This window comes from Pyrgilauda ruficollis, unplaced genomic scaffold (assembly GCF_017590135.1).
Source record: "Pyrgilauda ruficollis isolate IOZ18807 unplaced genomic scaffold, ASM1759013v1 scaffold1, whole genome shotgun sequence".
NCBI lineage: Eukaryota > Metazoa > Chordata > Aves > Passeriformes > Passeridae > Pyrgilauda > Pyrgilauda ruficollis.
Window position 1 is genome coordinate 7,568,981 of NW_024508100.1, and position 288,358 is coordinate 7,857,338.

The 288,358-nt window shown below is 39.9% G+C and overlaps 4 protein-coding genes across 6 annotated transcripts in view; 2 read left to right on the plus strand and 2 right to left on the minus strand.

Moving 5' to 3' along the window:
* Window positions 1-14,518: 14,518 nt before the first annotated feature.
* Window positions 14,519-63,543, plus strand: CRMP1 (collapsin response mediator protein 1). Of its 2 annotated transcripts, XM_041474025.1 has the most exons (17): window positions 14,861-15,036; window positions 15,599-15,687; window positions 19,187-19,190; window positions 28,152-28,191; window positions 31,485-31,573; window positions 36,709-36,893; window positions 38,383-38,547; window positions 43,541-43,602; window positions 44,954-45,034; window positions 48,339-48,407; window positions 50,308-50,428; window positions 51,482-51,638; window positions 55,900-56,041; window positions 57,679-57,849; window positions 58,655-58,834; window positions 61,263-61,428; window positions 62,492-62,653. In XM_041474025.1, exons 1-17 carry the CDS (start codon window positions 14,861-14,863, stop codon window positions 62,581-62,583), a joined length of 1,989 nt encoding a protein of 662 aa, XP_041329959.1. In that variant the 3' UTR covers window positions 62,584-62,653. The 2 variants fall into 2 exon arrangements, with proteins under 2 accessions (XP_041329887.1, XP_041329959.1); XM_041473953.1 differs by lacking the exons at window positions 15,599-15,687; window positions 19,187-19,190; window positions 28,152-28,191 and having other exon boundaries at window positions 14,519-15,232; window positions 62,492-63,543.
* A 5,428-nt stretch (window positions 63,544-68,971) lies between these two features.
* EVC (EvC ciliary complex subunit 1) lies at window positions 68,972-117,206 on the minus strand. Its single transcript, XM_041459033.1, has 21 exons — window positions 117,013-117,206; window positions 113,939-114,049; window positions 111,458-111,541; window positions 110,705-110,937; window positions 109,708-109,792; window positions 107,408-107,506; window positions 105,108-105,245; window positions 103,037-103,195; window positions 101,231-101,447; window positions 97,858-98,006; window positions 94,955-95,053; window positions 87,178-87,390; window positions 80,308-80,417; window positions 79,497-79,707; window positions 76,577-76,783; window positions 75,677-75,821; window positions 74,672-74,777; window positions 72,579-72,705; window positions 72,233-72,326; window positions 70,939-71,050; window positions 68,972-69,918 (listed from the first exon to the last, which is right to left on the minus strand). Exons 1-21 carry the CDS (start codon window positions 117,181-117,183, stop codon window positions 69,837-69,839), a joined length of 2,952 nt encoding a protein of 983 aa, XP_041314967.1. The 5' UTR covers window positions 117,184-117,206; the 3' UTR covers window positions 68,972-69,836.
* Window positions 117,207-117,387: 181 nt separating this feature from the next.
* Window positions 117,388-179,033, plus strand: EVC2 (EvC ciliary complex subunit 2). 2 transcript variants are annotated; one of them, XM_041459014.1, is made up of 22 exons: window positions 117,388-117,518; window positions 120,767-120,821; window positions 127,877-128,037; window positions 128,586-128,651; window positions 132,567-132,753; window positions 134,632-134,741; window positions 135,845-135,907; window positions 139,828-139,962; window positions 141,448-141,599; window positions 150,981-151,305; window positions 153,915-154,154; window positions 155,568-155,743; window positions 161,825-161,984; window positions 162,461-162,921; window positions 165,845-166,049; window positions 167,342-167,464; window positions 170,291-170,518; window positions 172,211-172,419; window positions 173,859-173,946; window positions 176,188-176,381; window positions 177,266-177,367; window positions 177,849-179,033. In XM_041459014.1, exons 1-22 carry the CDS (start codon window positions 117,390-117,392, stop codon window positions 178,120-178,122), a joined length of 3,843 nt encoding a protein of 1,280 aa, XP_041314948.1. In that variant the 5' UTR covers window positions 117,388-117,389; the 3' UTR covers window positions 178,123-179,033. The 2 variants fall into 2 exon arrangements, with proteins under 2 accessions (XP_041314948.1, XP_041314956.1); XM_041459022.1 differs by having other exon boundaries at window positions 162,464-162,921.
* A 30,728-nt stretch (window positions 179,034-209,761) lies between these two features.
* STK32B (serine/threonine kinase 32B) overlaps window positions 209,762-288,358 on the minus strand; it is a 155,299-nt gene continuing 76,702 nt past the window's right edge. The window contains exons 4-12 of the mRNA XM_041490309.1: window positions 279,124-279,297; window positions 258,026-258,063; window positions 251,532-251,621; window positions 239,951-240,054; window positions 235,474-235,590; window positions 234,219-234,344; window positions 229,377-229,508; window positions 228,540-228,604; window positions 209,762-209,900 (exon numbers count right to left, since the gene is read on the minus strand). Of these exons, the coding sequence (XP_041346243.1) occupies window positions 209,762-209,900; window positions 228,540-228,604; window positions 229,377-229,508; window positions 234,219-234,344; window positions 235,474-235,590; window positions 239,951-240,054; window positions 251,532-251,621; window positions 258,026-258,063; window positions 279,124-279,297 (985 nt within the window). The remainder of the gene's footprint in view (window positions 209,901-228,539; window positions 228,605-229,376; window positions 229,509-234,218; window positions 234,345-235,473; window positions 235,591-239,950; window positions 240,055-251,531; window positions 251,622-258,025; window positions 258,064-279,123; window positions 279,298-288,358) is intronic.

The window sequence follows — 288,358 nt, forward strand, 5'->3', positions numbered from 1 at the left end:
AGCACTGGAAGAACACCTTGTTGTAACTGGATGCATTACAGTACTAAAGCAAACAGTGAATTATGTTAGATATGAAGTATTTGTTGTGGGTTGTTCCTTCTGGCTGTTACTGTTGGTAATTTCTTGATAATAATCACTCCTTTAACCTCAGCAAAACATGTGCATGATGGAGGTTTTCTTCATTTTTGACTTGATAAGATAATCCTTCTGGAATTTGCTTTTTCATTGTACTGGGTTACATTATTGTTGGGAGATGGTTCTCAAAAGCAATGTGCCTGATGCACAAAAGGTGTGCCGCTGCCATTGTATTTGGACATGTCACGCTGTTACTGCCTCTGTAGTATGATGTTAACTCATTTACATTAGCCTTTAAATCTGTTATGATTGTCTTAATGGGAGAAATGTAAATAACATTAAGTTCATGTGCATAATTTACCACAAAAAAGCGCCTGCATTTAATAAATGCTGTTATGTTTTCAAGGCTAATAAAGGCTTGGAGCTGTCTAAATGAGGCAGTGCCATTATAGGAAAATCAGATCAGCAAAGTAAATGGAGTCCTGTGGAAGTTCCTTTGAATACAAAGGTGTTTTAATTGTTTCTTATTTTAAATTGGAATAAGGCCACTCTTTGATAAGGACTAGCACTGGGTGAAGACTATCGTAAAAAAAAATCCAGCTGGTTTTTCCTTTTTTATGTGTGTGTTCCAACAATCTGTGATCAGTCTTCAAGGTTTCCTAGTTTGTAGTTTTAAATTGCTGAACTGCTTCATATCAGCACGTTTCACCCTAAGCCTCTTGGCAAGCTAGCTATCCTTGGCTGCATGTTGGAGATTTTGGGTTAGCAATTGATCTCAGAAGTGTGTATGTATGTTACTGCTGCCTGCCTGCAAAGTTGTGGAATATTTGATGAGCTGGGTTAGACATCAGGGATCTTCTGTAAGCATTTGCATCTCAGAGCTGCAAAGGATTGCAAGCGTATTGTTCTACGATAGAGAGATAGATAGATAGATAGATGATAGATAGATAGATAGATAGATAGATAGATAGATAGATAGATAGGCAGGCCATTAACAGAAGAAATTAACTCTCAGAATGACATTCATAACAACAGTGAGTTCAACTGTCCATGCACATTTCTAAGATTCACATTTGCAGGTCCTCTTCACTGTGGCTACCCAGCCTTAATTAAGACTCCTAAGTTGTTCTTCTCCAAGCCATGTGAAAACGAGTCTCTGTGTGTGTGACATTTTTATGAAGAGCTCTGTAGCATTCAATAGCAGCACTGCTTGTATTGTTGTATATTGCCCATATTCTACTGTTAATGAAAATAATGTATTTTCCATAGAGTTGAGTAAGACAAGGCTATTTATCATTCATGAATGCATTTTTCCAGAATTGCACCATTAGTTTAATATCAAAGAAACTGACAAAAAGCCAGAGAAATTATGTTGAATGAGATCTATATATGTAACCTTTTCTAGTATTGAATACCTTTATTAAGCACAAGAATGTAGAAATATATAATATAATTTTTCTAACAGAAGAGAACATAATTTATTTGTGGTTTTCAGCATTCACGGTTGGTTAGTTGGTTGTTGGGTTTTTTTCCCCTGGGATGCAATTTCTTTCCTCTGAGATATAGGCAAGCTCTGTTGGCCATTGGTTATGCTTGGGATCGATATGTCTTCATTGAGAGTTTAATGAGATTCACACCTCTTGAGCTGCAAAGTGAATACATTAAGAAGAAATGCATTTTAGAAGCAGCAATTTGTGAATGGGAAGATGACACTGAATACTATTTGATTTTTTTTTTTTTTTTTACCAAACACAAAAATCAAATGTTTTTGTAAAGACCATGCTCTTAGTTATATTGCATTTCTTTACCAAACAGCTGAGGGATCCATGTGTATTATTGCAAAATGCAGCTATGCAACCTTTCCTTTCTTGTAAACTCTTTTTTTTCCCCCAGTTTTCCTATTTGCAAGTAATCAAAATTTTCTAAATGAAGATGTTTATATTTTAAAACAAGGTACTATAAAGCACATATTGAACAATTTATGGTAGATAATGTTCTATTAAAGTGTGTGCTTGCCGCAGGCACATTGATTTTCTGTAATTAATTTGTACTAAAATAAATAAAATTACTGGATGCTAATGATGATATAAGTCAGACCAAGTAAAATATCCATAATTACATTATAATATATTAAAGACTAGCACAAGCCCTCTTGCCTGGCATTTTCTCTCATTTGTGCTACTGTAGCTCCTATATAGTGATAGAAACCAGTGGTGCTTCAGTGGTTCTAAAGAAAGGATAATTTGTGACCCTTGATAAGGGCAGAGGCACAGTAGAGTACTTCTTTTATATTTACAGCAGAAATTCTTCTTAGGTGTTGCATAGGATCTTCTTCAAATATTTTTTGCAAAAATATGCATTTCTTTGTTGCATATAGAGAAATTTTATTAATTTCTTGAATTTTGCAGTTTCTTTACTTTAAATACCTCTGGTGCTACAAACCAATGGAAATGTGGTGTTTCTGGCCCTGCACATCAGGGCTGAGGTACTGAGCAGCCACTGCTGACTTGAGATTTTTAATGCTGGGCTACACTGGGGAAATGTCCCCAGTATGCATTGGCTGATATTCTGAAGTCACACTTGGGCAGTTGGAAGTGCATGATGGTCCACCACCCAAACCCAAACTTCACATATCAGGCATCATTTAAGCATGTTTTTACAGTGCTATCACCATGTCTCATGTCTTCTTTCAGATGATCAAAATAAAATAATAACCTTCTTTTACTATCTCTGTCTTCTAAATGGAAGGAACTATTTAACTTCAAATCCTTTGTGTGCCTTCATTACAGGTGGGCTCAATTATCTGAAAAGACTTTTTCAATCTAAATGAGCACAGGCACTCTCTGAAGATGCCACAGAGATTTTAGGATTGTGTGTACAGTACTGCAGCTCTTAGTTGTCTTCCTTCCAGATGTTGTTTGTCTTTAAAGTCTCTATATTGGCTCGTTCCTTTATGACTTTGGTGTACCCTCTGAAAGCTTTAGCAAAGCTTTTACTGCTGTGCCTTCTTAATGGGAGGAAGATGACATCCATCCACCTTGTGGTCTGCAGGGGATGGATACCACGGACCCTGGCAGTGGGCAGAGAGCTCTGCTCTCCAGGGAGCTGATTGGAGTGGAGTCCAGGAGACAGCTGTCTTTAGGAGGTGGTCAGCACTAGTTTTTTTCCACCAGTATGAGCTCTCTAAGCTTCCTTAAAAATGGTATTTTAGATACTTGAGGGAGCAGACTGCTTGTCCTGTGAGAAGAGGCTGAGTGGTCCAGGCTGGTTCACCTGGGGAAGAGCCAGCTTTGGGGGCACCTCACAACAGCCTTCCTGAAGCTGTGAGGAAGCAACTGAGAAACACAGAGCCATGGAGCAGAGAGAGCCAGGCCCTTCACAGTGATGCATGGTGAGAGGGTGAGACACAGTGAGCATAAGATGAAACAAAAGTGCAGACTGGATATAGGAAAAGCATTTCCCTCATGAGGACACCCATGGGACAGGCTGCCCAGGAAGGCTGTGCATTCTCCACCCCAGGAGTTTTTCAAGCTTTGATTAGGTAAACCCTGGGCAAACTGCTCTGACTTTGGAACTGACTCTGCTCTGAGTAGGCTGATCTAAGTGACCTTCTGAGGTTTTTCCTGTGGTTTTACAATTTGCTGATACTCAGCACAGGATGAACAAGTACAGATATGATGGACTGGGAGCACCTAGAACAAAGAAATGCTGGTGCCTCCCAGAGGTGGTAAAAGATTGGGGAACGTCAAGTGAGTGCATGAATATGGATCAGTGATCTTTGTTATGCTGGAAATTATTTGGTCCTGGCTTAGAGAGCAGTGCATAGTCATCACTTTTATGTTTCAAGGTTTCCTTTGAGGTTCCAATGTCACAAAGAAATCAGTTTTGTTTAATGACCTTCTACATTAGCAGTTTTTTGTGTTGGTGACTAAAATTGATTTTGCTTGGGATGTGAAGGAGCACAAACCCAGCCTCCACATCATTGCTCAGCCATGCGCTTCAGTCCTACCAAAGAATGGGAGGACAGCAAATTTCTGAGCATCAGAAATACCCATGCTGAAACTCTTAGGTACAGTATTGGTAAAGACTCAGCTGGTTTTTAATCTCTGTCATGCATGGTTGGAAACTTCACCTTTGTGCTCGAGGCCTGGAAATGCTTGGTCGATACTTTTCTTTGGTAAAGTAACATCATGAAAACCTTTCTTATTTTCCTCAAGCATTTCACAAGAGAGAATTTCTCCCTGACCAGAGTAACTACAAAACAGATCAGTAGTGGTTTGTGTTCCACACTTCTTAGTTAGATAAGTGATATGAAAAAAATTAATAAGAGAAGGGTGGAGGATAAATTTGTCAGAGAAATAAAAACTGCAAGGAGCACAAGGTTTCATAAAGACTCTGAATAGACAATGAAAGAAGGGGGTGAATAATTCACATAAGGAGCAAGAATAGAAAAAGAGGATAAAAAGAATGTGAAAGAGAAAGTGAAGAGTCTGACAAAATGAGACAGAATAATTGGCAGTTAATGTTTCAAGAAAAATGTAATAAAAATTGAAGGAAATATTATGCAAATAATGATTTTACATTTGTAAATTTTCTTAGTCTAGCAGTGCATGTTTGACAAATATTCTTTAACCCCAATTTTGGAAAATTAGAGAACTTAGTTTAAATTTAAATTGATGGATAACAAAAGTTATGATCACTAAAGTGAAAAAAAAAAGTAAGTTCATTGAATTAATAAAGTTTGAATCAGATTTCCATTATTCTGGCCACACCAGTTTTCAGTGATAGTTTTTTCAAGCATAGTTTTCCATGGCAACTGTCCCTGATACTTTAGGGACATGCTTCTTTTTGAACAAGTCAATAAACTGACGACTGGTAACAGTGGCTAGCTCCTGTGCAACCAGTTGAGGAACTAAAATGCAACCTCTCTGTCTTCTAAAATGAAGGTAAATTTTAGGAGAACCTAGAGAATCACCCTCCTGATCCTCCCCAGGGTCTATGCACAGCAATAGGATCACAGAGAAGAGACTTATGTATGACTGGAAGAGACAGGGATGTGTTTCAGGCTATCCCAAAATACAAGGCCAGTTCTGCTGGTACTAAGCTATATTTCTTTTTGTAATGTTAATTAGAAATGAAAAGTACCCGCTGTCCTGAAAAATCCTTGGAAGGTGTGGATAGCAAAGGCTGAAAGTGTGTTCTGTTGAGTGTTGTTTTGATTGCACTTAGGCTACAAAGACATGAATCAAAAAGAAGGTGATCTATGGAGATTCTAGTAGTGTTCCCTTTCTTTACCTGGAGATAAGAATGAACAGCAATGGATTTTCTTTGTTTGCAGTACAGCCTGGACTGTCCTAAATGATGCAAAGAGAAGGAATTCCAAAACAAATTTGGTTTGGATGCACCTACAACAGAAGCAGAATTAATGCATAATGTCTTAGGAAGGTTGCAGAAAGCTTCTGGTGTTGTTTTGAGTGAAAAGCAAGTCTGAACATTTACCAGTTTCTGATCCAGGATGGACAGCTGAACTAGGGAGTATGCAAGGGCTCTAAATGCCTCTCATCACTAGGAATCCTTGATGTCCTCCTGCCCAGCTGACACTCCACTGGATCAGTGACTGACTCTTGCATATCTCACTGGTTTTATGTCCTACAATAATCAGTGTAGCTGCTTCTCCAAAAATAATGTCCTCCCCTTTATTACTTTGCCTTGCTCCTCAGGATTTTTCTTCATTTCTGTTCTTCATGCTTGGAACAATCTTTCCATCCTGAAGTATAAGCCATAAAGGCTCTCCTTTTTTATTGATTTTTAATTATTCTCTTTTGAGGGGCATGTTGATGACTGGGATGCATTTTAGTAATGACACAGCCATTTATTATAATAAAAATTGCAATATAATATTTTTAACAAAATTCTCTATGCTATCATCATTTCCTGTACTCCTGATGTACTAAGATGTGTATTTCTCCAGTAGATATCAAGTTTTAGCCAGTTAAGCATGCAAGCAGTGCATCACTGGTAATGTTTAACAGTAATAATGACAGCCTCACTGGAAGTTGTAAAGCCTGAAAAAATGTTTTGCAGGCCTTGAAATTTAATATCTGAGGAAGGATGAAAATGTTGAGTATTTCTCTGAGAAGAGTCATAGAAACAGGACTTGCTTGGAAAGTTGGATTTGTGATGGCTGTCATCCCATGAGTTGAACTTTATCCATGAGACTTCTGTAGATCCCTGTCTATGCAAAGGTGTTGGGAAGATGGCAGAGAATGTTTATTTCCATACTGATGAAGGGAAGTTTGTCTTGTGTACAAGAAGGAGTAGCAAAAGGGAAAAAAACCATGCAATGTGCTTTTCACCCAAATCAGTAAATGATAGAAGAATGTCTCAACATATTCAGTTTCTACAATGTGCTGCCATTATGCTGTGTTTGTATGGAAGCACCTGGGCACACTGTTTCCCAAATGCTTTATTTTGATCTTGGATGAATAACACATAATTCCTTAAATTGTGAAAATACAGACACTTACCATACGCTTTTGTCTTTTTTTTACTTCCTTTTATTTTTCTCCTCCTTCCTCTTGTCCAGGGAAGAATGTATCAGTCACACAGAAGAAGCAGTAGAGCTCTGAAGGATGGATGAAATGCGGTTTGGCCTGAAGGTGACTGCAGCTGCTCCATCATGGGAAAAAGTGAGAAGCTGTCCTAAGTTGCCATCTGAGCCATTTTAGCCACCTGCTGTAGTGGAAGCTGGCCATGCACAGCAACCCAATGTGTGGTTTGAGTCTGAGTTTTGTTTTTTCTTGGGATCTCAGTATTTGCATTTTAAAGCAATTACAAAGTTAAGCACAATCTCCATCTTCATGGGTCTGCTTATGTGGATATGTGGTATCTTCAGCCTTGTGTGGCTTTGAGCATTCCTGAAAGAGCCTTTGATCTGAGTTGGGATGTTTAGTATATCTGAGGATGTGATACTTGAGGCTACAAACTTGTTTAGCAAATGAGACAGAATGGCATTATTACAAGGGTAAGTTGGAATTGGGAATGATCTTTGTGTGTGCTGAGAGGCACTTGGAACATCAAAGTGCTCTGTCCTAATACTCTGAGTATTTAAACCACATGAATAGGCCACACTGAATTTAACTTTCAGATAAAGCACTTGCAGGCACACATGCTTCTCCTGAAACGGGCCCAGTTGTGCACTCTGGTTGGCAGCAGCACGTATGATGCAAAAACATTTTGCAACTGTGCTGCCCAATACAGATTACACTCCACAGCCCCTACTGTTCACCTCTGAGCACCTTTGGGAAGGCAGGAGATGGGAGTGCAGGCACCTGACCTGTACCTAAGGAGTCCTGTGGATCCGTTCTGTAACTAGAGGCACAGGGCACTGTTGAGTCAGTGGCAATACTTGTGCTGACCTGAATGGCAGCAGCTGCTCTCAGACTCTTACATTGTGATGCACTTTCAGCTTTGATAACTGTTTTATGACTTGTATTTCCCTTTTTCTTTTTCAATGTTGAGCTAACTGCTAGGATGTGCTGTCTTTACAATGCGTAGTTGCCCAGTAATTACAGATATCCTTTGAAAGGAAGCAGAAGAAGAATAAACCGTGGAATCCCAAATCAGATTAATATAATGTGCATTTCTAGATTACAATTAGTAACAGGATGACATGTTGCCATGGTAACATGTGAAGCTTAACTGCAAGTTCCTAAAATAAAGCAATGACATATGTGTAGGTTTCTATCCATTTGCATACTATCCACATGAAAACATACATAATTTCTACAACACTCAGGCAATTAAACCCTACTTCTTTCTTCTGAATTAAGTGTTGAACTAAAATATCAGGCCTCTTTCCTAGTATTTATGCAAAATCTCCCACTATAAATTATAAATGTTGATAATGAAGCCATCCATTTTGTAACATCTTAAGCTTTCTGCCTTTTGGTTTCATTTTAGAAAAATTAGTGTAAGGAATGTAGAGCACTCTTTATTCTTTGTGGTTTGTACCACATCGATCTTGAAATTCTACCACTTCCTCATACGAAAATTCTCCAACCAATATTGGAAAAGTCTGCTTATTAATTACATTGATAGACCAGTGGATGTGTTTCATGTGGCCTGAGGACTGGGAACTAAAACCCCAACTTTACCTCAAATCACTGGAAGAAAGCAGTAAACTTTTCATGTGAGATTGCTAGCTAAGACAGAGAGCCTAGTTCTTTTTTTCTAGTTGCATTATGGTGAAAAGTGTTGTCTACTTGTTAGAGAGTCTGAGTTTCTTTCACTAAGCAGAAGTTAACTTCTTTAATGTGCTGTCTATGGTAGAGTTACCAGAGCTTTATGTGTATTGTCATTCCATGGTAAACCTTCAGAGAATGAAAAATTGGGTGCTTTGTTCTGATTGCTTTATATGCACAACATTGTTTTGGCCAAATTCTTTAGTCAAAATTAAGATGCTGCTAAGTTCTGTGAGTAAATGCAATCTCCTTCTGTCACCCTAATTAGACAAGATGGGCAATGTTACATGGGAAATATGGTTTCTTTGGCAGTTCACTTATTTATGTATACTTTACTGTATAGACCATTGGACGATATTGAAAATACAGCTTACAGGTTGCTCCTTAAATGACCTTTAAATCCCAAATTCTGTTCTTCACACCACTATGGTTGGCAAATGCTGCAAGTACAATGATTGACTCTGGCGTGATAATCATGTTATATTCAGAATAATGCAGTTGCTGGGAAATGTGTCACATACACAGCAGAGTTCCCAGGATAAGCTGCCTGCTAAAGCATGGCTGATGTTTGTCCTTGTGGCCTTCTGAAAAGTGGAAACTCTGATTTTTGTGTTTCATAAATCTACCTGTATTTCTCACTTGTAGATGAAGGTTTTTAATATTTGAATTTACTGTGGTTATGGGGTGGAGGGAGGGACATGTGCATGCTGGGTTTTGCCACTAATCCTTTGGAAATCCTTTAGTGCCTTAGGGAGGCAGAAGGGTAACAGGCCCTAGGATTACAGAAACTTGTTCAAACCTCTTTCCTGCTTTAGAAGAATTCCTTTAAAATATATTGTGCCTTTGGCTCTAAATATATTTGCATTAGAAATCAGTAGCCATGGGATTATGGACAGGAATTTTTGCCCCTGTAGAAATGTTAGGAAAGACAGTATACTATTTCTTGTATAGGATATCATCTAAAAATATAGCTGACTTAAATTCTACAGTTGGGATCCATACTAGGAAAGTTGCAAGTTGCAATTAAAGGCAGAAAAAAAACCCCAAAAAATGGAGAAAGTTTAAACATACTGGACTAAATGCTTTATCATTGAAGTGACTGGCAAATTTCCACGGGTTTCTGGGGACCAAGATTTCATGCTTGCTTCTACTTGGCTTAAGAAATTCTCAGATGTGGTAGATATGTGGGTATCATGTTCTCTTTAATGTTGAAGGAGAGGAAAAGAGAGATTAGTAGTTTTGGACACCTGCCTTGATTTGGAGTTGCTGGGATCTGTGGTATAAATCTCTATTCACTATTGTTTCTCTGTGTAACATGGACTCTTGCTTTGGGAATATGAATATGCAAATGTAAATTCCAGTGTGAGAGGTTCCTGTGCAGTATGCATGAGCTGATGCCAAACTACATTTCTCTACTCTCTGAACTGTGGTCTTTTTCAAAAAGAGGGAAAATACAACTAACAGATGAAAACCACTCCAGTGCCAAAAAAGCCTGCATGAGGCAATTCATATATCACTCACTGATGGTCCTAAGCAGCTCTTAGGAAAAGCTGAATAAGCTTTTAACTCATGAGTGAATTTTATCTTCTAGGAATTGAGAACAATTTGTTGGTACAGAGCTAAATTAAAAAAAAAAAAAAAGACAAAGAAGAAGAAAAAAAAAAAGAAGGTCTGAAAATCAGACTGGTGGTGGTCTTTGGTCTTCTGTTTTGCTCCCTGTGATGACAAGCAAGTTTTAAAGAATTTGTAAATAGTTAAAAGAAAATAATTATGTGGCTCGCAGTATGTAAGACAAGGCCCAGCATGAAACAGGTTTTTATAGCGTATTTATAACTTTACACTTCTGTCTTTTGTTTGGAACTTGGAAAAGGAAACCATGTAAATTAAATAAGGAGTGAAGACTTACTGCACATATTTGTTGACTGAAACAAAAATATTTCCCCACCTCCTGAGGTATTTATGACTAATCTGGGATGAATAATGTATGGAGCTCTTGCCTTTTGAGCTCTAGTGCTGTGCAACTGTTTAACACTTGCACAGCCAACAGACGAGTGGTAACCAGAAGTCATGAAGAGCAGTTGTTAGGGCCACAAATTTGGATCCATTTGAAGAGGTACCAAAGAATGCACAAAAAAGCTGGGATTTATGTTGTGATACTTATTAAGCAGGTGTAGCAGTTAGACTGGGGAGGGAGGGGTGTTTGTAAATAAATGCAAAAAGTTTAAACTCTGACCCATGACCGCCCAGCCACTGGGTGTCACATTAGTTCTGGCTATGTGAGAAGCTTCAATAGTATAAAAGAGGCCACTCGTATTTTAACTGTTTGATTAAAACCTTCTGGATAACTCTTCAGCAAAGATTTCCACTCTAAGACATTTGCCATTGATATCAACTGTACATATGTATTAATATTCAGTGTAACTAGGAGGATACAGAATTGTAATGAAGTCACAAAGTCTACTTGATGATCACAGATTTGTAACTCTCACAAATTATGTAAGATATGTTGACATTTTATCTTGTTAACAAGATGTATTTTTCTATGTTAGCTAAATGTATAATTTGTATAATTTTGTATATTAAATGTATGCATATTTTAAATTAAAAACATTATAATTTTATTATTTTAACTTTAAAATGGTGACAGAGCTTCTGAAATACAGTTTTATATACAACTGTATCCATGGATAGCAACCCAGGAAGTCTCAGTTTTGAGGAAGGGGCGACCTGATCTTTTAACAGGGTAAGGAAATTGTTACACCTGAGCTCTTACTCCTTTTGGTGGAGGAGCTGCCATTCAGCTTCTGCTGAGTTAGTGGAATTAGTATGAGTTGGCAGAATACTATGGGCTGTATCACTGCTCATGAAGTGGGTAACCTGAGCCATCCCCAGCTCGTAGCTGTGTTTTGGATTCACAGTTCCTATATGTCAGGAGACAGTTCAAATCACCAATCCATGGGATGGGGTTTTGTGGGGGGAGGAGGACACTGCTGGCAGAGATGCGGCAGTCCCACAGAGCACACAGGGAGACTGACTGTGACTTGGCAACTCCAGTCACTCCTCTGGAAGAAGGAGAACTCGTGTCTCTAACATGCATTCCCTTTGGATTGTTCATGCCTTTTTGGTCCAATGATTCTGTTGTAAAATGCACAATAACAAAAAATAAGTGCAAAATGTACATTGCACATTCTCTAATGCCCTGCACCAGGGAAGTCCTGTTCTAACTCATGATGTTCGTGCTGTTGGAAGAAGAGCTCAGCTACAAATGAAGCCAAGGTATGTGACACCCTTCTTGTTGGGCTTTTATCCAGTAGGTTTTGTAGTGTGAAGCAAGTATGTCTCTAAGTTTGCTGCTATCACTCATCTAGTCTATTTGGAATAAAGGTCCTATAGGAAGATGGTGCGCTTTCAATCAAGTTCAGTCCTCTTTTCATCAAGCAGTGTCAAAACAGGATGAGATGCACTGTCTGCAAGAGAATATACCAAAGCAATATATTTCTCCAAAGATGCATACTTGTTTTTATTCAAACTCACAGGATGCCAGGGCATCAGGATGCATCTGAGGCTGCTTCTGTAGCACCTAAAACTGCAATTTGATCTCTTACTTAACAAAGGAACAGTATGCATCTGGTGACTGAGAATAGTTTTTGGTAAGCTAAGGGCTATGGTATGAAGAAAACCCAAAACATTTAAAAGCAAAGACAGACTCTGGTATTATTTTATGTTTATTTCTAACTAGAAAGTTTAATGCTGTTTTCTAAAGCATTGATCTGACATGTTCTCTGAGTCTTGTGATCTCCTTATGTGTCAGAATTAATATGAATCTCCTGACTTAATACTTAAAAATAGCATTATTCTTTTCTTTTCTTTTCTTTTTTTAACGCTTAGTGCTCTGGAAACCTGAACAGTGTTGTCTAACTAGATCCCAAGATCCCAAGTATAAACAGAGTCCATCTTTCTTAGCTTTATGGATGATAAATAAAAATGCTCTTCATTTAGCAGATGTATGCACTATGCAACATATCAGACCTACTATGGGACCTTCAGATGTTTTTATTCTGGAAATTCAAATTAATCTCTTGATTGCAAAGAAATAACTCATAAAATGAATATTTTTCCAGTACTTGCAAAGACAGGAAAGTCACACATCACACTCAATGTCCCACCTGCATATATCACTGACTTTATTCCCCCCCCCCTCCCCCAATATGATCAATAAACCTCAGTGCTACCATCAGGAACAAAAAATCAATATTTGTCCATACAAGAGAGGACTTTAAGGAAGCAATGAAGCAATGCCCTACAAGCTATAGCTATTTTTTTTTCACATGCACCAGTGAAGCCTCTGTATGCTATTAACGTGTTAATGTGGAAATAAGGTTTATTAAGTGAGCTGTAGAATCCTGGGTGATACATGCTCAGAAAAGGCAGTAGAATAAAACCAGTGTGCTGATAACCAATAATAAATGAAGTTTTTACTATCTTACCAACTCCCCTCATGTGAACAACACCTATAGTGTTGATGCACACACAGCACTTAAGACAGCAGGTCCCACTGGATTATAAATGCAGAAAAGAAAGATGTTTTCCTTGGATGTATTTCGGCATTGCTCAGATATGTCACATCACTGCTTTTTCACATGGTTTGGGTCCATGGGTAGTTGTTAATGAGAAAGATGATTATCTGGACTAATTTCTGATGAAATCCCAGGGACCTCTCTCTTTAACCTCCCACTTTTCTTGATTTCCAGTTAGTAACTTGCAATTTTTCTCATGCTGGGACCACCAGGTATGCCTGTGGACCAAAGACAACAGTGCAGTGTGGTTGGGCTTGTATTCAAACATCACTTTGTATGTGAGCAGTAAACAGGCCTTGTGATTGATCCACTGCTTCAAACTTGCTTAGTCACCGAATCAATCTCAGACCAGTTTGTTACAATATATTATTTCAGAGCAACTGAAAATGTCCCTTATGTAACTACTGGTGCAGTCAAAGCCTGTGACAGTTGCAGAGATTGTCTGCAGGTGCAGGAGAGGAGTGTCCAAGGACTTGTGAATGGTGTGGATGATCTCAGGCGCCAAATCTCAGGATGATTGTAGGGCAGGGTTGTAAGGATGGACCTTCTGAAGCGGGCTGTGTGGAGAGCTGAGGGGAGCACACTCTCCACTCCTGCCCTTGCTTTTGGCAACTTGGATCCCTCATAGTGAAACGAAGCCCTCCCTGGTTTGTCTCCTCCTGCCGAGGCCAAGTCAGGCAAGCACCATGCGGGCCCGGGAGCCTCCCGGGGTGCTGAAGGGACAGCTCCGGGGGGCGAGCCGCGCTCCAGCCGCTTCGAGCGGGATCCGCGGGGACACGCTCGGCTCCCCGCCTTCCTGGGGGCTCGGCGGACACTCAGGGGCCGTGGGCCGCACACCCAGGCCCGCGGAGCCGGCGCCCCATGCCCGCTGGCAGCTCAGGCAGCGCTCGGAACGATCACTTCCGTGTCAGGGCCGGCGCCCCCGGCCTGCAGCCCCCTCCTGTAGCCCCCGGCCTGCAGCCCTCTCCTGCAGCCCTCTCCTGCAGCCCCCTGCCCCCGCGGCAGGCGAAGGGGTCGGGCACCCTCCAGGCCGCCGCAGCGGGGGAGCAGCAGCCGGGGGCGGCGGGGCGGAGCAGAGCCGCCACCACCCCCGCGGGCACCAGCTGCTGCGGCAGGGGCAGCGCCAGCCCCCCTGCCCTGAGGCTGGTTCTGCTTCCCCCCACACGCCGGCCACCCCTCGCTCTTCTCTCCGCCGCTCCCCCTGCGGCCGCAGACCGACTCCGAGCGACGCTGGCCCGTCCCCCGCCCGTACCGGGGGCTGCCGCGGCCGCGCCCCCCGCCCCGCCCGGGCACCGCCGCAGCCTCTCCCGCGGAGAGGGGCGGGGGCAATGTGAGCGAGCAAAGTGGGAGAAACTCCCGCCGGCTCGCCCGGGGGGGGCAGGGGAGGTTCGGAGCTTTTCTCTTTTTTTTCTCTTTTTCTTTTCGCCTCCCTTTTATTCCAGCCCCGAAGCCACGCAGCAGCGGGTGACCGGCGCCCGCCCGCCCGCAGGGCAGGACCCCGTTGTCACCGGCCGCGTGTGCATGCGGCGGGCTCCCTCCCTGCCTCCGCCCCCTGCCTCCCGCCCCCCGGATCATTCTATACCGGGGGAGCTGTGCACTGCGGTCCCTGCTCGGGGAATCGCTGCTGCTCTTCCCATTCGTCAGGGGCTTTCCAATCACCTGCCTCTGCCACCCTCTCCGCTCCGCTCTTTGTACTTTATTTTCACGTGCTCTTTACTAACACGGCTATTTTTAAATCCCGCTCGGATTTATTTCTCTCTCTTTCTTTCGGGGGGGGGGGGGGGGGGGGAGGGAGGTAAACGTTTGCAGGTCCCTAACGGAAAGATCCCACCAGCCAACCCAGCTCCGCCACTGCTGCATCCATCCATTCATTTTTATGGTCACTAACAGCCTATCCCGGTAGTGGAAGGTGCAGAGAAGTGGGAGGCAGGGAGAGAGATAGAGAGAGAGATCCGGACAGCGAGAATGGCCGAGAGAAAGAGGAACTGGAATAAAGAAGATGACCTGCCTGTGTATCTAGCTAGGCCGGGCACAACAGCCCAGACACCGCGACAGAAATACGGGGGAATGTTCGCCTCTGTGGAGGGGGCCTATGAGAACAAAACCATCGACTTCGATGCCTACAGCGTGGGGAAGAAGGGGTCCCGGACCCCGCGGAGCGGCAGCCGGCACGACATGCTGGACGGAGGGGACAACTACAGCGAGACCGCCAGCGACATCAGCGAGATCTCCGGCTCCGTCATCAGCTCCCCGGGAGACCGGGAGGACAAGACCCCGGGCGTGGAGATCAAATACCCCACGGGGAAGGAGCTGCTGCAGGGCCAGGACAATGGACAGGTGAGCGGGGCCCGGGCTGGGAGGTGGGAGCCGCCGCCCCCGCTCGCTGGGCGAGCCGAGCCGAGATTGCTGTACCAAGCGGAGCCGTGCCGAGCCGTGCCGCAGAGCCCCGCTCGCCGGTACAGGAGGCTGGGGGCCGCCTTCGCGGGGGAGTTTCAGCACGGCAGGTGGGGGAGGCACGGCCCCCTGCTCCCGGGCACGCTGATGCTCTAGGAAGAGCCCGGCTGGCCCCCGAACTTGGCAGAGCTTAGCGGGGGCGGGAGGGGGCGACCCCAGAAATCCTTTTCCTTTGTAAGTGATGGCGATGACTCCGTTTCTCCGTTTCTCCGTTTCCTTTCCTGCCCGTGCCGGGGGACTGGAGGGCAGCTCGGGTCCCTCAGCGCCTCCCCGCCGCCCCCGGAACAAAGCCGGGCCCGCTGCACTCCCGAACTCGCCGGGGAAACTCCGCGGAGCCTGTCCCAGGCACAGCTCCAGGATCTGCCCCGAACCCCCGCCCTGTCTCTGCCCCTGCTCCCCCCGGCTCCTTCTGCGCCTGCATTGTCTCCCCGGCAGGGAGCGCGGAAGGCGGGAGGATCCGAAACCTCTGACCCGGGCTCCTCTACCCTGGCTCTGCAGCCTGGACTGATGTTGGTGGCTCAAGGAAGAAGTGAGCCGGTGGGCTGGCCGGCCCCTGACGGCTGTGCATCTCCATCTTAGCCCTGTCGGTGGCATGCAGGCTGGAGGCAGACCCGGGGGGATGGCTCTCATGGGATCCCGGGCTGTCATTGATTTCCCCTTAGAAAGAAATGCGGCCTTGCAGTGATGCTTCTGCATGGATACACCCTGTTCCTGAGTACCCAGCCTGCAGCCTCTGTGGCTTGTCTACACTCTGCTCTTTCCACAGGCTGAATTGAGAGTTTCCACTCTCTTCACTCCTCTTCAATTTGAGCATGAATGTGGTGCTGGTTTGCTCTGGCCAGGGGATTGTGTGCAGGTGCCACATGGCCTCCCGAGCAGTCCAGCGGGTGTCTGCTGTGGTGGGACACTGCAGCGACCAAGCAGGGCTTGGTGGGACACTGTGCCTGGGATGCTGCTGCTTTCTCTGCAACAACCCCAGGGCTGCCTTCAGAGGCTGCCAGCTGCAGTGCGATCTTCTCTTTTCTAGCTCACCTGAACTCCTGAGTTTTTTTGATCAGGGCTCTGGGACAGTGGGAGGGCACAGCACACCCCATCTTCTGGCACATCCATGGTGCTGCATCCCCGTTTTCCCTGCTTCCTAAGTCAGCCTGGGACTCAGGGTAGTGAGCACACACTGCACACTGCTTCTCTGGATCCCATTGTGCTTGCAAAGTTGATCAAAGCGAGGTGAAGATGACGTTGGTAAAGCAGGCAAGATTTGGCCACTGGCTTAGGAAAGTGCACTGTAAGCAGCAGATACATGTGACCCCTGTACAGTGACATCCAGAGTTTTTACAAGTTTCAAACAATGATTTCTGGGAAGATGTGTCAGGGATGTGGTCTGGGCACTCAATGGTTTTTATCTATATATGTATCATAGGGGTGGGTGTGCTAGGAGCCCCAGAGTGTGTGTCCTTGGCGGGATTAACTTGGGCACAGCTTTGCAGTGCCTTTTACCCTCAAGCACCATGGGTGGAGGGAGGCATTCTGTGAGACAGAGAAAAGATAGAAGCCACTTTACCTCTCCAGCAACTGCTGATATAGCATCTGCCTGGCTTGGCCTGGTTGTGTTATCCCCCATGAGCTCCATGAGCTCAGGACAGAGCTGGTGTGTGACAATGGGGTAGTGACAAGGAGGGCAGAACATGACAGTGCTGTTGGGGTCAGAGACGTTGGTGAGGACAGAGCAGGCAGTGCCACCCGGGTCAGTGCCATCAGGGACAGAGCAGGCAGGGCCATCAGGGGCAGTGCAAGGCAATGCCATCAGGATCAGTGGTCTGGGGGCAGCGCAGGGCAGTGCCATTAGGGTCAGTGCTATGGGGACAGTGCCGTGCGGACTGCCATCAGGCTTCATGCCGTGAGGACGGAGCAGGCAGTGCCATTGCCATGTGCAGCACAGCAGGACCCACCGCCGGGGGTTATATCCCCCGTCCCCACCCTGCGGCAACCCACGCGTGGGATCCTGCCGGTGACCTCAGCGTGCGAGCGGGGCGGCGGAGGAGCTGGTGGGGCGGCGTTTCCCAGCGCCGGTGCGGGAGGGAGGGAGGCTCCGGCTGGATTGATGGGCTGTGAAGGGGGGCCAGGCGGAGGGGTGGGGGACAGGAGGGAAGGAAACGCTTCCTGGGTTGCGCTGAGCGAATCCTGCTCCGACCTGCAGCCGGGAGGGCGCTGCTGCCGCCGGCAGAGGCAGCGCTCGCCGACCCCCCCGGGAGCCGCGTCCCTGTTTGATTGCAGCCGGAAAAAAAAAGGTGCCGGGTTTGCCAGGCTCCCCTTCCTCTGGGCGACGGAACTTCGCCCCCATTCTACCGCTGTGCCGGGTCGCCCCCGCCCCGCCCCATCACCCGCCCGGGCTTCGTATTATTATTCGTCTCAGCACCGCCGGTGTTGTTCCGCCGGGCTCGGCTCGCTCCTCGGGTTCGTTGCGTGCTCCCGGCGCTAGGGAGAGCCGACATGTCTTACCAGGGCAAGAAGAGCATCCCGCACATAACGGTAAGCGGCCCCGGGCGCAGCGAGCGCTGCCCGCGCTCCTTTGTTCGCGGGGCGGGGAAGGGCGTGCGGCGGCCGCGCAGTGCCCGGGGCCGCGGGCAGCCCCAGACTGCGGGGCCGGGGCTCCCCGGAGCGACGGGGTGCGGGCGCCGCCGCCCGTCCTCCTGCCGCTGGAGCTCTGGGCGAGGACTGAGTTAATTTAATTTTATTTTAGAATTTCATTATTATATTTTTATTTTATTTCTTTATTGTATTCTGTCTCCACTTGCTCGCCCGCCGCCCAGGCGGAGCTCAGCGCTGTGTGCTCGCTCCATCCCGGGGCGGGGAGGGAGGGAGGGCCGGCGGGGGGCTCGTCCCGGCGCTGTCGGGGCCGGGGCCGGGGGTACCGCCCTCCCGAGGAGCCGGGCCCGGGGAGGCTCGGCCGCCGGGCGAGGCAGAACAAAAGAGGGAGGGGACCACCGCAGCACAACGTGCCCCTGCCACCGCCCCCCGCAGCGGGCAGGGGCAGCGCAGCCTCGGCGGGGCAGGGGCGGTGGGCCGGGGGGAGGCACAGGGTGCGGAGAAATGGGAGGTGGGCGAGCGTGGGCGTGGGGGGAAGCGTGGAAAATCAAAGAGCGCCATGATGCCGGCACCAACACCTCTGCGCGCTATTAATACATCAGGCGTGGTGGGAATCAGAAGTCAAAGAGTTAATCATAACCATCCTCTTCCTAACGGTGCCTGTCTCCCGCTAGATGCTTTTGTACCCGAGCAGAGAGAGCTACAATAGGGTATGCTTTCCATGCCAGAAAGAAAGGACTTGGTTTCTTTCATACAGTTTATGCTTTCCCTTAATACACACGATCTGCGTATATAGAGGCTGAGATAAAGAACAGGCAGAGGTGGCGCATAGGGGTGTGGTGGGGGAAAATCGCACCCGGAGCTTGCCCACACGGCAGAGGTTTTCCCCAGCACAGGTGTTGGACTCCAGGTTGTTTCTTTCCTCTTGGGGGACTGGATCACTGGATGATGGGGTCACTGTGGCACCTGGGGCAGAGATGAGCGGGGAAACGGGGTGAGCTCCCAGATTGCTTGGGTTCCTGGAGCTTTCACTGGAAAGCCGGCACGGTGTGTCGCGGGGCAAGTTTCGGTGTCTGGAGGAGCGGGCTGCCGGGTGGGTGTGGCACCTTCCTGAGCGAGCCCGGTGCTCATCGGCGTTAGTGGAGCCAGCGCTACAAAGCTTGTAAGCTCCTCGCGGCTTTCTCCCTGTATAATAAAAACATCCTTCAGTCAAAATATTTGTTCGGGAGGGAGACAACATCCTTCTAAAAGCTGAGTTTCATGATAGCGAAGTGCCGCATTTATGCAGGTTTCCACTATCAATAGGCAGCAGTGCCTGGTGGCCAGGGCTGAACCTGGATGCTGCAGTGGCTTTTTGGGTGATGGCTCCTCTTGCCTCGTTCCTCAGTGCGTTGTGTGACTTACAGTTACTCAGGGCGTGTCTGGGTCGGGGGAGACCCCGGTTACCCTCTGGTGTCAGGTGCTTTGTGCATCGCTCAATCTTCATTTGAACCCGGAGTGTAACGTGGTCACACCCATAGCTAGTTCTTTGCTCTCCAGTTTGGAGTAGAATGAGAAACTGGAAGAATTAGGAGTCTTTGCCTCAGAATCAACAGTTCCTTTTAATTTCATCGCTTCTCACGAATTTTTTTTTCTCTGTGCTGTGGAGAGGATTGCTGTGAAAAAGAAAGCCCAAACCTCAGCCTTTTCTCTTCGAAATGGGATGTGCTGAAGCTTCTATAAATTAATACGCGTTAGCTTTACTGTTGAGTTTTGTGACCAAATCAAAGGCATAAATTAACATTAGTGAAGTTGGCAGGCATCAGGGCTGGACTATTTTTGGAGCTTTTTTTACACTTCTGGCCCTTCTCCTCCAGCAGAAGCAAATCAGGCACTTTGTGTCAGACCTTGTACACACTGTCTGTCCCACAAGAACCCTCAGCGTCTATTTGTGTGTATATTCTGAAGCCCCATTCCAGTGTGGTAAATTAGGTGTTTCATCCGGCCACTAAGGAAATACATTGTAGCTTCTGGGCTCTAAAGAAATATGATAGCTCTGTAGAAGTATGCAACAGTGATGATGAAATAATATAAAAATATCATTTGTTACTGTTCTTAACATTTCCCCCACTCACACTCCTGGGTTTTGGAGCTACACTGGCTCCTGGGTTCATTGGAGAAGTGAGAAACTAATTTCTGTTGGTGTCCTGGGTGCTGATACTTTGCTGTGGATTTTCCAGTACCAAGTCTGTGTTACTTGCATGGGGCCAGGAGCTGTCCTGAGCACACAACAGCAACACCCAGCAACAGCATCCAGCCACAGACATTGCAATCAGCAGTCAGTACCTGGCCAAAACTTCCCTCTGGGATCAGGTCTGCAGCATCAGGAGCTGGGAAGGAAGAGGCAGCAGCTGGTTTCACCTCTGATCGGTGGGAAGCAGATACCACTCTTGGGGAAACAACCCTGTGATATCCTGTCTGGGTACTGTTTTTGGTGCATGTGGCCATAACTTCCTCCTTGTGGTTAGTCTGACTGTGCCTTGCCTCCTGACTCCTTCAGACAGCAGCGCCTGACTGATAGCCCCTGCACCTCTTTTACCCAAAGCAGCTTTATTCCTGCTTTCCCTTCTCCCCTTGCTCGTGGTAAAGACACTGTTGCACACAGCCCTCTTTGGCACTGGGCATCTCCCTGCTCTCATTTACCAATCTGCATGGTTTGTCTTCATTTCACCTTCCTCTTTTTTTCTTTCAATTTCAGTGTGAAAATTCATGCTTCTTGAATTTTATCTCATTTGTCCTTCTGCCTGTTACGCATCCCATGCAGCATCCAGGCTTGCTGTTAGTGGAGCACCAGCACTGTGCCAGTGTAAGGTGCCATTCAGTTGTGAGCCAGACTGGAGAAACTGGGCCCTTGTGTGTAACTACAGTGGGAGGGGAAGGACCTCTGTATTTGAAGCACCAGACCAGTCTGGGGATGTATAATAGAAATGCATTGAACCAGTGAGTGTAAGCACTTCAGTCATGTCTTCTGCGCTGTGTTGAAGTCCTTGGCAGGTGGGTTTCAAACCCCTGGTTCAGGAGTATTAGCTGGAGATGGAGCAGGGTGTGAATGATGTAAGGGTGGCTAGGAGTGCAGGAGCACTTTTCCCAGTCCTTGTAGTATGGACAGCCACCACATCCATTGCTGAGGTGTTTTTCTGCATGAGGTAGCAATCTTTTGTGCTTCGGTTGTGCAGGATGTTCTCATGCAGATCAGATTTTTCAGGATATAACCCCCAGCCCATTGCTTTTAACATCATTATTATACTCCTTGTGCCATATATTACAGGGAATCAATGGAGATCGTGACACGGAAATACCTGTTGCAAATTATTTTGGCTTCTGTGTTTTGGTAGCAGTTGGCAATTTTCAAGCAAGGCCTGAGCTTAGATGAACTCAGAATTGTACCATGGTGGCCTATTAAACAATGTGGCCTATTAAATGCCTGTGACAGGACGTGTTTGTTCCAGCAGCAACTGCACCCATTAAAACATAATCTCTGTGAGATCAGTGAAGAGGAGGTGTGAACACAATTCTACTGAGCAAAGGCAGAATAGCTAGTCACCAAAGCAAATGCAAGGAGGCATTTGGGAGAGGAAAATGGTGCCTGAATCCCTTGGAAAAAAAAAGGGAATCATCTTTCTGGGTATGGTCCAAGGATTGGCATATGAGTGGGGAAAGACACTGCTGGTCCTGAGCTGACAGACTGTAAGGCACAGGGAGACAGAGAGCACAAAAATGTGATGTTAAAGAGGAAGGATCTCACTACTGAGCATAACAAGAAAAGAAAATAGAAGATCTGGCACTACATGAGAAAAAAAAAAACCCAAACAAAAAAACAGATGCAGAAAAATGGGGAGACTGAAGAAATTCAGAGGAGTGGGCACAGAGAATAATTTTGCTTGTTACGTTTAGAATTGGTATGAAGAGAGATGAGAAGTAGGCTTCAGCTGAAGATGGCAGAGAGAGAGAGAAAAAATCCATTAATCTGGATTTCTGCTGTGTGACACACTGCTTCAGGATGGAAACTCTGTTTGGTCTGAACAAAGTGCTGGGATAATGTGTGGTGTTCTGGTGTGAGAGCTGCCAGCCAGTTCATTTTGGACACCAGAGGAGACATATCCTACAAATGCAGGACATGGTGAGTACCTGGAATGGTGGACCAAAGTCCTTGGTCCATAGCTACATAAAAGCTACACTCAGATTGCTCTGTTACTTGCCAGAAGTGTTTGAAAAGCCTACTGAGGGCTGGGCATGGGAACATTGCCTCATGTTACTATTATGTTCTTGGTGCAAGATTTTGGCTGATTTAGACAACACTTTTTGTCCTGTTTTAAAACACCAAGGCCTGGGACTTCTGGATGCCTTCTTACTCTTGAACATTTGCTTAATCCTCAAAATTACATGATCCCATGTGTGTCTGTTTAACAGACTTGTCCCCTTTCAGTTTACTCATCTGTCAGTGAACTTATGTGGATTCACATTGTGTAGTGGACTGGACTTCAGCCTGGCAGCTCTGGGGATGCTTTAGCTGCTTCACTATAAGTTTTTGGTCTTCCAACCACCATTTCTATGATTCTGTGACACATCTTTCCCTTTCTTTTTTCTATAGGAGAAAAAGTGGCTGCTTTTTCCTATGTCAGTTCCATATGGTGACTTAAAATACATTCAGAGTAGGTCCTTCTGGGGACATTTCTATGGAGACTGAAACCTTTGGCACAGGGACAGAAGGAAGGTTTTGGGGCAGTGATTCCTTTAACTGCCAAAGCAAGTTCATCAGTCAATGCCCTCAGCAGGGCATCAGTGTTTTCAGCATCATAGCTGGTGCCACCACAGAGAACTGAGCTGTGGTTTGCTGGAAGCAGGTTTGGAAAGGGGACAGTGGCTGTCTGGGAAGACATCTGATGCAGTGGGGTGCTTGTCTGAATCTTCTTGCAAGTGCTGAGAGAACTGCTGCCAATGAACTACTTTTCTGATGAGAGATCAGGATCTGTTGTTTTCTTTGCTGCCATTTCTTTCAGAATCAAGAATTAGTTGAGTGGTAAAAGCGTGAAACTTCCATTTTCATTTGGAGGAGCCAGCAGAGACCACTGGCTTGTGAAGCACTTGGGAGTTAGTTGAGATAAACTTGGGGTTTGTACATATGAGAGAGATAAATGCTTTTGTTTGTACGAGAAAGAAGGAATAGAGATGAGCAGCAAAATAATTTGCAGGTTTCTAATTTTGCTACATATGCAGATGGTGGCCTTGTCCCCTGAAGCAGATTGGGATTATGTTTGCTTGTCACAAGACAAAAGTTTTCATCTGTAGCGCATGTCCTAATGAGTTTTAAGATGTAAGGTATTGTTTATGAATAATAAATGTTCCTGCTGACTTCAGTGAAGTCTACACTCTGTAAAATCTCCTACGTATAATAGTGAGGACCCAGGTGACTGGCTAGAGGAGTAGGCAGTGCTCAGAGTGAAGAGGCTTGGAAGGGAAGTCAGGGCTGATACCATGTGAGGTGAGGCAGCAAGCATCACAACTTGCTCTCACTGGCAGAAAAAGAAGGTATGTGACGCAACATGACAGCACAAAGTGTCTGAGTGCAAACAATGCTCATGGTACCCACTGCATTTAGCTGATCATGAATTGTCATTGCTAACATAATTTTAAAGGCATTTTCTACTATTCTGTTTTGCTTGCATCCACCTGCTCTGTCAGAGAAGGGATTCCATATGGTCTCTTTGATGGATTTTGACTGTGATTGGTGCCAAGTCAGATATGTCCCAGTAACCTGATGCAGGTTTCTGATTAGAACTTAGATAAAATACATTTTCAGTTCAGTGGCCTAGAGAAGTCAGCCACGCTGTAAATGACTGTTACTTTCTTCCCAAGTTTATGCTTTCCTATGAATGGCTTGCTGGGATTTTGAGATCCCCTTTAATTGACATAACCTGTGTGTAACCCAAGGGATGGGTATAGCAACATACGATGCAATGGTTCCAACCCTCCAGCCCCTGCATAGATGAAACCCCTGCTGATGCCAATGAATATTGTCATCAATAAGATATTTGTTGTCTTTCCCTTCTAAAAGCAAAGCAAAGATGACATTTTCAGTGAAGAAATCCCCATGGAGTCGGTAGCTGTAGGAGTAGCCCCTTTAGAATGGGTGATTAAGCAATGGAACTGCCAGCTGAATAGGAAGCCAGGTCTCAAAAGGGGAAACAAAAGAACATCAGATCTCTTAAATGAATAAAGATGAATGAATACATTGGCTATGGACCAAGATACAGCACTACTACAATCAGCATAATCCTTCCTAAATTAATTGCCATATAGTAGAGTGCATCTGTTAAGAAAAGAATCTTAAAAGCAGGATTCACCATTAGTGGCCTATCGGAAATGATGCCTCAAGGATGGAGTGTTTTACAAGGAATTCCCAGAGTTGATTCAGGGTTCACCTTCGCTAAAAGCCACTTCCTATGGAGGGTAATCTAGATGTGAAATTCAAAAGGAGGGATATTGCTGATTAAAAGCAGATCTTTTATAAGCAGACAGTACTTCATGAAATCCCATTTACAGCTCTTTGATCCTTATGAAAGGATTTTAAGCAAACATTCCTCTTGGGAAGGATATCTTTATTCTTTTGCTATTAAGTTTAAAAATGTTCCTTATTTGTAAGTACTTTGCTTAAAGTGAGGTAATTTAACTGTTTTGTATCACAGCTGGGTCTGAATCTGACCAGCTCTGACAAAAGACAACAAAATATATCCACGCACACTCAAAAAAAGTAAATCTCTTGTATATTGTGGGAATAAGTCTGCAAGAATGAGTGCATGGAAGCACAGAGGGGCTCTGAGTGTCTCCTTCCACTGTTTGCCAGTGGGTCTTCAGCCCTTGAGAAATGACTTCCTTGCAAAGATTCTTGTGGAGATTTGGATAATCAAGGAGAACACAAATATCACAAATAGCCTGTGTTTCTTGCACCTTCCCTCTGAACTGAATTCTGTGTCTTTTGTAACTCTCGGTGGACTCTTTAAAACCTTAGTAACAAAGAATTCTGCTTCTCAGATGCTAAAAAAGTAATGTCTTGCTTGGAAGTGTGATAACATAGCTTAATGCCTTTTTATGTCTATTGCATTTGATCTGATGTCTTTTAAACCACGTGCCTTTATAGACAGAGAACTGAAGTGCAGGTGGATTTAGAATTTAAACTGTTTTCGAATGGCTATTTAGCATAAAATCCTTAGTCATCTTCAGGGCTCTTGACTAATCTGGCTTTTAGAGAAAACAGCCATTGTTTGTCTGGAGATGTATGGACAATGTTATATTCTAGTAAGTCCTTACAATTACACAGAGGATGAAATCATTACTGAGTGTTTCCTCATCCTCTAAGCATGGAAGATCTGGGTTTGAGTGTTGCAAAGACTTTTTTGGTTGGCAAAAGCTGCAATGCAGCAATTGTAAAGGTCCAAACCAAGAATTAAGCAGCACAGCACTTAGACCTGTGTGCTGAATACGTTATCTGAAGTCAGTTGTATATAAATGGTAAAGCAAACTGTAAATAATTAAAAATATATGGTTCACTTGATTTAGAGATGAAGATCTAATATGAAGATGTTCAATTTGTGGAAGAAAAGGAAAAATGTAATTGCATATATTGGAATTGCAGTCTGGACAGATGCTGCTATTTGATGGAAACACTAGTCTTGGAATCTCTTGGAATCTTTTTGTATGGCTAGAATACATAATGGCTTTTTTTTTTTTTTTTAAGCTCCATCTTGTATGATGAAAGCGTGGTTTTCTCTGAAAGATTCCTGCAGATCCAGTGCATAGGTCTCTACCCATGCTGTAGAGAAAATGTGTGGTTTCTATAACTTGTGCTGCATTGTATTTTGACACACTGCACCAATTTGAAATAATGTTTGGTAAATCTTATGGCAGTTTTATTTTTTCTGTTACTGTGTTTTAGTAGTCCCAAGAAGCAATTTGAGAACTGCATGTCTAAAAGCTATTTGAATTTTGTTGTGTATTTTTAGATACCACCAGCTCTGAGGGGAGTGGGTGAATGGGAAAAGGCTAATTTTAAATTTCTTTGCAACTGTTCTTGCTCTAACATTTGATTTGTAATTTCGAATAATCCACAGCAAAGCGATTTTCTGCCCAAGGGAATTTGGTTTCATTTGTATTTGCATGGAGCCCTGTGCAGGACTGGGGACCATGGCAGGGCTCAGGCTCGTGGTCCTGAAGGTTGGTCAGATGCTGCTTCTCTCTGCTGGCCTTTTGCCATTGGTGTGCATGAAAATGTGGACACGCTTCACAAGAGCTGAACCAAGCTGATTCAAACCCCAGCAAAACAGGCAGTTTGTACAAAGTGTGCCAGTCACCAGCTTACAGATGTTCCGTGTTGCTCTTGCTGTAGTGGAAACAATAGTTGTGAGGGAGCGACAGCCGCCGCCTCCAGTCTGAGCAGCCCGCCCTTCCTCCTGCAGCACACGAGCCGCGGTTGTGGCATCTCCTTCTGCTGCCATGAAAATTGCTGTCATGTCACAGACTAAGCTCTGCAGCTTTGCTGCCAGGTTAAGCAGGAGAAGCTAGACTGTGATTAGGAAGAGATCCCCAGGGAAGCAGTGTGCAGGGTTTGAAGGGGAAGGGCTGGGAGTAGCAGGAGTGGCTGTATCATACTCAGCAGTGGGCTGAGGCACGAGGTGCCAGAGCGCCTGTGAAATGGAGCTGCAGGGGACACAGCAGACATGCATCGTGGCTGAGCTGATGCTGTGTCATGGCCAGGCACAGAACTCAGAGGCAAACAGCATTGCAGTAATGCAGTTGCATCATTGCAATAGCGATGGGTGGAGAAGAAACACCTTGGCTCCCACACCCAGCAGTGGCTGCAGAGCGTGGGTTTACAGTGTGCTTTCTGCATCTCCCTTGTCAATGAGAGCAGGCCTTTTTACCCCTTGCATCTTGGCATCCCATTAACTGTTCAATGTAATGCTCCCTCTCTGTTTTTCCATGTTCCTGCTGTCTGTCTTTGGCAGCCTGGAGGGAGGAGAGGGTCCTGACAGCTTCTTTTGGCTTGCTGTGGGAAGAGGTGGGCTGGCAGCTTCTTGTGCCAGGCAGTGCACTGAAGGCTTGGTATGGAGCCCTTGGAGCTCAGCAGGCAGGGAACCATTGCCTGAGGCACCTGCCAGCTGAATAGAAAAGTGGCAGCCACCCTAGAAAGGCTGACAGTGTTGTCACTTCCTGAGCTGAGTGATGAGCACCTGAGGGTCAGTGACTGGCTGAGGGTACCTCTGGGAGCTGGGTGTTCTTCCTCATGGAGATTACAGCTGGGAAGGAAAAATACAGGCCAGCAGTGCCAGGATTAGTTCAGGAACTTCAGGTCACTCCTCCCTTCCTTCACTGCTTTCCCCAGGGCACTGCAGAGTGTGTCTCTCTTCTGAAACAGGGAGAAAAGGACTCTGGTCCCTACTTTACCTGAACATTTGTCACATGGTAAGAAAATTGCAGGCAGTCTGCCTGACATCATGCCCCTGCTAAATAAATGGCCCCATGTCACACACAGCCTTCTGCATGCCCAAGGAGGTTAATGCACTTCACAGAGCCTGTGTGTGCCCAGATTTCTGTTCAGGATTTCACTGCAGCAAGGACCAGTGACCTAAGCCAGTGCAGGCTCACCCAGGCTCCAGTGGCTGTCCCTGAAGCCTGTGCTTAGGCTGTAGCAGGGAATGAATACTGCACGTGAACCAAACATTTGTATGAAATCTTGTTTCACAAAGAATACAACAAATTGCTTGTCAATATTAATCTGTGCCTCCTTTCTAGTAATTTATTTTTGTGTCATTTTTCCAGCCTATTCATGAAAGTGCATCTCTGTGATCTGTGCATCCAGGCATTGGGTACTGCTGCTTTGTCTAAGGACAAGCCAGCCCTGGTCTGGGCAGGGTGTTTGAGGCACTGCTGGTTTGCTTGTGCACAGTGTGTTGCTGAGGTGTCCACAGGGCACCCAGACTTCACCTGGGCTGCTGGCGCCCATCAACACCATCTGTCTCAAGGTGTTCTGCTTTACAGCAATCTGTAATGTGTCCTACACTTGGCAGATCAAGCTGGCTGGGAGATGTTCCAATGCAACTATTTGTCTTCTGAGTTTGCTGATATGCTGGAATGGAAGCATGCTAGAGATGTTTCCACAGCTCTCAGATTCGGATGAAAGCCGGGCAAGGCTCCACAGCACTGTCCCCAATGGCTTGTCAGTCTACCTGGGGTTGTGTGGTTTTTTGGCAGCCTAGTCTTCCATGGCTTCCTATACACAGCTGGGGGAACCTTAGCCTCAGGTGCAGGACGGCTCTTGCAACAATTCTGAATTTTTTGTATTTTCTTCTGAGGTGTAAAGAATTAAAATTTTCAAAGTCTCCATGAAGTGCAGGTGTTTATTCTCTACCGGAATTTCTTACACACTCCAAAATTCTGAACAAGGTGAGAATTTGTAGCTGAATACAAATTTGTAGCTTTATAGACCGAGGCCTAATTTAATGGCTGGCTCCATAGCTGAGTTCTTTCTTAAGACTGCATTTGTATCGTTTTTTAGATACAAATTAGCTTATTCTAATACCTAATTTTGTTACTTACATATTTATATCTGTATGTAAAAACATTTAAAATCCTTATGTCTACAGTTATTTTTCTGGAGCTGCGCTTCAGCTTTTAGTCTGTTTTATTTTCCTTGCCTGTTACATTTGTTTCTACTTACTATGCATCTTCTCCTGTTTTAAAAGAAATGAAATATAGAACTTGATGAGGGTGCAGATTTTTTCACTCCTTAGCAGTGACAGATGCAGTGCTCTGGGAACACTGCCTGCCTCTATTAGTAAGCTTGTGCCTCTTGTAATTGGACAGTATTAATGTTTAGGAAGGCAACTGAATGAGCTTAAAAAGAGCTCACAAGATGGTGGTCCCTGCAGGTCAGCAGGCAGCGTAGTAAATCATCATAGCGAGGAGGTGCAACTGCCAGCGCATGGCAAAGTAACTTATTACTATTCCTGCTGCTGATTCACAAGTCCTGCTGCAATTACAAGTGACAGTAGAGAGGCTGGGGAGAAAACAGGGAGCCTGCTCTGGCAAATTGCAGATGGAGGACTTGCATTCATCTCTGTTCTCTAATGAGAGGGTGACAGTGTCTGAGGCAGGTCCTGGGGACATCATAGTTCTGTGCCTTGGTTCTCCCCCCAAGGTCATGGTGCTCTGCAGCACATGGAGAAGAGCTTCAGACCTGCTGTGTGCATACTCTTTCTTTGTGCACTGTATTTAAAATGTCTTCCCCCCCCCTCCTTCTTCCTCCATTAAAAGTGTATGTTTCTCCCTTTTTCCTTTTTCTAGAATCATACAGAGGGCAATAAAAGCTTTGAACCTGCAAAATTGTTCAAGTACAAGCTAAAAAGTAAATGTGCATTGTATAACAGAGGTTACATTGTAACACCTCTAGCTCTGCTTTAGCACTTTTTCATGAACAGTTGTTTTTAGAAATTTATTGGTTTTGTTGTTCTGGTTTTATAGATTAAGAATATATCAACTTGTTTGTTTTCTAAAGTGGGAACTCAGGACATTCGTAGTTTATATGCCTGAGTCATGCTGTAATTAAAGCAGGAATTGAATCTGGACTAAGTAGTATAAAACATGGACAAACTGGAGATTCTGAGTTATTGTCTGGTGAGCCAAGGAAATAATTTATAATAAATGGCTATTTTTATGTATGAATGGGAAAAAATGGTTCTGACTGCTTTAAGAGTTTTCCAGCATTCACAGTCACTTGGCAAAATTCTTTCCAAAAGTGTTATGTACTTGTCATGGTTTAACCCCAGCTGGCGATTCAGCCCCACACAACCACTTGCTCAGTTCTGCCCCACCCCACCCCACTGTGGGATGGGGGAGAGAACTGGAAGGGTAAAAGTGAAAAAACTCGTGGTGGAGATGAAAACACTTTGATAATGGAAATAGAATAATCATAATAATAGTAATGATAACAATGCAATTGGTAGGAAAATTAAAAGGAGAGATTAATAAAACCAAAGAAGGACAAGTGATGCACAATACATTTGGTTACCACCCCACCCTCCTATTGATGCCCAGCCAGTCCTGAGGCAGTGCTCCTTCCAGCAACCTCCTCCTGAGTTTTTATTGCTGAGCATGATGCCATATGGTATGGAATATCCCTTGGGTCAGTTGGGGTCAGCTGTCCCAGCTATCTCCCCTCCCAATTCCTTGTGCTCACCCAGCCTCTTTCCTGGTGCTGAGCAGAGGAGACATTCACTCTCTAAGCTCTGCACAGTAACAGCTAAAACATCCTTGTGCTATCAGCACTGTTTCCAGCACAAGTCCAAACCAGCCCCATAGTTGCTGTGAGGAAGATTAACTACCCCTGCTAAAGTCAGAAGAGCACTGAAGTTATGGTCTTGCCCTGTCTTTGGGTAGGTGGTAGGAGGCTGGCATTTCCAGAATGACATCTTCAATGAGAGAATTTAAGTACTAGTTCTCTGAAATATGCTCTGGTAAAATCTGTTTCCTATAAAATGTAGTTTTTGAGAGCAGAATAGAACCATTTGAATAGAGAAGAATATAAGCAGACAATTGTTGTGAACAGTAACTCTTGCAGACTTGATATTTTGAACAGTCCTTCTTGGGGAAAAAAAGTTTTCTTCCTGGCACTTTAGAAAATACCAGGAGGTGTGGTGGGTCTTTGTGCTGTTTGTATGATATTTCAGGTGAACCAAACTTTGGGGGCTGCATTCTGTTCTCATGCATGGAGTGAGTGAGATAGGACATGGACAGTCTTAGCACAGAGTGTGCCCAATTCATCAACAGCCTGTGCCCTGCAGAAGTCACAAGTGATTACAATGAATTCTTCATGCTCACTAGAAACTGTGCTCAGCTGTGGGTCTGTACCACAGTACAGGAGACATGAGCTGTGGGCTGTGTCACTTGGCTGCTGCACAGGAGTTGTTCCTGCTGAGCTGGTGTTGAAGGAGCTTCCCTGGTGAGGAATTTCTAAGTGGCAGGGCTAAGCAGCCTCTTAGGACCTTGTTGCTCGCCATTCAAAGCTTTGTTACTTTTCCAGAGGTGCCAAGGGCGCCAAGTGAGCTCAGCCTGACCATTGCAGTGTTGGGCAGTTTCTTCTGGGGGCTTCTCTTTCCCTTTTGGCCCTTGTGCAGTGAGGTGGTAAAAGGGGGATGTAGTGGCGTTTCAGGTGTTTCTATGTGCAGTGATTGCTGCTTTGAGCAAAATGAACTCTGATGACGATGAGGTCTCGTGTTCCGAAAGTCAGGAATAAACTGAAACTCTCCTGAAATACGATGAAACCATCATATCCACTGAAGTGATCAATGAAACTATCCTGTCCACTGTCTGTGTACCCACATGAACTCACCTTTATATAGAGTAGTGTTTGATATTAATGGCTTTCTTTAAATTATGAGCATATTTGTTATCATATGTACGTTATTACATTTATTTATTTTGATAAACCCACATTTTCCCTTTTTTTTTCCTCCAGAGCGACCGACTGCTTATTAAAGGTGGAAGAATTATCAATGATGACCACTCGTTCTATGCAGACCTGTACCTTGAAGATGGACTTATAAAGTTGGTTTTTATTAAATACTGCTTTTTTTGCATGTGTGTTAACATAGACTACTGTGATTTCTTCATAGTGCTGACTTAAAATCTTTTGCTGACTTAAAATCTTTTGTGGGCAGAATCTCAGTGACCTCTAAATGTGAGACTGTAGTTGAGGAGTGTTTAATTACTAAATTCTGCCATTTTATCTTCACTAAGATTAGATAAGTAGAAAATATCTTTGCTGTAAATTGAAGATATTTGCTTTTTGAACAGTTCAATCACAGTTTCTTCCTAAATAGTTAAGGCAAGTAGGCACTCTCAAGAAAAAAAGTAATGGTAAGGACAATGAAAACTTTTTAAGTCCATGAATGGCAGAAAGCTCTCTACAGCTTTTCTCCCTATACTTAATCAGTGCAATTGCAGCCATGCTCTTAGGCTTGTAGGGCACAGAAATCTGAAATATGCCCCATGTTGCATGGTGCAAATGAGGACCTTCTGTGTCTCAGTTGCCTGTTGGTTAATGCTGAACCACAGCATGTTCTGTTCCTATAATGTTGTTATGCATTGTTACACAATTAGAAAGAAGGTCCTGATTTATCAGGCTGTAAAATACAGGAACTGGGAAAGTATCTGTTAGGTGAAAAACTCGAAGTATGTGTTACTGATAGCCTGGGAAGCTGTAACAGAGATGTCCATATGCTCTGTTGGTCCTGCCTTGGCTTAGTGGAGATGAGGGTCTCTAAGGTTTGCAAAGTTATGTAGTGTGTGAGCACTCTGATGTACACAAGGATCAAAGCCTTTTTCATGGTTGCTAAACACTTTCACTAGTGACCTAAGAAGCTTGGTCTCCAGCGGCTACAATTTGATGCACAGAAATATAATTATGGTTATTTGGTAAATAATTAATTGCCTACTTGTTTTCAGAGCTCCTTAAGCTCCTTTCAGAGCTCTTTAACATCAGATTAAAAGTCCAATTCTTTATATATCTGTGACTGCATATGTTATTATGATTCAGGTTATTATAACAGAATCACTGAATACTTTCATCCATGGACTGTGCAGTTTTCTTTTTAATACTTTGCTCTGCCTTTCCATTTGTAGTGTTAATTGAAGTGGCAAAAGTGGAGAGAACACACAATTTTGAACATGTATCTATTTTTAAAGCAATAGTTAGCCAAGTTGTACTCTCTTTGATGGGTGTTTTTGTTGAGTTTTTCTGTGGTTTTGTTAGTTCATGTGAAAATCTTCTATTAACACTTGTAAGCATCAGAACTATTTAAACAACTAAATGCATGAGATGCTGAGAGCCTGAAACTGCTGCGACATTTTGGCTTTGATTCCAGAAATGCAGTGGTAGTTAGTAGGCAGGTCAGCAGTGCCAGTCTTTCAGCTGCCCTTATTAAGTACATAGACTCCCTCTGAAATCCATGTGTGGATCCGAACCTCCAGGAAGTATCTCAGCTGCCCAAGCTAATTAGGGTTAATAATGAACAGACAGGCAAGATCTTAATTTTTAAGAAGCATTTATCTTTGCCCAAGGAGGCAAGTTCTCTATTTAGCACCCTGAGTTATGCCTGATGCCCTAGATTTAGATGACCCAAGATTTTTCTTTGAAAAGTGCAAGAAGTCCTGCTCTGAAATAATTTGTGAGGGCAACCTGCTGTGAGATGGGGTTGGGTTCTTACTGTGTTCAGATGATAAATTTTGCAACCTAAGAAAGCTCTGGGTTTGTTTGATCTCTCAGTTTCTTCAGGTGGAACTGCCCATTGTGTCCGAATATTTAACATCATTGTTAAATGTGGCTCAAACTTGTTTGGAGCTGGACCTTGAAACTCAGTCATCCTCATTTCAGTTGATGCTACAAGTTTCCAGCTGCAGATCCTGCTGATAATACAGAATTCTAACACAAAATGGAGCAGACACCAAACCACTCAGCCTAGAATAGGCAGTAGTGTCCTGGTTTTACCGGGCTATAAAAGATCTGGGTTATTTTTCTCACTCTGAAACGAAAACTGATTGGAGAAGAGAGGGTTGGGTTTCTCTTGCAGCCTAATGAAAAGATATGGGTCTTTTAATGCTTTTAATGCAGATCATTCTGCAGAGAGGAAAGCAGATGTAACCTTGAGTATGTTTGAAGATCAGCTGTAGTTTGGAGGATGTTCGATATTTCTTCCTGCCAGTGAATGCTCAAACTGGCTCCCTAGGTACAAGGAGCAGCAGTGCATGTGGATTTTTCCTACCTGAAACTTAAGCCCTGCACACTCAGATGGCAGCTGAGAGGCAGTTCTCCTTTATCTAAATAGTATTTAAAATATTTGGTAATTTAAATTGGTGTATAAATAATGTATTTTGCCTACATCTCTCCTGCCTCTGTTATCACATGAGGAAGTGAGCCCTGTGCCAAGTGACAGGTCATGGTCTGGTGCTCCATGTACTCTGCTCCATCCCTGCCAAGAGAAAGGGTTGGGTCTCTCTGGGCTGGAGGGACAAACATGTGGCAGGGTGGGGGCATGGTCTCCAGAGCTGGGCAAGTGATGAGTCAAGTTATGGGGAACCTCAGATGCCTAAAAAACATCTGGGCTTGATAACTGCAGAAGCACCACCACAGAGTTCTGGGGGAGGTTTTCAGCTTCCTTGGATGAAGTTTAGGAAGAGCTGAAGCCTGCTGTTTCTGTTGTGCTTTAGTCAGAATCACTGAAAATGGCAGACAGCATCACCTTTCTGTGGGTCTGAGTTTTCTGGTTGCTGACATATGAGGAAACCAGCTCAGTCATTTGTACCGTGTCTAGAATGCAGTTATTTGCACTGTTGTATTTTTTCACCCACAAGTAATAGAACTCCATTCTTGCTCACATACACTCTGCATTAATGAGTGAGCAATTCAGGAATCCTGTCACATTATCTCCTACTCTCTGTTCTACTTGGACAGAATAAAAATAACCTTGAGCAGCAGCAAAGATCAGACTTCTCCCAGCCTTAATCTTGATGCCAGGGCAAGAGATGAGACAGGTTTCTGACAGATAGTGCAGCATCATCCACAAAGGCCTTTGGTCCTGTGTCACTTCAACATGGATGATTTCAGCTGAGTAAGTTGTTACTCAACCATACACTGAAAATAATGAGCATTGAGTCATCAAAAAAAATCAATATATGGTTAGCACACTTTCTCATTGTTAGGACGTGTCTTCTTGAAGAGGAAATTGGTAGATACTGATTGTGGAAGAAAATAAAAATGAATTGCTTTTTTTGTGAAGGTTTTCATTAATATTATTCTCAGAAGGTGTGTTAGTACTTGAAGTTCAGTTACTTCTTGGGCATACTCAAAGGCGGTGGGTCATAGTTAATTTTTTTCCCAGTTCCATTTCTTAGCCACATAAATGCTCTACAAAGGTAAAGGGTTGTTCTGATTAAAATCTTGGGGATAGATTTGACTAACGAAAATTAGTGCAACACCATTACTACACATGGGGCTACCTAATTTTGTGCAGGCATTCAGTCTGTTCGTGGGTGCAGTGCCTTATGATATGCTTTTGTGAGGCATATTTTAAAACAGAGGAGCTGCTTGCAGCTTTTTTTGTGCAATTGGATGTGCTGGGCAGCTGCTGGTTTTTGCATCCAGGCTGGTTCCCTGTTTCTCAGGGTGTTGTTCACACTGTGCAGCTGCACACAGGTTATGACAGTGCTGCACATGTTGATGCCTGTTAGGTGCCAGACATGCATTAGGTGCCAGCTCTCTCGAGTAAGCCCTCCTGGATTTGTTCCGTGCTTGTGACCCCATCCTGGGATGCCCATGAGGAGTTTGCCCATGGAATGGCTGTGCTTCCCTCCAGCCAGAGCCCAGGGCACCAGGGGAGACAAGTTGCTGGAGGTGACATTTTTGCATAGCATATGAAACAAATTCTTGACCTCTTGGGGCTATTTATTAACTCTGCCAGTTTGGCCAGATTCCAATGTGAATAATTATCCCCTTTTTAAAAATTTTTCCCACTGGTTTTAATCAACAATTATATTAACTTCTGGTTCTACCTTATCACAGTTGGCTGTTAATCAGTTGCTGTGTTTTGAACTGTAGGTGGGAGTTGCCTTTTAATATGGGGAAACAAATTCAGCAGCTCAGATGTCTGAGGTATTTATTTAGCTGTGGATAAAAGTTATTTTATCCAGACAAAAGAAAATTAGGACCAGGGACTCTGTGTCTGTAATATGAGATAAACTGTGTGAACTTTAACTACCTTACAGTTACCTCTAAGCCCAGATATATTGTGGTGTAACAGTGCAGAGACATGGCTTCCACATAGACCCTTCTCCCTGTCTGGCACCATGCAAAGTAGACAATAAATTCTAGTGTGGCTTTAAAAGTTAAAGTTTAATTTATTTGTAATTGAGTCCATGAATAATACAAGTATTTTGATCATAAGTATCTGGAGTTTGATGTTGGTGTGGGGGACAGATTAATATTTTTAATAGCAACAAAAAAAATCCTGCTTTGAAGACCTGAAGTGAAAAAGATGGCAACAGCTAATTATAATTTTTCCACACAGTTATGCAGAATGTTTCACTGACTTTTAACTTCAAGAGGAGGATGAAGAATATGGGACATGGTAGATTAAACATGTTTAGGTCTCTTAGATATGTATTTCTGTATCTTAGGTTATTTAGATTTCTTTTTAAGGATAAATTTGCATTGCATGATGACAAAGTAATTATAAAATTTTCTGATATGCCTTTTGCTTCTACCATATATTTTTACAATTCCAGCTTGCTCCCATATTTGATCTATGTTTTCCTATTTTCATTTAAGAACTTAATATACAAAACTGGAGCCCCCAAGAGAGCATTAAGTGTACATAATTTGAATTGTTTAAAGATAGAAATCATATAAAAATAATCAATTTTTAATGCTGGTGCATTACAGCTCCTTTATTGGCCACTGGAGCCATGCAAAGCAAACAGAGCTCACGGCTCAGCGAGTCAGCTCTCCTCTGCTTTGTTCTGCTGTGCTGGGCAGGACAGAGGGAGCGTGTGCTTGAGCTTCACCTTGCCTTTGGGACCCACCTCCTGCTGTATGGGCCCAGGCATTCTCTCCCCTACATGCCTCAAATAGCTTTGTCCTCTGTGCTTGTTCCAGTAAAGTAATACTGCCTTTCCTTGCTGTGCAGGCAAATAGGAGAGAATCTGATTGTTCCTGGAGGAGTCAAGACCATAGAGGCTAATGGGCGCATGGTTATTCCTGGGGGAATAGATGTCAACACTTATCTACAAAAGCCCTACCAAGGGATGACTGCTGTTGATGACTTCTATCAAGGCACAAAAGCAGCACTAGCAGGGGGCACCACCATGATCAGTGAGTACCAGCAGAGCTATGTGGGGATAGGTACCAGAGGCTTCATTCTGATTTTCTGAGTTCTTCTGCAATGAATCTTCACATTTTCTGGGCACTGTGTTTGAGATCCATTCATCATTGTTAACCAGGGTTGGCCTGAAAATGAACCTATCCTCAGAAAGAAATACAAATGTGTGAAATTGTCTCCTGGATTTTCCTCTGAAATATAGAACAAGAACTGAGGGATAATGTATGTAATCTTGGGATTTTTGGAAAGCAGTGTAGGTAGTGCTGTAAGTATATGCACAGAAAATCTGACAAAGATCTGCTTTTCCCACCTACTGCCATTTCAAGAGGTTTGGAAATAAGAAGATATGCTTATTTATGAACTTGGATTTGGCAGGAGGAATTGAGGAAGACCTTAACAGAGATGTCCCAGAGGAACATCTTTGTTGGTGAAAAGAAGAAGTGTTTCTAGTTGTTAAAGACTCTTTTTCTGTGTACAGATGGTGGGACAAGATTTATCTCTTTCCTTCTGGCCGTGACTTGACTTTGGTTAGATGTTGTGAGGCAATTGTTCAGGTGCCATAAATTGTCTTAGCTTCCTTGTGGAGAGGAGCTTCCCAGTGGAGTTTTACTCCCACTGAATTGGGATGTGGATTTTTTTTTTTTTTTTTTTTTTTTGCTGTTACCTGTTACCCATATTCAGGCATCACCTGAAAGACTCTTTGGCCATAGGCACAAAATGCACTGCTGTTCATTCCTTTTGTGAATAGTTTTTTTCAGTCTGTGTTCTTCAGTTGAGTATTCCTGTGCAGAGTTAGGCTTGCAGATGGCACTGGTAAGCCCATCTTGATTTGTTTTTATACTAACTAGCCCTGCAGAGAGGAGTACCTATGCATAAGTAGTCATGTCTTCGTGTCAGTGGATGGTGTGGCACCATTAGAGGCAGAAAGCCTTGAGGCAAGGGAGAGGCAGGGCATTCAATGGACTGTATAGTGTCACAGTGTTTGTGCTCAATGTCACCCCAGTTCAAACCTTTGGCTGTATTCCCAGTTTTGGCTGCTGAGAAAACATTGAACATCTGCACTGATGTGTTGGTAGGGCAGAGTGGGCCAGTTCAGTGACTGAGGCACTGGATAATTATTGTGCTTACTGTGAAATACATAGAAATGGACACATCAGACAAGAACTACAGTGAGGGCCAGAACCTATGGTTTCTTACAATACAGTAAGGGGAAACACAAATGTTTCCTGAACTGTGAGGTGTTTGGCTTCCCCTCTGTGTGTCTATTGATGCTGCACCAAGCAGGTTGCCAGCCTCATCTTTAGTACAGACTGTTCACAAAGTCTGGGGCAGCAGGACCTGCCTGACACCCCAATGTTACAGTCAGCACACAGACTGCCTCCAAGGCTGCTGTTCTGGCTAAGGAGCTGGAAGACCGCTGACTCGGAAAATCTGAACAGTGTGCATACTGTCCTGCTAACAGACATTCAATCTCTTTTTCAGTTGATCATGTGCTTCCAGAACCTGGATCTAGTTTACTGACCTCCTTTGAGAAGTGGCATGAGGCAGCTGATACCAAATCCTGTTGTGATTATGCTCTCCATGTGGACATCACCAGCTGGTATGATGGGATTCGAGAAGAGCTGGAAGTACTTGTGCAAGACAAAGGTTAGTGAGTGAAATGTAGTAATATTTTTTGGTTTTATTGAAATATCACATGGAGGTTACATTTTCAAGTATTTTAATGAATGCATAGGTACTGGCTATGCTGGCTAAGGTTTCACTACCTTGAACTTGTATTTTCACTTGCTGCTGTGTAAAATTGAGCTAAAACTTTGTGTGTATATATGAATTTGTCCAGTATAGACATGGAAGATTAAGATGCTTACATTGTCATAAAGAAATGTATTACTTTATCCTTGCTTGTATATGTGGAAATAAGACATTGCCTAGGTAGGTTTTTTTGAAGGTAAAACTCAAAGATCAAATTATTAAAAACTCAAATTATCCTAAATAATCAGCCCAGTCACCATAGATTCTCTGTTTAATGAATGAAGAAAATGAAACATTTCAAAGTAGTGGTTCAGGTTTTAACTAGACTGAAAGATTTGATTCAGCTGCCTCAAATGAAATCCGAATACGAAGAGCACATGGGGCTGTGAAAATGTCACTACAGGCTAGATCTCATTTCACAGCAGTGACTTGGAATAATTTACTTGCTGAGACTTGATTTTGTAAATAAAACATACCTGTATTTTTAGAAAAAAATCCAGTTATTAGAAAAAAATATGCTAAAGTTAGGTATCTAATATTGAAAAAATGCCCTGATTTTCTCAAGTGCTTCTCTCTGCTGGCTTTCCCTGAAATTACTAGAAGATGCCATGTTTCAACACTTGCAAAAAAAAAAAAAAATGGTCACTTATTTAGGAATCTAAGACACTTCTATGGGTTTGACACTTCCATGGTGTTCAACTATCAGACCTACTATCATGTGAGATGCTATCATAAGAGGTTACCTTACCTGGACTCCAATTACCACTTCAGAAGAGCACAGATGAAACCTCTCCTAAATGCATTTCCACACACACAGTTCTCAATGTGGCAGTCTCATATATGGAGGGCATCTTTGTGGCACCAGATACTTCTGTGTGGGCAATGGGATCTAGCCTTCAGAAGATCCTAACTTAGATCTTGTTCCTTGAAATTGTGCCTGACAGCTTGTATTTTCTTTGCAGAATCATATATTTTCACATGTTTTTTATTTTCTACTTTCCTTGAAAATGTATGGATGTTAATTAGGGAATATTTTCTGAAATGGCATGTGGTTTCCATGGGCAAATCAGAATGACTCTTCTGTTGGGAAACCTAAGTGATATGTATATGCAGCATCTTTTGTAATGCATAGAGCTAGTGTTGACTTAGATTTGAAAGATTCTCTTTATAGAGACAGGTACTATCAAAGTAGAAAAAAAAGCAAAATGCTATTTTTGAGTGAACAGTTGTTTGCTGAGATGCCATGGAGGTTATGGGCATGGGGGAGTTTATTCCATGTCACAGGATGCTAACAGTACATGTGCTGTATTACCAGATTTTAGGCAACAAAACACTTCCATCAGCAAGACTGCACATAATTAGAGAAACTGCAGCTGGTCTTGCATAGGTCTCTAGTATAGGAGATTTTTACAAGGTGATGACATCTGTCAACACAAGCTGTGCTAAATCTGTGCTGTTTCCCTGCTATCAGCATTAACATGAATATGCTGCTGTGCATTAGCTGACTGTACTCTCAAGACAAGTATACTGTGCCTTGTTTCAAAGGTTGGATATTGTTTTCCAGAGCTCCCTGACCACAGATGGCTTAGCACTCCCAAATTTGCCCAAGGGTTTACATTAAAAGCCTGGGGCAGACAGTTAGGTTAATAGTTTTCTCTAACTATTGAAATGTGAGTTTTCTGTGTAAATCTGGCCTGCCTTTGAGTCATCAGGGGAAGCAGAAATCTGTTCATTGGTTCCTGAACTGAGATTTATGATGGAGCCTTGGTGGCCTCTTCAGTGTGAGAGCATTAGGTCACCTTTGTTCTCATGTATGTCTCAGGCAGGCAGTGTGAGTTACTCTCACGTGTTGGAGACACAAGGTAAGGGGAGTATGAATGAACAAGCACAATAGGAAATAATTCAGCGTGGCAAGGGCTTTCAAATTAATGGGTAATATTTCCTGATAATTGGAAACATTTAAGCCAGCTGGTGCAAATAGACTTGATGTCAGTGGAGTGACCCTGGTTTTCATCAGCTGGGAATCTGGATTGAATTGGTTCTCGGCTGATTGTAGGTGGGTGAGCTGAGTGACAGGGCTCAGCTCAGTGTGTTTCAGAGCTACATGTGCCTAATGCAATCAGCATGAGTAACAGGGGAGCTCACAGAGTGGCTGTTGAGATGCCTTGTCATGAGGTATAATTGAACAATTAATCAGTTTTAAATCAATACAATGCTAATTTAAGGAGACACAGGCTTTGGAAGTGCCTGGAGATTTTGTAGAGCCAAATATTGATTATAAACACTCAGACTTGTATAATTTCAGCAGCTATTTTGGGATTGAGCTTCTTCACTATATGCAAAGGAGCAAGAGCCTGAAATTGCTGACAGGGGCCTCACTGGTTACTTTGACTTTGTCACTGTTCAGAAAGTTCAGGAGTACACTGTAGTCCTCCCTAAAATTTGGAGGGGATTCTGTTGAGTACCCCTGGTGTGACAGCAAGTAGAACATTAACAAGAACGTAGTGTGTAACAGATGTTAAGCATTCAGGTCAATAGGCCACGGACCAGGGCTTTTGAAAAGCTGCATAATTCCAATGAGTAGGTCAAGGAACCAGGCCAGGGCAAGGAGTCTAATCTTGGATACCTGTATATGTAAATTTGTGTTATTTGTCTTGGTATCTGGTATATGTGCTCTCTTTTCAAGGCAGGATTGTTCACACCCTCTCTCCTGTTAGTTGTAAAGGCAGCCCCTGGAATGCTCTTCTACAGTGTGTGTGTGGTGGCAGCTGAGGGTGTGAATGTGTGTTTACATGGGAGAACTCTGCTTCTGCACTGTTGTAAGGAGCAGGCTCAAGATCCTATGGCAGGTTCCCTACTGGGATCCCTTCTGCTCCCTTTAATTTCAGGGAGAGCATTAAACAGAGTGAAAGCAAAACTCAGTCATTTTGCCAAGGTCAGAAGAGGGCCTAAGAAGATAGCAAGGCAATAAAAGAGAGAGGATGAGAATATGTATTACTTGGGTCAGGGTATGTGTTTTTCCCCCACAGCAGTCAGGGAAAGCTGCCTTACCTCCTGCAGGACTGTGATGAAATGAATCACCTTTGGTAGAGCCTGCTGGATAAGGGAGAGCAGTAGGAACCCAGGCCTCGGCTTGCAGAGAACAGCGTGCGAGGCGTCAGTCCCGTGCTGTCACCGAGGCAGTCGGCGTGGCTTGGAGCAGGCCCGACACGTCCTCCTTGCTTTGTGTGGGCACGGGCACCCCTGCAGAGAGCTGGCTCCTGGGTGCAGCTGACATCTGACACGTGGGGTGGGTTTGTGGAGAGAAAATTGAGCTTTGCTCTAAGGCAGGTGGGGTGGGTGTGCTGGGCCCTGCTGTGAGCAGTCAGAGGGGCTCAGGGCGCGAGACTGCAAGCACTGACCCCAGGGCAGGCCCAGCCAAGCTTAGGTTTTAAAATAAGAAAGTACTGAGTACTTTGAAATTGTAATCAGGAGTAGAGGGTGGGATTACAGTTAGTAAAGGCTATATGTGTCTTCCGAGAACATGATAAATAGGAAAATGGGAAGAAGGGATGGGTGTACAGGCTGACAGGGTTCCACCGTTCAGGCTGGATTTGCTCAGCGTGGAAGTCAGCAAGGAGGGGCCAGCTCCTGCTTTGTGTTTCTCTCTGAGCTGCCTGGACTTAGCAGGAAGACATAATACCAGGGATCATTTCAATGTTTTATCTTGTATCCTGGGGTATTTTAGTCCTGTAAATGTAAACAAATGAATTCTGTGTGTCTATGTGTGTGTGAGCAGTCATACTCTCTGCTTGAGGATGTATTTACTCATTCTAGACTCATGAAGGAGTTATATCTTCATCAGAGTGGTTTATTCATTTTATTCATTCATGTAGACAACATGAACAACAGGAACATTTTCTTCTTGCCCCAGGAAACAGTTTTCATCACAGCCATTTTGAAATGCAGCATACACAGTTTAGGTAGCTTAGAATTTACTCTTTTTTTTTGAGCTAGAAAAGTACAATACTGGTCCTTGGACCAAACTGGGGGTCTTGGCAGTAGACTAAAAGGTAAGACAAATATATACACTAATATGAATTCATATGTACAGAGATTGTGAACAGAAAACATTTGTAAGTTGTGTTCTGTAAGAACACAAAGCCATGCAAATAACCAAATCTTTGAAATAAATAGCAACACTTATGGGGATTTGAATACAGGGGGTTATTGACAACTGACACTCAACACTAGCATTTCTTAGGGATTTTTTGAAATTTGAAACTGTTGTCTTTCTTGGTTTTTATGGCTGCCAGCATAAATCCTTCCTTTTTTGGAAGGCAGAAAAGGTGTGGTGAGCTGCATATGAAACTGGTTTCAGGCTTTGTCTCCACTCCTTCCCAGTATCTACCATCAGCTAAGCTTAGTTACACGTTCTCAGCACTTTGGGGGAACCTAACCAGAAGTTTTTTCTACCAAAAAGCACAGTTTAGATCAAGCTGAAATGTTTTCCTGAGTAGCTAAGGAAACCTACAAAGAAAAACACTGATTCACAGAACCTTACACAAGGTTTTTTAAACTTCACAAACTTTACATGCTTGCTTTAGCCACCATTGCTTGTCTGTGATGTGGCTACAAGCAATCCTCTTTGCAGTGGTGGCTGGGTTACTCCAGGGATGAACACAGGCTACCCACAGCATCCAGAAAATTCCCCCAGCATAGAGGGCATCCAGGCTTCTAGTCCTAGCAGCTGTAATGCAGCTGTGAAGCCATGCTTGAGTTTTGGCAATCATTAGTGAAAAGCTTAGTCCAGACATACTCTATTACTTACTTTTCCTGAAGTTTTTGTTCAAATACAATCTAAGAATATGCTTACATGGCAACACCTTTGAATTTTGTCTTGTAACAGGTGTGAACTCTTTTCAAGTCTACATGGCATACAAAGATCTCTACCAAATGTCCGACAGCCAGGTATTGCTCTGAATGCTTTTCTTTGCTGTGATCTGTCCTCTCTTTTCTCATCTCCCAACACTTGAGGAGTTGCTAAGGTTGAATCCCAGAGAAACATTCTCACTGGCCTGATTGGCACTGGGAGAAATGTGCAGTGGTGGTTTACTCTCTGGAGGGTCAGTTCTGAGCTGTGCAGAACACCTGCATGTGTTTCTTCAAGTGTATGACATTCACCTTCTGTAGAGATCTTCTGGTGTCTCCCAACATTGCAGCCACTCAGCTCTGCTCAGGATTTCACTCATTTTATTTTGCAGTAACCTTTCGAGGACTCTAGGTCAGAGAGGGAGAAAAAGATGAAGCACTCGAGGCAGTGGCAGTTCTGAGGCTTCAAGAGTTTCTTGGTTGTGTAAGCAGCTAAATGGAGTTGCTCTTTGGGGGAGGTGGCCTTTTCTCATTAGGGCTGGAGATAACAATGAGCTTGTTTGTCCAGAGCTCATTACAGATTCCAGACTCTTCAGCTTTCCCATTCATACGTATCAGGCCACTGTAAATGGACAATGGCATCTGTTAGTAATAATAATGTTTGCTTATTCAGTTGATAAAATGTTTCTGTCTTACTTATTCCCAGAGCTACAGCTCTTGGTCTCTTAAATAACTGTTGTTACACCTCCAATATATGTGGTTTTAATTGGAATTTTAGACATAAAAATTTATAAATATTCTCTGACAGGCAGTGCCTTAAATTCAAATCCCTGTTGGCATTGCCAAGTGGAATACATTAAAAAAAAAAAAAACCAAGTATGCTCTAGAGAAAATATTGCAACTTTTAATATCTGAATTAAAGATGTTGCTGAAAGCTCAGCAGTGATGGCTCTAAGAAGATGGTGCAAAATGCCTGCACTTCAGAAAAGAGATGTTCTAGCCATACTACATACTAAAGTACCTGTAGTACATGGCCTGCACTTCAGAAAAGAGATGTTCTAGCCATACTAAAAGTACCTGTAGTACATGACAATAATTCTATTCTACATTTGCTAAAACTACAGAACTAAAGGGCTACTAAACTTAGCCCTGGGGGGGGCATGGGGCGGTGGCCCTGCAGTGCAGTGGCTGGGGCAGACTCTGTGTCCCAGGGAAATTCAGCCCTGTTTGGGATTGTTGACCCTGTCTTGGTGCAGCTGGTGTTTGCAGGGGTGGGTAAGTCAGCACCAATCAGTGAAGCTCAGGTTCTGTGTAGAAAAGAGATCATTTACTATTTACCAATATAATTACCAGCATAGAAGGTACAAAACTGAGGTGAAGAGAGAGGTCTGAGTGTTAAGTAATGTGTTTTCCTTATTCAGCAGTGTTTCCTTCTTTGTACTACCTGCAGCTTTATGAAGCCTTTACCTTTCTAAAGAGTCTTGGGGCTGTTATCCTGGTCCATGCTGAAAATGGAGACTTGATAGCTCAGGTGAGTGAACCATCATTTTTTGCTTCACTTTGTGAGATGATAGATATAAGAGAGGAGAAACTAAATAGGCCAGGCAGAGAATGGGTAGAAAGAAGGGAACTCCCTGGAAAGAGACTTAATTGAACCTGATGCCCTGCACACTGTTGGTATAAAGTCTGGGATGAGAGAATTGGGGTCCTTTTGCATTAATTGGCAGAGCAGCCTTGAGATAGGGCAATGGTCCAGGCAGCTCCTTGCCTTGGCTGCAAATGAGGACTCGATAAGGAGGGCAGAAGGAAGCAAGAAGATTTCTTCTGAATCTTGCAGACACAAGTGAAGCAGAATAATGTAAAGCCTTGTTCACAGATTTTGGGTACAAAAAGAGGATCTGAAAGCTTTATACTAAAGTCTTTTGCTGCAGCTATCAGCATAAGCAACACAGTGAGTTTGGAGCAGGTATTAAAGCTCACAGATGTATTTATTTTTGAGAATATTCTTATAAATCTCTGAAGTTTGAGAATAAGAACTACTGTGATCTTGTAGACATTTCAAAAATGTGTGTTTAAGTATAATCTATGCTCTTAGAAGATGCATCTCAGAACCAGGAAGCTGGGCTCAAGTTCACAATGTTCCATTAAAGTGCCCTGCACCTGCAGTGCAGTCCTTGCAAGTCAAGCGCCCTGGGAGCTGCTGTCCTCCCACTGGACTGTACCATGGCTCTGATCAGTGCCACGACACATGGAAAGAGGCAACACAAGGACAGCAGTTGATAGTAAACCTCCCATGGTCTTTCAGAGGCCAAGGATCCCCCTCTGAAACAGAAGGGGCAGGTTTGGGTGGGTGTTGTTTTGACGCTGCATTTGTGACAGATGAATCTTTGAAGGCTGTTGCAGAGATGTCTCACTCCCCTGATCTCTCGTACGTGCATCGAGCCCCTCTTAGGTCGGTGAGGCTCTGACTGAGCCATCTGATTTATCTGCTGAGCTGCTTATCTGCTGGCTTATCTGCTAAGGACTGGGCTGCAGAGCTGACAAGGAAATTACAGCAGCTAAAGCTGTCTTTCAGATCTGGACAAGGCAACCCACCTTGTCTCATGTCTAAGGGAGAACATCAAGGGAATGTTTGAGGTGTTGGGCAGTGTGTAAGAACTCTTGCCTTGGGTGTATTTTGTTTTTCTCTCTGGGAGAAAAACACATCTCCATCTGCCTGGTTAGAATTTACCCCCTTTGAGATCTGCCTTTCACTTTGACCAAAATAACCACTGGGATCAAAAGTTACTAGTGAGGAGTCAGTAGGCACATACAGTGTGGTTGTGTCCTTCCCCCACTGAAACTAGGTGACAACCCCCGTTTGAATTCAAGAGAGGAAAAGCTGATTTCTCATGAAGTTTAGCTTGACTAAAAACTACTAAATACATGATTTATAGTTTTAATACAGCATAAAATATCTAGTAGAATTAAAACGACTATTAATAAGCACGATTAAGTCAATATTACTGTAGGAATGGCAAAATAAAACAAATCAAATGGCATCTGTGGTGTTTTGATACATTGCCCATTAAAATCAAGGCGCACTCATGGAATTGCGTATTTGATAGAAATCTATTTCAGTTACATTTTTCTCTGATCAGCCTTAATATACAGCCATTGAATATGAACAAACAGGACAGAAAAATTATTAGGTAAAGAGGAAGCAGTAAATAAATGTAAGTTATCTTATACATCAGCTTATTTGTACACCATTGCCATGTTTCATAAAATCAGTATTTCTGTATGCTTTTGTGTAGAAGAATAATGAAAAGAAAGCTGCCTGCACATATTATGTTATACATCAACTTATTTGTACACCATTGCCATGTTTCATAAAATCAGCCTTTCTCTATGCTTTTGTGTAGAAGAATTGTTTGGATAATGAAAAGAAAGCTGCCTGCACATGGGCTTTTTAGGACTGTCCTGTGTGAAAATACAAATTTTATCTTGTCAAACAAATATTCTGGTTAATTAGCACTATCAAGTCCTCTTACAGAGGGTAGTTTATCATGTGATCTGATTTTATTACTTCCTTCAAGATGCAAATCTGTCCTACTTTGTGTATCTATTCTGTGCCAATGTGCTGTTTTTTTACATAGCTGTAACATCATTTTATTGCTGTATTTTAATTATCTGATGTCTTTAACTGGCGCTGTTCAGAGTGGTGCGTTAATGATCCAGAACAGCTGTTTTTAATAATACCTATGAAACCTTATGTTTTTCTAACCAAAATGTTCTTACACAGTCAGATTAATGTGCTCCTGTTAATGCCTCTTCAGTCTTGATTGATTGCAATGAAGGCTAAAGCATGTATGAATGTTAACTTTTTCAGCTTTACTAGAGTGTGTTGGTAATGTGTGGGCTTTTCACCCTCAGGGACCTGGGATCAGATATTTATTAGTTGACGCATTCAAATATGTTCAGTAACTTCATCCTGGTCTCTAGGGGACATTTCTCTGTGTCACAGAGCCATTACATTGTTGAGCTGGGCTCATAAGAGCCTTGTGGTCAGGCCAGGCCAGGCCAGGGCCAGAGGTACAGTAGCAGCTCTGGTCCCACTTCTGCACTGCTGTCAGGCCTGGACCAACCTCAGATGAAAAAGGGGTTGACCAGCAGTTTCTGCAAAAGGGAAATTTATTCCAATCACACTGCTTGGCCTTAATTTTCTATTTAAAAGAAAGTATCTCATGGCTATGAAGTTGGATAGTGCAGATTATTTTTCTGACAAGTCCCCATTGGTCCTGAGATGGGGTCTTTGATGAGGACACAGTGCTCTTGCAACTGGAGGGTACTGTTCTGTTTTATAAAAGCATAATTTTAGTGATTCACTGTATAGGAAGAAAGTGTTACAGAAAACTGAAAGTGTCAGCAATGCTCAAGGTTTAAGAAAGTGCTTTGTGGATTGCAACCAGAGAGGAACTTGAGCAAGTAAATAGGGAGTGGCAGGTTGGAAGTACCCATAATTACTATTTAGTGTATTGGTTGCAGCCCATTCCTGGGCTGGTGTTGTGGTGTCAAGTAGGACTTTCTGGAGGACAGAGGAGGTTTCTGATGGTGCAGGCCAATGGCTTGGGGCACAAATATGCTCAATCACACAACAGAAAGCACTGCTGGCTGTGCTGGTGTGGCGTGGCACCAGTTTAGAACCAGTGTTTTCAGTGTTCAGTGGGCTTTGCAGCTGCACTTACACTGACTGAAAGGGGCAGTCAGACCATGTGGCTGTTCATCTCCCTGAGGATGCTGGGTGCACAGGTCTCATCCTGGAGCTGGGTCAGCATTTATCTCTTACATTGCAGGAACAAAAGCGTATTCTGGAGATGGGAATCACTGGACCTGAGGGACATGCCCTGAGCAGGCCAGAAGAGGTAAGGCCAGATGTCTGCTTCTCCCATTGCCTTTTCCAGTATTACTGAAAGTCTGAAAAGTTCAGGTCCTTTCAACATGTTTGTTTGCCTGAAAAGCCCTTTGGATGCTGCAGCCAGGTGCATTCCCTTAGTCCAGGGATAAGCATGTACACTCCTTGTACACTCAGGAGTCTCAGCTCCTGCTGCCCCAGGCGTGGATGTCCATGTATTTAAGGGTGACCTTTGTGTTTTGATTTGTGATGACAAAAAAATAGGCTTATCAGGCTAAAAACCAGCAGTGCAGCTTGAGGGTTAGTCCTCAGAGTAACTGCATTTATTAAAATGCTTTGGCTGAAAACTATAGCATCTATACTGTGCATAGGCATACACCCATATATAGATCTACTTTCATGCTGGCGGATATATGGTGTCAGAAATGCAGGCTGTAGAGATGCAAATACATGAGAATGGAAAGTTGCTGTGAGGCAGCTTGTTTTAAACAACTCCGTTATAATAAAATCTGAGCTCTGGTCTGGATCATCTCAGGCATCTGGAAAGGGTTTATTTAATGCCAAGGAAAATGTGGAGACATGAGAATGCCCCCTAAAGTACACGGCTCAGACCGTTAATGGGATGTGGAGGGCGGTAGTGGGAAGTGGCTGCTTTCCTAGAAGACTAAAGAGACGACGTCCTGGGGGTTTGAGGCTGAACTTGAAGAGATTGTTGTGGTTTGCAGATCTTTATTTAACTTCTCCCCAAGGCAAAAGGAATCAGCTTAATTGGTCACATTCTTCTATTGAACTGTTTATGTACTTTTTCATTTTGCCATTCAACTTCTACTAAAATTATTCTAAAAGGATTGGGTTGTTTCCTTTTAATGAAAACAAGGGCCTAAGAAAAATCTGCATTTGCAATTTTCAGAAAGGAATTTTGCTCAGCTTTAGTGCTGCAGTGCAGAGTCTGTGCCTCCTTCCCTGCTCTCTAAAGGTGCATTTGGGGTTTCCAGAGGAAATATTTTGATACAAGTCCTAGGACAAACTGGAGCAGTCTGATTTAAAGAAAAAATATTTTATAAAACTGTAAAAGATTAAGCCATGTGGTTTTGGAAGGTTTAAGAAGCTCAACTTTTCTAGAAAAATTCTTGCACAGAAATTTCTGTACCACTAAGTCACTATTTTCAGTTACAACAGGGTTTTTCGTATTAAAATGCCAATACTGTGAGTCCATCTGGGAAGAATCTGGTATAAAACCAATGGTTGGGGGAAGGAGTCTCCAGAGCTGCTGGGAAACACTGCTCCTCCATCTGAAGATGCTTGCTTTGTGTGCCTACGTCCCAGATGGCTCCCTGGGAGGAGATTGCCTTTACGCTTGCTGACAGAGGGGACTTGCTGGGCACTGCTTCAAAGGCTTCTGTGGATTATGGGCTAAATTCAGTCCGTAGTGCTGAAGTTGCTGTTTGAGAATTCTTTACATTCACTGTCACCATTATGTAAAGATTAGGGAAAGCTGCTGGGGGAGTTCAGAGGTTGTCTCCAAGCAGGGCCAAAGTTTTCTAGCTTAGTTCTCCTTTCAGCTGCAGGGTAGGAGTCTTAAACAGGAAGGTGGGAGGAAAGTAAGAAGGAGCTGCATCAGATGCTTGGGCATGAGCTTTCCTGGGGTGCAGGGAGCCAGGGAGCTGTGTTTGTGCTGGGGCAGCTGTACCCTGCTAGTGAGTACAGCCTGGCTGTGGTTACTGCTAGTGCCGGGTGTTTGGGGTTGGGTTAGCTCCCCAGTTCCCAGCACTGTGTTTCTCTGTATGGAAAAAGTAGAATCAACCCCTGAAGAGTTGTTGCTGAACAGTTAGAAATATGGCACAGTCCTCCAGCTGATTTTTTCTTCAGGCTGCATTTGCAGTTAACTTTTCCCTCCTTGTTTTGCTCAGCTTGAAGCAGAAGCAGTTTTCCGTGCCATCACGATTGCCAGTCGAATAAACTGCCCAGTGTACATCACCAAGGTGATGAGTAAGAGTGCAGCTGATATCATTGCACAGGCCAGGAAGAGAGGTAAGTGATTTCCTTTGCTCCCCCAAACTCATTTTTTTTGTTGAATAGAAGCTCAGTGAAAAAACCTGTATGCCTTGACCCAAATGACAGGCTATAGGGAGAGGTTATCAAAGAATGGCAGAACCATTGCAGAGTAAATATTTATGGCTGGGAAGGATGAGGGAAAATCCTTTTATATTTTTAAGTTGAGAAGCCCTCCCCACAAACTGTCCTCTTGAAGACTGAATTGTAACTCTTCTCTATCCTGTTTTCCCTTTTACTTTTCCCTTAGACTGCTATATCTCTGTTCATGGGAAGGAGGTACTTTATTCCTAACGGCACATCCTCTATGCCAGTATTTCGGCTTTTCTGAGAGATGGCTTGGGCAGTGACCCCACTGTCAGAGATGCTCAGAGCTCACTCCTGGCCTTGCTGCTGGAAGCTGAGCTCCTCTGATGGGTACTGCAGGTCAGCCCTGCTTGCTGGGGCCGTGGTGGGATCCAGGTTACAAAGCACCCAAAAGGGCCTTGTGAGCCTGAAGGCAGCTGCTTCTGAAGCTGCCTTTGCAAGTCAGGACTGTTCTGCTGGTTGGGACTACAAAGCCTGTGAGCAATATGGAGAAGCCAAAGAGCAAATTATTGTCTTGATGTTTGTATTCTTGGAGACTTGGAGTGTGGTGCAGGGGACCATATGCTGCTGTCTGCTGGTGCTGTGCCCAACCTGGGAGTAGTAAAAAGGCATCTGCCTGCTGAAGTGATCCACCATCCAGTGCACTCCAAATTGGAGCAACGTGGCTGTGATTAAAACAGTACAAATTAAAAGTGGGTCTGAACTGTCTCCTTCTGGATTAGAAAGAAAGATTTGTAAATAGGCTGATCAAAAGCATGTAGAGCTCAGAGAGACTCCTGATTAATTTTTTATCATACACACAAAGCCAGGGCTGTTTAATTTCCTGGGAGCTGTGCTAGCCATGTAGCAATGTGTGAATTATACATGGCTGCATGCAGCAAGCAGTGTTATGCTGAAGAGAGAGTGGGTTGTACATAGTTCCTGTATATCCTTGCTTTCTCCAAGGTCCCCTTGTTTTTGGAGAGCCGATCACTGCCAGCTTGGGGACAGATGGGACACATTACTGGAGCAAAAACTGGGCCAAGGCTGCAGCTTTTGTGACCTCACCACCTCTGAGCCCTGACCCTACCACTCCAGACCACTTAAATTCGCTCTTAGCATGGTAAGACTTCCTTTTTTTTTTTTAACAGTATGATGGTGAGACATGTGCAAAAGCCATATGGCATGAAGCATCTAGGGATCATCCTGGTTTCCTTTAGACCAGACTCACACATGAAACAGCAGAGAAAGGATATAGAAAACCAGGGATATTTATATTCTTATGCTTAGGCTGTCAGTCAAGTGAGCAGTCATGGACACTCCAGTTGCTGGTTGTCATGATAAAGAGCCAATTGCTGGCTATTCAGGAATTAATTCTTTTTATTTCTGCTTTTCAAGTGATTCCTAGTTGTACAACTGGATTGTCAGGATTTCAAACTGGCCTTCTCCCTAGTTTTCAGTTTTCTTTAGCTGAATTGTTGATATATGATGGGATGGCATCCTCACTGTCTACCATAAGCAAAAGCCTGGTGGATACATCATATCCCCATCTTTGTGATGGGGATATACATACCTCATCTTTGAGAACAGACTCAATTTTAAGCCCCAGTCATATTTGACAAGCACAGCTCCAGAAATCAGGTCTGTTCCTGAATGCAGAGATACCTAGAACCAAGAAAAATTTCTTGGGGCAATTTTTGTCCCAAGCCTGGTGCAGGGCTCTCAGCTGTGAGTTTTGTAAATTGGCTTGTCTTTAACTTGTAGTAGCAGAGTTTGGTGGGTTTATCTCCTGCATATTGAAAAATTCTGACTTGGTCGTTTGCCTTCATCTGGGAGGGAGCAAAATCATACAAGTTTCCTCGTGTCCAGTTCTTGCAGGCTTCTTATTTTAGCTTGCCTTGTGTCTTTATGGGCTCTGGGGTCCTCCATCTGGAAGAAGGCAAAGATAAGTGGTACATGTCGAGCAGGTATGTCAGGAGAAAGAGGCCAGAGTGAATTACAAAGGAGACTGTGAGGGATTTGGGTGGAGACAGCTGGAGACTGAAGGCCGTCTCTTGACAGAATAGGGATGTGAGCTGACTACCTTCAGGTTGGCAGGGAGAGTTTAATCACTAGGTAGGTGAAAGGAATGTGGACAGCAGAGGAAGAAGTGTCTTTCTCACATAGAAAAGAAGATAGCAGCAATGCTTTGCCAGAAACCCAGACTGTAAACCCATCTCTGAAAGTATTTCCTGCCTGTAGCCAACTGTGGGTCTTTAGCTTAAGCAGAAGACCATCTGCTCTGAAATGATATAGAAATTCTCAGCTGAAGCCCCACCAGGAGAGATTGCTAGGGCTGGAGTGAGGAACTCAACTTACCATTCATATCCTTATTTACCTTCATGTGGTGGCACCCCCCTCAGCTCCAGCCTCCCCTTTCTGGGGTTTCCAATGCCCCAGACAGTGAAATTTGAACCTTGAAAGTGATCATCTTCAGAGCAGCTGCCTGGGAGCTGGGTGGGCACACACATGTGACAGGAAGATGCCATCACACAGTGCCACACGATGGTCAGGCTGTGCAGCCCAGAGCCCACCCAGGCTTTAACTCAACTGCTCTAAAGATGCCACAGTTGAGATCTGAGTTACGTGTGGCTCTGGTAAGAATTCACAGCAGTTCTCTTCTGACAGTCTACAACAGTCTGATGGCAAAAATATTTTTTCCATAGCTGAGCTTTCTGTTCCAAATAAAGACTCAGAAAAAAATTGCTTTCTTGGTCTGATTCATCACTATCAGCACTGTAAAGGGTGAAGCTCACTGTGTAAGGGTAAGGCTGTTAGCCAGCACATGTAAATGTGTATCAAAATGTTTGACTCCTTACTCTCTTAGAGTGGCTATATATGCTTTCTAGAAGAGAGTCCCAAAATAATAGTATGTGGGTCAAAGCAGATTAGCAAGAACATTTTTAGAATTGGAATCCAAATAATGACTTTTTAAAACTAACATCAGAAAGAAAAACGAGGACTTACAGAAGTTTTCATTATTCTCCAAGCATGCAAAAATGTTTCTTTTTTTTTCCTAGTGGCTTAAAGTCCTAGATCTTAAATGACAGCAGCTTAGCCTGCTTTCAGTTTTAATACTTCAAATCCATACTGTGAAACTAAAAAAAAACTGTATATTGTATCAGTCTGCTGTGCATTCGTGGGGAATTTTATGCACGGATGATGGTAAAGACAGTATTTCATGTTTCTATTACACTGTTGATTTGGATACCAATATTTTACATTCATTAAAAAATCCCTACAGCATCCTTCCTTTGCAAGCATGCAGCACACTGCTTGTGCTCTTCTCCACAGAAAGCTGAATGATTTGATTTGTTGATTTTCCACTGAAGAGCAGAATGTATAAAACCCCGTCATGTCTCATGGGATTTGCAGATTGAATTTGCCTCATGAGATTAGGTCCTTGTGTCGTCTGTGGGCCATGCACTTGAGTTAGCTTTGATCTTGCATGGTGTGCTGCTGCATTGCTGCAGCTGTGATGTGCCACCTCTTGTGAAGCAGAGATGTGCGATCTTGGTGCTACACAGAAGATGCAACTTGCCATGAAAATCTTGTTTAAGGGGAAGAATAAGATGACAAGGTATTGATCTGGCATTTATTTCATGGTGATCCCTTCCTGTCTCTCAGTTTTTTAGTTGATGTAATGCTTATCCCCCATTTGACAGTAGAGTGTGTCCGCACAGGAGGAGCGCTTGTGGGTTAACCAGGGATGGGACGCTCTCAAGTGACACACTTCAGTTTCAGAAGCCTTCTATTGATTTGACTGGGGAGTGCAGTTCATATAAATAATGTCATTAAATGTCAGAGAAGAGGGAATATGGAGTTAGGAAAGCAAACCCTTGTTATCTTTCAGGTGTAGGAATTTGTAGTGTGGTGTTAGAAGTACAGCATAACCTCAGAGAAGTGGACAGTGATACAGGGCCTGGCTGTGACAGTCAGGTTTTCATGGTTATATCAGTGTGTGGAAAGGAGAGATGCCACAGGAAGCTTTGCTGATTTAAAAGCATTAAAAATGAAGAAATGGCATTGCAACCTTCTGACTTTATTGTCTTGTTAAATTAAATGAATGTTTAACTGATGAAATTGGCTTAATCCTGTGGAGTAACACCAGGCAGTCATTAACAGTCGGGACCAGCTAAAGCATAGCAGCCTTTTCTGTACTGAATTCATGGGCTTGGCTTCTGCTGAAAACTGGATGGATGGTTTGTGAGCATGGTGAAGAACCAGAAAAGAGGCCAAGGACTTTTCTCTGTCAGCAATCATTAGGGCTGGCAGCCTAGAAAATGGCATTAGAATTACTCACATGTGACACTTTTTTCTTCTGTACTTGTCCGTTTGTTAGCTTGTTGGATCTAGATTTGTGGACCAGAATAATTCAGTTTTAGAGCTGGAATTTACATTATCAGTTAAAGAAAAAGATGACAGGCTCTTGAGGACTTATGGAGTGGTGGAAGGGAAATCATAGTGAGTTCTAATGTGCTTACCTCTTGTAAGTTTAATCAAGAGCTAAAAATACCATATTTCCTGTGGATATTGGAGAACTTTCTTTTTTGACTTTCTGTTTTGGCAAGATTCTGCATATTGATTATGTTCTTCCTCCTTATTTCCAGGAGCAGCTGTGATCCAGTTCTGCTCTGTGCCAAAGAAAAAAAAAATAAAATCCTCTAGGCTGAAAAACCCAACCTTTTAAATAAAAGCATTATAGATCATAGCTCTTTTAGCATTTTTCTCCATGCCTTTTTCTGTGTAAGACTCTTAAGTCAGATAAATCCAGAGCATGTTTTTGACTTGCACTATGTCTTTTGTTGTTTAATTACAAAATTACCTGATAAAAATATTTTTATTTTCTTGCTTCTGTTTTGGAAGGTCAGATGAGAAGTATTCATGTAAGTTTTGCATGAAAAATACATGTGTAGGAGAGAAATGCAGGAGTTTGAAGTTCATGACTTTGCACTGTGAAATTTGCCATTATTTTTTAATGTGGTTGTGAATTAATTTATCTTGAGAGTGGCAGACATTTCATAGAAGCTTCTGATCATTTCCTTAATCCTGGAGTAATCCCTAGTCCTGGTTAGTGTGCTTTTGCCTGATCTCTGGTGATAAGCAGCCTGGAGCTGGAGGGGGCTGTAATCCTGGAGTCCAGGGTGCTCCTGGGGGAAAGTGGAGATGTCCAGTGCCATTGTTACTCCCAGTGATCTGTAGCCAGCACAGAAAGGCTGCTGGCATGATTTACAGCCTGTGCCTCTGGTGGCTTGAAAGGCTTGAACGGTCCATTCACAGCCTGTCTGAGACCAAGGTCACCTTGGTGATGCCTGGTCTAAACCTTCTGTGTGTTAACTCCACAGTGGGGACCTGCAGGTGACGGGAAGTGGACATTGCCCCTATAGCACTGCTCAGAAAGCCATTGGAAAGGACAACTTCACTATGATTCCTGAAGGGGTCAATGGAATTGAGGAAAGGATGACTGTTGTCTGGGACAAGGCTGTAGTAAGTAATTACTTACTTTTATAGACTAAAAGGAAATTGAGTGTTGGCTGAATAATGTAAGCCAAGAGACTCTTGGCCATTGCTTAAGTGACTTTCTGATATATTTCTGAGAATTCCCTGAGAGAATGCTACTGTGAGGTGAATTGCTTATTTCAAAAACCTCTTCCAGTTTTTTAAACTCAGGGCTGTGTTTCATTTGTGATACTGCAATAGTATTGTCTTTCATTAGACCTGAGGCTTCCCAGACTCCATTGCTCTATTTTCCCTTAGTGTCAGAGTGGATGCTTCTGAGAGATGTGGTATCTGGAGCAATTTAAAGGTTTTGAAGTGGACCTCATATAAACGTGATGAATGAATTGTTTGAATTTGGGAAGTGTCTCATCGTTTTTGAAAAATTACAAATAAATGGCAGCTGAGCCTGAGGCAAAGTGATGAAATGCTTTGAAGGAGAGCGTTGCACGTAATTCATACTGGCATACTTTGCAGTGAAGTGCCGGTGTAAGTCAGGAAATTTCTGACAGTTCCATGGATTCTAATGTACCATGATACTCTCCCTCTACTGCCTGTCTCCACGTGCACACCCTGCACACTCACACACACTCACTGCATTGTGTCAAATGTACATTGCAGACTGGGAAGTGGCAGTATTTACAGTGCTGTGACAAGCATGTCTCCCAGACTCTATTTCATAACCGCTTAACTCAGGGACAGCTATTGAGATTCCAAGCACAGAAGCAGCTTCAGATACCTGCCATGTAGGAGCAAAGTAGGGAAGCAAGCAAAGCACAGCCAGCTGCTGATATTTTCTTTTGTTACTCCCTCAATGGGAAGGAACTGCAGGATAGGCTGCAACATGAGATTTACAGGTGATAACATTCAGTTCTGCACTACTGAGTAGCTTATACTTTACAAACCTTATATTTTAGCAAGCAAGAAGTAAGCTTTTATCTATTAATAAAAGGCTTGGCACTGTTGTTCTTCCTTAGAACATTGTTCTTGCTCATTACCAGGGAAGACCCCAAAATACTCTACTGAGAAATCAAAATGCTGTTCTGTACAGTTGCAATTACTATCACTGACTGTATGCCAAGTGCTATTGGTGATGACATTTCTCCAGGCAAGGACTTTATAACTGATTATATTACTTAGATGTATAGATCTAACAATAATGATAATAGAATGGACTTAATTTGCAAGAACTGTTCCCAAAAGTGTTGGAATCTGATATTTTGTTACATCTCGTAACACTCATATGAATTTCTCTGATTTAAAACTGCTTAAATATTTAACTAGAAATTACTAGGACTAGCAACAAAACTGTTAGGCCTCAGTGTGTAGAGAAAGGGTGGCTGAGCACCTTGATAGCTGAGCACCAGATGGCTGAGCACCTTGGTGTTATCATGTGCACTTAAGTTTCACTGGCTGTCCTTTGCAATGCCTACAGTAACACACTTATTTATTTAAAACTTCCAATTAAAGAGCTGTACAGAAAGTCCTGTGTGATACAATCTCTGGTTCATGCAAGATCACCATATCTATAAAGGGATGCCTTCCAATATCTCCCTGACCTTTCAGTACTCTGAATAGTAGGTCCTTATTTCATAAGCATGTTTTGCTCAAACCACATTGTCTTTTAGGCCACAGGCAAGATGGATGAGAGCCAGTTTGTAGCTGTCACCAGCACCAATGCTGCCAAAATCTTTAATCTGTATCCAAGGAAAGGCCGGATTGCTGTAGGATCCGATGCTGATGTTGTTATCTGGGACCCTGACAAGGTGAAGACTATAACAGCCAAAAGCCATAAATCGGTAAGGAGGAAATGAAAACAAAAAAGAAATGTCACTGTTGTTTTTCAGCTGTTGACCTAAATCACGTGAACACCAATAGCACAGGATGCTGAGGAGGGGGTAACTGCCTACTTCTGTTCTGAAATGGGTAAATGTTTCAGGACATGAGAGTATTGCAGTCCTGTGTTGGAAGCATTGTGATCAGGAAGGATTTATTTTCTCTCTACATATACCTTGCACTGTTTGTTTTTTGCATGCTTGTGGCAGACGTATACATTTATAAACCTTTAAAAATACATTTGGGTGATTCAGTTTCTGTTTCTCTGTCTTGGGATCTCTCTGTATTTTCAAGAAAGTAATAACCACCTGCCCTGTCATTCCCATTTAGATCAAGACCTTCCTGGGCTTTTCTGGGATTTTTCAGACAGAAATCTGTGTGCTGGCCTCTTCGAAATTTGCTTGCACAGTAACAACAGATGCACGGTGGAACCACGTGCTCTGGTTATCCAGAACCTGAGTCACAATTTTCCTTCTTATTAGGGTTATCAATGTTCTCAATGCTCTGGTTAGATACAGCAAATTTTCAAAAACATTTTCCATTCTTGATGGAAAATGAAAAACTGGAAGGAAATGTCTAGTCCAGGAGAGTCTGATCAGAAAGATCCTTTAAAATAATTTCATATCAAAATGCATTGTTTTTCCTTCACACAAAACAATTGTATACACTTCTTAATGGCAGTTGTCTAAAACTATGACTACAAATGTACATATTGTAAATTACTAATGTAAAGAGGTCTTGGTAGTGAATATGTTGGTTGATCCTCAGGCCATCGAGTACAACATCTTTGAAGGAATGGAGTGCCATGGTGCCCCACTTGTGGTCATAAGCCAAGGGAAGATTGTGTTTGAGGATGGAAATCTGCACGTCAATAAGGGAATGGGCCGCTTCATCCCTCGCAAACCTTTTCCTGAGTATCTCTACCAGCGCATCAAAATCAGGAATAAGGTAATCCTGTTGAATCTTCTTTGCAGCCAAACCCTCTTGGAAGCACAGTAGCATCTGTTTTTAATATTGTTGTGCTATTATGAGTCCATATCAGGTGGACTGTATATGACTTACTCAAAACTGGTTGCAGTTGTGAACTCTTCTAACTTAGTATTAGCACTTCAGCAGGTAGAACATATAATTGTCAGCTGACATAATTGCCTTATGTCCAGCAATGCCTTATTAAGAGAGGTGGAATAGTGATAGAATTTACTTTCGGTTAAAAATTCAGGAAAAGAGAAAGATTTTTGTGAGGGAGTGTTAGACAGAGTAAAAACAGAATTTTAAATTGCATACTGAACTGCTACACTGCAGAGAAGAAAAGCATGCCAGCCAGAGATTCTCATTATATTGGGCATTTCTGAACTATTGTTAGTGCATTTGCTGAGCTGTGTATTAGCAGCATTAATGGTTCAGAAAACTCTTCTCTTTGGTTTAATAAAAAGCTTGGGAAATGACCAAGATTCCACCTCTGTGTCACCTCTGGTTTTGAATTATATCAGTGCTTGTCTGTTGAAAACCAATTGGCTGGACACCAGTTTGGAGTTGTTTGGAAATTGCTTCTTGTCACTGAGCAGGAAAGTCACTGTGTGAGCACAGGTAATGAGAAAAAATGACTAAACCTCATGTTTTCTTCAGCCAAGTGTTTACCATTATCTGTGATAGCTTTTATCTTTCATCATTTATTATACAAATTCTATCAAGCTGCAGAAGAAAGGCCTGCACTTCTTAGAAGAAAAGGCATTGTAAAAAGCAAATGCACCCACAAAAATTTTGCAGAATACCAATCAGTGTTACATCTTTTTATATTGTCCATGTAGATGATACAGGCCTTCTCTTCACACTCACTGCTTAAGGCTTCTGTGCCTAGGAATTCCACATGAATTAGTGACAAAGCCATCAAAATAGTGAAACCAGCACTTTAGAAACAAGTATCACAGATTAGTGTCTTGTAGCAGGAGTTTGAACAAAATTACCTGGATTAAAGTGACCTGTGTCATGCAAGTGAGCCTAGATTTTGGGAGACCTTTGATCCTTGAGCAAGGTCTGCGAACAGACAAAGGGACTGATATTTTTTGCTCCTGCAGCTCCCTCTGCTGCCTGCCAAGAAGGAGAGCAGATTCATGCCTAAATTTCTTTTCCCACTATCAAATTTTATTCACTGGAAGTATTCAGAAAAACCCATTGCTGGTTTTATCAGCTGCTGTATGAACATGTCAGTGCACAACAGAGGAGTATATAAAAATTCTTCAAGCAAAGGACTGCAAAACTGAACTGGCACAGGTTGGCAGTATAAACTTATCCCTAGAACAGGGATAGCAGTATAAATTCATGCCTTTGTGGGTCCCTGGAAGATGGATTCATTGCTGTGATTGGCAGCTACTCTCTTCTGGGCATTAGTTTTGGCTCAGCCTGTAAGACAGTGGTTCTTCTGAGCCTGATGTCCCTGTCATCAAAAGCAAGGAAAATGCACTGATTGCTTTGAGAGCTGGATCAAACCCCTGTGAATAGTGTCTTCCTATACAGTATTTTAATTTCACTTTTAACCTGTTGGGGAAATTTCTCTGAAAACATAATCTTGTAAGACACAGATTTCTGATGTCTTTGATGAGCTTTGCGTTCTGAATTCAATGGCTTCAGGCTCTTTCTGAAAACTGGAACTGTTCTTATTAAAATATTATTTCCTAGGTTCCTATGATTTTAAGGCCAGTGAAGTTTTTTAGATTGTCTTTTCTAATAGTCCTTGTAAGAAGCATACAGGGAAAAAATCTAGAGATTTCAAACTGAAATCAGAGCTCAAATGACAGATACTTTATTGACAAATACTGTAAGATAGATCCCCTACCACAGTCCAGCATACAATCGCTTTTCTAGTTGATGACAGGAAGTAGAAACTTTTGAAATTTAATGTAAAAATTGCCACTCCTTTTCAGTGAATTCTAATAAAGAGAATGAGACCTGCAAAGGGGAGGAGCAGAGGAAATACAGGTAGGAGAGAAATTGCTGCAGTTGGTACAGTGGGTATCAGTTGTGCTACAAGTGTGACTTGGCAGCTGAATGGAGAGAGAAGAGGTCATTGTGACTGATCTTATGTAAAATAAACAGGTCACACCTATTCTTTTGAATCCCACTTCTCCCCTTTGATTGTGAAGGAAGCCTGATAAGGAACTCTTTTGTAGTTTATATATATAAATGGAGGGAGCAAGCTTTAAAATTTCCTTCATATATAAACCAGACTGCACTTTGCTTTATATATAAACTATAGATGTGTTGTTAATTCAGCCAGTGCAGAATATAGCTTTGTGCTCACTGCTCTCTTCCTACAGGGTCATTAGGCAGCATTATCTGAGCATTCAGTGTCTGGATTTTTACTCTCCTCTTGTTTTAGGTGGGAGGACTGCAAGGAGTCTCCAGAGGAATGTATGATGGACCTGTGTATGAAATCCCAGCTACGCCAAAATATGCAACTCCTGCACCCTCAACTAAATCCTCCCCTGCCAAAAACCAGCCCCCACCAATCAGAAACCTCCATCAATCCAATTTCAGCTTATCAGGTAAGTCAGCCTGACTAATGAGAAACCTTTTAAAGCTGTGAGTATGGATTACTGGTGATGAATTTCAATTATAATTCTTTAGTCAAATATAAAAGGACTGTATATAGTCATGTACATGCATATACTTACATATATATAAATATATACATGTATTTACTCTTTCATTGCCTATCGATATTTTACATATTGCCAATATTCAAACTGTTTTCAATCTGAAATTTTCTCTGTGTCAGTCTTTCACTATTATTTCCCTGGCCCATTGCAATTGGCTGAGTTCTCTGGTTGATGTGACTGAAGCCCCTTGGTGTTGTGCACAGCTAACGGGACTTGGCTCTGGTGCAATCTGTGGGTCTCAGACATCTCACAGGCTGCATCACCAGCATCTAGACATGGAAACTTCAACTGTCCTTGTCCATGGTCATAAACTATGTGCAGAAGTTGTTCATAAGCAGACTGGAGTATTTCTTGTCCTCTGCACTTGGTGCCCAAAACATTTTCCATGGTACATAGGAAACAGACTGGAAAATTATCCTTTAGGGCTGCTGGAAATAATTCTTGTCCTCTGAAGACAATTACAAGTGTGTAATCCCTATTCTTCAAAAGTCTACAGCCCCAGTGGTGAATAATACATTCATATGATGTTGTGAAAGTCATTGGATTTTTCCCTTGTGGGAGCTGATGGTGGAGTTTTCCTACTTTACAGATCCTCTCTTCAGAAACTAAATGAAACTTGTCTAAGAAAGTCCTAGGAGAGCAAATATTTAAAAAGCCCTTCTAATGAGGTGAAGTACATTTATTTTAAATCAGTGAGGCAGGTTTGAAAAGTCCCTTCTAGTCAGTGGAAAACAATTCTCCATGTAAGGTGAGCATTAGTCTGATCCTAAGCATATAATCCCCTACTTCTCGTCGAAGACAGAAATGTGCCTTGAAGGTCTGTTCAGCACTTCAGTCAGGCTCAAGAGAAACTAGCTGATTGTGGTGTGAGGGAGGCATAGCCAGGTAAAACCTCACGACTGATGGTTTAATCTCTTTCACAGCTTTGTTTTCTCATTTTCTGTTGCAGGAGCTCAGATTGATGACAACAACCCACGTCGTACTGGCCACCGCATTGTGGCACCTCCTGGTGGGCGCTCCAATATTACCAGTCTTGGCTGAGAAATCATGATGGACAGAAACACAAGGATGAAGGATCATGGGAATAATGTCCATTCCCTTCAGTATCTGTGTTATCGAGCCCACAGTTTTATTTGGTACTAACAGAAATAAAAAATGAAATTTTTTTTTTTATTTTTTCTTTTTTTTTTTTTTTTTTTTTTTTTTTTTTTTTTTTTGTATAGAAAGAGGTGATAATAGTGTGGTGTGTTTGCTTGGAACTACTTGCCTCACAATTGTGCTTTCATGCCATAGTCACCTTAAAGCATGGTGCTTCCATTGCCCCTTTAGTGACTACAGGTTTTAGCTTTGTCTCGTAACTGAATGATGGTTCCTTTGCACCCTTTCGCTGTATTAGAGTAGTTAATGCATGTTACTGAGTTATTTATGCAAGTTGCATTCTGTGAGTGAGTCCCTTTAGAACACATTGCCAACAACTGACTAGACACAATGCCAAGATTAATGTCTGTATTTGAGAAACACCACCAAAAACACTAATGAAGGAAGAAAATGGCCATCTGGAAAGTAAGCAGTAGAGTAGTATAGGCAGCTTCTGTTTAATCTTTAATTTATTATAAACCCAAGAAGCACTTCTCTCAAGACACAGAAACTCACTGGGACACGTAATGACAAATGGTCTCCGTAGCACCTGTCTGTTCCCACTCGGTACATTCCAAGTCTGTGTCCTTCTTGTTTCCATTTTAGACAGAGCCATGTTTTACATACCAATGCCATTGCCACCCCTGCAGGGATTTCTCCACCTGGGCAGTAGTGCTCTCCTTCTGCATGAGATTTTTGGTACTTACAGATAATCCAAGTTGCTGTCAGATTTTTAAAGTTTTTGTACAAATTTTTTCCTTTGTAATCACATGCATTTTTACTTACTCTACCGTATCAAGATCTACTAGTTGTGGTTCAATTTCTGAATTCAAAGCTTGTGAAATAAAGGAAATTAATTGATGGGTAAGCGTCTTGCTCTGCTTTCCAGTGCTGTGACTCAATGATTGAAAATCTGGATGGAGGAATGCAAGAGAAATTGTCTTTCAGGTTGACATCATGCAATAGAAGGAACCTCCTTAGATCACAAGTGTTGGGAAGTATATAGGTCTGTATATGCATACTATAGCATGATATAGTATGTCTTATTAAACAGTGCTCACAGTAAAAATGTATTTACTAAAAATTGTACTTACTGTTGACTAAAATGTACTTACTAATGGTTGGATTTGATCTTAAGAGTTCTTTTCCAAGAGACTTAACAAGACTTAATGAGACTTAACAAGTCTTTTCACAGACGTAACAAGTCTGTGATTCTGTGACATTGCAGGTGCCTCAGTTTTGCCCAAATGAGACACAAAGTAACTTTCTCCCAAAGACCTTAGATCTATGTCTTATTTGCCTAAAAAGGGGTAATTCAGTGTTGTCATCTTCATCTGTAGTACAGAACCAGTACCCAGTGCTGCACTTTGACCTAAGCCATATTTGACTTCATTTATGGTTTTCTCTACTGACTGAGCTGTGTCCAGGCATGGCAGGAAAAGAACATGCTGCAGGTAAGGTGAGGGAAGAGGACTTCAATTCTCTGAGAGTGAAGAAGTATTTCTTGTCTTTCTGACTCTCTCACAAACTATGTAAAGAAACCTTGTTTCCTGTCACTTTTTGCTTGTCTGGCAATGTTACAGATGCTGTGGGAGGTGTGGGCTGCAGTGGAAGTGGGGTGTGATTAGCAGGTCAACAAACCCCTCCTCTTGTGCTACTTTGCCTTCATCCACACTACAAAGCTGCAGCAGGAAAAGTCTTGCAGCACTGGAGAGGTTTTATCAGCTGTGCTGCTTGACCACTGAGCACCCATCCATCCCACCCATGCCACAGTAACTTGGGTTGGCACAGCTCGTGTGGGGCATGCCAAGTGCAGGTGAGCCATAACAGTTTTGGGAAGTAGCCCACCTGAAGCCTGTCATTCTGAAACTAGTACATTGTCACCTCCAGCTTGCCTGGGAAAGGAACCAGTACCCTGGAAAAATCCATTTTGGTCAGCTTGGTCTGAAACCTGGCAGCACAACTGGTCTGCAGAGCCAGCTTTTCCTTTGGCTTTGAGCTGAACCAGTGCAGAAACACTGCAATTCAGTCTGCAGTGAATTGAATTGCTTGCTCCCAAAAAAAGGAAAATAAAGCTTTTCATGAACAATTCCTTCTGCTAAGAATTCAAATTCACATTTTCTATTGCCTGGAGAATGCCCTCATCCTCAGGCTTCTTTGCTCATTTGGTGGTTCAGATATTTTATATGATATGAATTAAAATAAATTGCTCATTTTGTGGTTCAAGTTTTTTAAAGGAAGTAAAATAACACTAGTAGAGAAGCCTGAGGACAGTGTGCCCTGGAATAACCTATAGCCTAGCAGGTAAGGCAATCCTGAAATGTCAAGTCTCCATCTGCCTTGTCCTATTCCAACCCATTTGCTGTGAGTGTTGACAGCCAGCAACAGTTGTGGTGATGTAACCCTGACAGTAGAAATACAGCTGGTTTGTGAAGCTATGTAGCAAATTTGACAGCGTGAAAATTTTCAAATTGCTGGTTACAATTTCCCTGTTGCACTTCTTGCATGTTTTTGTGCAAGTAGCAATGGTTGCTCACCTTCAAATAAAGCTTCCACTCAATGTATGAGGCTTGTCACACTTGAGGTGACAGCAGAAATGATCATTGTGTAACTCGTGTTGAGATTCCACTTTTCCTACACACTTAACAGCATCTTAAACCAAAAGCCCTTTGCCTACAAGCTGGTCAAAGATTCACTGTTAACATGCATTTATTTTTTCACTGTGAAGTGTCTGTGAATAAATACGTGTGGGTGTTTTGAGAGGCATTTCATGGTTCAGTGCTCCTCTGTGAACAAGACTCTGCCTGTCAGGTCAATGTGGCTCTCCTGTGATGCCTCCAGGAAGAAGCAGCCTAATCCCCTGCTCCTGCTGTGGCACTGCTGAGGGGCAGCCTGAAGGAAGGTGTGGATCCTGAGCTGCACCTCACCAGGCGAGGTGAAGGATGCCTCACCTGGATGGTTACTGTCATTCCACCAGAGAGAGGCATGTGCCATTCCCCATGGATGGCAAAACAAAGCAAGGGGTGCTTCTCTTACCACCTGGAGTCTATTTCATAGCAATGTCCCTGTCCCTACGTCACTAACCTGTCCTTAAGAAAATAAAACACTACCAGTAAAGAAAATGTGGATTAGCTGGTGCTCCTGAGCACTAACCTGTCCTTAAGAAAATAAAACACTACCAGTAAAGAAAATGTGGATTAGATGTGCTCTTGAATGCATGCTGCAGAATAGGAAACTGCACTTGAGTTTGCTCCCTTGCAGGAACACCAGGCTGGGAGATGTGAACTTGGTGAGGAGCTGCTTTTATCTCAACTACACCTGGAAGCAGTGCAGAGCTTACAGGCTTTCTGAATAGTCAAACTTCTAAAAATCTGCAGCAGGCTATGACCTTTCAATACCTGATGTAGCTCTAATGATGTAAAGCTGCTCTTCCCTACTGCTATTTGCAATGGTCTGCTTAAAATTAGTCACTATGACCAGGCTGGGAACAATCTTTGTTAATTGTGGAAGGGAAGGCTGGATTGATTTCTGAGCGTATTTTGGACCAGTTTGTCTTGTGCTACAGTTTGTCTGCTACCAGAGCAATGCAGTTACATGTCTAAATTCTAGTTCATAGCAAAGCCTGCTAATTATGATGCTAAGACTGTACCAAAACTGACAGCTGTCCCAGCCTTTAAATGTTTCCCTTGGCAATATACTGGTCTTTGTCTTCAAGAACTAACATCTCAGACTAGACCAGGTCAGATGACCATCTGCTCTGGGTTCCAGTAGCCAACAACACAAGCTTGGAGGAGGTCAGAGGAGCAAGCATATAATGCTAATCCTCCTCTGAGTGTCTGCTCCTTTTCCAGTGCTTTGTAATTTTTGAGAAGCAGCAGCATCATTGCACCTGTAGCTCTCAGTGAATTTGTCTGCCATGCATTTGCCAAGATGTGGTTAAACCCATGTGAAATCCTGCCACTAATGTTTTCCTGGAGCACGGAAATGCACAGCTTAAAGCACAATGGCAAAGCGTTGATCTGGTCCTCTTGGCACCAGCTGTTTCTTGCCATTTAGAGCTAGCATGGTTCTCAAAGACCTCACATGGCAACAGCCTCATAGATCTAAGGGAGTGGCAAGCAGAATTCACTAGTTTGCCATGATTCCATCTTCTTGACATAAACATTTGTCAAAGGAAAACTCTTTAGGGTACAAAATATCTACACAGATATTCATCTATCAGTGTATCTAAATATACAATGGCACTAATAACACTGTAGGTGTTACATTTTTAAAAAAAAAATTAAATATTAGAAATATCACAAATCTGCATTATAGAGATAACTGCATAATTAGAACATCAGTCTGGAACAGCAGTAATTTAATTCAAGTTGTATCTTAATCCTGTGTAATTGTCAAGGAGCTCTAGGCACAATAAAAAAGTGTGTTTTTATTGCAGGCTCAACAGAGCACTGGATTTTGCATTTTTTATATTTTGGGTCAGGAAGTGTCCATGAATTCAGTGCTTGCATCTGAGTTTTCACCTCCCTTAAAAAATCAGGGATATCTGAATGCTCTGTTCCTTATTACCATGCTCTGCTCCTTATGACCTTCCCTCTGCACTTACTACTAAGCTACCAATCCTTGTTCATCTACTGTTGGTAAAAAACTAAATTTCACTCATCTAAACAAACTGACTTTAGGATAGTTTTTCATCATGGTTGTGATGAACTTTCTACAAACTTTCCAGATAAATTTCAGTGATGGCAGTAAGGGCTGTTGGTATATGGGAAATAGAATAATGTTACCACCAATGTTTAAAATAGGAAGAATTGACACTTCCCCTAAATTTCTGCAGCGTTTTTGATATGTACCTGTAAAGCATGATCAAACCTTCATATTATCCTTTCCAGAATAAAGAGAGGGTGCTCTATAGATTTACACTATAAACTGAGTTTTTGGATTTACACTATAAACTGAGCTGTGACTGGTGCCTAGGTATCCCATTTTCCCCTAGTCTGACTGTATGATTCTCTAACATAACATAAAATTTCAAATATTAACTGCAAAGCAACTGCTCTGAGTTTTGTCTGCATTTTTTGCACTTGTTTCTTGGTCCAGTTAAACCCTGTCTTGCTCAGTATCTGCCTCACTGACAGACAGCGATGGCACGTGTCACACTGCCCACCTGCACATGACATTGAACTTGGTGTATCCACGGGGAAACTCAAGGGGACTGAAGTCACTAACGGGGATAAGCCAACGGGTGTTTGACAGGTGACTGCCAATGTGCCTGGGAGAAAAGAAATCCCAGGAAAGTCAGGCAGATGGAATATTGGGAGGTGCCCGCACCCGGACCTGGGGGGACTGGCGGGGATCGCAGGGAGCACAGGGACCCTCCTGGGACTGGTGAGGATCGCACGGGGCACAGGGACCCTCCTGGGGACTGGCAGGGATCTCACCGAACACAGGGACCCTCCTGGGGACTGGCAGGGACCACACGGGGCACAGGGATCCCCCTGGGACTGGCAGGGAGCACACGGGGCACAGGGACCCCCCGGCTCCCTCCCGGAGCTCCCTGCCCGCCTCCTCCACCTGCGAGGGGAGGAGAGCACCGCGAGCTGCCCGGGAGAGGGCACTGCTGCCCTGCTTTTGGGACAATTCCCTTTCCTCATTCAGAGAAAATGCCATTTCGAGCCGGTCTGGCCAAAGCACAGCACAGGGCAGACCCCACCTGGGTAACTCTCGAGTGATTCTGCTGCACCCGGAGCGTGGCAGGAGCTACCGCTGCCCTGAGGGGTTTAGAGCATCATCTGCTCTAATGGCAACAGCTCCCCGTGCCTGTGTACAGAGAGCACTGCAGAGTGAAATGTGGTCAGTTTAACGTGAATATGTTGATTCCGTTACCAAAAAAAACCCAAAAAAACCCCCAAAAAAACAAACCCAAAACCAAAAGAACCCACCAAAACAAAACAAAACAAAACAAACCAAAAACAAAACCCAAAAAAGGAACAAGCAGCAACTAAAATGTTAAAATGTCCACACTGGGAATGCAGAGACACCATAGAGCCGATGTGCTGAAATATCAGAATTAAATGCTTGAAAGGGTACAATTTAGAATTTTTTTTACAGCTGAGATGAAAATTAACCATTTAACACAGGTGTGTAACAGGCCTGGTGGACTCGTTTGTAGGCAGCACTTTTGTCTGAGGCAAACTGCGTAACTGGTGTGGTACTTTCCATCTTCCACCAAAGGACAGACTTTTCATTAGCAAAATATATGTTTATTTTTGAAAAGGCAGAATACTCCCACTTCATGAAAGCTGTAGGATTGCTTAAATGGGGCAATTTATTACACAATACAGGTGCTCTCTACAGCCAGTAAGAATTAACTGCTTTGCATAACAAGAATTTCCCATAGGAAATGTAATGAGCATAACAAAGTACATTGGAAACAAAAGGGTGCACTTAAGGAAGGAGACCAGAAACTGAAGCATAAAAAGTGAAAAAGTAAACCAGTTTTCTCTCATTTTCTCTAAAAGTAACAATTTGAATTCTAAGACAAAGGCAGAGAAATAGATATATAAACGTCTTTGTACAAATTTAAAAAAGCCTACATAGGATTGGAAGCACAAAAATATAACAAAAGAGAAACCAAATGTCATCTTTTGATGTACCAGTACCATCTGAAGCCTGTTTACATTTTCTCTACATTTTCATCTCCTTTCCTTAGGTCAAAGTAGCATTCACAAAAAAGAATGCTACTAGGTACCACATGTCAGGCTCAAAAGTAAACAGTCCATCACTGTTGTGATGAAACCTTACTGAGGTACACTGACCTGGCCCCAGTGTGCACCTGTTCTCCTACAGGCACACTATCCTCAGGTTTACTCCAAATCTAAAACTGTCTCCCCAGCATATTACCCAAGCAGTCTCAAAGATCTTGTATTAAAGACTTCCTTGTTCCCCCTTACCAAAACCAAGAGGGAATGTTTTATTAACAGCTAAAGGAAGTTGGAATTGATTCTTGGTCTGCAGCTAAAAAAGATTTATGAGTTATTATTGATTTTCTTCGTTGTTCCTCAGCAAAGCAGCTCAGTAAGTACCTATAGCTGCTGAGATTCCCCAGAAGGATGCCTTGGTACACTTTGTTCAGACAGCTCAGACAAAAGCTTTTACTACCTGCTGCCTTTCTTTTTTAACATCTTTGAGTTTTTCCTTGGTTCAGTCTCCCCTTCATGTGAACTCTGTGACATCTCTCTGAAAGAATAAGTAAGAGAAAGAAAACAAAATTGCAGACAGTTTTTAAAATGCTCTACTTCTCTCTTGAAGGAAATTAATTTTGGTAAAAGAAAGGCTCTCGCTATATAACTTCTGCACTCACTGGTTTCACTGCCTCTGTTGGGGCTGCCAAAACAAAGCTGCAAAACCATAAACTTTCCTTTGTGGGTCCCTGCTCCCCACACACGCATCCCTCGTTGGCTGTGGGAAAGGAGTGTGTGAAAAGGGTTGATGCCATCAGGGAAAGGAGCCATCTCCTGAAGTCAGTCCCAGGCTGAGGTCACTCAGGGGATAAATACTTTTCCCCAGAGGCCTGTGGCTCCTGAGAACCAAGTGTTTGCTTTGCCTGTCAGCAGGATTTTCTCTGCTCAATATATCAAGCCGCAACAACCAGCTGGCTGGTTTGATCTGCCCGTAGTGATCAGCTGGCATCTTTCAGGTTTGTAGCCATTTCTCCTCTAGTTAGCACCCCAGCACAAGCCAACTGAAACATCTATCAAGAAAATCATTGTTAGAGCTGCTGCCCTCATCAGCCAAAGACTGGCGCTCGCCTTTGTTCCTGAAATAAAGGTGGAAGTTGAAAGCCTAAATACCACAGACCATATTTTGGTTGCTACATTTCAGCCTAGTTCCATTGAATTCACTTGTCTCTGCTGATTTATGTTGTCTGTGACTAAGGTTTAAATAAAACTAAATAAAGGAAATTAGGAAACAGTATTTCTCATTTCCCTACCTTTAATCAAAGCTGTTTATAAAATACATAGCAGCACAGACAAGCAAAATACAGATGAATTTCCTAAGTTTAAAAAAGATTGTGGGGTAAAAAAGGTTAAGTATTTGTGGAAAGGAAATATTAAGGAAGTTCAGCTAGTGCAGGCATTAATTACGTTTTGAGTTTGATTGACATACCTCCTTAAGTAGATTTTGCAGTTTTTATATTAAAAAATGATATTTTTACAAACAGCTTTTCACATACCATCTTTTTAGTCTCTAACATACCTGCATAAGCCAGAAGTTATTCCATGGGGCTCTTGAATATTTTCATGGGAATCATCTTTTTCTGCTGGTTTGGGTGACTGGAAGGTCTGTCTTTTGGAATTTGCTTTTTCACCTGAATTGCCAAATGCAGTGGATTAAAAAAAAAAAAAACAAAAAAAATCACAAATAGTAGAACTTGTTTGGTTTTGATTAACCTGAAGCAAAAAGTTACACTCTAACTTTTCATACATACCTATTATTATTCCAAGGAAATCACTTCAGTTTACAGTAGCCCAGCATACTGCTTTTTTACCACTGGTTAGCTCTCACACAGCAGACTCTGAACTGCCACACTTGCTGAACACTGAAGTAACTTCCCATGTGGTGCAAGAGTTGAAAGCCCTATCGTATATTTTCTTAGCAAGTAACTGAAAATGGCTTTTTATTACCACCAAGCAGAAGAAAAGCTAGTTCATATTTTTGAGTGATTTGAATCAGAACATGATGTTAAAAATTCACCACTTTGAGGGCCCTGACTCTGCAGTCACCGTGCCTACCAAGGCACAGTTCTGCACACCTGAGAAACAACAGCTGGGGAGAAAGACTTCAAAACTGTGCAGGGAGTGACCTGCTTTTCCCTTTCAGGCACCCATCCTGCCTTTCAGCATCTTTCAAATGTAGCGCCATATGTTTCATCCTGATAATGACAGAAAGATTGCACGGCTCAAAGGATGACACTTGCACACTGCATCTGAAATGTGGACTAGGAAACATGACTGCTATTCTAAAAATTTGTCCCCAAGTATCTCTTGAAGAATGAATTAGTATAACTTGTCAAAACTACAGTAAATTTATAAAAATAGATCAGGTTTCCTGATTCAGTAGGGTTGTACTTTTGAGTACATGTGTGGGAGGCAATTCTTCCATTCTGCCATGAGAATGAAAGTTGGGTGATTCAACTCTGCTGTTCTCCCATGGATTCAGCAACTGAGGTGAACAGAATAATTTCTAAAGGACATGACAAAGACAGGAAAAATGTTTTGGTTTCAGCAGGGCAAAGCCTTACCTCAGTGGACACAATGCAATCTATAGGTTAAAGGCTGCTCTGGAGTGAGGAAAGGTGACACTTGTTTGTGGCTGTGCTGCTGGAGAACTGGGTGACCTTGAAGGGTTTCATTACTCTTCTACATTTCAGTTAGGGAAATGGCACTGATAAAAAATCTCTCCTGAAACTCCTTTGTGTTATACTGCAAAATCTGCAGTGATTTGTAGAATTTTGTGGGGTTTTTTCTGAACAATGCAGGATAGTACCAACCTGCTGGCTTGCTCCTTTTGGAAGGCTTCTTCTTCACAGTCAGTGGAACTCGGGTCAGCACAGCCAACTCACTCACAAAGTCCTGCTCTGCTCCCTGCATGCAAGGACAGAGCAGCCATCACTCAACACAACACAGCTCAGTTCTGTGTTATTTTTTTACATGTGGCACAACTAAACAGGCACATCACTGCAGAAACACAGGAAACAATATGGGAAGCAATCAGGGAAGTGTTCCTACAAGACAGAGATGAATCTCGGCACTGATTTCAACTAGGCTAGCAAAGAGACCCCTACAATGTGTCCCATGTCTCTCTACTGAATGCTTCAGATCCATGAACCCTTTTACCCTTAGCTGACTCTCCAGCTCAGTTCCTAGGTGCTGCAATCCCAGCAGCTTCTGTTTCAGAGACTCCAGACGAATCTGTTGCCGCAGTTCAAACTGAGCCAAAATCTTGTTCTGCTGTAGCACCATCCTGGTCAAGAGAAATGGAAATGTACAGATGTTGTTCAGTGCAAGGGAGGAATACAATCCTGTCAAAGTCTATTTAGAAGGTTTTGTAGAGAGAAAGGCTCATTAACATTATTGGCCCAGACAGCTTCCACTGGGACAGAAAATTTTGTGGTAGATTTTTAGATTTACTTATTTTAATAACCTGCCTTGGCTGTCCATAGGATACAAGGTCCTTTTGGAGGTAGGAATTAAAGGAGTTTGCAGTGTCCATGCCTGGATTCTGGGAACTGGAATTCAGCTCTAAAGTTGAAGCCTGCTTTCAAAACCACTGTATGTTTCTAGGATCAGTTTTACTGTCTGCTTGCCAAAGGGCCCAGGCAAACAACGTTCAAAGATCAGCTGTGAGAATAAGGTTTTAAGAATTAGGCATTTCATCCAGGCTCTTCAGTACTGAGCCATCATCAGAACCAGACTGAGCCATCAACATGGTTATTCGAAACTTGAGAACTGAAAGCATTAACAACTGTATTCTTCACCTGTTTTACTTTTCTGGTTAAAAATTATTATTATTACAGTACAACCTCAATGGCTGCAACTTTGCTGCATCTGTATTTCTTCTGGTTTTTTGTGTGATCTACCTTAAAGCAATGCTGCCAATCACCCATCAAATTCCTCAGGGAAGGAGGTAACACAAATAGTTTCTGACATTTACACCTAATGAAGTTGCTATTTTAATGCTCACTGCTTGCAGAGGTTACCTTTCAACATTTGCTTTTTGAACTCACACTCCTAACCTTGCATCAAGGGCAAAAAGAAATAAAACAATAAAACAGTGTTGAGTTTATAGGAGTTAGACAAATTAATGTAAACTTTGTCTTTAATTTACAAAGGACTAGACCATAAAAGAAATCATAAGGGCAATAGGAAAATGTGTTTGATTACTGATTATTATGATATCAGCTTAGATGCTGCATAGCTACATTCTTCAATACCATACTTCTGCTTGTGTGAAGACAAATTTCATTGTATTTTGTTTAAAGATAGTAGAATATATTACAGGAGAAAAAACAAATGAGAAAACAGCTGGAAAGTGAATTTGTATGTCACAATAAATGATAAATTTGATAATGAATAACTAACAGATCTTTTATGAAACCCTTTATTACACAAATCCATTTCTTTACTAACTCAAACAGGGATAAAAAAGTGGGCAATGATATCTTTCCATTTAGAAGAAACAGAATGTCTAAAGAAAGATTTAACCTCTTTACAATGCCAAAACTGAAGCTGTTGTCTTTTTCTGGATAGTAAATGAAGAGTAAAGAGATCAAATGACAACAAAAATGTATAATGTACATGACAAGCCATAGAGCTTTTTATGATAACGTATGCCTTTTTAATTGCAGTGCTTTTTGACTGGACTTAATTTTCATTTAATCAGTAATTAATTAAATATGATTTTTGTTTAATTAACATTTGAGGGATTCCATTCTAAATTCAGTGCAAGTAATCTTGATTTTCCAAGGCATTCACTGAAGCTTTCTTTCCACTTTGAGTATTTTTTGGGCTTCAAGCATTTTCTCTTCATTATGGTATATATTTTCTCCACAGCAAACTAACAAACACTTTTGATGTTCAGAGTATAAAGGATGGAATGTAATGAATTACATTCAGCATTGGTTCCCATCCCACATTTATGTTAAATTTCTTTTAAAATTTGGCATATGTTTTGGCATTGAATTTCATTCTCTCTTTTCAAACTGCCTAAGTATAGTTCTTCAATCTGTAACTAATGAGCATCAAAAAGTTTATTTAATAAGAAAGTAATTCTCTGAGATTAAAGGGCATCATTTGGCAATAGGTATTTCTTTTCCATCAAAGAGAAGTACAAAATGCAAACTCAAGACATTTATTCAGCTAGACATTCATGTAGATCTGCAATAACTCACAAAGTTTAAATAGACAGCAGTGCTGCTGTCTGGTCTAACCTTTGGTGGACTGTAGATGACACATTCAGGAGGCCTTTGGTGTGTTTTTCTTTCAATGCCAGTTCATTCTCTTTATTCTTCGTTCTGATCCTTTCATTTCCTTCTGCTGAAATAACGTTTTTGAAAAATTTTCTGCTCAAAATTAAACTCTGCGTTGTGACAACCTTCACAAATTAATCCTGATTCTAGGTAGTCTTTCCCAACTTACTGCTCCTTAGGGATATCAAGTATTTCTTACACACTCTGCCACTGTGATCTGCTGCAAAGAGAATACTTTGTGCATCATTTAGCTGAGATAGGAATGTCATTGAATTCCTGTTTACCTACTTCTCCCACTAGGCTAACTGATTAACATGGAATTCAAACCAGATATTTTCTGAAAAGACCTTGATGCCTTAAGCAAGAACTGTATTACCTAAACAAAAAACGCATTATAAAGAAAACCCTCCACTCAGATGTGACCTATTCCTGGGTATGCCCAGCTTCACAAGATGCCCTCTCCCCTGACTGGAAGCTATCCTGGTTACTTTTGCATATGCTCACACTCTGTGCCTGAGTGCTTATTTGCTGACCAGGCTCCTGCCCCTGCCCCTGAAGTCCTGCCCGGCAGCAAGGCTTGGGCACATCTGACAGACAAGACCTCACAGCACTCTTTGTAAATTAAACAGGAGGGAGATGGATGGGTTTGTAACAGATCAGAGTATGTAACCTTCATTTGGGGAGCATGCAACCTTTCCTGAACACTCAGAGAGGCCAACAGGCACCTTTCCTACCCCCTGCACCATCAGGGAGCAGTTACTGAATGTACTCAGGGCTGGGCTGGGCTGGGCTGGCTGTGAGAGGGGAGGTACTCCCCACCTTTCCTCCTGTGACTGGAGGAAAGTGCCTGGCACACTAAATTCAGATTTACTAGGCCAAGGGATGCCAGAAGAAGCAAAATCCTCTAACCTTACACTGAGCACACTTACTGGGAAACAGTCTTATAATTGTCAGTACCATACGAACCTTGTAAGGATTTCAGATGTTGAAGCTTTTTTCCTTCATACTCTTCTGTGAGTTTTCCTAATTGCTGGTAGTAGTTCTGCACCAGTCTATTGATATTATTGCTGGTCCCATATACACTTTCAACAGCAGATTCCACCAGTCTCTCCTGTATCACACAGTACAAGTCACAATTCATTTTCCAAGCCCAAAAGTGTTTTGATCTGTTTAAAAAAACCCCATACCTAATTTGGTATGTGCACACACAATTATGAATTTAAATGTGGCTTTAAAAATGGGGTAGACTAAGATACTGAAAACCATGCAACATTTCAACATGAAAAATTGCAGTGAAATCTTTCTAATTTGCCTCATCTCCATCTGGGAAGAGGTCATTCCCCTATCCTTTCAATCTCTACAGCCCATTTCAACAGTCAAGCCAACTGCCAGCAAAGCAAGCTAATCCATGTGTAGCTCTGCTGTGACTTTCAGAAAATCCAAATATTTACTTTGGAAAAAAATTATTCATCTATGATATACATTTTGATTTTATTTATTTCTCTTTTAATTAATAGTAAGCTGGTAGAATGAAAATTATTAATTAGTCAAAAACCCTTAATCAATAGATAATCATCTCAATTTTTTTCTTCTTTTTGTTATTATCTGTCATCAAGAGTTGTGACAATTTTTTTCCTGTTCCAGTGTTTGACTTAAAACCTGTTTTGGCTGCTGTAGCAAATACTGTACTGCTACATAAATGCTATCTTGCAAATGCTTTGCAAATTATGCTCAGTTTTAACACAGGTCCTAAGGGTTTTCTACTGATACTCCCAGGCATAGGTTAATGCATACATTAAATTGCTTTCCATCTGTGCAAGGTAGCCCTTGTTTTGTTTGGAAAACTGCTGTTGACCATTTCCATACCTTGAAGTCCTGTTCATCATCTGAACTCTTTTTTTCAGCTTCCCCTCGGGCATACTGCAGCAGGGTCTGCCCAATCACTTGCTCCATGTGCTGCTGAAGAAACTGAAGAGCTTCTTGGATTTCTGTGACTAGCTGCTGGTGAAATTCTAAATTAGTTTCTTGCATTTCTTCCTCAAGCTTCTCCTCCTCTTCACGAATGTGGGATTCCTAGTAATCAGAAAATAAGACAGCACTGCCATTTAAATATGTTAACAATTGTAGTCAGCTTCACTTTGAAAGGAAGTCCTGCACCCATTCAGAATGTTACAGTTTCAGTAATTACAATAATATAATTCACAGAGGAAGTTTGTACAGTCATTTAACACGCGCGTTTCCAACAGAACTATAGCCTCTGTCATGATATATACAGCAGAAGCTGCATCCTGTCCTATGTCCTATCCTATGTCCTATCATACAGTCATTTAACACGTGTGTTTCCAACAGAACTATAGCCTCTGTCATGATATATACAGCAGAAGCTGCATCCTGTCCTATCAGTCTCTCCTAAGTGATGTATTCCCATGTACGTGAAATATCCTGAGTCCAGCAAGGGACAACTGTGGATGCCTTGATAAATTGCACAGGAGCAAGGCAAGTACAGTTATGCACCAGGAATGCTTGCACAGTCTGTGTGGTCTACCTGAGAAAAACTTGGTTTGCTGGTACTTGGGAGTACCAATACCCTTGGGAGTACCAATGGCCCTTGGGACAGGTCACAAATGTGGGTAATAACACTTGAAAACCATTTGCACAACATCCTCTGCAGGTGAGTTCTAAAGCTTCTCCACATATCTCTTAATTTTGAACCTGCCATCTGATAATATTGCTAGGTGCTCTCTTCTTTCATTAGAAACATGAACAATGGTTCTCTATTCACATATTTGATGTCAGTTTTAAAACCTATGATATTCCAGAAGGCACCTATTTTTTAGGCTAAAGAATTTTAAGTCCTTTGAGGTCTTTGGACCATCCCTGACTCAATTTTTGTGCAAGAAAAGTGCACACTTTTCATCTAAGCTCTCTTTAGTGAACAGTAGTATCTGCTTACCAGCATGGTCTGCTCTGTCACCCTCAAGTGTAGTAGTCTGCCACAGATGGCCTTCTATTCTGTTGTCTTTCTTATATTTATACACTCAGTTAAGGCTAAATAACATCAAAATATTCTGGAAGATGTGATAGTACCTATTTGATGCCTTCTTGGAAATAAAAATGCAAGCAGAAAACACTCATCTGTAGAAATATCCTTATTAATGCTGACTTGTTCTCACATGTTATATTGATTGCTATGACTTATGTTTTTGAGGTTTTGAGAAAGTTGGAATGTCATTAAACTGCTTCTCATTTTTTTTTAGAGACCCAATGTCATGTGATTATGCCCAAGCTAGGATTCACTAGTCATTTTACATTCCATATGAAATCAATAGATAGACATGACATAGTCCACCAGTATAAAACTGGCCCAAGCAAAAATTAAGTTTGGGTAAAACAACACAATATATCTAAAAATCTGGTTGAATGTCTGTAAATTAACCTTTTCCTGAACTCCTTATAGATTATTTTTAGTTTTGGAGGATGTTTGTAACATGCTTTTTCTCTCTTGACTTTTCCCAATTCCACACCTATGCCCTGTGTTTTCAGCAGCAAGAATCTAGCAAGGGTATTTTTAGACACTTCTTTGTGAGATGGGTTTTAGCTGGACTTTCAAAGAGGCTGTAATGGAGAGAGGCCATAGGAACACTAATACCTCAGGACATTTCATTTTCATTAGGGAAGGCAGTGATTGTTGCATCAATTAACGTCTCCATGTGAGCTAAGTGAGAGGGAGCAGCGGAAAGCAAGAGGAATGCAGTGATATGCATTTTTATTTTATCATTTTATATTTTAAATCTTCTGAAGGTTAATGAGTTTTTCAGATTTTCAAACTTAAAAGAAACTGCTTCAATTGATATTTTTCAAATATGAAAACAGCAGGACACAGATTTTCCTTATTCCTCTTCCATGTGGAGATTGTTGTATGATGCAAATCAAAATTAGAGGGGTACAGAATTTTACCTCTCAGCTAATTACACAGCAACAGCATGGAGCACAGAGCTGCAAAGTGTTTGATGGGTTCAAGCCATATGTACAGCAGCAGTGGGCTGGGCAGAGCTATCATTGATACCTGCTGGGAGGGTTGTCTGAAGTTGAAATATGAAATGTGGTGTTGCTCTACATAAATATTCAATGCAAGTAATTAAATAATCAACACTTAATAGATCAACACTAAAAACCAGTCATGGTGAAAGTGACCTATGGGAAAATCATGTCTAAAAATCCCTTAAACTTTTTATTGTCTTCTTGACCTACAGTAGCCAGGTAATTTGGGAGGATTGGGAATGCATGCTGACCTTCTTATGAACAGAGAGAGAGAAAAAAGAATGAAAAATTATGACAGTATAGAAGAACTTGATTGGTGTGGTAGGAGTAAGAATTTGTCCTAATGTTCCAGTAAGAACTTCTCAAGTGCATATTAAGATCCTCAGCAGAATTAGTAGGAGGTTCTTTTCCCTGAAGCAGTAGCTTTGCAGAAGTCCTTTATACATGTTGGCATCCTTGCATAGTATTTCCATATAAATAAGTTGCCAAATAAGCTTGCTAGGACACTCAATAAAGTATAAGGGATTTTAAAATGTCTGCCCCAACTACAACAGGCACACTCAGGGACCTCCTGTGCCAGCAATGCACATGTTTTTGACAGAGAATATTTTTCTTTCTTGTTGGAGATTGGATTTTTTTTGTTGTTGGGTTTTTTTGTAGTTTAGGTCTGCAACGGCCACTTCTAATGCCAAATATCAAAGCATATGAGACCTGTAGAGACAACCCACCTGGACACTGTACCTACCACTGCCTTCTGTAACTGCCACTGGTCCTCATCTTGGCACAGGGAGGATCCCTTCTGCAGGGTGTGCTGCTCTCTCAGCTCCTGGAGCGAGCTCTTCTTTCTGGACAGGCGCATGCGCGCCAGGGCTGCCATCCCCGCTCTTCGCAAGGTTAGCCTTCTGAGCACTGAGCACAGCAGAAGCTGCTGCTTTTGCAATATAGAGCTAACAGACCTGTAAAAAGGACCATTAAAAATCCATCAGTGAAGCTGCTTTCACACCTGTGTTCAGCAGAGTTATTGCTTAAAGGTGACAAGAGTTATTCTTCACTCTGTGCAACGTCTTTTTGTACAAAGCATGCCTTGGAAAGCTGCTCAGGTGTAAGGAATGGGTACTGCTGTGTTACACTTCTAGTTCTGTCACACTGAAGTTAAATTAAAATGAAAACAGAAATAAAATAGCTAAATTACCATCTATATGTTGCTGGGACGAAAACTTTATCTCGCAGAAAATGCAACTCCACTGTGCCATAGGGAGTGCAGAGAGAGGCTGGTTCAAGACTAGGAGCCCCTCACAAACACAGCAGATGCTCACAAAGCACACCAGCGACAGATCATATATGACTATTTTTTCTAATATCCAGGAGTCATGATACGTCTATTTTTAAAATTTGCATTTGATACCATGACAGAAAAACAAGACCAACTGCCTCTCTGTCTGAAGGAGCTAATAATCCCTCAACACCACTTTCCATAGTTTAATGAACACAATTTTTTATCTGGGCATGCAACAGTGAAGTTTTACCCCACTGCTCAGGGATGACACCATGCTTACTCATCACTGAGGCATCCTAGTCTGCTCACGACACCTTGCATTATCTTCTCTTGTTTCTCAGACAGGTGCTTTTGCATCACAGCAGACAGAGCATATTCTGTTATCCAGAGCTAAAAGCAGGGAAAAGAATTACAAATATAAGATACTCTGATTTCAGCCAGTCACTGCATAAAGAAACAATGGTTTCTTTTGCTAGAAAAATCATCCCTTGCTTTCAAAAACAAACTCATGCTGAATTAAAATTATTCTACTTTTTTTCAATTATCAATCTTCAACAAAACTCACTGAAAAGAAGAACTTTGCACTGGTTTGGATCAGCCCTGAACTGTCTTTCCTACAGATTTTTCAGTTTCAGCAACACAGGAACAAGAAAAAAATAACAATACGGCACAAAATACTGCACTGATTCTTATCAGCAGGATACAGTAGGCTTTTTATTTGTTTTTTTCTTTTCACCAGTAGAGAATATAGTTTTTATTTTCACTGAACAAAATACAGGTATCATCTTCCATCACACTTCTGTCACAGTAAACAGTGCTAATAGTTGGAAATGGAAATTAAGTGATTAGGTAAATATATGGACTGCAAGTTTACAGCTCCTTCACAGTGATATTTAGATTGAAGAATTTAATCTTTAAATAAATTTTGATGGATTTGCCATTAGACTGTAAACTTTTGGTGATATGAAGTTAAGGTTTTATTTAGTATATTGCCAGTATTTAAGGAATAGTAAGTCATAAGCTGAAATATTTGCAAGGCTCCAACTCTTACTGTAAGATGAAGAGTATATTTTAGGCTACTGACAGATGAATAAAAGCAGGTTACGTGCAGGTTACCTGTATCCAGAGCCTGACAACAGCTGAGCCGAGCCTGGGCCAGCTGAGCTGAGCTGAGCTGAGCTGAGCTAAAAGGAGGCAGCAGAATGGTTGGAAAAGTGGCAGTGACCTGCAGGACCAGCGCAGCTGGGCAGGAGAAACAGCAACAGACACCTGTGCAGGACTGAGCCCAGCAGAGCAGCAGCACAGGGGGTTTATTTGTCACTGGCTTCCATTGTTTCAGGATGGGGGGTGTGGGAAATGTTAGCCATGGAAGTTCCCTTGCCATCCTGCCTTTGTTCCTGCTGGCCACATAGGTAGGGAGTGGGAATGGTCTTCGTATCACCTTTGTCTGGGGAACCAAGTGGACTCAACCTACAGGGAGCATCTGCCATCTGTTTGTTTTTTCCCAGTGGTGAACTCCTTTTTGCTGGGTAAAACACTTTCTCTTTTTGTACACCTTTGCTATTAATATTGCTGTTGTTATTGTGAATTTCTTACTCCATGGCTTTGTGCTTTCAATAAATTGTTATCTCAACCCATAGTCTCAGATTTTGCCACTCCCTTACCGGAACAGGCAGGGGAAAGGGAGTGGCTCATTTGCAGTTTAGTTTCCATCTGGTGCTAAAGCCAGCACAAATGTATATTTGCACAATTGTTAGTGTTAGAAATTAGGAGTGATACTGGGCCTCTCTGCTGGATATGAGTTTTTTCATTGGGAAGCAGTGATCTGTGGAGGAGAGAGGTTTTCTCTGTGAACACAGAATGAACTCCCCTGGGAAGTGTAGAGAACATCAGAAACTTCATTCTGGCTTCAAAATAAAAATGTATTTCTTTCATGGCTAGTGCCTTCTCTGTGGAATACACAGTGACACATCTAACTGACCTCTCTCCATGTAGAAAACCTTACCAAAACACATGTTCCTGAGCAGGATGCCTGACAAGGATGGGAGGGCAGGCAGTCAACAACAAGTGACAGATGGGAAGAATGCAGCTGAGCATGAGAAGCACAGCCCAAAAGACTGCATGGCACTGGAGACCCACCAGGCTGCTCTTGGCAAGAGCCTCAGATGTAGCTGTGTAGCCAGAACTCAACTGATTTGACTCTAGGTGAGTCTGATAATCACAGAGCACAGCTGAGCACAGTGTCTTCTCTGACTGCATGCTGCAAGCATCAAATTAAGGTCTATCAGATCTTCAGGTATGATCATGACAGATGGCAAAGACTTGCTTGAAGTAATAATTGTTATCAGCATTTCCCTTTAGCAGCTCTGTGGATTTAGCTCCTGGTGTTTCACACCTCTCTGCACATGCCTTGTAGATCCATCACATTGTGTACTTTAATGTCTCTTTCAGCAGTTCAAAGAAAGTCTGAAAACGACCTTTTACTTTCCAGAAGTAATTTTATTTCCAGTGAGAGACTGGCTGTGGTTCAGCTGTGGGTTTCCATCATTTTTGGAGACCTGATTATTTACTGAGAAGTTGCTCTTGAAGGGCAAGTCAAACAGCATTAAGGTATAAATCACCAAGAGACAGAACACCTTCAGGAGATTATACCTGAATTGCAGTTGGAATGGTAAATGATATAATATTGCAGCCAAGAACCCAAAATATAGTACCTTGCTTGCTATCAGTATATCCTATCCAAAAGTATATACCATCACTGTCAGTGATAACAATGAAAGTGATTCTTGCAGTTGTTCTTTACTTCCGTTTATGAAGAAACAGCCTAATTCTGCAGTAGTGAGGAGATCCTTATAAAGAATGAGTCACCTTTTCCATTAAGAGTGCATTTGAGGTAGTCCATATGCACAATTTATAAAATGACTCTGCACCTCCCTGAGACCAATGGGAAACTCTGAATACAGCAGAAATTCCTCCAGCGCACAGTTATTAAACTGAACACTAAAAGTACCTCAGCCATGTAAGTAGTAAGAGAACAAGAGGAAAGGAGGGGGAATCATTACACATTTATGATGAGAGGATGAATAAGGGAGATGATTGAGAATTAGACCAAATACTAAACAGTTTTTCATCTCAAAGAGGCCATTAGGAAGATGTTCAAGATAGAAAGGATCAGCTGGAATAAACAGGATATTGTATGTTTAATTGGAAACAACACCTAGGCAGCTCACTGGGATGGGCTTGCAGAGCTGGGTATTTTCCACCTCCATATTACTTGAAAACCTCACATAGAGAGGCAGAAATGTGACAGCAAAGTTTCTCTGGGAATGCTGAGGCTGCTGGCATGCGGTTGAAAACCAGCAAAACAGAAACAACTATTTCCTCAGGCCAGGTGGCAAGGTCAGACTTTGTGCTTGCAACAATACTCCACTGCTGGGTCAAGTCACCAGGCACGTCTCCAAGCTTTCCTGTTCTTGGGAACAGCCTTACTTTGCTCAGAGATAGGTTGTATGGAGGGGACAAACTCATGCTCCTGCACAAATCTAGAGTCTGGAATGGAGCTCAGGCTCTCTGATCCCTGCATTAAACCAGTAAAACCAGTGACAAAAGTATGGTAAATGAGGGAGTAAAGCTCTAAGGAATGTCTGGCTTCTTGGAGTGTTATTCCAATTGCTACGAAAAAATTAACCAGAGAAAGTGATAAAATGCCCACCCTGTCAAAACTGGTAAGCAGGTGCCAGTTCAACTTTCTGGGCAACAAGCAATGATGTGGGAATGGATGGAAATCTCATCTCATTTTTATTCTGTAGGCTTCCAAATGTTTTGCTTCTCTGTCACAGGTCCATTACTTCTGAAGCACTGCTAAAGTTAAGGATTACTCTCTGGCAATAAAGGTGAGAAATATGCCTCTCCTTTCTGTTTTGACATCTTTAGCACAGATTATTCAGGGAATGAAAGGAAAGTGATTTCTCTGTCTCGGCCTGTAGATGGGGTGCGATGCACATGACTGCCAAGTGAGTCTCAGCCTGGTGCAGGAGGCTGCTCCCTGGAACTGCTCTCTACAGAAATCATGAATTAGGGACTATGTGGGAAAAGCTCAAAATTTATTTTCATTAGTCATTTATTCCCATTTGCCTCACTCATAGCCTCCTCAAGCCTACAAGGCAAAGTTATATATGAAACTGATTTTTTTCTTTTTAGTTGTAAAAGTGTTTCTTTTCACCCAAAGGACATCATATTCCAGAAATGTGCTAGGAAAGATAATTTAAAAAAAAAAGGTGATTCAAGTAAAAGGGAAAAATGTCTTTTAGAGCCACTTTGAAAAGCACACATAAATACCCTGGTGAAAAGTCTTCTGGTGTTAAGACTTCCCAAGCCTGAAAAGCAGGTGACTCTGTAACTCCCAGCACAGCACATTTATCAAGAGACAAATGAAAGACATATCTCCTGCTGCAAAATGCCTGACAATTTAAAAGGCCTGTCAATATGACTGTTGACTTATGGATCTTTTGTCAAACCCAGAACTCCAACATCTATGGGCTCTTCCAAATGACATAATCATCTGGCACAAGTGTCCAACATCTCTTCTTCTTAAGGTGGAAACCAAGTGTTCCTTTTTGTAGGATGCAAGTGTCAGCTTACTGCCTAAATGTTCATGCTGCTGTGTTATAGTACCAGCCTAGCTTTGGTGGAATAGCTATCTCCCTGCATGCTCTCTTTGGAGACAAAGCAGTTCAAATCCTTTCCAAAAAGCCACAAGCATTAAGTTAAAAAAAGGTACTTAGGCTCCTGCACAAAATACTGTTTTGAGAACACATAAGATTAATTTCTCACTAAGAGAAACTCTTATCTCTTTTTGGAATTTATCCTGCAGAATCACTTGTCCTTAGGACAGCTCTGTCTGCCACTCAGGAAGTTTTTGTATTGAATAAAGCCCAGCTGCAGTGCTAGTGAGTCAGAGACCAATGGGAGAGCTCTGTCACGGCTAAGTTAATTCCTCTATAGCTCTATGTCTCAGTAATTACTGTTAATGATGTCAGCAAACCCTTTATTTTTGTTTTTTTTTTTCCAGCTAGGAAGTCATCTGCTTTACATTATGCATGCCAAGGTACACAAAGTGATGGAAAGCCAATCTTCTAATTTAAATAACCTATGCTTGGGCATGATCAGAACACTTGAATTCACATACAAGGAATCCATCACACAGTGCTGCCCAAAGACCTATTATCTAACAGCTGAGCACTGGAGATGAACTAATCCTTTAAATCCTTTGAGAAAAATTCCCAGGGTATGGTTTCTGCACTAAACAGTGTGCCCAATGATAGCAACAGAGGAATGCACAAACAGCATTTTTGGGCCAAAACATCAGACTTGAGATGTCCCCCCTCTGTGATGAGTCTCTTGTTTGTTAGGTACATCCTCTACAGCCCTGAACAATGGCTGAGGTTCAATGGGACGATGAGGTTCAAAGGGCCACAGCAGAGGTGCCCTAATGTGCACTCTGACATGACATTATTCACAAGTTGCACACCAGAACCTCCTGCTTCTCTGTGTTTTTTAGTGACAGTGAATCCCACCACATTGCTTAAGGCTCTGTGTGCTGCAAGATGTGCTTGTACTTCACCTACCAGACCAGGCTGCTCAGGCCATGCACATACAAGGACAGGCAATTTGTGCACCCTTGATGAATGTGAAAATCAACAGCAATGTTTAAACTTGACAAGTCAGGTATTCTAATCTAAGCCTTGATAAAAAGGGGCAAAATAATTTTTAAAAAAATTGAGGTCAGGCAATTGTTTCAATAATCACTAAAGGTACAGGTATGCCAAAATCAAACACTAAATGCCAGCCAACAGTCCTGGAAAATACAAATGTAAGCAGACCCACTGAGCATGTGAGCAGACCCACTGCCATCAGTGGTTGGTCCCAAGCACAGTTTAGTTTAGTTTGCTAAATAGCCCTGTGACACCAAATCAGAAAAACAGAATTGTTTTTCAAAACAGGTCAGTTACAATAATGAAAATAGAAAAAGATCAGCAAGGTACATGTTCCATAACTCCAGATTAAAGAAAATATAGAAGAAAAAAGGAAATGTCTCAACATTTTCAATGAAAAAATTTACTTTTGTATTGCCAAGGGTGTCCTAAAGCCACTGGTTAGCAAACAACTCTACCAGATTTAGTAGGGAGCCCACAGTTTCTTGAATCACAGTGTTTTACAGCAGAATCCTAAATGTGAGTGGGTGAAAGAGTTGAACACCTTAATGCAGTTTGCAATACTTAGGGACTTGCTTAGTACCTCATTAACAATGTACTGGATTCTCTAGGCACTTTGGAGAATGAGGGCAAGGGAAAGTATGATTCTGCCAGTGTTAAAGAAATCTGCCAACCTTTTTTTAAGAAGCTCCAATTACTCTATACATTGCAGCACGCACTTAACATTTAGGAAAGGACACACCTTTGAATAAAGAAGGTCTTTTTTGACTAAGCTGTGTTAGAAGCAGTGTTAACAGAGAAAGAGCAGTGCATGAATAAATTGAAGGCATGTTTGAGCCCCAGTCTGATGCTAAAGACACCTGTCAGCATTTATTCTTGTTTTCTCCTCTGGAGTCAATGCCCCTATGGTGGGCACACACAGAGCAGGAAAGCTGGATGTGTTTTTTCACCTTTGCAGAGTAGAGTAAGCTTATAAAAGTACATATCATATGTTTCCAGTTATTACGGTATTAATACATAAAAATTAGTAAGAAATATTTATTATTTCAAGGCTTCCATGCCTGTAAACTGTATTTATATGTACCCTCTCCAAACAGACCAGGCAAAGGTTTTTTTGAAGTGTTTCTGTAGATGCCAACAGTTTAGGACAGCAGACAGCAGCCTTGCCAGAGAGTGTTTATGTGCTGACAAAGCTGTCAAACACTGTGGACAGATGTTCAGTAATTACTCTCTGACTCCTCTATGCAAGCCTACATGCACAGCATACATATTCACTCTATCCTGCAGATAAAACTGCTCCTCCTCAGCCTGGAGTTGTATCTGGACCAGGCTATATATTTATACACTAAACACCCCTACAGATAAGTATCTTGATAATTTTTTTCTGTATCCCATTTTTAAGACACTGAGATCTCAAAGCGTAACATGGATCTTACTTCTTTTTCTTGCAGTAGCTGTTCCTGGAAAAGCTTCCAGCGTCTCTGGCGGTGGTTCTCCCATTTCTTCAGCTGAGGGACCAAATTCTCCTGCCATTCCTCTTTCAGAAGCTCACATTCTCTTACAGAGAGGCTGGTCACTACAGGCAGGGTCTGAAGAAACAGCTCCGTCACCAACTCTGCTAAAGCATGGGAAGCCTTGGAGTACAGCTCCTAACAGAGGCACAGAGAGAAACAGGTGACAAAGTGAATCCCCAGCCCTTTGGAGCTGTTCCCCTACATGTTCCACGATTGATGCCAGTAAGGGAACCATGTGAATACACTGGGCTGCTGTCCAAATCCTAGAGCTAAAATCCAATGCCACTAAGGCTTGAGTTAAAAAGACAAGGTTTTGTAGATGGAACAACAAAATGTTTTGGTTCAAGCTACACAAGACATTTAAAATGCAACAATGGCAAGAGCACATGAGACCCTGTGCCCTGACTGTTGCTCACATGTGACTGCAGTAGAAAAGAACATCTTGTTTTACTGGCTATGGTGATGTGTTATAAAAACACCTATTTTGAAAGTGGCTGTGGAAACAATCCAGTGTAGCACAACTTGTAGGCACATTTTCTCAGGTGCTGATATGAAATGAATGAAGAAAGAGGGAAGATTAAAAAGGATGGTATGGCTTTTAGATAGACAAAAGTGACATTAGTCATGTCAGTTGTTGGTACTTCAAAATATGACACTCTTCAATGCCTGAAGAATAGAATTATTCTAATTCATCCTGGGGCAGAATATTTTCAAGCTAGGAAAACAAACATCTTCTGGTGGTTTTAATGAAACTAGTCCCATATGAACAGCTTTAAATTGCTGAGGCTGTTTCACTCACAAGAAGCATTGGGATGATTTAGTCAGATGACATCCAAGCTAAAAACTCAGTTCTAGCTTCACTGTCACATGCACAGTGGTGATAGGAGCTGTGTTGGCAAATTGGGTGCCATTTGAGATAATTTCTGGGCAGGAGTGGGGACAGGTAGTTTTCCCAGCTGAAAAGGGAACAAAACCACACAAAAGTGCAAGGACAAGAACTTAGAAATAAAGACCAGAACTTAGGTTGAATAAGAAATATAGTTTTGTGCCCACATTTGGGGTTCATGTAATGTTTTCACATCACCTTTATCTGTTCCATGTTTAGGTTTATAAATACCCTTTGAAGTGATTGATTTCTGCAAAATATTTCAATATTTCTCATTTACTGTACAATATACAAGCTGTGCACTGAGAACTACATTATTATTTTCCTCCTATGATCCCTCTAGGATGCTAATCACCATATTAATTAGCTGTTTCACAAACAATAAATAGCTTAACAGCTCCCTGCAGTAACCTCTTCTTATGGATAAAACTGAGGCACAACACTAAAAAACATGTTCACTACACCTTTGAGATGAGCTGTCTCAGCTCTTTTCACTCTCTTACCTGTTTAAATGAGGCAGGATTTTCAGAATCCAGCTCCCACTGGCTTTCTTTAATTTCAAAGTATTCTGAATTCTTGCAAATTGGACTACAGCTTTTTGAAAATGAGTACTGGGTATAAGCATGAGAATTAGTAGCCAAAGACCCAACATAATATCCAACTTCTGATAATGCTTTTCCCATTTCTACTGATTGCTCACAATCTAGACATGACAGTGTCATTAGAGGAACATTTGCTACACAGGTGCATCCTGTGCTGAAGGATTATTGCCCCTACTCCTTAATTAGTCATTTATACCATACTAATAATCTGTGTAGTTGTGGGCCTGGCTTAGCTTGCCAAAAGCAATGCCAAATGGTTATCTTGAATTCTCTCTTCTGCTGTTATTTTAAAATCCAAGACTCCCAAGTTTTCAGATTTAACATAAACTCAAAGATACTGCACTTCTAATCTACATACCCCATACAACATTTACAGAATAATGGCTGTATCTCTCTAAACCATCTCTCCTCTGAGCTTTACCAGCCTTTCAGGACATATTAATTCTCCTGCCTTTCCTGGGTGTTTAGTGATATAAGAATTTCTATTGGGTCTGAAATAGTTCAGAAGGAGTCTAGAGGAGTCTGTGGCATTTCTACAGCAGTAGATCAAAAGATCTCAGGCAGAGTGTTAAGGAATTCTATTCCTTAACAATGGCAGCTAAATCCCTTTTGAACACATTTTGCTTTGGAACTGATAGCATTTCCCTGGCACGCTCACAGCTCTGTTATTATTTGCCATGAAATGTTTTGCACAGAACAAAAATATGGTATTTTGTTCCTGGCTGTCAATGGCATTTTGTTCTCCCTGTACCCCCTGCACCTTCAAATTATACTGTATGCTTACCTTTGGCACTACCACAATCAGTGAAGAAAAATGTGATTGGGTCTTGTTCCCACAAAATGACTTATCTATATTACCTCACTAATGTGACAATCACAGGGACATCAGAGCCCAGGCAGCCCTTGCATGCCAGACCTGAGGACAGCATGCTGTACCCAGAGGCCACACCACAGGGACAACACAGTGGCCATGCTGTTTAATGCAGCACTTAAAAAATGTGGCAAAATGGCCTTTAAAAATTTGGGAGGAGAACTTCTAAGTCTACATTTAGGAAAGATTGCAGATGTGATTGAATTCTACCCAGTGACTCAAGCTAACAAAATAGTTCAAAACTATTTGTACTCTAAGGAATGTACTTGATTTCAAACTGTAATGAAGTCTGTCTGTGAGCAGGGATGGCACACCACGTATTATAAAAGTTACTTTCCACAGGAAAGAAAGGGAAAATCAGTACTGCTTCCAGGATCTTATTTTTGGACTAGAGCCTCTACAAATATTTTTTACAAGCTTCCTGACATGCCATGTCTTGTTTTTAGAGCTTTGACTTAACGAAATTTATTCAAATTGATTCTATTAATAGAATAGCTGATTGCAGTATTGAATGAACCTGTTTGTAGTACCTGGCAGTCAATCTCAAAGCTTTTCAAAAAATCCCCAGAGAAACACATAAAGAAATACCATGGGTTATACATGAAAATAAAATGGGCTTAGATTAAAATGCTGAGTGCATCTGAATTTTAAACAAGACAGTAAATATATAATTTTGTCAAAAACCAGGGGAAATACACAGCTTATCAGATTTCACTCAAAGAACAATATTAATTTTCCCCCTTAAACCTAAAAGATTAAAAGGTTCCTACATATAGATGAGTGAATAGTGAAATTGTGAAGCAGGAAAATGCATTTAGAAAGGCTGATTGTAGTTTATTTTACATGCCAGTCACTGAAAAGTATATATAATCTGAAAGAGGCAACTGCAGAACTATTTGTTAACTTGTGATAGAACATTTTATTGAAGGAATTAAGTATCTGATCAGAGCTGTGGAACATTGTTGAATGTGCCCCCAGAAGCTCAGTGGCGAGGACACTTGGTTAGGGGGTAAGAGATTCATCTCCCAAACCATATTGTATCTTAGGAAGGACAGAGATTCAATACTCAGATCATACATCCCATAAATATATCCAAAATTCTGGGGTACTGGACACACACACACTACTGGCCACCAGAAGATACTCCACATACACTCAGAAGATACACCACTTGAAACAGGGAAAAGCTGATTGCATGTACTTCTCTCTTCCATGTGAAGAATTCTGGGAAGTCAGTTGGAAAATGAAAACCCTACCTGCTTTTAAGCATCCTAACATCAAAAAAGCACAGTGACATTGAAATAATTCTTAGCACAAGTTAATAAAAAAGCTCCACTGCTTGATTTCCACACATTTAAAATGGAGGTCTATTGAAATTTCAGTCTTGCCCCCTCACTGGTTTTTGATTTATCCAGGAGGCAGTTCCAATCTTCTCTTTTGGTACTCCTTTTTAAGAAATATGCCTTTGTAGATAAGGTTACATCCTTCATGAGATCTAACTATTAGCCAATTGTGAATCTGTACAGTGGTAAAATCCATTTTCTAATGCAGTAGGCAAGAGGAAGACTTCAGAATGAAGGCTACCCCTACCAGACATCTCGTATTAGCTTTGACTGAAGCAGCCAAAACAAATCTAGTAGTGCCCAAACCCAGAATTAGAATGGGCTCTCATGGTATGAGTTCACAGATTTAATCTATTAGATGATGCTCTATTTTTGGGTAAGTCACAGGGCAAAAATTTCAAAAGTGAGCCTTTGAGGCAGAGGTCTCCTGATAGGGATTTCCACCTGAGACAAACTGACTGATTCCCCCTAAAAAGATGCCAGCTCTTGGTACCCAAAAATGCAGTCCAACACCCCTAACCATATCTCATGTTAACAAAATTACATAAGGAACGTAACGAAAGACCAAGTCTCAGAGAATCTCTACTTTTTATCTTGTCAAACATTTTTTCTCTCTTTTACTAACAATAGAAAAAATCAAATACTTTTCCTCCAACTCACATTTATGTTTACTGCCTTGCCCATTGATGACACTCATGACTTAATAGCTTTTAGTCTAAATTCTTGTGTATTGTATTCCCATGTCAAGCCAAATGAAATAACATTCTGATGAATGGCTATCAGCAAAGGGGAATTATAAATGACAATAAATTGTGTTTTTATGGTTTTGAAATAAAGGCAGAAGAAAAAGACCTATCTTACCATGTACTACGTAATTCCTAGCTGTTAATTGATTTCCTTTGTGCAATCTGCCTGTCTGTTTTCTTAATAATAGCCTTATCCCCCCAACCTCTTCACTTCTCCTTTCCCTACTGAAATACATGGGTAGTTCACACAACAACAACAATAACAACAACAACAAAAAAAAAAGAGGGAAAATATTAAAGGTTGGTGACTATCTGGTATGTTAAACTTGAGACAGGTTTGACCTAGCCATTAATCTGTTCAAGGGAAACAGAACTGGACATACTGGGGCAGGGAGTGGGGTGGGTGATGTGTTATTGCTGCCATGTAATAGAAAATAATGGTAAAAACAGCACAGAATCCCTTGTATACAGGATCATTCTGTAGACCCTGCTCATAAAAATATTAGGCTGATCCATTCAATTATATTTGCACATTTTTTCCTTCAGTTATGATATACTGTGATAATCAAAATAATTTGCTCTCATTTTTCAACACAGGTTTCAAAAATTAGTTATGGAGCCTGTGTCTAGACACAAGAACTATTCACCTACAACACACTATTTTAATCCAGTAGTGTGGCTGAAAATCCTCCAAATATAACTCATTCATTCACTTCAGGCATCAACAGACTCCACTGACCTTGGTTAAATCATTTTAATTGATTTATTCATGCGTACACAAAACAAACCTACTCAATTATTCTATGCAAACACAGTCAGCTTCCAGATCATTGAATTTTTACATATTTATTCACAAATTTGGATAATTCTTCCATGTACTGTAGCAGTACAGACTTCCCTAGTGCTAGAGGGTTACATAAATCTATCTTGATCTGTTTAAAAGGTGAAAAATGAAAAAAATGGAAAAGGCATAGAAATTCGACAAGGGCTTTGAAGAGCACTGTGAGAACAAGCTAAGGATCTTCCACAAGGGAGCGGCACTCAGAGGTTAGTAACACCTTTTCTTCTGTCCTGAGAATACTCACGGGTTACCTGTTCACCTCTTCCTTATATTTTAACATCACCTTTTTCATTGAGATCGTGTTTCAGCTTCTCCATTTGCAAGGCAAATGACTGTCAGTTAAGCTTCAGGGAGTGCAGATCTTCTGGAAAGGCAACATCAGGCTTTGCAGTGTTTACACAAGTGCCCAAACTAGCTGGTTCTACAAAGTCCAAACCCAGTGGGGACATTGGTCTGTAGCACAGAGCTGATGCTGCCATGTGAGGCTAGCTGGTACCCAGCTTGTTAATGCCTGCTTGTTTAACTCTACTTGAGCTGCAGTCACACAACTGCACTGTGGAGGATCTCAAATGTCTGTCATCTTCCCACTGCTACCTTGCCTTTCCCAATAGTAGCAGCAGCTTCTTCCTATGACAAAACTGGAGTAACTAAGTGAAGAGGTGAAGTCCTGCTGCCCATGGAAAGACTTGTGCTTGTACATGCTGCACTTCTGCTCTGAACGTGTGGTGGAGCAGAGAGAGAAGCAAAGGCATTGTGTTTGTGAGATGCACCTCCTTCCTTTAACAGCAAGTCTAGTTTTGCTTTTATGCCCCTGGCTATGGAAAACATGTAAACACTGCACTGTCCTCAGCTGCAGAAGTCAGCACAGCCCCATTTACCTTCAGTGGGGCTATGCTCATTTGTTTTATCTCTTCTTTCTAGCTTACAAGGTATATTCAAAAGAAGCCTCCTCTCTTAAAACAGTTCGTAGGATCTGTATTTGGGGTTAAGGGAAGAAAGTGTAGTCACTCATTATATTAAATATCACAGTAAAAATGTTTTATTGCAGAAATAAAAAAGTGGAAATAAAGATTTGTGGACCCTCAAACAGATGCCAGTTGCATCAGATTACTTGCAGTTTTTCATATCTGGCAGTGTTTGGGTCTAGTCATAGGAGAGCAGCTGTAATATGGAATATAATGGACTAGAGCTTGGTGAACTGGCAGAGTTCAAGTTTGTGCAGTTCTCCTGGCAACCTGGCAATTCTAGAAAAACTTAATTTACCCAAACCAATTTTTTTTTAGTGGGAAAGAAAATTTAGCTTAGTACTGAAAGAAATAGGATTTTCAGTCCTGTCTTAGTGTTACTGAAGTAGAGTACACAACAAAGGAAAGCAATATAATTTCATAAATGAGGAGGAACTGTGTAGATTAAAAAAAAAAAAATTGTTTCGTCTCCAGACTTCACATGAATTGAGGAAAGGGATGGAGAAGTTAGTAACTATGGATGATGAACTGAGCACAGTAATATCAAGCAAACATGTTGATTTTTCCTATATTACACAGCTTTGTACATTTAATCTACTCTGATTCACTGGCTTCATATTTTTATCAAATGAATTTGAAAAAGTGCATGTGGACTACTGCTAATTAAGATGGTATGGGTATATTAGCCATAAGTGATAGGGACCACAAGTTTCCACAATATCCTGATGTGGTCATAATTAATCATGACAAGGATCCTGTTGAGCTGAAAGTGATTAGTTCCAGCCTAATTAAAGGTCACTACTGACTATGGTTTTGGGCTTCACCAGACAGATCACGTTATCATATTTTTTTCTGCATAGACAGAAAATAATTAAAGATGATGCAAAAGCATGAAGCACCTAGAATTTTCCAAATCAGTAACAAAAAGAAGTGTTAAAATATTACTTACACCAAAGATCTGAACCTATTTCAGGGAACTAACTAGAATAAAAAAATTTCTCTGTGAGAAATGAATGAAAATATTGTCTTTGGAGATGTCGTGAAGTTCGCTTAGAATATTATCATCCAGTGACAGTGCAGAAGAGATAAGTATGCCACATTAATGAAATCTCCCTCCTGGCAGTAATAACATTGTATGCTCTCAACATTACTGCAACCTTGTCAGCCACCTGGGCAGCATGTTTTGGCAGACCATGCAGGCATTTTCTGACTCATATGAGGTTAGGAAACATAGTACTTTGGAAAGATACTGGAAAAGGCAAGCTAATATGGAAGACTGTCCTGCCTCCATCTTCTGCTTTGTCAGCCCAGCTTTCTGGAGCTGTAATTCCTGGAGGTGATCCTTCCTGCAATTCTGCAATCTTCCCCAAGGCCTGACACTGTAGTGGGGTTAGACAATCTTCAAAATTAATTTAGCAAATGACATTTATCACTAGAAGTGGCACCTTGTAGAGACCGGCGACAGCCTCTGTGCTCTCACAGTCATCCTCCTCCTCCAGATCCCACTGTGCTTGCCAGTGTTTCTCCATCAGCTCATGGTAAGCCTAAAAAGAAACACAGTAGGTATATCTAAATAGCAGAAAAGATCTTAATAGTTTCTTGTGAGCCTTCCCTTTTCTTCCTTGATGCTCTTCCCATGTATCACTACAAGAGTAATTGTTTACCTGGAACCATGACTCAGAGAAAAAAGGAACATGCCTTACCACTTTAATTTGAGCATATCCAGTCTTGAGTATAACATTTCTTGGCCTCAGCAATATGGGGTTAAATAATATGTAAATACTACTAGAAAACATGTGAAATGATCTGATTTGAAACCTGCTTTCCAGTGTATAAATATCACTACATCACAGCCTTACTATGAGGTGCAGAACAGCCATCTGACATCACCATGAGACACGTGAGTTACAGCTGTATCCCACTGTACAGGGCTTTTGCACTGGGGTTGGTCACCATGACCCATGGTGGTTCCTAAAAGGCTGATCTATGATATGGTCCTGACTTGGTCCTTGGTCACAGTTTTAAGAGGGATGAATTCTTTTTCTTCAAGTAAGGATTGTGACTGTGGATGTGTTGGCAGGCTCATGGAAAATTATATTTCACAGACAAAGGCTACCTCAATCTACAGACTAATGAGTAGCATTATACATAAATATTCCATATTTTGATTTAATCTGCCAAGTGCTCCCTTTCACTCCCATGGTAAATATGGCTTTCTTCATTAGGTATGTCAATAGAGCTCTGCTAAAGAGAACCAAAGTGCCCATAAATGCTTCAGCATTCTTGTAGAGGTAGACTTGAAAGTTCACACATGTCATGGAGTCATACTTTATGATAGAATTTGACACATTAACTGCTATGACTTTTATTTCCACCGTGGGTAGGCAGAGCCAGACAGGATTACTGTAACTGACACTTTATGGTTTGTGTTCTTCATTGATCATTCCTTGATCACTCATTGATCATTCCCTGCCAGTAAAAGACAAAATTAAAATGCTTCTTTTCCAACAGAAACATAGATGAAAGACAAAGAATGATATAGGAACTCTAACCTTTACTATACATCTCATTCTGTCTTATAAAAAAATCAGATCTGCATCAACTCAATTGTTAGCACCCTACTTGTGTTCAGAGCAATCTGATGTGAATGAAGTTTATTGCAAAATCCACCACCATAATTGGCAACCACTTAAAATTCAGCAGTAAGGTCAGTTACTGGCAAGGCTGCTACCTTGGTGGTGTGAGCCCTTGATGAGGTGAAGGGGGAAAGGCAGAGAAAAGAAGTGTTTTTGATGGATACAGCTCTGGGCTCATGGTGAGGCTTTGCAATCAATTCTTTTACTGTTGGCCTGGCTGTGAAATTATGAAACAAACTTAAAATCCTCAGTGCCAAGTGGATTGTTCTCCCAAAATAATTACTGTACTATTTAAGTCAAACCATGGGAGCTGCAGGTACAAATTTTTCTTATTCTTTGAAGAGTTTCTGCATTTAAGACCCCATCTGTTCTGGGACAAAAGACTTTCTCACTGTGCAGCAGAAAGGCTTACATTTCTGATTTTCATAATTTGTACACAGGCATTTCATAATCCTAAAACTCAGCTGTGTTCTGTCCTGCAGCATGAAGTGCACGTTGCCCCTCCCTGCTCAGCCTGTCAGAAAGCTGTTGAGTTAAACACTAGACTAATGATCTGCTCATCAGGTGTACAGAATAGAGCATCTCTTGCACAAAGCTGTGTGGCCGAACCTTGGTAGGGAAGGGATCTTAAAGCAAAAATTTTAAGCTTTGTTCAATGAATCTGGGATGTGTCCAGATTGTCTGGAGTGTCCAATGATGTCTAAAAGGAAAATACATTCACAAATGCACACTGGCTACAAAAATGCGTGACAGAATTATTTGTCTCAAGTTAAGAAAAGCCAAAGATGTAAAAAGTGCTCTAGTTGTTTTGGAGTGAGGTGTTGCCAGGTAGGTGTGCATACAGAAATAGTAACTGCTTTATCCAATTCATACAATATAATTAAAGAATATGGCCCCATGGTGCAAAATTGCAGTGTTAAGACCAATAAATTCTGATAGTTTGCTGCAGTTGGAATCTGGGTCTTCTCATACAGTAATTTTATCTAAGTTATTAGATTTCAGCAAAAGTTTAATGCTGCTGGATGTAACCAGTTTCACCTTAAATTATTTATTGTCACAAAAATTGAGTATTGATTTTTTTTTTAATTCTTAATAACTTGGGTTTGCAGTTGTCAGCAGTTACTCGAATTTTGCAGCTCTCAGCATTTACAGCCAAGAACTCTGATTTTGTATATTCATTTGGAACAATAATAACAAATCTCTATAGAAAATATGAGCACAAAAACATTACACTGGCCATTGTATGCCATATTAAATTATCAATTGCAAACCTTCTCTAAGGCATCCTGCCAGAGATTATAATTAGTTTTTCTTCTACTTCTCTGAAATTTGCTAAGTCTTTTGAGCCTCAGTAACCCCACTCATAGAAAAGCTAATTAGATCAGCGCAGACTGTATTCTTCTGTAATGCAGGCTGGATACTTTCCTCCAGGTATTTCCTGTCTTGAAACAACACACAATACCTAAGTAAAAGATATTTTCTACGAAACATGTAATTTTGCATTAACCCCATTGGCATTCTCTTCCAATGCACCAACACCAACGCTGCAGGAAAAGCCATGGCAGCAGAGGTTCTGACCCTGTCCACTGTGCTACTGCACATGATTCTCACAAGGACCCTAAATTCCCAATTTTACAGAACTGGGAGAAATCTGCAATACATTTGGCTTCAAAAACTAACAGAATAGGGAAAATAAGCTTTTACTTGTTCACCTTGAGAAAATGATGAACATCTTCAGTAAGGAAAGTTTTGCTAAGGAGACTCTCACGTTCAGCTTCCTGTCTGCGTTTGAACTCTTCCTTCTTCTTCGCACGGCACTCCAGCCGTTTCAAGATCAGGTCTTTACTTTGTTGCATGCACTCTGGAACATAAACCACAAACAATTAGGCACCACAACTCCACAGGGAGAAAGCAGCATCTGCTACTGTCACACAACATAAGCTCACGGAGATCTGTTAGTGAGTGAAATAGGCAAGTAATCACCATGCAGGATTTGAAATTTGCTTCTTACCCTGATGGCCTTTTTAGATGTGAACTTCTAAATTGTTACCTGGCACTTAAATCTATCAGGTTGTTGGACTGCTACCATTCTGCACCCTCCCTTTCACTGGTGCTGCTTTTTATGCAAAGGCAGTGTGTTAGTCCAAGAAACAAATTGACTCATGCAGCACCCAAACCTCCCCCTCCTGCTTCAGGAAGGTCGGTAAATGTCTCATTACCTAACTGAAGATATGCAAATGCTGCTGCAAGGACAGGGGCAGTAACATATGGTGGGGAGAAAAGGTCTAAAGCAGTGCTTGTTCAGATTAGCTTGAACTGGCATGCAACCCATACATACCAGACTTTTAAAGTGATTCATCCAAGAACCTGCAGTAAAAGTTGTCAAGGTCCCTCCAATTTTGTGCTACTAATGTCGGACTAAATTCCTCCCCACTTCATTCCCCCTGTAGCTCCAAGTGATATATAAATTAACAAGTCTATTTGCATCCTGGGCTGATGAGTGCAATCACTGCTTTAAATGTTCTGCCACTTCAGGTCTCATTACCTGTCCACCTAAGAAGAACTTTACTAATTTCCCCCAGTTACCCTGCCCCAGAGCAGTACTTCACTCCTGACACAAGCAGCTAAAAAGAACAGTTACCTGTGGCTGCTGTTCTGCCACTACACCAAACTGGTTTAACTACAAGAAATTATTTTGTAGGGAAACAAAAGGAGCACAGTACTGCAGCACCAAAAATGTTATTTATTCTCCATGCTAATTTAGTGTGCTTATCCACAGGCTGATGATGCACTGAGAGAACATTTGAAGGTGCACCAAAAGTACAGGAAAGCCTGTAATGAAAATATCACTTAAATAAATGTAGCAGTGTTTTACTTTTAAACACTATTGATTCTTTACTATTTCCTTATTTTGTACCCTAGGAGCACAGTCTTGCTGGCTTTGTGCTCTGTTTGTGAATTATAGGTACAGTTTAACTTTTGTATTTAGAAGCTCATAAGAAAGGTCAACATAAGGCTCTATTGGAATAAATGCTGCACTCCAGATATTTTTTTAAAGCATGTTTCATTTCTATCTAAAACCAGGATGTTGACAATGTTCTTCTGCACAGGATGTACCAACTAAAATATATAGTTATATATAACTATAAAAACCTACTTTGCATTAAATAAAGACCTTGACAGAGGTATTTTTGCTTTGGAACATTGAAAATTGACAAAAAGAAGGAAAAATCACCCACAGACAACCATTTATGCTTAAAGAATGTTAGCAGCTGAACCTATGTAAAAACTACGAACTAGGCATAGACAGTTTTAGAAACAAACATCCATGAAAGAAACTACATCACAATATACATGTATTTATGAATATCAGCAAACTGTTCACACAGCTAGATGTTCTGAAAGAGGATCAAGTCTGCAGCACTTTCTGTGATTAAGTAATTGGCTCAGTAGATGACAGGAGAGTGGTGGATATTGGCTACCCTGAATTCAGGCAGGTTTTCAATGCAGTCTCCTGACAGATCTTCACAGAGAAGAGGATGGATGAGCACGGAGATGGATTGAAAACTTGCTCAAAGTCCACCTGGAAGCCAGCACCTACTGGTGTACCCCAGGGGTCAATACAGAGTGCAGTTCTGCTCAGTAGCTTCATTAATAACTTGGATGATGGAGCAGAGTGCTAATTCAACAAGTCAGCAGAGGTCACAAAAATGGGAAGAGTGGCTGATACACTACACATGCTTGTACTTCCATGCACAGGGCACTTGACAAGCTGAAGAAATGGGCTGATGCAAATCTCCTGAAGTTTAACAATGGGAAGTAAAAAGTGTGCATCTGGGGAGGAACAACCCCAGGCACAAGCACATGCTGGGGACTGCCCAGGTGGAAAGCAGCTTGGCAGGAAAGGACCTGGGGTTCTGCTGGACACCAGGTTGAACATAAGCCAGCGGGCAGAGGGAGGAAATCCTTTCTCTCCATTCAGATCTGGTTAGGCCACGCTTGGAGTGCTGTGTCCAGTTCTGGGCTCCACAGCCAAGTAGAGAGAGACATGGAGATACTGATCTTGGGCAACCAACAGTAGCTCAACTTGCTTGAGCAGTCAGGGTGGACCACACAACCTCCAGAAGTTCTTTCAACCTTAACCATTTTGTGATTCTGTGAATTTATGACTGTGAGATAAGGCACAAATTATCACCACCAAGTCCGAAGTGAGTGAGCAGCACTGCAGCAAGAATATACTGCAACAAGACTGCATTCATTCTGACTACTCAGTTCACTGAACTCTAAACCTAATACCATTTTGCTCTGCACAATTTGCCATTTGGAAATTGTGTTGAAGTGGTTTACATTATTTTCTTTCTGGCTAGATGTTTACTGCTATTTGCTGTGAGTGCTGATGGGAGGCACTGAGCCCTGAAACAGCACCTATCAGAGAAGATGGGGCTATATTTCTCAACATTGGGCATTAGGTAACATACAAAATGACACAGAGAGAACCTTAAATCAGTGGTCAGTCAGCTTAGACTTTATTATGACTGTGTACTTTTCAGATAGGCAATATGAAGAGGTGCAAAAGGAAGAGGAAAATACTTCATTTTAGAAGTATTTTAGTCCGACATAAGAAAAGAGAGATTTATAGGAAGATCTTAAGCTTTAGCAATATCTTTTCAGAAGAGTGATAGCACAACTGCTTTGTATATAGCACAACTGCTTCTGGCTTTACATGCTATTAGGAAATCCTAAGACAGTGTCTTACATCAGCCAGTATAACCAGCAATGCCAAGTATGTGAACAGTAAATGGAGAAATATCACAAATACTTGTAGCAAGTACAATTCAAATTAACTGAACTATAGATTATGTGAACTATAGAGTAAGTACCTAGTAATACCTGGAACAAGACATAAAAGGCCTCAAGTCAAAGTTCCCATTCCAAACATATACCCTCCAGAATAAAACTGATCCTGGTCAATTCATTAGTATCTTTTTAAAACAGAGAGGTATATACCGCTGACACTGTAATTTTTTTTACTCTTTAAAGCAATGAGAATTCATGTAAGTCATGAGCTCCAGTCTAAGTACTCACCATTACTGTAATGTGCCAGCTGTTCCCAGAAGGCCTTGTGCAGGTCTGTTAGAAGCTCTTCCTTTTGTCGGACTGAAAGATTATTCTTTACAGTTAAGTGGTCCAGAATATTTGACACAGTATTTAATCTACCCTTACACTCTTCTGGTATAGAGGACTTCAGTGAATCAATCATTTTCACCATAAGCTCCCAGTTGAATAACCTTTCCTGAATGTCCTAAACCAAACATAAAGTCCTGTTCAGAAACCACGAACGTGTCTTTGGTTGTGTTTTCCTTCCATTGAACTACTGATTCCCAGAACACGAAGAAAACCACTGAGGCTTCTCAAAACCATGTGAATCACCATCTTCATGTACTTAAATACTTCTGAAAGCCTTGATCAGTGCAGGCTAGCAGTAGGTTTATTACATGTTCAGTTGCAAGAGCTAATCTAAAATTATTGGTGTTTTTCATTATTTGTAGCTGTAAAGAAGACATTAAGTCTGGAAAATATTATAACAGTCTTGCAGAAAAAACTTAAATACTCAAGGAGGATAGATGGACAGAAGACAACATGGAAGTCCTGGACCTCTTTTCAAATTACTATAGGGCACACCAGTACAGGTTCTCATTTTGAAATGAGGACATATACCTGATTCTGATAATGCTGTGATTTCTTCAAACACACGGTCAAACAGAGTTCAATACATATACGAAAAAAAACTAGTATAATTACCTACAGCCTAGCAGCTTTTATGGCACTGTTAAAGAAGTAGCCCATGATCACAGCAGAGAAAGACTTCCTGGGTGAAAGTGCAGCTGCTTTAAACAATGCTGCAAGGTTAGAAAGAGTTTGACAACGCTGTACTAACTTAACAGCTGGACTCGATCTCAAGGCTCTTTTCCAAACCAAATGATTTTATGATTTTCTGACCTACTGTAATTAATAGAAATGCACCTACAATGAACTCTGCAATGAGATTTCAGCATCATCACAGTAGTGACTTCAGGCAGGAATATCTCCTCTATCTGTATCCAGATTATTTTATCTGCAGTCTGCCCATCTGAAGGAACTTACTGTACATCAGCCCAATTTGCGTCAAGTGTGACAAGCAGCAAAGGTTTTTTTCATACCTGGCCAGCTCAGTCTACTGAGCTGCTCCAGTGCAAAACTAACAAGCTAATAATTACTGTATCTTTTTATACACCAAATTACTAATAAATGCAGTGATTCCAATTGTATGTTAATCTATAAATTACATGTAACTCTTTCAGCATATCCTGTGCAAAAAACAAGGAAGGATCTGTTAGATTTAACACAACATAAAGTACAGTGCTGGTGCATTGATGAACACAGTTTTCCCTATTCAGACCATATTCCTAAGAGCTGATAACAATTTTCAACTCAAATTATAGTCACTGAACACATAGAATCACCCTCAAATTTAAATTAGGATTTGTCAAAGTGGAATAAATATTTTGAAAGAGAATGAAATTTTGTAAAGCCCACAGTAACAATTCTCCATCGACTGGATCTCGTGCTCTCGCTCCTGGTTAACCATCTGCATTAATAATACTTTTTCCTTATATGACTACCTAAATGGAATTCTGAGAATTAGAACTCAAGTGCAGAGAGATCACCCTCCTATCAATCTTCCGAAAGTGCAATGGAAGTTGAGCTCTTTGCAATAAAGCTCAAAGAGACCAACTGGATTAAGCAATCTACATCACTCCTGAGGCAGGACTGACAGACTCCGCACTGATATAATTCTTTCTGTTCAGACTGACTAAATCTGTCTCAACTTTTATTTCTTTTTCACTTTACCATTGCCTGCAAGTCTTGAGATTCACTTAACAAGCTTTCTACTGCAATCATCTTCTCAGTCAGATCCATCATTATCTTCATTGCTTTGGCACTTGAGCATTTTGATTGGTCCAAAAAATCCTGCTGGGCTTTGTCAGTCTGCTTCCAGAAGGCTTCCATCTGTGGAATATGAATCAAAAAACAACCCATGTTCCCTCATTAATCATCTGGTATTTCATTACAGAAAGAGGCATATATAGGAGTCTACTGAAATACAAGACAGACAGCTCTCAGTATTAGTTATATTGAACAATTTGCAAAGATAAAGAGACTATTACGCATTTTATATGTATAAATTATATATATATGTATATAATATATTGGTGGTGGCACATAACCAGTAGGTCAAACTTGACCTTTAAAATAACTGTAGTAATTCTTTTTAAGTAGCTAAGAATTTGTTAATTCTCTACATATTGCATCTATGAGAGCCTATAATGTTTTTTGTATTGATGGTAAAAACCCAGAAGGTAAACTGCATCCCTTTTATTCTGGGAAGTTTATTTAGCTGTAGGAGCAGGTATTCTAGTCAAACAACATTTTTACAAAAAAAACCAAAAACTGAAAACTATTACTGTTTTACACCATCAAAGCCTTTCACAGCTAGATGCTACATAAGCATTTTGCTGGCTGGAATTAAATACTTTACATCAGCACAGTGCATGTGCCAATTCTGATAGGTTATTATATGGACAATCCCTAGTTTTAGGTTCTGATTCCACAAACATGACTATGCACACTGCCAATATTCTGTGCTCTGTGGAATTACTCGCACACATGAAGGTAAAAAATGCATCCATCACCACAATTTCTATTAAGTACCCATGAATTTTGGAGAAAAAAAAAAAAGTGATTATGGCATCTGTGAGTATATTCTCAGAGGAAGACAAGATTAGCTCAAGGTACTGAGCTATACAAATCTGCATAGAGGGAAATTATTTTCAGTACAACGAAAAGCATCTGCAGGCACAAGAGTGACAGACCCACTGAAGGATGGTCACTGCTGGTGAATAAATGCCTCACACTGCTCAGCAAGGTTGCCAGCAATTATTTTTACATGAGTAACTCTGGAAAACTCTAAACAATCATTTTTTCCACTGAGCAAAGTTAAAGTGCAAAAGAAACTAGACACAGATGCTCCAATGTTACCAGGACTTCTACTATAAAGTGAAGGGCTCAGAGAAAGCAGAGAAAATTCCCAGTGAAGCACTTAAGCACCAGATATTAAAAAATGTTAACTCCTGTATGAAAAAGGCCCAAGGATGAGGTGATGGGCTGTTTGGTCCAGGGCTGAAGTGCCACAGTCAATCAGCACAGGCAGCTCACAGAGCTGTCACTCTTTCATTTTCATCAGCAGTCAATTTGCTCAAACTTCAAAAAGAGGGCTGGGAAGAATATTACTCAGTTTACTGGAGAATAGGACATAGAATATTCTTAACCTCCAGTTTTCTAGCCTGAAAGCCATACTGACACAGTGAACCTACTTTAGAGAAAAAAAACCAAACAAATGCCTGCTATCAAACTGTATTTTCACATCAAAAAATGCAAATATATTCTCATGCAGAAAGCTGCTAAAGAAAAAAGCTTTGCTGAAGTAAATGCACAAAACATACTAAAACACTGCCCAGCAACTATAGTCTTAGCACTTCTTTCTGCTGGAAAAAAAATTGTAGGCTCTTATTACTCCCTTACTCAGTTACAGGGATTGAAAAAAGCAAACTGCTAGGATAAGATTCCTAAAAGTCAGGCTATACATAGGTTTGAAATAAATCTTATCATCAGACAAGCACCAGACACTTCTCAGCTGATAAAACAGTAGTGTTTTACAAAAAGCATAAAAAATGTTTTATCTATAAAAACATATTCACACCCAAAGGGAGTTGGAAATATTTTGCTGGGGCAAAGTAAAAATATTTTCAGGACACACAAAAAATACTAACTGTGGACTACTTAACAAAACCAGTGCACTAAAGAACTCCCCATCAAAATAATAACATTAAAATAAAATTTTAGAAAAAAATTAGAAAGTTACATTATCTATTACGTGCTCGGAATATTCCCTTTCCCTCCTTTCTAGGTCTTCTAGAGTCTGGAACTCTGAATTACGGGCTCCTGACATTTCAGTATTCTGGAGTCTGGAGTCAAGTTGTTTCTGTAATTCTTCAAAATCCTGGGGGAAGAAAAAATCAAGTGATTTCTTAAACAGAAAAACAGACATAACTTCTAAATTTGGGAGTGAATCTGTATGTCAGTTCTGGCTCATGGCTAAGGAAGCTGAACAGGAACGTTTCAGAAAGTTCTGTCTCTTGGTAATGTACCTTCTGTATCAAGCAAGGAAATCTCCAGATATATGGTAGCTCTGAAGCAAACTTAATACAAATACATCCATTTCCACTAGGATGTGAGTAGTCAAGACTGTAGTCCATCTCTGCTGAATTCATTAGTAAACACTGCTTCATGAGCTTTTACACTAAAAATTCCTGGAATCTATCTACAAATATTTTTATTTTAATGCATGTGCCCCATCTTAAATGGCTGCTATGAGTGTACATGCTGTGTTTAAAAGCTCAGGTAAGTATCTAGGTGTTAATTAGACAATGATTCCTGCAGAGTGCTGGATAAACACATATGGATAAACATACCTGTAATGCTCATAAGGGACAAATTATAGGCTGCATGATTACATGAGGTTTCACAGTTTTTCAGTCCTTTAGAAACCAGGGTGATTTTTTATGAAAGCTGATGTTGCTGACAAATACCAGTCTGCTGCCATTGCTTAGTAAGCTGATACCAAAAAGGGTGACTCTTCCTTTGCTGCAACATGCCTTACATAGCAAGCACTGACTTCTAATACCATCCACTTCTGGCTATCAATGCATTAACTTGATACCCTTATGCCTTAAAGAAATGTAAGTAGAGTTTGACAAGCTTCACTAACAATTTCATCAAAATCCCATGAATTTTTATGATGCAGAATTAAAAGTGGAAAATGCTGTCTGCAATAAAACATGTAACATCTCTTTTATGTGGTGGTCATAACCAGCCTTGCTCCTTGTATGATACCTCTAAGACTGTCAGTTTTATGAGATCTTTCTGTCTATCATATAGGACACAGAAACCTCATATGGCACTTAAACAACTGGACTTCTCTGGCAATTATTGCATCTAATTATTTGGATTTAGTCTTTGTCTTGCAGCATCTTAGAGCACGAGGGCACTGATGCCATCAAACTTCACTGAGGATTAGGTTCTATCAGGAAACATGCCTATTCTAGATTAGCTCTGTTTATAATTTGAAATAATTACCAGAAGACCACCAGGAAAAGGATTTTGCACATCTAATCTCACTTTTCATCAGGTAAATACTATAAGCTTGAATACTAAACCCGAGAATTTAAGGCAGAAGAGTGCTTTAAGGCAAAATACCTTCTGATATAAATCATAGGGTACAACTACAGAGATTCCTTATAGTAATTCACAGACTGTGAGACTGCACAAAGTAGTCAACAACTAGAGCTCATGAGCTGACAGACAAATGTCCAGATGTGAAATTCCATCTACATATAAGAAAAGCATAATTGTTGCTGTGATTAGGCTGCTCTCAGTACAAACATTCAAGACTTGGATTGGCAGGGCACTGGATAACCTTACCTAAGACAAAGCTTCCTACAGAAGGCTGGACCAGACAATCTCGAGATGCGCTTCTCAATCCAGATTTTTCTGTGACTCTAGACTGGAAAATGGAACCAATAGCTCTCCTGTTTTCTATAGTTTTGTAAAGCTTTTTGCTCCTTCTAATAACCTTAATAATAGTACTGTGACTCTACTTGCAATGCACATTGACTGTCAATGAATGTTTTCCATTTCACAAGTGGCATATGGACTGCAATACAAGTACATGAAAGAAAAAAGGATGATGAGGAAAATAAGTATATTTTTCCCTGATGAAAGCCTTGATCATCATACTGCTACTTTATATCCTGCTATTTTATTATCAGCAAGATATCTGGGACCAAACAAAGCTCCTGATAATTAGAAACCATTAAATCTGAGTGAATAAGGTTCAAAATGTTCTGTCTGCTTAAATGGATTCAACTACAAAATAGTTTATCTTTAACAGATTAAGTAGATCATTTTGTACAGCAACAAAGAGGAAAAGCATACAAGGTAATGTAGAAAATCAACTAACAAGGGAGTTTCTTTGCATTTTCTTCAGCAATAGATTACAAATGACATGGCTGTTCAAAATGAGTAGGTGAAATGGCCTGCTGTGGCAATAAAATTAACTCTTATTATGTGTGGTCTTAAATATTAACCAACAAACCCACTTACATTTTCCTGATTTAAAAGTATCTTCTTCAACAAACCATCAGTAATCTTCTTTTTACGATGAAAGTCTGTGAGGTGTATCTTGAAAATCTGAATAAACATCTGTTTAAAAGGAAGAAAACAACACCCAGATTAAGTGCCTGTTCTCCATTCTAAGGAGATCTTTGTGATAACTTCTGCTGATATAAATCAACCAGGGAGCAAAATCATAAGAGAAAAAACAGATAAATTAACAGGTAAATCACCAGTGACTCTCAGTACTTCCACTGTGAAAAATTCTCTGGTTTTGGCTCCAGTGAGATACTGGAAGATAATCCAGATAATCCCTAATCTCATATATCCTTGTAACCAGACAGATACATTTTAAACTATTCTTGACTGGAGATCACTTGAAAATACAAAGCCCATTTTTCTAAAGTTTAATGAACCCCTAAACTGGAAGATATTACCTATTCAAAAGATACTAAAGACTCATTACTCTGACTTCAACAGTAGTCAGCAACACAGTACATCAAACACTTTTATATACAACCCAAAAGAAACTACCTCAAGTTCTAGCTAGCTTCTCTTGCAAGAAAAATACTTATTTTCCATTTGTGTGCCTTTTTTTTTTTTTAAGACTGTAATACTAGTGTCTTCAAAAAGATGTTTTTGAATTTTTTAACACTGGGAAAACTTTTGCTTAACCTTTTGCCCCTCTTGCCTCAATTAGAGTTTAAGTGTAAGGTTAATTCACTTCATTAGTAACTGCTGCAGCATTTTCCAGTGTGGAAACAAAAATACATTAAATTTAACAGCCACCTGCCTGTTTCTCATAATCTTGAAAATAAGATGATGCAGAACTTGCCTGAGTGAAACATATAAAAACATAAATAAGTACATATTTACATATAGAAACAATTATTAAAGCCAGTATGTCAGGTGAGCAAAATCTGGAAAATATATTGTAACTAGAGCCCAATAGAAGAGAAAGCCATATAGCAGTCATGTTTTGGATCCCACTTGCAAATATTTTGGACCGGAGTTTGTCAAGTTTTGAACACACCACCAAGATACCATAGACAGTAAAAAGAAAAAAAAAAGGGTTCAGGAGAAGACTGATAGAAAAGTATGTATTTCCTTAGACTTGATGCCAAGAAAGACTGAAATCAGAGAAAGCAGAGTGGGAAAAGAAAAAATTATTCTCAGACTGATTTATTTTTTCCCTTTTTTTTTCCTTCTGGCAAAAACATAAAGCTATTCAGCTGATGGTCAAAGTTTTTTGTGGTGATTTCTGGTGGGCCACAAAGCATGTTAAATGCTCATTTTCTCTGTGTTTCTCTGTGATTACATACTATGTTGCTACTTACCTTCCTTTAGAAATTAACTTTGACATCAAGTTCAACCTTCTATAATCAAGCTAAACTTCCTTCTGGAATCTGATTACAAGTTCCCTTTCTCATCTAACTAGATGTGGATAATCCATCTGCAATAAGATAAGAAATTGCTTCCCAGGTTTACTTTCCTGTTTCCTCCTTTGTGTTGTTTAGAAATTTGTTCAGAAAATCCCACCCTTTGAAATATTCTCAGTGGATTTAGTAAATTGTAACAGCAATTACCAATTTGTTTAAGCAGAGCCCAAGAAAATAGGGGAGGAAAAAGTTATAGACTTTATGTCCAGATTCATATTTACTGAGTTAAACCTCAGCAGCAGTAATGGTGCTGATCATAGCTAGGCACCACAAACAATCATTACTGAATATCCGTGGCCTTAATTGTATTTTTTTTCTCTTTTCTTTTTTTTTTTCCTTGTCAGTTTTGGATGCTGTGACTTGATGCAGGTAGTTATCTATGGTTTAAATGGTGCCTTAATCCCACAATTGTAAAAATTCAGAGCTATTGTACTTACCACAATGGTACTGATGCAGATGAACTGAATTTTCCATTTTATTCCAAAAGCTTTAAGTCTTTGGAGTCGCAAAACATAAACAGGGAAGTTTGTCCCTAAGACAAACTCACCTATTAAATAATTTATTACTTCTTATGAGTCTCAAGTGCTGTATTTTAATCTCTGGAGTAATGTTTAAAACCAATTTTTTGTATTTGCTATATTGGTATTTCACAGACCAGTATACTTCATCATATTTTATTTCCTTAGGAAGCTCATATATATGCAGAGTAGGAAGAAAAAAAGAGACAATAATGTGGAAATGCAACTCTGCTGCATGACATCTCACCTAGCCAGCTGTTTATGTTATTTCCTAAACTAATATTCAACTAAGATGTTCAAAACAATGAGCTATAAATGAGATATAAGTACCTACCACATATTTTTCTTTTCTGAGTTCAGTATCAAGAAGCATGAGATCTTGTAAAGTAAGACTGCAAAGGCAGAGCTTAACATCAAAACTAAAACAAAGATTAAAAATGCATTAATAGCAGTCTAAATGATGGTTCCACCAAAAGACAACACAATGTAAGTTTCATTTAACCACTAGATCCTCCTAAAAACACTGCCCCAAAACAGAAGTGAAGTTACTTTATTTCTACATTGCCTCCTTTTTCAGAAAGATTTCTGTATGTAAAAGTAAACAAAACACAGAGCTTTTAATTAAGTTGGTGCTGCAGTTTCCTCTAGAAAAAGACAAGGTGAACATAGGCATGAGTGGATACAACCAGGGAAAGCATGGCCTTAAACTGAAACAGCCATATAAGAGTGGATATTTTGTAAACATTCTTATTGCTAGCACCTTTCCCAGTCCCTGGGACACAAACATGATTTTCTTATTCCTGCTAAGGAGAGTGTAGACACATGTATTCATCTAGGGGTACCTTGCTGTGGGGCAGCTGAAAGGAAATCAGAGGTGACAATCCATTTCAATTACCTCTACCTGCTCATCAGCAGTGTTCCTCATCAGAGGAACTGTTTTCCCAGAGTAAGACATGAGTAGTTTCCATTAAAACAGAGAGAACAGACCACGGAGTGTTCTCAAGGCACCTGCAGTGGGAGATGGCAATGTACAGTGCAGAGCTCCATCCCCAGCACACATGAACTGAGCATACAAGTTGTAACAAAGACATCTCCTTATCCTAACCTTTTATCAGACAGCTTTTGGCCAGTTCTGATTCCCAAAATTTCACAAAGAACAGGATGACTTCCAACAGCTTAATGTATTAATCTCCCAACAACTTTTTTAGGGTTATAAGCAGATAACCCTGTCCTGATGTGGTGACTGTGTGCATTCATGCCCAGCCTTTCATCTTTAGTGACTGTCCTAAAAACACAGGAAATGACCAAACAAGGGCAGGTTTTCTGCTTACCTCTCACATGTCAGCACTTCAGGGAAGCTGGCCACCTTTAGAAAGGCTCGAGCCTGAAACCTGTCATCGCTTGTTGTGGAATGTATTGTTGTGGAGGAGCTACAGTCCTCTTTGTCTCCCTGGCTCAGGGATCCCAGGCTGCCTGACATAGATGTCTCCACCACTTGATTAGGCAGAACTGCCTGCTTTGGATTTTCATGCAAAGATGGGTTGGATGAGCCATCTGCCAAAGGCTACAAGTCAAAAGAAATTCACAAGGTCAATTAATACAACACAATAAGGAGACGAACATCACATCAATTTTCAGTGTTTACTTTCAAGGGAAAAGTTAAACAGTTGACACAGCAAAAGTGTTTCCATATACATGACAGGCTTTTGCATTGCCTAGGAAAGCATTCTTCTGTTGTAGTTAGCTGCTGGGTGCATGCTTTCTCTCTTCCTTTTAGATCCTTGTGGTGTTTTTCTTATGGATCCTTAGACAGATCCAACTTCCATTAATGGTAAGGGGCAGACAAGCTCCCTTAAATACAGTGAAAACTGACTGGACACCATGTAAAGTGTTGCAGGTTTCAGGGGGAGCTGAAAGCAGCTGATACCTTACAGAATAAGCCCTGAGTCAATGGATTATAAAAAAAGAGAAAGATCCCTATTAAGCAGATTGGCAGTAAATTTTCTTCCATTACTTGACTCTGCAATTTACTTTGACACAGAATGATTGTCATTAATTTTTACAAGCAGAATCTACAACCTTACCCTAAATTTCTGGTTGATGGGATAGATCACTTTTGCCTTTAATGCAAATGCTGCAATGTTACTGTTCAGAGGAGACTCACTTTCCTGTATGGAAAAGAACAGAAAACCATTTGAGAACAGCAGCAGATCTGGCAATTTTTCACTTTAAGTATCGCGTGCTCCTTTTTGTTACACAACTTAAATGTCCCTATTGATAACTGCTTATTGATTGTCCCTGCTTTGGTGCAAGAAATCTTCTCATAAGGATTGTTCCAAGTAGGAAAACTTGAAAAGGGAACTCTTGTCACTATCGCTGCTACAAAATATTTTTAAATCTCCAGGAGAAAATAGGTAGTATCTGGTATTTGCAAGGCATTTTCAGTTTGTGTCTTCTCACTCACCTCCACACCCTTAGCAACAGCTAAAGATTTTACAAATTAGACTAACAATAAAAACTACTAAAGGATAATAAACTCCACAGATATCATCATGGCCATAAATTCTGTCTTTCAATTTAAATAAAGAAACAATAAATTAAGCAAACACAGTCATCGTTTTGTCCCAGTAAAAACTTATATAATACAACCCTTACGCAAAATCTAGAGAAAATAACAATGTTTTTCCAAAGAACTTTTAACAGATACTGAATTCTTTTCACACATTTTTCTGTATCACATAGTCCGACTTTCTGCTACTGCCTTTTTCTATATGCTGGAACAATGGGATCAACATTTATTTTGAGAGATTAGGTATAGCTTAATAAAAGTTTGGCTATCAATAGCAGATAAAATGTGTAAATCCAAGCACTAGGATTTCCTATTTTATCTCTCCTGGTTTTGTCATATGAAATGAAAGACTCTGATTTGTCAAAACACAGGGTTTTTCATACAGCTTTTTCTAGGAAATATCAAAGCACTAATAGAGTCTAAAAAATAGAAACGGAAAGAGAAGAGTAAACTATGTAATTCACTAGACTTCTACCATTGCACCTTTTCATCTCCATTTCATTTATTTCCATTTTTGGGTTTACTGATAAAGTTTACTGAAAAAGTTGCCCCTAGTGAGCAGTCCCAGCACTGCAGTGTCCCATCAGGACAGGAGTGGACAGGGCTACTGCTCTGCAGTGACTGGAGGCAGAGCAGCCAGTGCAAGCTGGAAAGCTCTATTGCAGTGTGCTAGAATTAACACATCCTGCTTCTCAGCAGGCATAAGTAACACACAATTATTATTAATACAGTAATTATGGTATTATTGCAATGTGAAAAGTCTCAGAATCAAAATACCTGTTTTTCTGAAGTGCTCTAACCTAATTAAAAGCATTTTCCATCTATGCTTCTTCATAAAATGTCAATTTGATGCTAGTAACAGCAAAAGCCTCAAGAAATCAGAACAAATTAGTAGAAAAAAATACATATAATTTCAGTAGTTAGACAGATAGGTGGGAGAAAATCGCCTCAAATAACAAGGTTACCTCTTAATGTCTTATGAATGAGCCATGTTATGGAAATGGATAGAGTTGTGAATTGTCACCTTTAAATGACTGTGATCCCATTTCAAAAACACTGGTAGTAAGCATAAAGATGTAAAATTGTGTAAGCTCTCCCACAACATTTACACTTCAAAAAATAACTTAATCCATGCTCACTTGTTATATTCTACTTTAAATCAAGCAAAATGACCAAGCATGTTTTTGTCACCACTCCTCATCACAAAGGTGAAATGAAGATTTATTACCTGTCAGGATTTAAACCAACAGTTTAAATGTTAACAATAACATTTTCTTGAAATCAGTTCTTGTTACAAGCTAAGCACTAGAATGGCTGATTATGACTGCCATTTTATCCTTGTATTTAATTTATGTGTAATAGACTGAATGAGTCAGCTGAACTGCACGTTTTCAAATGAGCAGTTTAAATCACAATCTTCAGCTTCAGCAAGACCAGTCAAATCAGCTTTGGGTGAAAGATAGTCATCTAATGACTACACAGTAGGACTGGTTCTCCAATTATTTTGGGATTACAAAATAAAAGTTCCTTAAGTTACTTGATGTTTTCATTGAGAGTGGGTTGTTAAGTTTATATTTCTACTTTTTTTTTCACAAATTCTCTAATTGTCTTTGAATCCCAGCTCACCACAGAGGTCTTTCAGTACTTACAAATTTTTTCTTATGTTAATAGTGTTAATTTATCCCATCAGCCTTTTGAAACTAATGATGGCATAGAGATGAAAGCAAAGAAGTCTCTGTCCAAAAAGAACTCAGGATCTTGATTAAAATATCCAAAGAGTGCCCCAGGAGAAATGGAATTCATAAGGGAATAAGTGCTCGAAATGGTTGCATTCATAAGCAGCAATCAACTCCCACTCTCCATCTTACACTTTTTCTGAACACTTTTTAAAGTCTCTCCAAACCCACTAAAATTAAGACAATTTAGAGCAGGCCCTGAACATGCTCACTGCTACATGCAGCAAAATGGACAGCCACCTACAAGAGCAGAGCTTTACCTCCAGCACCATTTCCTCTTTTGATGTATAGGGTTCTGCTTTACTTTTCATGAGTGTGTGCTCTTTTTCATCAGCATTGAAGCTTTCCAGAAGTCTTTGAGAATCATCTTTCTGAAATTCCAAGAGAAAACATAAAATGTAACACTTGAGATCATGCAGGTTAACTGGAAACATCTTCCACTGCAGCCTGGATACATTCATGTCTCCATCATGAAAATTATTCCAGTATTAGCTGAAAATTTTGGAAAAATACAATCTGAAAATGGATGAAAATTTAACATATTCAGAAAGGAATCATTAAAACTAATTAACTTTTAAATTTTTCATTCCAGAAATAGAATTTTAATCTAAAAAAGTTTTAAGAGGCTGTGAACCTGTCAAATCAATCCATCTGCTCTCAAAATGTCATACTACAGACTTTGCAGTCATTCTCACGGTCTGAGCTCAAACATCTCAATTACGGCAAGTTAACTAAAATTGTCTATAATTACCAGCAATAAAGAGAGTGCCAAGTATTTTTTGTCCCTGGCCATGAGACAAACTTCCTAAATGAAGCTTTACGTGTGTGGAAGTTCCTGTCAGGGAGAAGTAACTATCAGAAAATGTTCATCACCTTCCTTCCCCAAAAGCAGCCCATGTTATTGGCCTCACTTCACAAACACAAAAAGCCACTGGCAGGGACACAGATACTGTGTGGCAATGAAACCTCCTGCTACACATGATCTTCCCTACACACTACAGAGATCAGAAAACAACACTAATGTGCCTCCCTCCAAACACAGCATTGGAAGGATTATTTTTTTAGTGAAGGAAAAGATAGCAGCCACACTACATGGACTACTTTTTAAATTATGTTTCAGGTTTTCCATCCACTGACTACTTTTGGATGTAGACTAATGATACAGCTGCAGCCACTATGCAAGTCACTCTCTTATGGAAAGGTTCACCTTAAATAATTTGGCCATTTGGTATGTGAAGCAGTCCATTTTCCCAGAACACAGAGAACAGCCCAGCTTTGGAACACACTTAATCCTGTATGACTTGCCTCTGTCACCTCTCTGGATTTTAGATGGTGCAATAATTCAGATTATATTTTTGGGTTAGCCTTTTAGATATGCTGAAGTGCAGATGCTGGTTCCTAAAAAATCTACTTATGAGAAAATAACAACTACAAATCTCCCTCAGCAATCTTGTAATTTATTTGTTACCATGGTAAAGATTTCTTCTTGAAACCATCCCAGTGTATCCCACGTACAAATCAACAAATAAGGGACTTATTCTTCCTCCATGCATCCAAGTCCCACAGATTCGGGCTGTGATCTATAAAATAGTGATTAACTGGGGCTGAGTGACAAATGTGTTGCCACTGTGGTGCTTAAAGCTGCTTCAGGCTCCTGGTACTTGCCCTGCTACCATGCTAAGGATAATGTAGCTGCTTGGGATGGAGCATATACTCAAGGAAGCTATCCCTGCTTTTACTTTGCATACAGAAGGTGCAATAGGTGCAGTTCAGCACCTGCTTACTTCGTAGCATTGCTGGGGCAGATAGTGGGAAGGAAGAACAGCCTAAGGTTGCCCTGTTCAACGGGGGAAATCAGACCCACAGGATACAACCTTCCCATCCTGCAATATGCTCTGTATGCACCAGCAAGCAGTTTATTTTTCTTTCAAAATAAATAACCCTTTTATGGCAGCAGCATTGATTTTAATAGTGTTTAAACACCTAAATGCATCTGAAGATCCAGACCAGGGAGAACTGACAGCTTCTATTCCCTATTGACACATATGACATAAAGGATAAAATTGCACATGACTACATTTGACTTGGTAGTGGCAGTACAATAAAGATGCACCTATTAAGGCATGGAAAATAAGCAGTTGAATCAGAAGGGCTAGTACTTGCACAGGATGCATTGATCCAGCATTTGAAGTGCCTCTGTTACTAGATTGATGTCCGGCTTCAAACAGAACTTCAATCCTCCAACTTAAAAGCAGTCGGGAACTAGAAAATTTGTCTCCTATGTAATGTTTAATGATGATCAACACTAGCAAATACACACATGCAGAGCTGTTATAAGTTCAAAAAAGGTGTGGTGAAAAACCAAGCTGGACCAGACCCTGCACTTGCAGGCTGGCAGAACTCTCTGCAGGGCTCCAAATCCCCCTGCTGTGCCAGTGCCAACCACTGCTACATCCAGTCAGTCCAGCATAACCTGGGTCTAAGTGGGATGACAGAATAAAGCATAAATCAATAACAATTCTCAGAAAATACATCTGCCTGGTAGATGGGTGCCTGCCTGGTTCGGTGGGTATGTGCTGCGTCTGCAATCTCTGAGTCCAAGCAGGCATTATAAAATAAAGATATATGAACCACAGTAATTAAAACAGAACAGCAAGTATATTATTAACAAAATCACACACTTTAGAAAACCCTGTTAGTTTGGCATCAAGCAAACTGTCAGCAATGCTCAGGCTCTTTTATTCCTTTAGGTATCCATGTGCATACACTCAGTGCAAAGTTATTGCTGTGGGTTATACTAATACTCTGTGCTGTGCTGTAACATGAACTTTGGAAAAGTCTGTAAAATACTTTGGAAACAAAATTACTGGTTTAGGGTGAAAGTTAGCGTTTATTTTCAATTATCTCACAAAGCTTCTGCAAACCAGGTACATCTTCCATTATCCCCAAAAGCTACACTGCCTCGAACACGAAGCGGTGGCTGCGAGAGGCAACTTGCAACATGCAAGATCACAACTTGCAGGATACAGGCCAGGGGGGCAACACTTGAACACTTTCAGCGACCTCCTTTTAGAACTAGCTTCTTTCAGCAACTCCTAAAATGAAGTAGAGAAATCCTTTCCAGCAGAGGTGCGGCAGGAATTACGGGGCTCCGCAGCTACGCCCGCTGCAGCGCGCACCCCGCCGCGCCGCTCGCCCCGAGGCAGCCCAGGCTGTCCTGTGCAGCGGGCAAAGCCGGCAGGCGACCCCTCCCGGGCCCTCCGCCCTTCAAACCTTCGCACACCACTCCTGCTCCCCCGAGCTGTTCGCCTCCCTCCCCGCCGGCCCCGCGTACCTCTCCGCCCCGGCGCGGCCCGAGCGCGCAGCGGCAGAGCAGGGCGGCGGCGGCGGCGCCCAGCAGCAGCCCCAGCAGCGCGGCAGGAGCCAGCAGGGCGGGCAGGGCCTGCAGCGAGTCCGCCCAGAACTGCAGCCCTACGGCCCGCAGGCAGCCCTCGACCGCCGCCATCGCACGGGGCCCGGCCCGCGGCGAGGGGAGGGCAGGGCATGAGGGGAGGTCCCGCTGCTCGGAGGCCCTCTCCCCCCCGCCCTCGCCGCGGTGGGAGGAGACCGATGGCGGGTGGATGCGGCGGCTGAGGCCGGGCCTGATTTGGGTCAACTCGTGGAAAAATCTCCGCGGCGCCCTCCGCACCCGCGGAGGGTCCGCCTGCTGCCATGCGGTGGCCGCTGGCCGGGCTGCTGCTGGCGCTGCTGCCCGGCGGCCTCTCCGCGTCCGCTCAGCCCCTCGCAGCGGGCACCGGGCGCGGCCCGCCCCGGGAGCCCTGCGGTCGGACGGCGGCTGGGGTAAGCGCTGTGCCCGCGGTGTGCGGCTGGTGAGCGGCCCGTCGGCGCGGCGGTCGATGGCGGGCTCCGGGCAGGCCCGCGGGACGGTGCAGCAACCCCCGCGGCGGGCTGTGCTCGGGAGCGGGGCCCGGCCGGGCAGCGGCCGCTTGCCCGGCACTGCGGCTGGGGCAGCGGCCCGGAAAGCTGCCAGGCGCCGGCGTGGTGAGGCAGCCGACTGGTTGTGGACAGGGTCCTTAGTACACTGGAGAGGGTCCAGCAGAGGGCCACGAAAGCGATGAGGGGTGTGGGGCATCTCTGTTACCAGGACAGATTGCGGGAGCTGGGCCTGTTTAGTCTATAGAAGAGAAGACTGAATCGGAATCTCATTAATGCATATGAATCTCAAAGGTGGGTACCAAGAGGATAGCGCCAGACTTTTCAGTGGTAGCCGGGGACAAGACCGGAAGCAATGGTCATAAAGTATAACACAAGAAGTTTCACTTCTACATGAAGAACTTCTTTTCGTTGAGGGTGGCAGGGCACTGGCACAGCTGCCCAGAGAGGTCTTGGAGAATCCCTCTCTGGAGACATTTCAGACCCACCTGGATGTGTTCCTGTCGCCTGTCTAGGTGACCCTGCCCTGGCAGGGGATTGGACTGGATGATCTCCAGAGTTCCCTTCCAACCCCAGTGATGCTGTGTCTGTGCTTTTCTGTGCTTTGGAGCAGAGGCCCTTGGTGTTGATCTAGTCACAGCACCTCTGCTCAGTGGTGTCAGTCTCCAATTAGGAGCACAGTAGCTTTTAGGATGGAGCTTTTATGTTCGTTCTTTCGCCTTATCTAGGTTTGTGTCTGTCAAGCCATCTCAAAATGTGTTGACATAGTTATCTTTTTGCACTACACCTTACTGTGCAGTGGGGATTAGAGTGAGTCACAAATGTAGTTTATTGGTAGGATTACAGAAAGACTCATAAGCAAGAAATTGTATTGCAGGAAAACAAACAAAACCCTCCCCAAAACCAACAAACAGCACACCAATTTATTTTACCAGAAGAATAAATTTATGTAAAACTTGGGGAAAAGTTTCCTGACAATATTATGGCATTAAATTAATTACTTTTGAAGCATGATGTGAGTGCAGTTCCATGGAATTGGCACTACTTGCTGATTTGGAGCCCCTTGTGATGTCCTCTGGTATTGTGGATGCACTCTGCACCAGAGTGGAAGGCTTCTGCTGAATACTCAGGTTATATTTCCCACTGAGAACATAGACATACAAACACCATAGATGTTGTGCATCAGCTGTTGTAAAACCACACAGGAACAAAAACCTGGAGCATGTGGAAATCAGGAGCCACTTGTGTACTGGTTTCCTAGAAAGTAGGAAATAAAGCTTGTTGGCTAAAAATCCACATCTTTAGCATGTCTTTATACATGCTTAAGCCATGGTCAGCTTTTGTTGTGGGCTCACAATGTAGCTGTTGACATCCAACACTGAAATTCATATATATGCTGATTTAATGCATAACAGTAATGTTTGGGATTTATATTTATTAACAAGACTGCATTTAGCATAAAAGACTATATTGGTGGTCTGTATTTTCATCAGTGTTCTAAACTGCTATCACATCAATTTAGTGGGCTGGTACACATTTCTTTGGTGCAGATAGGGCCCTGCACTGCTCTAGCAATGCCTGGCAGGGATTGATACCCTTTTAATGTGATTTCTGTTGCTGCATATCCATATGCATAGGTGGAAGGGCACACATACAACACTTTCGATCCCCTTATGAGCCATTCATTCAAGAGTGGGACACAATGGTCTGCGAGGGTCCCTCTAGCTCAAAAGGGACTCATTCTGTGTATAATAATAATAATAATAATAATAATAATAATAATAATTCTGTCTGATTTAGCCACCAGACAATGTTTTGTTTCAGCTTGCTGCTGGAGTTTCCTGCTCCTTCTGTGTTCTTGAGGTGCTTGGTTACTCAAAAGTTGTGGTCGTACAGACTTTTAACCAATGACAATAAATTAATAATGGCATTTAAAGAACTTCACCATACCTCAGCTTATGTGCAAGAATTCTGGAGACTAGGAAGAGCTGTACAACTAGGTATTTGGAAATAGCCTCTAGTGGAGAGCTCAGTGCCTGGGGTCCCCCAGAGGTGCTCAGATTTTGCTGCATGTACATGCTAATGCTTGTTTCTGAGTCCCTTCTTTCTCTCAAAGAGTTGCTTCCAGTCCTGTATAGACATGTTTTCCAGAGGCTACTTAAACCCCAGGGCTTCTGGTCCATCTGAATTTGTGAGATATCTTGCATTTACTGAGGGGAAGTGCCCTGTCTGAAGTGAGAAATATTTTCATTTAAAGGTAACTAAAGTTACAGCTCTAGCAATAATCAGTGATGGCTTCCCTGAGCAGGCAAAGAAGAAAATTGCCCCTGACATGCTGTACTGTAACAGTGGTGCTGACATAAGTCAGTACTTAACATTACTCACATGCAGTGCTTGGTAGCAAACAGAAAGAGCAAATGTGGCTGATGTCACCAGGCAGAGTTGGATCCCTGTTAATTAGCCCACATTCCTACCTCTCTATTAGCTCCTGCAAGGAAGAATTTTTGATAAATGAGAACTTGCTTGTATGACTACTACATCTTCATCAAAACAGTGGGCAATAAAACTCCTTAAAAACACTGGTTTCTTCTACTGATGTTTTGAGCTGTGATTTCTGTAGCAGTCTCTGTGGTCCAGGCACAGGCAGGAGGCTGTCACAGATTGCCTTGCAAGCTGCAGTTTTAGCATGTTGCCCCTTTGAAAGGCTCTGTGTAGTTCTCTGGAGGAAAAATGAGTGTAATGTCAGTGGACTTGATCATCTAATATGGACACATTCCTGCTGCCTCCTAGTGATCAGATTTTCTTGCATCCTCAAATATGCCTACGAAAATGGCAAAGAAAGATTATTTAATGAAAGCAAACTAACAGCCAGCCCAACTCCACTATTGTGCAGGGGCTCATCCTGATAATATGAAGTGTAAGTACAATTTGAGCCCCAAGTTTGCATATCCACACTGGGCAGCAGAGCCTCATACTGCTTAACAAGCTCTGGGAGACCTCTAGAGTCAAGTTGTGTCTCTTCTGGTAGTTCATTTTGGAGAAGCTCGAGGCTTTGTAGGATAGGGAATCTGTGTAATTGAAGCATAAATACAGTGTAAAAGTTCAATAGTAGATATTTATGAAAAGAGGTTTTTTTAATAATTGCTCTCTTCCAGGTTTTTGAAGATGATCTGTGGCTTCAGAAAGAGATGGGATGCCTAGGAATGGCAGGTATGCAACTGTTTCCTCTCTCTTTTCAGCATTGTGGGGGTCCCAGGACTCACAGGGCATGTGTGTGAAGGTGAGCAGGGGCCTGGAGACTGCACCCTGGTGACATCAGTGGGACTGTCAGTCTTGAGCTACAGGGGGGTGTTTGCACAGAAATTACGAACAAGGGTACTTTAGGTTCCCTAAACAGCTCATCTAGAATGAAGCCCTTGTGAGAAGGCCTCAGTTCATACCCTGCTCTGCATCATTTAATCAGGAGGAGCCCTTTTTCATTAGTAAACATAATGGTGTAGGGGAGCACCCTCTGATGTCCAGAGTTCCCAGGTTTGTGAAAAACTCAGACTACTTAAACATGATCAAGATGTGGTTCACTTTCAGAAGCTAGCTTAACCCCTGTGCATTTACCAGCAGTGTTGCAATAGCTATTCTTGAAGCTGTTTTTATAGACCTCTGGAACTACAATGTCTGGACCACTTTGTTCTGGACCAGAGACTGATTGTTAAACACTGTTAGATGTAGTGGGTTAAAGACTAGTGGGTCTAGAGGTACTAGAGGGTGGGTCTAGAGGTACTGCTGGGATGCTGGTAACTCTTCACAGCAGATATCAAGTATTTTTGTCAGTGATCTCAGGTACAGTGAACATCTCCAGTAGTAGTTGCCTAATCTCATTGAAACATGGTACCCCAAAACTTAGAGAAGTCACTTTGAGCTTGGTGTAGCTGCATCAGAGGGCTGACTGCCACAGGCTCTTTATGTAAATTTGAGAAAATCACTCTGCTTCTCTGAGTCTTTAATTTCTGTGTATGTATTATAAATAGTGTTCTACTTCACCTGGGTGTGGTAGAGATGAATATATCCTGAAAGGTTAGGATGTCCTCATATAGCACATTAACAGGGCAACACAGTGTGTTAAATAAACCTCTCCATCACTATGGTTCCCCAAGAGATTATTTCATGACATGTGTTTGCCTAGAAATTACATGCTTTGAAGCAGTTATCAAGTGAGATACCTCTAATTTCTTTGCCCTGTGCCGTGGCTAATTCACAAATGAGTTTATTAATTTAAATATGAAAGCAAGTAATTCAGATTTGCTGAGCTTGTTTTTTTCCAGTATTTATTCAATGTCATCTTTGCTGTGTGCATCCTGCTTTCTGATGGGTTGCAAATTATTTGTTTACCATCCACCAAGAGAAGAAATGAGTGTGGTATTATACTTAAGAAAAACGTTCTGGCCTTAAAAAAAAAAAAAAAAAAAGTTGAGGATTTTGATATGCAGTATCATTTTGTTAGTGGTTAAAATGGTGTGGCCAGCAGGATGAGGGAAGTGGCATCCCTTTGAACTGGATACTGAGGAGGCTACGCCTCAAATCTTGTCTTCAGTCAGCCCCTCACAACAAGAAAGACATTGAAATGCTGGGGTGTGTCCAGAGGAAGGCAACAGAGTTGACGAAGGGTCTGGATAATGACTTCGAGGGGAGCAGCTGAGGAAAGTGGGGTTAATTAACCTGGAGAGGAGCCTCAGGGGGGAACCTTCTCACTTTCTGTACTACCTGAAAGGAGGTTGTAGTGAATTGGGGGTCAGCCTCTTCTCTCAGGTTACAGGTGACAGGATGAGGCAAAATGGTCGCAGGTTGTGCCAGAGGAAATTTAGTTTGGATATTAGGAAGGGTTCATCTTCATGGGAAGGGTTACCAGGCATTGGAAAGGGCTGCCCAAGGAAGTGGTTGAGTTGTGCCATCCCTGTGCCATCCCTGGAGGTGTTTAAAAGATGTGTACTTCATGAGGTTGAGTTGTGCCATCCCTGTGCCATCCCTGGAGGTATTTAAAAGATGTGTACTTCATGTCATGGTTTAGTGGTGATGCTAGGTTTGCAATTGGACTTAAGGGTCATTTCCAAACTCAATTATTGTCATTCTGGCATTTTGTTAGTAAGTAAATATATGTGTTAAATGAGTGCTACAAGCACTGAATTATATGCTTGATTTTATGACTGAAAACTGCCCCATTCTAGTAAATATAAATTTTTAACTTATTTAAAACATAAGGTTTTAGTGATTTGCCTAATCAGAGTACTACATTCTTTAGTTTTTACTGAAGAAGTTCTTGATGAAAGCGGAGAGATGCCTAAAACCTTTGTCATTGAGCCTGGCAGTGTGCTGAAGTGTGAAATGGTTTGTGACAGCACACTGATTTCAGTGTTTCTGTTGGAAGCTTTTTCAAGTTGCTTCTGCATAAGATGAGAAAAGACAACCCCAGAATATTCCTGTGACTGAGGAACACAGTGGATTTTTGAGAGCTATATTTGAGTCTGCTCTGATTTATTCAAAACAGACTTGGAAAGTAAATTTGTTTTTTCTTGTTGATGCCCATAGTTTCTTTGACATTGTAACAAGAAAAGCTAATGGCAACATTCAAAACTGAATACCGTAAATTGCTACCTTTGCCTGTTCATTGTTGTGTGTAATTGAAAGGACTTCAAATTGGATCTTGTATCCTGGATGGTTTTTGAGACAAGGAGTAATTTAGAACAACAACAACAACAAAAATATAGCAAGCGAGTATATTTAACTCCTGTCTTACCCACTGAAATAAAGCAAAATTGTTGAAAGCTTTGCTGATAAGTTTGTGGTGGGTATGCAAGTGAGACTCTGAAATCTGAATTGAAATATTCAGCCCTTGAGAGCCATAAATTAGAATTAATGTCTTAGTTAAATTAGGTTTTTTTCTCATTTTTAATTCTGAACTTGAAATTTCACAAACTTGTCAGTGTCTCTGCTTTCCTACTGTAATTTGGCATTCTACTGCTTAGAATGGGCTGTAAAGGCATAGGAGCCTTAAGGACATACTGGAGTTTTTGATGTAAACCTATTGTAAGATTATTTTAATTTTCTCTTATCCTGTTTAATTGCTGTAGCCAAGAGTAACCTTCACTTTAACTTCTGTCATGATGTTGTTTGTGCAGTTCTGATGATGGGTGGTTGATGCCACTGACACAGTCAGGACTCAACCCCCTGAGTCCAGTGGTCGAGGCTTGTGCTGTGCCAGATCCGTGTCCTTAAACAGAACTAACTTCAGAGTAAAGGACATTGTGCTGACCACAATCAAGGGAAAATTTCTTTTCTTAGAATATCCATCCTTCTACCCCCAGTCTCTATGAGCACAGACCCACTGCCACCAAACTCTTTATGCAGCAGGTACATTTTGTACTGAGTCGGATCCTCAGTATTTGCACTCTCTGAACAGCAAGTGAATGCAGTGAGGGCTGGCAGTGGGTGCTCTCCTTCAATATGTCACCACCCAAGGCAGTAGTGCACAAAGCTGGAGTGGCAAGTAGCAATCTAGGGAGAGCAGCAAAGAAAATGGAACATTTAGTAGCAGAGACTGCTCTGATCAACTGTGCATTTGTCATTTCATATGGTGGTGGAATTCACATGTGGGGGACTGAGTGAATACTACAGGAATGTGAGAGGTAAAATGTTACACCAATATTCCAGCTGTTGCAGCTATAATAATGTTTTTTGTGTTTTCATTTTGAAATTCAATACCAGGTCTACCTAACAGCATTGGTAATTAGCTAGGAATATGCAGTTTAAGACAGGGTTCTGACGTATCCATTTATATTTGGTTTATGTAGAATTAAATCATGGGAAGAAAGTGACATTACTGTCTTTCTTATATGAACTGTTTGATTTGGCATCTTTGAGATGTCTACAGGAAAGCCCCAGATGAAGCCCCATGCTCTGGTAGTTTGCTTGCTGGGAAATGTTTTGGCCTGAGGCGCTGTAGTCAGGGAGTGCCTGGTGGCAGCCTGGCAAGCCCAGCTGAGAGGGGGCTGCTTGGGCTGTGTGGAAAGCTGAAACTGTTCCCCTGCATTGCAGAGATTTTCTTCCAAAAAGGGGTAGGATTTGTAGCCATTTAGAAACCAATGAAAATGATGACCTTGCAGCCTGATAATGGTTTTTCTGAAAACAGCCAGAAAAATTACAAAGATTGAAGATGTAGGATGAAAAGAGTGGAAGGAACAAGGAGACCTCAGAGTCACTGTCAGCACTGGGATGCATCTCTGGGGGCAGTGTTGAACGCACCATGGAAACAAATTGCGCTTCTGAGCAGCATCCAAAAGAAAGCCCAATGCTTTTCAGTGAAAGGTTTCAGCAGTCAAGTGTTAGTATTTTCCAAAGTCTGATGAATCTATTTGTTAAAAAAAAAATGTTTCAGAACAGAAATCTAGAATATATGTGAAAAAGGCAGAATGTATTATGCCTGTGCCATCCTTTCTCAGATATTTAGAGTTCAGCTTTTCAAGCACCCAGCGTATATCTGCAATCCTGCATCTACAACAGGAACTTACCTCAAAAGAGACAGTAGGTGAATTGATAAATACAGTTATGTTGGCTGATGTTGAGTATGCAGCAAGTTATGTGGAAAAGTTCTTGTAGATTAGCTGTTTCAGTGACAGTCAAATATGTGTGGATCAGAAAAAAGTTACTTTATTTAGTTGACAGTCAATACTAGAAACAAGAATGCCACAGAAAAGTGCAGCTGTACTGGCAGTGGATCCAGAGTATTATAGAACAGACTATAATGTTAAAAATTAATAGGAAAGATGAGAAAAATTCTGGAGAAAAGCAGTGTGCAAGTTGTTGTATGGACATGCATCATACTGGTTGAGTCTGTTTAAGCAAAACCTTCCCCTGGGAATATACAAGTGGATTTGCAGAAACATCCTTGTCATCATCATCAGTGTTGAGGCTGCTTAACATAAAAAGTTCAGCTACTTCAGCTGCTGATGACAGAGCAGCCAAATAACATGCCTGGAGACTTCTGCTGGGAGTTGGGAACATTATCTTGGGATTGTAAGTGATGACAAAGCACGGCTTGAAAACAGACTCATCTGTGTAATTAGTAATACTGAGATTCATTCACATGTAGAGTGCAGTTGGGTGTGCTCATGGAGATGTTATACTACACAGGACATAAGATCAAAAGATACTCTACCAAGCAATTGCACGCTTCTTGTTCACCCTCATCCCAAATTTCAGAAGGAAATGAACTGCTAAACAGGAAGCATTTCAAAGGTAGTAGTTGCTGAACAGAGTTCATACATTTTGTCATTTTGAATTCTGACTTACAAAGCCCTACAAAGAAGCTCATAAAGGGTTTCTGTTTACTATAAAGGAAAGTGCATTTCCTGTAGTCAAGAAAACAAAAAGGAGAATTGGTGCCCCAGTTTCATAGGAATGGGGTGACAGTTGCATTAATATATGACAGACACAGCATATATAAAATTAATATTTTTCAGTGTATGAATATATTTATACAAAACTGCAAAGAGGCTTGATTCAGTAGTCAGAAACAGATTTAAAGCCTTTGGAGGTGAGATACAGTATATGTGGATCTGCTGGGGAGTGTCATGGCTAGGTGAGCTTAAATTGGTATTTAGCAGGTTTGTACTGCACTGAAAATTCAGCACTGGTTTCATTCTGTGTGATTTGCACCATTGCTTAGTCTTGAAACTGAAATAAGCCATGTCTTGAAAAAATTCCAACCTCAAAAATATGTGGACATTTGTTGTAATTCTACATGTTCCTGTTCTCACTGAGTTTGCCCTGTTGTTTTTACAGTGCCTAACAGTCCGAGTCTGTCACATTGTTTAACAGTGGTTTAAATACTTAACCAAAACTTAGAGAACTGAATTAAAATTGGTCATAAAATATAGACACCAACTTCCCCAGGCCTATATATTCACAATTTTGTCAAGTATATGCTACTCCCTTCCAAATAAACATTGGAAGGACAGGGAAACTCCCCAGGTGTGTGACCACCTGGGTTTTGTAAGCAACAGGATTGCATCTCATTCATTCTGTTAACAGAATTATTTTCAGTGATTCATGTGCATTAATGCTTTAAGGCTCCTTTTACGGGTCCAGTTCTGACTTGGTCTGTCCATGCTTTTCTATTTGCAACTAATTGTATTTCCCTATATTATTCTTCTTACAGAGCAGTGGCTTTTCAAAAAAACTGCTGCTATTCATATTGATGAGATTTTAGTGTCTTCAGCTTTTCATATTTTATTAATATGTAATAGGCTTTTTCATAGAAAAGTAATTTCAAAAAATTACTTGCCTTTTTAATGGGAATTTTTGTTCATTTTAATGTAGATTTCTGAAAATTAATTTAAAAATAAGTAATAAATGAGAATAATGTTAAGCAAAAAAGAAAAAAATAACTTCTTTGAATATAGAAAACCAGCTATCATTTTAAATTTTCATAACGTATTTCTCTTAACTTAGCAGCTTTATCTTTTGGTAATTTAACATATTAAATTATTTATTTTTAGTATAAGCTTCTTTTATTAATGCCATAAATGCTTTTACTTTCATAGATCAAAGTGATATGATTTCAAAACTATGCCTGTTACTTTGTTTAATATTACTGACTAATCTTTCATAAAAATTTAAGAGTATAAGCTAGCATTTATATTGCTTATTACTAAATTTATGAGCATTTGATTTGGTGGCACTTCAACTGAAATGTAACTGAGACCCCTCTTCAACTGAGAAGTATTTCAGTTATGAATATGTGCTGCAAGGTCAATGCTTAATTGGAAGACTGCATTTTTGAAGCAGAACACCTTTAGCACTGATGCCCCTCACACTGTGGTTTATTTAAATTCCTTATGCTTTGCTGAAAGTTCCTTTGTGGTGAAAATATTAACAGTTGACTTATGGCTTAAACCTTTTAATTCATGTATTAAATGCTTTACATTTAAATGGCAGGAAGTTTTCTGTGGGGTATATGGGAGTTCCTTACGGAGGAAACAGTTTTGTTCTGACTCCTGCTGGGTTTTGTAGAACAAATCCCATCTCTGTTTCCTGGCTGGCCTCAGTCTCTGTTGCTTGTCATGATTTTGAGTGCCTTGAGGGAGAGTATCTGTCTCTGCCTGCACACAGAGCACTGGTGCCCTGCGCCCTCTCCCTGGCTGGACTCTGCACCAAGTGGCTGCCATGCAGGACCCAGCCTTAGCTGTAATGCTGAATGTTGCCTTGGTTTTCAGCAGTGCCCTTACCTGTGGTCATTGAGGCAAGCACAGCCCCTCCCCAGCTGCTGACTTCTGCAGCCTCGGACGGCCAGTGGAGCCATTCGCTGTTTGCCTTGATGCCCTCTTGGACAAAGAAGGTGGTGTTCAAACGGGAGTCTGACGTCAGTCATCTTCCGGTCAGTAAAAGATGGTTTGCCAGATTCAGTGTCTGTAAGGCCTGTAGCAATTCCGTAAAAACTGAATGTTGGGAGTTTACTATCCAGTCAGTACATTTCTAGTTCTGTCTCAGATGATTGTGTTCATTTGACATGACTTCAGCAGCACCAACTATTTTTGGCACTTCCAAAGAATTCCTGTGACGGGTACAGCTGTGTGATTGCTGTGCAAATTCTGATGGACACTTAGTAATGAAAAGAAACTGTATAGTCTGATGAACTTTGTGCATAGTGTGGGTTTTTTTTGTGAAACATGATAGTCAAAAGCTGAATATATCAATAATATTCTAATAATTACTTGTGGGAATAAATAGTTTTTACACATTTGGACTAGAAAAAAGATTAAACTGTTGGGATAATAAAACTTCTAAATTTGAAGGCAATTGGTACCTCTAAATGTTATTTATTTATTTATTTGTTTGTTTATTTATTTATATAATTTAACCTGTTGCTGAAGTTTGTGAATTGTGTTTTCATACACTATGTAGATTTCTCCCCTTCCTCCATAGCCTGAAGATGTGTCCAATATGTCAGTGTCTTCTGAATTTGGAATAACACTTCAAAAATGTGGCATGGTAAGTTTTTCTACATTTTTCTTGTTGGTAGGAAGTTTGTGCCCAAGTGACCTTTAAAGAGTGGGAACCTGATTGTGCCCATGCTGAGTTTTTGGGAATATATGCGTTTTGATAGTACAATGGTCCTACTCTCTGAGAGGCACTGTTTTGCAATGATGATTCCAAACAGAAGTCAGTGAAATCTCTCAGGCTTCAGTGCATTTTGGATTGTGTTTGAAGCAAAAACCTGACTGTCAATTTCTAAAACTGCAAATGGGCAAATCCCAATAAACTCCCAAGTAAAATCAGCCAAGAGGCTGGGTAGAGATAGACAAATTTTACAAGATGAGATAAATCTTCTGAGATGTTCCCCTGGCCCAGCCATGGGTGCCCTACCTGGGTCAAGTGTGGACACATTTGAAGGGTGAAGCACTCAGCCTTGTGTTGCCCATTGTGTGTTTGGGCATCCTAACACACAATCATAGAAAACCCATTGTATCATAGTCTGCATATTCAGTGGGACTCACCTACAGCACAGTATTTAATGAAAAAAAAGGTTTCATTTGATTTGTGTAAATGCTTATGAGGAGCAAAGACCTCCCTATTGTAGGAAAGTTTTCTAACTTCCTGTTTTATTTTTACTGGACTGTTATTTTTCCTTTTTTTTTTTTTTTTTTTTTTTTTTTTTTTTTTCTCTTTTTTATTTTCCCTTTTTTTTTTTTTTTTTTTTTTTTTTTTTTTTTTTTTTTTTCCTGTGTGTTGTATATTTTTTTTTAGGGGACTGTTTTTTTTCCTTTTTTTTTTTTTTCCTTTTTTTTTTCCCTTTTGTATTTTCCCTTTTTTTGCACCTGATGAAGCAGGTATGAATTTTTATAATTACAGTCAGTTCATCTTAGCTGTCTCCTGGAGGGTGAGAACACATCCAACTTTAGGACCAGTCTGAATTCAGCCACTGAAATGGTGCCTGTGAGGGTAGAGGATTCAGTAACCAGTACAGAAGAGGTGACATTATAACCTTCACCAGATCAGCTGTGTAGAGAAGAATGAATAGGCATCATATCTCATGGCGCTAATTACCTCTAATGTTGTTATTGAAATGACAGCATATCATGATTAATGAGCCTGAATAGTAAGCATTTCAGACATAAGAAGTAGTAACACAGAATCTTCTGCTTTTCTGTCTGTGGATCCCCAATTTTTATACCAGAGCCTCTCAGGAACAGACTGTGAAACAGTCCCATGTTGATTTTCTGCTGTTTACAACACAACCTCACACAGGCTCATTAAAAGCTGCAAAATAACTGCTGTAGGAGATTAAAGGTAATGTGTTGTAGATGCTGTCTTTATCACAAAATACTTTTGTAGTGCTATTAGTTGTAAATTACTGAAAGCTGTACAATTATATGTGATTGTCTTCCACCTGCAAATGCAGTTCACATTTAATTTTCCTTGGCGTACCTCGTCTTCTGCCTCAGTCTTATTTCGAGTGAACAAATGCTTTCATGCTAAGAGGCAGACTGGCCATATGGTGCTCTTTAGCTGTTTTAAATAAAGTGAATTTTGCACATTTTCCGCCTCCTGCAATGAGTCGCTCCTCAGAGTGTAGAGGTGTTTCATGTTTGCTTGTTGGAGTCAGGATTTTTCCAACATCTTAACATAGAAATAGCCTTATTGGAACAGGTATTTTAAATTTTACCAGTGCTTCCAGCACCCACTTCTTCCTTCTTTCCAGAAGTGTGTTTCTTTAAGAGCTTCATTCCATAGTATGACTTGAACTTTTCTATAACAGTACTTCACAGTGGCAATAATCCTTAGCAGAGCTGAAATAAATCTTTAAATTTAATTGCTTGTCTTCTAACATTTTTGCCTGTCTTGTTTCTTAATCTCCTAAGCATTCGTGCATTGGAGATTATCAATGATCCTATAATCTTTTTTTCTCCTCTCTTTCCTGTTTCTAGTTGTTCTGACTTACTCCTAATAAGGATCCTCCATTCCTTTCTATTTCTGTGGCAAATCCTTCCTTCTCTCTTTTCTCCTGTCGTGTCCATGCTCTTGCTGTGGTTCTTTCATGCCACTCTCCCAGGGACCTGAAGTGAGATCTCGTGCAGGGGTTGATGACACACATGGGGCACTTCAGCAGCAGAGAGAAAATAGAGTAGGTGCTTATGCATCATCAGTGGCTTCCATTTGGTTTGGTTCTTGTAGGTGCCTGGAAGCCTAAACATCTGCTCCAAAAGCAAGAAAAAACATCTTCAGGCAAATTAGAGGAGCAATTTAAAGAAGGTAACCAGTGGTCACTGATCACAGGGATAGCACTTTGTAGAGGAGTTCTTTCTAGGAGCAGTCAAACCATACCTGTTGCTTGATTCTCATCTGCTGATTTCAAGGAAAAGAAAGCCGAATTCCTTCAACCCCTTTGCAATTGAGCTGATGTCTGATTGCCAGTCAAAAATAAGGAATAAAAAACATGGCTTTAATATTAATAAGAAATGGGGTTTTGAGACTTTTTTCTTGTTTCATTTTGATTTTGCTTTTTAAAGCAGGTATCTAGCCTTTGTGATTGCACATGAAATGTTGAAAGGCATCTTGACTGCATCATGCCAGTTCAGAAACCAGGAGAAAGAAAATCTGACCAAAATATAACACATTTTTAATACTTGATGATTTTAACTCCCAGAAGTTGGGGTATAACTCATGATATACAAGCATATGATATTGGAAATTATTTTCTCAGGAAGATAACTAAGCCTATTTTTATACATGCATTAATACATACATTTTTATACATTGCTTGCAGCTTCTAGTACAATAAATAGTTGGGAATTTTGTCCCTTAATTTCTAAAGCTGTCATCTGGTTCTGTGCTGAATTCGTATGAATTCAGTGCACAATGAGACCATAGCTACATGTATTGAACCCTATGAAAACCATGAACTCTGGTGTGATTTCTGAAGTCTATCACAATTCATATTTTTAGAACTCACTTTTCATGAGGACTCCTTTATTATTTTATGTTGGCTGGTGTCCACATACAGTGTGGACATTTCCCTAAAAAGAGAACGGTTCAGCCTGAATCATAATTCTGTCAGTTAAAGGACTATTAATTTAGTGCCATTATTTAAACCTCATAAATCATCATGAATATACTATAGATCACCATATGATTATAGATCCTATAAAGATTTAGAGAATTCTGCTTTAATATGAGTTACAGAGGAAGGCAATTTGGAAGGTGAGAGGTCAGTAAGCAACTCTGTGCTCAAAATAATTTCATTTAGAGGGTATAATTGCTCAATAAGACTTAAGGGCTTAATGGAATACATAAATAAAATCACATGAGTGCATGTTGCTAGAGATTGGTGATTAGTGTATGACCATCGCTGCTAACTAGAAGCAGAGCCATGGATCCCCAAGTTCACTGGTAGCTCCATCTGCTGTCATGTGGGAAGGCGGAAGCTGGCATTCTTCAGAGAATGGGGTTGCTGTGAAAGAAAGGAAAATAGAGACCAAAACTGCATGGAGAGAATTACTTTGCAGTGAGGAAGCTCGCAAAAGAAGCATCCTTGTGGCACAAAGGTACAAATGTAAGAATTTTCGGAACTCTGGTTATGAAGTTATGATCCGGTTTTGTGTTGTATGCATTATCATGGGGATAATCAGAATTTGATTGCACTTCTGGTCCTGTATGAGCTGAGTTTCCTCCTTCTGGCTTTCTGCCGCTGTCTCCAAGCAACAGCTTGACATACCAAACATTAAAATCTCTCTGGGAGTGTGAGATCAAACTGAGTGTAGTTTCATTTGCAGATCAGTCAGAATACCTTCAAAAAAGAAGTTTGCACATATAATTAGTTTTATTTGTAATCAAGGCTATGAATTTTGCTGCTAAGATGCACATAGAGCCATCTTGCACCATTAATGCTAATGTTTCTGATTTCAGGTGGATGTTGAACATGACCCTCAAACTGCATACATTACACTTGTGATTAATAACACCAACACATTGCTCTCAACAAACATCACAGATCTTATCCTCATGGACAACATCACTGGTCTACATGTTCAAAAAAACAGCGGGAATAAGACCACAAATGGCATACAGATTTACAGGAAAAGTTTCTTGCAAGGTAACAAAATTTGCAGTAAAATACCCCTCATAACACATGTCAGAGTGCATCTGTTAAAATCACAGTATTTGTCTGTTTATTTATTTAATTATAGTGGTGTAAGTTATTTGATTATCAGTTAATACAGGTGAAAAAGTCTGGGAAAGGTTTTAGGCTGCAGTTTCCAATTCTGTCAGCTCACTGTTAACTGTTTTGACTCCCACCTTTGAACTGCTTCTGTAGGAATGTGCCCCCTAATGACAGAGTGGCAAAACTAGTCTTTGTCCCCCAAAAAAGGAAAGAAGCCCAGAAGTTTCTCTCAACTATTAGGTGAAAAGCCACCTCATAGGGCCTCAGGGACTTCACCAAATACTAGAGAACATCTAATTGGATAGAAGCCAAAAAGTCCCACCTGATCAATCAGGTAGAAGAGAACAGAACAAAAGAGAAGAGGGGCTTTTGTGAAGTGTTTCTACCAGGAGCAGACCTCTGTACCTGGCTCGAGTTTTTCTGTTTGTTATTTTGCCTTTTATTAAACCTTTTTTGTTTCTAACACCACAGCAGAAGGCATCCTGTTTATTTTGCCCCCAAAGCAATAGCTGAGCTATCCTTGGGTGTATTAACTGTTTTTCGAGGGCTTATGAGAACTGGCCCGAGAAAAACAATTTAATATGCTTCCAGTTGTCCAGGCACAGAACTGAGTCTCCTTTACTTTGTGAAAGTTACCATCAAAAATTAAAGAGAGTCTTTCACAATTGTATTTGTTAATTTTGAGTATTTTTAAAAATTTCTGCAAAAGGCATTTTAGTCATATTTTGAGGCTTCTTTAGCCAAGTGTAGCAGCTCAACTTGCTGAGGTATTGAGTTGCCTTGGAACTCCAAAAGGCCATACAAACAGGGAAAATGATTCACCAGAAATAAGGCAGCTCTTCGCAGTATGTGTTCTCTCCAAACTGAACAAATTATAAAGTCAAAGAAAGTAATAGAGAAATAAACCTTTTCCAGTTGTGAAGTCAGTTTGTTCCTTTTCTAATTGGTAGCAGTTCAATCAGTGCATGTGCATTAAATTTTATCTTTCTTGATTTCTTCATCTCCTTTTTCCTAATCACAAGCATGTTGAGAATTAGCAGCTTGCTTTTGGGTGTCACAACATTTCTCCAGGAGCTTCAGACATGTTCACTGATTCCTGTTATGATGGAAGTATCTCTGGTTATGATAGATTTATGGTGAAAGATTTCCACATAGAAAAGGGAAATAAGTAGACCTGGGGCTGCTGTCTGATTGCAGTTGGATAGCCAAATTCCATTTCTGTTAACAGCATTGTGAGCAGTGGTTGCGGGCTGGCCTTTTTTTAAATGTCAAGGAATTGCTGGCTTTCCATAGGGATTTCCTGGAAACAATTATCCTTGAAAAATAATAGAAAATGGCTTTCATATCTGATCTAGTAAGCCAAGTTGGAGCTGCTACATCATTTATTTATAATTACTGAATCTGGAGTTGAAGCTAGCTATTCCAGACAAATCAGTGTGAAAAATACTGCAGTGGAAGAAAATCCAGCAAACCAGATTTCTGTATAGAAAGGTAGGCAGTCCATTTTATAACGAAAATATTTTAAAATAATCTCATGTGACTTTTGGTATCAAAAAGTAATGCTTTTGGGTATGTCGGGGCATCATTTAATGCAGTTTCCAGATCCTGGGCTGAATTTGCTTGAATTCTTAGAGGCAGCAGATATGAAGGATGTTGCTGAGCTCAGATGGCCATGAACTGTCTACTCTGGATGTGTGACATCTGCAGTGTCAGAAGGGAGGATTTCCAGTGCTGTCCCAAGCCTTCCCCAGGGATCTTTGAGAAATTTTCATGTAAGAAAGCAAATCTCTCCATATCTTTGTTTAATAGGTGGAGAACACTTTGCAATCAACTACTCTGCACTTCTTGATGCTGAAGAAATGTGGCATGGCAGGGTCTTGACACTGCCTGCAAAGCTAACTTTCAGGAGTGCATCACAGGTATTTTATTCACAATTTTATTCTGCTCTTCACAAGTTTTGTAAAAAAAACCCAGTCTCCAAGGTGATTTTTGCCTGTCTAAACAATGAGGCCATCATGTAATGAAATGAAACTCTTAGGCTCTCTGATTGTTTACCATGAATTTTTAAATGCATGAATTATTCTTCATAGCTTAAGAAGTCCTAGACCTCCTTAAGTAAAGTATTTTTCTGTGTTGCCTTGTAGTCTTTCTTTATACTTTTCATATTTCTCACCAGTTTATTGTTTTGTCCTGGAAATAAGTGTCCCCACATACTTACATGTATATTCCTGAAGTCTCAGAGAGATTGAAAGTTTTGCCATATTTTTATAATAAAATAATTTATTTTAACTGAAAAACATGTTGCAGCAAAGGAAGAGCCTCATTGCTCATAACAAAGACACCTTTCAGTATAAGAGTTTTCTGTGTCTGAAAGATTTCTCAGAGAAGCTGAGAAATCTCCATCCGTGCTGATTTTGAGAACTCTGTTGCATCAGGCTCTGAAACAACTGGTCTAATGCTGGAGTTAGCCTGGCTTTGAGTAGGAGACAGGACAAGTGGTTTATGCCAAAGTAAAATTTTTTAGTTCTTAAATATGGCTTGATGGTTTTTCTGTGGTTTTCATAATTATATGTAATTATAACTTGCAGATGTATTTCGCTTTTAATTGCCTTTCTCCTTGGTTTTGGAGGAAAAGGTGTTCCATGTGTATGGGGAGTGGTACTAGAATGGTGGAGAGGAAAACTTAGAAAAACAGGGCATGGTAAAAGTCGAGATTTATGTATTTACTGACTGTGGCTCCTGTTCTGTGCCTCCTCAGATTTTATAGCAAAGAAAAATGTGATACTTTGTGCACTGGGATATGGGGAGTGTATCCCACAGAGCAGCTGCTTCCATGTCTTTTAGTGTTACCGCTAAGTACACTGCATTTTCCTTTCAGATTTATTTCAGCTTTAAGCTTAATGAGAAGTATAGCTAATCTTCCAAGGAGAGGCTTTTCTAGGCTTTTCTAGAGACTCTAGGTTGTTTGCCAGTGGATTTTGCTTTTTTTTTTAATACAGGTAATTTTTTGTATCTCTCTCAGAATAGAACACATCTCATATCATTGACAGCATCACTTACCATAACGGAAGAAGAAAAGACCAAGGTACATTCTGTGATTTGGTATTACATTGACTCTCCTGCTTATACTTCTGGACAATCTAAAGTAAATCCTAGGAGCTAAGGATGTACTTGTGTACCTGTGTCCCATCACTCAGCTATTGGCTAGTAATCATACACAGGTTCTGCCTTCACACATTTTAAGAGGAACAAAACAGGACTCAACATAAAGGGTCTTTTTTTTTTTGTCTTAAAAAGGCAATATTTGGTATGGAAAAATCTAAAAATGCCATTATGCTCCTTGCCATGTTCTTTCATTTGAGTAATCATCCAGGCATAGGAAACCGTGATGAGGATTATGTTCACCTGCTGCTGTGCCTAACTGCCATGAGAAAGCTTTTTGTTTTTCCAAAAGGGTAAAAGTATCCTCCACCCATTGGGGAAAGGTTTCTGTATGATGCTGATACTCAAGCCTGACAAATAAAACTCTGGAAAGAGTGGCATAGTTTATGCTTCCTTTCATTTTTAACTAGTCATTCTTCCAATATGACTTTCTGTCCTTGGCTTCTGAAGTAATTCTGAAAAGTCGTTTTTAACAGGCCAAATAAACCTTCAAAATTGCATTGATTGCAGCACTATTATTCTTGTAGATAGTTTTTTTATTAAAAAACTCTCTACTTCATCCATCAGTTTCATTGCTAGAGTAATCCCTTCACCAAATTTGTTTCTCTCCCCCAGCCTCTCATTAATTTGACAGGCTGCTGCTGTAAGGGATTGTTTTTAAAGAATCTGTGGCTTGGTTGGCAAGAGTACTGGGATTATTTGTCTTCAGGCAGAAGCAAAGAGTTTGTTTCACCACAGAACATTTTTGCCATGGCTGTGCATGTGGATAGTGCTTGCCTGAATAGATCCTGAGCACTAGACCACTCATTCCTTCCATGGACCTGTCCCGTGAGTTTCTCTCTGCCTTTAGCATAAGTAGTCTGGTGATTGGGCACAGGGGCCTCTTGTTCCAGTATTCTCTTCTGCTGGGATCTCTGCCTTCTCAGCTTTTATTATTGTAATAGATAACATGTCCAGACGTGGCTTTCTTGTAATTGAAGACCAAGTGCCCATTCTGTTAAAATGAATGCCATGATTAAACATGACATGAGCTAAAACTATACATAAGCTAGAGAACTCATAGTCCCTGGATAAAGATCTAGTAATATTTAAAATGATTGGACATTTGTATAGCTAAGAATTACAAATGGACTTGCCATAAATCAGTTTTTTGGAAACTCTTCGAGGTGTAAACCATGAAGTAGCTGACTGGGTTAGAAAAATAACCTCATAAATGTTTTTTTTTTTTAAATTTGGTGTGAATTGATTTGCAGCAGATACTGATGTCTTAAGCCAAGACTGTAAGCTGCATTGGTCTCAACTGACCATGAAAATTTCTGCAATCTGTTATTATGCGTAAAACCTTTTTACTGTTCTTATTATTTTTTCCAATTTGAACTTGATAGTTAGACCTCAAAAAGTTCTTGTGAACTGTTCCGTATGTAGGTAAAATTAGCTCAGCTGCATTTGAACTTAGGCTTTGTAACTAAAATGTGTGGTAAAGATGTGTGGAAAATACCATAAATTTTTTGAAAAATAAAGCTTAGAAATTATTTAACACATCATGTTTCACATGCATAATATTTGACTTTGGGCTCTGGCCAAGCATAAGGTGTTTTGCAATTAAACCAGTTTGTGCAAGGAAATTAGGATTAGCTGGAGAAGGTGTGATATATTTTATTTCACTCATATTGTCAGCTGTCATAAATGCTCTCCATCTCCGATTTATTTATTAAAAATAGTTATTTAAGCCTGTTCATTGATATGTTAAAGCCAATGCACATATATGACTAAGTGGACAGTATTTGGGAATGACAAATGAAGAATTAATTACATAGTAATGACAGTGTCATGCTGCATTGGTCCCATCAGCTTTCACATGATTTGCTTGAACACTCAGATACTATGCTGTTCTTTAAAGTTTTACAAACCCTTTCTCTTCTGTGCCACTGGAAGAAAGTGCTTGTTTTCCTGGAACAAGGTAATTTTGTGGGTTATGAAAAAAATATGAGTATTTCTCATCTGAGTATCCATGCCAGATGTCATCCCACAGTGCTTCAGGGCCTGTCAGTACTTTGTGCCTGTGCCCTTGGCTGGGCGAGTTTGATGCTGCATGGGACACTGGTGAAAAGGGAAGTTTTCCCATCTGAGCCTGTTGCATGGGAGAGATGATAGTAATTCATTTACACTGATTTCTATGAGGTTTGCTTCCCTCACCATCATGCAAAGCAGTGGGAGCATATCAGTTCTTGAAAGAAGCTTGGGCCTGTAATGCCTCTTCCCACTGCTGGGATGGCTTTAGAAGTTGGCTTAAGGAATGGCTTTTGAGGCCTGCTGATGTGTCCGTGGTTTGAAGGTCGTTCTGCAGGGCCAACACTGGTCTTGACTTGAGCCAGGGCTCTGGCACCTCCCCTGCACCATCTGCTGTGGTGCTTTCAGATGGCATTAAGCACCTGCAGTGTTCTGCTTGGACTGACAGGTCCCCCCCAAAGACATGGACTGTCTTTCCAGAGCCCATTTTCTTTAAGTATAAAAGCACAGACAAAACTGCCTGCCCTGATGCAGGGTGACTGTCCCACCATGTGTCTCAGCTCTTACTTATAAAGTACAGAGTCATAGTACAGCATAGCCAGTGCTTTTTCTTCACCAAAAGAAAAGCAGCTTCTTAAGCAGCTTCTTTCCAGCTTCACTGAATCCATAGCCTCACCAGATACTTGCTTTCCCCAGAAGGCGAGAGAGATCCTTAAATTTCAGAGTGCATGGAAATTAGATAAATGCAAGTGGGTTCAGACAAAATGATGAAGTGGATTCAAAGCAGCTTGTTTTTTCCCTAAGTATTATCTACAGCATCTCCTGTTCCCTGAAAGTGGAAGGATCTCAGTCAGAGTCCTGATGTGACAGAGGTGTCCAATTTCAAGAAACAATTTTCAAATTGTGGGCCATGTTTGAATATCGTTTCCTATGCAGAATTACCATTGACTCTGTGGAATGCTGTCAGGTTTCTGTTCCAAGAAAAAACCAAAACCAGCTTGCAAGCAGCATGTTAATTATTTACAGTTCCTAGGCCCAGCAGAATGATCAGTGGTGAAACATTATACTAATAGCTGTGCTATGTTTTTCATTGAAAGATCTCATAGAACTAAACAAACACAGAATTAACTTTTGCTACATAGAGCACGAAGTAAAAATTAATTTTTAATGCAATTCAATTTAAAGATTCAGAGCTAAAGTGAAAGGTCTAAAAAGTTGTTTGTGGCTCATGGTTCTGCCAGCCTTTTCTGACTCAGGCTAATGCAGAAGCTGCAAGGCTGCACACAGATTGGGTGGGTGTCAGTTGCATGTTTATTCTGAACTCATATTGATGCTTTCTCCCTATGCTTTTTACTCAGTTTCATTGAATCAAGAAATGGCCATTAATCAAAGTAGCCAACATCTGACTGACTTTCCAGAGCCTATGAGCAATATCAAATGCCAGAAATTTCAATGAGACTTCTTAGGAGAGTGGCAGCTTTGGAAAATAGGCTATTAAGTACAGGGCACCCAAAAGTCAAAGCAAAAAAATGCAGTCTGTGGGGTTCTCTTGCTTGAATTACACAGGACAAGGTGAACATAGCAAATTTAATTTGGACAAAGGTGAACATAGCAAACTGTGCTGATTTGGAAACCTATTGAAAATACACACTTGTTTGAAAATATTCATCAAGATGTAGTAATAACATACAGCTGAGAAATCCTGAAGTTGTGTGAAGCCATTTAAAAATAATTTACAGTTTGCTTACAGTTACAGTCTTTGAATTACAGTTATGATCTGACCTTTTTATATATTAAAAATAACATTTTAATTAAATGATATTTTCATTTCAGATTTTATACAGCCATGCCATCAGTGCTTCAGCATTCTTCATTGCTTTTTTTGTTTCCCTTGTGTTGACATGTGCTGTCTTTTTCATCATTTACCGAACCCAAATCTTAAAATGGAGTTTCTGTAGTAAAAACCAGGTGAGTTGTACTCTCTGTCAGGGTAGGTTATTTAATTTTTTTCACTGATCATATGTGATGATATAACTTGCTAAGATTGTCTGAAGAGTTTTTGAAGATGAATAAGAAGCCACCAAGTGATGGATTTGGCTCACAGGTAATGTAATCTCTACATCCTCTAAACTTTAGTGCAGTCAGGTTTAGAGGTGAGTGTAAGAATGATACCCTGATCAAAAAAACTGCTGTTAGTAGCTGGATGTTGGCTCTAGATCAGAGGGGGATTACCCTTTGCCTGTTCATTTCTTTCCATATTCTTCTCTTCCTCCCCTCCATCCCTCAGAATTAGAAGCAGGATGTCTCTGGGTTATAAGAAGTTGCCAAAGGAGTAAACAACTTATTTTGAACACAGCAACTTTGGTGCAATTTGTTTTTCTGATTATAGGAATAGGGATTTGAATTTTGGTCTTCGTTTCTTCAATGTGCAGTAATATCTTCAGTGATTAAGCAAAACAGATAGGATTGAGGATGAAGTATTTTCATTGTTCTGTCCCAGTGTGAAGTATTTCAGTAAATATTGCCCAGAGAAAGAAAATACAGAATCTGATAGTACTAATCAAGTTGGTGCAATTCCAGCCATTCCTACTGTTAATTATTTTTGTGGTTATGTAAACTATAACAACTTCATTGGGAGGGAGCTAGAGACCTTAGTGAGAATATTATAGTGATTGGAGCAGTCCCAAGAGAGGTGTGCTGAGAGCTTCGAACCCTTTGTCTGCAAAAAGGGTGGATCTCTCATACTCTGGACTGACCAGAGTAGCTCACAAATCGCTTACAGCCTTTCTGCTGTTGAAAATTACACCATCAATAACTCTCATTTATTTTAGGTCTGAAAAATGAATCTCTTTAAGTAGAAAGGATGCAACTTGTTTCCTTTTACAAAAGAAATAGTGACAATGAATTAGTAAAAAAGGTCCAGTTTGGTCTAGCATCAGATATTTATAATGGGGTTTTTACACAATATTATTAGCCCTCAGTCTGAAGTCTCTGCAAACTGAATCACTTCCATCATGGATAGGATTCATTTTTCCATGTTGTTCACCTAATAATACTGTAATGTTGCCATATGTAATTTGTATGCCACAGCAATTTTTTTTAAAATTACCTAGAAAATTTAAAGTGGAAGAAAACTTCCTAGATGACTTTCACAAGTGTTCTGTGTTCTCCATTTCTTAATCTGTATTCCAGATCAGTTACATACTAAAAAAGATGAGTCTGAAATAAAAGTAGTATCTTTGATTTCAGATACATATCTGAATTGCACAACCTCTTTCTACTCTTTCCAGCTTTACAGTTTGATGATAAGTAGAAACCTGCTCACCCAGGGTTAAACTGCATTAAAATTAGATCAGACACTCACTATACATTTTTTTTATAACCTAAAATTTGCTACTTTTTCTCCTTTTTTTTTTTTTTTTTTTTTTTGTTTGTTTGTTTGTTTTTTGTTAGGAGATACAGCCTGATCTCAGCCAAAGTCACAAACTGGAGCATTCTCAATTTAATTCAGGTGATCTCTTTAGTGAAGATATAATTATGAATGACCAAATCATTGATATTCTGTCCTTTGAAGAACCTGGGAACATGCATCAGGCTTTAGAAGAGTAAGAATTCACTGCTATTACATCACATTTATTATTTTTATCATCAGCCAAACCTTTGAATATGTTTTGAGTATTTCCTCTTTTTATTTATAGTGTTTGTTCACATGTATTACCTTAGGTTTTTGAACTGTTTTGGACAATCATCTATGGGAACTGAAAGCCATCATATTTTATGTTGATTCACTTGTAGAAGTCACAACACCATCTAGGCCTTAGACATGCACACTCCTCTGGAGTGTGTTTTTCAATCCAAATAAACACCTTGCTTTGTCTCTCTGTGGTTCACTATGTGAAGGGAAACTTCTTGGTGTGCAAGAAAATACTGAAACAGTCTTCTACTATTGCTTAACAAAAGGGTGGCTTTTGTCCTAGAAAGGAGACCCCCTGCTGAGTGCCAGCATTACTGTTCAGCAGTGTATTTTGAAAACAGCTGGATCAGAATCTAAGGTGTGACAGTTTGTAGTGCTGCCAGAAAGATATCGTGTACCTGTGATTGCTGGGACCACTGGCTAGAGCAGAGAAACACTCCTGGTACTGTTGAAAGGCTTTTTGACAAAAACATGCCACTGTTAAAGGTCATCTGTTCTTCGGCTGAATTTTATAAAAAGGTCTTATGTGAGGATGAGCAGATGTTGCTTATGCAGTCTTACCATTATCTCCTGGTACATGAGGTTAAAGGCAGCATTATGCAACTATAAAATTTGTAGAAGCTGAAAAGTTACAGGACCATGGATGAAATTTTCTTTCTTGAAGGATGACTAACAGCATTATTATTTTCTGCCTTTCCCTGATAATTGGGAACTTACCTCTGTAAATTGCATATTGGTCCTTGCTTTTATAACTGTATAGAAACTCAGGGTTTGAGAAGGCTTATCCTGAAAATAATTTTATGAATATTAAGAAGAACAGGATCAAACATTTTTTTTTAACTCACTTTAGCATTAATTTATTTCAGGGATAGTCAGGATCTAGCTAGGTTGAAAAAAATACCGGACTATTTTCAGATACATTATGGATTCGAAAGGTAAATATTCTTGCAGACCTTTCTAAAGGTTTATTTTTATAATAGGTGTATTTCTAAACCTATAAAACAGGATTCGTATCCTTATTTGAGTATGTCTCCAGGGGCTGAAGTTTTTTAATGTTTTTATGAAGTTAGTGCATATGTCTCTTGCTTCCTTTTCTTTCCTCAGTTTTTATTTTTTTTTACCTCTAAAGAGGTAGAGCATTGCAATGAATAAACTAGATGCCCATTAGTCAACACTCACTAACCTGCTTCACCTTCTAAGCTATCTTTTCCTTTTCCAAGGTGAGGATAGTAGATAGACCACAAAGGTATCCAGAGTTACAGTGATTCCTGCCATGAAAGATGATTGAAAGGGTGATGATAGGTATTTTCAGCCAACCAACATCATCTTGCTTGTATGCTAGCTCAGTAATTCCTTCTGGGTGTTTTGGTGCAGGTATGTTTCTTTTTTGTCTATGTGACACACATACAAGCTTGCCAGCATAACTGATAACATCCTTTTCATTGCACTCTCATGGCTGGAATCATTCTGGTCTGTCAGATACAAATGAGAAAAATACTCTGAAAAGTAAGAGCCACATGTTATTTTCTTCTTTGCAACATAAAGCTGATATTTCTTTTAAGAAGTGACAGTGCCAAATCGTTCAGGAGATACATCAGGAGCATGTGTTCGATATTTATGGACAGGGACAGCTTTGGAGTGTAGGCAGTTTGGAGTGTCAGGAGGATTGGCTAGAGAACAAAACATACTTTTAATGTTTCATAAGGAAGCTTCTTGGTTACTCATTTTGTGACTTTTGTCTTAATAAGTTATATCCTTGATGTACATTATGCAGCAAAATAGCTTAACTTTTATTCTCAGTGGATTCCTTGCTGTGTGTATTACTGAATATTGGCTTCTGGGCAGTGAACACTAATGAGGGAAGCTTTATGATTTGGATATTTGACTGGCACACTAGAAGATCATGTTCCAAAATGTTGCGGGTCTCTTTTTCTATATGTCTACAGGAGAATATGAAGAAAGCTGAGCAATTTGGGTTTGTGTCCGGTGTGATGGAGGTTAACCATTCTCATAGTCTCAAAAGATACAGATATGTTAAAGAGAACTTAATTTCTTTAAATGGCTTTCCACTACTACACCTTTTTTTTTTAACCTTCATTTTGTACAGCTATGCTTCCTTGAGTTTGTCAAAGCTCTAGCTGAATTTGAACCCGATTGCTGGTACACAATACGTACTGCCAATTATTTTAGTAAATGAGTAAGTAATATGTGTACATTGCAGCTGATTGTTTCCTGTGGTAGAGGAAACTCAGGCCAATGTACTAAAGAACGGGATCAAACTGTCTCAAAAAAGCCTTGATAAAAAAATAAAAATGATTTACCATGATCTTAGAAGTTCACTTTTTCTTTTAAAATCTAAATTTCTTGCTGCACATGCCAGTTTGATTTGCTATGGAGCAAATGTTTTATTTTTTTTAAGCCCTGAATTTAAACTGGAGGTAAAAATTACAGAACCATAGAATCTTAAAGGGATTGGAAGTGACCTTAGAGATCCTCTAGTCCCAACCCTCCCACCATAATCAAGGACACCTCCCACCAGACCGTGTTGCTCAAGGCCTTATCCAGCCTGGCTGTGAATACCACCAGGGATGGGCTATAAATGATCATGTTGTCATAGCACCTAGACTTGACTATTCCTACACAGAAAATAGTGAGAAATGGTTACATAGTTAGAACAAAAAAAAAAAAAAAAAGAGGAGCTAAATTTCTGTTTTTCATAACTTGGAAAGAATGTAATTAAAAGTTGAGAATTTTTGAAGGGAGAGCATATTCAGTACTCTCTTTTTGTGAAATGTGTACAATGCAGGAGTATAACTAAATAGTAATCACTTTATAAGATGCAGTGAATGCTCATGCTGTGAACTCTGAACCCTGCATTTGTGGTTCTGTGTTATGAATGCTGCTAGAAACTTCACAAGTGTGTAAACTATACTCTTTTTTTATCAGAGATCAACTGCTTAATATGCGATAGGAACCTGTAAGACTGGGGAGCTGAAGAAAACAAGTAATTTAAAATTGATAAATACGTATCTTTCTTCATCTTAAAAATGCCACTTTTCTTTGATGTTGGCTAACTGTGAAGTGTTTAGAATTATAAGGGTCATTTCTGCTGTCTACCTGGAATAATTTATCTCATCCAGAAGAGAGTCTTCTTTTGAGAGTTGTGCTGTGCCTGATGCTTTATTCCATATAATTTTTAATGAAGATTGATATCTCCTACCATTTCTGTCATCTGAATACTCACGCTGCATGCATAGATCAGAAGAATCTGAGGAGATCATAGCAGAGTTGGAAGCTCCTCAAGCATTAATGCATAATGCATATAGCAATAATATTTATTATTTTGTTAGTATCCAGGCTGAAGTTGGTGTTTTTGAAGTCAGTGGTGATGTCTTCACCAGAAGCAGAATTGGGATCTTTCATACACTCTTTTTGCATAGTTGCTTTTCTGAGCAAAAGAGTGAAATAACCATTTTCTGAACTGTGTTGCAACAGCAGTATTGCAGGTAGATGTATTTTTAAAGTTGATTTTCTGAAGATCATTGATTTGTCTGTCATATTTCTTATTTTCTGGAAGCAATGCAGAGGTTCTCAGTGTCTTAAATGCTGCATTTTAAAAATGTTTTCTAAACATATAATTGTAAGAATTGAAATACTCTCTTTATATTGCTGTGGAGAATTAAAGTAATCTGGTAGGTGAAACTGCTGCCAGATATAATGCTTAGAATTTCTATCAAGTTTTCATGAATCTTTGTTTTCTGAAGACCGTCTGGTCTCTCAGCTCAATTTTTCATCTTTTTCCATTTTTTATTTATATATTATTTCTTGGCTGTATATCAGGAATCCTGGTTTTGGTTTTGTCAGCATTCTGACTTCTGGAAAGCTAAACTTAACCTGTGACTCACCCAAGTAAAAGCATCCTTAGATAGTCCTCATGTACCTTTCTTAGCAATTTCATTTACTGATGATTGTATTCTCTGTGGGCTGCTGCATGAGCTGTGCTGAGTTCACGCTTGGCTGTGTAAGTGCCACAGGACTGATGGATGAACTTGCCCAGTTCAGAGCTGGCTGCAGGCCAGTGCAGTTAGTGGTGTATCACAGAATGTCTTCAGACCTGTGCTAACACAACCTGGCAGCAGGCAGGGACCAGGGAAATGCAACACATCTCACACTGGCATGCTAGAAGAATTTGGGCTTGGGCAGTCAGTAGCTGTGGGTGGGTGTTCAGACCTCATTCCATTGCCTCTGCTTCTACTTTAGTACAGTTGGAATCTCCTGCAGAGGTTTGTGCCTTATCATGCTGCAGCTGTGTAAATCCCAGCCCTGAAGTGTTTACAGCCTCTGTTGAGACTGGACCCAGCAGAAGAGCATGAAATGCAAAGGAAGGAAAAAAGGAGGGAGGTGTTGAAGGGAGGAATGTATGGGGCTGCACAGAGGGGTCACATTGACATTCTTTAAAGAACCACCAACAAAACACAACAACAAACTAAACGGACAAAAAACCAAAAGATAGCCCAGCTTACTGATACTGTATTACTAATCCCTCAGTAAATGGATAATTTGTGAAACAAGCACATCAACAGCTTTTGAAGACCTCTAATGCCCATTATGCTCAAATTGGCTTTCTTTGTTTCCTGTGACTAAAGCCAGCACTGCAGGAACTGGTTTCTTTTTGATTCTTCTTGTCTGACTCTTTCTCCATCTTCACTCCTCTGGAGTGTGACAAGGCAACATGGACCATAATGTCTGGATGTTGTCCTCCCATTTCTTTCCTCACTGCAGCTGTCCCATCGTCACTGTGCCCGTGGGTACAGGACGTGCTGCTCTGGCTGTAACAGTAGGTGCCACTGGGCTGGGGTGCTTGTCTGGGTGGTTTGTCTGTCATTCCTTCTTTCCATTCTCCTCGCCATCAGGACTTGGTGCAGCTGCTGTGTCTTGGGGCTCTGAGTCGCTGCTGAAGTGGAAACAGTGAAGACAAAGTGTCCACAAATGGCTTTAAGTTAGTTAATTACATGCTTTTCAGGAGCCTTGTGTATTTGAAGCAGTGCTTGTACAGAAACAGCTACCACAGAGCTCCAGTCTCCTCTGGATACTTTTGTAATACTTGTGCTACTAATTAGCTTCCATTGGCAGAGGAGAGATGAGCCTTCTGAGATTGACAGGCTTTTCTGTTTTGATGAGAAAATGTCATCGAAGGGGAATTTGTTTAATGCTTCTCTCTCCCTTTTAGACTTCAGAAAGTTGTGTCACAGTAGTTTCTTATCTTTAAATTCAGAAAAAAAGTTTTAAAAATGTGTTTGAAAGCCATTAGTTATTTTTATGACTGTTAAATTCAGCAGCTCTAGGTTCTCCTGTGCAGAAATTCTCTCTGTGGGCCTGTAATTTGAATAATAACTCTTAAAGACACAATTACTTGGTCATTAATAAGTGGTTTCCATTTTTTGTAGTGTGTTGTGTTCTGGTCTGTCTTTTTTTGAATTAACTATGTTTGGTTTCCTGACCTCAGCTGCTTTCCTGTATTCTTTCATTAGGTCTATGGAGGACATCAGTTGCTCAGGCACTCCTTCTGCTTCTCTGTGTTTGGCATCTGGGATTCTCCCCTTCCAGATCTCTCTAACAGATTTTTAAAACCTCTTTCTCTTCAAGTGAGTGAAAAAGCTTTACAATTGCTGTTTGAAGTTTCGTTTTCTATGTGTCTGTTCAGCTTTCCTTCCCCCACCCTTTTGTGCCAACTGCCTTCTGTACTGTTCTCATCCTTTCTCTGCGTGCTTTGTCCAACAAAAGCTTTCAACTTTTTCTTCAATAGGTTGCCATCAGCTACCTGTACTTCATTAGCTTTCATGTTTCTATGATGCTGATTATGCTCAGGAAGTGAGGCAAGACCTTTTAAACATCAGTTATTGTAACAAGCAGAGTGCAGAGCATTTAAAGAAAATTATTAAATGCACCATGGCTTGAGGAGAGTGTCAGGCTAGAAATTTTTTTTCCTGTGTGATGTGAAACATTTAATCTGGTTGATTGTAAACACTGAATTGAAACCAAATGAAAGCATTCAGTTTATTATATGTATAGGATTCCTGATTTACTGACTGTTCATGTGAAGCAGCATGCTAGGGGTGCCCTCAACCTCTCTGTTTTGAGTAAAGAGCTTGAAGCAAGGTTTCTGATGTGTGTGATGAGCTTGTCTCATTTCTGCTGGCTGCTATCTGAAGGTCATGGACCAGAAGTAGAGCACATCAGATGGAAGGGAGCTTTCAAGTTTTTACAGCCACAACCTTTCTTCAGCTGCCACTGCCAAAAGGTGATGTGTGGGTGCTGTCTTCAAAGATGTGACCTGGGAGAGCTATGACTTGTAATTATGTAATTATGTAATTTTCTCTCTGCTGTTACCCTTGGTTTGGTGGAACAGTTCATAAACTTCTCTTCCATTGCTTTCTTCACCAATGTGCTGTCAGGAAGATAAGAATGTGAGTTGCAGGTTAAATACACCTGAGATCCCAGGAGCCTCATTATTCACTTGCTGACACAGCAGCATCAGGTGATTATTACCATTGCTCCTCCTGCATTTTGCATCATGTGGACTTACTGGGGTACTGTAGTTCTCCTTGAGGATGAAAAGGAGCATGGGAATCTTGCTGGAAATTGAATCAAGTTGAGTCTGTAATGACTTGCAGCAAGTAGGAAGAAGTGCTGTGGGAAGACCAAGGGAAAGATAACAGGAAATGTTCTGATAGTGTTTCATTTTGGTTTTCATTCTTGGGATCACTGATGAAGAAGAGTGGAAAAGTAACAGGGAGGTGGGTGAGGAATAGCTTTAATCTTCTTTGAGTCATGCTTTAAAAAAACCCTGTATTTGTGATAAGGAATAAATTATCTTATGAACTATGTAACAGTGTGGTAGAGCTGTGAAGTGTTACTTTTCAAGGAGAGAGATGAGGAATTCAGTCTTTCACATCTCAGTAAGAAAGGGTTAGTAGGTGCTGTGGCAACCATCTATCATTGCATGCTTGAAGAACAGAAAAATAATGACTAAGGAACTTGTTGTTCCGGCAAACAAAGAAAATTGTAACTCATAAAATTCTGAGGATGAGGCATTCTTTGGAGAAATTACCTAGTGCAACAATTGATTAAAATATTAGTTCTTTGTTAGGGGATGCTTGAAAGCCAGGATGTTTCTCACAGAAGACAGATATGCTTCAATTAAATAAGAGCTGCTGAACTTAAAGCAGGAAGTAAAACAGAAAAATAAATTTGGTGCCTTGGATCTTACCGGCTAGTAATGAATTAGTGAATCTATAAAAGAAAGCCTCCTACCACTGCCTCACAGCCATTAGAGAAATATTATAGCAAAACGCTCCCATTCTCTGATTCCTTGTTTTTGTCTAAGTACATTTACACAACTCTTTTTTTCAAGTTGTGAAAAACAGCTTGATAATAGCTGGCTGTGTCATCAAAAGTCCTGAGACTGTAAGCAAAATGACTTAAGAGAAAACAGACATCTGTATCTGCTGTGTTGCTTCAGCATCCTGTTACCTTGATCCTGCCATCGCCTGCCCCTCTGTCCTGTAACAAGAAGGACTCTCCCCAGGGATCAGTGCCCTGAATGTATGAATGTAGGCGAAATGTTACCAAGAAAGCTGTGTACCTCCAGCTGCAGTGTTCATCTGTAGACAGGACAGAGAAGCTGGATGCCTGTGTTGCTTTGGGGATATTATAGCAAATATTAGCTCCTACAGGATCTTCAGATTACAGTGAGAAATGTTTCAGGCTCATGGTACTTCAATTGAAGGAATTCCTATATATAAGGAAGAGGGGTTCCTGTATATAAGGAAGAGGAGTTCCTGTATATAAGGAAGAGGGGGTAAAACGGAGACGGTTTAGCAGCTGTAGCCAACCAGCCAGCCCTGCAGCAGATTGCTGTGATGAGGACAGCCATCAGCAGTGTGTTTCTGTGGTGTCGGGAAATTGCAACAGAAAATCAGTCTGTGGTAGATGATTACATTTCAAAGCTAGTCTCCCAGATACTTCAGGTATTTGAGTCATTGTAAGAAAACAAGTCCATCCCATCAATTTCAAGAGGGGAGAATACATCTCTTGTGCTGTCAGGGAGGCAATGATGATATGTCAGTAGTTTACTTTTAATTAAACTTTACTTGCTTTCATAAGGAAAAGAAAGTTTGACAAAAAAAGCAAAGTGTTTCTAGATTTGCATATCTTCATTTATACAATTCTGAATGCAATATTGTTCCATTCTCTTGCAATTTTTCTTACCAAGATCTTTTCTTACCAAGATCTTTGCTATGGATTTGAAATTTATTCTGAGATTTTTCTGTAGAAAAATTAGACCAATAATTTAACGTAAGCAAAAAAAAAATGAATGGGTTTAAGCTCCTTAAAGTATGTTTTTTAGGTCCTAAAGAAATTAATGTATATGTGGCCCACACCCAGAAGTATACAGTGTTGTGTATTCATGTAATTTGACATTCAGGAGCAAAATCCATTGAATTTTCCAGTGCAGAATTGAGTTCAGGTGTAGAATTTAGAGTAATTACATTGTATATGAAATTAAAATAATTCTAATTCCAATTTAACTCTACAGATAAATGAGGATGTATTTATATGCAACATGACATATTGCATTTTCTAAAAGCTCTTATATTTCCATCTGGTTTTAATCTCTTTTCTAGAACTCTATTAATGTTCATGAGAGACAGATAGCAGCTATTTTATTTGTATTAGCATAAAATTGAAACTGTCCCCTCTTCCCTGCTGAGAAGGGAATACACCAGCCAAGAATATGAAACAGTGGTGTATCAATCTAGATGGGTCAGTGAGTTTAGAACTATTTCACAAAGTCAGTAAAATGTGTAGTCTATTTAGGTGTCCATTTGATCTGCTTCCCAACAGAGATAGCGGGTTGAGTTTTTTTTGGGGGGGAGGGATGTGTCAGATATTTTTATTGGCTTTTATCTGAGGGAGTGTTTTGAGTATTACTAAAGAAGAGATTTTTCTTTTTCTGTGTGACATGGAAATGGAAGTGTGGACATACTTCATTAAAGTTGCTGTAGTAGAAGTTGACTCACCCTGTTGTTTAATGAATGATTACTATCATGATTAATAAACTCATATACTGTGATATTCCTGCACATCTCTGACTGCCATTTCATTAGCCAGTATTGAGTGAATCTAGATGCAATCCAGAGACTGAATGCTCTAGATACAAGGATCTTGTTTTCTGTCAGAAATTTCCCATAATCTGCGATTTGTAACAGTGCTGATTACCTTTGCACAGTTTGGAGGTTGCCAGCCTGACACGGGCAGATGCTGGTCTGGAGGCCAGTCGAACACAGATCTGTAAAGAAGTGATTGCTATGATGATGAAGAACATGGTCTTAAATCACAGCCTCGTTCCTCATGTGGAGAAGAAGATAAGTTCAGTTTTCAAAAAGCGATTTCTCGCAATGGAGGAAGAGATTCAAGAGGAGTATGAAAGGAAGATGGTGGCTTTAACAGCTGAGTGTAATCTGGAAACTAGGAAGACAATGGAGGCTCAATGCCAAAAAGCACGAGCTGCAAATGAAGAGGCTGAGGAATTAATGAAGAAAATTTATGAGAAGGTAAATCTGTTTTTAAGCCAAGATATTTTGCATCATATGTAGTTTTATGGAGATGGTTTCTCTTTTAGACTAGAACAGCTTAGTTTTCCTTCTAGAAGAGTAAAGATCTACAATTAAATGTGTTCAGAAATGCAGATGTCATAATCAGGGTAGCTGTTATGAAGAAATTTTGTTTAATTCACCAGAAAATGAATTTATCTGGAGACAGTCTGTGACATCTGAAGACAAAGAGTTGTCAGTACCCTGTTTGTTTTGGGCTTTTTAAATAATCACTTATACTATTGCAAAGTGTTGTATTTTTATTTACTGTATTTTACTGCAGCACTTTCTGAGATTTCAGACACTGTATGAAGTATTTTGCACATTCAGAGCAGAACAAACTCCCTGCATCATAAACCTTACATCCTTACATCCTTACATTGGAAGGTAAAAAGCTTCCAATATTTACGTTCTATTTTTGAATAAAATTAGAATATAAGCACAACCCAGGGCTGATTTCCCTCTGAAATGAGTGAAGGCAGGCAGAACAATCTGTATTTTAGACAGAGCGAGGAGTGGACTTCTCTTGGAAATAGCCTCTTTGTAATAAATAAATAACTGAAGTCAGAGTATGATTCCTTACAATGTTCCAGTCTTCCATGTATTTTTTTGAGTATATTGAATGTTTACAATAAAACTGATTATCCCCCTTTTTCTTTATTATTATTTTTAACGACTTCCTGTGGTTGGATTGGAAGGATTCTGATAAGTTTTGAATATTTCATGTCTGTAAGCTTAAAATGCCAAAATGTCCCTAGGTGATGTTTCATATTTGTTAAGAGGGTGACTCGGTGGCAACAAATAGTGCAATTTGTTACTTACTAATGGGGCTTTGCTTCTGGACCACAAGTGGTATTTGCATATCACATACCCATAATTGTTTAGGTCTTTTATGACAATTCATGATTAAATTTTTGACACTTTTTTTTTTCTTTTTTTTTTTTTTTGCTGAATGTGACCCATTAAAGGTACTCCAGTATGTTGAGGCTCTCAGGAAGTACTTAGTTTTGTCAGGCTGTTGCATAGAGCAAATTAATGGCACAAGGCTATTGAGCCAGTAGAATTTCTTTGCTGTTTCCAGGTGATTTTAAATTGTGACTCTGTGTAGCTCTCCATACCTGTAGGATATGCCTATCCTGAGCTAGCACCTAGAGGTGCTAGAGACACAAAAGGTGGGAAGGAAGAGATCCTCGTGGTCACTTTCTTAAGGATGAGGTGAACTGTACTCTGCTGAAGACTTTCTCCTTCTTTTGGACATAGAAGGAGCCTAGACCTCACTGAGATAAGTCCTGCCTTTGCAGAGAGAGGGGCCTGACTGAAACTCAGTGTGTGAACCCACATTTAATATGCTTTCAGCAAAGTGGCTTTGCTTTGTAAGAAATGTAATGGTGTTGGGTCAGTCTGATCTGTACTGAAAATCCTGAGTAGTAGGAGTCAAGCAAACAATTAAGGCCAGTACAGTACCTGTCCTGATTAATTTACCATATCCTGTCATTGCTGTTGCTGTTGACTTTTCTGTCTGTAGAAGGACCTGGTTTTATACCTGCCACTGCACGTGGTGCAGAAGGGCATTCTGGAATGTGAGGGCTGGCTCACAGCCACTCTCCTGGGCAGCAGGTGTACTGACACCCAAGGGATGGCAGTGGAAAACAACTAGAGCAATAACCTCCTCCCCTTCTCAGCCAAGACATAGAATTTCTGTTCCTTTTTGATTAATTATTTGCTGCCTGCAGTGTGTCTCTTGGGAAAGAGAAGTGAAGTGCAGAGGGCAGCTCTCCTCAAGATAATTGGTATGAAATTTAGAACAAGACTGACATTGTGACTGTTAGGTAGCTCTGCTGGCATAAGAAGCATTCTTTGCTCTATGGGACATGTATGTTTTGATTCTATAATGACTTTATGCCATCTGAGATTAAAACTATGAATATGTAAGTCTTACTAGAGAACTAAGAGGAAATATTTCTGACAAAGAAGCTTTTAAAGTAATAGCCATTTAATTCTACTCCATGGTTGTAAATGTAAATCTAAAACAATGCTCTTGGATTAGTTTGTAGAAACTGATGGTTAAAGTAGGTCACCAATAATAAAAAACTTCTCAAGATTTTTAGTAGAATAGGGGTTTTTTTTCTAATTTTTGTTGTTTTTAAAATTATGCTTATTATTCTTTAACTGGTATGCATTATATGAGTCTGAATCGGTTTAATTTTAATAGGATTTCAGGATTGATGAAACCTAAAAAATGTATATATAGTCTTTGTGTTGAATTTCATGGCATTTTATATCATTTATGTTATATAAGACTTGTGAATTTTAAAAGGACTTTATTAGTCCTTTATAACTGCCTTGGAAGTGTTATCTGGATTAGAAACTGGCAGCTGTACAACCCTGCCATCCAAACAGGTGAAAACTATACGAAGTGTACACTGATTCAATATTAGCCTTCACATAAACCTGAAATGAAAGTAACTAAAGTATTTATAAAATGTATAGGAGCTAGTAGCAATGATACTTTAAAATATGTTGAATTCTGAAAATCACTTCTGATGCATTTATTTCTTTCTTTTCTGCAGCCTGCTATAGAATACAGAAGTCTTCTGGACAAACTTCACAGGCTGGAGCAGGACTGCCTGAAGAGGTTCCTTTTTGTAAAGCAGGAGGAATATTTTGCAAAGGCTTATAGAGAGCTGGCTATTACCCAAAGAAAAGAGCTCCATACTATCTTTTTTACACAAATAACAAATGCCACTTCAAAAGGAGAACTGAAGGTGGAAGCAGCTAAAACATTAGTGGAAGGTTACTCTAAAGTACAGGTAATAGAATGACATCTGCATTCCTAACCTGAAGACAGAATACAAACCTGCAGTAACTTTCAAGAAATGTTTCAGGATTAATGTTATCACTTGCATAATGAGCTTTTGTAGAAAGTATTTTAAAAAAATATTATGCATTCATTATGCACATCTAGACATCTACACAACTGTATATTGAGGTATATGCATATGTTCAAAACCCCCTAGGCATCAAGTGCTCTTACATACTTCAGAAGATGTACTGAGCTCCTCAATCCAAATATGTAGATTATTGAAATTGTGGTGTGTCTGAAATACTATGATTATGTACTTAGAGGGGTTCAGTATTTCCAGGTTATGTGATTGAGGGGTGCTGATATACTGTATGTTCGGGACTTAAGTTTTGCTTTCAGTTACATTGTAAACCTCTTGCTTGAGTTGTTTCCTCATGGTTTGCTTTTTTTTTGGTTGGTTTTTCCTCCATTTGTGTTGAAAGTTAGTGCTCTGAATTACAAAAGTTCTGGGAGTTTTTCTTCTGGCTGCTTCTTGAGGAAGAGTATGATTGTTGTGGTCCTGGAGGTTAGGGGCGGAGGTTAAAAAGCAACACTGGAAGGTAGGTGTCAGAGCATGTAAGGCCCACTCCTAAAACCTGATGCACAACCTTGTATACAGGAGCTACACATGGGCCACTGTCAGAGGAAGATGCAGCAAGCACTTTGTCAGAAGATAGTTAGGCAGCCAGGTCAAAGAGGTAGATAAGTGAAAAAAGGTTTGACTATGTTTTGGCTGCTCAGACATGGGTCATGTAACTAGCAGACCTTGTCTTGGCTATTTATGCTAGCAGAATATCTGCTGCAGAGCACTGTGTGCCTAACTCTGGTCTCTGCCCAGACCCACCTGTGGGTATCTAAACCCTTCCTGTTTGACACTCTTGGAAGGGGGAACTTCTAAGCCAGCCTATGTGCATTGGGCTTGGCTTTCCCTATGCTATACTCAGCATACATGGAAGAGTTAGCTTTGAAGCCAACTTATAGACACCTTTGAAAATGTGACCGTTTATGTAATCATACTGTACATTGTAAAGAACAGTTCTGCTAGCACTGGTAGGGTTGTATGTGTATGTAATTGTGATCAAATGACCTGTTAACTCAGGGCACTCAGGACGTGCACTAACTGTTCAGGAAAGTACACACAGCATTGAGGTTATCAGGCCAAGAGCTCTGAACATCATTTATTTTGTTTTGTTGAAATAACCATAATCATTTGATGTGATCATGAGAGTTAAGTTGATACAAGCTTATTATTTTACACTTGTAGGAATTTTTAAACTTTGCCCTATTAACGAACAAATCTGCTCTGACACTCACAGATGTTAGCTGAAATTAGCGTTACATCTAATTAAATGTTCACATTTCTTCACATTCTTTCCTGTAGGGTGACATTGAAGAGCTAATGGATTTTTTGCAAGCTTGCAAGAGATATCACCTGAGTAAAAGATTTTCTTACAGAGAATATCTTATAAGTAAAGTACAGTCAAGGGATTCTCGTGTCTCTGCTCTTATAAATGCCGCAGCAGCCCAGATATTGAGTCTCATTAACAAGACAGAAAGGTAAAGCACTCAACTCTTTCCTTGTCAGCCATTTGACTACGTTATCTTGCAGACAACAGACTCTTCAAATGTGTTTTTTCTGTGTTACCTAGCAGGAGAGTTACATAAAAATATTATCTTTTAGTTGATTCTAAGAAAATATTTTGTGACTGATTGACTTTGTTAGGTAAATCCCAGCAGGTGCTAAGGTGAGGTTTTGTTGTCTGTGTCCACTTTGTACGGCACAGAATGAATTGCTGGAAACATATGTAGTACCTGGTTGTAATTCTGAGTTCAGTGGGCACCAGACTGATGTAAGATTCTCAATGTCTTTATACATCTATTATTTGTGTAAATATCAGTCGCGTGAAAACTCACGCCAGAGTCCATTGCCACATGTACTAGTGAAGACCATTTGTCTACATGCTTTATGCACAAATATCTGGATTTAACAGAAAAGAAATATTTTGATTCACTTGTGATTGAATGTGTTTGAGGAGCTGGACATATAGTTTCTCTTTTTGAACTGGAAATCATGAATATTTTCTAAAGAAAATAGATTAAGTTCATAAATAATTTAACTGGAGGATTTTGACTAGTAGGAATACACCTGTTGCAGGGAATTAAAAGGTCGATGTCAGGGAAGTAAAAAGTAGTCCTGGAAATGGATTGTTGTGGTACACACATTTAATTTATTTGGGGTATCATACCAGACCCAGGCTGACTGAGTCCTCTGTGATAGGATACTCAGAATCAAGGTAGAGAGGTAGAAATGGTGACTCAGCAGACACACAGAGACATAGTTATTTAGAATTGTGTGGCTGTGAGGAGCAGTGAGGGGGACATTGTGCTGCCACCCAGGGAACTGTGTTAGTTTGGCATTTGGAGAGATTAGTGAGGAGTCTGCCAGGGCAGCAAAATATGTTAATGTACAGGAAAACAGCCTAGCACTGCTGCTGTTGGTCCTGTGCATGCAGCTTTATTTGTATATTTCAGATGTCTGTGTTGATGTCAATCACTGACAATATGTGAAATGTGCATTAAGAAAACTAGATGAACACTGATCTTTATGGTGTGTTTTTTCTTCCATAATGTTAACTTAATTTAAAAGTAATTTAATATTAGGAAGCAGGCAGTCTGTTAAAAGCTATCAAAGATTGCATCTGTTGATGTGACAAAATAATTTATCAGGGTGTTTATCAGAGTGTTTCCTTGCTTTTCTTTTTGGTTGTCCTGTGTTCTGCCTCATTGGACTCATACCCTAAGTTTAGTTTGAATCACCCTGAGTTTAGCCCCCAGATTCATTGGTTGGAGAGAGCTTCTTGCAGTAGTCTTGCACTGTTTTGCTAAGGCCTGCAGCTGTGTGCCTCAAAGAGAATGTCCTGGAATAGGGAATATAATTCAGACATTTCTTTCACAGAGTTCCCTTCCATCAGTTCTTGCCTCTCTTTGGAATTGTATTATAAGGTCTGAGATGTTTTCAGAAATTATGTGGTTATGTGAAAAGCCTTTGTGAGAACCTCACTGTGTGACCATTGCAGTGAACAAATGCAACTTCTTGAGCTAGAAAAATCAGTTTCAGCCACTGTTTAATGCCTATTATTGCACCTAACAGTCACGAAACAAGTAATCTATTAAACATAAAGGAAAGGCACAGTGTTCGTTAATCGAAGACCTCACGGATCTCATCCCCAAAAATGTATCTCAACCCCTCAGACTTCCAAAAGTAGCAAGTGTTATTACCAAGATGAAAAATTAATTTTTCTAGCACTCTTCTATTAAACTTTCAGAGTATGCATTGTTTGGTTGTCTGTGGACAAAGGACATGTGCCAATAGTTAGAGATATCATTTATAGAGAAGCAATCCCATTTGGCTTTCTGGGCCTAGAACTAGTTATTTTCTTGTAACTTCCCACACCTACTGCCATAGAAGTTCCTCTCAGACAAATGTTGGCCAAACTTTTATAATTCCTTCTTTAGGTGGTGTGATTGTAAAACTCCAGAATGTAGTATCTCAGTTTATTTTCTACAGGCAATAGCCTGAAATAGCCTAGTATAACTCATAAGAAATTCATAATTACATAACATAGGCTTGTATTTCAGTTTCTAACTAGAAAGTGATTTTGGGAATGTTTACAAATTGGAGAATTAAAATTTGAGCAGCAAGAGCAGTCCAGTCTGAATGGTACTTTAAATTTGTAACCATAGTATCCTCTTATTTTTCACTTTACCACTGAATCTGCTTGCTAAATATAGATACAGCTCTGTCTTGATTTGTTTTGTCCAGCTTTATAATAGACTACCTTAAACTTACTGTTATAAATGGAATTCTAAAATACAAAACTTAAATGGAGAAGAGAGAAAAGATAAAGATTAGGTATACCACAGATAGATGCAGTGATAAACCAGCAGGTACATATTGAGGGGAGAAGTCTTTTTAAGATGAAGCTTTAATAGTATGTTTAAAATTTATCAAATAGCAAGGCAATTTCAAATTAACATGAAAAGGATTCTGTGGGGCTAGAAATGAATATTATAAAAAGAAAAATAAACCCAAATCAGTTCTATGGAGGGCTGTGAAGATCTTAAACAGAGCAGCCAGAGTTTTCAAGCTGTATTTAAATAAAATGTGCCATTTGTCTGGACTAGTTTTTGAATATTCCATGTCTTTCGAAAATCAAGTCTGGACTACAGTGCAAAAAAGCAAGAAAGGAGAATTTAAAATATAATCTGTAATGATGGATTTGAGGGATGGCTGCATAGGCTCTTTATGTTTTTTCTTAAAGAATAGTGGGCGAAAGGGCAACGCTTGAGGCAGTGTTTATCTTGGGTTGTTCTTGCTATCAAGAGAGGCACAAGGTTCTTGATGGTTTTAAACTATGGCATCAGTAAAACATTGTGTTATTCTTTTGCCAGTATCTTCTTGTTCACAAGAAATATCTTTCTTCTTCTGTCTCTTAAAAATTGAATTCAGTTCTTCTGACTCATTAGATACTAACAGTTGCAAACTCCTTTATAAATTTTTCCCAAAACTTAAATTTTTTCTTTTTTTAAGTCCTCAAGGATTTCCTGTGTATTGTGTTTCTAAAGTGTTCAAAAGATTAAAGCAAGCACCTTATGCTGGTCTCATTCTTCTTAATAATCACCATTTACATGGACCTTGTCCATAGAAAGTAGTTTTCTAGTAATGTCTTGGCTGGACATTTGTGGAAGTCATCAGTAATGCATCACTATGAAGTTTTCTAATAATCTCTTGAAACCTTTTCTGCTTGTAGTGCTCTGCTATATTGGGGGGGGACATTTATTGCCCTGAGTTATTTACACAAATTGTGATGTGGACAACAGCTATATGCCAGTTCAGCAGGTGAAATCCTGATGTAGCTGGAGTAGCATGGGCGGAGTCATGCAAGTTCTCTCTCTGTAGTTTCTCTGTAGTGATGTGATTCAGCCTCAATGTACATTCAGGCCTGTACAGCTGAATCGATCTCCCTTTTGCTTTAGTGATGCTCCTGTTCCTGTTTCTAGCTTTCATGAAACAATTTTCCTTTGCTGGGGTCCAGCATTCTGGAACCTTGGTTCCCTGTAACATCAAAGTCCTGCTTTTCACTTCAGTGCTCTCACTCTGTATTTGCTCCTTAATTTGTTGGCTTTCATTCAGTAGAGAGAAGTCAAGGTTTCTCTCTGACTGACCTGTGATATGGCTGCTATTGTCTACACACTTCACCTCTGTACCTTCCTTGGTGCTCACTTTGGGAGGGTCTCCCTTTAAGCATCCTTGGCATACCACAGTATTCTCCCTCATTAAAATTTGCTTTGTTCAAAGATATGTATCTGCATATTTCTTCAGTGATTAAATTTCTGGTATGCTGAGAGCAGGCAGTTTTATCATACAGTCTATACTGTCTCATTACCTTTCTCCTCTCCTTTTGTTTTGCATTTCTTTTTGGAGTCCTTTGAGACTAGGACATCTTTTATTCCTAGTACTGTAATTGTTTTTATATTGTATTCATATGAAACCAGAAATGAAGGTGTCTTGCCAGGATTGAGCCTTTTAGGAATTACCATAACACTGATTAATATAAGTTGGCACATAAACAGACATAGACTTCTGTGGTGGAATACTGCATCACCTACAGTTTTAGCTGTGGAAATGCTGGATCTCTAAATAAACCAGCTGAAACACTGTAGACCCTTTTTTTAATCCTAAAAATAGGTAGCTATGTATCATCTTCCTATGGTTCTGTGTTGCATGACTTTTCTTAAACTTTCATTTGCTGTGTGGTTCCAGCACATCTATCTTTTTCTATTGCAGATTCTTTTCAGTGTTCTGGACAGGGATTTTAATTGAATGCAGCAAGCCTGGGTTTATTTCCTCAGTACAAGAAAGGATGGAGGTGTTAAAAATAATATCTTGGTTATTATCTCTCCTCACTTTCTCACCATAATTAATTACCTTTATTCACCTATCTTTTGCCTTAGGTTCAGTCAAAAAGGAAGGGGAGTACTTAGTTACCAAATAAAACTTGGTGCTGTTAGGGAGGTTTTGACATAACACTGAATTTTAACATTGGTTAGTTTTAAGACAGAAATTACCTGGCCAAGAATGATGCTTGGTGGATTACTCTCAAAATGTTAAAAGGTATTTTAATCCTGTTTGCCGATTAAAGAAATGAAATGATAGACTTTGAAAAAGCTCTGCAAAAGAAGGATCTGTTTTGTTGACATAACTGTGATAAAGCACATCTGAGTTTCTATCCAGCACATACATTATATAGGAGTGATGTTTCATGGCTTGCTCAGATAGTTCTGGATGCTTGAGCAGAAGACGGGGAGGTGTGAATTATGGGTTCTGACCATCCTGGTTACAGTGCAGTGGGTGCAAACAAGCTAATTTGATAATCTTCTGCTTTATTTTAGCTCTTATTTTGAGGATTTTGGTTGGAATTAAGTTGTCACAGTGGCAATAAATCCTAATAAACCAAAATAAGACTCTCCTTTCTGGAGAAGGGCTTGCTTACCACATTTAAATACAATTTTAATTTAGGAATTGGGCCAGGTGTCACTCTGGAATGAAACCTTGAAAGCCCTGGATTCATCTGAGTCCTAACTCTGTAATCTTCAAGAAAATGGGGACTGGATAGGTAAATTTAAAGGTATCTGTGTAACATCCAGGTTCGGGTCAGGAATTGGTGCTTTCAATTCAATGTTTCGTGTTGACCTTTTCAACACCACATTTTGTAAGTCCTCTGTGCTTAATAGAAGTTATAACTCACAAATATCCAACAGCCTGGTCTGAATTAAGATGTTCTTTTATTCTTCTGTTGAATAAGAAGGATTTGGGGAACTTGTAGTGTAAAGGTAATAGCAGTCCTGAAATTTTGTTTGAGTTTGTGGAGGTGGAGATTTTTTTTAACTGTTGCAGCCACAGTTGAGATCTTGTTTTCTTTTTGACATTAAATACTGTAGCAACTGGAGGTAGACCATAATGTTGAACTTCCACTTGAAAGCACTGTGGGCTTATGACTGACAATTTGCTGTTTCAGATAATTGAATTTTGTTATTATTTTGAATTTTTATAATTCTTCTGATGTAAAATTAGTAGAAAGTATGAATATAAGTATTTTATGGATATGCTTTGTCTACTAAAAAGAATTTTTCTTTTTACTTGATTACATACTTTAGAGATTTGTTTTTAATAAGGAGAAGGAGTTGTAAAAGACATAAAAATGGCATTCCAGGGGCATTAAATGGAAAAAAATTAAATATGCATAATATATAAGGTTTAAAATGACTCATTTGAATATCACTTACCTTACAAACCGATGTGCAGTTGGTTTTACACTTGCCTGTCCTTCCTGTCCATCCATCCTTCTTCTCATTTCTTTTTATACACCTTCACAAATTGCCTCAATTCTGTGCTCATCTCTGAGATTGTCTTTGAGTATCCCCTTCCTTGTTTGATTCTCCCAGGTATCACTGCTAAAGAAACAAAGATTGTTCTTTGTGTCTATTTTGCTGAGCCTTTTTATGGTGCTAATTGCCTCCTATATCCTTTTGCTCTTAAGAATTTGGGATAACAGGCTTCAAACACTGTTATTACAGAGCAGGTCATCTACCTGAAAGTCATTTGGGAATCCTGCTGGACCGAGCTGAGGCTGAAATTAATTTTGTTAAACAGAAATTTGATCATGATTTAAAACAAGAAAAGCAGAAGCTTTGCCAGAAACTCATTACCAAGCGAAGGCAGGAAATGCTGCAAAAGGTAATTATTTTCAATGTTTTTGTTTCCATAGGGCTTATCATGAATTAGAAATTGAATTAATTGAAAAATAAAATTTGGTTCTTACAACAGAGGTCAACACTGCCAGGATTGAAAATAAATGCCAATTGATTTTAACTGTGTACCACCATATTCTGTGTTAGTCATGCAGTAATTGATAGCTGTCAAACCACATGATGATGCATGTTTTTGGGTGTTAGCTCTTTTATCTAGCAACAGTCCATATTATCACAGCCCTTGTATCTACCAATAGTCAGAGTTATCACAGACCTCCCAGGTGCTTGCAAAGCCAATCTGTTGAGGGCTGGGTAAGCCTCTGGACACTGAGAAGCAGTTTTGAAAACATGGAAAAGCAAAAGTATGAAATTTTGCATTGCTATGAAATTCATACTTAAGGAGCTAGAATTCAAGATGTTCTTTTTTCTTAACTTTGTTCCTCCTTTTGGTAAATGAATCAGCAGAAAGAGCATCAGAAGGAGCAGCTGTCACTTGAAGACCCCTTCAAAACTACTGATGAGATCTCTCACTACCTGAGACACTGGAAAAATCTTCTGAGTGATCACACCACGGAATTTGAAGAACTTACTGAAAAGCTTGACAATGAGGCCAGCGAAGAGCTGAAGGAGCTTCTATTTAGCCTAGCAGAGAAAGCTGTTGAAGAGCTTAAACATGTTCAGTGTGGAGTGTTTGTGCAAGAGCTGGTCAAGCTCAATGTGCCAAAGCTGTTCCTGCTAGAAGCTGTGGAGGAGCACAAAAAAGAAATGGTGGTTAAACACGCACAGCTTGAAAGGGAAGAACATGACAAGAGCATGGCTGCTGAAGAGCTGCTTCAGCTCACCAGGCAGAAGCTAAGCCAGGAGCTGGAAACAGGCATCTCAGAACAAAAGAAAATAAGGAGCTGGGAACAGTCAATATTCATGCAAGTATCTCTCTGCACACTTTTCTTAGTTACTATGGCAAATAGAAGATAACTGGGAGTTTTCACACCTGTCTAGTTGTAATTCCTAATGATCAATTCTCTGTTGGGCACTTAGGAATTGATTTTTTTTTTTAAGCACTCAGCTCATGCAGTACCAGTGGGTGAACACTGCAGTGGAAATCTTAGGAAGCAGCAGTCTTGAAGCTAAAAATGTGGAATAAAGGTTTTATACTTCCATTCATTCCATGGAAAGTGTCACTTACACATCTCTCATTGTTATTCTCAGTCTGTTCTTTGAGCTCCCACACTTTGGAAATGCCAATTAGTATGTCAGACCTAATTGACCTCAAATCCAAGTTGAATATATTCCTTCTAGCCACAAGTCAAGCCTTACTCACCAGGTTTGGTTTAAGCTTTGGCACAAGTAGTCCCGAAGTGCACAGTGCAGTATCTGCCTGTCCAGCTCATGGCTCCATGTGTCAGACTGGGCTGCTCTGGCCTGTGGACAGAGTGTCCCTGGCACCAAGCCCTGACAGGCATATGGCACAGGCAGTGCTGCAGAGAGGAGTTCTGGCCCCTGGAATTGTTGTGACCCTGGGGACATGGGAAAGCAGGTGGTGGTCTTGCCACAGTTGGGAGGCCTTTCACAGGGAGAGTCCATGGCAGCGGCCAGGAGTGGTTGTGCCTCTCACACTGGGCAGCAAGGTCCCTGAGAGATCAGGGAATGTTGGTGAGCATTTCTTCTTAGCTTTCAAGTACATTTATCTCTGGTTGTTCGACTGCCTGAATATTTGCACTACTACATTTCCTATACAATGTCTATTTAATAAGAGACATTGTTAGAGACATGGGAACATGAGAAAATAAAATTGCAGCTTTAGGGGAAGCAACTGGAACAGGCAAACCTATAATAAGCTGTGTGGCTCTGAAGGAAATGTACCAGGCATAAGAGATTGAACAAGGAGGAAGAAAAAAGAAGAAAAAAAAAAAAAAAAGACACTGGTAAAAGTTTCTCCTTCATACCTCTTCTTTAAAGCAAAATAGATTTGTATGGGCAGTTTTATCCAGACAAAGTTTTCCTGCCACATATTGTAAAACCATATAACAGGAATATAAAAAGAAACTTTACCCATTGCAATTGCTTTACTAAAGAAAAAAATTCCATTTTTCCCGTTGTTTTGGTTCTAATTTCAAGGGCATCGTATTTTATTCCGCATTTTAAATACTTTTCTGTGAGTCATTTATATGCATTTTCTAGCTTGTCTTAACTATCTCTTGCTTACATTGCCAAGAGCAGACCTGCAGGAATTTGGAGGTGGATTGTATGACCCATCAGGACTTTAATATTTCTAACTTAGAATTCCATAATAACTCTGTTCCAACCTGCGGTGTGCCTGTCATATTTGTTAGATGCTATCTTTATTTGAAGCAGGAGTAAGCTGTTTGGGTTTTTTTTAAAGTAAAATGCAGGAAAATATATACAAAAAATGCAGCAACAACTGTCCTACCAATATCCCCTTAAAATCAGTCACGGTCTTTTTCCAGTCCATTGTCTGGCAGTTATGGTATTTTGATGACAGATGCCAGCTCTCCTGTTTATGTTCTCATCTGCTGTCTAATTTTCAAAAAGCATTATTTTGAATGATAGCTTTTCATTTTTGTTGCTTATTAAAGAGACCGTGGGTTAGCCCAAAATATTTCTGAAGATTGTTAATGCTTACGGTCCTTTTTAAATATAGCAAAACTCTATTTGCTGTATTTTATTTCATCTCTCTCTATATATATCTATGTATGTGGATTTATGGCATGGATTTTCTTCCATGAGTTTAAGACAAGATGACAAATGGTTAAGGATGCTATAAATGATCTGGAGTAGTTTGGAGTAGTCTTGTCTTAAAGTAAACAACTTTTTGAAGGAAAAAACTCATGCATTAGGGGTTTTTAACTGTTCTTTGCTGATTCAGTAGAAAGAAAAAAGGATTTCTAAACTCAAATATTTTAGTGAAATGATGAGGCAGTATAGACCTGGTATACACTAAATAAAAGTATCAGTACTAATGAAACATGCATCATAATACTTTTTTCAATGAAAAGTCCTCTTTAAAAAACATGCTGTTCATATTTTAAATACAAACATTTTTTGTGGAATAAAAGAAATTTCCAAACAAATAAAAGTATGTTATTTTTTGTGAAATATTCTTAAGGAAATAAGATACACAAGGTAAGAAGATTAATGTAGTCTGTGGTTAATCAGAACTGAGCATGCTTTGTTTTTAAATCAACTTCAGCTTGACCCGATGATCAGTTCCTTAGAGATCTGTGTTGAGAACCTTATTTCTGCAAAATGGGAACTTTGAGTAATTCAAATTACTCTTAAAATACATTGCGTTTTTCAGACTGCAAAGTGCCTTTTACCATTAACAGCTGGAACCATTGTTATCTGTTGATCGAAGAGATGGCATATGCATTTATAATAGAGAGAAATTTTACTTTATTTTTTCTTTCTCAGCAGCTGTGGCTGCTAAGTGCTGGGAAACAGCACAGGGAGGCTTTATGGGAAGCTTTTATCTTGATTTCAGCTGAAGTTCAGGGATTGTATTGTCTGAAGAGGTGGAATGATTCTATGCATAGGAAGTGTACTAAAAATATTAATTTATTTTTAAAATATTCAAAAGCTGTTTTCCTTTGAAAATGAAGTTTTACAGTCCAGGAAGCTCTATATGCAGAATTTAAGGTATCCTCAAGAGCATTTTGTACATGCTGAGCAGTTCATTGCTGTGTGTGGAATCACTAACTGATGTATGAAATAGACAAAAAAAGGATAATCACTGCTGAATAAGTGTTTGTGTGCATGTCTCTTACATTTTATGCAATATTGCCTAAATCACTAAACATCAAATTGCTCTTGTGTTTTTTTTAACAGGCAACTTCTAAGTTTACCTCTCTCACTGTCAGAAGAAGAGTTGCTTACAATGAGGCAAGAGTTGCACTGCTGCTTCTCCCAGGTGGACAGCAGCTTGGCTTGGCCCAAGATAAGAGCAAGAGCCTTGCTTCAGGCTTTTGAAATGGAGCAGAGGGACAGCGAGGTGCTGAAAGTGGAGCAGAATTTAGCAATGACCAATGAACAGGTGGGAACAGCATGGGATCAGTGTGGGCATGTGGAAAGGGTTCCGGGGGTGCATTGGCTGCAGATCTGGGTCTGTAGCTTCTTCATAGGTGCAGCAGCAGCGTACACTTTTCCTGTCTGCATGGACCAATGCACTTAAAGATAACTGTTTGGGCAGCAGTTGGATAACTGTGTTTTTCACATACACCTGTGTATTTCTGTTGCTTTTGTGAAAGTTTTGGGAGTTTCTGGAAAAGACACTTCTACATTGTTTTGTCTGCTTAGGAAAGTAAAATTCCTTAGTTAGATAGTCTTTCTTGGCAAGAAATTTGGTATGATTTATGTTTCCTGTTTCCAAAAGATTTGAGTGTATGCAGACAGTTTGGTGTTATTTCCCCACATCTAAATATGTAGAAGATGAGGCATACTCAAAGTTAGAGAAATATTTCCAACAAGGAGTCTATCTGCCTATCAAATCTAGCACTTTAGAAAGAACCCTGTGAGGGGTGTTTAATTCCTTCAGTAAAGTGTAAAAGCTGTGGAATTATAAATGGTTTTCAGTTCTTATAAAGTATGGAGGCCACAAATGTTTCCTGTATTAGTTGTGTCTGATGCCATCTTAAAAAGGAGGACTTGCCCTTGCTCTGTTTTGGTTCGGTTGTGTTTTCTAAACATGTAAACTGTGCTGGGTTAATTGTGCTAGGAATTAGCCTGGTTCAAAGCCTTAATAGTTTCTAAAGTACTGAAGGAGGGAAATGACTTTGCAAAACCTTACAGTTGAACAGATGTTATCATTTCCCCAAGAGTACGTACACTTAGTTGGTATTCTTGTAAAGAAATAGAAAGGTCAAGAGTAATTTGATTACATGGAACGGTGCTTCTTAATATTATCATGGTTCATTTGTGATTCACAGACTGTTTGTTGAAAACAATGTAGATCTTAAATTAATATTCTTTGTTCATTTTTAACTGTGCTGAGGAGACAACGTATCAGTTAAAATCTTCTCTTATTATCACTGCTAAAGCTTGTTTAAAATCAAATTTATATTCTACGAGTCTTCATGGAAAGGATGAATATATAATTCTACTTGAAATAAATTTTTTTAAAAATTCTAACTTTGACTGAATGTCCAAAGTGAGTGTTCTGAATGAATAGGCAGTACCTTCATTTCAGATGTACTTTCTTAGTGAAAGTCATATTTTTCAAGTTTTTCATTATTTGGTGGATGTACCAATAATACCAAGTAATAATTTTAACATTAGCATCCTCATATACCTTTTAAAAATAAAACATTTTTGCTCATCTTGTTACAGCAGCATTCTAAAATGGGAAAAACAGGATCCAGGAATAGAAATAAGTTAGATATTCTGAAGAAATCTTTACAGGATAAAATTTTAATTTATGAAGACTCAGTGAAAGGTGAAAATTTGAATAGGGTAAGTACAATCTTTTCTGGACTGAAGTCAAAACTTAGACCTTTAGTAATTAAAGATTGACAGTATTCTATCAATGTGAATAAGAACCAGCGAAAAAAGGTGTAAGGTATTGTGACATGATGCATCTCCCTACTATTGCCTGCATTTATCAATATGTTGCATTTCACAGTTAATAATTTTTGCTTTGTTTTAATTTTTGCATCTTAGTTACAGAACTGGTTTCATGTCTCACCCCTCTTTCTTCCAATGGTTCTGGGGCTTGGTGTGTGCAAGATTGCAAGGCTCCCCTAGCTCCTGTGGTTTTCTAGGAAGACTTTCAAAACATGGAAGGTGCTTCAATGCATGCTTCAGCCGAGCAGCATTTAGTTCCTGGACATCTGCTAATGCTGCTGAAAATCCAAAAATGGATTCTTAGATCCAAAAGCTTTTTGGGTAGGGTCTGAGTTTATTTGTACAGAGCTGATTGAAAGGAAGTCTTAATTCTGGTGGGTACCTTTTAAAAACACACAGCCTGAATATAAAGTTAATCCCTGAGAAATGAGTGGGGCCGATCTTAATATGGGATTTTGATGGCTTTTTACTTCCCTGCTAGTAGGTGTTCCAAGTGATCTTTCACATGTGTACAGTATGGTTCATATTAGTTTTGCATGTCAGCAGGACATTGCAATGATAAGTTTGTTAAACATAGGTGGTGCACAGCTGCAGAAACTATGCATGACAAGCAGGTGTCATTGGTAATTAAAACTGGTTGATAAAAAAATAGTTTCAAAAGTGATTACAATATCAATTTTAGTACCAATTTGGACAAAAAGCTATTTTTTTACTTCTTTTCTTTTTACTATGCTTTTCATACCTGTATCCTGAAAACTGAAAAATAATGGGTCAATATGTTAATTCAGAAATAATTTCACTTTTATGTGAGAGCAACACATTGTTTGATTTGGTTGCAGGTGATAAAAGCAAATGTTTATCTAGTCTAGCACCCGGTCTTTGAAAAGTGAGAGCAGGTGCTTGGGCAAGACTGCAACAAGAAGGCAAATGTGTTCTAGCACTGTTCATGAGTTTAATAACTGTGGTCTGAGAATGTTCTAATCCTTTAATAGAGGCATTGTAATTTTGACTTCAATACCTAATGCCCTGGTCTTCAAAGTTTAGGTGGTTTTGGTACTCTTCCTTGAAGATTACTCTTCCCATCAGATTATAGGCTAAACTTTAGAGGCAAAAAAGTACTGAATGCTTGTTTGGTGAGTGTAAGGCAGTAAATACTGTCTTACATTTTTATTAGAATCTTGTTTTAAAATTGGAAATTTAGCTTCTCTAAACCTCTTTGTTCCAGTTTTATACGCACCATCTGGCACAGCTGTTGTCATTCTAATTGTATAGCTGGTTTCAGAGCTGGCAAGAGTCAGAAAGAAACTCATGTGTCTAGGGGTAGATAGTAATACCAGTTGATGGATGCAGCATTTTGTTTATTTAAGAGGAGTTCATTTGCTGTATAATGTTGAAGGTGTTTCACAACCCTCATTGTAAAATACTGTGAAATATTTATTCCTATTTTAAAATATTTTATATTAATTTAATATTTATTTAAAGTATGCATTAATAAATATGTTTAAAAGATTAAATATTTCTAACTGTTCTGAAACACCAAGTAGTGGAGTAGGAGCTCTCAGGGCTGCATGTGCTTTCTCTATTTGTATCTTTTCTCTCTTACAAACCAATTCTTTGGGCCCACATGAATAGTACAGGAGAGAGAATAAAAACAAAGTGTTAATTGTTTTCTGTAGTCTTTTGAAGATTCAGCTACCTAAATGTTAGATATGCAGTGTAGCCATTGGTGTCTAACCTAGACATACACCTTACATGTCAGTGGAAATCCATATTTTAGGATATGAAACCTACTGAGAAGTATCTTTTCCTTTTCTTTGAGTGGGAAGGGAGCTTAGAGTGACAAGCTCAGATGGAAGCACCTAGAGAAGGTAATTGCAGCTGGCTGCTGTAGACATTGTCCTGCAGAAGAACAGTCACAGTGCAGTGTCCTTGGCTGTCAGTGTCAGTGGCACAGCCTGGAGAGCTCATCAGTCACGTGCATTGGATCCTGTGCCTGCACATGCTGCACTTGCCTTTCACCCTTGAATCGTTCCTGTGGATGCTTCATCAAATGTGTGGCAGCAACACAGTTATTCAGTTAAATCACTTTGATTTTATGCTGTTTGATGTTGATCCAATCCAGTTCTAATCTTATTTGAAATCCATTGCCAATAGACTTTTGATTTACAGTTTAACTCTGTTTTATATAAGAAGATTTTTTGTTATTTGCTCAAAGAATAGTATGTTGAATATCATCAGTCAGCACTAACTGACACTTGCCAATTTGAAACTAAATGCAGTCTTTCTATAAGTTCCATGTTTTTTCTAAGCAAAAGGGCATATTTTATCTGTCCATTTAACCATAGCTAACCATAGATTTATTTGTGTTTCTAGCTTTTAATTTTATTGTAATAAAAATTATATAGACCCTCTGTTTTGGGTTAGCATTTAATATTGAACTTTTAACTACCTGAAAAGAAAGCCTGTTTGCTTTAAAGTGTTTGACTGTACTGTGGTTTGGGTTTTGGTTTTTTATGGATTAGAGTAAAAACTTGGAATTGAAGGTTAAAAGCACTTATTGAAACAGTGTATTACATTATAAGATAACAGCACTGACTTCTTTGCTGTCATAATCCTGCTTGTTAATTACAGAGTACTAAAATCATAAGTATGCATGTAAAGAGTTTTTGTTAATCTATCTTTTGTGTTTTGGTTTTTGTTGGTTTTTTTTTTTAGATTAAGTATGAGTTACAGCTTGAAAAAGAGTGTCACCTGCGCAATCTGGAAAATAAACTTGGAGAGTATAGTGCTTCTGTAGCCTTTCAAAAGACTGTTAAAAAATCCAAAATGCTGGAGCTGTATACTGCTATCATAAATGTGCAAGCTTTGCTCTTTGAACAACTGAACACATCAAAAACCCTGTCAAAACTGGAATGTATCCAGATTTTAGAAGCACATAATCCTGTAAGTAATATAGTTATTAAAAGAAAAAATTCTGTTAGGAAACAGCCACTGTTAGAGTATCTTTGCTTTAGCTGCTGGTTTGCAGCTTCTGGTGGCCCAGACTTTCTGTGAGTATGTGCACTTCAGTGCATTCAGTAAAAGACATAAAGAGAAGGAGAGCCAAGGAAGATTGTGTATTAGTATTTTTTATTTTTGTTACAGCTGCATGCAGGCTGAAAGGGTAGTATTTTGGTGGCTACTTAATATTTTATTGATTAAAAGAAAGACAGTTGAGAAGTGATTTGGACTCCTGACAAAAGAGTAAATTGTTGTGTCTGTCTTACAGAATTACTCACGTTATAATGCTGTCCATATGCAAAATCCATAACCACATGATATGCTTCAATTGCCAAGTTTTTAGAGATTATCTATACAGCCATACAACCTCCTACCTATCTCACTCCAGGCACACTCATGCAGTTTAAATAGCAGAAAATCTGGAAAAACCTCTTCCCTTCACCATATTTATTACATATTTGATATGTGCCAATTTTCTAATCCTTTTTTAATACTTCAGTGCTCCGTTTTCACAAGGACTTTTTTTTTCTGCATCTGCTATTTGAAACCATCCAAGTGAGGCTTGGGGAGAGCACTGGAGTAGAACAAACAAAATGGGTTTTTGAGAAAAACCTCTTTGCTAGAGGGCATCATTAGACAGCTACTGCTGTGAAAATTCCTTGTTAAATTTTAATGTGGTCATCTCTACAGAATTTCTCATAGAGTGGCAGTTAGAATGCTTATATGCCTCCAGTTTTCTTGAATTTGTTTTAGAGATGTAGGAAATAGTGAAAGTTGAATGTAGGAAGAGTATTTTTGCCTTTTATGCCATAAGTGTGGGGGGTCTTTTCAGAGAAGTTTCTTTTACCTTCTCTTTCTTGAACAGGTGAAGAAAAAGGATTGAAGAAGGGCAGAAGTGAGACCTAGAATAGCTTAACACTGGGTTAAATGCAGCTGATGAGGCAGAGGAATATTCAGCATTTTCTCCAAGGTACAGGTTAGGAAGTGGGGCTTTGAGATAGTAAGCAATGGAAAAGTTGAGGTGAGATGGCAGTGATGGTAATATGAAGCTTTCCTTCTGGTGTCCAGTTTGACTTTTTGACAAAAGTGAGATTTTTAGCAAGGGGGATCCAGTCCCCTGAAGACTTTGGATTTTAACGTTTTGATTTTCTGAGCATTTTATTTTAACCCTAACTTTATCAGACTAATTATGAATTATTGCCTTTTAACTTAAATCCCTTTGATATTAGCTGTTAATTTGAAATAACTAAAATTAGTTAGTCTGAGTTTCTCAAGCTCAAGTAGATTTATGCAGCTTAGAAATGGTTCCTCAGTTTTGATCTCAGCCATGATGGCAGTCTAGTTGCTGGATGTCCTCTACAGTGGAAGGTTTTAGAGAGCATTCACTTTTAACACAATGAAAATTGAGTCATAGCTTTCCTCATTGTTCTGATATTCATAACGTGCCAGTCATGTTTACTGAAGCTGTGCAATGAATTGGAAAGTGTAATGAATGCAAGTGGCTGGGTAGAATAAGAAATGAATAAGGTAATATCAGAAAATCTGATGCCATCATCTTTTTTCTTCACTCCAAATGAAATTCATTCTTTCAAGTTCTAATTTAACTTCTTATCATCGTGCATTTTCAACCTCTAGGAGATTGAAGAAATTGAAAAGAAGCTGGAATATGAGATGTTGCATAAGGAGTCAGTGCAGCAGCATCTAACGAGTAGGCAGAGGTGGATTCTGGATGGTTTGGGATTCACAAATGAACCTGTGGACACGAGTGCAGAAAGACATGTGACAGTTCTGTTAAGACAGGCCATGAATAAATGTAGGCAATTTATAAACCTGTACCAACAAAGGTAAGTTCTTTGGTCTCAGGTTTTACTATGTTACTGCAGTTCTTATGGATCATGAGGTACTCTGGAGAAGCAGCAGGAGGAAACTACTGCTGCACTGGGGAGGGACCATGCATCTGTATTTGATCTCTGCCTTCTTGTGCTGTGGCCCAGAGCATAACTGAGGAGTTGGGAATATTGAAATTAGAAACATGAAATAATAATAACTTAGTAGCATATAAACGGTGCTTGTGTGTTGCATGGCAGTCACCATTTTTTTTACAGGGATAGCAGAAAAATAATGATACTCCTCAGCATTAAGGAGGAAAATAATTTTATTCCTATTACTTTGTCTCCCAGGAAGATAGGGAGGGAGTTCAGAGCAACATGATCTGCTAGGGTCAGAGGAAATAGCTGAGACAATTTAAATTGAATTTCCATCTCCATTGCCGTACTGTAGACTGAATTCCCTGGCACACAATTATTTTTGATGAGATGTATAAACTCCTCTTCAATTTCAATTTTCCCTGGCCAGTTTTTAAGTAAAGGTATCAGCGACAAATAAAATGCCTCTTGGGAGCTATGTAGAACTATCTGTCTTGTCATAATGGCTCCCTAGCAAAAATTGGTGATAATTTGCAAAATTGCAGCCTATTGTATTGCTTTTATTAGGGTTACAGGAGATAGAAATGACATTTCCATGTGTATTGCCCAGTATTAAAAGCCTAGCACATTTCAGGCTTCATGTAATGTCCTCAAAGTGTGCTTTCCATTAGAAAGTGGTTTTCCATAAACCACTGATATATTAAAAATGGCTGTGATAGTGATAAGTCTGTTTTAATTCTGAAAAAGCTGGAGCTCTGCTTAGTTTAGGTTAACAACTTTCCTGTTGCAGAGGTAAAGAGTCAGTAGAGGATCAGATAAATCTCTTCACGAGTATCCACAAGCTAGTAACCTATCAGGGAAGTCTTTAAAGAAACTGCAACTGGGCTTTACTTGAAAACTTACTGGAAGAAACAGGTTTTGTACTTTTGTACATTGCAGGATTTGTACATGATGTCATCATGTTTTGGTCTAGAAAAGAAAAATAATCACCAGCAACGAGGAAGTTAACTGTTTAATATCATATTTCAGCTACAAAAAGATCCACAACTTGCCTTAAAGTGTGGTGATAAAATTTAAAAAGGAGGGAAGAGGATGGGGACAGGTAGAATCACATTGCTTTGGCGTGATTTCAGGTTTGAATGTGCAAGAGCATAGCCTTAGATTCTGCTCTGTTGTTGGCTTGGAAGTTCAGGGACACAGGGAAGAGAATTTGGCATGTTTTAGAAGTTAGGCTGCTCGCAGCAGATTTGCTGACAGACAGATATGCTTCCCGAATGGGTGACCTTCCAATTTTGTTTCCTATAATACAGTCATTGCACCTGGGAAGATTTCAATGTTAATTCTGTCTTTCACTTCAGCTTGAGAGATGAGCAATGGAATTGCGTGGTGCTTGAAGATCTCCTGGAAAATGTAGAAACTAATGCATTTTTGGCAATTTATAGTCAGGTAAGCATGAAATTGATCAAAGCTTCCAAGTTTAAATTACAGCTGTATCTGGATATCAGCTTTTCTTCTTTTTCGGGAACCATTAGATGTATTTAGAGTTACTCTCTGCTAGTAGTTGCTACCTGTTTTCAGCCTATACTCTCAGTCACATCAGCTGATTCTGAGCTACTTTCAGCCTTTTGAATTTTTACTGTTTTACTGAATTTACTGAGTTATACTTCTGTTTATTCATTTACAAATCCTTTCAGGGTTTGTCCTGTTGCATTTCATTCTGTGGAGAGCTGAAGTGCCTGATTTTCTGATTAACAGACAGATTTACAGTTGAATCTTCATGTAATGAAAAGGTCTTGTTTAGATTTTGATGAGCATTAAGAATGATTTGCGTTAATTATGTTTCAAAATTAAATGATAGCAGGACTACTAGCTAAATTTTCTAGTATCATTACTCATACTTGTTTTCAAAACTGCTTTAAAGATCCTGAGAACATTTAGCCAAAGAGAGCAGAATAGGTCTCAGAGATCTGTCATGTTTATTCTCACTTGATGTTGCATTTTATAAGTTTAGAGAAGAATAGTGTTTAAAGACCAGAAGTACAAGAGAGTACTATAGAAATTAGACTTAGGTGTCTGTATTAAGATTTATGGCCTTATTTGCATTCCTCTCCAGAGAAGAATCAAATAATTTCTTTTACTAAGAAATTATTAGCCTGAGCAAACATCTTTTTGGTGTTCAACTTTGGTGCCTAGTCATGCTGAGAATATTTTAAGAACTGTACGAATTTACTAATCTCTCCTCAGTCTTAGGATATTGTCTTGTTAAGTCTGGGTGATCTCAGTGGTTTCCCTGTAAAGTCTGTGCCAGCACTGAAGAGGCCAGAAAACTTTGGAAAGAGTTTTCTTACCTTTTGGAGAGGATTCTCTGCTTGAAGGACACTATGGGGAAAGGAGGTTGATTGATTTCTTTGTTTTGTATGGCTGTCTAAATTTGGGTTAACACTGCCTTGCTAGTGATGCTTTGTTTCTTTCAAAGTGGATTCAGATAATCCAGGGATCTCCTAGATGAATTCACTCCTCTGAAAAGTTGTCTTACAGAAAAGTAGGCAAACATTTGCTGTGACTTTTTGAAACTACTGTGGACAGATAACCTGGCTGTCTTCCTGCATGGTGGGACCTTAGGGGGTTCTATGTGACATGGGCTTTGTAGTCATCTCCTCCATCAACACTCACAGGAGGCTCTGCAGAGTGGTGATAACTCAGCTGCCATGAGTCATTGTGTTTGGCGTGTCTTACCTAACTTCAGCTACCTGAGTTACATGTATCACTTGAATAGACAACAGCAGCTTTTTTTCTGGCATTCTTTGAGGCATTTAACTTGCTTTCATTTGCTTTACTCTTTTTTTTTCCACTTAGTCCTCAATATATTGTAGACTTTTCATGTTTGATACACATAAGAGATCTGCAGAAACACCCTGGGGACGCTGTATTTATGAAAACAGAGCAGAAAATAGCAATGGATTTTGGTGTTTGGAGTGGGGCAGGAAATGGGACTGGCTGAGTGTCTATGGAACAAATAAATTTCAACTCAGTCAATTTGAACATTATATGAATGTGCTTTTTACTACTGACCTTTGGGCAAAAAATGGGCAGGACGTTTGGAAATAAAAAAATGCTACCAAAAGAAAAGCAGGTGTTTTCCTTCATGTCTTAATAAGCTGTTCTCTGAGCTTATCACAGAATTTGTTGTTAAGAGAAGCTGAACAATGAAGTGACCAACCATGACAACTTGTAAAGTTTTTCAAGGCTATTCTTCCCTCTGTAATTTTACAGACCAAGGAGTGCCATATTGCTTCCTTGCTATCTGGAAATTATTTCCTTATAGTAGTAGAATCCATAAATTAGTTAAGCCTTACATGTTAGAATGTAATTGTCTTGTGGTTTTTCAAACCAAAGGGCATCAAGTACATGCCCTAAGCAAAAATGCCAAGATCAACTGATTATGTAGCATTTACATTGCCAAAATCCCAAATGAAATGGACCACCATGATATACATGGGCCACTGTGGGTAGGAACAGTGAACATGAAAGTGTGACAACTTGATGCCAAAATTGTCACTACTGAAATAATCTTCAGTAGTATTTTTGTTTCCATAATGACTATTTATTTAATAACAGTAACTAAGATTGGTTAACATTTCTTTTCAATGCTGAATTTGTCTGTCTTCTACTCATGTGATCCTCTAGGAGCTCCGTCTGGCAGGTTATTTAGCTAAATTGACGAGGGTGCCAATGGGGGTGCTGCACAGGGCCCTGAACTTGCTGCTGCCCTCCAGCTCACAAAGTGAGGTCCTTTCTGTCCTTGATTCCATCAGTAAATATTCGGATGGTGCTGTTGAAAGTGACAGTAATGCAGATGAGTCTGGCAGCTGTAAGAAAAGGTAGGTGTGATGTTTTCTGGTAGACCAGTGCAAGATAAGATTGTTGTTTTATGTGTATATTTGTTTGCTGGACAATGAGATTGACAGCTATAGAAAAAAACCATGGGTGCATAAATTTATTTTGGACTATTTTTCTGGGGTAAAAATACTTTAAAACTGCTTCCTTGTTTTGTGAACATTTTAACTATAATAAATTTATTGATAAAAAGTTAAAATCATTTTATAAGTTCATTAATTAAACAGTTATTTCATAGATTTATAAATCCTGTTCTGATAATTTTCCTTCTGTTCCCTGAATTGGAGTTTGTTAAAAATTTTCCTTCCACTTTTTTTTAATAATGCTCATGACACACCAGGTTTTAGGTGTCTGTAGCTCTTAAAGATGTAAAGGAGATCCTCCTTCCTAATAGTGCAAGTTGCAATGTTGCAGATGTCTGTCCCTTTGTAGTTAATTACTGAAGTTCCAAGTGGGCACTGAGTTTCCCTTTTCTCACAGAGACTGGTAACTCTCAGGGCCTTTGTCACTCCCCTTTAGCCCCATTAACATGAGCTGAAATCTGTGCAGTACCACCAAGGGATGCTCCAGGACCTGCTCTCCCAACTCCCTGCCATGACCTGGGCAGGGGACAAGAGCAGATGTTGTGGCACTGAGCCCAGTCCTTGGCAGATGTGGGTTCTCAAGGAACAGATAAGAGTCCTTGGTACCGTGCCCTGAGGTGTGATCTTAACTGATTTTAAATGATTTGTGGCAGGGCAGCAAAAGTGCGTGAACACTCTGACTGCGTTTGTGCTGTCATGGGTTTGGTAGCTAAAGACAGAGGGGGAATAAAAATGTGTATATTTGGAGATTTGCTGCTGGAAATTTTTCTTTCCTGCTCCTTCAGGAAGAGCCAGGAGATGTGGCAAACACTGGAGAACAAAATAAGGCAAGATCTGATAAACAGAAGTTTAGAAAAGATCCCATCTCTAAACAAGAGAAAAGACAGGTAAGGAGAAAACCAGAGCAAACATACCTGGGGTTTTTTTTGTTTATAGTTTATTTAATGTCCCAAGATTCTTCTTACAGCTCTTAGAAATCAGAAAATTAGTTCATAAGTATGCATTTTCTAACACTGTTCTATCTAGTGCTTATGTTTCCTACAACATATTTACACATAATAAGCAATATAGTAAATACCTAAAAAGATTTTTGTGTACATATCCACAAAATTCTCACATTTTTCACACACATTGCTCATCTTCCATATATTTATTTATTATGAGGTTGCCTTTCCTTTTGCAATTTTGTATCTCAGAAAATGATACGTGAATTATTTGGATTAGAATGAAAACTACAATTCTCTTTGTTGAAATATGATTTTCTTTAGCTTCCAAAGTCACCACTTCTGTGGCAAGGTATGGTGTAGGAAGCTGTGCATTTTTTGCCTCAGTTTTCACTTTTCAACTCAATTTTTCTCATTAATACAGTTTGATAAAGAAGAAGCAACTTGCTGTCCTGGAAAAAGCAGCATTCATTCATCTGGGATGTTCACCTGCATACCCTCCTGTGGGACAGCCTGATCCACCAGTTTCTCTGAACTCTGCAACTGCTGAAGCCATAGAGCTGTCAGACACAGGGGAGAAGATATTTTTGTTCCGTGAACCAAGTGATCCAAAACCTGCTTTGGCTACTTTTCCAAGGAAAAAGAAAAAGAACTTTCTTAATTCTAAAAAGGCTGCTCATGCAAACATGGACTCATAAGAGCAACTTCCATTTAGAGTATCAATTAAGGAAGAGGAAGTTATTTAAAGTTCAGTAAAATGATGAGGAAGAATGAAGTGTACAGTTCAAATGACATGTGTGTTGTTTTAATCTGATTTGTCTGATATTGGAAACAGATGTAATTTTAGAATGGCACAGTTAGTGATGTGCATCTTGAATTTTTTAATTCTTGTCAGTGCTTTGTTGCACTAGGTAAATATGGGTGTTCTATGATGCACATTCTGGCAGGCAGGACTCTGTGTTCCTTCACTACATTTTGGTAATGTTTGCACTGATTTTACCGTAGTTGTATTTTCATAATTTATACAGAAAGGTTATTTATTGCATATAGTAGGTACTGATTTACTATTTTTGTATTTATATTTTTGTGGTAAGCTGCGGTATAGCAGATGACATGGAGAGAAGTAGTAGATGAACCACATGTCCTCTGTTCTCTGATTTTATGTTATTCTAGTTAATTTACTGTTTAACACTGTGTTCCTAATAGAATTTGCAGTCTGTGTTCTTCAATGACAGCTGATAGTCCAGCTCTTTAGCATGTATTTGTGTACTGAGCCTTACATCCTGGAGTAACTTCAGCATTTGGCTGTTTCTAAACTTCATTTGAGCTGTGAGTGTTGCTAGAGTTCCAAACTGTTGCATATTTACAACCTGTTGCACTCTTTTTCCTTGGTGAAGCAGTGTCATCACATTTGCTCAGTAGAAAAGTGAAAAATGTAAATGGACATGTAATGCCTTCAGAAGCTCTTCTGATTGCAGTGCTGCCAATTTTCACAGTTTTAGATATTTTTGAAGTTCTTATTCCTGAATTTCTCTAAATTGATGAGAATATAATTTTATACTTCAGAAAGAGTTAATTTTTACACCTGTCTAGTTGACTCAAAGAGTCCTATAAATATGAATCCAAAAAAGAGGAACAGGAAAAGCTAATTAAAATAACCACATGTATTTGTTAATATCTTATATTATTCAAGCCTGTTTTGAGGGGGTTGTAATTGTATTTGAATGCTGTGCTCTGAGGCCACTGTGATCATATGTTTTGTATTTTTTCATGTACAGATCTTCTGCACCTTTTTATTAATAGGGTGCCATATTATTTAAAAATTAAAATGTTACAATATATGTGTATCTGTAGTTGGCATTTTTTCCGCTTCTTCTCTGACAAGTTTAAATATTCATTCCACAGAAGACAATTAGTGTTTCCTATGACTACTAGCATTAGAAAATGTATGTAGTAATTAGACTGACAGTCCTAATTATTATTTGATTGCATTCTTCAGGCTTTTCATGGAAGTATTTGCTGTCACAGGAAGAGGAGTCTGTCAGGGTTGTGGGAGTTCAGAGCTGCTGTTTTAACCGTGTCTGGTATTTCATCCCCGAGGCACGAGTGGGTAAAGAGCAGGGTCTGTCCTGCCTTGGAAGTGGGCCAGAGCTGCACAGGAGGAGCCTCAGGTGTTTCAGACAGAGGCAAGAAAGCAACTGGGAAAACTTGCACAGCTCATGGCTGCAAGGAGCGCTTGAAAGCTGAGGTGCCTTCTTGAATGTCAGTCCCTTCCAGGATGTCTTTGCAAGCCCAGGCTCTTCACTGTTACAATATAAGAGGGAAGTGACATGAACTCATCACAGATATGACATGGAGGCCAATAGCTTTAATAGGCTACAGTAATAAAATGCAACATCTGAATATTGATGACAACATCAATTTATTATCCTTAATAGATAATCTCTGTGTCTAGCAATAGAAAGCTAATTTGTAACTCTCTCACACCTCATCACAAATTTGAAGCAGTTCAGTGACTGTAACTTTCAAGCAGGGAAAGTCACTCCCTGCTATGAGTCACTCTCATATCATGCAGTACATATTCAAAGAAGCATCCAGATCTTAACATCTCTTGTGGCTTGTGAAAGAAGTACTAACTAGGAAATAGCCCACTTCAGTGAAGAGTTAACTTACATTCAGCTTTGAGTCACTCAAGAGGACAGAGGGCCAGCTGTCGATTGTGCAGTTTTGTGTGGGTGCCAGAGGTATTGCGATCCTTATTTCACAGCTGAAATCTCCCAGAGAAGGTGTGTTCTGGACAAGCCATGCAAATCATCCCATTTGGTTTCACAGTCATCAATACAAGAAGTAATAGAAGGCCAACTTCTTCAGTATTTGAAACATTGTCCAAATCAATTGTGTTCCCCTGGAAGGTCATTGCTTTTCCCGTTGCCCTTGAGTTTCCTGTGTACTCCCATCTCCATTGCACTGTTGCCTTCCCTCAACATGAAGCCATTGGACAAGGAGCCAAAACATACAAAGAAGCAAAAATAACTGTCCTTGGACAATGATTTAGTCCATACAGTGAATAACAATTTACTGGCAATGGTAAATTTTATTGAAGAAATTATCCTCCATGCTAGACTAATAAACTGTAGCTTTGTTATGATTTTTTCAATACGTGCTTCAGTAATGTCAGCTTGCTGCTAACAGCTCTCGTGCCCAGGTTCAGGATTTTCAGGAGGCTTAGTTATGCACAGGCTCTTCAGCATTGTCAACAACCCACCTTTCTGCTCACCTTGCTGTATTTTTGGCTTGGGATACCTGGGTACTGGATTAGCATGGAATACATATTCCCCACTGTCAAGTTTTTATTCAAAAGAATAAGCTTTTAAGGTTGGTGGTTTTTTAATAAAAAGGATCCTACATGATGAAAAATATTTCAGGAAAGATGTACTAAAAATGTCCTGCAGTGATTGAGGCAAAAAAGCTTCTGTGAAACAAGCTGGTTGAGATTTCTTATCATAAATTTATATTTAATTTCTTTAACCTTGGTATTGTGTATTAATTTATTATGAAGTAGAATACACATGTTAGTCCTTATGAAGAATAATTCATACCAAGGGTAAATAACTGGATGCATCTGCGTCAAAGTCAATCTGTTGTAAACAAAACCAGGGATACCTACATGGACCTTTCACTACAGAAAAATTTAAAAATTGAAGTAAAAGGATTGACACTTTGGTGGAAATAATTGTTATGTTTAATAGGTAACTTCTATCTTCACTGATTTCTGTAACTGATACGGGTTTAAATGAATTTTTAAACTGATAATATCTCTTCAATAAGGTCAGTTCTGCAAAGTACTTGTCTACCTTATTTGAACCTGGGGAACTCATGCTGCTTTCTTTCATTATCTGGTATTTACCCAGCTGCTATTTCAACACCTTCGTTTCTTCTGGGGAATGTTAAGTTTTTATGCTGTTACTTTGTACAGCCCGGTGCCAATAATTACACTGCCTTTTGTCAACAGCTCCAGCTTCCCAAGAGACTGACAGTGGGATTTGCAAAGCATCAAATGCCAAGTTCACTCATCTGTTGCCCCGTGCTGTGGTTATGTAGCTGGTGCAGCCTTAGGTGTACCAGATAAAGCCTCTTTTCCTTGCTGCGTTGTAAAGCTGTACTGTCACAGCCTGTTGAGAGCTGTGTGAGTTCCTGTGAATAGCAATACTGTGTGAGTGACTAACATTGTCCTTCTAGCTGAGTGCTCCAGGTAGGATTTAGCCTTTTCCACATTCTGTTTCTCCACTCAAGGCCTCTTGTAAAAATGACTGGCAAAGGCCACCAGCTCAGGTCTTTAGTCCTGTCTTCCTACTTGTTTTCTTGTTATTCACAGGGAGCAAGGCAGGAAAAGTCAGTCAGACTCCAGCCTTGTGAAAGAGTATACAGTGGGCTCACTGTTTGCCTTTGTGTTGCAGACAAACTGTGACCTAAATTTAATGTTAATCTCATTAATATGTTCCATGAGAACTGATAATGTCCATCTCTGTATTTGAGCAGTTGTCTTACCTAAAACTGCTAGTTATTTTTCTCACCTCAGCTGTCACAGTGACCAAAGGCAATTTGTTTTCTCCAAGGCTCAGAGATTCCTCTGGAGAGCAGAAGACAGATATTTGCAGGGAACTGAATTTTGAAGAAGTCAACATTGTTGGAGCATCTTCTTCAATTATGCCAGAGAAGTTGTCTCACAAAAGGGGCTGTGTATTTTCAACCACTTTTGTTTGAAAAAAGGTGACTGAATAAGAAAATAAATTAAAACCTGGAAGTGGCACATATCATTCCAAGCCATAATAGCACCCAGAATCTGAGGACAGAAGTTGGCAGATTTGGGCATTGCTGATGGAATTTAGTTCTTGATACTGTGTAATTGAGAATGACAGCTGGTTACAATGTGTGAATGGTTTTATAGTTACTCAACTGCACAAAGATATCCCTATGTGGTGTTCCAAGAGAAGTAAAATGTTTCTGTGCAGCAGCTAGTGAAGTCTGTAGCTTTCTAGAAGTTCTGTGTTCCCAGTTGAAGAAGGTAATCCTTGGGGATGTGTTTGGTTTTGTTTTTTGTTTTTTTGTTTTTTTTTTTTTTTTTTTTGTTTTTTTTTGTTTTTTTTTTTTTTTTTTTAAACAAGGTCTAAGAGGCAATATATAAATGTAGGTTTACTTTGCAATCTCTGAAAATAGTCCAAGTTGCATCAGTGCAAGAAGCTGCTTGTACAGCAGGGTTTTATCTTTGGTGTCTGCAAACCCATAGAGTCATTCTGTGTCATCTCTGCTCAGAAAACATCCAGGATGAAGTGATTCCCTACAGATCAGCTCCTCCAGAGTCTTGGACTTTTTGGCTGGAGATGTGACAATTTGTCACATGTACTGGGATTCAAAAACCTAAGAAAAGCTCTGGGCTTTTTTGTTAACTCCTTTCATTCAGTTTTAGTTTTCTGTCATGAGAGGGTTAAACAAGAAGCCTGTGTGGATCCCAGTGGTGGATGAATAAAGATCTGGGAACTGAGGCCCTGATGCACTTCATTTCACTTGTAAATAGAACAACAAGTGAAAATCCTACCAGCAGTGGAATAAGGCAGTTTGCAGCCAGCTGTTGAATATGCAACATGGCCCTTCATGGAAATTCACTCCCAAATAGCAGTGCAGTGGTGGAAAGGGGATTTATGAGCTGTCTTCTCCAAAACAGGCAGAGCAAAGCTGTGGAGTCAGCAGATTTCCTCTGAGTTTCTGATGCAAAGCAGTAAACTGCAGCTAATGGTTCATGTGCTGAAAAAGATCTTGGAATGCATCTTGTATGTTGCTGTTAAGAGTAAAGTTAATTTCTTATACCATGCCCAGTGTGGAAGTAATACAATGAGGTTATGAAATTACTTTGTTCTGAGAGTAACTTTATTGCTGCCTTTGTGTCTGTGTCTGAGGTTTTCTTCCTAATTGAAGTGCATGAAGAGAGCACTTCATTTGGAAGTAATATTTGCCAGGGACATGTAACAAGAAAATTATGATATGAAAAACCGTATAAATTTTGGGGAGAAAAAAACCCTGCAGAAATGACTGGGCATCTTCTTGGCTCCTCCAGTTTTTATGTGTATGAATAGTTTCTTAAATGTGATCCAATTTACATAAATAAGGATGTCAGGGTTTGGTTAATACAACCCCTGCAGACAGTGATTCAGTGTCATACGCCTCTAGAGAGTAATTCATTGTGGCACAAAATCCTGCTAGCATGTTCTGGCTGTCTGGGCACAGGGTACGTGCTGCAATTTTTTTTGCTATATTTTGGCCATCTAAATATATCTAATCAAAGCTAAATGTCGTGGCTTTCCTCATAACTGAAAGGCAGGTATGGGCACTACCCTGGGATGGTTTCTCCTTCTCTTGGACCTTTTTGCTGTGTATGGCTTCTGCAAGGCAGAGGTGCATTGTCATTGTGCATCTCTTTGCAGGAGATACTAAGTTCCAGACATCGTAGTTAGAGAGAGAACAACTGTGTTTTATTAGACTAACACATGCATTTGGGCAAAGCAGAGGAGCTTTACTGCTATTAAGTTGTTTTTCAAGCAAAACCAGAACTTTTCAGCTCTTGGCAGTTACTGTGGTAATAATTTCAAACAAATATAGTATTAGAACTGGTCAATGTTTATCATGAAGGAATGTCTTTCATTTAAAAACAAAACTTGTTTAGCACACAATAAACAAAATGAAATAAAAACATTTGGGCTGGTTTGTTTTCACTTTCCTTTTTCCCCTTTTACTCAATTCTTTTAAAGTACTGAAAATCTTTTTCCTTTTCCCCTGATTTTACTTAAATAGGACTTGTTTTGGGTTTCTTTTAATAGAGGCAAAACATACTACAAAATGCTCGGACAAAAGAAGTGTTCATTTTAATCCAGTTCTTCATGGCTAAATCCACAATCATGTGACCTTGTATTAGTACTAATAATAGGATACATATTTAGGGGTCCAACATCCAAAATATGATCTTCAATGATCTTTAAAGATAACTACATTTCAGAAGCCTTGAACTGTTACTTTCCACAGTTACCAAAATGTTAATTAGCAGTTATGTTCCAGTGGTCCCAAAGTAGTCCAGTCTCAGCGAAACTACATAGCTTAGTATGTGATTGATCCTGAAATGTGTTTGTCATCTAGAAATTAGGTGGGGGTGGCTCAGTGGGGGCTCTCCAGCTGTGTGCTGCTCCCAGAGCAGCATTTTGTGTGTGATCACTGGAGGGGCTGGCTGGCCAGGGGGTGGCTGGCTGGCTGACACAGAGCACACTAGCTAGAGAAATCAGAGTGCATGTACTTTCTGAGTTAAGAGTTGTTTTTTTTTTCTTTCTAATGCCTTCCTAATGAGTCATCAGGGGAGTGTTTTTAAACAAGCTATTTTAATGTTTCATCCTCCAGAAACTGTCAGATACATACGAAGCAGTCCTAGAAATCCTGTGAAGATGCAACTTGATGGCCCTCTCCTGCCTGTATGAATGGAGGCACTCACTGTAAGCTTGAAAGCAGAGGTGTTCCCCCTACCAGGCTGAGTTATGTTATTGCCAGAGAGGTAACCTTTAAATTGTCTAAATCCTCCAAAATCCTTAGTGTAGTTGTTCTGAAGTCTGAAAATCCAGTCATTCAAGTGCCTTGATTTCAGTGGGAGGAGAAAGTGAGGCAGCACAGTCATCTGGGCTTTGCATTGGGCTTGTTCTGGACCCTTGGAGCAGTCAGTCTGAAGGGAAGCTGAGTAACCCCTGTGCTCTTTACCTGCTGATGTTAAGCAACACTTTAGCCTATCACTTTATAACCATCATTACAAGATTTTTGAGTGAATGAAAGATTTCTGGCAAAGAGTTGAATTTTGGCATTTTCACTATGAGAAATAAATTTTTTATGAAAGCATTTAATTTATTGCTGCCAGTTGTCATGCCCAACAGCTCTTGCTCCTTTTCCAGCTTTTGTGAGTGAGGACTGGTGCTGAGCCCTGGGGGAGTTGGGTACAGACACTTTACAGGAGTCTGAAGGATATTATGAGACCAGTGTGCTCAGGATGCTGCCATGCTCAGCTGTAACTCACCGTGCTGGGAGAGAGTCTTGGTTTTATTGCTAGAGATTGTGTTAATCAAAATGAATACCAACAAATCTTTAGACTCATGACAGTTAATATAGTTAATATAGCCTGCAAGGCTATCTTGGAAATAGATTTGGCTGGGAGTGAGTGCATAGCTCTGTTGCTGAAAAGACACAAGAAATCTGCTCCCTCTTGTTGAGGATGATGCCGTTGTGTGCAGGAACTGCTGCTGCTGTGAGCTGAAAGGCAAATAGTTACTCATGTCCCATGCAATTGCATTATAGAAACTAAGTGTTGATCATATCTTTCCATCAGTCCCAACAGGAAATTTTATGGTTTGGTTGGGTTTTTTTTTCCCTAGTTCTTCCTGATGCTTGAATTAAAAAAACAGCAAGCTAAGGATGTGGATGTGCTCCATGAAACACCAATGTGTTAACACCAGTGTGTTACATTACACGTTTGTGAAAGTTTCACTTGGAGCCAGATCTTGAGCACAGATCCACCAATGTTAACAGATGTCTCCTGGTTGGTACCCCTTGAAGTTCTTTTGGTGATTCATACATTTCTGCTACATTGTTGGTCTTTAAGAAATTTCTCTTTCTGCTTTAGCCTAAACATATAAATACAAGGAATAAATACATCTGTGCATACTTTCTGCATTTTAACTGGAAACACATCCTTAAATCTGAAATCCATGTCTGCTCTACTGATCCTTGCATACCCTCCCAGTGACTAGGGAATTTTCATTCCATTTGATTCCCACCACAGCTAAAATGCACAAATTCTAGCTGCTTTGTGTTCAGCCAGTCTGGTAGCACTGAGCAGCCTTGCAGGGTGTACAGAATTGCAGGTGGAATGACAGCTACCAGATGACAACTACCAGCCTAGTGCTGCACACTGGGCAAGTGCATCAAAGCACAATTTCCATCTCTTCCTTTTACTCACATCCAGTGATAGTTATTCTTTTATAAAACAACAGTTTGTGTTTTAGCAATATGGGCTTCTAAATATTTCCATTCCTTCAGCATTTGTTTTGATTTAAAATGGTAAGGAAATACCACTACTATAATTTCACAGAGGGGGAAATGAAGCACCGAATAATTAGATTTAAGGAAAGAGAGAGTGGTCTTTCCAGCAGATGCTACCACGTGGCATTTATCCCATGAACATTGGTTAGGAGTAGATGATGCCATCGCTTCCCAGCAAGGGTGTAGAACAGCTGATGCTGTTTCACAAGTGCCCTAAACATGAAGGACTGGGAGAACCATTGAGGGGGAAAAGCAGCAGTATATATTTCTTGAGCTTGCAACAATTTTAATGAGGGACTGAAAGTCTTTCCCTTCAGATAATGCAGTTATCATTAAAAAGAATGCCTTTATTACTGAGGCTTTCAGTTATTTCTTGAGAATAGTTTTCATTTCAAAAGTGCTTTATTTTCAATTCTATTGTGAAAGTAATCTCTTAAAAAAAGAATATGATTGCAAAGTAGTTAGTGTGGAGTTAAGGGCTATCTAGCCAATTCTACCACTACTATTTCAGTGAAATGTGTGGAGAAAGAGATGGGGATGAGATGCCAGTTTCTTTTCAGTGAGCAGAAACCTGTTCACGTTACCATGAAGTTAATGGAATATAATGTCAGATCTAAAATTCAGGAGCATGGATAGACTCATCAGGAGGGGTTTCAATCAGCATGCAGAGAGTATAACAGCTTGAAAAATATGTGTGTGGATACAGCCCTCCTGAAGCTCTGTGTCACACAGCAGCTCCTGAATACCAAAGAATGTCCTGGCCTGGCAGAAGTAATCCTGGGGCAGGAGTAGGGGATGGCTTCAGAGTCACTGATTACACAGGTTTGGATTAGTCACTTCATGTTTTCTCTGAACGTAATTGTTGGCTGTAGTTGATGGTGGGAAAATAGCTATTCTGGTTTCCTTTTCTTGAATCAAATTTTGATTCGTTTCCAGAAAGATCACAAAAGTAGCATTTGCTCAAACTTCAAGTGCTTTTATTAAAAATAGGTCTGTTTGCAACCCTGGGGCTGTTGCTCAGGGCTGTAGTCATTGTCCTGTGCTCTGTGCAGGGCTCATGACTTGACAACAGGGAAAAGCAATCTCTATCTCTAAAGCCTACCTTTTGCAGCTTTCCCAAAACCCTCTAATTTTAAGGATTCCCACACTTTAGCCTTTGCATTGCATTTATTTCATTGCTGGGCTGTGCATATCACCAAAGTGAGACAAAAGAGGTTTCTGGGAAGAGAAGACTTAGAGAGGCTTAAAACCCAAGCTGGCCAAAATGTGAATCCTTTTTCTATAAGTGTGTCTGCAAGGAGTATAAACTTCTGAACTTGTCAGAAAAAAAACAAAAGGCTACAGCTATGATCAAAAGTTACCTGGAAGGCAACATGAAAAAAAATTGAGCTTTGACTGAGGCTCAGCTGAGAGAAAAATTGAGAAAACATATTGTTCCCTGTCTCAGTTCCTTCCCTTGGTCCATAGTCTTTCAGGTGGCGTGAAGAAGACAGGTGGGCTGACAAGAGCATGCCCATCTCTGGGACATATTTGGTGATCACCACTGTGCTGCATCTCCACAGCATCATTTTGCTCCTCAGTGGTGACTGAAACGGGCAGGGTGTGTTTGAGGCTCTGGGTGCCACCATCTGCACCCTGGCGCCAGCCCTGGAACTCTGCTTACCTGGATCATCCCTCTTTCATGTCCTGTCCCTTCCCTGCACTGTTCTCTGCTTGCAGCATCCATCTCCTTTGGATTTCTTTTAGGAAAGAGGGTGAGAAAAAAAGAGAAAAGGAAAGAAAGAGAAAGAGGGAAAGAGGGAAAGAGGGAAAGAGGGAAAGAGGGAAAGAGGGAAAGAGGGAAAGAGGGAAAGAGGGAAAGAAAGAAAGAAAGAAAGAAAGAAAGAAAGAGAAAATGAGGAAAATAAAAATAAAAAATAAAAAGGCCAGGTATCTTTAGCAGCTGTACAGCCAGAGAGGCAGCAAAAGTAGGTCTCTCTGCAGTGCTCCCCTAGTCTGAGATTCATCAGGTCTGGACAAGCACTGAGCATCTCTGTTAGTTTTTTGTCCGCTCCCATTTTGTCCTTTGGGAAACAAAAGCAGCCTCAAAGAGCAGTGACAATTCTAATTCTTCTCTTTTTGCAGACAAGATAGCTAAATGCTTAAATGCCCTTCAAAAGAGTGACAAATAAATGTATTTTTCATTCAATAGAGTTCCTCTGTACAGGTAAGGAGAAAGTGGTAAGTGGCATTGTTAAATTTAATTTCACTTTGGCTTTCACTTTTCGAACACTTTAAGAGTTTTCTTCTCCTTTATATCTTCAAGAGAGAGTTTAAAAGATTTACTGGAGGCTGTTGCTATGGTGCTCATATCAAGGTATCTGCATTCATTCCTCTGAACCTTGGTTAGTTCTTGTACATGTTTACATCTTTGTCTGTCTGAATCTATTTGCTCTATCAAAATTAACACAGTGCACCTCAGCTGGTAAAGAATGTGTACTTGGTTTTGCCTTGAGAAGATGCAGAATAAATGCAATGTGAAAGGTCTGTAGGCCTTTTTATAACACTTCTCAAGTTTTTTGTAAACTCAGAATATGCATGTGCAGAGCAATACGAGAGATGCTGTACTTGGCAATGTTTGCAAATCAGGGGACAAATTAGGTTATTTTAATAATTAATTAATTTTAATAGCATTTTGAAACATTACAACTGAAGTCATAGTGTAAGATGGATATGTTTCCAAACACACCATCAGGCCAGGGCTCAAAATGGCAAAATTAATGAACTGCAGCGGAATTAAAAGGTGCTGCTGTTTTCTACAGGATGTGTTGAGCTGCACCGATACGTGAGTGAATACCACTGACTGCAAGAGCTTGTGTTTCTGATAGCTGTACATCTTTTTATTTGTACTTTACTGTTCCTCCATTTGTGAGCTGATGGCAGTGCTGTTTGTTTAGTTAGTACCATCAGTGGATTTAGCTTGTGTATTTGTTGTTCTCTCTCCTGAGGTAAATCTGATACCTGGAGAAATACAACTCAAGAGGGGTTGTGTGATATGTGCAGTTGTTCTGATGTGGCCTGGCAGCATTTTTGTCTGTGACATGGATATTTTCATCACTGGCCAATCATACCAATCATAAAATACAGGCTGTTTCCTATTGATTACTTTAAAAATGTGTCCTTATTTCAAAGGAGAAGATGGCATCATAAATGGGGACTTACTGTATTAGAGGAGAAATCAGAACATCAGTCAGTGGCGATGAAGGTCTCTTGGCCTTGGTGGTGCAGCCTAAGCTCATCACCACCAATGCTCTCCTTGGAGCCAGGGGGGTTTAGGTCTTGGCAACAAGTGTGTGTGTGTCTGTGTCCTTGGAAGTTTATTCTGAAATGCCTCAAGAAAGGCATTAAGTGATCCATCTGAAAGTCTTTTGAAGTCAGTGTTCTGTCCCCAGTGTTGGTGCTAAGGCAAAACCAAGAACAGGGTCAGCAGGGTTCCCAGTTTGCAGCTAGTTTAGGTCTCTGCCAATGTGATGTGTTTTCTGTGCTTTCAGTGAGTTTCTCTTTCGTCTGTTTCTCCACCCTTGTACCCATGTAACACTGGGACTCACAGCACCCTTGGCAATGAGATCCACAGGGGATTTCCTAGGTAGAACAAAATTTGTTTGTTTTATATAAACAGTGGTTTACATAGGATATAAATAAGTATGTCAGGCTGCTTCAAAATGAGTTTTTTCTGCAGTCTGTCCATCTTTGTCTTCTACTCTGGCCAGAGCTGTTCTCTTGGAGCCACATTCCTCCTCAGCACGCGTGGGTGCCAAAGGAAAGCTCTGACTATGAGTGGGAGCACCGCATGACATCACTCAGGGTTTACACATTTATTTGTGCCTCTGCTTTCTAAGCTGGCTGTGTTTACTATGCTTACTGTGCAACTGTTGTGCAGTTGAAGAGAAAAGCAAAAATTTCCTATTTTTAGAGTATGAACATGTCTCTTTCAAAAACACCTCCTCACGGTTTGGTGACTGACAGTACAAGTTTTATCTCGCTACAGTTTGGTTTTGTACACTGCTTATCACCACAGTGCTCTCACAATGCATCAGCACAACTGCTTTCCAGAGAAGGATCATTCTTCTTGTGTGGAGCGAGAGCTGAGGCATTCGAGGGCTGGTTTAGCACCCGAGAAAACTGACGGCAAACCTGTTTGCTAAAGATGAAACCAGGAGTCTGTGGCAGAGTCGAGAACAGAAGAACAGCTCAGTACTTTCACCTCTGGACCATTTCTCTCCCTCTTTTTCAATATCTTTGCAGTTTTTTGGAGTGTTCTCACTTGTCAGAATTCACTCATACACCTACATCTCTAAGATGATGTATTATTAAAATATTTTGGCACTTGGTATGTATGTTCTGCTTGATATTTGCAATCAGATAGAAAGTGCAGTTTCCAAAATGAGAGATCAGTGGGTGAAGGAGCAGTGATTCATTTTCTGTGGGAATATAAAACATTGGTAATATCAGACCATTATTTTCTTTTCTTGAAGTAGACCAGTTAGGGTAAGCTGCTGTATTTTGCTCTGCTTATATATCCTACGTTTGTTACAGGTTTTCTCCATTGATAAATAATCCTCTAACCATTTGTTTGCTGTGACAACAACCCAAGTAAAACTGAGGTTTATATGTGACCAAAAAAGGTCTTAGAATAGTTGTCCTCTTGTTCTTATTTTAATTCTTATTTTGGATGGGGCTTTTAGCAACCTCTTGATCTAGTCAAAGAAGTCCTTGCTCATTGCAGGGGTATTGGGCAGATGAACTTAAAAGGTCCCTTCCAACTGGAGCTATTCCAAGGTTCTATGATTTTGGTTTTTGCAAACAGGGAAAGATACATTTTCAAAGCTCTTATTGTGGCTTATTTTCTTTGCAGGGTGATCAATTTCTTTTTCTGGGATACTGAATGAGATGTCATTTTTAAAGTGTCATGAACCTCCCCTGAAATATCCCACAAGGTTACTGTGAATTTACTTATGTAATCCTTTTTTCTTCCTGATTCAATTGAACAATCTATTACTGTATTTATATTCAGTGATGAAAAGTTTAGTAGCATAGACATATTCCTGAATTCCTTTTAAAAGCTGGATGCAGTTTCAGAGAAGCACAAACAATGCAATATGAGCAAGAATGATGGATTGCTGGTGAATTTTGCTGAAACAGTCATAGGAAATACTCAGAACTTGCTAGGAATAATAGCAATCAGGGACAGAGAGATCATAACTCTCAGCAGAGCAGCTATTGCTGTTAAATGGCACTGTGGGTTTAGATGACACAGCCCATGTATTTTCAAATGACTGCAAGAGCAGGACAGAACTAATTTAACCCCAGCTACATTTATGGCAGTTTGTTGTGCTAAAAACTAGGCAGAGTGAATCCTGAACAAAAGTACTCCTAATGAAACAAAATCAGTGTTTACCAAGAATTGCTGCCTTCTGAAGTGTGATGGACAGCACATGGATTGCCTGAAATGTAACAGTGAAACAAAGACCCTGATTCCAGATCTCCTAATGACATTGGGAGGTTTTTCACTGGTTCAGAGAATTTGGGTTCTGGTCTTTTGGAGCACAGTTTGTCAGCCAGACTGAAGGGCCTGGCACAGATGGGTGTTCTGACTGCTGCCCCTGTTCCTGGAGAGATGCTGGCCCCTGTGCTTATGTGGCTCAGCCACAGCAACTGCCAGCAACTGAAACACAATGTTTTTCTGTCTTTCTTGGTCTCATAGTAAATTAGCCCTGAATTCTTTGGCTGTTAAATCATGCAAGCCACTACAGATATTTAGTGTTAAACTGAAAAATTGTTAATTAATCAATCAATTGCATAAAAACCTCAAACAGAGCAAATAAATTGTTCAGCTGAAGCTATTACAAAATCTATTACAGTAGTAAATTAATTTCAGTTCTTCAATTAATTTAATTAAGTGATTTAATTCAATTAGTTTAGGCTTATTTTAAAACCCTGATCTGAGGACTGAATCTCCAGGTCCATATATTTTATTTCTGTCATTCTCTACTTCTTCCAGGTCTCCCCAAATTCCAAACTTGTCTAATTTCATTTAGCTTTGACACAGACTACTTGGAGTAAGTCTTCCATCTCTCATTTTTCTGTTCATCCCATATAGATTTAAGTTCCTGGACTGAACAATCAAGATTTTTTTCTGATTTTCTCTGTAACTAAAAGTTAAATTTTTTCTTTCTTTTGTTCCAGGGTCCCCATAAGATGTGGGGAAATGGCTGAAACCAAGTGTCATTTAACAGCAATTGGAGGATCAAAAAGGAACAGTGACAAACTTCCAGATTAATATGTCCCTGAAGAAAAATGTTGACATCCTGAATTTTCCCCTCTTAGCACTAAATATGTTGATAACAAGAACTGTGTTCTCTGTCAGCCCAGCTTGGGCTGAGGCTGCATTCACCTGAGGAAGGTCAGCAGTGCAGCAGATTTCGGTGGCATCTCTAGAGGAGGCTACATGATACAGAACACAGTACAAAACCAAGACTTGGAGATATGTCTAACCTTCCTTTTATTACATTCTAATGGGAGGGGTATTTTCCAGTTGAAAAAAAAGAATGTGCATCTTAAATACTCAAGGGACTGTCTAGCTGCTTTCCTGCACTCTCTGTATAAACTGTTCAGCTGGTGACTTGGACCAATAGCAGACCTTTTCCACATGTTTGCTGTAGGGTTTTGTGTAACACAGACCCTGAAATTGTTTCACAATACTGGCTATTATTGTCATCAGCTGGCTGAGACTGAGCCATTTGAAGGAAAATACAGAAAATGAGCCTGATTTTTCAGAAGTGTAGGTGCTTATGGAACCTGTGGGCCATTGTTAAGCAACAGTTAAACCTCAGCATGCTAAATATGTAAAATAATTCTAAAAGACTTGGAGTTTTGTAACCATTGAGATTATACAGTGAAATTAGGTAAAAAAAAATTCTAACCACAGTTTACATCTTATGGGATATTCTTCTACATCAATAACTGTTTGTTTTTAATTTTGAAAAACTCCACCAAAAAAAATAACATTGACTAGGTTTGAATTTCCTGATTCCCAAAAGAAAAAAAACCTACGTTTTTTTCTTTACCAAAAATAATAAGGAATTATGAAAATTATTTTTTTAAGTATAAATGAACTTTTTTTCTGAGAAATTTTTATTTCCAAATCTGCCAGTAGGCTTCTATGAATTTTCTGTGCAATTATATACTTGGAATTTTCACTAAAATGCAGAGATTTTATTCAGAATCATTATATCTTCCATAGGCTATGCACATTCTGTAGCTGGTTTTCACTCCCACATTTCCATCTCTATTTATAGTGAAAAAAATGTGAATTTTATTGCTAAGAAATAAAATATTAATACAGTATTAATTCCAATGAAGCCTAAGGATGAATATTATTAGAATATGACACATTTATTTAAATTTCAAGAACAATTTGATAACTACACACCTATTCCAAGAAGCCTTTAGAGAAGATGCAATAAAAAAATATTATGACATTCTCTGGTAGAGTCCATTCCCAGAGCAAAATAGCCCTGTGATGACACTGACTCTTGGTTCTGCTTGGGTTTCATGGTCAGTATAACCTAACTCATCTGAATTTTTGACATCTACCACATAACTCTTATAGAACATTAAAAAAATGTATTATCTAGATAAGATTCCTACAGGACGCACACTATAGTTGATAAAATTAAAAAGTCTCTGTCTCATAGTAAATGGGCAATTTCAAATTACATGCCATTGGATTTCACAAGTGGTGTTTGAACCAGATTTTCACAGAGGGAAATTGAGATGCTGCTGTGGTCTCTCTGTGTAGGTGACCTGTTTCTCTTTGACCACCAGCAGCTGGACCTGAAGCAGCAAAGGGCTTTGTACTCCTAAGGCTGAGTTCTGAAAGGGCTCTGGCTCCTTATGTGTCCATCTCCAGGTGAGCCTTCTGTCCCTACCTGCTCCCAATCTCTAGCAGGCACTGCAGATCTCTCTCTCCTAGGGAACACTGTAACATCCCAGGGAGGAGGTTACCAGGACAGAACACAGTTTCTAGTGAGAGTGAAATCCTGGCTCCTTGGGAATCAGTGGTAGAACTTCAATGGATTTCAAAGGGATTACAATTTTCTCTACAGCTTTATGTTGCCTTCTCTTGATGTAAATACCAAAATATCTTCAATGACAGCTGAATTTTAATTCCATTTAAAAGAGCAGTTCCAGTAGGATGTATTAGGCTTCTGTTGACCCTAATAAGCTAGGAGAAAAAGTCAACAGCAACACAGCTGTATTGTTTGGAAGGAAGACACATAACAAAAATAGTAACATGAAAAGGGAAGGATTTTAAAAGGAAGAATCACAAATAGTAACACAATGTCTTGACATTAACAGTACAGGAGAATAAAATATTTTTGTCATTGCTTTCAGCTTTGCACTTTACATGAAAGCCAAATACTAGAAAGACTAGAAATACTATCTGATCTAGGCAAGTCTGAAAGTCTTGGTATGTGGAAGGACTTGAGAATTGTGTCCTAAAAACCTACTCATCTGAGAGTTCAATACTCCATCTGTTCCCATTGCTGACATTAGCAGGCCTGTGTGACTCTGACAAAACATCCTATGCTATCTTAAATGATGACCCCAGGAAAATATTAAAAATAGAAAACTACTTCTCAATTATTAACCTTTCTCAAGGAGCTTAAAAATTCCTTTGTAGCTGAATTTCCAAGTGTAACTGCACGCAGGACAGGAATGAATTCTTGCAAACTCAGGAAATCAGAACAATTAATTATCGGGCAAGCAGGTAAGAAAGTATTAATAATATTGGCTTACAGTGACAGCCTAATGTCAGAATAAATAAATATATAATGTCAGAATAAAACATCAGTGGTCAGATCCAAAATGCTGGCTTTCCAGAGTCATTCCCTCCCATTCCCTGCTGTGCAGGGAAGCAGGGGCTGGGGGATGACTCTTCCCCCACCCAAGCAGCATGTGTGCTGGTGGGGACCAGCATCAGCCCACCTGGCAGAGGAGTTTGGGAGCCCTGGATCTCTTCTGGGCTTTGATTCCCTTGCCCTCCTGGACTGCAGTCCCTACATGGTTTTTAAATTTTTTTGTGAAGTGTCTGCTCTTGGTTTATTTATCTGGGCTTTGATCCCCTTGCCCTCCTGGACTGCAGTCCCTACATGGTTTTTCAATTTTTTTGTGAAGTGTCAGCTCTTGTTTTTTGGTTTTTTTTTTCAAGCCATACCCTGAAGAGAAGACGGATTTTACTTTTGTTAAGTACCATTCACTTGGTAAGTCTGACATATCCCTTAAGCTCAGACACACACATTTTCTGCTTATCAGGCACACCAGGCATCTCCAACAGGTGAAATGGGAGCACACCCCACATCTCCTTTCACAGGGCTGTTGTGTGTAAAAGAAATAGATGATTTCTGAAGCTGTAGGTGAAAGGCTTGGCTTTATTCCTACCCTCAGCTTCCTTATTTTTTGCTGCTGCACACCACTACACATGTATTTGTGTACTTGCTGGTGGGGCTCCTGTTACAAGTAACCTATTGTGTTCAGAAACAAGGACCTCCCATGCTTGCTCCTGAATCCCAGCTGAGACATTAAAATTATCTGGTCGTGCAATTGTCCACTTCACTGTCCACTGGGACACTGGCAGTGCCCAGGAGTGTTTTCTCCTTGTGAGCTACTTTCTATGTGAATGTCTTGCCTTTGATAAATCTGTGTAATAAAGCAAGATTAAAAAGATTTTTCAGAAATGGAATCAAAATTAGAGGAAGACAGGTGATGAATACTTATACAAAATAGAGGACTGTAAGAAGTTAATCTTAACATGGATATACTTAAAAGACTATCAATACTTACACATTAAACCTTATGAAATCACCTTGAAGGAAGATTAGGAAATTGGGATTTCTTTCACTTCCCTTCCTGCTGAGTCCAGACATTGATTAGAAGAGTATGAGAATGGAAAACCCTGTACTCCTGCTTTACTTAGGGTCTGATGGCATCAGCCAGCACCGTGCTCATTTCCTGTTGCCTCGAAGCTGGGTGCCTGATCCCTTCTCTGAGCTGCCTCTGGAGCCACTTCTCCCTGAGCAGAGGCACAGCAACAGCCACCCCTCTGTGAAGTGGCTGCTGATTACTCAGGAGAAAATTGCTCCAAATCACTGCCTATCAACTGCTCGTTTTCACAAGACACAGGACCCTCACACCTTATCTTTCAGTAGGTCTGTGGGATTTTGCAAGTGTAATTTTCTTGTTCCATCTGCTGGGAGGGATGCAGGGCTCTGCCTCTGCTTGCAGTTTCTCTTTCCCATTAGTATACATTAATGAAGTGGAATGTTCTGTTGCAGAGAATCAAAGTCCCATGGCATTTACAGTCTGGGAATTGCTGGTTTTTACAAATGGTTTCTGTTGGGTTTTTTGAGACCGGGAGGTAAGTATTGAAATAATACATGATCCTAAACAAATAAAAGGAAAACTAGGAACATCCAGTCTTGACAGATAAGGGAATCAAAGATGAGCAAGGCTCATTTATTTTCTGCTTTTTGTATTCAAAACTAATGCGTACTCATGACATTTCTGAAGTATGTGAATACTTCAGAGAACTTCACCTGAGCAGTCAGTGCCTTCAGCAGGCTCTGATTGCCTCAGGACCCCATGAATATCATTCAAGATCTGTAGCACTGGGACAAAAGTAGGCAAGGGCTTTTGTTTACACCATGCAGGTGAGACCTTTTCTTTTAAAACCTTTCTTCCAAAGTGAAGATGATGCTTACCTTTCAAAAACTCCATGATCAGAGATCTCACATAAAGGGAGGAGTTTGTTTGGTGCTCTCCTCTGCCTGAGGACTGTCCAATCCAGTCTCTAGGAAAGGCCACGAAGCCTGGACAGAAGGAAGTTTTCTCTCTAGAAGCATTTGACAGGACCCGTGCTGGAGCCTCACCACTGATAAGTAAATGAGACTAGAGGATGTTGACGCTGGAAAGGGACTTCACCACCTACTGCTTCTAAGTCCTACTGAGATTCCCAAAATCTTCATTGCTATAAATCTGAGATGCTGCTTTTCTCATTAGCTGGATAAATAAAACACTGGCCATAATTTCTGGACATTAAACAATCCCCTGTAGAAGAAACAAAACCTTTCTGGAAAATATTGCTGGTCTTTAAAGGAAAGAAAATCAGAAGATTTCCACTGGATCTGCTAGATAGCCTCTGGACTTTCAACCTGTGTTTCTGGGCTCTTGTGCTGATCCTCCTTTTTCTGGCATTCTCTATCTTTTCACTGTTTTTTTGTAGCCATATCATAATAATATTTTTCAATGTAAATAACTAAATCTGTCAGGAAGCCAGAAAACCAGTATTCCTTTTTTGCTTTCAGCTGGTAGAAAATTTTCAAGAAACATATCCTTTCAGATAATGAAGCTTTGCAGAAATTTGCACTTTCCAAGGAATGTCTTGGTTTCCATGAAATGTGGAGAGGAGCCTTTCCTACCAGCCCTTTCCTCATCTCCCTGAGTCCTGGCATTTCTTATGTCAGGTTTCTTGCCCTCCAATTTTGGAGACACCAAAAGCCGCTGTTGTGAGAGTGCTTTGATTGTTTCAATGCCTTCTGCTACTGAAATAATACTTTTGGAAAATATTTTCATGGGAGCTGGTGAGCTCTAATCATACAGTACTTCATTTGTGCTCATGGTTCCTCATCAAGTCTGGCAGAGCTTGCTCTTTTGCACAGACCTCTGTTGCCAGTGGTTGTGTTTTTCCCTTTCTGCCTCTATTTCTCCATGGGAAACTGCATAAGGGTGAGATGCACTTTGCTGGAAGATTCACACCATTTTATAACACCATGTGCAGTAGAAAATTAAGTCTCTGCAGGGGAATGTGATCTGCTGGGCAGAAATTCTTCCATCCATTGCACAAGAATTTGTTCTGGCCTGACAGATCCACTCTCACCCCAAGCCCTCCAGGCTGTTTCTAGTTGTGCTTTTTCTCCCCTCACTTACTCAGCCCTGGACTCCTTCATCTGTGCTGTCTCTTCCTGGCCAAGCTCTGCCAGCAGTCCCAGGCTCCACACCTCTTGATGTGTCTCAGCCTTAACCCCAGCCCAATCTCCTTGTGTAATCTCAGACTTTAGCCTCATTCCTTGCCTTTCTCTTCCTCTTTTCAGCTTTTCAGCCCAGGTATTTTCTGTTCTGCTTCACCACCACCACCTTTGCTCCTTCTCCAGGTACTGCTCCAGCTCTTTCACTTCACAAACACACCACAGCAGCATTCAGTGAACCACATACCAAAGAATGTTTGGATAGAATTTTGGGTTTAGGTTTCCTAGGGTTTTACTGAATTTGGTGCAAAATGCCAGTTGGAGAGGATCAAGCAGGGTCTGTGACCTGTGTCCTTCTGCCCAGGTAGCTTGTTTCCAATTGGGTGCAAAAATGTCAGAGGAATAGGATAAACTGGGATCCTGAGAGCTGCTTGTGGATGAGGCTGTGGAGCATTTGGCCTGAATTTTACACAGATCTTTAGACTGTAAACTTGGGGCTGTGCTCAGGTGCCATGTGTGCTGGACTGGGCCTTTGCAAAGAAGCCCAAACTGTGCTGTGATGATTTCTTTGTATCAATTTGCAGTGTTGGGGACAGCAGGTGAGAAAAGTATTAGAGTGAAGCCACATTCCTTAAAGAGACGTACAGAAAATATAGTTCTCTATCTTCCTTCTCAGTACAGGGTGAATGGAGGAAGCTGTACCTCTTGAAAATAAATCCACTTGAGTCATATCCCAGACTTGGATAGAACATCAATCACTGAGTGGTTAAAATATGAAGTAGTAGGCAAGGGACCAACACCATTTCCAGTATAAGTTATATTTTTCTATGCATTTGTTCATGTTTAATTTGTCTATACATCTGTTCATGCCTAGCAGAAAGTAAAAGACTTGAATTTTTCATTACTGGCCATCTTTCTTCAGATGGGCTTTGGGAAGGGACTCTTCACTTTTGTAGCAGACACTGATGGCTATTTAATGAGGTTGATATCAGTCAGGAAAATTACCATCAACATGTCAGAAGAAAAGATTTTGATAGATTTCCATTCAGCAGCTTTTACCATTTACCTTGAAAGTAGAAGAAAATGATTCAGCTGACACTTGTTTTTATGTTGCTGCTTTGATCTTCCAGGGGAAATGGATCCATAATAGCACTAGTGACTTCCCTTGCTTCCTTTGCAGAGGAGAGACCTTTTCAGTAACATGACTTCTTGATAAAAGGAAAAGGACATAGTGCTCCTTATTTTGGGTCACTGCACATTCCTCTCTTTCCTCTAAATTTTGTGGATGGACTACCTCACAGGCTGGCTGAACCGTGTGTATTTGCCAATTTGTTTTTGCAGCAAATGAAATGAATTTTCTTGACCTTATGCACCCAATCTTTGCTCTTACACACGCTTCTGTTCTTTTTGCAAAACAAAATTCTGCATGAGTGTTAATGAAGGCTCTTGCCAGTTGTATTTTTTGTTTAAAAACCCCTATTTTCAAGCTCACTCCATCCACTATGCCATATTGTTCATCCAACAAAAGGGGTCATTCAATGTGGTTGTGTTTTGAATAATATAAATTCAAAACCAAGCCTCATTTCAGGATATGTTTTAAATGTGCTTTCATAAAATGGTTTTATAAATATGTTTGCCATATAAGAAAATGTTTGTCATCTAATGAAAGACAAAACCAAAAACATACAGACATTAAGATTTGTTGAAGCAAATAATTTTCTTCTAACTGATGTGGAAAAAATGCCTGAAATACATCAAAGCTACCACTGAAATGGAATTCATTCTCATTTTAAAAAGATGGAACTGAGAAGCGTTCCAGTCTCTCAGGATTCTGAGTTACAGTTTGAACACTTTCATATGAATACTGATTAGAGAGTGGTAACTTTTTGTCCTGTAGTTGATCTTGAGAGCAAGTAATATAGACGTGAAACTTGAACAGAATGATTGAACAGAGATTTTTCCTTAATTTTTTTGTTGCGTACATCACTCATTGTGCTCTTCTTTACAGTCCTCTATATATGGACAGCGTGTTTTCTTTCATGGCATTTCCCTCCTGAGCTGAAGATTTGTAAAATAATCTGGGATTCCTCAGAGACTGGGAAAAGACAACAAAAAAAAGATGTTTCTTTCTACCGTGTGGCCTCATCTCCTGGATGAAAGTATTTTAAGTTCCCTGGGCTTTGGAAAGTTTCAAACTAGAGGTTTTCCATTTTCTGAATTAATTTTCTCAGTGTTAAGCTGCCATGGTAGTTGCTGGTGTAGGAATATACTATCACCAGGACAGCTGTAGGGCTGAGCTAGATGCGACCTCGTTCCCGCAGGAAAGGCAGGAATTCCAACATCCCAGAGCCTGGGTGGGGGTGAGCTCTGTGTGTCTGACACAGCTGTTTGGGCCCTGCAAGGCGGTGAGATCTCCCTGTGAACTAAAAGAAAAGGGCAGCTCTAACTCCTGGTCCTGGATTTCCCTGGGCTCTGTGCCTCAGGCATCGAAATTTAGAGCACTTGAATATTTCAGCCACTCAAATCCCTCATTAGAGCTACCTCATAATTCTGCATCCAGAAGATCCAGAAGGACCCAGCTCAGCCTCTTTCTAGGCTAGATCAAAGATGATCTCGCATCCCCACAACAGAAATGGCATCCACCATGGTTAATGAAGACCTTTCTTTGAAGTACAGAAATTACTGTTATTAAATATAATTAAAAGTTATTTTACTTGAAGATAAGACATGGTGAGAAGCAGAGATGTACAGGTCAGAGTGGAAATTCTTGAGAGGAAGATGGCCTTTAGCACTTGAGCATTGAATGTGGGCAGAAATGGAGAGGTGCAGAAGGGAAGTTTAAAAAAACTTCATTAAATTCTGATGTAAACAGACAGAAATTTATCTGATAGCATGAGAGAAAGCTCATCATGTGCAAAAAAACCTTTTGCTGTTAATACAGTACCTCCAGGTAACAATAAGCTATGGCTGGAGCAACACAAATGTGTTTAAATGGTTTTTTTTATGTCTAGTCTTGCTGCTTTATGTTAAGCAAAACACCCTTATTTGGGAAGACATGATTTAACAACTAAACATTGTTAGATGCCAAATATTGGACCTGTGCATTTTTTCTGTCTCCTAGAAGCACTCTCTTCTCTCCAGCCTGCTCTAAATACATTTCTAACTTTTCTGGCAGGAAATCTGCAGCTCTCGAATCCCTGGAGAGAAAACAAGATTTTATGTTTTAACACACTTGTTAAGATGTGTCTGCATTATGTCTCATTATACTTCAGCACATTATTTAGCTTGGAAGATTGAGGCTTCTGGCATCCACGGACAGGAAATATCTGTTTTCTGTCTTATAACTGTTATCCTATGTATGTTTTCCTGTAGGTGTGGCTTGTCATTTGTAAAAGGTTATATATTCCAAAGCTGTTGGTGAACATGGGGAAATGAACTATGTCTCACAGCCACCCCTTTTAATTGTAGATTAATATGTATATGCTATATAATGAGCATATCACAGATAAAGAGCAGAAGGATGGCTGCTTTATTTTAATGGAAGGAATTTTGGAATAAATATTTTCAAGAAAAACAGAAGCATATTTTCAGCACCTTTTAAATCTCATAGCATTCATTTACAAAGTGATTTAAACAGTTGATAGGAAGTGAGAAAATTATTTTTGAAGTATACTAAATGGAAAAGATTTAATTTGGTCTTCTCAGCTAGTACAAATAAAAATTCCTTCTTCAAAGAGAAAAATACAGTCAAGTAATTGGTTCATACATATGTATGCTCTTCAAAAACAGCAGGGCTGTGTCCCTGCTATAGATACTGAATCAGTAAACCAATAATCTTGGTCCTACCAAGAAGAGTGGCAGCACTGCAGAGTGGAAGGTGAGGATCAGTATTGACACAGTCAAGGTGGGAAGGAGCAGGCTCAGGGAGTTAAACACATTGATGTAGTACAAACATGAAGCTGTGCAATAGCTTTGCTGTGCATTTAGCTGTTGTGCATCCCCACACTTAAAAAAATTTAAATCCCTTTTCTCTGAGAACCTACAGTATTATGAAACATGATAGTGTGAAGTATTAGCAACTTCATGCATCTTAAATATGATAATGCAGCCTCATATCAATACTTCCAGTTTACAGGGAAATTGTAAACTGTCAGCATAATTTACACAGAAGATTTTCCCAGAGAGGGACATCACAATGTCTGAGAGACACAGAAATCTTCATTTGTGTGGGAAAACTGAAAATACTGTGAGAGGGAAACAGAAAAATATGTTTGTGGTATGTGTTACCAAGGGAATATTTGTTTTTATAGAAGAGACAAATTACAGTGAGGGTAATATGAAGTAATGAAGGATCCAGAAAAGGCTTATTGTCTGGACCTATTAGTCTTCAAAATAAAAAGGGGAATAAAAGACTGTTAATATGATATGGTATTATTTTTAAAATGCAGTTCCCACAACTTGGCCTGTAGGATTCAATATTGCTGCTACAAGCTTTAGCAGATACTTTATCTTGAAGAAAATAATGAGAAGGTAATGAAAGTTAGTGTTATGGTCTGAGAGCACACTGTCAGTCACATACATTTTCTCTGATTTCTCTGCCCACACTGTGTGGTTATGCCTCCCATTTGCAAAAAAAAAAAAAAAAAAAAAAAAAAAAAAAAAAAAAAAAAGAAGCTATGACACTTACTTAAATAGCTGTGCCTATAAGATTGGAAAAACATTTCAGAAATCTCTTTAAAATACATGTTGAAACACAAGACAAGCAGCCTTACCTTATTTTACTGGCTGTTCAGTATTAATGTGTACCTCTGAAAAATGTAACATTAATCTCAATACTGAAGCAAGGAATTCTGGCTAAAGGAAACACTTTGAAACTCTCTGGTGGAACTGGGAGGGGGGTGCTTCAGAAGAGTCGAAGCATTTCCAAGAGCTTTAATTGCTGGAGTGTGTGGCTCAGCAGTACAGAGTAGGTGAAGCCCTGCTCTGGAAGGTGTTTGGATGACAGGCCACGGCTGAGGTGGGGATGTGTCTGGGGGTGCAGTTCGGCCGGGCTTCGGAAGGGCGGCGATTGTGTGTGTCAGTCGGAATGCTGGTGAGCAGGGGTGGATTTCTGTGCTGCAGGGCTCACGGGCAGAGCTTTGCACCCACCTGGAGCAGTGAGTGCCCTGCCAGAGCTTGGGAAGGCAGGATTCAGGGAGAACCACACGGGGTCTTGACAAGGGGGTGCAGAAGCAGCAAGCCAGCCCTGCTGGCAGCTCTCATCATGTTTACATGCTTCATTTCAGCTCTCCACATCTGCCTTCAGCTGGATTCTGCAGATGCAGTGATCTTCTGCTCAGCAGAAGTAGCTTTGTGTGCTCCTGTGCCCTGAGCTGAGGATGAGGCACAGGTTACAGCCGCTGGTGTCACTGCGGCTCTGCCAGCCCAGGCTGTACTCTCCAAGATTACAATGCCTGAGGGTTTGGATATAAATGGGAAATTTATGGCCTTATAGGAGATATTGAACATAAGTGAATGTAGAAAATAATCCATAAATCTGCATCATACGGGTGTTCATTACATTTGTTAAGCTGATTTCACTGTTGCCTGCTGCCCTGAACACTTTTTCCAGTTTATCCCTGGTTTCAAGGTATATCTTACAAAGCTAGTTCAAATTGTAAATTCATTGCAGTAGTGTCTGACTTACCTTAATGTTGGATATAGCATTTATTATGATAGGACTCAGGACTTAGAGCAGACTTAGAGCATTCTCTCATTACTAATTAACATAAAAAAATTGCCTCAATACCTTTGCACAGAGGTTGGAGAATATTATAGTCACGACAAAACTGTGTAGAAAAGTCCTCATTAAATTGTATAGTACTCTTCCAAGAGGGATTTTTCGTGTACAGAATTATCACTGTGGAAAAATTCCAGGGCTGTATTATAGCACACATCAAAACAATGGATCGTAAGAAACAAAAAATTCCCAAGAGCACTAGTTCCAACATAGTTTTGCCCATGAAAGTGTCTGTGGCTAAATCTAATCCCTTTTAAAGGACACTCCTTTTACATAACTCTGTATTCTTGGCATACATTTTAGAAGGACTTGCATTTTATGATTGTTCTCAGTTGTGTTTCTTTTAATGGATATAGAAAGTTGCAGTAGTTTTTTTATGCCTGCTTTGTTGTTTTTAATGGACTTAAAGAAACCCACAAACATGGAACAGCAAAGCTCTCTACCCTATATTATAATTTTGATTCCTTGGAAGGACTTATGAGGACAGTGGGGCAATTTTGTAAACAAATTGTTTAATTGATTAGATACATTGCTCCTTTCCAATTAAAAAGGACAAAAAAGGGAGCTTGTGACTCTGAGCCAATTTCATTGATGTATAGAGCATAGCTAATATCAGTCATTATTGAGGTCCTGATTGCAGCGTGTGTTTTCTCACAAACATGATTATAGGAAGCTCATTTGCATCGCTAAATGAAGGCTAAAAATACCAAAACATTTTTCCCTGCTGGCCAGAGCATAGCTGATTCAATCACTAAAATACAGATAAACAAAAGTAACTACTCTGATGAAGGCTGAGATGATGAAGCACAATGTGCATAAGAAATCAGTGATTTAGCTGGTAGTATGCTCTTCAGAAGAAGAACCACAAAGCTTCTCTTTAAAAATCACACCAGTCTATCATGGAAGTTTTTCTATGGCAGCAGAAGGATCTCTGGAAAATTTACATCATCCCTCATTCAAAATTCATCATAGGACGTGTTGGTAGCATGTGCTGAGGGACTGAACTGCAATGGATGTGTAAGAAAAAGTAATTCCTGCTGTCCCCAGCAGGACTGATGGCCAGCTGCAGTGAGTGGTAGAAGTTGTTGCCCCTTTTGCTGCACTAGAAGGCAGAGCCTGCGCAGCCCAGCACTGCTGACAGGGGGGTCTTTGCTTCTTAATCAGGGTCTGCATAGATGGGCTCACTTTTTCATGGATGAAATTACTTGCAGGGCAGCGGTTTGTTCCAGGTCTCCTCTTGGAGCAGGTGTTAAAGCAGTGAGGCTGTCAGGGACAGCCTATTAAATCTGTAGCTTTTTTAATTAATACACTTTCAATAGCTCCTTGTTTTCCAGCCCCACCAAAACTGTAAATGTTCCTGTCCAAAACCTCTAAGCTTCTCCAGTGCTGGCAGCCACATTTTTCATAGCAGAAGTATTGGGATACCTATCCATATGGAAAACAGAAAAATGCTTTGGGTCTAATTCAGCCTACTTCAGCTTCGCAGTACACCCCATTACAGCATTATTTAGGTTTAGTTTAAATAATCAGAAATAAATTTGAAATTGTAATCACATGTTCCTGGAAGCAGAAAACATCTAAATTACTGAAATGGATGGATCAGTGCCTATTATTTCCTCTATAATAGACTTAGCTGTCATTTTAATAAATGTGCCAAGATCTACAACCAACCCTCCTATTCCCCCAGATCTACAGGAAAATCTTCTGGAAATATTACATTAATCATTTTTGTCAAGACTACAGATGAAAGGAGCCATTTGTACTTTATGACAGTTGGTAATTAAACATTTACAGTACTGTGCCAATATTTAATACACAACTTAGAAGGAGCAAACAGAACAGAAGGTAAATCTGGCAGAGCTTATTGTGGAGTGATGTTGTGGGAATGTGCATGTGGGATCAGAACTGCAACACCACAGAGCAAGAGGCACTGCAATAAACTGTGGTAGCAACAAACTGCTTTTCCAGCTGTGCTAGACTTCTTTATCTCTTCCCTGGAGCAGAAATGAGAAAAATATTTTTATCTTTTAAATGACTTGGAGAAACCAGGTGAGATTTTGGGAGTCAAGATCACTGTCCAGTTTTGCAAGGCAATAAAGCTGTATAGAATGAGTCCCAAAGAGTTTCTTCTGGTTTTATGACTGCGCTGCTTTCTTCTTGTCCTGCATCTAGCTGAATTTATTGTAAAAGTCTTCTATGTCTTGTTTAGGACTTCCCTGTTTTCATTTCTGCCAGAATGCCAGACAAGAGTATGTTTGTGTAGTTTCTTGTCACTCTAATACCACTTCTGCACTTAAGGATGAACACTGTTTAATGTCTCTTACTCCCATTGAATAGATCAGAAATTATCCCATTTTTTCATAAGGATTAGACTGCAACTCGACAAATTGTGTCATCACAAACCAGATTAATCTGACTAAATGTCAGTGCACAATGTGCATGTCCACATCTGAGCTGTGTGCACTGATGTTTACTCCACGGAGGCAGAGCTACAGGGAGAACCATCTGCTAAAACAGACAATCAAGACAGAGAAAGTACATCACATCCTAAAAGTATTTTTTCCCTTTTTCGTCTCTATTTTTGAGCCTGGATCTGGCTAATTCATTTTTCTTATGTCTAAAGTAAGAGAGACAAGTCTCAACCAAGCATTTCTCGGCATGTTCCCAGGCTTTGTGACTGTTCTTGTTGTATGTGTTCTGTTCCTACAAATCATATTCTATTAAAAATAACCTCTCAGTTTTCTCCTGCACTATTACCAGAGCTTCCCATGGGAAGACAAATTAGAGTGTTCCAGAGAGATGGGGGTCCATCCCCAGAAGCATTCAGAGCCATATTGGATGGGGCTCTGAGCACCTGATCTAGGTGAAGGTGTCCCTGCTCATGGCAGGGGAGTTGGACTGGATGACCTTTAAATGTCTCCTCCAACCCCAACCATTCCATGATTCTTTGAGTCAATATTGGGTCTCCAAGGTATAACTGAGTGCATTCACTGATCTGTGTAATAAGTTGACACAGATAATTATATGCAGCATAAGGTAGAGCTTGCAGTCAGTGGAAGTGCCACGGACTATGGATAAAGCTGATTGGTGCCATGATTTCAGTTTTTTGCAAGCAGTACAGTTTGGGAAATGATCGTGTGGCAACAAGCGTGAAATTGAAGTGTCTGAGTGAGCTTGCATTCATGCACAATACTCTGTGCAAATATATTTAAGCAGATGCAATCTACTGAATAACCAATCTCCTGTCTCTAACCAGCTCAGTAAAGCACTGGCAAATACACCCAGCAAGAGACAGATCAGGCTGCAAATATTTGGTAGATTCCTGCTGCTAATTAAATTCTATCTGCAGTAAACTCCTCCAATTTTTAATGCAGTCACTGATGATCTTGCACTATGCAGATCTTTCATTCTAGCACTTCCCATTCTATAAGCACAGGATTTTTGGGGGCTATGTGTGCATTAGCTGGCAGTGCAGCTGGACAGGAGAGGCTCTGCTGACCTGACATCCATATGAGCAACATCTGGGGCAGTTCCATCTCAGATTTTCTCTCACCTGTTTCTGTGGTCTACAGGCTCAAGACTGGGAAGATGGCAATAAGTGCTCTCTTGGAACACCTTCTGGTGTTGTATCATTCAAAAAGCATCTGATTTGCGTGCTAAAATATGTACCAAAATGCAGTAGGGCTGTAAGGTTAGGACATTTACCTCAAAAATGCCTTCCCAGTCTCAGTTAAGGTTCTAGCACTGTGGCATCATATGTGGCTGATGTACCAAATCACCCAGGGTAGCTCTTCTTGCTCAAAATAAAGATTTTCTTTCAGATCCAGATCAAGGTCCAAGATCACCATGCATTTTGATTGGAACAGAGCAGTAGGTGTTTCCAGAAATAATCTGAAATCTTATCTAGCTTGGTCCTTCCCAAGGGAAATGAATATCAAGTAAAAAAATAAAGGATGGATGGGAAATAGTTTATTCTGGGCAATGAAATCTATCCTCTTATGAGCAGAAAAATTTTGCTCCTTTGCTTGATCATATGATTATTTCAGTCTATGACCAAATAAGCAAGAAGACCAACACCATGCTAGTGAAAGACATAAAATCTTTTCCTTTGTACATTTGTAAACTGTTTGTTGTTGATAATACAGAACACCATATCATTTCATGGAGTGATAAAAATCTGTATTTGCGAAAAAGTTGTGACCAAAATTACATATAACATGAAACAAAATTTACAATAGATTCAATTACAAAGAACTTTGTTTTGTAAAAGAATGGAATGATGTTGTAAAAATAGATTATTTCAAATTAAATGTTTTCCACTTCCAAAAACCTAACCTACTTGATTTAAAAAGTTGAAATGAAATTTGCTTACAGGTGGTAACCCTTCAAAACAAAAGCACAAATAGACAGAAAAAACATGCATTTAATATCAAAATGTGAATGTACAAGTTGTAAAATATCATAAATGCTTGGAATTTTGGCTGCTGTTTAAAATAAAAGGATTTTGTGTCAGCAATATTTCGACCAAAGTAGGTTTCTTTCTATTCCAGATAGTTTCATCCAGAATAGATCCATGAAAACAGAGACACATGTAACTTTTTAACATTTTATAACACCTAGCTATGGATCTGAGCAAATCCTTAATGTTTTTAGCTCTCCTTACTAAGCTGCTTTTCAACTCTGGCTCAGTCAGCCTATTGTTACAAATAAAAAGGTGTTTCTGATCCTGCGTCCACTGAAGTCACTAGCAAAACTTTGACTTGGCCAGGGTCACACCTTTTACTACAAAGCAGAACACATGATGTTAAAGAACAATGTGAATACACTTACACTGCAACTTTTTCAATGAGTTTCAGGTATTTAAATGAAATTATTCAGTGTTTGGCTTATTTGACACTACATTAATGTATTTACATCATGTACATCTGTTATAAACTCAACAGCAGTTGCTTAGAGACAGCTGTGTCCAGCAGTTTCACAAAATTTCAAACTGGACCATTTTAATTAACAGAGAGATTCGGGGTAATATTAAAGCCCTCAAGATAAATCTGGCCCCAGTTGTCTCTTGCAAATATCCAGGAATGTGGCAATCTTTGAGAGGCTGCCTAACGAATTGTTTCAAGTTTTCTTCCAGGATTTTGAAAACAAAAGTCACGCTTACTTAAAAAACTGTATTTTGCTGCTGATGGTCATTTTTCCAGTGGCAGAGTCAAGAGGAGGGCAGAGTTGTACGTGGAAAATCTCAGCCAGTGTGCTGTGTGGGTTTGTCCTTGGCCAGGGATCCTGGTTTGGAGGGGCCAGGCGGGATGCAGGGGTGCAGAGGGAGAGGAGCCCCCCTCTCCTGCCTGTGCAGGAGCAGGGCTGGGCTCACTAACTGCTGCAGCCCCTGGTGCAGCCGTGTCCCAGCAAATTGTTGTTCCGCCCGTCTTGGAGCTTCTCGTGGCTCTGAAGAGATGCTCTGCTGTCAATGCTGGAAGTCTGTCCACTTTGATCCTGCTGTCTTCTCAATCTGCCAGAGGGTAAAAACATGGATAGAGCTGTCATGTGCAGGTAGCTGTATGGGAAGGACAGCTGCTGTCTGCCCTGTGGATAGCCACATCCTCCTGGGTATAAAATGTTCCTGCATCATTTCACCTGCATTAACTGCTTGAGCTTTATAGCTGCCATTGCCTCTAAACACTGCTGATTGCTTCCTCCCAGATATGTGCAATTAGGTCTTGGACAAATCCTGCTGCCCTTAAAGCCTACCATAAAGAGCCAGCAGAGGAGAATGCTGGCTTTAGCACCTCTGCTCAGACTGTGACTTGGTAAAACCTCCAGCTGGAGGCTGATGAAAGCTGCTGACTGGGCACACAACAGCTGCCCCCCTCTGTTGTCCTACAAAATTATCAGTAATCTTCATCCATTAAAAGAGAAAAAAAACATGAGATGAAAGTATTTTCAGTATTCCTCTTGTTATTATTTCATGTTATCAAAGCCTCATGAGTAGTGTCAAGGAACACCAGCAACAAAACCATATGCTTAAAGACTGCAAAGTTATCTTTTGACAAAATTTTCTAGAGAACAGCAACAGCCCTAGAAGCACCTGCAGTCCCCACCAACCTGTTATCAAAGAGCTTCTCAGCATTTCTGCTCAACAGCAATCTCTGTAATTTTACTGTGATTCATGTCATATTCAGTATTTTCCTCCAAACACTGTGTAAAGATGTAACTTTCAGAAAAGATATAAGGATTCATGGAGAAGCTATGTGGTGGGAATTTATTTTTTTTTTAACATGAACAACTATTGTTTTGAAGGATTTTTTCTCTGAGTGTTTCTTTTCTCAAAAGGGGAAATAGTATTACTCAAAAAGGCACCAAGACTTGGCACCAGAGACATTATGGAAGAGCGCTTTGGTACAGCAATTATAAAAGGTATATATGCTATACTCCAAAAAAAACCCCAACTTTGCAAGTAATATAGAATACCTAGAAAATAGTCAGTGGAAAAGCATGCAAAAATCAAATTTGAAGGGTCCATTTCAAAGGCTTAAATACTTCCAAGTGGCATAAACAATATGGAGACACCATACTGAACATTCAGAAGAGAATGTGATGGGACATGAAAATACTGTAATTAAACAGATGAGCAAGGGAGGCTGTTAAAGCAAAAAAACAAACAAACAAAAAAAAAAAAACCAAAAAACTTGGAACACTGTGTAAAAGGGCAGTCACATTAAATGAAAAGCTGTAAGGCAGATTGAAGACAACAATTTAGAGGAAGAAATTGCCAAAAGCATTTTTGGTGAAGATTTTTAAGTGCATCAGAAATTCAATGGATACTGTTAAGTCTATAGGTCAGTGTATGAGTGAATTATTAGAGGATAGCACAGACAATGTGAGTCCCCAGCTGAAAAGCCAATGAATTATCTTCACCAATGTTCATGACAAATGAGCTGAGGAAGATTCCTTTCCTTAAGAGAAATTTGTCCATCATCTCCAGTTAAAACATCAGTGAAACAGCTTTAGAACCGTTGCTTAAATTAATGTTGATGAAGCATTAAGACAATGGATTTTCACCCTAATGACTTTAAGAAAATTATAATTTTTGCACCACTGAATGGAGAGTGTAGCTCTTTAAACTGTCTTGGCACTATGGAAGACAGCAGATGTGATGATGTTGGTTGTTTGTTGGTTTGGGGTGTTTTTTGGTTGCTTGCTGGTTTGGGTTTTTTTAACAAGATCTTCAAAAAAGATCCAAGAGACTACCAAGAGAGCAAGAGAGTTCAGCTTGAGACTTGAAACATCTCGGCATCTGAGCTACTGGTACAAGACTGAGGACTTTGTAGGCATTGAGGGAAAAGACTGCAGTGCTTGGAAACTTGTGTTGCAAAGTGTGGGTGGCAAACCTTGCAAACTGCTAAAAAGTGGAGTGAGAAAAACTTTGGCTCTATAGAGATCTGAGGAATCATTGCGTTGGTCTAAGACACGTAAAGTGCTTTCTTCCTGGAATTGTATATTTCCTTTGTTTGTAAAATGCTGAAAAAGAAGGCATTTACTGCACTGCTCAATTTAAAAGGAAAATAAGAATTCTCTCAACATGAAGCAAGAAAACACCAATTTTTAAATTTATTTTGAGAACCACTCAAACTGGCACAAAGGCAGAATGCATGTAGGGAGGACAGTGGAAAAAGGAGAGAAATAAAGCCCATGCTGAGTTCAAAAGATACCTCTGGCCAGCTCCAATTTTTTCACTCTCTACAGAGGTGGTTAATAATGCTGATTTATTTCCATTATTTTCTTTTATCCTGTTCCTACTCCCAGGTCTACTATTGAAACAGAATACGGGGATTTGGAAATCTTAAAGAAATATATTGTTTTAGCAATGCTTCACTGTATTTCCTTTTCAGACACTTTTTCTGTATCTAGATTCACTACACATATTTCAAATTATCAAAGTAAGCAATAGGTTATTAACCTGATGATGAGATAAAAAATTAACTGCTATTTAACTCTTCAATAATTTATCAATCACTGTATTCAGTTATTAAAATTACATTAAGGATTTCACTCTAGGGGTTTAGTTATTGTAGACATACAAAAACCTGCTTAGCAGTGTACCCTTGGGGCTGGGAAACTGGACTAAGAACCAGGAGATGCTGATTCTGTTTCCACCCCTGTCACCTTTGGACAAATTGCTGCACATTTCTGTGTCTCAGCTTCTCTCATCAGATGTCAAGCAGCTGCTGTCAAGAATGATGGAAGCTGAGAACTTTGTGTCTCTAAGTGCTGCTCTGTGTCTCACAGGCCTGAGTGAAACAAGGAATTACAAGTCTGGTGTCTGTGATAATTAGAAAAGAAGGTGGCATGTGTAATCAACCAAAATATAATTATACTGCATGTATAATTATGCCTGTATGCATTATTGAATATATAAAAATACAAAAGTAAAGAGAACAGACTGGCTAAAAGCAAGCATAGAAAATAAAATACTGAACAGAAGAGGACTGCAACAACTATGGCAGGACAGAAAGAAAATCACAAACATTTAATGAAAGCCAGTAGAAAACTTGGGGCCAGCAGGGAATTGCTTGCAGCTCAGCTTTGTTCTCTAGATGAAGAAGAATATTGAAGTTTGTCTTTAGGCTGCGTAGTAGGATAAGTTCAATGACAAAGAATGAAAAGTTGCAGATTCAACATAACTGTCAAAATTGCAGATTTCCTAAGACTGAGCTGTCCTCCCAACAGCACTGCAGTTTCAGAAAAAATAAAATAAAGCAATTGGTTTGTATTTCTCTTTAACTCAAAACTGCAGACTCAGGTCAAGACACAAAGAAATATGTGTGCACAGTCTCTTCAGTTAAAATATTGGACTTACAGAAGTGAAATTTCTCTCTTTCTGGTGCATTCTTGGTTCCTTGGTGTCAAACCCAGAGCACTTTTCTGTCAGATGTTCTAAGCCTTTAAAAATGTGAGTATCTTGACATGTTTCCTGTAATCATGGCAAAATAAATGCAGCCTGGGCCATTGTGTTCAAAAATGACACTAGTGCAATAAATCATTTGTAGGAAGCTGCTTTCCAGTGAATGACTTCTCTTGCCTTTAAGCTGATGCAGCTACAGGCTGTGATAACTTTATAAAGGCCCATGGAGAATGAATGGATTGATGGAGACTTTGTGGTGGATCTGAAGCAGGTACCTGTTCCTGTGCTGAATACTGTTGGCTAAGAATAAATAATAAAATGGCCAGCTATGGATGAAAAAGTGAACAAGTGGTTCTAGTGGATATAGTCATATGGAACAAAAAAACAGCAGGGAAAAGAGGATGAAAATTAGTTTGAACTGTGTCTATTGCATTTATTCCACGACAGTTCTGTACAAATACATAAGGAGTCTCAGAGGCAATTATGCTGGGAACTGAGAGTGGCTCTGCTGAACAGAAAAGAGTTTTCCTTCTTTTCATCATTGATCCATGCAATATTGATAGTGTGTGACCCTGAGCACTGCACAAACTCCAGCAGCGAGGAAGAAAGTGGTTGCTTCCATGCAATATTGATAGTGTGTGACCCTGAGCACTGCACAAACTCCACTCCAGCAGCGAGGAAGAAAGCGGGTGCCAGACACTACAGGAATGCATCAAGAACAGTAACTGAACCTCCAGTCAAATCTTGGTTTTGTCAGTATTTCTGGCAAAGAGAAAGAGCCTGTGTGAGCCATGAATTGGTTTTTAAGGATCTTATTTTCTCAATACTCAGATATTATAGTAGCATTCCTGCAGCATTGATTTCTGATACTGGATCTTGAATCTGATATCAGTCAGTGAAAGGGAATCCGGGGGAGAGGGAAAAATACTGGGTCCAAACCACTATAGCAGTACAGAGCACTGGCATCAGGCTTTGCAAAATGTAGCTGCTGTGTTTGAGGGCCATGTGGAGGCTGTTACACTGCCTGGTGCATGGTACCACCTTTGTGCAGCTGATGCATTCCTCAGTGGGTCTTGCCAGGCTCTCAGGGTGAAACTGAAGGCTCAGAAATACCAGGAGTTGTCTCAAACTGTGGGCCTGCTCTCTGCAACCATGAGAGGACAAAAGAAACTTTCTACTGACAAAGAGAACTCAAGCCAGGCAGAGCTGCCCCTCCCCTGAGACTCCCACACTCACCACATTCTGAAGGAAAGTCTTTTTATTATGAAAAATCTGCAAGTGAGTTTGCCAAAGTTGCAAATCGAGTGTCCTGAGGGTGGAGGAAACAGAACAGTCTGAGTGGGCAGTGGATTTGTTTTGCCATTTCTAGATTTAGCATTTTACCTTGGTTTCTTGGTATTTCACTTTGCTTGAGAAAATAGATGCTTTTGGTCTGGGGAAAAGAAGAACTTAATAAAATGAATTATAGAAACTAGTTTTATTGTAGGAAACAAAAGCCTAATAATGAAAACTTTCACATCCCTTGAGATAAGTCCTGAGGAATAAATAAATCTGTGGATTATTTACCCAGTTATTCTTCCAAGGGATGGGGACTGAGATCAGAACAGATGAGGCATATCTACGTTGGCTTTTTGAAATTCATGAATCCTGGAAGACAGTTTGCTAAATAATCAGAAACTCATCTCAGCTGTATGATTTAGCAGCTACACAGAAGTAATGCTGATGGTTTGTGCAGATGGCCTTGCTGTAAAGCTAATTCTGAACATGTTGGAATCAGAGGAAGAAAATGACTGATGTGCCATGAGGAATGACTGTGCTCAGGAAGGAACTATTTCATCTACACGTCTCTGACCATGTCATGTGTTTTGGCTACTGGACCACAGATACAGAAGTCACAAGGGGACTTTTTAAAAAGCAGTAAATGTCCTAATGTCCAAATCCCATATTTTTAGAATTAGCTGGCAAATAACATAGCATTAGCAACATTTCATTCTCAATAGAAAAGATCTAGCAATGGCATTTTGTGAAGGGCTTAAAAGAAGCCAAAAAGAGACAGAGATAGGCACTATTTTTTATATCCCACCCATAGAAAATAGAAACCTGTAAGCTATGCCATACAACTAAAATTGCTCGATGTTATCATGTTGAAAAACTTTCATCCAAATAATTTTTACAGGGTGGTATAATTCTGTAGAGGGACTCCACAAAGTAAGATCCCAACAGCAGCAATATCTCACAGGGATCCTGTCGGAACTGGGGACACCCAGCATGTCCAGCAAGATGGGAGCAAGTTGCTAAGATAGCCAAGGATGGAGTGAGAGGTATCTTGGCACCGAGGGAAGGCAAGGTGTCAGTTTGGTAACCACTGCTCTTTCCCACTGTTTGAGTCTAATTTTAATTTTTATTCCGTGTGGTATTACCCAAATTTGTATACCAACATAACCAAAAAATGCCTGGATGAATAAATCACAACTGGTCAACACAATTTCTTCCTCAAGTTGGTGACTCTTTAACTAGTCCCACACCACCACTGCCTGTCCCTGAACACAACTAACTTGTTTGTCTGATAACTAAGCACTTTTACCAAATGGTACAGATATTTCTTCCTAAGGAAATGGAAGTAGTTAGCAGCTGGTTATGGAAACTGGCTTCAAGGCTTGCTTCCACACAAAACAAAGATGAAATGCTCAACCCAAAGGGTTTGTAACATTTGTGGCAGTCTGGAGCTCCACTAACTACATCCCCATCCATCTCCTTTATTTCTAGTCAAAAGATATAAAAAGGAAAACTTAATGGGACTTCGCAGTCTAACTGGCAATAAGATTTCCTTCTTGTGGAACAAGTACAGACTATATCTCTATGTTACTCACATTTTTAAGTGGTTTTATGTAGAGAAACCTATTCTAGAAAGAACAGAAGTATTTGGACTGTGAGGATTCAAAAGGGCTCACACCAGGTGTGATAAAAATTATAACCACAAAGCTGCTTGGTAGTTTGAACTTTGCATGTCGGTATATCCCTCATGAAAAGGGAAATGTTTAGTTTACATCTCAGTCCTAAATAATAAGTGTTCAGTGTTAAGTAGGAGGTTGGCAGGTGGAAATTACTGGTGTTGGCCATACCAGCTCATTTTCTGCATCAGCTCACCCGGCAGCCCCAAAAGGACACTTCCCTTGGCTTGGTACTGAGCAAAAATATCCACAGCACCCACAATCTCTCATGCTTTAGCCAGAAGAAGTCACTTCCCCAAAATCATGCAAAACCTATCATTTATGAAACCCTTGTCTAACCTCTATAGCAGCTCAGTAAATCAGATGTACAGCAAAAACAGGGCAAGGTTCTGGCACTAAAATGTAGGTCCTGCAGTGCATCCATGTCTTTTCAAAAATAATGGGCTGTATACACGTGCATCTCTCACTCCACTTTGAAAACTTCACCCATTATTTTTCTGCCATCATTTTAATATCAACTGCAGGCAATGATTGTGGAAATACTGATAATGGAGCATGACTTCTGGGACAATGAGCAGCTTGGCTTGTCTTCTGCTTTATTCTGTCAGGAATAAGGATGGACTTTGATACACAGTCACTTAATCATTTTCTGCCTGCATGTTTTAAGGTTTCTCTTAAAAATTGGCCCTTGCTGTGCTCTATTTTTATGAGAATGGAAGAAGCTGGCAGTATTTTACAATGGTAAATGAGTGTCACTCTCTTATATCTCCTTTATTCTGCTTACTAGTTTTCTTGTGCCCGGGTTTTCATTCAACTATATGAAATAAAGAAGGAAGAAGTGAGCAAGGGGTTCCGACTGAATTATTTTTAATTAAATAAGTATATTGGGAAGAGTATTTTTACTTTTCAAAACAAAATATCCATAAAATTTGTCATAAAACACTGAAAATTCCTAGATTTGCTTTTTAAAAAAAAATAGTTAGCAAAAATGAGGTGATCAGAAATTCAGACAATTTGCTTAACTTATACTTTCATTCATAAAGAAGAAAATAGTAACTTTGCTCAGTGTAAATCTTAAGGAACAGAGTCAAGTTTGCCCAAATACAATGAAATCCTCCAATTTGAAAGCATGTGCTCTAACTTCATAACAACATATAGCAGAAATAATTGTCAATCCTTCTTAAATTACCTGGTAACCTGAACATCTGACAAATTATCCATCCATTTCCTATTCCCCAGTGGTATCAGGGAGGACTCTCGTGACAGACAGCAAATAGAGCACTCATGGAAATGTAATTCCTGCATTTTAGGCATTGGCTGCATTCACTCCCAAGGGTAGGGATCAGTGCCTGGGAGCTGAGTGAGTGGCAGAGACTGCCTCACATCCTTCTGGCTAATCTCTAATCTGCAGACCAGAGCTGTTGCATTCCAGCTGCTTGTTGGGCGGCCTTTTGTCTATGATAACCCCTGAAATATGAAGGGATTTGCTCCAAAGAGTGACTTTGGCCTGGGAAAAATTTTGCCAGGGACCATGTTAACAATGGAGAAGTCTGGAAGTCTGTCTGTTTATGAAAAATAGGTAGAAAACAGCAGTGAAGGTGGAAAACACAGGATAAGGGGGGAAAAAAAGGAGTAGCAATGAAAGGAGAGTGAAACACTTTAAAAATGATGAAGGATTCAAAAGAATCCCAACCTTAGATATCTAATTAATTAAACTAAGTAATCATATAGCTAATTAAAACTATCTCAAAAGACAGCTGTATATAGCTAATTTCCTTTTTGGTTTGTTTATTAAAAATCCCACTTTATGCCTCGCAGAGGAGCAGAAAGCATGGGAGAGTTAATAGTGGGCTTTTCTTCAGTCTCTTCACAGAGTGATCTCAGAAGTCTTTTCAGGAAAACAGAAATCACTGAAAAGTGTATGAATTTTCTAAGCATTTCTGAGTAAACAAGGAAGGCACAATCCCGCTCTGTGCCAGAAGAAGCTTGGGGCAGCCCAGGGCAGAACCAAGGAGCTGCTGAAGCAGAGACAACACTCATCACTCGGCAACATCAGAGCTGAGTCACACAACTCCAGAGTGAAAATTAGTCTGTAAACAAAGACAATTTCCCCTTGATCTGGAGTTTGTGTAGAGAACCAATGTGTGCAGAGCAGCTTTAAATGGAACACAATCCTCCCTGCTCTGTGTTATAGCAAGTGAGTGTTTTGGGAAACCTGGGCCCAAGCAGTGACTCCATATAACCACCAACCAAGAGTGGATGTCATGAATCTTTGGCACTTCCTGGAAAATGTTTCCAGCTGTGGCTTGCTTGTCCTTGGTCTCCTGCCCCCATGGCTGTGGGCACACAAAGCAGTTGGTTCACAAGTGATGCTTTGTGCTGCATGAGATGCCCTTGACTACTGACACAGAGAGGGGGGTCAGAGCACAGAGCACCCATGCCTGCAGAACTGACATTCAGAAATTATCTGAGTGCACAGATGTGGGATGGATTTTATGCCAGCTAACTGCAGAAAACTGAAAGATTAGTTCAGGCTCTCTCTACATGATAAATAGAGTCACCAACCTAGATTGATTGCTTTGGGTCTAAGCTATCCAATATATGTATCACAGATCAGTCTTGGGAGATACAAGTGTCTCCTCACTGAGTACTAAAGGAGCTTAAACTACAGAAATTATTTTTAGATATATTAAGTTAAAGGGATACAGGCTTGCTACATCTCTATAAAAACATATATGCCTTCCCTCTTTGAGAAACAGATTCAAGGCCCTTCCTGTTTAGTGGCTCTACCAGCTCAGCACAGACTGCACTGCTCAGCAGAGCCAATTTACTGCTGGATTAGAGCTAATTTGCACCCATAGAGTTCAGGGGAGCAGAACTTGAATGGTCCCATCAGTCTGTAATGAGCACAAGGTGATGAACTCTGCCAAGAGCTGGGTAATGAAATCACCAGCGAGAACAGGGGTGCCATTGCCTGCTCATCCCTGCAGACGTGCCCGTAGTGTATTCAGGCTCCGGCTCTGCCAGGAGTGGCTTTTCTGCATGACTTGGTCTGTATCTTGAAAAATACTTGGTCATCTACTTCCCATGTATTTCAGATACTCTGAAAAACCTTGTGTACAGCCTGTGGGCAGGAGTTGTTCACTGTCTAACCACTATTTGGCTCAGGCTGTCTTTGACCCCAGACATGCTCTCTTGGTACCAACTGATTTGATAGAAACAGCTAAAATCTCAGGTCTGTTTTCCTAATACACTGTGATGTATGTGTTTGGATAGTTCAGTAGACTACCAAGTAACTATTCAAATAACTATATTTTAACTCAATTTAAATTTAAATGAATGATTTTCAGATGAAAAGTTATGCTTTATTATAGCTGAATGTGAAAAGTAAAATTTTAGGGGTAGTACCCCATGAAGCACATATGTCTTCTTCTACCACTGACACTCACAGCATTTACTCCCACCCTTTCCTAGGGGAAATATTCTTAGAGTTTGGATAATTGATTCAGGTTGATGGTTCCTGCTGAGCAATTACACTCAGTAAATGGCTGTGAATATAATTTTCTATCAACCAGCAATTCATAATCAAACCTAGCGGGCTCAGGTGCACAAACAGCGTGAGTGACATGTGAAACACTGTCACTGTGCAGAAGGCAAGTGAAAAACTCTACTGGGGGCTATAGTGTATTGACTTGTACTGTCTTGAGATCTTGAGATCTGAGGTTTATCCTGGGATTTGATAAAGCAAAATAAGTAAAGACATGAAGTAAATAAATGAAGACTTCAAATGATGTGCAGTCATTTAAGAAAATGTGACTAAACCAAGTGATTAAAACTAATATTAAAGCCAGGTTCAGATTAGTAAAATAGGAGTTTCTTAGAGTGGGCTATTGTCTCTTCAAGACCAGGTGCATCCTAACCAACATCTGTCTTGTTCAGGCACATTTTAAAACATGCACAAAATTTCTAGTTTAAAGTGTTTGCAGATCCACATCTACAAGGAACAGGAAAGCAGCTATGAAATTTCCCAATAACATACTCTGCTTCAGACCTTTTGGGATGACAGGGGAAAAATTTTCTTTCTAGTTAACCAAAATCCAGTTTTAAGAATATAGGCACCTGCTCACAAATGAGGATATTTCTCAGCAGTGTGGGCCAACCATCATCTTTAAAAAAAGACATTAATTTCCTAGCCTGCTTTGGGTGTGTATCCTGCAGGGTGTAGGCTCACCCTTTTGTTCAGTTACCTGCAGATGGATAGATCACATGGAGGCCGAGGGACTCACTCTGTAGCAGTTCATGGAGAAATGCAGTCTGTGTGAGGAAACTCACACTGGAGTGAGGAAGAGTGTGAGGAGGAAACAGCAGCAGAGACAACATGTAGTGAACTGATTGCATTCCCCAGCCCCATGTGCCCCTGTCACAGAGAGGCAGAGGTTTTGGGAGTGGAGTTGAGCCCAGGAGAAGGGAGGAGTAGAGGGAAGGTGTGTTTAAGGTTTGGGGTTTATTTCTTACTATCCCAGTCCTTTAGTTATTGGCAATAAATTAAACTAACCTTTCCCAAGCTGAGCCTGTTTTGCCCACAACAATAACTGGTGAATGGTTTCTCTCTCCCCGTCCTTTCCTCAACCCATGACCTTTTGTTGTATTTTCTTTCCCCTGCCCAGCTGAGGGCCATGATTGAGTGACTTTGGTGGGCACCTGGCACCCAGAACAGAGTCAACACAACTCTTAAGTCAGTCTGCCTCTGCCTAATTATTTGACCTGACAATAAACATTCTCAGGCTGGCATATGCGTCTGAGAAGTAAGCAGGTTCAGTCCTGCCCTTGTCACAGCACCAACTTCCAGGAATCAAAGGCTGTGAGTTGCCAGGGAACAGCCACAGCCTGCACTCGCCTCTCTGCAGGCTCATCCCTCTCCACCTATTTTCTATGCAAGATTTCTCTGCCCCAGTTCCAAACTTAGCTCCAGAAGAAGTCTGATCAATGGTGCAGCTCCTTCATTCCTTGTAGGGTGGACCCCCCAAAAGGAGACTGAGCCAGGAGTTCACTTGTGATTGCACAGTATAATTTGCAGCCTTCAGTTAATCACCAAACCTCCCTGCACAAGGAAGGGTGGTGCCTAACACAGGGATCCCCAGAAGCCACTCTACTGAACACCATGTCACCTGGGTTAGTCAATGTCAAAAATCAAACTCACCCTCAACAGGAGCATGTATTGAGCCCCAGGAGAGACTCAGGAAAATTACCTCCAAATGGGAGGTCTTTCCAAAGGATGGGGGATGTGTCCTGGAACAGAGCTATGGACAGTCTGAATCTTATCTAAATCTCTTACTGACCTAAGTCTGCAATTCTTTTCCTATTTCCAAAATATTAGATATATATACATGCATACTTGCATATATGCAATATATGCATACTCATATGCATAAATATGTATATTTTACTGTTCTACCCTTGTGGTATTGTGAAGACTATATGAAGATGGAAACCTTGTAAGCTGTGAGAAGCCATAAATGCACATACCCAGCAATTCCATCTAACAGATTCCCCTCTCTCATAGTGGCCCATTTCAGACACTAGGGCATGCTGTTAACAAATAAGCTGAGTGGAAACAAATGCCTGCTGTGGCACATTCCCCTCACCTCTGACATTTCCAGATTTCCTGAACCAATGACTGCATTAGAAGCCTCACATCTCAAGGACCTTGATGGATTTTTCCCATGAATTTCTCTAATCCTCATCTGAATCTTTTTCTATGTTTAACATCCAAACCACCACTCAGCAACATGTTGCATTTCACAAAAAAGCATGGTTGATTTTCTTATTAACCTGCTGCCTGATAACTTTGTGACCTTGAGTTACCGCAAAGAATGAATAATCATTGCCTCTTCTCTGAGTTTAAATTAGTTCAAGTTTATTAAACCCTTCAACATGACCCATGTCACCCCCCTGGCGAATCCTGTTTTTCTTGAAAACTTTCTAAGTCCTTTTTAACCTTTTTGAGATAAGGAAGCAGAGCTGTACGCAGAATAGAAGATGCAGGTGTATGTATATGGACATAGATTTATCTGTAGCTATGTTTTAGCAGGAACATATCAATACCTTTCAGCCTTCCACTGAGCATTGTGCTATCCACAGTCTTTTCAAACTCTCCCTCCTTCATAACTGAAGCTAATTTTGAGTCTGTTATCCTAAATGTAAAATTTAGATTTTCTTCTTCTGACTGTATTTGCATTTATCAGCACTGAGTTTGAGCTGCCATTTTCCCACCCTGAACCATGGCTATCATTATCTACTGCAGCTCTTTTCACTCAGATTTAGTTGTGACTACTCTGGTATCATAAGTGAACTTTGTGACCTCACCATTCACCTTCCTTTCCAGCTCATCTACAAATGTATTCAACAGACACATGGACATCAGAGTGACCGGCAGTAATAATGTTATCTCATTACTGGCTTGTTTCTGCATTGCTTCAGCAACTGGACACAAATTGCTGCCTTAAAACAGGACAAGGAGTTCAGTCTTCATGACTCAGTTGATGGAGACTCATAACAAGTGAAAATTTATGTTAGTGTGGGACAAAGAGAGATGAAGGCAATTACTCATGGAGGTAATTCCCTGTGGCAATGGAAAGTCATGACCTGTTATGCAGCCTTTATTTATCACAGATATAATTTGTCTCATGTAACCTACTTAAAAAATAAAAAAAAAGGTACTCAGACTCAGATTTATAGTTGTGCTTCCCCCCCAAAGTCTGAGATGAACAAATTAAGACTCCTCTTTCCTCTGCCTGTGAATTGACTTCCAATTAGTCTTTATGAGTTGTATTTGTGTTTAGTTTTCTATGAATAGAAATTAATTTCTGGCCTCCAGTGATGAGGATCTCCATCTGTTATCCTGATCCTTCCAGGCCCACGTTTCAAAGTGGAGAATATGCTGACATATGCACCCTCATGCAACTTTCATTCCCCAACTTGGATGGTGGGCTGTAGCCATTATAATGACATCATTACTTGTTTGGGAAAACTTTGACCATTTTTGCTGGAAGATTTTAAAAGGATACTCCAGATACTGATTACCCTCTGTAGTTTTTTTTTTCCCCCTCCATGAAACCGTGAAGGGAACAGATTATTGAAACAATGGCATTTGTATGAGCAATCTTTTCTCAAAAAAAAGTGAATTTGAAGGTATACCTGTAGAAAAATTACCAGTTTGGACCTGCTGTGCTGAAACTTTTAGGTAGCTTGGCTCACTAAGAAGAGAGTGACATTTGGATTGGTAATCCCAAACCAGTAATAACAAGCAGGAATCAGAGTCAGGAGTGAAGGGGCTCGTGTGGGCAAGCAACAGTTGCTACTGCCCAAACACAAAGCAGGTTCAATCACCACATTCAGAAAAGCATCTTTCCAATGCAAGAGCAATCTCCAAAAGCAGACAGATCCATTACAAAAGGGAGAAGAAAGGTTACTGTTCAGTGAAGAGCAGTAACCACTAGAAATGCTCAGAAAGAAATGGATTTGAACTGAATTAAGGTCAGCAGAAGGGGCAAGAAAAAGACTGCAACCTCATCCAAAAAGCATTCAGATATTAGAAGGATTATGCTAAATATCTCCAGAGACAATAAGTGACATAAAATACGTATTAAGAAAATTTCATTCAATGAATTACACTGCAAATCATTATGAATATTCAATTTCAATCAAAGTGAAATTAAAGAGAGTATTCAGGACTCTGGATTTGAATCTTAAAAGACAATTAAAAGGAAAGAAAAAGAATTAAAATGAGAGAGATAAAAAATTTGATCTTATAAAAATATATTAAGTAAGTTTTTAATCTATGATATAGAAAAAATCAGACAACAAGATTTTGAGCATCTTATTATACTTAAAATATGCTCCCTCAAGTTTTGCTCTTTATTCTGGGAAAGAGAGATCTCTGTTCACCTCGAGCTGTTCAGGATCATTTATAAGAGAACTAGATATGCTCAAATGGTAGGAATGATGGCAGGAAAAGACAGAGTAATGTGCTTCAATTTGTGGCACATTTTTTAGTGTGCTAGCATTGAACAAATAATGAGAAGAGGAATAAGGTGTATCAGCACTTAGGGCAGAGACAAGTCTGTTCAGATCAGTGGGGACAAGACAGCTGAATATCATAACAATGCTATTGCAGCATATTAGTATTAAGTAAAAAACCTCCAAATTCAAAATCACTAGTAATGTTTTAAAAGTTTTTACTGGAATTATTAAAACATGGATATTTTCCTAATCAGTACTTTGTATTTGCTAAAATAGTTTTGCAGAATTTTAACCCATTTTCATGTACATTGGCTATATGAAATACATATTCTATGCAGTAAAATGTGGATGTTTGATTTTGCTTTCTTTAGCAGGCTGATAATTTTGATTAAGTTTGTGAAATGTCTAACTGAAAGATTATTCTGCCTGATAAGCAAATATTTCTTGTGTTTTCTTCTCTCTTTGATTTCTCACATCTTCAATCTTAAAGGCATCTTTCAGGGAGAAGAAGAGGCTCAGGACCATAAAAAGTAAGAAATATGATTTCATTACATGCAAATATTGGGTCTTTTTCTTACTTTCTGGTCATTTTGGGTTTTAAAAATTCATAAAGAGATGTGGCTGTATGTGAAGATCTGTTTAGTGATAACAGCACAAAAGTAGCAAAATAATCTTTGCTCAGCTTTTTAATAAAGCTACAACCAAACAGTGTGGCTTTATCTGTACAATCTCTCCCACCACATACGCACACACAAAATTAAAAAAAGAAAACTTGAAAATGTAGCCTACAGCTTCTAAATGATATCAAATTCTTGAAAAATTGCTGGCAAGTCTATGGAAATACACATTAAGATACTGCAAAATGTTTGGTGCTGTGTTTCTGGATATAAAAATACAGAAATGGAATTAAAAAACTAATTATTTTGCCACAAAAAGGAGCCAAACAGATCCCTGAAAACTACTTTAGATATTATTTTCAAGCTAATCAGTGTGTGGACCATTTGTATATCAGAGTTTATTTAGTTTATGTGTTCAAAACTAAGAGACTACACTGACACTTTTAACAATAGAAAACAAATCCTACAAAAGGATTTTCCTGTTATTTTACTTTGGATCAGGTCAATGTGTGCCCTTGTCTTGAAGGTACTGGAAGATAATATCACTGTGGATGCCATACCCCCATGTCACATCGAAACACTCCCACACACCCACACACCCACACACAGATGTTTTAATTTGTAGCTCACATCCAACTGAAATAGTCAACAGAAGATGCCCTTTGATCAGGACTGTGTAAGGGATACAAATCTAACTGTTTTACCCACTGCTGACAATCACTAACTTCATGTCTTTGTCCATGAAATCCCTGCTTAAAACTTTCCTACAAATACCGATTTTTCATTCCTTAAATACAGAAACCAGTAGAATAAAGAAAATGCGAACATTCTGTCTTTGTCTTCGTTAAGAAAAACTTTTAACATACCTCCGTCTCTTTCACAATGTTTAAATTCTTTTTAGCACAGAGGGCCTTTTCCCTACCTCCCCCTGCTCCTCTCACCTGCATTCTAAGGGTTTCTGATACTCTCCTGAGCTTCTTGAAAAAGCAAGTATGACACATTGCAAGATTTGCAGTGTCTGCTGCAGGATGAAAGACACACAGTAGAAAAGAGGCACAGAGTAGAACTACCAGCAAGGCATTCCAAAAAATCGGATTTTGCTTTTCATAGCAGATATTTTACAAGTATTGGACTGCAAGATGTTGTGTAGTTGTGATGGCTAACGCCACAAAATTAACTATGTATTAACACCTGACTTTATGTAATTCAGTGAGAAGCATCTGAATTTTATCCTTGCATCCTTATAGTTTGGAGAGTCTCATTTTTTTCCCTTGAAAGACATGCTATTTTTATCCCATCCTTTATTAGTATTTATGTAGTATTCTGTGACACTGAAGTAAACTGAACAGAAGGATTCAGTGGCAATAAAATGTAGATTTTTGCTGCTTAATATAATGAAGATCTAAGAAAACATGCAGATATTTTCAACAGTTACTATGTAGAGGAACATAGAAGAATATCAAAATATCTGGCTGCATTAATCTGAGAGTGATTTGAAGGCCTGCTTGGGATTGACACCTCACCTAATGATACAATCACATTTTAATATGTATTATATTTGTAGGAACAAATGGTTCACATCTTTCAGCATCTTCAGCTGTTCCTAAGAACTAGATGGGCCATGTGGCTTTGGAAACCCATGTAAGCACAGACTCAGCTTGTACATCCAGTCCTGAGGGCACAGAAGGTCTGGGGAAACCCACCCTGAGTTCCTCTGGTGTATACTGCGTAGCTTCTTCTGGCATGATGGCATCTGTTCCTGCCACTGCTCCTGTTTTGTTCTCATTAACTTCAATTCACTTTGCACTTCAAACATTTGACATCTGCTTCCCCCCTTCTTAACATTTTTTTCCTTGAAAAATATTACAGAAGTCTCTCCATGTCTTTCTTAAGCTATGATGCAATTTTAAAGAGAAATGGTTGTGATCTGGCTTTAGACAATGCAGGATCTGTTATAGGTCTAAACTTAATATTCTTCCTTTACCTTGTCAAAGCCAATCTAGCAATGACCAAAACACATGTTTTTTTTCTGATTGAAGTGCATGTTTAGCTTTTGCTTCTATTTTACTTGTAATCCATTTAAATTTGATCTCTCATCAGCCTCTCAAAGTTCTTTATAGCTTGTGTTGTTACTGTAGCTGTGCAATAAGAAACAAACAAAAAAAAATCCTATGCATAAAAAGATTTAAGAATAACACAGTAAAATCATGACAAGAGAAATTGTTCAAGGTAGTGAACACACCAATGAGATTTTGAGTGTCTTACAATACCTGCTGTTCTAACTTCAAAAAATTGCTGCATATTGGATATGCCTCATGTATGACTCTAGAGCTGATGGGAGAGTAATGCCTGGAAATTAATTACTTGTATGAACAGTTTCTAGGAAACTCATTAAATTGATTAACTAATGTAATATTTTTCTATTCTTGTTATTATGATCTTAATTATTTTGAATTTTGTGGTTTAAGCTACAAAGTTCAAGCATTCACTAGTTCAGCTAATTCAGGGAACCCACCAAGATGCTTCTTTAAAATTTTCTATGGGCTGACTTGGTCTGGCTTCTCCTCTTTATGGCTTTTACAGCAACCAATGGCTTTCTTGTGCTAGAGATCATGCAAAATAACATGAAGAATCTGCTGGACCTTCCTTTTCTTTCTAAGACCTTGTACTTTCTGTGAGCAGTCTATATCAGTCAGAAATGTCCCACAGATTGTAACAGGAAGAAAAGTAGATCATGGCATAATTTCCTTCATGCTATTGTGTGAACTGTGCAAAGCTGACAGCTCCTTTTTCAGATTTAATTACAGAGACAGTAATTACCTGCATTGTATGCATTAAGCAAAATAGTCACAACTTTTAAATTCATTTTTAACATCTCACAACTCTATTAGAAATTCTTGCATATATAATTAGATCAAATTAAAACATGGAATTTGAATTCAAAAACTTGAATTAAATGCAATAATTTGACCAAAGACACAAAAAAACCCATTGTTATGACTTGTATCTGCTAATACAAACAGGTCCATAATGACTGCAACTCAGAGGCAGTAATTACAAGAAAGGCAGTGCATTAATTGAACCAGGAAGATTATTGATATCCCTGGGAATGTCTTGTGCTTCTGTCAGCCCTGACTGACCCTCAGATTAGAAGTTCTTGCTTCATGTCTGGTAGAGGTGCAATTCCTAGCTTTGTTGAAATAGTTAAGGTTGGAATACACTTTGTTGTTTTGTTTTGGTTTTTTTTAATAGTGGGGAAGTATGAACAGCTTTTCCAAGTCAGAACAGTGCTGTTCATATCATTAAAATTTCATGAGTTATGACTTCCCTTGGTTTTCTTTGAGTTGTGAAAAAGCAGTATCTTTTATTGCATTCCTCTGTTTAATTACTGACAGTTTCTCTGGGGAGTTCCAGTAACATTTACCTTATATTTCTAACATACTTTCATCACAAGGTCTTCTGCTTGCTTGCAGAGATGCAAGAACTACAAAACCATCACACCAGAGATTATAAGAGGAAGAAATCAATGGAAATCCAGTCTTTTAGGCTCTGCTGCTGTGATCATTAATCACCCTCCCTTACACTGAGAGAAAAAAAATAGTTCTCAATTTAATTTTAATACTGAATGCTAAAGAGGCATTAAGAAATGCACTTACTTCTCTCTGTTGAATATGATGAATTCTTTCCTAACGGTTTCCAAGCACTGCTGCAGGTGTACGTTCTTTAAAAAACAGCATGAATAGGTTGATTAAAAAAGATGAGAAATCATAGACAAAGATCACAACAACACAAACAACGCTGAACAAAATGCTTATGAATGAATGCTATCAAGAGGCATTTCGAAGACTCATTAAATCGGGTTGTGATGGCACAATCAATCTCATTCTTTTGGAAGAGAATTCTCACAAAGAATTCCTGAGGATTTTTACATCTGATAGCTTTAGGAAGAACAGCTTGCATGAACATTCAAAATCATTAGGAGTAGCAGCATAATTTTTAAAACCCCACTGGAATGATAATTCAAGTCTGGAAATTATTATTAATATTCTTGGTACTCTTGGCTGTTCATACAATGCATCTTTCTATATGGCACACATTAGTCAAGAGTGGAAGAGAGAGCTTTATCATATTTATAAATAACAAGCCTTTTAACTGCATACTTTTCATTTTGGGTAGTAGTAGCAAATAAATACTCTTTGTAACTATTTGTCCATATGTGGGAAGTGTTTTTCGCAACTGGCAACAGTTTTTCATATTTTAAATGAGCATCTGTGATAATCTTAAAAATTATTATAGCTTAAAGATGTTGTTACTATTTGACTGAAATAAATGGTTGTTTTTCATCTTGCTTTGGAAGTGATTTATGCAATGTATAAAATGACAGAGAGAGAGGTTGAGTCTATTTTCAGAGGTGATAAAGCTGAACATAAGTGAGTTTGTCTATTAGAGTGTAAATAAAATACCACTGGCTGCAGTCACAGTCCCCATCTTACCAGTGGGCAGGTTTCCTTAGCTCCATCTTTGGATTTGTTTTTGGCAAGTCGCTTTTTCTTTTTATGGAGAGGCTTGGACTCCAAAATCATTTCTTCAAGTTCAAATGTGGGATCACAGTTCAGTCTTCCTTTCTGGTACAAAAGGATTCAAAGTTACTCTTTGAAGCATCATTGTGGTTTTTTTTTAATTTGCTTGGCAAGTGTTAACGGCAGTAATAATGAACCAGCTCCTCAATCACATCTGTAAAATAAAAACTGTCCTTTTAGGCCTGAAGTGATGCTCAAAGTTTAAATAAGGGAGATAAGATAAAAATCATATTAAAAAGCAATTATAAAGAGTTAGATCCTCTTCCTGGTTATAAACAGATATATTCTTAGAGTGACAAAAGTTATGTTACCCCAGTGAGAGAGATTAATCTGGCCCAGGGTCTTCATCAGAATATCAGTTAGTGCTGTAGAGTAATTGTGACACCAGTAATAGTGCAGAAGAGCTGGGGAGTACCTCTAAGACCTTGCTGAAATCTGATTTGCTGAAGTGTTGCAGTGGATTCATTTACTTAGATGCTGTCCATGAGAACAAAGGAAGGGGCAGGCCTTCACAGGTTAGCAGCATTTATATAAAAAAGGGTTCACAGTATTGTAGAATCCCAGTTTGGAAAGGATCTCAAGGATCATGTGGTCAGACTTTTCTGGTCAAAACCACAGTGCCCAATCCAGACAAGATGGCCCAGCAACCTGTCCAGCTGGATCTTAAAACAGCCCAATTTTAGAGAATCCACCATTTTCATGGGCAGATTATTGAAATGGGTGATTGATGTTGCAAAAAGTTTTGCTCTTGTGTCCAGCTGGAATCTTCCCAAGAGTTACCTGTACCCAATACCCCTTGCCTTTTCCATGATCCCCTGTAAAAAGGGAGTCTCCATCTTGGTGGCTAACCTTTAGGTAGTGGGATATGGTGATAAGGTCTCCCCTAATCCTTCTTTTCTCAAGGCTCTGCAAGCCCAGTTCTCTCAGCCTTTCCTCTTGTGGCCTACTTCCCACTCCTCTGATCATCTCTCTGGACCCTCTCCACCTGTCCACATCTTTTTTATGTAGTGGGGACCAAAACTGAACACAGTATTTCAGGTGTGGCCTGGCAAGTGCTGAGTGGGGCAATGACTTCTTTATCTCTGTTGGTGGTGCACTTGTTGATGCAACTCCACATCCCCTTGGCTTTCTTTGCCATGGCAGCACCCTGGTCACTCACACTGAGCTTGGTGTCCACCTGGACCTCCAGAGCTGCTGGAGCTGTTCCTCAGCTGGATAGATCCCACCCTGTGCTACACCCCTGGACTGTATTTTCCCAGGTTTAAGCCCTAACCCTTGAACTTCATAAGGTTCTTGCTAGCCCACTCCTACAAGGGTCTTCCTGCAGGGTAGTTCTCCCAAGGTGTCACTTCCCCACTCAGCTTGGAATCATCAGTGGACTTCCTCATGGATCACTTGATCCCATGATCCACATCACATGTTAGGGTATTAAGCAGTGTTGGTCCCAGTATTGATCCCTGGGGGACCTCACTTGTGACAGGCTCCCAGTTTGAGGAGGATCTTTTTCCACCTCCCCCAGGTGCAGCCCATCAGCCAGTTCCCCATTACATGGATCACTTTTCTATACCACAACACTTAAATTTCTCACAAAGGAGACGGTGGGAAACTGTTTCAAACACCTTAGAGAAATCCAGGTAAACAATGAGAACCGCTTGCCCCATAACAACTGAGCAGGTCACCTTGTCATTGAATATGATAAGGTTTGGAAAATCCCATTTGTCCTTGGAGAATCATTGCTGGCTTTTCCCAATCAGGTGCTTTATTCTAATCTATTATACTTTTTCTGTTCTATCCACTTTATTAAGGTTTTCCTTACCCATTACACATACTACTTAAATTGCTTTTGGGTTCTTCATTAAAAAAATGTTATGCTAATTTCTGGTGCTTGAATCAAATTTTAAAATTCTTTGTTATACCAGGAAGTCCTTCACAAAAAATTTGCAAACAATTTGAATTGGATGTTAAAAGCAACCTATTTTCCTCTGGGACTTCTGAGAGTTCAATCACACCATTGTCACTGTCAAGGTGGAAGTACTAAAATAAGTCATATATAAATGACAGATATTTATGGTAAGCAAAGACACTAAGCAGCAAAATCACATCAGAAACTAGTTGTATAATTTGTCATGTCCTACAATGAAACATTTGGTTTAGAGATCACTCCATTATTTTTATTCCTAGCAAACTCTGTATAGTCAGAGCACAATGTTTAGATATCTGATGCCTTTTCCTGAATATTATCCAGCCAGCTTTAGTAGAATATATTTGGGTTTTTTTACTGGCAGTTCACAGCTTATTTATATTTATTTAAAAAAAAATCTTAGGTTTCATCAATATCAGTTCCTCCCTTGAGCATCCATAGTTTTTAGATTTGAGTACTTTAAAAATATATCCCCTTAATACTGAAGCTTTAAAAATAAAAGCAAATTACATTTAAAAAAACCCTACAACAATTTATTACTCCAAGCTGAAAATGAAGTAACTAACTAAGCTATAAAGGAACACATGTGCTAGTTAAGTAGGAACTATGCTTATGGAATCAAATTGAGCTGTTAGAAATTAAGCTATGGGACATTGCTCCCACGGGCCTCCTGTGTGCCCTCCTAGCTGTAGAAGGCAGACAAGCTCCTGACAGTCAAAGCAAGCTGTCAGAATTTATAAAACTCTCTGGTTTCAAAACACAGGTCACAGGGGTCCCAGTTCACCATTTCACCAAAGGCTGAAAAATGTTGTGTGGCCTCAATTAATCAATGAAAATTTTGCTCGTGCTACAAAGAGAAAGTTCCTGGAAAATGTGTGACCAAACTTGGTCTCATGAAACTGCAAAGTTTCTATAGAAAGAAATGTTGGCCCAGAAAAGAACTTTGGTTCACTGTTTTTCCTGACACAATTGATTGACCAGGTGGAACAAGCCCTGCAATATCAGACTCTTCACGGAAGAGTCTGGCAGAGCTTTTAATGGGACTTTCAGATTAATCTGGATAGATAAATGAAACATTTTATTCCTATTTCCTTTTAAATGTAGAATATTATTTTGCTTCACATATTACAGATTTCCCGTTCAGTTTTATAGATGCTGCCAAAACACAAATAAAATGAAAGCAAATGTGAAAAGAAAAGCCATCTTTGCAGAGTCTGAGACTCTTGGAACCCCACCTATGTTGTGTATTTGGGGATGGGGAACCCAAAGATACTTAGTATCTCCCTTAAGAAATACTATGTTGTGAAGTTTTCCACGAGCTGACAGTTGTGGATTAAACTTTTAGCTGGGAATAGGAGGTGTAAATAATTGTTTGAGCTTTTCCTGAGAAGCGAGTCCACACCTCTGATATCTCAAAGAGCAGCTCTAACTCGAAAAAAGGAAAAGAGGAAAGTCAGTCTCTGCTCATCTTGTAGATCCACACGCCAGGAGCATGGAGTGCAGCAGGCCAGGAAGGAGCTTTGTTCTGTATTGCTTTGCTTGGGACAGCGACTTGAGGGTGTAAAAGAGGATCCTGGCATGGCACAGCAATTATTCCAGCAAATAAGAGTGAAAGAGTTATAGCCTGGTAGACATGACCTCTCCAACTTCTCTCTTGCACTAGGACTGAGCTAGGAATGAATGACCAGGAATGAATGACATTCACCTCTCCAACTTCTCTCTTGCACTAGGATTGAGCTACAAAGCGAAAGGAAGGAATTTCCCCACAGATGAACATTGCTCTGGAGTGCCTGGAAGAGGGGCCTGCCTTTCCCTTCTCCTGTTCTTGTTTCCCGCTGTGTTCCTGGTCTTTCTCCCAGCTCCCTGAGGGAGACCCTGCTTGCTCCCCCCCACCCAGCTGTCTTCCCCTGCAGGATGTTGCTTCCAGAGAGGCTCTGGTCAGGTGCCAAGGAGCCCAGCAATCACAGAGAGCAGTGTCTTGGCAATGCACCTGGCTGCCTTTGCTCTATTAGGCAATGCTCTCTCACCTTCCGCTGCTGAAGGGCTGCATGCTGTCCCCATCATGTTTATCATGAACTCTGATGTGCACCTGGATGAAGACAGGGTCCACCTATTCCACCTCCCTCATCTTTATTTACAGTTGCATAATTAAATAAAGCACAGAAACAAACTTTGGTATGCTACAAATATGTTGTTTGGACAATAATTTTAGTGCAACACGGCTGAAAAAAGTGAAGCAGCATATTAACACCACATTGCTTTTTATTCATGGCCCTGAAATACATTTAACATGAAAATGAGCAAAAAGGAAATATTCCAACAAAAAATACCAACAAAATGGGACCACAGTAAAAAAGAAACCACCAGATTCCCTCACAGAATTGGAATGTTTTATTGTAAGAAACTGTCACAAAGAAAATAGGTCAGTCTTTTGGAACACTATTTTTTAAGTGAAAAAGTAACAGCATACTGGGATGTTAAAAAGTTTTCCAAATGTTATTCAAATGTCTAACTTTCACAGCCACAACAGTCTTCTTTGTATTCTTTGTCACAGAGTTAACTCTGACAATCATTTCCTCTAACAGCTGAAATGCAAAGTCTGGAAAAGGTTTTCTTTTATTTGAAAAGGAATGAAAAAGTGAACCAAGGTTAATTAGTTTTTGTTGCTATCTATTGAAATGGGACTAATTTTCCCTTAGCTGTGACTGAGTAAATGAAAGTAGAATCCAAAGTAAATCACTGAAGAGCAATAAATACAAGCATAAACAAGTAAAAAGGCATTGATAATTCAAGTCAGAATTTACAAACACTGTTCACCTGGAATACTGACTTACGTTAGGAACAAAGCCTGGGGTCACAGCTTTCTCTAGAACAGCATCCCAGTTGACATCAGCTAGGTATGGAGAGTTCTGGATGTCTGCAAGGCTTGAAAGGCGACACTCTGGGTCCTTAATGAGGAGCTGTGATCAAGCACAAGGCATTTTCTAAGGAGCTGGATGCCATATAGAACAGTAAATGTATCACATACATAAATTGTATGATACATATTTTTAAGTAAGAAAATGGCTAGGGAATCTTCTAACAGATGCTAGAAGTCCCAGTTTGAAAAAAGAAAAATTAACAGTAATAAGTCATAGGATATGAGTACAGTTTAATTGCCACCAGATGGCTGTTGCAGGCATGAAGGGTATAAATGTATTAGCAACAAAAGTCTGCTTACAAATACACAAGAGCCCCTGCAAAATGAAACATCACAGATCAATGACACCCAACAATTTGTATTTTCTCCTTAATTTCTTGGAAAATACAGTTACACTGAGAATACTGGCAGCAATTAAAATTATCCACCTCACTGCACTATCTACTCAAGACTACATTGCTAATTGCTGCTAAAGATGTATATTTTTTATTACTCTATTCAGACATTCACAAATTTTTCCTGTTCAAGTATCAATACTGATAATCTGAAATACCTAAAAGAGAGAGATTATCTTTGTGGTGTAGCCAGACAATTAAAGCAAACAAAAAACTGGGTTTTTAGGAAGAAAACAATTGTTAGGGTCATTCAGAAAGGGCCCTGCCTTGCGGCTTAGTGATGCTTACATAAAAGTGGCTCAACTTTGTTGTTGCAACTATAGCAACATGGGACAGGAAGAGAATCAGCCATTTCAATTTGTAATCTGCCTGTCTGGAAACTGCAGCAGAAATTCAGAGGGCAGAGTGGTCCTTCTGTCCCTGTCCCACTTGCACATCCATAGCTGGGGAGAAATGAAGCTAGGGCACAAACGAAGAATTACTGATCCCCAAACTTTTACTATCACTAGTGAATCAGCTTTAAAATAAAAGAAATTTTAAATTTTTACTTCTTTGAAGCCATGAAAAGCCTGAGTCTAAGCCTAAGAATACTGCACCTTCTGAAGAGAAAATACCGCACCGCTCACATTCAGAACAGCCTCGAATAAGCTCTGCTCTCTTATCCTTGAGATGCTGACTGCCTAATGTGTGTGTTTGTCTGATGCCTTTTCCAGTGTTGGAGAGGCTTCTGGAAGACGAGAGAACAGAGGGCAGAAGGTATTTGTGCTTTCTTACCTTTTTCAGTAGTGCTATCATGCCCTTGCACCATGCGGATGAGTAGTGAACTCTTTCGATCTTGAACATGTTGAGTATCTCATCGATGGGGGTGGCTGAATGAATTTCATAGGGCCTCTGGGACAAAGTTAAATCAAGAGCAAGTCAGAAAGAATGGAGAAAAGAGTGCGGACTAGTCACATTTTCCTGAGCTCGGTATTGTTTTTCTTGAAAATATCAAAACCACGAAAATATTGTATAACAATTTTAAGTCTAATCCTTTGTGTGTGTGCTTTTCTTTGGTTGTAATGAATGCAATTACTCATAGATGCATTTACTCTGCAAGTTTTTCCCTTTTTTCTCTCATGCAAGGAAGTATCAGTTCAAATGAGATGAATAAATAATTTTGTTCCTGGGGCATTCCATGTCAAATGTGGATTGTTTACCACTTTTTGCTTGTAATTCTAGTGATCAGTTCTTGCAACCTAAACCAACAAAATTGTGAAGAGGTGGCTGAAAGGAGCTTTGAGTAGTAAATAAAGAAATTAAAAATGCTTACAAAAGTTTGTGTGAGAATCACGGTAAAAAAGGACTCCAACTCCCAATCCTGCTCCTTTGCTTTTTTTAAAATCCAAAATTAACACACTACATGGATCTGCTGTCATGTGTTTGCAGTGCCTAAATTCTACAGATGAAGAAAATCTCTGGTCTTTGCAGTACTTTGTTCATTAAGTTTTTTCTGATTTATCTTTTATTACACGCAGAATTTGGAAATAAAGTACTACATATAAATTTACATTCTTGCTATTTTCTGTGCACATACTTGTGTGTTTGAAGCAAGTTGTTATAATTATACTTAATGTATTTTAGTAAACAAGTGCAGAGAGTGGATTGCTAGTGAATTAAGTTGTACCCAGCAGGTGATAAATATGTGATATGAGATCTGCAGCTAAATGCCATCCTGGCAGCAGTGTGCAATTTAATGCATCATAATTCATAAACAACCTAGAGTTACCTATTAATCCAATATCCTGAACAGCAAAGGGCAGATGCTCATTACCTTGACTAAGAAATGAATCATCCCTTTGCTAGTATGTGCTGGTAGAGGATTATAATTTAAGAATATTTCTAGGTGTTAGTTATCTAATCTGTTAAAGACTTGAACATATTCTTATTCTGGGACAATTCACGCGTATATTTTACTTTCATATGTATGAAACCAAGTGCATTCCAAGGCACTGTGGTGCTCTAAAAATAAATTCAAGGAACGTCTAAATCTTTTTGCTTTGATTCACATTCAGTTAGTCCATTATAATTTAACTATACCATGTCCATATGAATTCCACAGGACCTAAATGTCTGCTTTAAATACATAATTTTCCTGAACTGGGTTCAAAATTGTCATTAGAAATAGTCTGTCATATATTTTCCCCTACATGTGGTAGCATTTCCATAAAATAGTTATTAAAAATGAAACTTTTATGTGCTTTCTGTCACCTAGAAGCAACGTACTGCTGACTTAACTTGATATAACAATGTGATCAATAGGATCATTGAGACAGACTCTACATCAATTGTTGAAAATGGCAATTAACTCCAAAATTAGCAACTATAAGGAATTATGAATCATCAAAAGTTTTTCTGTTAAGGATGTTTCTGCCCATGCTTTTTTCCTGCAGGAAAATCCCTAAAATTTGCATTATTTTCAAGATTATTGGCATTCTAAAATCTTGATTTTTTGACATTTGCAGAGATTTTAAATATTTTTATTAGTTATCTTGATCTATAAATGGCCATTATAGCTTTGGTATTTTGAGGCCCTTCATACCTCTATCTCCCCTGTTTTTCAGCTATTCAGTCCACTCAAGGATCAAAGTTTGTTGTTAATTGTTCACATTGCAATGAATGTGAGAATCTGGGAATCCCACCCACTACTCATTCCTTCACTTTGTCTCCACTGAATTCATGGTATATACATTTATTGCAGCATTTTAGCAGTTGTCTGTAGCTCAGTAGCAGACTGACACATGGCATGGTTTGCATCATACAGTTTAATTACAGTTTAATTTCCTGGACTTTGTGAAAAGATCAATGTTTGATGCAAAGCTGTATGAATTTTGTTTTGTCTTGTTAGCTTTCTTACCAGCAGCTGGATAAGGAGAAAAATGTACCTATGTAACTTATTAAGAAATGTTAGCTGTACTATGGGTAACCAAAAAAAAGGGTGCAAAAAGCTCTGTACTGGACACAACACGCTCCTGTATCTACTGGTCCATTTCAAGAAGAGCATGGTTTTGGCTGCCCAGCAGCGGGAGCCCAGAAATGAGAATGGCTGAAATGCCTTGATCACCATGAGCAGCAGAGGCAAATAAAAACAAAAATTCAGCTGAATGAAAAACAACTCATTTTTACTCATTTTTCATTTACTTATCACCTCTTGAATTCAGACTGTCAGCATCATACACTATGCACGGCTCTGAGGTGGAAAATCAAATTTGTGATGTTTCTTATGTCTAATGCTCTATCCTTTCTTGGCTCCTGCCTTTCCCATGCAGCATGCACCAGGCTCCAGCTGCAGAAATCCCTGTGTCCAGCGGCTCTGCCCCGTGCCACAGCCTCCTCTTTGCCAGGGCTGCTGCTGCTGGGGCGGGTGGGCTGCTCCGAGAGCCTGCCCATGTTCCTGGTGGCAGTGGGGCTGTTTCCTCTGCTGGACAGAGCTGTGGGAACCTGCAGGAGCCGGGGCTGCATGCCTGCAGGTTTGGCTCACAGCCTTGTGTGCAAACTGTGCCTCCACAGCCATCGGCTGCTGTGGCAGATGGGGCTCTGGAGCTCGCAGTTATTGAGATGGCAACGTGCCTCGGGTTAAGCACATCTCCTCAACCCACTGCTACCTCTCTCATCATCACTCGTGTCAGTTTAGGCCTTGTTTAGACCACAAAAATTTAGAAAATACACGCCTTCTCCTTGTCCATAGGGTGGTGTGAGCTGCTAAGCCATCCTCTGGCTTGCTCAGTAGCCAAGAGCTGCTCTTCAGGAGAAAACAAGCAGCTGGCTTGAGTGACTTGAGCAGGTTCAGATAGAATGTTTTTATTTAAAAAAAAAAAAAAACCAAAAAACAAACCTGACTTATTCAGGAAAGACTGTATGAATCTCAGCAAATGAATATCATCCTATATAATTTTTCATTTTTAAAGTGAATTGTTGCATCAAAGTGATCTTTTGTGATTAGTCTTGGGAGTTCAGCTTCCATTAACAACCATTCATTGCTCTCCTTTCTTGGAGACAGTCACTGGTGAAAGGGTTGATTTAAACTATCAGAATCTTCTTTTAATTTACTCTAAGTGCAGCTAGAACTACTGTCTGTGACTAGGACTGAGGATGCATTGTGCTTATCACCATACTTTAACTCCTCCATTCCAGGAATAACGTCAGTCTAAAAACTCCCTAAGGTTTGAGAATTATCGTACAGAAAAATTGATAATATCTGTTAGTTTGTTTGTGCTTGTTTTTGTTAAGAAAGGTGTTTAATACTCCTCTATTTTGAGAGATGAAACAGTCTTTGCATGGGAGAGATATTTGTCTCAGGAGCATGACTTTTGTTATTCCTATGGAAATACAAAATAGATTGGCCAAATTTTAGGCCTTTGAAAAAAGTAGCTTCTGCAGTAACAATACGCAAACACTCTGAAATGAAAATTTCCATTTAAAAGTAAGAATAATAATTCTTTCTTATTTCTATTTTCCTTTATCTGTTATCCTATGTGAAATTGTGAGATCTTTGTGGGATGGATTGTCTGGCAAGACAAGGTAGCCAAACTGTGTTATTGTCATAATATAAAAAAACATACTGCAATGCAATAAAATCCACTTTCCAAAACAGACATGAAAAATAATTTAAAAAACCCTAAACAGCTGCTTTAGCTACATCATCCTGAAATAGTATCTAAATTACTGTTTTCTGTGGAGAATACTAAATATTTAAGCAACTGACTGAAATCCTTTGAAGCAAAACAGAAAAGAATTTTCCATTATCTCCTGTGATATTCTACCATGCTCAGGAAGATTTTTCATTAAGCTTATTCACACAATTGATTAGTTAAGAAACAAATGCACTGGCAGATAAGCATTTTCTGCAGTTGGGCCAAGCATCCTAGGATATCACATTAGATCTCTTATGGTATTAGCCAAGAGAATTAAAGAGAAAATAGAATGTGAAGTAACTCAACTTCTATTTTAAAAAACATACCATTGTTTGCAATTCAGCATTATAAAGAAGCTGTTAAGTATGAGGCCATTTCTTAGCCAAACTGAGGCAAGTTTCCATAATGGATTTGAGTACGGGGTGAAACTTTCCCAAGAGTGTTTTCAGCTGGGGAAGAGCCAGGATGGCATTCCTGACCTGGGCCTTGTACACTCAAATTTTATCCTGAAGAGTGCACTCAGGGGCACTACAAACTTGAGATTTTTGTTAGATAACAACAAACTCCATCATTCTTACCCAACCCCTCAGTAATTCATAGGCTGTAATTCCTAGAGACCACCAGTCTACTGGGTACGAGTATCCTGGACCTCCATCCATAAAAGCCTGGAACACTTCTGGAGCTAAAATTGTAAATCAAATGGAACAAAAAAGCATTTCATTAAGGTTAGACTATGGGTGTTATTTCAGAGCTGAAAAATGAATAAGGACTCAACAAACTGGAATTAAATAGATTTAGAAACAGCATTTTCAGGGTGTAGTTTCAGTGCCTTTTTTATTGGTAACAAGGAACCTTTGCCAAGCAGGGTATTTCAAAAGTCAGTAATTTCATATGTTAATTCTTACTTGGTTCATTTAAGTTATGTGAATAAAAACAAGTAATAGGAGGGGAAATCTTGGTCTAAAGTGTGACTTAGAACATTTAGGGTAATGTAAACATTTTATGGGAGAAATATCTGCAAGTGAGGTGATTCTTCGTGATTGATGAGGGTGTTGAATATGGTAAATCTCACTCTTATTCTACATTTGGATAGAACTAATCAGACAGGTTTTAAAGGTATTCAACATAGGAAAATGATACTTAAATAGAAATCCTGACACTGATTGTATGATGTGAGAAACTGTCACAACTGGAGGAAAACTCTGTAAATGAAGTAATGACTTCCATAAAAGTAACTTCTGTGGATAAAAAGAAAATGTATTTTAAAAACAAGGATCCACTTAACCTGTACTAAATAATGTTACTGTAATTTCTTCAGAAAACCAGATATAAATAAGAGGGGATATGAAATGAAATTAAATTAAATGAGAAGTTGGTCGTGTTTTTCTAATGATTTAACAGCAGAATCTCAGTACACTTTTTTTAAAACAACATTTTCACAGGAGATTTTCTAAATAGTACTGTCCCTACCTGTAACATCATGCTAGATTACAATTATCATTTGAGCCTCTTCTGACCATGATACTGAGTGAGTCTAATGCACTACATTACCACTTATTACCATGGCCTCACTGTGTGATGTGCACACTGCAGTGAGCGATGCAGTCTGGTCACACTTCTGACTGGCAGTTTGGGATCTGACTATTTATGGCATTTAGAGAAGCATCTTTAACAAATGGGAAGGCATTATTCCTAATAATTTACAACTCCAGACCTGACTTCAGAAAGTCTTCAAGAGCCAAATATAATAGAAGATTTCAGCATCCATTCATTAGTTATGGCAAGACTCTAATCTGTAGAATAAAAACAGTGAATGTATGAAAGTGGTCTTATACTCTTTGACCAGCAGGACCATGTCTAAACATGTTTGGTATGAGATCTGCAGGCACCTAAATGAACATTTTTTTCTGGAATACCTGTGTTTGGAGAATAGGTGACCAGTGGATCTCTGGCAGAGGAAAACTTGTGCTGTGACCCACTATGACATAAATCAACAATGCCATAAGAGTCGTTACACTGAGTTAACTCTTTCTCACCTCCAGATGACATAGCTTCCCTTGGCATGCTATATCTTCACGTGTATTTTAACTCTTATTTGTGTGCTGCTGGTGTGTAGGTACATCTTACAGGTGTGCAGTCTATCAGGTGGTGAGAGCATAAGCAGTATTCTTTTTATTACTTTAGTGGATCAATGAACATAAATTGCACATCAGGCACCAAACTTACATTTTGAATATCACCACAGGAACCGTGTAGTGAATGTTTGCTTGACTTAGCCCAATTCGTTATGGTTTTTGCCCACTGTGCCTAGATGATGTACAACATCTCATTACAGAAAATAGCCTTTTGGCATTTTTACTGAACTATGCAGGTATAATGCTGGTTTCACTATTTCTTTTATAGTTTTAACTTTTTAATAACGAGGCAGATCGCTATCTGATTTCTGTGAGATAGAGGTGAAAGTACTTTATTGATGTAACCTATGACGTTGCCAGAATGGTGCAACTGTTTTGCTAATTTACTGACTGGCCTATTGACTTTTATTCTATTTTATTGTTCTAAAATCCTCAAGGTCAACTCATCCTACATTAAGCAGATCAGTAGAAAAAGCTTTATTTTGCCCTGGAGTTTTCCAGCTGTTTTCTCACCTTCAGCCGATGGCATTCTGAGGACAGAATATGAGCAGCTAAGGTACCCATTTTTAAAGCCCCCTTTGGCCCACTTTAACAGCATTATTTTCAGTCCAGCTGGAACGCCTCTCTGCATTCCATCAGCTCCAGTGAAATGGTTTAAACACTTTCTTCCCATGGTGGGGGGACGGGCAGAGGGTACAATACGATTTGCAGCGTCCTATATACACGTTTTTTCTCAGGGTGAAATCTCAACCAAGTTGAAGCCAAAAGACCTTACTCTAGTTTGACAAGGCTGTTGAATACCCATTTCACACTAAGCTTGTGCTTAATGTGTCTAAAAGTCTTTTTGAATTGAGACATTAGGTGCCAACGCAGGGTTCCAGGCTGTGTGCAGACTTCTGGAGTTTGCCTGCTCATTCAGAAAGAGAGCATGATCTTACAGAAAGACAGCAGACCCTCCAAGTCATGGAATTAACCAAGCTCTGAAGAACTACAGCTATGAAACATAGGATATAATACTAGGTTTTGCTGTAAGAAATAGCTATGTCTGGAGAACCAATTCAGAGTGCAAATTGGTTAGGATAAAAGCAAATAAAAACTCTGAAAGATTAAATCCTGCATTGATTTTCTTTAACACTGTTACTAAAATATCTGTAATCTTTTAAAATTTGAACTTGATCCCAGGATCAGCTTGGACAGCCATCCTGCAGCCTGCTCTGGGTAGATTCTTCCAAAGGATGATCAGATTTGCATTTGCCAGCTTGGAGCAAAGGCAACAGTTCTGCTGTGTGCACCTGCTGTGAACATATCCTCTCTTGCCATAACAGATTTAGGATGAGAGGAATACTTCATATTTTACCCTCATTCATCTACACAGGCAGAAGTATTCTGCCTTCAAGAGTTTGTGTGAACAAGAGTGAGACTACCTGCAAGAACAAGAGTTTCATATTTTTCCCTTTAGAAGTTTCCACTGAACAAAGGCTTTTCAGGAAAATAAATGGGTTTAATATTGTGTTTGATTCTGCAGTTTGTTTTGGCCAAGAGCTGTAGTTACAATCACATGCACTTAAGGGAAAGGCAGTAGATGTTTGCATGGCAGAAGCTCGACTTTTAAACAGTGAGGATAAATCAAGTAACAGCAAGTCTAGCAGCAAGAGTGAATTCAAAGAAAAGTAGAGAAGTGTTGGTAGATCCCACAGGTCTTCACAGCTCCCCCTGACTCGATCTCTTTGGGGGGCATTGCATATTCCTAGAGCTGCCTGAGGAATGACTCAAGAGCAGGAACCTGCTTTGAGCAGAGCTGGAGCAGAGGCTCCTGGGGCCCTGCTATCACGAGCCCCCTCACAGTCCTGGGATCCTCAGGAAGCTCAAGCAGAGAGCTCCTCACAGCACATCTCAGTGCGGTGACAGAGGCCAGAAAGCCTCAATGGATATTTACAGCTTCTGCCTTGGGCAGTCATCATGAACTGCATTGGCTCTTCACCTCTGCCCAGGTGCTCAGACACCTGGACAACCTGTCACCCAAAGTACCAGGAACTTTAAAGTCTGGAACTCAGAAGCAATGTGGTCTTTTTGGATTTTTGCTTTTCCTGCTTTGCAAAGTGTGATCTGGCACCTTTCATGCAACTTTTTGAAAATGACAAAGAAACACCCTTTAAATATCAATGCCTTTCTAAGATGGGACATCTATACTAATTTTAACAGAGCAAATAAAATCAGGAATGTCTCTTTGTCTTATATTATAATGAGTAATTTCACATACTACTTTGGTAACTAGCCAAGCTAAGAGTCATTCTACTGTTTCTTTGCTGAATCTATATTTTTCTATTAATAATATACTTTCATTATTTTGTTGTTCACCTGCTTTGCTTTCTTGAAAAGTCATACAAATGAATCCACATTTGTACTGTATTGTGTGCTTCAGCGCATTTCTTGGTTGTCCCCAATAAAAATTTTCAGTCAATACTTTTTTCTAACTAAGTAAAATAAATTCTCTTCAGATATGTATCTTTTGATGGTTTTGCACTGTATCTTTTTAATAATGCCATACTACTGCAGACTGTAGGAAGTAAATAAATGGTTATTTCTGTCTAAAATGAAACCATACTAGAGGACAACCTACGAATAAATTGAATGTGAAAGCAAATCTAGTGGGTCTGCATCCATCTCAGAAGCAATGGCATAGTAGGATATCCTTACTCTTGTTCTGTAGGTTTGTGCAAAAGGGAGTAATTACTGACAAATCCATTCATGTATATAACTATCCACTGGAATTTTCATACCAGTCATATGATCTGCAATGTGAATTACATAGATGATGCATCTCATATTGCATATTTTCCTAAAGATTTGTAACAAAAATAAAGTTATAAAAAAGAAAATTTTATGTAGCTGGTTGGTAATTATCTACCTTTATTTGTCAAAATATATTAGTAACTAACAATATGATTCATGAGCTTGAAATACAAGAGAATATCAATGTGAATGCAAATAATGCTAAACCAAATTTTCACTGTTTTTGCCTATAGTAAAAGTCCATTTTATACAAAGAATAAAGTGTTTTAAGTAGGGTTTCTGAGAATCTGCTCAGTATTCATTAGTATCAGACCTTCATAAATTGTAAGTGGTCTGGGTCTCTGAAATTCAGACTACTTTTAATTTGGTACTCAAAGGTGAGTTTGAAAATGCTGTCCATGATAGAATGATCAATTTGAGGTCTATCTCTTGGTTGGCAAAAAGAAAAGCTGCTGTTATTTCTGATGGAGCATCTACAAGCTAACAAACCAGTCTATTTAAGCCATAACTTTCAAGTCAGTCTTGCAAGATGGATTACTGTAAGGACCTGACTGTCAATGAAAACCTAAATGTTGCCAATGACATCTGGTTATCAGTTCCTGCACAATGCCCTGTGCCAGTGTTATTGATATGAGAAACTGAAAATGAAACAGACAAACAAACAAAAAAAACCCCATGTGTTTTGGTTTTTTTTTGTTTTGTTTTTGGCTTTTTTTGTTTTTGTTTTTGTTTTTTGTTTGTTTGTTTGTTTGTTTTTTGGGGGGGTTTTTGGGTTTTTTTTGGTTTTTTTTTTTTCCCTTTTTTTTTTTTGTTTTGTTTTGTTTTTTGTTTTTTTAACTGATCCAGTTCAGGTGGATATGTCCAAAACATTTCTTAAGAATGAAATCCCTGATACTGCTCAACCAGTTGTCTAGCTACAGCTCTCTATTTGCATACAGATATCTATTTGCATCTCAGCAGAGACCCTCCCTGTCAGTGAGGGGAACCAGAGGTTTGTGGTTTACTGGAGGGGTTGCAAAGCAGCACACACAGCTGCAGTCATTGCAGCAAAACAGACTTCAGAGGTGTGGGTCTTACTGCCATGCTTGAGATTTCAGATTAGAAAATACATTCCAGAGTCATTAACTGAGATTCAGCATAATATCCCACTGCCAGGTATCACTCTCCTTCCACATCTTAGTCCCCGATCTTGGGGAAAATATTGTTGTATTAATTGATATATATCCATATATACAATACACACAGCATAAGCAATATTTTGATTGACTGGCACAGGACAAGCTGTTAAAAGATTGGGTGTTTGCACTTAACAAACTTGTGAATGATGATGTATAGAACACATTTACAGTTTCACCTTGCTGAATCAGGCTTAAGGCATGACAGATTGAGCTGAATAACAAATGGACCTGATTTTTGGAATAATATTCCAAGAACCTTGAATTGAGATGTTTCAGTGAAACATTAATTGCTTTCTCAGCACTGTGATGATAATGTAATTTTCACTTTCCCCTGAGAATTATATTCAGGGGTCAGTAATTTTTCTGGATCATGATTTAAATAAAAACCAGAAATCAAACTACAATAATAACCAGTGATCTTCTATCCAGAGCAGAAGCTGTTTCAAGAGCAAAATGGAAGAAAACAACTTCTCTTTCCCTGAATAGAAATGTGGATTTGGTAAACTATCAATTTAGCTCCTGGTGTTTACTTTCTTATGTGCTAAAAAGGTCTAAATTATAATGGTCAGACTTCTGACTCAGAGCTTTAGACTAGCCAGCTGCTAACGTCTATTTTATAAGGCAAAATGCTGCTTGAAGCTTGGGCATGCTGGGATGGCAATTTTCTAGCATGAGGTTTTTACTTGTTACAGCCATGTAACTGATTTTGCACCATTATTCACATTATACACCTCAATAGTTTTAATACTCATACTTAATGCAATTATTCAATCAAAGTAAATAATTTAGATACCATTACCTGAAAACAGACATGACATTTAGAATGCCTTATTAGTTTTCCATCTGGCTATATAACCTCTCCTGCCCTTATTCAGCCTGCTATCCTCATACAACCCTGTGCTTTACTCAACCACTGAACAGAACTCACTTCTTGACCTTGCACAGAGAAGCCCTTGGTGGCTGAGCATCTGGATCAGCCTCAGAGAAACAACCTCGAGTTGCTACCCCTGCTGAAAGAAAGCCCAGCAGCAACGAGCACGTCACAGTCTCCCATTACTGAACATGAAATTGTACACAAGCACCTTTGTTACTCCATACAAAAGCTCACAGTGGCTGCAGGGCCAGTTTTTCTAGCAATTTTTAGAAGGGATCTTGTCCAAAAATATCCATTTGGTGTTTGGAAGATTGTTCCAGTGTATAGACAGCAGCTGTTCTGCCCAGTACTGAAATTAGCGGGTCTGTGTAATGGATTTTCAGGACAGACTGTACCTGACACACCAGAAGGATTGTTCCATGCTCCTGCATCACAAACTCCCAGCAGCTTAGAAAATATCTTTGCACCAGTTTGTGCATGCAAAAACCTGGGGGGTTGGCCTGACCAAAACCCAGGAGTTATCCAGGGGGCAGAAGGGCCCTGCTGGGACCTGTTTGTCACCTCTGCTCCACCTCTGCTCCCCTTGGATCTGCCTGCAGAGCTCCACAGCACACCAGGCCCTTTTAGGCAGGCAATAAATAAACAAACAAACAAATTAAAAAAAAAAAAAAAGCCCAAACCAAAACTACCTCTTGAACTCAGAGTGGGGTATTTGTTAACTGAAATAGTCACAGAAATGATTGTATTAGTAGTTTTGCTGGAAGATCTTAAAGGATGGTAGCAGGTCAGAGAGCACAAAGAGGTGAAGAGCAGCTGGAGGTAATAACTTCTTTCCTGAGCTCCTGAGGTTCCTCAGCTGCTTGTGTTCCTACTCATTAGTGTCAGAGTGGAACCAAAACCTGAATGCCTGCTCACAGCTCAGTGTTCAGTCCCCTCAGCCATGTAGCTCCTAGCACCAGCTGAAAATCCCATCAGTGTAGGGAATATTTATTTCAGCACCTTGGAGTCTCACACAGCCACTCTGAGTTCTTTCTTGTCAGAACAAAGAGAAGCCTCCCTTGTCATGATGACATCATGAGATTTCCCTGGGATCAAAAGGTCAAGTGATGACATGACCAGAGAAACTCTGCAGACAGGCAGTCAAACCCCCTGTAGGATAAAGGCAGGATTTTTTAAAACCTAAACACTGCCTTAACTGCATTCAAAATGCAATGAGCTGCAAAACAGTATTTAATTTCAGAGCACAGTTTAATATGAGTGCAAGAAAGACCCAAGAATGATGACTTTTGAAAACTCAACTCAGAATTTTTCCTGCTATATTTTAAGCATCTGAGAAACAAATTTAGCTCTATAGGATAATTTTTGTATGTGAAAGGTTTATACCAGGATATCCACTGGCTTTCCTCTGAGTTCAATTGTACACCCACAGAGTATTAATTAATAAATATGGATGACTCATACATTTTAGAAGTTCAGTGGACCAGTGTAAATCCACAATACTCTGGTAATCTCAGGCACACAGTCATTCTTCACCATGACAGCAGCCTATGAAAGGAGCTGTGAAAACCTGAGATAACAAGCCTGTGAGATAGGAATGAGGTAGCTGAAACCTTTCACATAATTTATGACTGATTTTATTGACTTTGGATTTTTGTCAGGAGTATTTGTATAGTAAAATATATTTTATTGGTTTGATTTCAGGTAAAGTCACAGTGCATCATTTGAATATCTTTAGTCCCTGGCTGAAAAAACATCAAAAGCTCTACCTAGTCCCCCCCAAACCCTCCTACCACTAAACTCAAAAGCTCCCAAAAACCAAAACAAAAATAAGCAACAATAGCAACAAAACCACACAAAAAAAAAAAAAAACTCACATAAAAAAATCCCCAAACAACAACAAACCTTAAACCCCCCAAAGTATAAATTGTGAACTGAAAGGTTTTGCAACAGCCAGAAATAATACACAGATCTATAGAAATTGATCATTCCAAAATATTTCAGTAAGGAAAAAGCATATGCTACAGGACTCAAACACACATAAATTTGGCAAAGTGAGGAATAAAAGAAAGGTGACACCTGTCATGCTTTCTAGATGTGTTTTACTGTTTAACTTTTGGGTTTGTAGCTGAGCACTCTGTTGCAGAGTAGAGGGCCAGCACTGCAGATGGGTGCCCAGCACAGAGCATATTTGAGACATACAAACCAAAACAAAAATAAGCAACAATAGCAACAAAACCACACAAAAAAAACTCACATTTAAAAAACCCCAAACAACAACAAACCTCAAACCCCCCAAAGTATAAATTGTGAACTGAAAGGTTTTGCAACAGCCAGAAATAATACACAGATCTATAGAAATTGATCATTCCAAAATATTTCAGTAAGGAAAAAGCATATGCTACAGGACTCAAACACACATAAATTTGGCAAAGTGAGGAATAAAAGAAAGGTGACACCTGTCATGCTTTCTAGATGTGTTTTACTGTTTAACTTTTGGGTTTGTAGCTGAGCACTCTGTTGCAGGGTAGAGGGCCAGCACTGCAGATGGGTGCCCAGCACAGAGCATATTTGAGACATACAGAGATTTCTTGCAGCCTTGTTCACAAGAGAGAAATTTAAGAAATGTCCTTTTTTTTAACCCTCCCATATGTTTCATCGTAAAGATGAAACCGTGTTGAAAGTATCAAGGTCTTACAGAAGTGCTTCCAGCCAGGCAAACACACACTTCCCTTTCTCACAGGAGGCCAAAGTAAAATCCTTCTGCAGGCAGGAGGAGTCACAGCTGAACAGAGCAGTCCATGTGCCAGGGACCGTGTCCTGCCCTGCCCTGGCTCTCCTGCTCCACATCCCCAGGCACAATGGAGGGATCCTCCAGAGGGCTTCTGGTCATTTGCTGGCACAGCTGTGCCTGCCAAAAGCCAGCCTGGTCTCAAAGGACATTCTGCATTGCTTGCCAGGGCAGAATGACAGCCTGAAATCATATGAGTTTACAAAGAGCTATTCCTACAACAAAGCCTTGATAACACCCTCAGCCACAGGTATTGTAAAAGGTTTGAGCAGTGAATTTGTGAAGGTAAAATCAGGCACAGGTGGCACACAGGTTTCCCAAATCAGCAGAGGGCACACATTGCCTTCCACAGTCCCAGCCACCTGAAAGCACAACACAAATTTGGAGATCCCCAAACTCTAAGAAGTTGATCTCATTTCAGCATTTCAGGTCACTGGCTTTGAGAGGAAGAGCTGCAGAAGCAGCTGGAAGTGTCCTGCCTTGCCAGGCTGTTGGCCTTGTTCTTTGCACATGTACTGCTGTCCCTGTCTTTGTTCCTATGTCCAATGGGTATTTCACTTGTCTGAATTAATTGGCTGGTTAGGAGAGGACATGGAAACTGATAGGGTTTCTAGAGAAACATTCAGGCTCAGGTACAGTGCATTCTGCATAAACTTTTAATAAGTAGGGAAATAGGCAGGGAATGCTTCAGGCTGAAATATTTGGGGCTAATGTGAAGTGGGATTAAGCAAAGAGTTTGGGGCTAAAAGGCTAATGTGAAGTGAGATTAAGCAAAGGCTGCAGGAGCTGATTCACACCATGCTTAGCATTACAAGATAGGCATCTTAATCAGAACAGCTAGGGCATTTTTACAACACAATATCAATTCACTCAGTTTTTTCCTGGAAACCATTTTTATTTGGTCATGCTGCATGTGAACAAATCACTCCCTAGCAATTTCTCAGCCTATTTCAATCAGATTTCAAAGAGGAATGGAGGCTTTAGAGATAAAGTTTTTCTGTTTATTTCCTCACATTTGCCATAGCAAGAAGTGAGAAATCCTCTAAGTGCCTCTGCTAGGGGAAAGGCTGGAGAGTCCCCTCATATCTGATTAAACATAACAGGCTCCACATGAAAGTAAGACTTTATAAAACTTCAAGAGGGAGAAACAGCTTTCATCACATCTCATACTGTCATCATTGAGAAAACCAGCATAGCATAAGGCATGTCTTACAGAAACTGCTGAGTTTCCTTGGTTCTGGTACTCAGCAGGTACCATGATTGAAGGTTACTTTGTCTTGTTACACCAAGGTTAAATCGTGGTTTGAATTCCTGCAATAGAAGCTGGCCATCAACCATGGAGCCAACCTCCCCAGTTCTGTTGTTTTTCTATTTGTCTCATAGTCCAAACTTCTCAGGAGAAGCCACATGGAAAGCCTTGATACAGCCTTACAATCAGCAGTCACTGTAACTGAAAAGTCCTTGTAGATTTCACTGAAGTGGAATTTCTCACAAAATAAAAGGTATAAACTGAAAGAGGAAAGCAGTACCAATGAATGTCTGGCCATATCTGTCACACAATTTTGGTTTGTTGAAGCTTTGGTATCCAAACTGTGTGACAGAGAATCCTTACCAATCACTTTTCATCTGAAACAGAGGATTTTTACAGCTCTAAAAGCTTTGCTGTCTTCTTACAGCTCCAAATAAATGCAAGGATGATTCTTCTAACTCTTTCTGAGTGGTAGAGACCGCAACTGGGGCTTTTGCAGCATCTTTGCATTTCCAAGAGGTGAGGAAGGTGCAATGAAGAGAAATTAAGTTGGTGGATGGTGTAATAGCCTTCGTAAAGGAAAGGAGAGAATTTTTGGTACTGTTTCTTGTTGTGAGGTTGATGGATATGGTGGAGATCTGATGAGTGGGGAGGAGGCTTCAGGAGTGGAACAACTACATGAGCTGAGGTGAACTAGACCAGATCCATTAGTGTGGAAAGGTAAAAATCTTTTTTTCCCTGTCTCATGTTTTTCCCTTGACCTCCTAATGCTCTGTATCCCATGCCTCTGTTGCTCATTTCACCTAAGCAGATATACCATATATTCCTGTAGTGCAAATATATAATATATTCTTGTCTCAAGATGCAGGGATTTACAGAAAGTAACACAGCTGAATTTCTCCTGAATTTGAATTCACAAAACCAAACAGAACCTGACTAGCAGAGTGTAGAGATCAAGTTCCTGTACAAAAGAACATCCAAAAAACATCCTCCATCTCTGAAGATTTTCACGACTGACACACATATATACTGTTAAAAAATGCTTTTTTTTATGCTTTTACAACTTAAAATCCTTTTGCTATACCATTAGTCACCCTTAGTATGGGACTTTTATTACATTTTTAAATGTATTGAAAACTTACCCATGTAGGGTTTTGTGCCAGCCATAGAAGAAGCTTTTTCTGAGCCTTTCACTATGGTTGCTACATTAAAGTCAGTGATATGAACGTGTCCTGCAATTACACAAAGTAAAAACAGAAGTTAAAATAGCACATCATACAAATATTCCTCACTTTATCTAACATTTAAGTGATAATTTAAAGAGACACAATTGGAAAGATATGTAACATTAATAGAAACTTAATATTAAATGTGTTGGGACTCTGGAAAGAGTCACAAGTTTTTATTATTATCTTTTTAGCATTCTGTAAGTATCTGTTCTGTATTCTTTAGTATAGTATAGTTTAGTATTCTTTAATATAATATAGTATCCTGAAATAATAAATTAGTCTTCTGAGAACATGGAGTCAGAGTCATCATTCCTTCCTTCATTGGGGCACCCTGCAAACACAATAAGCAGGAGGGTTGGAACAAGGTGATCTTGAAGGTCCTTTCCAGCCAGAATCATTCCATTATCCTATTATTCTCTCTGTCTTCTCAGAAGTAACATGCAGAAGCAGAATGTGGAGCTGGGTGTGAAATTTGCCTCATCTCCAGCTGCAGTCACCCCTCACATCTCAGGTACTTGTGACACTGCTCTCTACAATTGCGTCCACTACAGGTTACCTTCAGCCTGAATTTTTCTGAGTCTTCTCAGGGCAAAGGGGGAGGGGAGAAGAAAAATGCTATTTTTATCACACAACAAGTATTACATTAGATTCATAGTAGCAGAAGATGTGTATATAACAGGAGCAGATCCCAAATCATCACTCAGTTGACAGCAGGTGACAAGACGAACGATAAGTGGCAGAAGTCAGCCTGAGAATGTGCTGCCTGACCAGCCAGACAGGATTTAAACTGCACTAATGAGGCTGAATGGCCCAAACCTTCTTTTACTCTTTTCCTGGGATAGTTTATGATAAGTTCAGTTGCTCCACCACTGTGAAGTAATAGTTGTTAATCCTGGTTTGTTATAGGCAGGTAACTGGAATAGTGTAGCTATGATATTATGAAAAATCCTTTGCTGGGATTTTTCCCCTCCTGAGAAGCTGAGGAGCCTCAGGAGAGAAAGGTAAACAATTACTATCTGCTGCTGTGGAATGCAACAGGTGCATCTGTGATTGGTCCATGTGGATTGTTTTCCATTGATGACCAATCCCAGCCACCTGTGCCAAGGCTGTGAGCAGTCACAGGATTTTGTTATTCTATTCTGTTCTTGTTGTAGCCTTCTGATCTCTCTGTTCTCTCTGTTCTTTTAGTATAGTTTTAATGTAGCATTTTAATATAATATTTAACATAATAAATCAGCCTTCTGAAATGGAGTCAAGCCTCGTGTCTCCACACACGGAGAGTCCTCGACAGATTAGAAATCCAGCTTGAAAATATGTAAAGCTTTAATTTGACAAGTCTTCTGTTAGGTTTTGCATCTTTGCTCAAGAACTAGTGTTGTGGAGTGATGCAGATGCTATCTCCCTGTGATTACATCTGGCAGTGCCATGAAGGACAGGGGTAGGGCCTCCCTTCCCCATCTTAGCTCTGCACTCAGATCAGAATTAATATATCACATGTTGAGCCAGAATTCTGAGTGACAAATTTGTGTGGAGTTTTTTTTTTTTTTATCAAGGTCTCAGTCTCATTCAATCCACAGAATGGATCATGCTTTGGGCATGATGCAGTTGTTAAGTGAGGGGAGGTTTTTAATCATGTTTGCTGCCAAAGATGAAAAGAGTGTAACAAATGACTGATGGATTTTGCCGTGGTGCCTGATGGAGGAAGAGCAGTCTCAACAAAATGTCATGCTGCTCCAAAATCTAACCTAGATCCTGCTCAAAGTCCTCAGGAAATGTATCAGCCAGCCTCTAATTGTGCAGCTGTGCATGGGTGAACTGAAATTCTCGGAGGACCCTAATTTGGCCAGATCTGAGCTGATTTTGAAGGGAGAAAGGAGGAAGGTACTTTCCACTGCTAAACTTTAAGCTGTTTCTCCAAATGAGAGATACAGGAGAAGTTTTCAATTAAATGGTTTACCTGTTTTTGGTTTTTGTTTTTTTTTTTTTTCAAAAAACCTGCCTGCATTTTATTGACAATTTTTTCCTAAGATGCCCAGACCAGGAAGCCCTCTACACATGGCAGAGAAAAAGTATGAGCCAATGAAAGGAAGGTGTTCTGTGGGCAGGGGAGGCTCCTGGTGGGAACTGAGGGCATGGAGAGGGGTTTTGTGTGGGACAGAGGCAGAGCAGGAGTGAACCCTGTGTGCCTGTGGTCAGTGAAGGAGGGCTGGAAGGTGTTGAGGTGGAACTCTGCCTGCCTGTGCACACTACTGGATGATTTCAACTCTTGTAACCCTAAGGGCTTGGGGGGGTCTTTTTGGGGTTTTTTTTTGTTTTTTTGGGTTTTTTTTGTTTGTTTTTGGTTGGGTTTTTTCTTGTTTGTTTTTTTGGGGTTTTTTTTTAACTTTTTTATTCCTGCTGTAAATATTTCAAGAGAAAGTTAGACCCCAGCTCTCTATAAGAGTCTTTCTAATCAGCCTCTAAGACTAGTTTTTACTGCAACTCTTGCACAAAGGAAAAGGGAAGGTTGCTATTGCTGCAGAGAATATGCTGGGATCCCACCTGCTTCTTACTGCTTGCAAAATTTCTGTTTGTGGGAATTTTTTCCCATCTGAGCTTCACACCTTGTGGTTGATCTCCCTTTCTGGGTATGATTGTGAACAATTAAATGTCCAAACTGAGTCTGTACCTTGTTATAATAAACAGAATGTCAGTGTCACTTGGATTTTGCTCTTATGAACAGTGAAGCAGAGCAGTGCACAACAGATTCAGCAGTCCTAACTAAATTCAAGTTAGTCCAGGGAAAGAGCTAATTTCTTAATCCTTGGAGCTGCATGACCCCATACATAATAACATGATGGTAGAGAGAAGGGAAGAAAATGCAAATGACCACATTCCTTTGACTCTCTGCAGAGTGGCATTTCAAACCATCTCAGACTGCAGATTTCACATACACCAACACATACATTTGCAGAGGAAAGCATCTCAGTGGAAGTTGTTTCAAAACTACATTCCTTCAGTCAGCTTCCAGTTAAGGCTCTAACTACCCACAGAACACTGTGTGACTTTGGAAAGTTTTATGTGATGTGACTTCGATGTCTCGCTTTTCAACATGGCCTGAAATTGCAGTACATGAGGTAATCAGTAAGTGATCTGTGTTTGGATTTAATTTTTGAGGAAATCATAATGACAGTTAGAACTCCTGAAAGTTTGCTGGGGCTAGCTGACTAACATTCAGCAGAGGAAAATGTACATGACTTCAAACCTCATTGAACTTCTCAGCGTCTGAAACCCAAGGGGTAAATGTGATGTCAGAGAGAAGAAATGTTATACTGGGGTTAATGCCATCAACTCAGCAGCACCAGAGCTGATTGTAAATCTCAGAACAGTAACATTTTGAAGTACAGTCAAATCTGATATGCTGTCAGAATATCAAACCTATGAAGATTTAAAAAGCCTCTCTGGGTTCATCTGTACTATGTGTGAGAGCCTAAGCTTGTACCCACGCGAACTGGGCATGACTTGGCAGTCTGACATTTACCATTAGGGAGATGGGTAGAAATTGTATGGCTGTACATGGGGCCAGCAAAGCTCTGCTCTTCAAAAAGTTAGGCTATTGAATGGCCACGTAGGCATGTAAAATTTTCAGATACACTTTCAAAATCTAGACAGCTTCAGGTAAATTCAGTATGCTGGAACCTTTTGTCTTAATAATCACAAAATTGGAGGGTTAAACAAGGTGGAGTCCCTGCAAATTGTCTCACAGACATCAGTATACAGCAATAATATTAGCAGTTCTGGTATTCAGAAGTTAATATTGAGATTCCAGTTATTTTTGAGTAGGTTTTTTCTTCCCATATTTGGTTTTAATGCCAAGATTGCTCATTGGCTGCATCTTTCAATTTTGCCTAGAGTTTCCAAATAAGAGCTAAAATGTATTCAAGGAGATAGAGTTTTAAGGAAAACTTTCACAAATGAATATAATAATATATAATTAAGTAATTCCAGCTTCAATTAATTTTGTTCACTCATAAGTTAAATTATTTTACTGAGTAAAATTATCACAATCAGATGCAAAAATCTATCTAAGAAACCCCCCAAACCCAATAACATGTAAATAGTTAAATCTAAGAGTGAAATACTAGAACTGTGATTTCAGTATGGAGAGCCATCAAGAGACAGTTTCAAGATTAGAAATAACAATCATTCAGTGAAATTAGCAACTCAGATCTTCAAAATTAACAGCTAGGTAGTGAATCTTCACATAATCTGTATTTAAGGTAAAGATCCTAACAGAAGATGTTAATGATGAAAAAGGAAGCATCAGAAAAGCTCTCAGAAATGGTCACTGGAAGCTGTTAAGCTGTGAAAACCATGAGCCAGGAAATGAGACAAAGTCTCAGTCAGAAATGTGCATATCCAATTACGTGATACTTTGTGTAAGCATAATTTGTTTAATGAACTGTAAGAAAGACCTAGGGGTAAAGTCAAGCATATAGGAAACTGTTGTGCCATCTTAGAGGCCACAGGCTAAAATAAAGTTCCTTCCTGTACACCTGGTTAGGCTCATGTTAGGTGAATTTGTTATGCTTACTCTGCAGCCAAATATATTTGTGGTGCATATATTCAGCATATTTTTCCATTGAGTGAAATCTGATGATTTTGTTAAAAGGATGTTACAATGTTGCAGCTTAATGAGAGCTGTTAAGGACTTCAAGAATATCTTTCTTCTTGCAAAAGAGCTTCACTTTTGTAAGGTAAACCTGAGGCAATTAGCACGGGACAGGCACATGTCCTACTGATATCACCACATTTAGTGAGTTGAAGTGCACAGACCCTTTACAGGCTTCGGGGAGCTACTTCCCCCACCCATGTGACAGGTCTTTGAACCTGTTTGAACCCATGAATTGGTGACTTCTGCTGACCAAGATTTGTGCGCTTGTCTGGAGAGGTCTGCTGTCTGCAGGTGCGCTATGAGGGAGCAGTACTCTGCTGCTTTGCAGAAGAGAGGCCATCCATCCCAAAATTCCCAATCTGCCTGCAGATAACTTTGTTGCTGAATAGTTTATAATCAGAAAAAATCCCCTTCATTTTGCATGGTAGTGCTCACTCTGGGGTAGGTTCTTCTTTGTGGTGCCCAAGTCCCCATAGGAAAGCTCTCACAAGAGAGCCCACAAGGGGCTGGTTTTGTGCACTAATTGACCTTGATGAGGGGCAGGGAGAGATAAAGGTGACTGTGCTTCCAAGGCTGTCAATCAGAGATTTAACACACTCATACTCATTTTGCGTTGCTCTTGCCATCTTTAATTCACCAGGACTTAAGGGCAAGATATTTCTGTTTCATGCTTGTTTGCTACTACTAGAGTCTTGGGAACATTAGCACTTATGGGTCTGAAGCATTAAATTGCTGAAGTTTAAAACTCCAGTATTACTTTGCTTTATTAGCTTTCGTGTTCCCAGAAACAAACATCATCTATGCAGAATGTTACCTCTTTAATCAACTTTTACTTGTATACCCAGCAGCTCTACAATGAATTTTGAAACACAATTACATCATTGGCATAATTTCAATATTATAGTTTCTCAGAGATTTTCTGGTTTTAATCAATTTTGGAAGTAAAAAAAGCACAAGACTTTCCCACAGTAGCAAGCACATCTCCTCTTTCTAACAAGCTTTTTCCTCTATGTATTTCTGTTCTAACTGATACAAGGTTAATGCCCTCTTTACCTACATTTCTTATGTTTTCCCTGTAAACAGTTGCAAGAAGATACATGACATTTTAACGAAATACTTCTTGGAGAGAGTATATGTTTAAAATTTAAGTTTAAAGAAATCAGCTGCTTTTCTTTCATACCATGTCTTTTATCTTTAAGAACATGACATTAGTAGTAAAAGTTCAAAGCTGTTTATTTGTTGTCTACTCCTTTTTATGCTTTTAAGCCAGAGCTACATGTATGGAGACAAACTTTGCAGTCAAATTTCCAATATCCCTATCTAGATTTTAGAAAGTTTATTTTAAATATCTACATGAGAAATAATTTGCTATGTGGAATTTCTTAGCCCTTCAGAAGTCCTAAAAGAGAAAATAAAGTGCTTGGTACTGTTCTGTTGGTAAGCACCTAAAAAGGGGTTATGGTGATTCATAGAATCCTGTTAATAAAATGCTAACTTCTTTTTACCAAGTGTCCCTGCTGATCTCAATTCATATTAAATTCCTTTGTATTCAGACCTTGAAAATTTCTGATCTACACATTTCTTTGGCAGTAGGAGAGGAAACTACAAAATCCACGAGGTGGTCTGAGGGAGCTTTCTGAGAAAGCCCAGATTTAGGTAGGAATTCAACACTGGAGGTTGACTTACAAAGCATATCATGAGCATGCCACTGAGATCTTAGGAATCAGAGATTCTGAGGGAAAGCAGTACTCACCATGTTCATCCAGTAGTATGTTGTCAGGTTTGATGTCCCTGGAAAATAAGGAAAGAAAAACATTACATTTTATACCCAAAGGAAATCTGCAATTTAAAAGTTTTCCCTGTTTGGGTATGAAGACTAAGTCACTTAAATCATTACAAACCCAATGAAAACCATATAGTATATAAAGGCAAATTATTTTTATATACATATTTTTGCTGCCCTGAGAAAACATGCATACTAAAGAGGCTCTCTGGGTTTCCATTTATTGTAGTTTTGTTTTCATATGGTTAGCATTGACATGGGTCTGGTTTTGAAGATTGTGTGCTTTATTCTTTATAGCAGCAGTAAAATGAGAAGGCAGATTTGCATCTAGAAGGTGCCTGATTGCTTCAGGGAGTCCACATTTGACAGAAATAATTTAATTGGAAGCATAGGTGGTTTACCCTGTCTGCCAGACGTGCTAATGTGCCGTGCATGGTCACTCACAGACGGCAGAGTCCTGTGATCTGTCTTGTGCTAATTGAGTATGTCCAGCAGCTCTGCTGTCACTCCCAGATCCCCACTTGGCTGTCTGTGACCAAGTACCATGCTGGGGAAAGGAGCAGGGATAAGGGAAGGTGGAGATGATGACAGGCTGAAGCATCAGCTCAACTCTGTCCTTCTTGGCACAAGAGAACGATACTGCCCTAGAGAGCGGCACTTTCAGGATTATTTTCTGTTGACCAAAACTCATGCTGCTGTGTGGAAGGACTGAAGCAACTTTTCCCCAACACTGTCAGGCATTCCCATGCTTTTTCTTGGTCTAGAATTTCTGCCATTGGTATGGAGATGTTAAGGGAAAATTCATGTCTTGCTTTGCCGGCCGGACCAGGACTTGGCTGGGCTCACCTGGGGCTGGGAGAGCCTGATGGGGCTGTGCTGTGTGACACTGTCCTGTGTGTGCTGTGTGACACTGCCGTGTGTGCTGTGTGACACTGCCCTGTGTGCTGTGTGACACTGCCGTGTGTGTGCTGTGTGACACTGCCGTGTGTGCTGTGTGACACTGCCCCGTGTGTGCTGTGTGACACTGCCCTGTGTGTGCTGTGTGACACTGCCGTGTGTGTGCTGTGTGACACTGCCTGTGCTGTGTGACACTGCCCCGTGTGCTGTGTGACACTGCCCTGTGTGCTGTGTGACACTGCCCGGTCACTGGCACCTTGCACTTCGTGCAGGTTTCCATCTCCTTGTTCCCAGTGAGGCATTGCCAGAGTGGCAGAGCAACAGTTGAGCAGTTGGAGCAGCAGTTTTGGCCCTTGGGCTGAATTCTCTTACCTCAGAAGACAAGGAACCATAAACTGGCAAAATAAGCTCCTGAATGTCTGCAAATGAAGTGCAAACACTCCCGCCTCTGTGATCTCCTTTAGATTAGAGGTGGCTCGATTATTCCAAATTAAACATTTCCTAGATACGTTTTTTCACAACGTGCCCATAAATGGAATAATCAAAAAATGAAGTGTTGCAAAAGGAAAATGTGTTACACCAGAATAATTTTTTTTCCAAATTTAAAGTAGAGAGGGACTTCTAAAGTAAATATTATACAGGAATAAGACAGCAAAACAATTATATTTATTGCTTGCATGATATGAACCCAGTCATCACCTAAGTTTCACATGTGTAGTGACAGAAGGAAACCTTCACTTATCATTCTGGATTCCATGCTTTCTAGCCCTTGCTGAGATTCATATGAAACGAATTTAGTATATTTTTAAAATTTTGAGTATTCTAAAATTATTTTTATACTTTGTGTAGTGGAAGCTGAGGAAACACAGTATGAATAAGAAATTAGTTTGGATCATTCTCTGCACATTTGGAAATAATGTTTTGAGTAGAATGATAGTTAATTTGTCACAGGGTGAAAAAGTAGAATTTTGGGGTTTAGAAAGGGGGTTCAAGAGGCAAGACGGAGGAATCTGGGCGTGTCCTGTCCTTCTCCTTCTTCTTGTCCTCCCATCTTCTGCTGGGATGGTGACACTTTTTGATTGGTTTAGAGTAGAGGTAGACTGTTTAATATAGGTGATAGGTATTGGAAAATTATTGTAAATAAAGTACACGTAGTTCTTAGTATAAAAAGTTAACACTGCCCCAAGGGCAGGCACCATGCCACAACATGACCTGCAGGACAGATCTCAGCAGATCAGAGAAAGAATGTAATAAGTAAGAGAAAATAAACAACCTTGAAAAGCAAAACCAACAAGTCTCGACTTCTCCTGTCACGGGGCTGGGAAAAAAAGAGACTTTCTAACACCTTGGGGGTCATCCCAACCACAGAAACCCGAGATGCGCTTACTCTTCCATCAGGCAGTGGCTGATACTTGATACAGATGTGCACAATCCATAAAGCCTTTCCCACCTAAGGGATGTTCCCACTGTTGGCTTTGCTCTTTTTGCTCTGGGGCAGGATGTAGCTGGGGACAGGCACCACAGGGTGTATGGCCTTGCACACCACAGCACAATCCCTCGCTCTTTTTGCTCTGGGGCAGGATGTAGCTGGGGACAGGCACCACAGCGTGATGGCCTTGCACACCGCAGCGCAATCCCTTGGTCCCTGAGGCAGCCTGGTGGACCCACTGCCCTGCCTCAGACCTCAAACAGGATATTTTAAACTGCTCTCACACCAAGTGAAAGTCGTGGGCTATTTTAAGCCAGAAGATAAACAAGTTTATTCAGTGTGACACTGCTGCTCTGGGGTGACACGCCTGGGGATGCCGAGGTGCCGGATTCACAGGGCAGGTGAGAAGGACAAGCACAGGGTCACCGTGCTCACACTGTGCCTTCCAGCAGCTCTCTGCTGTGGGATTGGCCCCAGCCTGCAGCGAGCACTAAAAGCTCTGCTCTCCAGGGGCAGCTTCTTGAGAGAGAGCTCTAAAGGCTGCAGAGGAACTCGGGCACTGCTCTGCCCTTGCCCTGACCACTGCCAGCCAGGAGCAGGGCACAGAACCTTCAGTGGGGTCCAGGGAATGACTTGGCAGGCCCAGGTGAGTTACAAGTTACTGGATGTGTTCAGAACTGAGGGCTTCTGGAGTCTGTTGTATTTAGTTCCTTTAGATAAATACTCTAATTAAATTCACTAAACCACTGTTTTAGTGAATTTAAAAGATAAATCCTCTTTAGTTAAGGAGTTTAAATTCAAACATACTGTGTAAGTGAAATTCTGGTTTGATTACACATTTTCTGAAAAAAATTCCCATTAGCAAGATGTTTAAACAGCAGGGTGTGAAATGCAGCACCTTAACTTCAGGGTTTTCCTGTTACACATATCCCTAGCTAAGGGAATTAATTGAAACACTCATGTAATGATCCAAGTGCTTTGATCCAGTTCTTTGGAGAAACTGAAGGACTTTTGCAAGGATCACATTCACCATAGTCTGGATTCAGACATGCTCTGGGCTTCTCTCTCACCATTTATCAAGCAATGACCATCAGAGCTATTCTGGACAATGATCTCATAAATACAACTTTGTCAGTCTTTACCAGTCCAACTGTTTTTGTTTGCAGAAATATCAGAGCCACATAGAAATGAGAGTAGAGGAACCTTCAAAGTCTTTTGCCCAGTGACAGGACAAGGCATAACAAACATAAAAACTGGCTTAAGAAACTGAAAGGTGCAAACAATTGAGAAAAAAAAAATTAAAACCTCCCCCAATTTAATTGCCATTTTTGATATTGCCTGTGAAACCATTTCTAGATTTCTTCAATTGCCTTAGCTACAAATATGAAAATAAAACTGTCTGAAGGATGAAAGTTGAGTGAGAAGATGCTGCATATAATTTCAAAGTAAGAAAGAATGATTAATAATCTACTTGTATCTTTTATAATATCTAGGCTGTGTGTGCATCCCATGTGCTTGAAGATTTTCTCTCTGCATGGAGTAAAACCATGCACGTGGCTCAGCTCATGTTCATTGCACATGCCAGTCAGAGTGTCCTCCCTGGAAAGGCTCACAATGGTTATAAAGGACTTGGGTTCAAGAATCTGCAGTTTTAATTACCTTTTCCACCAGTTTCTTTCTCATGTTATGAAGTAGAAGAAGGTTTCTAAGTCAAGAGGAGAAGTCATGCAGTCTTCACCCTTGTTGGTTTTCAAGACCTGAATGGATAAATCCCAAATAACCTGTTCTAATCTGAAGGCTGCCCCTGCTTTGGGAAGATCATTATGCCAGAGGTGTCTGGAGGTCCCTTCCACCCTGAATTAGTCTGAGTCTATGAAAAATAATGTATCCAAGTTCAAAGACTGTCTTACTTCCCCTCCTTTTGACTGCTAGGAAGTTCATGAAAGATTGAAGAAAGCGGTGAGAGAACGGTATATGTGGAATTTAGTGAGCCTTTGATATAGTCCATAGCAGTTGGCAGCTACTGAGAGCTTTCACCTCTTAAATTCTATCATGGGGCTTGAATACTCATGAAGAAAATGGTAGGAATAAATAGCCTATCTTCATCTTGAGATGAGGTTAAAATTGAAATGCCCTGCAGTTCAGCACTGGAGAGATGTAACACAGTATTTATTAGCTATGGAAGTGGTAAAAGAATGAAGATTATATCACCTGAAGAGGACTCTGAGAAATCTCAGTAGGAATGACTAAATCTAGATGACTGTATTGCTAGTGTCAGATAAAATGACAGGAATTATACATATATATATATACATCAAAAGGAGAATCTGAATTGCTCCAAGATTAATGACCATAAATAACCTTCCAGAGGTCAGACCTTCACAGGTCCTTTTGTGTTCCTTATTAGATTAAATAACTATAATAAAAAGACTGAAAAACACATGATTATGCCACTTGCTCTAAAGCTTGAAATTCAGTACAATCTCAAAAAAAGTTTCGTCTGATATGATCAATCAGGACTTCAGAACTTTTTGTCTCTGTTTTTACTGAGCGGACTTGAAACATCCATCTACAAAAGAAAGGAGTATCTCTGCTGAATTCAACCATTAATTGCCCATTTTTCTCAAGAAAAAATTGATGGCTGGTTCATTGGCTACCACTTCACATTGAAAACAACTAATTTTAAATAAGTTACATAAAATTATTTTAAGAAGGTGCTATGCAGTAATTTTAAATAATATAGGTCCTTCTGGTTAAATAATTTCTTAGACTCTATAAGAAAACAGTAAAAAAAGAAAAGATCTAAGGCTAAACAAAAAAAAATTCCTTGTGAATAAAGAACAAATAGATTAGATTTCTTAGTTAGCAGCAGAGACCTGTAAGATGTGATAAGACAAATAATAGTATCTACATGGTCAAAAAAACTTCTCTATTTGCTTTTGGGACATGAATGTGGATTCATATTCCATAAAACCAAAGTAAGCTAAACAAACAGTGTTTTATTTTTGCAACAGAGAATTAAACTCAAGGTGATTACTACAAGACATAATTTAATAAAAAATGCTTCTGAGGCTTAAGCAAAGACTTAGCCATTGATGTGAATAACAGAACTACCAGCTAGAGTTACTCCAGCTAAGATTAATCTAATTGATTAAGGAAAGCACTCCTACAGCAAATACAGACACTGTCTACCTCCTGCTGCAGGGCAGTGCTGATGCCTAGAGCCCATGGACAACAAAACTCCATGGGTCACAAGACATGTTTGTCTCAGTCTGGGTGTAGTAACCCAAAATTCACATGTGAATCCCTGAAAATTCATTGGCTCACAATGAAGGCAACCCACGTCCTTGCAGAATGCTAAGGGGTTTTTTTTCTCTAAGATAGTTTCAACACATCACAGAGAAATCAAATTAGATGGATTTTGCGTTCTCATAAGGATGCAAAAGAAGGATTAGGATTCAGACAAAGGATAAGGATTCAGACAAAGGATAAGGATTCAGACAAAGGCCCTTGAGGTCAGTGGAAGGATTACACTGGCTTCAGTCAACATTGTTTCCACTCTAATCAAGGTTTTCCAGTACATTTTTCTCTTTAGTGTTAACAACCCAACTGTTGTGTAGGATAAACCTTAAAATATTGAGTTTAAAGTTTTTTCTTAATCGTGCTGTTTGTGTCTAATGATAATGGTTTTTTTTTCCTTACATAGAAATAAGCGATAAGATTAATACTAGGTGCAAAGCAGTTCTCAACAGCCATGAAAAGGGCAATGAGTTGGGAAATATAAGCTTCAGCTATGGATTATTTGAGTTCACATGAGGCATCACTGGATCAGAGCACTGAAGTGAACCACATAATGTATGATAAAGGGTTTTCTCCTAGTTATGGAAAGAAACGTAAACAAATTCTGATTTTCACAGAGAGGGACCTTATTTCTTTTTTATTTTTTTATTACACTCACAAATAATACCAATATCCAAGGTATATGCAGTTCATAAAAGAAGTGACTGCGTAGCTATTGAGGTTTTCTTTAGCTGAATTTATAGATGTTTTGGTTAAAGAAAAAGTCAATATATATTAGCTACTGTACAGTAGCTACAGTAGCTACAGCCAAGAGATTAATTTTTCCAAATATGATTTCCTTCTGTGAGGGTGGCCCAGAAATGAGGTCTCTTCCAGAGCTGAACTGTGCAGGACACCTACCAGGAGGACCTGCTCAAGAAATAGCCCTGATGAAGTGTGATGAATCTTTTCTTCCCGTTGTCAACACCTCATCACTCATTTATCTTTTTATTTTTCTGTTCCTGACCAACATTGTTCCTAGCTTCCAAAACTGATGAATGGTTAAAAAAAAAAAAAAAAAAAAAATCATAGTAAGAATTTCAGAGTTCTTTACTGTTATTTACAATTAGATGAATGGGAATGAAAAACTTTGACAGCTTCAGGTCTCTGATTGCCTGTTCACATACCACTCACTTAGATTTCAGCAGTAATTGCTGCCGCTTACTGTCCTTTCATAAAAAGGTCTTCAGAGCCTTCTGTTCCTGCTCAAATGAATGTTGTGACAGCATATGGCCCTGCGCACCACTGTAATTTTGAAATTTAAACAATTCAGTAAAACAGAAAATAAGCTGAGAAGATGAGGTATTAGATTATTCTGTTTTTCTCTGCAATTCCCCCTCCTGGTCTTTAATGCAGAAACAAAAAAATCCATAACTACTTCCAACTACTTGTCTGGTAGCAAGCATTTACATGTTTCTAATCAAACTCCCATCATCCAGTCCATTATCACATTTTGGAGCCTTTTCCTTCTGTGGGACAAGACCATTGTCAAGTCTGTATGAAACATATAACTGCTGTCATAATTTTCACAAGTGAAAAAGCTGTCACCCATAAAAGCCTCTGGAGGCCCTACCTCTCCCTAAGTACATTCAAAGAAAATCTGGACACCTGGCTCAAGGCTTGGGACTGTAGTGCCAGTTATGTAGAAACAAGTTACTGCGATGCTGAGTTGTGTGGTGCCTGGAGTTCCTTCCTAGTTTAGTACTATTTTTTACCAGGTGTCCATGACAATGCTGGATTTTCTTAACACTTGTACTAGCCAATTTTATATAGCTCTGAAAATAAAGCTGTCAAAGAAGATATCAAAACATGTTTATTTACAAATGTCTTAACTGGAACAAGCTTGTTATTTTCTAATTTTATCCCCATGTGGAAATATACAAGTATGAAAACATCTTCAATTCTTTCCTAGCAGCAATAGGTGGCAGTAATGATATCTACATTTGTCTGGATGGCCAGTGGGCTTTGGAAACACTGTATTTTTCAGTTTTAGTTTGGAATAAATAGTTGTAGTATATATTGTTATTCCAGGCTGAAGAAAACTACCTTTTTAAAATAAAGGAGTCCTATAGCCTTTCAAATTCCTGGGTATATATATAGCCAGATAATAGTCTTCTTTAGCTACATTCAACTTCGGAATTTGCAAAGATGTCAAATCAAAAGAAAAATATTAAACACAGATTATTTCATTATATTGCTCTTATTGAATAACCCAAAATTGCTTTACTACAGAGGTAATTATATACTGCAGTGGCAAAAAAAAATAGGCCAAGATTTTAAATGTTATAAAAGTGAGAAAGATTTGCCCAAAGGAGTCTGTGAATTGTACTTTGTCTCCTGTGTGCTGCAATGTATGATATGTCAGAGAATGGGATTGGAAAGTACCACTGCAGCCTTATAAACTGAGCTTTTCTATAACAAAGCCCAGGCTATGTCACCCAGAATTTATCTTCCTGACACAATGGTTTTTTCAACTAAACATTTATAAGCACAAGCAACTTGCAGGCAATCTAATGCTTAGTTTTCATTTTGCCTGAAGGACTCCAAGTAATGACAAACGTTACACGTCCTTTGCTAGAACGGTTTTCTGGAGTTAATGTTACACAGGTACAGGTCTTGGAATTCCATGCAGTACTGAAGGGAACCTGGGACAGCTGTCAACAGTGATGATGCCAAATATCACTGCATTTCAAATAAAAAGCTTTGTCAGCCAAATGCTTCTTCAGGAACATCACAGGAGTCATTCAAAATCACCACAGAGCAGTAATTTCTGATAATCTCACAGCTGATGACTCTAACATTTTCTGTGTTGTAGAGTCAAGTATTACTGAGACCTTCTGTGTGTACATGTACAAGGGTCAAACCACTCTGCATGAATCAGCTTTTAAGAGAGGTGACACCTCTGATAACCATGGGAAGGGCATGACTCATTAGGCAATAACTGGAGCGTGGCACTTGGCAAGAATTATCTGGTACAGCAGGAAAGTGTATGCATTGCAATGGTGATGCTTTCTTCCATGGCCCTGTGTAGAGAGCTTTTGACTAGAAATAAGGGAGAATGTACTTGGTGTGTACCCTGCCAGCAATTGCAAGACTATCAGTCTCCTTCCAGTAGAAGGCATAGGCTCTCTTCCAGTTTTCACAGGCAGAAATCCATGTGTGAAGCTAAATGAGAGAAGAAATTGACGACATTTGCCCTCTGCCTAAAGACAAATCAGGAGAACATTGTTACTGATAAACCCATTTGGCTCCATCTGTTGTAAAAAGCCAGCATCATAAATGTGGTGTTTTGTAATGACTGAAATTCATATAGCTACTCCTTTGTTTTTCTCTGCATGAAATATGGAATAGATCCATTCAGATGTATTGCATCCCCAGGAGTTTGCTCAGCTTATCAGGCAAATTCAAAAAGAAAATTTACAGAATTCCAAGCACACAGGTGTGCTTGTCAGCCACTGTTCTTAAGTGTGTAATTACTGTATAATATCCCTAATATTTACCTTAAACCCTCTACCAACTTTTATACCTAAAAGTTCATGTGCCACCTGTTTGAGCAACAGTACCCACAATAATATTATCACATTATTTAACAGCTTTTATTTCACCCATACCATAGTACAACTAATTACATTCAACATGGCTGGCAACTAAAGTGTGATTCAGCACAGTGCTCTTCACATGCAGGGCAAGGAAAGAAACAGGAACTTCTGAAGGTTCCAGGCTTTCAGCAAGTGCCTGGGCTCAATGCAGCACTGAAGCTTCCCAATAAGCACATTTTCTGCTGATCTGAGTTCCAGCAGCACAGTGCAGCAAGGAGGAGGGCTGCAGACCAGAAATCAGGAAACAGACACGTGAGGCTGTGTGGTTCACTCTGATCTGAAGCCCCAAATCACCCTCACCTCTGACAGCATCTCCTGCTGGCTTGTGCCTCTGACAGGGGTATGAGTATTTGGACCTTCATTCCTCAAACTGACCACCTGGCATCCCATAATATACACAACCGGAACACATCACCAAGAGGATATTGAATGTGTTCCACAGAAAAATGAGTTTTGATGTCCTGCATTTGCTTCCCCTTCTGGGTAATTTAATGAATTTAATGTATGCAAAAGTTTGCTGCAGTAGACCAGGAAGGGAGGTGCAGTATATTCTAGAAAAGAAAATTATATTTCATAAATTATTAAAAAACTGGCCTGAAACATCAGTAGCATGTCCCACGACACTTTTCTATGTTGAGCTTCACATATCTTAGTAATAAGTTACTTGTAAGAATAATTTTATATGCTTTTAAGAAGGAACATTTGCAAACAAACTCACAGAGCAATAAGTATATGTATTACTGCATATTGCTGTTTAGAATAGATGAGACATGACAAGCAATATTTGACCCAAACCCAACTCCTAGTTCAGTACACCAACCTTCTAAGAAGTTTCTCTATTCTAGGAGATGTCAACAACATATTGCGTGTTGCCTGAAATCAAGCAGCCAAGTATTCTAACTCCTCTTGAAGAGTCTGGATGAGGAATCAGGAATTGGCAATTCTGTTTGAGCCCACAGACTGCAGTGCCTGGTTAACTGGATTACTAGGCAAGAATGCAGTAGGGTTGAAGGTGACTTTGGACTCTGTGCAGAGAAACTACTGCTACAGTATCTACTTGCACTGAAATGATTAGAAGGATTATTCTTGCTATTTATTCACGTGAAAATAGATATGAGATTCTGATCTCAGGTTAAAACACTTGGATTAGGTTCTATTGTGTATTGCGCATCTATTTACGCATTTATTGCCATCAGATGTATAAAAATCACAGTCATTGGAGTGCAGAAGTCATTCATATGACTGCTTATTTTTAGATTAACTGAAAGCTTTATAGATTCTTTTAGCTTTATAGATTTTTTTGGCTAGGTTGGCTTGTTTGAACAGATAACTACAAAAGTACAGACTCCCTCATTTAAATCTTGGTGAGCTGTGAACTAAGTTTTTAAAGACATAAGAAAAATCTTGCATGCTGTGTAAAATTATAAAAACAACTGGGGATGTTCTCAAGTCAAATTATTGTAAGGTGTTATCACAGAAGTGCAGGCAGGTGTTTAAACCTCTTGCAGGAGTCACACTCCGGGCTCTCATTGTCTTGTTTGACGTCATCTCCCACCACGAACAACGCAATCCTTCTTACATGATTAATTGTGCTGTATTTAAAACACTTTGCACACCTCTGAATTTTTTTAGTTGCTGCCATCAAAAAACACATCCTTCTCATTTGCAACATGAACCTTCTGAAGCTCTGTATTGTCTTCTATCTGTGTGAGGCTTAGAGGGAGATGTCTGAGGGAGGAGCCCAGGGGTTCCTTGCTTCCCTCCAAGGCAGGTGAACTTCACAAGCTCAGCTGTTTGTGGAGTGCCACAGTAATACTGGAGATACCCCAGCAGTACAACTTTTTGCTGCTTGTGTGCGACTGGTGCCACATTTCATCTCGGGGAGTTAACATCTTGCCTCATGTAAGGAAACTTGTGACCAAGTGTTTCATAGGAAGGAACAACAGGCAATGAGTGACCCCATTAACTGAAGAGTTATAGTGGTCTGATGTACAGGTTCAAAAATCTAGACAGCTAAGGCTTAATAATTCCATTTCTCAGCTGCAGATCTCATATGCTATTCCATTTTGACACTATCTCTTCCAAAAGTAAATATTAAACAATAATGACAGGATAAAAGACTGTTTGCTGGAAATGTACTTCCTTAAGTACACGCTCATAATTCTTAGTTTCAGCAGCAGAGGTACTCTGGGACTCAGGGAAATAAGCTGCTACTTTAATTAGTGTTAACTCTCTTTACATATGTAAGTGCATGTGTTTGCATTGGGGTGCATCTGTAAAGCATTACTGTGGCTTAGGAGATTCACAGAAGACAGCTGAAGGAGCACCACCAGGGGAAAATTCTGCAGCATCTCAAATTAAGAGGCAAGCTGTGACTCTCTGTGGGTTTTAAAGGCAGAACTCTAGATAACTAATACATTTAATTAGCATAAAAGCTGAGAAATGCAGCATCCTGGCAATAGCTTTTTGACTCAGCAAGTCTTGTTAAGTGACTGTATTAGTAATTGTTACTGATTATTGTAAACACATCCATTATTTTTTATTGGATTTCATTCAAAATAGACCTCTGACACTCATTGAGTAGTCTTGTTGGTCTGATATTTTAATGAAGATCATATCTTAATTATTGTAGCACCTTGGGGGAGAAACATGGGATATGAAAAACTGCATTTCCCCACATCATCAGCTTTTCTAGGAATACACAGAGATTGATCTTTATGTCCGTGTGTTAATTTTTATCTACAGAGCTCTGAGCAGAGGTTTTCACAGCTGGTAAATAAAGGCATACTCAAAACCACTGAGCCTTCAGTAAATGTTATCCCACTGACTGGGAATTCACACACTGCCACCAAGCCCCTATTTCCTCTGTTACTGCACCCCTATGCTCACTCTCTCTGCTCACTCCAGCTTTGGTTTTTAGGGTCTGACTCTTTCCACTGCAGTTTTCTCTTGCCCACTCCTACACCACGCTCTGCACTCCCTAGTCTTTTCCCCAGCCATCCTAGCTCCCCTCTGGACATCTCTGCCCCACTTGATGCAGGTAGATGATGTCCTTGTTTTGGTGCCCCCCAATCCATCTATCTTACCACCGATTTCTCTTTCATTGCTACTGTCTGTCCAAAGAGTAGATGCCCTAAATATTCGCAGTCTAAACTCAGCCTGATAGCAAAGACAATATCTGAGTATAGAAAGAGGGCCCACAGTTTTATCATAAAGCCCTCACATTTATCTTCTAATGTATCTGTGTCAATAACTAAAACTCCAAACCTTAAAAATTGTGATATGCACACTAAGAATATCACTGAAATAAAATTTGAGACTATAATGTGATTAGACACAGAATAGTCACTCTGAAAGGCCAAAAAAGAGAGATGCTCCAATTTTGTATTGTGTTTTTCTTGGGCTAGAAAGGAGCTCCTCTGCATTCAGAACACTACAAAAGTTTCACATTTATAACAAAATGAAGAGCTAAATGCCTGAATTAAAATGGGTAGCCACTGCATAGAGGTTATTTCTCATTATTATTAGTCAGACTGTAGAGATGATTTTGATCATCACTATAAAGAATGACCCAATTAATCTGAACCCAATTTAATAAATTTTGGTTTATTGAAAGTGCACTGCCTACCAAGTCCTGTTCCCACCTTGCAAGGTCCCAGTTTGACACAGTATTTTAATGTCTTTCCCCACTGACAGTATTTCTTCATGTGCAAGTGCACCACAGTTGCTGAATTGCAGGTTTGCCTTGTCTCCTCTGCTGCAGGAAAGTGCGATTATCCACACTGCATTATCCTGGGAAATTCCCCTGGGATAAATGTAAGCTGTGCATGCACATGTTGGGAGAAGCAGAGGCTCATCAGTAGCACTGTCTGTCATACAACATCAAAGCTTTGAGCTGCTGTGCTTTGTCCTTTCTAAAACCCATCCAGGGGAGTTGGGACAGGATTTTCCAGAGAATACAGAAATGTTTGAAAATAACCTTGAGGGAGTGTCATGAGGAGCATCCAAGGAGGGGTAGAGAGAAGAAATGCAAGGAAAAAAATTTAAGAAGGCAAGTTCAGCATAACAAAACTTATGGCAATTTGTATCCTAATTGCAGTCCCTGCTCACAAGATAATTTATTTTTAAAGAAGAAACTGTCAGATGATCACAATTACAACTCTCGCTCTTTCTCATCTCTCAGTATATTTGTGAAGTTGTACTATGGAAACCACACCTCACTTGAAATATCAAAGCCATACTGAAAGTTTCTCAATGCATTTCCAAGGCATGAAGGAAGCTCAAATTGCAATATCCATTAATGAAATATCTTTTGCCATACCGTGAACAGTTCACTCAACACCTGAGATACAGAAGACTGCTGCAGGCATAAAGAAATCAAGTAAAAATGTACTTTTTTCTTAAGTCTTTTTTATTTTGCCATATATTAGAAAAACTTTGTAAGGAAATCTCCAAAGGAATGATAGAATACTTTATGTATATGTTGCTCATCCAAACTGAAAAATATGTTGCCACAACTGAAGCAGAAACAGGAGAAAGAAACAATTGTCCATATGTTGATCTTGGTTCATAAGTTGCTTAGCATGAAATTAACAGTCTTTTCCATATTCCCTTTTCCATCTACACACTTTAATCAAAGATTTTAAATTTCCTCACTGACTGCAAACAAAAAAGATTCAAGCACACTGCCTGCAAATCTGCCATTTCAGTGGAGAGAATATGCCTGCTCAGAGTCATGGTGGTGTGAAATTTCCAAGATACAGAGATATCAGAATATTTAAAATACTAACACTAAAGCTTTGAGGGAAAAGGGATTAATGTTGTATCACATATGGTTAGCTCTTGTTCTCTCCTCTGTTGGCTGCGACTTCACATCATTGCTCATTTGATCTCTCTGGATCAGCCTTTCATCTACTTTCAGATGCATGGAGGGGTTGGGGTAGGAGGTGGAAGGCCAAAAAATCAGAGTGAGCCAGGCAGTGCCATATGAGACAGTGGATATTGTCATGCCTCTGTAGAAAGAGTGCCTAATCATTTTAATTATTAGTAAAAATTATGTGCATGTAGTTATTAATACTCTTGATTATTATATTTAGCATAACAGTATCAACATGCTGTTAATAAGGTGGGCTTTGCTGGCATAAGTCAGCTGGGAGCAGACATCCATACTAAAATCACTCAAAGTTTTAAAGCAACACCAACAAATTTTTAATGGATTTCTCTGAAAGAAAGATATGTCTTATAACTGGCCACAAAGAAACTAGCAATATGATAAAGCAGAAAACTGGCATTAACCAGATCAGATTTGTGGGTGGAGACCTGAGTTAATCTTGAATATAAAGCTCTGCTTTTGTTCTTTCAGCATCTTCTGCTTCAAACTGAATGTCTAAAAATGATTAATGATTGAAATTTCAATACTGAGAAGGAGGAAAGGAAGGAAGGAAACAAAGCATTAAATTTTATTATCCATCAATAGGATGCTAAAATATGGATATGAGGGATACATAGCATTTTAATAAAGCCTGCTTTCCCTAAAAGGTTTTGTAAAGGGATTATTGAAGAAAACCAGGAAGGGGCAGGAACACAGACAGGTGATGGCAGCTGATTTACATGGAGGTGCAACCAATGTTTGTCTTTGTGATGTACACAGCACAGGTTGCTTTTCTTATTCATTGCTTCTCTTTTTAAAAACAAACACTCAGACAAGTGTAGATATGATCTGGACACAAAGGAGTATATGATGGATTTAGAAGAAAGAGTTATTAATTCTTCTAGAAAGAATTTCAAACAATGTTATCTAAATCATCTTTTTTTTTTTTTTTTTACAATGATTTAAAGTTTTCCCTGAATTCTCCCCCACTTCATTGACATTTAGCTGCAATCAACAAAAAACCCATGAGAAATCTCTCAAATCACAATGCCATCACTAGGGCATTGTGGACTTCTACATGTCTAGATCATATCTACCCTTGCCTGGGTGTCTGATTTTAAAAAGAGAATCAATCACTAAGAAAACCAACTATTGTGCTGTGTATGCCACAAACACACATTTAAGATGCCCTTGATTTAGGTTATCTTTAGTCTCTAGTTTTGTTGCCTAATGCAAGATGGTCGGCCAGGCTCGGTGTAAGTCACACGTTTCATCTCTTACCATTGACCAGACATGTAAATTCTATCTAGGGCTTGTGAGATGAGTTTTCCTTGGCTAAACAAAATATTTCATATAAACACATTCCTATAATGGTACAATAATGAGAGAGGGAAGATGAAATAAAGGGACAAGAGGTGACTTCATCTACTCACTTGAAAACTGTAAGGAAACAAGCAATTCCCTGCTGGCTTCAGTGAGGCTGTCTCAGCCATGGGGAATCGAAGGAGTGAGGGTGTGATGGGCACCTTCTGGTATTTCACCTCAGTGAGCAAGGGAGAGCACATCAGGCCCACAATAAAGGATTGTGTCTGTGCCAGTGGCAGGAACCAGAGCACCTGATGGGACATCATGCATCTCAGAGTGTTCCCTGTGTCTCCTTCCAAATACAGCCTGCTTTACTTCATTTGTGGTGTATATACTCTGTATATGGAATTCTCTGTCTTTCCAAACCAGCTTCATTTATTAGCAGTATCTGATCTGGTATATCAAATAACTTTTTCTGTAGCTAAACAGAAGTAAAATTAATTTGTTCTTGTAGGGAGAGAACTCCGTTCAGAAGATGAAAGGCTTGTTCTCTGTGTATTTGTATCTTGTGGTATCTAATTCTTTGTTAAGTGCATGACTGAAATTTAAATAGCCTATGTGCCTAGAATTTATGAATCACTTTCTTTTTTCATCTTTGCTGGCTCATAAGCATTCAGCAGGTGCTCAGGGCTTTATGGTTTGCATGGTGCTTCTTTTTTGACTGGTTTTGATATGTTTTCTGATTTACTTCTCTTGTAGCTCATATGTAGCTCATTGCTCAGTTCCTGTAATTTTTCCTCGGAATAATGTGGGCTAGCCCTTGTTTAAAGAACATAATACAAGGCCATGGAAGAGACATGGGAACACAAACTAAGAAAATTCAGAGGATGAGCCTCTTGATCTGCAATGATCTTTGATTCAGCTTATGAACTGTAGCCATGTGATGGTTATTTTTTCCCTAGTTCATCTTCAGACCCTACTACATTTTTTCTTCATCTACACACACTTGCCAGAAAGTAAAAGACTATTAGTATGAGCAGAAATCTGTAAGGAACTGTGTTTCATTTAGTATATCCAGCTAAATCTCAGGTTGGCACTATTCTGCCTGTGACACCTGTGAAAATCTAGGGGCAAATCTTCCATTTCCAAGCAATTTTCAAAACTATTTACTGTTTACATACTAAATGGAAAATGTTATGAAGGGCACCCTTTTAAGCAGAGTTTGTTCTTTTGCTGTATGTTGTCACAAGTGAGACAGGGAAGGCCCATTTTAATAAGTGTCTAATCATTTAGATGCAGTATCTTATTTCACCAGACTGTCAAACAACTTGGCAGACTCAATGAAAATGAACAAACAGGTTCAGTTCTGAACACAGAGTAACTCTTGTCTAGCAAGACAACCTTACCCTGCAGTGGATCATCTGGCAGAGGAAAATGCAATGCTCAATTTGCCACCATTTTCCATTAGCTTTGGCCCAACCTACACTGCTATTGAGTTACTCAGAGCTGGAATAACTCCTGGTGCTGTTCTCCATTGGAAGCAGAACTTGGAGGAAGAGAAAACAGACTGGTGATGAAACACCACAGACCTGCCAAGCCAGGCTGATTCCAGCCATATTGTGATAAAAAAAAAAAATTATATGTACACCTATATATGCACGCATACATAGTTTTGCATTAAATAAACTCCACTAAAATAAAAGTGTCCTGGGCACACTGATCAAACAGCTAGTCCAGTATCCTAAAATTGTGCTGGAAGGTTACTGCAATTTCCATTCCAGACATCTGCCACATCCAGCCTCCTCTCTAAGCAGATGAAAACCAGTGGAGCCAGATGGTGATGAAAGTTGTGAGGGCAATGCAGTTAACACTTGTCCCTTAGAAAGACAAAATGTGATTTTTTTCAGCATGAGCATGTTACCAGGGCAGCAGCCACAGCATTGCAGGGCCAGCACTGCTCTGAGCCAAGGCTGTAGCTGCAAGAGCATCCTGGAAGGGACAACACTGGAGCTACTGCCGGAAGAACTCACTGAATGGAAACAGGCAGCCTACTTTGGTGAGGAGGCAGGTGGTTTTATTGAAATGTATGAACAGCAACATTTGTGAAAGGAGAAGGTTGAGTTACTCATGGCTGAAATAAGTTTATTCAGCCTTTGATGAGAAAACTTTTGTCCAATACATTATTCACTGGCATTATACAACCAGTTCTGGAAGGAATGTGTTTAGTCATACCATCTTGAAATGGCAGAATTCCGGATTTGGTCCAAAATTCGAGAATGTTTGAGATGATGTATACTGTAAGCCTTTCTGGGTTTACTGGGATCCAAGGGCTATAAGAAATGCCACCCATCCAGCTTTAAAATAATAATTTTTTCATGTGAGAAATGTGGATAAAATATAATTACAGCAAGGCTGTGAGAAAATAAGGGGTTTCAGTGTAATTCTTACCTGTGACCAGCAATCTCAATATTAAGTTAGCTGTTGTATAAGTAAAAATTTATTCACAATAGCCTTCAAAGAATAGCTTAAAACTTAGATATTTTCTTTTTAAAGTTTTTACAATTCTGGGTGAACATCGATGCAAATGCAAACATTTACAATAGAGCTGCAAGACACAGAGCAGCATTCATTGTTGTACCATAATAAATAAATCCACTATCGCAGAATTATGCACAAAAATATGGATTTTATACACATGGATGTGATTAATAAAAATTGCAAGTTTCATAAATACACCAGAACAGTAGTGGGTTTTATGCTATTTATGGCTAAATTTGTCTCTGCAGTAAAAATAGTCCTATTGCTGAAATGACTGCCATGTTCAAAGTACACACCACTGACCACATCAACAAACACAAGGGGAGCAGGCAAGGGGAACAGGCGCAGTACTGATCTCTACACTTCTGCACCCATTCATACATGCCTGGGAATTCCTGTCCCCTTCAGCACCATTTCCTTTTCTAGCAAACTCCTTGGGACCACAGGTTAACCTAGAAAAACCCTTTCTGTCATGTTGCTGGATGCAATAGTAATGGAAATCTGAACACATTTCATGCACAACAGTATATAGGAGGAATTAAACTCCTGATTCACACCCCATATATTCAGTTCTTTATGATGCTGCAGTTTGAAAATTCACCAACTCAGTCTGATAAATTGTTTGACTATGCTTTCTTTGTAGCCAAGACAACATCTAGGAGATGTTGTCTCTCAGAGGTTCCCTCAATGACTCTCTGACTTACTAACATTTTTTTTTCCTTTTTGCTGCCAACACATTAATTTTAAAATGAAAGATCTCATATAGTTTTGTAGGTTAATATGTGAATGCTGACTGGAAGCACTTGGTAACAATGATATTGCTGAGGCCTGCTATCACAAGGCATAAACACCTAGCAGATCACTGATTTCATCTCCAAATGAGTTGGTATGCTTGCAAAGATAAAGGAATGACTAGATGTGTCCTCACTGTGCATCACTGGTGGCTCTGCTCCTGCACCAAATTCAGTCAGCACTGCACTCTGATGCCAGACATGCTACAGAGATTTAAGGCAGCTGAAGACCCATCCCACAGGCTGCTGTTCCAGGTGGTGGTGAGACAGAAGGCAGAACGGCCTGGGTCTCACCCGGCTAAATAACATGTCCATGGGTGGGTGGATCATTTGGGATTTTGTGGTAACTGGTGAGAAGATAAGTGGCAAAAGACTCCTCCTGTCACAGCTGGGTCATTTGGGCAGTGAGCAGTGAAGTGGGGCAGACACGCTCAGATCTCAGGACTACCAGTTTCAAAATAAACATCTCTTCCGTAACACAGCAGAGTCCTGAAGCAGATCCCTTGACACAATCCTATCTAACCAGTCGGTGACACTCACTGCAGGCTGAGAGAACGTTATTTTTTCCAATCTTTCTGTCAAAATTTTTTGGTGCAGAGTGAAAGTAAAATCCAAACCCCAGAACTTGCTCCCAAATGGAGCCAACCACCAGCTCTGGATGGCCACGCCTTCCCCCACTTCAATGCAAATCAGGAAGTGTTGAACCACTACAACTCAAAAAAAACCAAAAAAGTTCACTTGATTAAGTAATACAAAAGAGCCAAGCCCAGTTGCATACTGGGAACATGACAAGGTAAACATTGTCACAAAAAGCTATGAACAACCACAATGACCGTTCGGTCCTTCATTCTTTCAAAACCTCTGTCACCTTTCTCAGGCTTTTATGTGATACATTTTTAAGCTACAGACTTCTAGTAAAATACAAGTTTTGATTGCAAACTGGATTATCTCATGAATATTTTGCCAGCCTATTTGCATAAAAGATCTCATCAATTTGTTTTTCACCAAGAACATTCCTTAAGGTATTAGAAAAAAAGGTCAGCTATAATTCTGAGCTCCACTTTTGAAATACTCACTGAGCAAATAAAACTTATGCAAAACACATGGAAATACACTAAAATAGTATTAAACAGTGTATTAAAGAATTTTTTTGCAATATTTGCAAGTTGTATTATATTTGGAGTTCTAGCTGTAAGCAAAGAAAATGTTGCAATGTTTACTGGAATTTTGTCTTGCACAGTTTCAGTAACACAAAATACCCACCTACCACTGCATCTCTGCTCAGATAGATTTCATGCTGGCCATGCCTCCTCTGAAAGTCAGACCATACTTTTTATTGTATCTTTATTGCAAAATCATGAGGCAGCTCTGGCAAGTGGACGGGATGAAAAATCTCCATTAACGTATTTGAAGGAATTTGTTCACACTGGACTTTGGGAGATCTATGGTACATCTTAGTTTAGTTTGGTCTCTGAAAGCCACATGCAGATTTTGTATATACAAAACTGTATTTTTGCATTCATACCACTCTAAATCAGAAAAGATAACCCTGAATTTAGCCTAAAAAAGAGAGTAAAGAAAAGGTTCAAGCCCATAATTTTATAATTTCATAGTTACTGTGTTGACATTAAAATAGAAGTTATCCCTGCTGCTTCAGTTAAATGCCAAAATGTTTAAGGAAAACAGACCCTGATTCCTGACACATTTTTCAAAGTGAATACTATCTTTGCTTCTGTATGGCAGAAAACTTAACAGATTGCTGTAATATAAAAACTACAAAAAGGATGCAGCATCTGTCATTGTTCCAATTTATTTGTACTATTATTCCTACTTCCCCACATCTCTTCCTCCTGACCTTCATGCAGATGCTGCCAGTAAACAAATTATTCTCAGCTTTAGGTTCCATAACTGCTCCCTGATCTTGTTGTGAGAAGCTCTGGTACTGGATTACAACATTTTTGTGTTCAGTAACACTGGGGCACTGGAGAATTAAAATAAATTAAAAGCAATCAGGATGCTATTATGGGTTCTATGTAGTGTTTGAAGACCATAGTGAAAAATACTGTACATCATAGTATGAGATCAGGAGGAGAAAAGGGCAGTATGAGAAGGATACAAGGTTACTGAATGGCTTTGGACTGAAATAAAGCACTTGAAAACCTTTCAGAGCCAGATTCCACCCTTGAATAGCAATGGGAACTTTACAGGGGTTTTGAATAAACTATAACATCAGATATATGATAAAGTTCCTCTGCTCTGCCAAAAGCAAGCAGCCCACTCCTCAAATGAAATCCACTCACCTGTGAATGATGTGGTATCTCTGCAAATAATCCAAGGAAAGAGCCAGCTCACAAATGTACAGTTTAACAGTTCCTTCATTGAAGTGCACGTTCTGCTGCAAATGGTAACGCAGGTCACCGCCCAGTAAGAGATCAACCACCATGAACATGTCCTCTTCATCTTGAAAGGAGTACCTGGAGGAAAGAGTTACAGCTGAGATCTCAGGGGGAATGATTTTTTAACCATACCTTGGGCTGGCTCTCATTAAGGAGATCCTGGTAGGTCCCTGATTTGCTCAAAAGGCCCACACATTTGCTCAAAAGAGAGGCATTTTCACTGCTGAGGTCCAGTTCTGCAAACAGGCCTTGACTGTGGAACTCTGAATGTTTAAGTGTCGTGCTTTAACCCCAGTGACAGCTAAGTACCGTGCAGATGCTCTCTCACTCCTCTTTCCCCCAGTGAGTTGGGGAGAAGAATCAGAAAAAAGCAAAAACTTGTGGGTTGTGATAAGAACAGTTTAGTAATTGAAAAAAAGAGAAGTATAATAATAGTACTAAGGATGAAAACAGTAATAATTGCAATAAAAAGGAGAGAAAGAAAGAAAACCCAAGAAGAGTAAGTGATGCACGACACCAGTGCTCACCACCCCCTGTAAGTGGCCTGTCCCCCAGTGGCTCTCAGCCCTTCCAAATCTCCCAGTTTATATGAGCATGATACTTTATGGTGTGGAATATCCCTTTGGACAGTTTGGATCAGCTGTCCCAGCTCCTTGTGCAGCTCCTCACTGGCAGAGCACGAGCCACTGAAAAGTCCTGGACATAGAGTGAGCAATGCTGAGCAACAGCCAAAACATCAGAGTGTGATCAACATTATCTCATCCTAAATTCAAAACACAGCGCTGTTCTAGTAAGAAGAAAACTAATTTTATCCCAGCTGAAACCAGAACATGAAGGCCAGCAGAGCTTGAGCTACTGCCACACTGCTCTCATTTTAAACACGGATTAACACCTGAATGCTGATAAAACAGAATTTAAAATACCTCTAAGATTTTTACATTCTTAAATAACCATATTTTCATTCAGGTGACAAAATAGCTTACAAAGTAGTACCAATAAAATGGAAGGCCTTGATACACACTTGGTATTTACACACATACAGCTCTAGTTCAGTGCTTATGGAAAATATCCTGGTAGCATTGAGAGCTGCTGTCTCAGGGGTATTTTCCAGATTCAATAAATATACACAATGTTCTATTAGCTGAGTATTTTTTACAGCTTGCAGTGTAGGTCCAAATTCAATAAGGACTAAAACTGCAATTTTACTGCCTAACAATACTTTTTTTTTTCAGTCAGCAACCTATATCTTATAAAATGACAAAGTCTTCGTGGTTACTGACTGAATTCTCCTGGACCCTTTCCCAGAACTGCCTGCTGAACACTCTGAGGACCAAATTTTGATGTGATTTAAATCCTGTAAATCCAAAGGTGTAGCCAGTCAATGTATTTATGTATATATATACATATATAATGTTTGGGCAAGCAGGAATTTCCATGTGTTTCTACTTACCTTGGCTCTGCTGCAATTGCTCTGGTTTTTTGTGGTCTGAGTGAACCGACAGAAACTCTCTGGATTTAGTTTCTAAATGCAACTGTATAAGATACAGTTTTCCCAAATGGGAAATGGTAAATACCTTACTTCTGATGTGAAATCACTCTTTTCTTAGAAAGTGTTTTAGAATTAATTTTTATGTGAAGTTATATTATCTTATACCAGGTATATATGGAGCACTGAGAGGTGATCCACAGTGATAGTGCCTCTTCCAGCATCACACCATGAGGTGTGTAATGTACGTTGGCTACAGATATGATTCTGTTCTCCTGAACTATAAAATTTATGCCAAGAAAATGGAAAAGTGAGAGCTTCCAGAAAATCTGTGCACACCCTCCCCCCAGAGGCAGAAAAGTCTATATTAGATTATTTTAATTGACAGTTACGTACAGTTTCACTTTCATTCCCAGGCTTGCACTTACTGAAATGAGGCACTGCTTGGGGGTTGTCACAGATGGTTCATTTTAAATTTAATGCTTGTTATTCTTTCTGAACACAGTTCTGAGAAGTGACTTTCTCTCATACTCTGCTCTTCTGTTGCATTTCCATGTGGCTGCCAAATGCCAGGAGGGGAAAATAATTTTATTTGCATTAAGCTTACTTCTCAACAAATCAAACCTCTGAAGCAAAATGGCAAAATAGGTGGCACATGGTGTCTGCTCACCTCTAGAGAGGCAGAATTTTGTATCACAAAAACATATAAACAGGATGACTCCAAATACATTCAAATTCCTCCAAGTATTGTGCATTACTGAGCCTGGAGCAATTGCAAAAGTAAAGCTTAAAAGTGTAATTACATTTAAGATTTTTTTTTTCTTTTTTGACAGTGTTGTTATTTTAGGTGAAAGAATTGTAGCATTGAGCAGTAGTAAAATCATCGTCATAAAATGGCTTTGGTTGAAAGGAGTCTTAAAAATCATTTGCTTCCAATCCCCCTGCCATGTGTAGGGACACCTTGCACACATTAGACCAGGCTGCTCAAAGCCCCATCCAACCTGGCCTTGAACACTTCCAGGGACAGGGCAGTCACAGTTGCTCTGGGCAATCTGTTCCAGTGCCTCACCATCCTCTGAAAAATGTTAATTTTTCCCTTCAGTTACCACTTGACTAAGGTACAGATTTTGTTTCCTTCTTTTTTATATCATTAAAATAATTTTTGAAAAAAAAATTGCAAATTGAAAACTCTACTTAAATGGTAAGTGATATATTGTGTCTTTTCTGGGACTAAAGAGCACTCTTGGTGTCTAAAGTCATATGGTGACATGTCAGTAGAAATGGTACTGATGCACCTCTAGTTTTGATATAAATGTCCTTAGTAATTTTTTTGGGCATAGTGTGAAAGTGGGGTAAAGAGTGACTGCTGTGAACTTGATTTTAAATCCAATTATTATTCCCTTTTTTTTTTTTTTAATTATGTTTCAAGATGAATGTTCAGTCTAGAAAAAGACCCATGAGAACCATCCAGAAATAAATGTGCAATCTTGTTCACATCCAGGTAAATGCTAACACTTGGTAGAACATGATTTTCACTCCAAACATGTTTTTAGGCTGATATACTCTGGTTTTCTGTGCTTGTCAGCAGGGAATGTGGTCCTTTGCCACCTGCCAGGCAAACTTTTGCACATTTGTAATTATTAATTATTTAAAAGAGAGATCAAATAAAATCTTTCCTACAGGGCTCAACCAACCTGCACCCATTCACTGCCTTGGGATTCTCAGGGCATCTCTGGGAATCCAGACTGGGATGACAACAGATGGGTTTTGTCCAGGGCCTGTGAGATCTGCTAGTGAATCAATCTCCTGCTACCATGCCTTGCCTCTCAGGTAAACACATGAAGTGCAATCCCTAAGGACAGAGCTACAAGGCATTCCAGAAGTGACTGTACCTCTAGAATAAAATACTTTGAACCCAAACACAAAACCTAAATAAACACAACCCTCAACAAAACCAAAAATAGCCCCAACGACACCAAAACTAAACTGGGAGACCTTCTGAAGTACAGCTTCTGAAGGCAGCATTCCCACATGGGACACTTCTCAGATTTGTCTGGGCCATCTTGACTAGATCATGATTTGCTAAGAAAAGTTGGAGCAGATGATCCTTGAGATCCTTCTACCCTTTTATTCTATGATTCTGTGATCTTTCATGACCTGTGGAGGGAGCACAAGTCAGTTTTATTTAGATGTTGAAGGTAGAATGATGTACACCAAGACACAGGGGTTGTGAAGCTCCCTATATCCTCTCTGATGTTCTGCTCTTGCACTCAGAGTTATTATTTTTCTTTTGTACTGATATGTGTCTCCAGTAACTCTGCTAAACCTGCCAGAAGTGCTGGTTCAGTTAAGACAAAAGCTGTATGGGCACAGTTTGAAGGAACAAGCGCATGGACATGTTCAGTATATTGAGATTTTCCCACCCCCTCTGAATTCTATCCCACCTGACACACATCTTTATGCTACTCTTACACCCCTTCTCATGGGTAGTGGTGTCTTCCCCACACAGTTGATGCAGTTGGGTCAAACCTTCATGGGTGGCATTTCTCTCTCTGGATCAGACCACAGTGTCATTAAGACCACTTCAAGACATTTTCTGGAAGGTAAAGAAATTCATGCTAGTGAGACTGTGTGTCTTTGACCTAGAGGACAGCTTGGGCATGGCAAACAGGAGGAGGTCTCTGGAGCTGACAAGCACTCCATAAGCAGATCTTTCAGCTACCAATTTCTAAGCTACTGAATGCAGAGCAGGAGTTTCTCCAGGTCCTGCTGTGCAGCTGGGTAACAAATGGTATAATTTTCCTCCTATCCTGCTTTAAGGACTAACAGGACTTTGTGTACCAGCTTAGACAAATTTGGTTTGTCATGGTCACAAGCAATCTAGTCCTATGCCTCTCTCCCTCACACAAATCCAGTATTCTGCCTTTACATAAGAAATGAAATATTGCCTTTATGCTCTTATTCTATTGAAGTATTTCAAGAAAAAAGAGCTTTTGATATATTGGTCTAAGAATTGAAATAGACAAGTGAAATATTGGCCATGGGAAAAAGGAACCTTTGAAAGTGTTGCTGGTGGTTGGGGAGGGGCTGGTGGCAAATCAGACCAGTGGAGATTAGTTTTTGAGCAAACATTGTAATTTTACTTTTGCAAGCTTCTTATCTGTTCAAAGGGAAATGACATAGAAAAAGGTTGATTGGTTTTTGAAATAAACTCAGTGGTTTTTTTGGATTTTTGTGTTAACCAGGTAGCTGAGAAATACCTTCCAAATGAACTGACACATTGTAACTTATGTTGAATATTAATCAATTGATATTGAATACCAATAATACATTATTAGTTATCCTAAAAACAAAATTTTAATCCTCCTTGAAATGAAAGAGTAAATGACTTGAAATAATAATTCTTGTTTGTTTTTTTCCTAAGTAGTGTCATTCTCCAGTTATAGGAAAACTGTTCTAAATACAGACCCAGTCTCTCCTTTTGCTTAGTTGAAGAAAAGTTTGAATGCATTATATTAATCTTTCTCCAAATTATGATAAAATAATAAAGCCCATAGCAAACAGGGAATTGAATTTTTGAGTATCTTCAGACTGGAAGATAAACTATTATTGAACATAATCCTCGATGGAAACACATTTAAACAAAGTACTTGTAGAATAAGTTGTATCTGTTTCCACATTTATATCTGTATATTTGTTTTAATAATATCTAATTTTTGTATTTATATAATATTTTTATTTATTCTATAAATAAATATTTATTATATAATATTTATAATTTTTGTGTTTCCACATTTATATCTGTATATTTGTTTTAATAATATCTAATTTTTGTATTTATATAATATTTTATTTATTCTATAAATAAACATTTATTATATAATATTTATATTTTTTAACTCTGTCTTCATAAAAGCAATTACAGATGAATTACTAAGATAATTTTTCACCCTTTCATTCCTTCTTTTTAGTTAACCAGGTTAATTTTTCATTTAAATCCTTCCAGTTGAGGCACTCAGCATTCATATATCTTGTTTCATATGAATTACCTGGGGAAAATGACATAGTGATGGATATTTTATATATGATTTAAATTAAAGATTAAAAACAGATTAGAAAAATTGCATCATTAAGACTGAACCAAACTTCATAATCTTGAGGTAATCAGTTAAAGCAAAATATGTACAGTTCATACATTCAGATTACCCTTCTGCTTTCCACTTAATATGACAAATGATTGATCCTTAGTGTCTCTGAACTACAAAATTAAAGAAGGATCATTTTCCAGTTTTCCTGTGGTAACATTAAAGGGACATGGTAATTTTTTCAATGACATCAACCCTCCACTAGTAATTGTAGATTTTCCCAGTGTAGATGTAGATGCTATTTCTTGATGTGGTTACCTTGCTTTTTTTTTTCTTACCAGTCCAGTTATAGAATACTCCTCACTCACTGTAAAGCAGCAACAGGTTTACCCAAGGTATGCTGCATTGAAAAAGAGCAGGTCACTTAAAGGCCTGAATAATTTGACATTTGCCAAAGAACAGTTAGTCAGATCAGAAAAATAACAGTCCAGAGCTCTCTTGTATGGGTATGGTGGAATAAAATATAGACATAATATAAGGTGGTATAAGTATAGGAAATAATATAGGTAGTAAAAATAGCAACTTTCATCAGTCAAATATCAAATCATTACAAACTGCCCTGTGCTGAGAAGGTGTGCTGAAAACTCTTATACTCACTGTGACTGCAAATAGCAAATACTTATTTCATTTGAAATACTTTTTTCATAAAATGAAGAGTCCAAGCTAACCAAATTAATAACTTTGTTGAAGTTTTTGTTTTCTGCCAGCCAAGGACAAACCCCAAGAGACAAAACCTCAAGATTTATTAACTTTGTAAATACAAATATGCAAGTATTTTGAAGGAGTGTTGAAAATGTTCTTCATAATGTCTGTTTTGTTTATATTTCTATATATTTCTTTGTTATTTTGGAAAATGGATAAACATTGGTTATTGGAATTTGAGATTTTTGCTTGCAAAGTCTTTAATAGAAGTCCATTGTTGGAAAGAAAAGGAAATATGCCTGTTTCCAAACTCAGAAAGACAACAGTCATTTCCACAAATGTTTTTAAGAACAATGGACGGTTACTTCCTTTATTCTTCCTATATTTCTTTATAAAGATATTAAAATCTTTCAATATTCTCTAAGAAAATGTCTGAGAACAGGGAATTTCTTCTATAAGGAACTAGGTTGTTCATGCTTATACCTTCTCAAATTCTATTTAGTGCTGAAGTGACCAAATAAAACCAGTAAGAAAAATGCATAAATAAAAACAAGCCTGAAATTAAGTTGAAAGATGACTAAAATTTGTTTCAACAAAGATAGTAAGAGACTATTTAGCACAGTAAATATTTACCATTAGCTCCCATACAGGCAAGGATTATGAATTAGAGACAGCTTAGTATTTATCCTCACAAGGAAGAAAATCTTCTCCCTCAAGAAGGTTGAGAAGACCACAAATCCTCTTTGATCTGGGAAAGAACTGTCCATCATCTGGACATGAGCTGGCCATGTGCACTCTCATCCCAGAAAGCCAAAGCTGTCCTGGGCTGCATCCAAGGCAGTGTGGGCAGCAGGGCCAGGGAGGGCATTCTGCCCCTCTGCTCTGCCCTCCTGAGATCCCACCTGCAGTCAGTGCTGCATCAGCTCTGGGGCCTCCAGCACAGGAGGGACATGGACCTGCTGGAGCAAGTCCAGAGGAGGCCACCAAGATGATCAAAGGGATGGAACCCCTCTTCTGTGAGGAAATGCTGGGAGAATTGGGATTGTTCAGCCTGGAAAAGAAAAGGCTTTGGGGTGACCTAACTGGGGCCTTCCAATACCTGAAGGGTGCCTATAAGAAAGAAAGTATGTAGGGACAAGACAAGGAATGGCTTTAAACTGAGGACAAGTTTAGATTGGCTATTAGGAAGAAATTTTCTACTGTGAGGGTGTTTGGTTTCTGGAACAGGTTTTCCCAGAAAAGTTGTGGATGCCCCTTCCCAGAAAGTGTTCAAGGCCAGGTCTGGTGAGGTTCTGAGCAACCTGGTCTAGTAAAAGGCATCCCTGTCCAGGTCTGCTGGAACTAGATGAAATTTGAGGTAGGTCCCTTGCAACCCAGGCCTCTCTGTGATTTTTTGATCATTCCTGTATGCACTGTCAGCACTTGGCTCAGTTGAGATACACAAGTTACACGACCATTCCATGGGCAGGCAGCGAGCAGTAATGAACTAAACACGAAAAAGCAAAATGCAAAATACCTGTTCCTTGCTCTTTTACTGTGCACTTTGCTTTCAGCTGGTGAAATAAACCTCATTACTATGTTTTTACATGCTCAAACTGCAGTTATTGATCAATGCTGTTTTGAAGTATTTAAGTTCTTTGTGAATCCTGATCATTTAAGATGGCTTGTTTTAGAGCACACTTTCTTTCACTCCTTCACCTGGTTCTAATCAACCAATATTTTGCTCCACCTAAAAGAAGCTTCTTTATTTCTGCCTCTGATTTTTCAAATTCTAGGGGAGTAAGAGGTCATTTGAGATGTAGGTTACAGTAGTAATTGTAGATTGTGAAAAAGGGCAAGCTAAGATTTGATGTTAGGAAGATATTCTTTTCCTAGAGGCACCGGAAGAGGTTGCCCAGAGAAGCTGAGGATGGCCTATTCATGGAAGTGTTCAAGGCCAGGTTGGATGGGACATGGGGCTTTGAGCAGCCTGATCTAGTGGGAGGCGTCCCTACCCATTAGAAGTAGATGATCCTTAAAGTCCCTCCCAGCCCTAACCATTCTATGAAAATATGGTATTTTGTTTGTCTTTCATGATGATATGGTAGAGAAATAATGACAGTAACCATATGATAAAATGTAGGTGGTCATCTACTAAATGAGAAAGAGTTCTTACAATTTTCTGTTCCTTTTAGGCTGGGACTAAAGAGCTTAGGTCCAAGGTTTGCATATGACCCATAGTCATGTGAGATCTCTTACATTGTGATTAAATAGTGTTCACTGAACATTAAAATAGACACACAGAATAATTTTGGATGGAAAAGCTCTTCAGATGTCAGGAATTCCAAATTCCAACCTCTTCAAAGCAGGGCTACTTTCAAACTAGGTCACGTTTCCTGGGACCTTATCCAGGGCAGTTTTGAAAATCTCCAAGGATGAGAATTCCACAGCCTCTCAGGGAAGCATGTTCCAGCCACTCATTTAGTCTTGAAGAGACATTTTGCTTATATCCAATTAGAATTCCTCTTGCTGACCTGTGTCACTCGTCCTTGCAGTGTACATGAGCTTTTCTCCATCTTCATGTCAACACCACAGCACCTTTCACCTTTGGGTAATGGCTGTAATTAGTTCCCTCCCTCAGCTCAGCAGTGTCAAGTCCCTGCTCTGCTCTCCAACCCAAGGACAATGATACTTCCTCAGTTCTTGTAGAAAAGGGCTGGATGAATTACTTCAAGGAAGACCACTGCAGTAGGTAAATTTTGAGAAAATAAATGACATTAGTTGAAACTTTCATGAACACTTAAGGCCTAGACTTTCAGACAAACAAGATGAATTTTTGGTACACTATGAACAATCAAACGGAGGAAAAAACCACACTGCTATCAAT

Bases quoted from the DNA above. Each gene is read 5' to 3' on its own strand.
- CRMP1 (XM_041473953.1), top strand. From the start codon at position 14,861: ATGGCCGAGAGAAAGAGGAACTGGAATAAAGAAGATGACCTGCCTGTG. The intron at 31,574-36,708 runs GTTGGTTTTTAT...CTTGCTGTGCAG, and splicing joins CTTGAAGATGGACTTATAAA to GCAAATAGGAGAGAATCTGA. The intron at 38,548-43,540 runs GTTAGTGAGTGA...GTCTTGTAACAG, and splicing joins AGTACTTGTGCAAGACAAAG to GTGTGAACTCTTTTCAAGTC.
- EVC (XM_041459033.1), bottom strand. From the start codon at position 117,183: ATGGCGGCGGTCGAGGGCTGCCTGCGGGCCGTAGGGCTGCAGTTCTGG. The intron at 79,708-80,307 runs GTAAGCATGGTG...TCCTTTTTACAG, and splicing joins CTAGGATGCCTCAGTGATGA to GTCTGTTAGCTCTATATTGC. The intron at 75,822-76,576 runs GTATGGAAATGG...TGTGTGATACAG, and splicing joins ATGATGAACAGGACTTCAAG to GAGAGACTGGTGGAATCTGC.
- EVC2 (XM_041459014.1), top strand. From the start codon at position 117,390: ATGCGGTGGCCGCTGGCCGGGCTGCTGCTGGCGCTGCTGCCCGGCGGC. The intron at 167,465-170,290 runs GTAAGTACAATC...TTTTTTTTTTAG, and splicing joins AAGGTGAAAATTTGAATAGG to ATTAAGTATGAGTTACAGCT. The intron at 177,368-177,848 runs GTAAGGAGAAAA...TCATTAATACAG, and splicing joins CTAAACAAGAGAAAAGACAG to TTTGATAAAGAAGAAGCAAC.